Source organism: Neofelis nebulosa, chromosome 3 (genome assembly GCF_028018385.1).
Source record: "Neofelis nebulosa isolate mNeoNeb1 chromosome 3, mNeoNeb1.pri, whole genome shotgun sequence".
NCBI classification, from domain to species: domain Eukaryota; kingdom Metazoa; phylum Chordata; class Mammalia; order Carnivora; family Felidae; genus Neofelis; species Neofelis nebulosa.
In genome coordinates this window covers 50,444,197-50,661,084 of record NC_080784.1, presented here as the reverse complement: position 1 = coordinate 50,661,084, position 216,888 = coordinate 50,444,197, and the positions used below count along the sequence as shown (strand labels likewise).

Genomic DNA, 216,888 nt, shown 5'->3' with positions numbered 1-216,888 from the left:
GGGGATTGGGCTCACCATCTTTGCTGCCTACGACCCTGGACCAGTGTCAGAAAACCTGGGCTGTCTCATGTAATTCATCATCCCCACACCTTCTGGGAAATGAATGAAAATGAGACGAGCACATGGAAATGAAGCAGATGGTTGGGTGGGTTCCATGATGTACGAGGAGCAGGGAACTCCGCAAGGCGGAGGCTCTTGCTCCCACTGTCTTAGACTCAGCGCCAGCTGTCAGCAGCTGGACACTAGAGAAAGAACCACATTACGATTAATACTCCATTTTTCAGGGGCTGTCAACTCCGAAAAACATTAACAGTGGCTAACATTCGCGAAGTGCTATGAGTTTCAACATCCCTCTTCCTTGCAATAACCCTTGAGATGGGAAGGCCAGGAAGTAGTAACCCAGTTTTACAAATGCGGAAATGAAGATTTAAAGAGGTTTAGTGATTTGCTTAATACCTGTAGCGCTTGTGGGGTGAAGCTGGGAGTCAAGGCTGGCTGCCCTGCCTTGGAATCCAGTCTTTCCTCCACACGGCATCTCTGAAGCCTCCTGTCCCCATCACCAATTAGTGAGTGTACATCTGCTTTGGGCCTATGCCTGGGCTCAAAGCTGGGGGCAGGGGACATGCAAGAGTATAACACATGAACCTGGACCTCAGTGAGCTCAGAGCTACCTGCAGCACTCTGTTCGGGCACCTGGGCGTGTGGAGCAGCCTCTGAGAACAGTGGTCATCGAAAGAAGAAAAGGGCCAGTCAGTGGAGAAGGTGTGGGTGAGGGACGGGGCTTGGGTTGACCATGAGGCATGAGTGATGTTGGAAAATCTGGGGAGATGGAGGTGGAGGGTGGGCAGTGGGTGAAATCTCAGTAGGTAGGTGTGGATGGGGAGCGGGGAGAAGGGGCTGGGCCTCAGTGCCAAGAGAGAAACGGGAGTGGGGGTCAAGGCAGAAGAAGACAGGATCAAGAGGGTGAGCTAACGGCAGTGGGCAGTCATTGGCCTTGAGCAAAGAAGTGACACCCATGCTTCGGGCAACCAACTCAACGACATTACAGGCTATACTGCAGGATAGGAAGATGACGACACATGGGATGTGGTCCCTCCCTCAGGAACGTGACCGGCAGGATTGTATTATTATCCTTTCAGAATAAATGGCTCCTCTCCATGCTCCAGTAGCATGAGACATCTTCCACTGACTGGTACTCAGAGGAAGGACCTTCCAGTTTTCTAAAATGTTTTTGTTTGAATTGTAAACAAGTCTTTTTACTACCTTAGCTCAGAATTTCCTTCAGTGTGTCCTGTGGAACATTAGCCCTGTTCTCTGGGTTCAGTTAAAATAGAAAAGCCTTAATACCACATCCCTCTTGTGGAGAGTCACCATGCCCAATAACATCATAAAGGCTCTGATAAGTCCTGCAATTAAGGAACACCTTTTGCTTTGGCCAGAGATTCCCTTTTCAAGGCACTTCTAGGAACATCTTGTGATACTAGTGGGCTCACAGTCTCTGTCTTATCCCACCTGATCCTCACAACTACCCTGTGATAAGGGATTGTTATCTTTATGTCCAATGAGAATACTGAAACCAAGAAGTTCAATGATTTGCCCAAGGACATGTGACCAGGAATGGTCAGATTAAAGTCCAGGCTCCACACTATAAATCTAGGGCATTGTTCCTAATTCAGCCTTACAATGTCTGAGTCATCTTTTAAAGAGGTTATTGTATTTTTCTTAATTAATAGTATGCATAATTCTTTTGGCAGGGGGAGATACAGAAAGTTATAGAGGAGGAACTAACAATCACCAGGAATGACTTAAAGCTGATCAGGTTTTGACTCTCTCAGGCTTGGGCTGCTTTTTGACTTGGAAGCCTCATTCCTTAGGTCCATATTCCCTCCCTCACATTTAGCTCCTATTGGCAGGGGGCCGGGGGGCCAGTGGCTAGGGTGGCTGGTGGGTTTCAGTTGAGATCAGATGAGTGCATTGAAAGAAACACTAAGATGGCAAATCAGAAAGTATTTATATTATTGATCGAACAAAATTTTATAAAACCAAAAAAGCCAAATTCCAATATCACTTTGTGTGTACAATAACCACTTTTTACCAAAGTATCTCTTGAAATAAGATCTAAGCTGATAAAATCTGTTGTATCATTAAACAGTAGTTACGTTTTAAAAATGGCCAATTCAGATTCTGGGCTTTGAGAGATGATATGCTTTTCACCAGGACATGTCTACAAAGCTGAACAACAGAAAAAGATGAACACTGGTTTGTGAACAACGGGCAGAAATTATTTTAGACATATTTAGACTTCACATAAACTGAGTTAAAAACTAGAGAAAAAGAAAAACGCTAAAGGCAAAAATGAAAGACTGTATCTTCTGTGGAGCAGGCCACAAATGAAGAAATAGCAACGTCACTAGGTGTCAAAGCTGTAGAGACAGAAAGCAGAGTGGGAGGTGCCAGGGGCCAGGAAGAAGGGGAAACCAGGAGCTATGGAGTTGTGGCTTTGCAAGATGAAAAGAGTTCCGGAAATGGAGGGGGGCGATGGGTTGTACAACAATGGAAATGTGCTTCTGAGCTGTATGTTTAAAAATGGTTAAGATGGTCGGGGCGCCTGGGTGGCGCAGTCGGTTAAGCGTCCGACTTCAGCCAGGTCACGATCTCGCGGTCCGTGAGTTCGAGCCCCGCGTCAGGCTCTGGGCTGATGGCTCGGAGCCTGGAGCCTGTTTCCGATTCTGTGTCTCCCTCTCTCTCTGCCCCTCCCCCGTTCATGCTCTGTCTCTCTCTGTCCCAAAAATAAATAAAAAACGTTGAAAAAAAAATTAAAAAAAAAAAAGGTTAAGATGGTCTATTTTATGTGTACTTTAGCACGAATTTTAGAATTTTAATTAAATAAATAGCAAATCATAGTGAAGATATAATGCAAAAAAAAAAAAAGTAGAAATATGCAATACGGATCTTTGTGCTCCCTGGGAGAAGATGGAGACCTAGAAAGAGCAGTCGCCTGGGTGTCCAGCTGCACTCAGAATAAGATCCAGGCCCCCTCCTCTACCTGCACTTCCTGGTGCACCGTGTTCTCTGTGCTACAGCCACATGGGCCTCCTTTCTGCCCCTCCAGCGCGTCCACTTTGTTTCTATACTGGGACCTTAGAACCTCCTTGTTCCCAGTACCTAGAATGCACTTTCCCCAAATCTTCATCCAACATGCTTATTGAGCATTTATTTACTGTGGGCCAGGACCTGTTCTAGGCATTTGGGATGCAGAAGTGAGCTGCCTTCATGGAGCTGATACTCTACAGACTCTAAACAATACAAACGTGTCATCACTGACAAGCACAGTGAATTATGTAGTAAGTTTAAGTCAAGGAGGACAATGGGAAAAGAAAAAGGCAGTGGAGCAGGATAAGGAGAATCATGGGTGCTGGGGGGTAGCTAGCAATCTTAAACAGGATCCTTAGGGTTAGCCTCCCTGAGAAGGTGACATTTGAGAAAAGGTTGGGAGGACACAAAGGAATTAGCCTTGCAAACACCTGGGGGAGCTGTTCCAGGCACAGGGAACAGTCAACACAAATCCACCAGGCAGGGACCTGCTGGTGTCAATGGAGAGACACAGACAGCGGGACTTCAGATTAAAAATATTAGAGTAACTAAGCATAGTTGAAGGAGCCTGGCTTCATTTGTCATCGGGAAAATGCAAATTGCAACCATAGTATCATGACGCTCCCTACCCACCTGAATGGGTGAAATGGACAAGATGAAATTGCTAACACAGGGGAGGATGTGGAGCACTTGAACTCCCACACACTGCTGGAGGGAGGGTGAACCGGCACAACTGGCACAACCATCTGGAAAATTCTTGGGCACTACCTGCTGAAGCTGAACACCACGTTGCTGGATGACCCAGCAATTCCCTTCCAAGGGATATACCCAAGAGAAATGCACCCATATGCTCACCGGAAGACATGTGCAAGAGTGTTCATAGCAGGCCTCTTTGTAATAGTCAAAAACTAGAAACTACCCAAACGGCCATCACCAGTGGAAAGGACAGATAAATTGTGGTAGATTCACATGATGGGATACTTAGAGCAACAAGGAGGAATGAATTGTTAAACTGAACAAAGGGGAACAATCTCACACACGAGATGCTGAAGCCAGACACAGAGTGTCTGATTCTGTCTACGTGAAATTCAAGAACAGGCAAAATCATCTATGGCGATGGCGTGTGACCCAGTGGTTACCTGGTGGCTGGAAGGATTGAGGACCAGAAGGGACACAAGGGGAGCTTCTGGGCTGCTTGGAATGTTCTGTTTTTGGCCAAGATGCTGTTTTCACCAGCTGTATGCAGTTTGTGAACAATATACACATGGGATAATAATGATTTGTGCATTTTCCTTAGGTATGTTAGACTTTTTTTTTTTAAATTTTTTTCAAGATTATTCATTCTTGAGAGACAGAGAGACAGAGAATGAGCGGGGGAGGGGCAGAGAGAGAGAGAAAGACACAGAATCTGAAGCAGGCTCCAGGCTCTGAGCTGTCAGCACAGAGCCGGACGCAGGGATCGAATTCATAGACCACAAGATCATGACCTGAGCCGAAGTTGGACGCTTAACTGACTGAGCCACCCAGGTGCCTCTGTATGTTAGACTTTTTAAGATAGATTCTTGTTGAGGTGGGGGGCAAGAAACAAAGTCAAGCCTGAGGATGAAGGTTTGCAACTCATCCAACAAAAGCAGTATGTGAAGCCACAAGGAGCCCCTTGAGGGAGCTGGGCGGTGACTCTTCACTGTAGTGCCTCTTCTCCTCTTGGGCCAGATCCTAAAGGGTGGGGGCTGGGTTTAATTCATGTTTGAAAGAATATTTGGGGGAGGGGCCAAGATGGCAGAAGAGCACGGAAGTTTTTTGTGTGTCTCACATCCATGAAATACAACCAGACCAACGCTAAACCATCCTACACACCTAGAAAACTGGAGGATTAACACAACAATCTGCACAGCCTGAACCACAGAATTCAGCAGGTACGCGGTGGAGACAGGTGAATTTGGGGAGCAAGAAGGCGCAGGAAGGGGGGTGCTTTTGTGAGTGGAGAGAGGACAGAGATGGGGGGAGAATATGGGAAAAGCACCCTTCCCCAAAAGCAGCTGGAGAGAAAGTGGAAAATTGGAAACAGCTGCAGGGACTAAACTAAAAAGGGAGAAAGGAGAAAGGAGAGGGTTTAAATTCCATTAAGACTATAAACAAGACTATAAACTAAAGTGCAAAGGCTGCAACTCCACAGCTCAATACCTAGAGGTGCTCTGGTGGGAAGGGCGAATCCCCAGGAACACAGTGGGGTCCAGGAGAATCTCAGGCACACAGGGAAAAGCGGTTCCACTGCTGGAAGGATATTTGGTAGAGACTGTTAAGCCACTTGGTCCCAGCAGACCCCAGAAAGTGGCCACATTCACTGGTGCTGGGTCAAGGTCATTAAGGGTGAAGCCTAGTGCCAGATGTGTGTTGTGATTTTCCATAATCCCTGAAACGCTGCTGCTACACTGTCTCTCAAACTTTTTCTGGGACAGGCTGGCACCTGGCCACAGTCTTGGGGCACCGGCAGCAGCAGGGTCCAGCAAGTGTTCCTGGGTGCAGCTGACATTTGGCCATTGCTTGGGGAGACCCTCCCCCAGAGGGGCGGAACAGGTCAAAGCTGCAGTGCTTCAGAATTAAGGGGCCTGGGAAAAGAGCTGCATCTGAGAAAAAACTCGGTAGAGAGGAAAAACTCGGTAGAGAGGTACTGCCTGGGGCCTGGTCATGGAGAATGAAAAAGCAGGGAGTGGACAGAGGATGGGTGCACGATTGTTGATTCGGGAGAACAGACTGGGTAGTTGGGTGGAGCCATTTTCTCCGCTCCCACGCATGTGCATACACACCAATGAGCCCCGCAAGAATCCACCCCAGTAGGCTAGCAGCGCCATCTAGTGGAGAGCGGAGCTGTTACACTGAGCCCCGCCCAACTGGGCCAACTTGTGGGCCAACACAAGCCTCACAGCCAGCTTAATTTATGGACTATAAAACCCTACATAGACTGACTTCTAGGGGAAAACGAAGTAATTTCAGTCCTACTTCAATCTGTTAGCAGGTTCATCTATTCAATTTTCTTTTTTTTTCTTTTTCTTTTACACTTTTTCTTGAATACAGAAAGAGAAAAAATTCATTTTTATTTTCAATTTTTATTAAAATATTTTTCTTTAATTTTTATTACTATATTTTTTACTTTTGTGTAAATTTTTTCAAATGCTATTTTACTTCTATCATTTTATTTTAGTCTACTTCAGTGTATTCACCTTTTCAAATTTTCACAATTTCCTTTTTTCTTTCTTTAGTTTTCTTTTTTCTCTTTTTTGTTTCTTTTCTTTTTCTTGAATGCAGAAAGAGAAAAACTTCATTTTTACTTTCAGTTTCAATTAAAAAAATATTTTTATTTAATTTTTTAGTATATTTTTTTGATTTTATGTAATTTTTTCAAATTCTGTTTTACTCCCTTCATTTTATTTTAGTCTACTACAGTGTATTCACTTTTTCAAATTTTCAAACGATTTCCTTTTTTTATTTTTTTAAATCTTTCTCTTTTTCATTTCTTTTATTTTTTCTTGAATACAGAAAAAGAAAAAAATCATATTTAATTTTTATTAAAAATATGTTTCTTTAATTTTTTTCTACTATATTCTTTACTTTTGTGTATATTTTTTCAAATTCTATTTTACCCCCATCATCTCATTTTCAGTGTATTCATTTTTTTCAAATTCTCAAATGATTTCCTTTCCCCCTCCCTTTTTTTCCCTCAAATCTGTCAAACCACTTTCAACACCCAGACCAAAACACACCTAGGATCTAGCATCATCTATTCGACTTTTGTGTGTGTGTGTTTTTAATTTTTAATTTTAATATTTTTTTAATTTTAATTTTTTGAATTTCAATTTTTCTAGTTCATTAATTCCTTTTCTCCCTTCAAAATGACAAAACAAAGGAATTCACCCCCAAAGAAAGAGCACTAAGAAACGACAGCCAGGGATTTAACCAACACAGATACAAACAAGATGTCTGAACCAGAATTTAGAATCACGATAATAAGAATAATAGCTGGAGTTGAAAATAGATTAGAATCCCTTTCTGAAGAGATAAAAGAGGCAAAAAATAGCCAGAATGAAATGAAAAATGCTATAACTGAGCTGCAATCACGGATGGATGCAGTGGCAGCAAGGATGGATGATGCAGAAGAGAGAATCAGTGATATAGAGAACAAACTTATAGAGAATAATGAAGCAGAAAAAAAGAGGGAGATGAAGGCAAAAGAGCACGATTTAAGAATTAGAGAAATCAGTGACTCATTAAAAAGGAACAACATCAGAATCATAGGGGTCCCAGAAGAGGAAGAGAGAGAAATAAGGATAGAAGGGTTATGTGAGCAAATCAGAGTGGAAAACTTTCCTAACCTGGGGAAAGACACAGACATCAAAATCCAGGAATCACAGAGGACCCCCATTAGATTCAACAAAAACCAACTATCAACAAGGCATATCATAGTCAAATTCACAAAATACTCAAGCAAGGAGAGAATCATGAAAGCAGAAAGGAAAAAAAAGTCCCTAACCTACAAGGGAAGACAGATCAGGTTTGCAGCAGACCTATCCACAGAAACTTGGCAGGCCAGAAAGGAGTGGCAGGATATATTCGGTGTGCTGAATCAGAAAAATATGCAGCCAAGAATTCTTTATCCAGCAAGGTTGTCATTCGAAATACAAGGAGAGAGGGGCGCCTGGGTGGCTTGGTCGGTTAAGCATCCGACTTCGGCTCAGGTCATGATCTCACGGTCCGTGGGTTCGAGCCCCGCGTCGGGCTCTGTGCTGACAGCTCGGAGCCTGGAGCCTGTTTCAGATTCTGTGTCTCCCTCTCTCTCTGCTCCTCCCCTGTTCATGCTCTGTCTCTCTCTGTCTCAAAAATAAATAAACGTTAAAAAAAAAATTCAAAATACAAGGAGAGATCAAAAGTTTCCCAGAAAAAGGAAAATTAAAGGAGTTTGTGACCACTAAACCAGCCCTGCAAGAAATTTTAAGGGGGACTCTCTGAGGGGAGAAAAGACAAATATGTATATACAAATATATCTGTATATCTGTATATATGTATATATACATGTATATATACATGTATATATATGTATCAAAAGCAACAAAGACCAGAGAATACCACCAGAAACTCCAACTCTACAAGCATCATAATGGCAATAAATTCATATCTTTCAGTACTCACTCTAAATGTCAATGGACTCAATGTTCCAATCAAAAGACATAGGGTAACAGAATGGATAAGAAAACAAGATCCATCTATATGCTGCTTACAAGAGACCCACTTTAGACCTAAAGACACCTTCAGATTGAAAATAAGGGGATGGAGAACCATATATGATGCTAATGGTCAACAAAAGAAAGCCGGAGTAGCCATACTTCTGTCAGACAATCTAGACTTTAAAATAAAGACTGTATCAAGAGATGCAGAAGGGCATTATATCATAATCAAGGGGTCTATCCACCAAGAAGACCTAACAATTGTAAACATTTATGCGCCAAATGTGAAAGCACCCAAATATACAAATCTATTAATCACAAACATAAAGAAACTCATCGATAGTAATACCATCATAGTAGGAGACTTCAACACCCCGCTCACAGCAATGGGCAGATCATCTAATAAAAAAATCAACAAGGAAACAATGGCTTTGAATGACACACTGGACCAGATGGACTTACAGATATATTCAGAACATTTCATCCTAAAGCAGCAGAATATACATTCTTCTCCAGTGCACATGGAATGTTCTCCAGAATAGACGATATACTGAGACGCAAATCAGCCCTAAGTAAGTACAAAAAGATCAAGATCATACCATGCATATTTTCAGACCAGAACGCTATGAAACTTGAAATCAACCACAAGAAAAAATTTGGAAAGGTAACAAATACTTGGAGACTGAAGAACATCCTACTAAAGAATGAACGGGCTAACCAAGCAGTTAAAGAGGAAATTAAAAAGTATATGGAAGTCAATGAAAATGATAACACCACAACCCAAAACCACTGGGACGCAGCAAAGGTGGTCCTAAGAGGAAAGTATATAGCAATCCAGGCCTTCCTAAAGAAGGAAGAAAGATCTCAGATACACAACCTAACTTTATGCCTTAAGGTGATGGAAAAAGAACAGCAAATAAAACCCCAAACCAGCAGAAGACAGGAAATAATAAAGGTTAGAGCAGAAATTAATGCTATCGAAACCAAAAAAACAGTAGAACAGATCAATGAAACTAGAAGCTGGTTCTTTGAAAGAATTAACAAAATTGATAAACCACTAGCCAGTTTGATCAAAAAGAAAAAGGAAAGGACCCAAATAAAATCAAGAATGAAAGAGGAGAGATGGCCACCAACACAACAGAAATAAAAACAATAAGAGAATATTATGAGCAATTATATGCCAATAAAAAATGGGCAATGTGGAAGAAATGGACAAATTCCTAGAAACATATACACTACCAAAACTGAAACAGGAAGAAATAGAAAATTTGAACAGACCCATAACCAGTAAGGAAATTGAATTCGTAATAAAAAAATCTGCCAAAAAACAAAAGTCCAGGGCCAGATGGCTTTCCAGGGGAATTCTACCAAACATTTAAGGAAGAGTTAACACCTATTCTCTTGAAACTGTTCCAAAAAATAGAAATGGAAGGAAAAGTTCCAAACTCTTTCTATGAAGCCAGCATTACCTTGATTCCAAAACCAGACAGAGACCCCACTAAAAAGGAGAACTATAGACCAATTTCCCTGATGAACATGGATGCAAAAATCCTCAACAAGATAATAGCCAACCAGATCCAACAATACATTAAAAAAATTATTTACCACAACAAAGCGGGATTTATATCTGGGATGCAGGGCTGGTTCACTATCTGCAAAACAATTAACATGATTCGTCACATCAATAAAATAAAGGACAAGATCCATATGATCCTCTCAATAGACACAGAGAAAGCATTTGACAAAATACAGCATCCTTTTTTGATAAAAACCCTCAAGAAAGTAGGGATAGAAGGAGCATACCTCGAGATGATAAAAGCCATATATGAATGACCCAATGCTAATATCATCCTCAATGGGGAAAAACTGAGAGCTTTCCCCCCTAAGGTCAGGAACAAGACAGGGATGTCCACTCTCACCACTGTTATTCAACATAGTATCAGAAGTCTTAGCCTCTGCAATCAGACAACACAAAGAAATAAAAGGCATCCAAATCGGCCAGGAGGAGGTCAAACGTTCACTCTTCGCAGATGACATGATACTCTACATGGAAAACCCAAAAGATTCCACCAAAAAAACTGCTAGAATTGATTCATGAATTCAGCAAAGTTGCAGGATATAAAATCAATGCACAGAAGTCGGTTGCATTCCTATACACCAACAATGAAGTGACAGAGAAATCAAGGAATCGATCCCATTTACAGTTGCACAAAAAAACATAAAATACCTAGGAATAAATCTAACCAAAGAGGTGAAAAATCTATACCTGAAAACTATAGAAAGCTTATGAAAAAAATTGAAGAAGACACAAAAAAATGGAAAAAGATTCCATGCTCCTGGATAGGAAGAACAAATATTGTTAAAATGCCAATACTACCCAAAGCAGTCTACATACTCAATGCAATCCCTATCAAAGTAACACCAGCATTCCTCACAGAGCTAGAAAAAATAATCCTAAAATTTGTATGGAACCAGAAAAGACCCCGAATAGCCAAAGCGATCTTGAAAAAGAAAACCAAAGCAGGAGGCATCACAATCCCAGACTTCAAGCTATAATACAAAGCTGTAGTCATCAAGACAGTATGGTACTGGCACAAGAACAGACACTCAGATCAATGGAACAGAATAGAGAACCCAGAAATGGACCCACAAACATTTGGCCAACTCATCTTTGACAGAGCAGTAAAGAATATCCAATGGAATAAAGACAGTCTCTTCAACAAGTGGTGCTGGGACAACTGGAAAGCGACACGCAGAAGAATGAACGTGGACCACTTTCTTACACCATACACAAAAGTAAACTCAAAGTGGATAAAAGACCTAAATGTAAGACAGGAAGCCATCAAAATCCTCAAGGAGAAAGCAGGCAAAAACCTCTTTGATCTTGCCCACAGCAACTTCTTATTCAACACATCTCTGGAGGCAAGGGAAACAAAAGCAAAAATGAACTACTGGGACCTCATCAAAATAAAAAGCTTCTGCACAGTGAAGGAAACAATCAGCAAAACTAAAAGGCAACCGGAAGAATGGGAGAAGATATTTGCAAATGGCATATCAGATAAAGGGTTAGTATCCAAAATCTATAAAGAACTTATCAAACTCAACACCCAAAAAACAAATAATCCAGTGAAGAAATGGGCAAAAGACATGAACAGACACTTCTCCAAAGACATCCAGATGGCCAACCAACACATGAAAAAATGCTCAACATCACTCATCATCAGGGAAATACAAATCAAAACCACAATGAGATACCACCTCACACCTGTCAGAATGGCTAACATGAACAACTCAGGCAACAACAGATGTTGGCAAGGATGCAGAGAAACAGGATCTCTTTTGCATTGTTGCTGGCAATACAAACTGGTGCAGCCACTCTGGAAAACAGTATGGAGGTTCCTCAAAAAACTAAAAATAGAACTGCCCTATGACCTAGCAAATGCACTACCAGGCATTTATCCATGGGAGACAGGTGTGCTGTTTCGAAGGGACACATGCACCCCAATGTTTATAGCAGCACTATCAACAATAGACAAATATGGAAAGAGCCCAAATGTCCATCGATGGATGAATAGATAAAGAAGATGTGGTACACACATACACACACACACACACACACACACACACACACACACACACAATGGAGTATTACTCGGCAATCAAAAAGAATGAAATCTTACCATTTGCAACTATGTAGATGGAACTGGAAGGTATTATGCTAAGTGACATTAGTCAGTCAGAGAAAGACAAAAATTCTATGACTTCACTCATTTGAGGACTTTAAGAGACAAAACAGATGAACATAAGGGAAGGGAAACAAAAATAATTTAAAAACAGGGAGGGTGACAAAACAGAAGAGACTCATAAATATGGAGAACAAACTGAGGGTTGCTGAAGGGGTTGTGGGAGGAAGGATGGGCTAAATGGGTAAGGGGAACTAAGGAATCTACTCCTAAAATCATCGTTGCACCAGATGCTAACTAATTTGGATGTAAATTAAGAAAAAATAAAAAATAAAAAAAGAAAGAATAGTTGGAATACATTGAATAAAGTTACACAACAGATGTTTGTTGAATGAATAACTGAATGTATGGATGGAATCCCTGCACATGTAGATGCTCTGGAGGTATGACCCTCAATTTCAGCATTGCTTGGTTTCTCCATATAGAGACTGGGGATGATAACTCCATCCACACCTCTGCCCCAGGGAATCACTGGGACAATCAAATGGAATCATTTAAAGAAAGTAGGAGGCATGTGAGCACATGGACTGTGTTCAGATGTCCGATTGACTTCCATACCCATATATGCAGCCACATTGAAGTCTGTTCAACTCTCCTTCAACACAATCATATTTTCATAATACTGTCTGGGGGAAAATGCCTATTGTAAATGTCTTCTGTAATTGAATGGGAACAAACCATTTTTTTGGACCCTTCTGATATTAGGTGACAAGGAGGTGTCATTTGAGCTACCAGCTGCCTGCAAGACTTCACCCACTAGAATACTCAGCCTCTGGATCATCCCTACACATCCCTATCAAATGTCCCCTTGCCTGTTTTGGCAGTTCTATTCATATTAGGCAAATATTGGAAACAACCCAAGTGCCCATCAACAGGTGAAGAAACAAATTGTAGTAAATGCATATGATGGAATATTACTCAGCACAAAACAAAAGCCAAAGAAGTAACTTGTGCTACATGCAACAGTAAGGACAAATCTCACCATTATAAAAAGTGGAGTAAACCAGAAACAAAAGAGAGGAATGGCCCCTTGCCTGAAGCCACAGGTTTTAAAAGGATGAGCTTTGTTCCTCCTGAAATGTCATAGTTGAACGGTTCTGGGCCTACGTGTGAGTCTCTTGTGAAGAAACTAGACCCCACAAATTGTTTATCATCAATTACCAATACTAAGGAGAGGCTCAGCCAACAGCCTGGACTGCACTTGGGTCCCCGTGCCTCCCTTCCCCTATAGGCAAGGGCACACCAGTGTGGGAATATTAACAACTGCTCTTTGTTTTAGGTAAAGGAAGACATCGCCAGGGTCTTACTAACGTGCTGGTATTTCTTGCTAATAAACACATCTCGCAGCAAAGATCCCTGGAAAGAACATGTTGAGAACATTTCTGGCTCTTTTTACGATTGTATTCCTGGACATGTTGGTGAATCGATGGGTGATTAAAGACCACTTTTTCACGAGAGGTAGTATAGGGCATGGCAGGGCACAAATTGTAGAGTCATATTGCCTAGGGTGGAATGTAGCTCTGCCACTTACAGGCTGCTTGACCTTGGACAAGTCACTGAGTTCCTCTGTCTCTAGAAGTGGGAATAATAACAGGACCTATCTCATTTAATGTTAAATGAGTTAATATATGAAAAGCACTCAGAAGTGCCTAGCACATGGTATATACTCTACAGTGTTTTTCCTCTGCCTCCTGCCTCTCCCCCTGCCTCCCCCCTCCCTCTTTCCTCTCCCCCCTCCTCCATCTCACCTCCCCTTTGCTCTTATTATATTATTTTTTATTACTACTACTGTTTTTTCCCTCTATAAAATGGAGCCTCATATTGGAGCTGCTTCCCAGAGATGGCCAGGAGGTTCAGTCACTGAAAATGACTAAGACCTTTCAGATTCAGTCATGGGTTGGCAACTGCACTATGGGGAATGCTGAGCCCTGGCACTTTGTTCTCATGTATGAGGTCTGACCCTCCAGTATTGAGACTGAATTTTTTTTTTAATATTTATTTTTGAGAGACAGAGCCTAAGTGGGGGAGGGGCAGAGAGAGAAGGAGACACAGAATCGGAAGCAGGCTCCAGGCTCTGAGTTGTCAGCACAGACCCCGACGTGGGGCTCAAACTCACAAACCGGGAGATCATGACCTGAGCTGAAGTTGGACATTTAATCGACTGAGCCACCCAGGCGTCCCGAGACTGAATTTTTAACCAATACATTGGGATGTATTCATGAACATTACCTTCAGAGCTCTATCCTCAGGGCAGGGGTGGGGGGGGGGTGTACTTGTAAATGGAGAGGTCAGCCATGGCTCAAACTATTTTTGGAATGTCCCTGATGCCTTTCCCCATCACCACCCCAATCTGAATATAATTACTCTCTTAACATTTTGGCAAGATCGCCTTTTTAAAAATGTTTTAGGTCACACTTAGGTTGACAGTTATTTGTGCCTGAGTGCACCTCTCATCCTGGATTGCAACCCCCTTGAGGACAGGGAGCCCGTCTTACTCATTCTTGCGTCCCCTGGACCTTATGCAATGTCAATGCTCCATAAATGCTGGCTTTGTTACAGGGCTGCATTGAGACTGTCTTTGGAAAGTTCCTTCAGTGGTCACAGAACACTCTTCTGAATATCTCCAGTGTGGCTAATCTGTGTCCTCTGGGAGTGGATGTGACTTCAGAAAAACACGTAAATTAATTCTTTTTTTTTTTTTTTTTTTTTAATTTTTGGGACAGAGAGAGACAGAGCATGAACGGGGGAGGGGCAGAGAGAGAGGGAGACACAGAATCGGAAACAGGCTCCAGGCTCCGAGCCATCAGCCCAGAGCCTGACGCGGGGCTCGAACTCACAGACCGCGAGATCGTGACCTGGCTGAAGTCGGACGCTTAACCGACTGCGCCACCCAGGCGCCCCAACACGTAAATTAATTCTAAGCCAAGTTTGGTGAATGAATTGAACAATGCCAATTCTGTCCTATAAATAAGTTCCTCAGACTGGTTTCTGGTGTGGCTCATGAGCCAGGTCTAGCTTCCATTCCTGTAGAAGCTTTCCAAAAATTATGTGAGCAGGGTTTTAGGTTAGGTGTGCGGTGTCCCAAGACAAGGCTGATGTCACTGCTCTGGACTAATGGGGAGAACCGGGAGGCTGTAATGCTGAGATTGGCCACCAGAGGGGGGACGAGTTCCAGACCCCAGGGGAGCTTCGGCAATTGCTCCAAGAACTTTATAAAGACTGGCCGCCAGAGCAGCTGCAGTTCACATCTCCTTCAGTATCTAGCAGAGCTGCGGGTGCCTTCACAGAACATCTCCCGAGCGCTGCCTGTGGCTGACTGAGGCGAGACACCAAGACAGGGACTCCCCAGCCACAGGCCCTGAATCAGGCACAAGGTTGAGTGCTGCCTCCTGAACCTGAGCCTCCCAGAGAAGGGACCCCTGAGACAAGTCACTGAGCACCGGGGCAGCCTCCTTCTATGACTCCGTCTGGCTTTGGCTGGCTGTGGGGACAAGCTCTGCGGGACTGCCTGGGTCTCCGTGCGGTGACAGCAGCCAGCCCATCGGCCACCATGGAGAATGCCGGAAACTGAGGGGACGGGCTCTTCTGTGGCCTCACTGGGTGCACTCAGGTGAGTCTTGGCACTAACTTTGTCCTGGCACCTGAGCACAGCGTCCCAACGGTGGCTGGGGGACACGGATGCGGCAGAGGGAGCAGGGCTCTGCGTTTGGGCATCTCGGATGCGGAGCACTGAGTTGCAGCACCAGCTGGGAAGGGCCTCCACGCTGTGGGCCCGCGGGGGTCCGCTGGCGTGAGCCCGCGTTTGGGGAAGCTTTTGCCTTCATGGCCACTCTACCTGGCTCATGCCGCAGCTCAAGAGCCTATTCTGGGAGCAGATGGCACAGGTGACTGTCCCTCTACACGTGTGAAGTGCATGTGCGTGGGCACATGCGTCCAGTGGTGGGATGAACGAAGGGAGAGCTTGTCTATAAAACATCTGCACCTTTCCAGCTTTTTAAAACATGTAGTAAAAAAATTTTTTTAAGTTTATTTTTGAGAGAGAGAGAGAGAGAGAGAGAGAGCACAAGCAGGGGAGGGGCAGAGAGAAAGAGGGAGGCACAGAATCTGAAGCAGGCTCCAAGCTGTCAGCCTGCCTGCGGGGCTTGAACTCACACAACAACTCACACACCACAAGATCACGACCTGAGCCAAAGTCCGATGTTTAACCCAATGAGCCAGCCAGGTGCCCCTGCACCTTTCCAGCTTCAGGTTATGATTTAGGTTAACTAAGTACAGTTAGAGGACAGGGTCGTATTCATGGGTTTTTTTTACTTGGTTTTGATGAGTTTAAAGCTGTATGATTCAAGGAGGAGATGCGAACCCTGCAGAGTTAGATGCCGGGACCCAGGGACACTGTATTTGCAGCCACAAGTGAAGCTTATGCCACTTGCAGCAGCAGCAAGAATTAATTGAGTCCTTCTGCTGCCCAGAGAGTGACTTGAGAGTAAGGGTCCGGATTTCATATTCACGATTGCTTACTGCAAAGGGGACCCAAAAGAGCATTATTCCCGAGCCCGGCCAGGCAGGAGGGAAGCCTCAGGAACCTGAAGATGCCCCCCACCCCCACCTAACTGCTTGGAGGGATCAGAAGATGCCGGGGGTGGGGGTGGTTTCTCACCAGACTCCACCTCTGACTCCCTGTGCGCCCTTGCTCGGAAAGCCCTCCGTGTGCACCATCCCCCCCTCCCCAGGACTGAAATAACTGAGTGGCTGGTGGATATGCTTCTCCCCTTCACAGAGGTGATGGCCTGAGGCTGAACAAGCTCAGCTGATTGGGCCAGGTTCCTGAGGAGTAGGAAGTGGCTCCAGGATAGAACCCTGTGTCCTCTGAGCTCCCCACCCCTCACAGGCCTGTATGGAGCTGCCTCGGTTGGAGCTAGGGGTGTCTGAGTGCTTCAGCTCTAACATGTAGCATCCTAACATGTAGCTCTAACATCCCTAAAAGGCTGGTGAGATTTCCTGTCCCTGGGAGAGGAAGGCCCCACTCTTGGACTTGAAACAGGCTCCTTGGGCTTTATCCAAATGCCACTTTGGTGTCCACACCCTGCCCATATTTCCATGGTCCCGGTCCCCTCCCTGCTAGCTCTTATAGCCTCTCCTTGGTCCCAGGGCCTCCACTGACCCTCTGCGCTCCCTGGTCTGGGACCCTAAAGGTGGCTGCCAAAAGGGACGGATACATGCTTCCTGGACGAAGCAGCCTTGTCGCTGGGTCAGTGCCCTGGGTGGGAAGACTTTGTCTGGTGCCTCACCCTCCTCTGACATCATTGGTTCTTGCTTCTTTGGCAAGATTGCCCAGATTGGCTTATCTTTAAAATGGGAACAACAGACTGATACTACCTTCCCCACTGTGGTCCTGGTGGGGCAGAGAGATCCCAGATGGCAAATGGTCTGTAACTCATGGGTGTGTGTGCACGCAAGGGATGTCTGTCATCTCTGTGGTCACCACAGTTGGCAGTGAGTTGCACCTTGCTCGAGAGCACAAACTTGGCCCCCAAGGCTCTGAGATCAAATGACCAAAGGGTGCAAATTCCTGCCCCCTTTTCCCAAGAAAGAAAAATAGCTCAAAATAAAACCTGGGGCAGACAGAACATTCTTAGGTTTCATTCCCAAGTAACAAACATTAGCAAAGCTGGCTGAGCGTTTCTAATCTCATCTCACTCACATCTGGCCTCTGCTCTGCCCCAGCCCCTCTTCTCAACAGGCTCCCCAGGGCTTCTGCTCCACCAGCCCAGGGCTGTGGAGGGGAGAGAGGAGGGGCCGCCCTATAGACACATTCCAGATAACAAGCCGTGCATTCCAGCTCTGGTCCAGGAGCTGATCGGCAGAGGGGAAGGTGGAAATGAAGACAGGGCTAACCTGGCCCAAGCTCATCTCCACACCCCCACTGCCAGCATGGCAGTGCCCCATCAAGCTCTGTGTGATCTCTGGGCAGCAGCGCCTGTTGCCTTTGGCAGAGAGAGGATTATCGCTTGCAGAAGAGACACTGGCCTCCTGCTTTGCAGCTCCCCAGGATCGAGGCCAGTAGGAGGGGTGCTGCACTTAGCACTTATGAAACAAGGGAGGGTCCCCTGCAGCTTAGCAGCAGTGGCGTTGCTCGGGGGCCCCACCTAGAGGTCCATGGTGGGTGGAGGACTTGGATGGAGCATGGGTGTTGGGAGCTAGCAAACCGGACATGACTGCAGCACAGAGAAGCTGGGTGGGAGCGGTTTAGGGGCTCCCCAGGGCAGGGAGAAGAGATCCTGGCAGAGCTGTGGGCTCCCCTCTCCCGCAGGCTGGAAGAACGGCCCACAGAGACCGTGAACACCCTGACTATGCGTGCTTGCATGCATGTGTGTGCAGGGCATGCCTGTGTGCAGGGCATGTGGTATCTCATTACTAGAAGAAATAAGAATGGAAGCCCCTGTCCATCCTTCCAGGCCATCAGAAGGACAGTTGTATGGAACCTGGTCAGTTCTGACCTCTTCTCAGCCCTGAAGTCAGAGGTCTCTGAGACATAGGTCAAGCCATGAAAATAAGGGGGTTATGTTTTGCTCTGCCTGCCAGAGCGGTTCAGCTAGGCTCCTCTTTCATTATCCCTATTTACTGAGACATGCTAATGCCTCTTTTCCCACTGTGCCTCGGGAGAGGAACTGATTGGCTGCTCCCTTCAGTCAGCAGTCACTGTTCCCAGCACCACCTGCCCCCCCATTCCCCCCCACCACCTGCCAGGCCCCCATCATCTCCTCCCAGGTGGTAAACCCCTGGCTATCTGGGCCTCAGGGTTGAGTTTGTTCCATGCCAGGCCTGGGACCTCTCCATCCTCCCCGGGTCTTTTATCTTCCAAAGAATTTGCTCTTTAAAAGTGGATTTTGTGGGGGGGGGTTCAATATCCAGATAGTCAAAAAGCATCAGGGCCAAAAGTCAAGCTACACTGATGGCTGGGAGGGAGTTGAAAGTAGAAAGTAATTTGTAAAATCACTGAGCATCTATATCAGAGAAAGAATACCAAGAAGTGGTCTGGCTCAAAAAGTAGATTCTTCCTATTACACAAAGAATGCAAACACATTGTAGAAAACCCAGAATATCCAGCAAACAAAAATAAGCACAACATCCCCACGATCCCCACCAGAGTCTTCTGATTATATGTCTTACCCGGAGCAACCCGGAACATCTCCAAATATAATCTTTCCGGTCACGTACTCGGGGATATGTGTATATATTACAAAATGGGATTGTCTTGTACACACTTATGTAAATGGCGCTGGTTTCCTTCAAATAGTATACCATTTTCCCAAGTACATGGGTACATTCCTGAAACACCATGGAGGAGACCCAAAGCCCCAGCAGGCCATGCAGACACCAGGCCCTCCCTGGTCTAAGGCTGCCCAGGTCTTAGTGTTTGGGGGACTCCACTGAGGCCTCCTACCCCTCCGGCTAGGGTGGGAGGTGAATCCTTGCCATGGCCTCACTGCTCTCAGCCCCTTTGGAACATGCCTGCCCAGTTAGCACATTTCCAACACAGAGCAGGAGCCTAAAGATCCAGAGTCTCGGAAACCACTCCATTTGCCTCAGGAGGGTCAGCGCCTCCAGGCCCCACAAAGCACAGCCCTCAGTGTCCCTCTGGCTCAGGCTCTGGCCCCAACCAGGAGCTACTGAAAGGGACAGATCCCGTGATCAGAAAGGTCCAAAGGGCCTTGGCCTTCCCAAGTGCTGAGGAAGTTGGGAGGGGACTCAGGATCCTGAGAACCTGGTAGATGGCATCCATCAAGGAGAGGCTCTCAGTGTTCAGGCTCGGGCCATGGGCATGGGCGCCTCGTTCTGTGCGTTTGTTTCTGGATCTACCTATAGTTTATTCTCTCTCTCCCCTGCCTCCTTTCTCCCTCTCCTCTCTCCTTGCTGTCTTTCCTGCTGCTGCTGCAGGTCAGGATGGAGAACAAAGCCATGTACCTGCACACTGTGAGCGACCGTGACACCGGCTCCATCTTTGAGGAGCCCTTTGACGGCAGGAGCCTGTCCAAGTTGAACCTGTGTGAGGACGGTGAGTGCCCCTGGCTCGGTCTTGCGGTGCAAGCCCTGCCCTGCCTCCCCACCCAACCTTGGTATTTCCCCAGGGCAGTGGTGACCTCCTGTCGAATACTTCCTATGTGAACTTCACATTTTGAAATGTCTTATTCATGCATCTCAACAAATCTGAGTGGCCTGCAAGATGCATATCCATCTCACAGATGAGCTAGTGGAGGCTGAGAAGGTATTAAGGATCCTACAGCTCATCAGGCATAGAGTTGTTCCAAAACCGAGTCTCCTGACTCCCAGGACAGGCCTTTCTGCCTCTCTGCCTTCCTCTCCTCTGAGTGAATGAGGCTGGGATCAGGCAAAGGCATCTGAACCAATGAGCCCAGACCCTCTCAGGTGAGGAGCCTCCAATCCATTTCCCGAAGCATTTGCGAGGAGAGAACATACCTCTTCAAGGTGCTTATCCTTCCCCTGGGTCTGAGACCCCAGCCCATGCCACAGGAAGGAGTTCTCTATCCCAGTGACCCAGAGGGCTCTGCACCTTTGGGAACTGGTTATTTGCTAAAACTGGGAATTCAACTGATGCTTCCTCCAAAGGAGCCCAGAGCACCTTGTCAACAGACTGAATCCTGCGTGTCCAGGCCAGAGCTTGACACTTAGTGGGTGCTTAATAAATGCTTGCTACATGAGTGAATATACTCTGGTTTGCAGTGAGCATAGGCGAGGAGAGCATTGTCCCCACATCAAAGATGAGTAGAATGAAGTTTACCGAAGAGTCTCATAACGACTGATGGCCAATTAAGCAGAGACAGGCAGAAACTGAGTTCTGCAGAGAAAAGGAACCAGTGGGATATATACATATGTAAAGAGATTTATTGTGAGGAATTGGCTTACATGATTCTGGAGGCTGAGGAGTCCCACCATCTACATCTTCAGGCTAGAGACCCAGGAAAGTGGGTGGTATAATTCAGTCTGAGTCAGAAGGCCCAAGAACCAGAGGAGCCAATGGTCTTTGAGGGCTGGAGAAGATGAGATGCTATGTCCTAACTGTGCAGGCAGGCAGGAAGCAAAAAGCAAATTCCCCTGCCTTTTGCTCTATTCAGGCCCTCAACTGACTAGATGAGGCCCCCTCCTCCTGGGGAGGGCAATCTGCTTTACTGAGTCCACCAATTCAAATGCTGATCTCATCTAGAAACACCCAGAAATGATGTTCCACCTGGCACCCATGACCAGTCAAGCTGACAGAAATTCACTACCATGCAGCCCTTTATTCAAGGCTTTTCTCAAGCACTGTGTTTTCTCTCTACTCTGCTTAGCTGCCTTTGTCTCAAAATTACTCAAAAAGGGAAATGCCTCCCCCTCATACTCTAACCGTGTCTTTCCTCCCACAAGGTGCTGAATGCCAGGAGGGAAATTGGGCAACTCAGAGAGGCAGGGATTGGGGACAGTCTCCCCAGGGAGAAGAGCCAAGATGTGGGCTCCTGACCACTAACCTCCCTCACCCTGCCATACTAACTTGCTCACCATTGTAGCTCTTCCTTTAAATTCCAGTCAACGAACATATTTCGAAGACCTGTGATGTGTCAACCTACGGGTTGGGTGCCAAGGATGCTCCAAAGAGAAATTAAACCATCCTTGCCCTCAGAGCGCTGTGATCTCAGTGGAAGGGATCGGCTTGGGACAATTACACGTAACATAAAGCAGGCAAGAATACATGTGAGTTCGGTAGTCCCCTCTTATCCGTGGTTTTGCATTCCATGGTTTGTTACCTGCAGCAGGCTGTGGTCTGGAAACAGATGATCCTCCTTCTGACCTATTATCAGAAAGTCAGTCGTAGCCTAACACCACATTGCACTGCCTGGGTCATTCTTCTTGCTTCATCTCATCACAGAGCCATTGTATCACCTCACATCACAAGAAGGAGCATGAGGACAGGACAGTAAGATGTTTTGAGAGAGAAAGAGACCACATTCACATAACTCATATTAGAATGCATTGTTATTTATCTAAATACAGTAAAACCTTGGATGGTGGGTAACTTATTCTGCACATATTATGCAAGATGAGCATGCGTGTCTAGTACATTTTAACTCGATAAACAAACTGTGTCTTGCGATATGAGTAGTACGTGATGCCGAATGTCACATGATCACACTGAGCCAATGGTTCTTGAAATTCGCTTTGATATACAAGTGCTTTGGATTACAAGCATGTTTCTGGAACAAATTATGCTCCCAAAGCAAGGTTTTTCTGTATGTCTATTATTACTTATTCTTGTTAATCTCTTACTGTGCCTAATGTATAATTAAATTTTAGCCTGGTATGTATGTATAGGAAAAAAAGGTAGGACATGTAGGGTTCATTACTACCCATGGTTTCAGGCATCCATGGAGGTCTGTGGACAAGCAGGCACGAATGTACTGAAGTCAGGAGAAGCCTTTCTGGAAAGGCTTTAAAGACTGAACACAATTTTGTCAGAGTAGGGTGGGAAAAGGCATCCCCAGCTGGGTCAGCTGACCAAGCCAGGCCAGCGTTTCTGTTAGGTTACTGCCACCTGGGAGAGCCAGATCACTGGCCAGTGCTCAGCACTTCCCCATCAGCAAAGGTCAGGCTGGTTTTCATGTTGTTGATCCTGTCCTCTCCCTACCAGCCCCTTGGGAAAGAGGACTGGCTTGGCAAGAAAGAACTGGAGTACAGCGCTGTGGGGGAGCCTGGAAGACCAGTAGAGCTGGCCTAGGGGGCCGATAAGGGAAGGAAAGGGCAGGGGCTACAGGGCAGGGAGAGGCCTGGAGTGAGAAGTATCACCAGGCCATCGCACCCTCTTCCCGCATCTTGCTCTCCCTTTTTCTGAACCCCAGACTTAAAAAGATCGTTTGGACCAGAAGGGCTGAAAATAACAGTAATCTCAACCACTGTGCTTTCCAGGCCCCCCAGCTGTGAGGAGATGTGACCAGAGGACAGCTTTTGAGCTCTGCTGCAAGAGTCCTCAGGGGTCACCTGAGGCCTGGCACCCCATGAGGTGTGGACAGAGGTTGAAAGATGTGGGGTTGAGGCCGCCTGACTGGGTCACATCCTTTTCTGGGCCTCAGTGTCTTCATCTGCCAAATGGGGGCAGACAGGAGAGGTTCTGTCCAGTTCTAAAATTCTGTGTGTAGAAACAGACCTGGTCATTGCATTCAGGGTGTGGTCCTTTGAAAATCTGAGTGCTACCTTGAGCAAAGTCTACAAAGCATCCCGCCTCAGTGCGAGTGATAACCCAGGTGCTGACCATGGCCAAGGAGGCTGCCGACCTTCACCTTGACCCTGGGAGCACAGGGTCACCTGGGGCCGCTGCTGCTGAGAAGCTTGTTCTCCCACCTCCTTCTAGCGTTTGCTCAAATATCACTTTCCCCATTAGGCTTCCTGCCCCCCTGCACCTTCAGCCCCTTTCCCTGCTTCGCTATTTCCTTTTTCCCGTAACACACTATATCATTCTTATGTACTATGCTTATCATTTACTGTCTGTTCCTTGTGGGAAGACTATAGGCTGGACAAGGGCGGGTACCTCTGTTTTGTTCACTGAAGTCTCTCAAGCCTGGCACACAGTAGGTTCTCACTATTTATTGCAGGAATGAATGAATGAACGAATGAATGATTGGACATTGGGGTCCTTGAAAGCTCAAAGAGGCAAAACAAATGCATTTGAAGCCTGATTTCCACGTTGTCTGGGTCTTCCCCACTCTTCAATGACCAGCCCTCCAGGCACAGGGTGGTGGGGGCATGAGGGACCCAGAGAGACTGGAGCGTTCAGATGAAATGAGCCACCTGAGCTCGTGGATTTCTGGTTTGACTTTTTCCCCCTTCCCTTTCATTTCTAAGACGAAACCAGTGAGCTCTGACTTGGGGAAATTCAAGCCAGATTTGATCTGTTTCTCCAGGATTTTGCTCTTTGATCCTCATCTCTGGAGAGTGTAACCAGAGAGGGAGAGGAAGGGCGGTGGGGGAGAGGGAGGTTGCTGGGAAGGCAGAGGGTGGACAGAGATGGGGAAAGGGAGTGAGGCCTGAGCCGTGCAGGGGCCTAGAGTAGATTTAAACAGTAATGTCTGGTAGGCCTTGCAGGCGCTCCAAATCCCTTCCAGGGTTTCCCCCTTGAAGGAAAGATGGGGAGGAGAGGCGGTGGCTCCTCTTGGCCCTGGGGTTACTGGGATCTGGGGAAGCAAAGTTGCAAAAATGCAGCCCAGATATTAAGGTGTGACTCAGACTTTAATGTGGGTGGGACTTTAAAGACATTAGGGCGTAAACTGGTTATTTCAGGGCTGATGCACTGAAACCGCCCCCCCTCCTCTCCTCTCCTCTCCTAACTTGTCTTCTCTTTCCCTCCACCCTGCCTTTATCCCTGCTCTTCTTTCCACGTAGCAAGTGAGGAGGGTGGGGAGGGGACTGTTACCTGCCCTAGGCTCCCCTGTCCCCTTCATAAGGGCCCATCTGGCCCAGCTCCTACGTGGTGCACCCATACATCCTTCAAGGCTCACGCCCTCACACCCTGCTCTGTGTCGGTCTTTGGGACCTCTCCCTTCTCTGCACCTCTCCTCAGGCCATGTCTCAGGACCCTGCCTCCTCCCTTGGGTCTGAGCTGTCAGCACCTCGTTGGGAGCCCCCCTGTTGTAGGGAAGGCCCCAAGGGTGGGCCGGCCTCCCCTCTGTGCCACCAGGGGGAATAGCATCGCTTCTAGCTGTGTTGCTAGAATTACATGAAAGGGCTAATCGCAGAATGCGACCTTCAGTGTCCTCCAGCCCAGCCTCCTGTGACCTCGATGACCACTTCCACCTCCCTCTGAACACCAAACGGGGGGGGGGGGCAGCTGGACCTGCTTCCCCCTCTCCCCCCTCCCCTCCCTCCTCTCCCCTCTCACCTTCCCCGGTGCTGCCTTGCTTCTCTCGCCCGTGTAGCTGTAGGCCTCTCCCGTCTGGCGCCAGGAGGCGGAGAAGGCAGAGGAGGCAGAGGAGGTGGAGGGCTGGGTGTGGGCCTGGCTCCTCCACGGCCCTTCCTGAGGGCCAGAGAGAGGTGTTAGTGTCAGAAAAATACTGTAGTCGTGCTCACCCCACGGCCTCAGACACTCCACCACGCTCCAGCGTCATCCCGCGGCCGCAAATGGGAGGCTCGCAGAGGTAATGAGTTACACATGCTCCGGGCTGCGCCTGGACGCCTGCAGCCAGGCCGCTTGCTGAGTTTAGGGCCCAAACCCCCCCCGCTCCCCGCCCCATCCCCGCATTCCTAACCCGTAAAATTAAATTATTCTCCTCGGGGAACCCCCTCATCTACCTTCTCATCAATCAGATCTCCCTGGTTCATCTTGGCACAGCTCAGGGCTGCCGGGCAGCAGCCCAAAGGCAGGGGCGGATTTCCTGGGAGGGTCTGGCTGGGACCTCACGGGAGGCTCACCCTCTACAGGTTGGAGAATCAGGCACCGGGGCAAGAGGAGAGCAGAGATATTAACCGGCACGGGGCTGCGGTGTTCTCAGCGTTCTGTGCCTGTTGAACAAGAACACAGAACCAAGTGCTCCGTAAATCTGTGGTCACCAGGCAGCCAGGCTGGATCCTGGGTCTCTATGGCTCAGTGGAATGTCCCTCTGCAAGATGGGGAACAGCCTGGGAAGGTGACAAGAGCCTGGACGATTGCAGTTTGGCTGGTCTGGGCTCCCTGCAAGGGCGTCTGGTGTTTGCCACCCCTATTCTCGGCGGCCGCTGCTCACCCTGCACTCTGGCTCCGGCGTTGGCCACTGGGGATGAGCCTGGCAGGAGGTGGGAGGACCGAAGACAGGGAGGTTGGAGTATTTATTCCCCCAGGTCCTGTCTTCAGGGTCCACCCTGGGCTGCCTGTGTCCTTCCACCAAATGTCATAGACCCTTATAAGCCACCCTCTCCACGCGGGTTTTCTCCCGCCAGATTCCAGCAACTGTTCCCCTCCTTGACCCTGGGGGCCCAGTGTGGTCACATCCAGGGGACACCACTCCAGCCTTTGGGGGCATTTCACACCCTGGCCACACTTGGCATGTATTCCTTTATGAAATGCTGTAAAGTGTCTTATTTTGAGTGGGCCATCTCTTTCTCTGGGGCCTCAACTTTCTAATCTTCAGTGTCCCCATCTGCAAAATGGGAATAATGTTACCTCACAAGATCTGTGGGAAAATCAGGTGCCACAGGCCACATAAAGCACCTTGTGCACAGTACACCCTTGATACACATTTCACCTCCCCGTCCTTTGGGGAGTCCCTTATAAATCCTCGGGAAGTGAGGAAGAAGGAGAGCAAAGGACGAGGGCGTCAGGAGCAGCTGCTGTCAGCCCCCCCAACCCCAGGTCTCCTAAGAAACACCCATGTCACTTCTCAGGAACGCTTGGCTGGGTGAGGATTTTAAGGCTGGTGCTTACCTTCTGCTAAAGGAAGCAGAGTTTTAGTTAGTGGGCTCCCTTATGAAGCCTAGATTTTCAAGGAAATCAAACAAAGTCTTTTAGTCGTATCCCCCAAATAGGGAAATCTGTAAAAAAATGTTCTGGACCCTGAGGCCTGGTTCTGGATCAGTGGAATCTGTAAGAAATGTTCTGGGTCCTCATTCCAGGCCATATGTGAATCTATCCATTCATTGTCCCTGGTGGAAGCTGGTGTCTTGTGGAGGGAAGAGCAAGAGAAGCCCAGATGCCCCAACAGGTCCTTCCTACGTGGGGTGGGGGGGGGGGCACAAAAGGAGCCTCTGCTCCCTTCCATCACTCAAGCCCCCAGCCCCTAAACCACACCATGTTTCATGTGGCATTGCCCTCACCATAAGGGCAGTGAGGATGGCTTTGAGGGAATAGCACTGACCTGACCACCGGCCCGGCACACTCTGGAGTGGGGGTGCAGGGGGGAGGTCTGCGGTAAAAGCTGGGTCATAAGTGGGAAGGGAGCTTCAGGAGAGGCCCTGAGTGGAGAGGTGATGAATCATGGCATGGCTATCCCTCATCACATCACCCGTTCCTCCCTACCCAAAGACCTTGCTCAGGTGGTTCCTGGCCTTCATTCCCTAGGTCATTCAGTCATTCATTTTTCTATCCTCATTTTTCAACAAGAAAGATGCTCTGCGGGCCCCCTGCAGGTGCTATGCACTGGCTATGTGCAGGGAGGGGTGCAAGGAGGCAGGAGACATGGCCCGGCCCTCTGTCATTTCATCATCACTGTGGTTAGTCTGTCCCCTTCTCTCTCCCTGCCCTCCCCACTGTAGACCAGCACAACGTCGGTCCACATGCAAAGCTTACTTACCTAGAGGTGATCGGGTAGGAAAGACATTCAGGGTTTGGACCATGCAGTTGGTACAGACCGTATCGAGCCTCATTGGCTCGAGGTGCCCTCTTCCAAACTTAACATCCTTACCAGTCTTGTCTTCTCCACTGTGGGGAGGGCATTGCATGGTGGCGGGACCACAGGCTCCAGAGCCAGGCATGCTAGGTTCAGACTCCAGCTCTGCTGTGTGCTGAGAAATCCTGAACCAATTCTTAGCCTCAGCTTTCCCTCCCCTGTGCACTGAGATAATAGCCCCTGACTTAGGGTTATTGCAAGGGCTACCTGAGTTATTCCACGTTAAGTCCTTCTAACAGTGCCTGTTACATACAGAGCATTCCATCAGTGTTTAATCTTAGGATGACTATGGTTGCATCCCTTCCGTTTGTCTGTTCCCAGCCTGGGGCCTGCCCATGGTACCCTAGTTCCTCCACATTCTCTATTTTCTTTTTAAAAAAATTGTTTTAATGTTTATTAATTTTTGAGAGGGGGGAGGGGCAGAGAGAGAGGGAGACACAGAATCCAAAGCAGGCTCCAGGCTCTGAGCTGTCACCACAGAGCCCAAAGCGGGGCTCAAACTCACAACCCTTGAGATCATGACTTGAGTCGAAGTCAGACACTTAACCCACGGAGCCCCCCAGGCGCCCCTCCACATTTTCTATTTTCAGTCTCCAGGACACAGAGTTTCATTCCTACCTTGTTCCCAAGTTTATCTGCTATTAATTCCTGGTGTCAAACAATAAGCAGCGTGACTGTGGCCCCCTGAGTCTAGAAGCCTGCCTTCTCTCTGTCTCTTTTCCAGCCCTTTGGCCTGGCTTCCTTGGTCCCTTTCAGCCCCTCCGTTCACACTATGCTACAGCTGTGTGCACCTAAGTCCCTCTGGACCGTAATCTCCCTGAGTGCGAATGCTGTCTGCCTTGGATTCATCTTAACATTCCCAATACCAGCACTGCGTCTTGCACATGGAAGGCACCTTTGCTTGTTGCACGAATGAACACATTCTTGTTCACCAAATCCTTAAGTACTAGGTGAAGGCTTGCCTAAAGACGTGAGTTTAAGACAAAAGAAACTATGATCTCATTCATCCAAAGGTGACAGGTTTCATGGTGCTGCTGGCGCATACAGAAATAAAAGGTCATGACTCCTGCCCTCAAGGGGCTTCAATTTCCCTGAAGACACAGACAGGTAAGCCAATCCTACCATATCATTTGATTTACGCTCTAACGGAATTGGATGCAAAGTGTCTTTAGAGGGGAGAAGAAGGAGCCCTAAGTCTGCCTTGGGGAGGAAGGAAGGCCTCCTGCAGGGGCAGACACTGGAGTGAAATACTGAAGGACAGACAGTAGTGTGCCTGTTAGAAAGGGCAGAGAAAGGTTTTCCAAGTCAAGGGACATAGCACAGAGCTCAGGTTGAGGAAAGAAAGTGGTGGGAGGTAATGAATGTTTGTTTTTTGAGCTCTGATAGGTCAGGCACTGTTATAAGAATTGGACAAGGATAAGCTCATCTGATCCTTACATCAACCAGTAAGATGAGTCCCATTATTACAGCCAAGTGATATATGAGGAAACCAAGGCTCAGAGACCTGGTAACCTGCCCAGGATCACAGTCAGGAGAGATTGATGTCTTTGTTCACTGGGGCTGCTGTAACAATACAGCCTGGGTGGCTTACAAACACATTTATTTCTCACAGTTCCAGAGACTAGAAGTCCAAGATCAAGGCACTGGCAGATTCCATGTCTGGTGAGGACCCTCTTCCTGGTTCATAGATGGCGGTCTTCTTACTGTCCTCACATGATGGAAGAGGAGAGGGAGCTCTCTGGGGTCTCTTCCATAAAAACACTGATCCCATTCACGAGGACCTCACGCTCATGACCTGATCACCTCCCAAAGGCTTTACTTCCAGTTCTCATCATGTTGGAGACTAGGCTCCAATGAGAGGTAGGGGGGTACACATATTCAATCTATGGCAATTGGAGTCAGGATTAACTGACTCCACAGCCCACACTCTTAATTATATTGAAGCTAAAGTCAAACCATGAAAATTCTACTGTAGCATCCATAGGAATTTGGGTCTCTGGAGGCAATAGGAAGTCAGCAAAGTGTTTCAAAGCAGTGAAAGGATAAGGTCTGATTTCCATTGTAAAATGCTCACTCTGGCTGCAGTAGGACATTAGATTTTCCAGCAATTACCTCTTCTGAGCCATTTCAGTTGAGTGGGAGAGAAGCCAAAGTGCAGTGGATTAAGTCTGGCTTGAAAGAAAAGGTGAATACCCAACACAGCCTCTGCTTCTGAGGTGCCTTGGCTGTGAGGTTGGGGAAAGACTCAATGGGGTGGTAGAGAAGAATACTGGGTGGAGTCCAGTTAGGATAATCCAGGCATGCTGTGCCTCCAAAGAGGCAAAGGCAGTGGAGGAGGTGAGAGGCAATCCAGTTCTGAGGTGTGCCTTTAGGTTAGTGCTGACAGACTGATGGTGTGTGAGAAATGAGATGAGGTCTAGAGAAGGGGCTCTGGTGAGCGCCATGCTGAAAGGTCTAAGAGGTTGGGAGATAAGGAGGGACAGCAAAGGAGACCGAGAAGGAACACCTAGTGAAAGAATAACCACGAGTTATTGAGCCCTGGAAATGCAATGAAGAGAAGTATGGCCAACTGCACCCAGTGCCGCTCAAAGGTCAAGTTGGGAGAGCACTGAGCATTGGCCATTGGACTGAGCCATTGGAGGTGTGTGGTGATCTGATGTATTAGTCAGCTCAGGCTGCATAACAAAATACCACAGGCTGCATGGCTTCAACAACAGACATTTTTTTTTCTTACAGTTTGGGGGCTGGAAGTCTAAGATCAAGGTATGGGCAGGGTTGATTCCTCCTGGAGCCTCTCTCCTTGGCTTGCAGTTGTCTGCCTTATTCTTGTGTCCTATCATGGTCCTATCATCTTTTCTCTGTGCCCATGCACCCCTAGTGTCTCTCTGTATGTCTACATTTCCTCCTCATAAAGGACACCAGTCAATGAGGCCTCTGGGTGTCTCAGTCAGCTAAGCATCCAACTTCGGCCCAGCTCATGATCTCATGGTCCATGAGTTCAAGCCCCATGTCGGGGTCTGTGATGCCAGCTCAGAGCCTTGAGCCTGCTTCAGATTCTATGTCTCCCTGTCTCTCTATTTCTCCCCCACTCATGTTCTATCTCTCTCCATCTCCCCAAAATAAATAAAAGTTAAAAAAATTAAAAATAAAAAAGGACACCAGTCAAATTGGATTGGGGCCCAAGCAAACAGCCTCATTTTTAATGTAATCACCTCTTTAAAGACCCTACCTCCAAATACAGTCACTTTATGAGACAGTGGGGGTTAGGGTTTCAACACAGGAATTCAGGAAGGATACCATTCAGCCCATAACACCTAGCAAGAGCAATTTCAGTGACATTGGATGGGGAGGATGAACTGGGTGGATTCAGGAGAGAACAGGAGGAGAAGTAATTGGATTCAGTGGGTCTTCAAGAAGTCCTGCTGTATAAGAGGACAGAGAAATGGAAGGGAATGGAAGTCAAGAAAGATTTTTTTATTTTAAGATGGAAAAAATAGTATCATTTATGCTGATGGAGTGATTCTGTGCAGAGGGAAACATTGGCTAAGTAGAAGTGCTGGAATTCTGTCCTTGGATAAGTAAGAGAAGGAATCTGATATGAGTCAGGGGTGTTGGCTTGGGCAAGAGCACAAGACAGTTCGACTACAGCGACAAAAGGGAAGGTAGAGTGCTATGGCCTGGATGCAGGTCCGTGGTTACGTTGTGGGGGGAGTTTAAGGAAGCTCCCTCCTCATTGCTTCTGTTTTCTCAACTAGGAAACCAAAAGTGAAGGTGGAGGAGAAGGTATGAGACAGGCCTTTGGGGATGAGTGTGCGGATGGCCCAGGAATAGGTGGCAAGCCCACTGGATGGCACCAGGGCCCACTGGTCTGGCAGTCATGAGCTTACTGACAGGGTGGCATGGTTTTCCGTTTCGGGCTCTGCTCAGCTATGTGGATGGAAGCATAGAGTTGCAGAGTTAGCTCTAACCAGGTTGAGTCTCACCAATGTGAAGGTGCCAGAGAGGGGCAAGGCAATTGAGGGTATGTCTAGAAAGTGGATAATGCAAATCATGGAATATAAGTGGGTAAAGGGGGGAAGGAAGGACTGAGGGGGGAGATGAGGGAAAGGCAGTAGAGGCCACAGTTTGTAGGTCTTGGTGAAGTCAGGGAGTGGCCGGGGTCAGAATTCTTGAGGGAGTGCCTCTGGAGGACAGGAGAGGTGGTGATAATGTGGGACGTTTGAAGTGGGGATTGAGAAAGAGTTTCGATTATTGGTAAAGCCAATAGAAATGTAATGTGAGCCACATATGCAATTTTAAACTTTCTAGTAGCCACACAGAAAGGTGGAGACACAGATGAAACTAATTTAAATATAGTAATATGTTTTATTTGCTCTAATATATCCAAAATATTATCATTTTGATATGTAATCCCTATAAAAAAAAAACTAGTTAGAGGATTTATATATTTTTTTCTCATGCTGAAGGCTTCAAAATCCAGTGTGTGTTTTGCATTTCAAGCCCAGCTCAGTGTGGCCCAGCCACATTTCAAGTCAGGGCGGAGGTTGAAATCAAGAGAGGAAAGGAGGTCAGGAGGAGTTTGAAATGGGGATTGAGAGAATGAGAGTGAGCTCAGAGAGGGGAAGGGTGAGCAGATGTCCCTTAGCAACAAGAAGTGTGCAGTCGTGATGTGAGCATCCAAGATGGGGAAGGGAGAAGAGAGAGAGAATGTTCTGGAAATAGCAACAAGGAGCAAAGAAAAACATGTACTGTGCTGTTAGGCCACTTGTATGAGAATGGAGGACTGAAAGCCACACTTGGGAAGATAACAAACCTGGAAACAGGTTTCAATTAAAACAAGAAAGTAAAAGAAATGTTCAGAGCAGAGGCTGAGAAAATAAGGGACTTTTCTACATGACTGGCTGGGAAGTCCAGGGGCTATACAGTGGAAAGGTTTCAGTAATTTGAGGAATGAAATGGCCAAAGGGGCATAAACAAGGCTGTTTGGGGATTTTCATGGGTGGTGGGGAGTCCTGAGGGTTCTGTGGCTTCTGTGGGGCTGACAGAAGCCAGGACCCAGGATGCAGTGAGATTGGTCATGTTGGTTTCAGGGCAGAAACTGATGGTGAGGCTGTGTTTGCAGAAGAGGTCTCACCAGGAGCACACAAAGTCCTGGGGCAACCTCTCTGCCCACCACAGTGGTGTGTGGATAAGGAAGGGGGACCTTGTCCTGCAGCACTAGGAGCTAGGGAGTTCATTTTGGCTCCTGTGGAGACAAGGTAATCAGGGGAGGCCAGGGGAGGTGGTGGGCCAGTATCAGCCTTGTGAGAAGTGATTATAACAAGGAGGTAATATGATAGCTCCCCTTGGGTGAGCATGTGACACAGGCAGGCATGTGCTCAGGGCCCAATATATTGTCTCCATTCGACCTCAGTATGTATTATTATCCCCAGTTTATGGATGAGAAGGTGAAGTCTTAGGTGAAGCAAATTGCCCAAGGTCACCAAGCCAGTCAGAGGCGGAGCCTAGCCCTTCTAATATGCCTGCCCTTCTAGTCCCTAAACCCACCCCTCCTGCTGCTCACCCCATTTCCCCCTGGGGGGCCAGGCTTTGGGCTCTGCACACCACCCCCTCCCAATACAATCAAGAGCCGTGCTGGTGGCAGTGAGAGCTGTGAGCGTGGATTCTTGGAGTTTAAGGTTTCAGAGGTGGAGACTTTCTGGGTGATGACAAAGCCAGGGTGGGGCCGTGGGAATAAATGGCTGCAGTGAAGGAGACACATGGAATGAATTACTCTAAGAGGTGATGCTGGCAGGAAATAGATATAAATGCAAATAGGCTTGGACAAGAGCACAGTGACAGGGTCTTAAATGGCTTCAGAGGAAGCCTGGGACACTAACCTCAGGCCGCACTTCGGGTCAGAGAAGTGCCCCGCCCTCCCCAGCAGCCCCTGCTCCCACTATCCCCTGGGACTTCTGGCCTGAAGTCTAACCTCTATATGCAGAGTTCAGCCACGGGGTTTGGAAGATACAAACACAGCTGTGAGGACAGGGCCCAGCCAAGCAGGGCCAGCCTGGCCCCCACCCTGCAGGCGTGGTTGCTGGTTAACGTAATGCTCACAGAGCTGATGGGGGCGAGTGATGGTCCCAGGCTTATGCACAGTGCCTTAGGCCTGTCTGCTGTGGTGCCTTCCCACTTCCTGCTGTCTGGCTTGAGAGCGGATTCAAGTCAAGAAACCCAAGATGTTCAGAGTGCCCACGCAGAAACCTTGTCTTTAGAAAAGTCCTGTTAAGGGAGGAGGCTGTGGGGGGCAGGGAGGCTGACTGCTGGCCTCTCCTGACACCTCTCTGTGGGTGAGTTTCTATCATCCACCTGTCACCTTGGAGGAGAGCACAGGGAATCTAACTGATGGAGGAAAGACTAGGAAAATAGAACATACTAGAGACCCCAGGGGACAGATGGCAGCAATCAGATCGGGAGGGGCAGATTGAAGAGAATTGCTGAGGGCAAGGGGAAACTGAGGACAAGCTTTCCCAATGAAGGCCATAACCGCCCCACCCACTTCAGTTTGCAGGAATGATCTTGGTTTATGCCCACTCTTTCTGCATAGTGATTAATAGAGCACAATTCATTCTTAAAAGTGTCTCTGTTTGAAGGTGATCTTATGGTTTGTCAATAAATAAAAGTGAGCCTGACCTTGTCCCCCGTACCTGGTGACTTATATCTTGGCATTTTGGCTCTCCAGTCCTGTTTGACTTTACTATACTCTGCCAAATGTGGGGATTCACTTCTTCCTTCCAGAGTTATGATGATGCCCCCACCCCGACCTTAGGGCATCTATTAAGATGTAAGTGTGGGGCACCTGGGTGACTCAGTCAGTTAAGCACCTGACTCTTGGTTTTGGCTCAGGTCATGATCTCACGGTTCGTGACTTCGAACCCCGTGTCAGGCTCTGTGCTGGTAGTGTGGAGCCTGCTTGAGATTCTGTCTCTCTCTCCCTCTCTCTCTCTGCCCCTCCCCCACTCCCACTGTCTCCATCTCTCTCAAAACAAATAAATAAACTTTAGAAAAAAAGTAAGTGTAACATTTTAAGTATGTTAGGCATTTACAGGGTGCCCAGGGGGAGTTGCTTTTAACATGTGGGCTTATACTGGGGACCCCCGAAGGGTATTAACAGATTAAAGATAAGAAGGGTGCTGTCTTGCCAGTGAGTGGATGTGGATGTAAGAAGAACCTGTCTGCCTGCCTTGCAGATGCCCGGGGCAGCCTCTGGGACCTTTGACTTACTGAGTGTGCCCTTTCCCTGACCTCTGCCCATAGGTCTCCTGGTAAAGGAGTTCTGTTTTGTGGTCAGCAATAATTTAAAAAAAAAAAAAAAAAAGGTTGTTCTCACTACTCTATTTGTAGATAAGTTTTCAAAGCTCCAAAGTGTTGCTTGTTGCTAGCTTAGATCTGAGATTCTAGGAGGTGATAAACCTTTTTTTGAGGGGCAAAATTCCACCACCAAAAGAAAGTCAGAAACGGAATGGCAGCTGGATACCACGGTAAATTAAGTGGTTAGGGGAAGATTCCTACCCCAAGCTCCCGGGCTGCACTTCCTGCCTTGGGGTAAAGCTGACATAAGACAAACAGCCATGCGGTTGTCCTCTGGGTGTCCCCAAAGCGGTACCCTCCAGCATGCTCTTGTCATTGGTCTTGGCCCTGGCTGGCTGAGGGAGAGAGAACTGCCCTTTTCACGGGTGGGCTCAATGGTCCATGGACACGGGGCCTGGCAATCAGCGGTCTTAGCCGCTTGTTCAAGGAGTGGTTGCTGAATGAATGGATAAAACTGTCCTTAGGTTCCCTCCCCTGACATCCCCGTTCTGCACACCCAGACCCCAACTCTGGACCCTTTCTGCAAGGCTAAAACATCCCAGCCCTGCCACTTTGGGTAAATCACCTAACTTATCCTCTCTGAGACTCAGCTTTATCATCTATAAAATAGAAGTAATATTACCTATCTTCGTGATTGTTGTTGTGCTTAGTATTATCGAAGTGTTCAGCCCAGAATAGGTGCTTGGGAAGTGGCAGCTGCTATTCTGTTGTATCCCACTGTTGGCTCCAGAGCAATTTTATCTTATTTTTTTTTCAGTATATGAAGTTTATTGTCAAATTGGTTTCCATACAACACCCAGGGCTCATCCCAAAAGGTGCCCTCCTCAATACCCATCACCCTCCCTCCCCTCCCTCCCACCCCCCCATCAACCCTCAGTTTGTTCTCAGTTTTTAAGAGTCTCTTATGCTTTGGCTCTCTCCCACTCTAACCTCTTTTTTTTTTTTTTTTCCTTCCCCTCCCCCATGGGTTTCTGTTACGTTTCTCAGGATCCACATAAGAGTGAAACCATATGGTATCTGTCTTTCTCTGTATGGCTTATTTCACTTAGCATCACACTCTCCCGTTCCATCCACGTTGCTACAAAGGGCCATATTTCATTCTTTCTCATTGCCACGTAGTACTCCATTGTGTATATAAACCACAATTTCTTTATCCATTCATCAGTTGATGGACATTTAGGCTCTTTCCACAATTTGGCTATTGTTGAGAGTGCTGCTATAAACATTGACGTACAAGTGCCCCTATGCATCAGTACTCCTGTATCCCTTGGATAAATTCCTAGCAGTGCTATTGCTGGGTCATAGGGTAGGTCTACTTTTAATTTTTTGAGGAAACTCCATACTGTTTTCCAGAGTGGCTGCACCAGTTTGCATTCCCACCAACATCCAGAGCAATTTTAAAATGTAGGCTTTATTCTTATTCATGTGTGGTGAGGCCAACAGGTGAGGGAAGGAGTGTCATTGAAAAGATTGTTACACCACCGCCTGCCAAGGAATGGGATTTGTGGGTGAGGCAGTTTGTGAAAGCTTGGAGTGCAATAGTTCGAATGATTTCAATGGATTCTGGGACCTAGGGCTGTCCCTAGTTGTCCGGTACCTGGTGACAGGGCAGGTGGATAGTGGCTTAGAGGGAGAAAGTGACAGAGGAGGTGGTTGTAGGATGGGCTGTTGATGGGGTGGTCTGCACACGAAAGACTCGCTTACGGGCAAGTTTCTTTATTTGGGCTATCCCTGGGAGGGGACTCTCTAGAGTCAGTGCCCCCAGACGGGCACTTCCCTGAGATGTGAAGCATCAAATCAGAAGCTAGAAAACATGGTTATTACAAAAGCCTAAATAATGGTTTGGCATACCGAGTAAATTTGCATTTAGTTTATTAGGCTCATTTAACCACAAACAGCCAATAGGTGTTAATTGAGCACCTACTACATGCCAGGACCCGTGGGATATAGACCCTGCCCAGTGGGAGCTGACCCTCACAATTTCCCAACAAAGCTCTATGCACGATAACTGTTGTTGCTTCCGGGCCTTACCAGGTGGCAAAGCTTCAGTGGATCTGAGGTCCATTGTCTTCACTCAGATCCACTGAACTCTCTTCTGTGGCTCAGCCAGCTCTGCTTTCTGCCAGAGACCACAGAACTGGAGGCCTCTGAGCCCGCAGGCTTTGGGGACCAGCTCAGTCCCGCACGGGTGGCATGGGTTGGGATCTTAGCCTTCCTCTTTGAAACCAGACACCCAGATGGCCCTCCCAACTCAACGAGGGGAGCTGAGGCAAGGAGACAGGGGATGTTAAGTTTATCCATTCCTGCCCTGAGGCTAGACCAATGCCCCAGACAGAGGCAACCAGAAAATGGGAGGAAGGTTCCACTAGTGGCCTGGGAAGAGTAGTGATTCAAAACTGAACACAGCCGAGCCCTGGCTTCTGCATTGCAAACACATCATCAGATGATGTATTTCCTTTGACAAGGGGCCAGGGAAAGAATTGGGAATCTTTTCGAGAGGGACCCAGGGCCACTCTGCAGGAGTGTCTTTTGGCCTGAATTTAGGCAGAACCCCAAGCCTGCTGTCGTTTGAGTGTCTGCACTGACAGCATTTCTTCTAAACCATGCACTGCCTGTGTTGGGCCAGAGTGTAGGCATCTTCTACAAGCCCAGGATTCACTTCTTCTTCCTGGGGGCTCCATGGACCCTCCCTTCCTCCTGGGTCCCCATGACCCACCAGCTCACCTTCACTGCCCTTGTCTCCCCTCCCACCTGGCTTTCTCTCTCCATTCCTCAGCCCAGCTGCAAAATAATATGCACACCAGCCAGAGTCCTTTCCTCCTCCCACTTTCCTCCGGCTGAAAATAAGCACACAAGCCCTTGATTGTTTTCAAGAATTTTTATGCACAGTTACTTGGGAAATAGATAGGAACTGAGAAGAATAACAAATACTGCAGGCATGTTACAAAATGACAAGATATCTCTAGAAGTTTCAGAAGAAACTGTCCTAGATCGTCACAACATCTAAACCAAATTAGCTCTGGCCACCATGCCTTCCACCCTGCTCCCTTTCCTAGAAATGGACATGAAAGCGTCAGAGTCATCTGATCATGCAAAAGACCATAGTCTCCTTGGCCTGCGACCCTCACTGGGTCATCTGCCTCGGGGACTCATGTCTGTGGCTCAGCCGGACACAGGTAACTAGTGTTCCATGTACCGCATCTGGTGCCTCCTAGACTTAGGTCAGATGAAACCGAAGGTTCAGTGTCTCTGCCCCACAGCCTCCTCTTCCCTTTGATGAGGGAAAGTAAACAGTGGTGCTCATTAAAGCCAGAAAGGGGGCACCTGGGTGGCTCAGTTGGCTGAGCGTCCAACTTTGGCTCAGGTCATGATCTCGCGGTTTGTGAGTTCGAGCCCTGCATCGGGCTCTGTGCTGACAGCTCAGAGCCTGGAGCCTGCTTCGGATTCTGTGTCTCCCTCTGTCTCTGCCTCTCCCCTGCTCATGCTCTGTCTCTCCCTCTCTCTCAAAAATAAATAAACATAAACAAAAAAATAATAAAGCCAGAAAGGGAGAGCAGCTTCAAAGACAGAGGTTATTTGGGGCTGCCTATTACAATGAACAATATGAGTGGTGAGTAAGCAGAGTGGGGATGATGAAGTCAGTCTTGGGTGGTTTTAACAAGATCCTTGGACAAGATGAGCTCTGTGGTCCCTCGCAGCAATAGAACCTTATTTCCACCTGCTATTTATAAGCCGCGGGATCAAAGCTAACACATGGAAAAGGACCATTTGTCGCTGGTAAAACTGAAGTAGGTAAACATGCCATGACCACATCCTGTTTTCTATGTTGTGTAGACCCCCGTTCTTCAGAAATAAGTACATACTCATTTTTATCAATTTGTATTTTTTTAAGTGGGAGGAAAATAAGTTTAAGCAGCTAACTCCCAAATGCTCCAAAATTGTGATTAAGAATCTGAAAAATTGTTTTTTCAGAGAAAGGCTGAACTAATAAAGGGAGTAGCTGAGACTTTCTTCCCGTGGTTTCACAGTTAACAGGAGACAAGGGCAGACTTTGGACCTCCCTCGACAGAGCCCCAAACTCATGCTTTCCTCCAGTGAGAGCATGTGGAAACAGGGAATCAGAATTGCCAAGGCTCCCACTGTAGTGTGGCCCTGACACCAGGAACTGGCTTGTGGTGCGTCCTCAGCTCAGCTGTCTGGGGTTGAGTGACTGGCAGACAACCTTTCCTTTTCTGTTCTTTAACCCTGTTCCCACGCACCTCTCCACCCTCTGCAGACAGCACTTTAGCAAAAACTCTTTAGGGGGTACTCTTGTCCTCATGATTAAAAGGAACCCTTCACAGTTTAACCTGCAAATAAAGTTGTTTGAGACAACCCCGTGTGAACGTGTCTTATTAAAAAGAAATCAAAATAAAAAAATAATAAAGCTCTTATAATAGTAAGGCTTTTCACTGATTTTCCAAGAATGTGTCTTCACATTCTCTTTTGATATGACAAATGCCTTTCTCCAGAACTGTGTATTTCTGTGCCATGGATGTATCATTTCGTCTTGAATCAGAATCAGAACGTCCAGGGGTGGGGATCAAGCCTCAGGATGGGTAAAAAGTTCCACTCATGATTATGCGACTCAGCCGGGATTAGTGTCAGTTCAGTTCCAAGGAATTGCTCCCACATTTTACCTATATGGGCACTAAGTGGCAATCCGAAGCCACGGATGAGCAAGGAAAGCCAAGATTTTGTGGAACTTTTCAGACCAAAATTTGGCTCAAAAATATGTTTTCACAGCCGACAGAAACGGATCAACTATTTGCATAAGACAAACGTAACAGAGGATCTTCGCAGCAAAAATAAGTACCTTACACACGTCTTCGTTCCTGCAAGGAACCTTATAGTGGTTCTGCCGTGTGCTGGTTGATGGGTAGACAGCAGTCAGTGAGATACACCTTGCCCTCAGGGGTCTTCTTAGACAAAGTGGCAGACAGAGGGGTAGGTAGACCATTGTGAATAATAAGGTTAGTGCTAGAGATGGGTGCAAGGTTCTGACACGCTTCTTTCAGTGGCACCTAATCCCTAACGTGCTACCTTCTAGAATATTTTTAATGGTGAACATCTAAAAAGTTTGGTTTTGCTTCCCTGCAGATGAAATCAAGTTTTTCTTGCAATTTGCTGTTGTGTTGTGACTTCGCTGAAGTCACTGTTGCTCAGAATGTGTCTCTATATCATGTAGTCATACTCAAGAGGACTCTAAGTGATACACAAGTATAAATTTGTTATTGTAATGGCCAGGTATTTATTTTAATGTGTAAGAGGAAGATAACTGATTTTCCACTTACACTGATATAAAATTTCCTTCTCAAAGAAGTTAAAGTTTTAAGAAAATGGAGCGACAAATTCTCGGCCATGGCAAACTTCTGCAGGCTACACGCAGGTGGAATATCTTGAGGCAGGGTAACCATCCACTTACTTCCAGCCGATCAGGAAACCATAGGCCCATGCTGAGATGAACAACGTCTTCCAGCCTGGCATTCAGGGGCCTTCTCTGCAAGTCACGTTGCATTTTTCTTTTTCTTTTTTTTTAGTTTCCATTTGTACCCTTGGAGCCCCTATCCTTGCCCTCCCCAAGCTTCCTTCTCTTGACTTTCTGATCTCCTGAGAAGCCACCCTCAGTTTGTGGAGGCCACTACAAGATGGAGAAAACTTTCCCTTGATTCTCCTAGATCTTGGAAGCATTTTCTGTTTGTTTGTTTTGCGTGTGTGCCATTCTCTCCGTTGATCTGGTCTTGTGTGTGACCATGTCTGCAAACAACAACTATGTTTAATAACTAACAGCTTTGCCTGGTGCTTTCTTCATAACTGTTCTCACATGGAGGAAGAAGTTTTTCTTCTTAAAGTAATAGTTTTCAAATTTAGAATAGCTGTAAATCAGAAGATGATGCTGAAGGGAAAGATAACAGATTGTGGCTCATCTAGAAAGGCCTGCCCTTGTAAGCCTTGCTGAGTGGCTGCCTTCTTCATGCAGACTCTGGGACCTCTTCCCGGACACAGAATGAATCACCAGCTTTGCAATGCAACATTTTACTTGTGCTATCTCTCTCGTACATACCTGTTTCATTCACACCTGTGTAAGTTGTCTCTTTATGTGTCTTCTTCCCCTCATATGTGAGCATCTGAAGGGCTATGGCCATATTTTAACTTCTCATTCAACAATTATTTTGAATGCCTACTACATGCCAGCCACTGGTCAGAGAACTGGGAAGTTGGAGGTGAACAAGGCTGACACTGTCTCTCCCTCATGCAGCTTGTTGCCTTTGCCTTTGACAATGTCTGTCATAAGTGTATTAGTTACCTTTTGCTGCATAACAAATCAGCCCAAAACTTAGCAACTTAAAACAACAAAAAGTTATTATCTTACCAGTTTCTGAGGAAACCATGAGTGTGCAAGGAAAGCCAAGATTTCGTCTCCTTTTTCAGATGAAAATTTCACTCAGAAACATGTTTATATATAATATAATCTGGCAGAAATCTGGGAGCAGCTTAGTTTGGTAGTTCTGGCCCATGGTCTCTCATGAGACTTCTGTCAAGATCTTGACCAGAATGTAGTCATCTGAAGGTTTGATTTGGCTGGTAGATCTGCTTCCAGGCTCACTCACGTGACTATGGGCTGAAGGCCTCAGTTCCTCACCAAATAACCTCTTCATAGGGTGTTCATAGCGGCTGGCTTCCCCCCAAATAGATGTTCCAAGAGAGACAAAGTGAGTAAGGAGAAGTTGCCGTGTCTTTTATCTAATCTTAGAAGTGACACACGATCACTTCTATTGGTCGCACAAACCAAACCCTGGTGCACTGCAGAAGGAGACTACATGAGGGGGCATGGATCCTGGGGGGGCCATCTTGAAGGCTGGCTACCACAGTGGGGCAATCGATACTGGGTGTTCAATAAGTGCATGGTAAAGTTTGCACCTTAGTAATCCATAAGTCAAAAGCTCTAGTTTTTTAAAAATAGACTTTACTTTTTAGAGTGGTTTTAGGTTTACAGCAAAATTAAGCGATAAGTACAGAGCATTCCCATATGCTCCCTGCCTCCATACGAGCACATCTTCCACCACAGTGGTACACATATTATAATTGATGAACTTACATTGACATATCACTATCACCCAAAGTCCACAGTCTACATTAGGATTCTCTCTTGGTGTTGTGCATTCAATGGGTTTAGACAAATGTACAATGATATATATCCATCATTATAGTATCATATGGAATAGTTTCACCACCCTAAAAATTATCTGTGCTTTTCCAATTCATCCCTCCTTCCCTCTAACCCTTGCCTTTTCCAGAATGTCATATAGAATCATACATTATATAGCCTTTTCAGGTTGTAACTTAGTAATATGCATATAAGCTTCCTGCATGTTTTTTTCATGGCTTGATAGCTCATTTCTTACACTTTTTTTTTTTTTTAACAAATAAGTGAACATCCTTTTTGCCCTGGTTTTACTGACTGTATCATTTTGGAGTGTTTTTAATCTTCCACTAGGCCTAAATAATTTGAATGGTTTACCCAGCTAACAGACTGCTGCCACATTAAACTAAAAAGCCAGGAAATGTGTTTTGGACAGACTTAGTAATTCATCTTTCCCCTAACTCGTCTTTTTTCCCTTATAATCACATTCTCTAGGTATCTTTCCAGAATCATTCATGTTTTACTTATCTAATGCAGTTGTGGAAAACCTCTGTTTGAAATTCTTTTATGTTCTATTTAAGATATTGAGTCTTGCTAGAATAACTGCTCTCTAAGAAGAAGGACTATGTTGTGTGTTAGTTGATAAAGGGACCTATTGCCAGTGTGTGCTGGCATTAAATAGAAGCCTCAGATACAGAGGAAGGAACTATTCTTTTTTGATGGGAAAAATAGGGCTATAGCATTGCAGTTTGCCCCATTCTTACAGTGAGCTAGCAATGCACATGTACACAAGGAAGGCAATATCAAGTTGGCAGTATTGTTGTCTATGTGGCTTTCCTCCTATTCTGCCAAGATTGAAGGTCAGTACAGACTTGACAATAAAAGGATGGTGTTCTAATGGGTGGAATTGAAGCAAAAGCAGCCCTTGCCCTTGTGGTTGATTAGTTTTGGAAAATGTTTTCATTCCTAGAGAAGGAAGGAGATCTTACTTTTTTGTTTTCCTTCCCCACGTGAAAAATTTCAAGCTGCAGGGCAATCAGCACTCATCTGGCACTTTATAAATTGTGATATAGCCTTGTTAGTCAGGCTGAAAATGTATGTTGTTGCGTGCAGTCCTTAACTATGTTAAGATTCATCTTACTAAACTGCCTCAAGTTCAGGCAAGTTGTAATGACTTGTTGGGCCTCAATAAAAAAGTTACGTGCAAAAAAAAATTATATCAATTTTTTTTGGAGCAAGAATGATTTCTTGTTATAATGAACCAGAAATACAAGATTCCATTGAAACTGGAACAGTTAACAGAATATGGTTGATATATATATATCAAGGGAAATAAGAAGAGGGTCAAACAAAGCCAATGAAGGAAGAACCCAAGATTGGCTTGGGATAAACATAAGGATAATAGCATTTCAGCACAGGCATCTTCTGACCACTTTCAGCAGTTAGTTGGCCATTGTCAGCAGCAGCACTGTCATCATCTAAAGAGGAAGCAGGGTGTAGAGCAGGAGAGATGGAACAACTGTCATGTTAGCAAGAACTCATATTTGTGTAGTGTCCAACACTGTGCCCGCCACTCTGACTCTGCAAGGAAACAGTTTGTCTCTAGTACGTTACGACCAGAAAGCCAGCAGCGCTCATGAGAACAACAACAACAAAAGGTTGAGGTGCTACAAGAAGCCTTCATATTCAGGAGCAAAACAGCTTATAGATTCTATTGTGTAAAAAGCAATAGAAAGTCCTGGAAAGGGACTGAGAGGGAGTTGAAAGGATGTACTCTGCTCAAGTCTTAGTGGAAAAGCAGGTTAACTTTTCAAAATTTGCCAGTAGTTAAGGGTTGATGAGAATGGTAATTGAATTTGTCTTTCTTTACCAACTGCTCCAAATTGTATCCAATGTTTTATGGAAATATTATGTAATAGTTCTACCTAACTGTTTTAACAGCAGTATTTTCACTAAAATGGAGTAGATGAGTGGGAAAATGTTCTTTGCTCAACAGTACCTCTGGGGAGTCAGGAAACCAATGTGGTCACCCATGCTTTCCCTCCTGATAACCAAACCTCCTGAAGGCCCCCAGAGGTGGTTATGGTACCTGAGAGATAATAAGTAGCCCCAGAAGCATCTTGCTTGCAAACCCAAAGTTACCAAGGAATTACAAATGATCACATCATCTTTAAAAACATTTCCGAATATCAATTATTTCAGCCTTTTTCTGCTCCCACACCTTCCTCCACGTGCATCACACTCCAATTGGCAACACTGTCCCTCACCAGAGAGGGAGAATAAGTATAAGAGGGGCATGTGGTTTTGAAAAAAAAAAAGGCCCTTATCAATTCTTACCTGCCCTTCTGGGAGTCAGGGCAGGAGAGCATCCCTTCCTTCCCACTGTCAGTTGACATAGCAGATGGAGGTTAGTGGCTTCCTGGCCTCTGTGAAGGCCAAGAAGCCTGCCTCAAAGGAGGAGTCCAGCTGAAAGATGACCAAGAGTCAGGGCACCTGGGTTCTCACCTAGGATTTGCCACTAACATTTGGCAACCTTTATCTGTAACCTCAAGTGGTTGGACTACAAGATCCATGAGGTCCAGTAGAGCACTGATAATTTGCTGTTCCATATTGGCCAGAAGAAGCTGGTGAGCCTTATGTAGTTTCACAGGAGGAAGTTACTATGTTTTCCCGTAAATCTAAATCTGTGGTTGCAAACTGGTGGTCAGATCTGGCATGTAAGTGCGTTTTGTTTATACTCCCTAGTGTTTTGTAAGTTTTTTGTCTTTTATTTTTATTACTAGTTGTCAACACTTGAAACATAGTGCAATTCTCAGTATCACTTCTGGCTTGTCTTGAAAATTCTGTGTCTGGCAACACCTGGCCCTTACTCTTACATCGCAACCTCTTCCACACTGGGCCTGTGCTGTTAGGTTCCTCAGGTCCACATGGCCCACTCTGCTTATTTCCGTCCATTCCTGGCCACTGTAGAAGTTAAAGTTTGCAACCCCTGTTTTAAATTTTCTCCATATTCTCTGGGTCACATGGGACAATGTAGAGTATGTGTAAAAGACACATACTCTAGCCTATTTGAGCTTTCTCTGATGCTTGGACTGGTTCCAGGAGGATGAGTTCCTGGGCATGTGAGCTGTGGGCATGCCTATTTGGCTTGGTCATGAATGAGGACGGTGGGGTAAAAGCTAGAAGCTCATAAGCTTGTCATGTTCTGGAAAGTTCCCCATTGTTACAGCTGCGTTACAAGTGTGCAGAAGGTGTATGAGAGGTTCCATGTGAGCATCTGAGTGCATCAGGAGAGATAAGACCAGAAGAAAAAAATGCTTGTGGGGTTTTCAAGTGCCTTTTCCCCTCCTCTTCTTACCTTTATTGTCTAGGTCCATGCCACAAGCGACGGACAGGTGGCTGCTGCACTCAGCTGGGCTCCCTGTCAGCCCTGAAGCATGCTGTCCTTGGGCTGTACCTGCTGGTCTTCCTGATTCTCGTGGGCATCTTCATCTTAGCAGGTAAGGGCACCCTTTCCTGTTGTGGCCTTTAAGAATGTGAATGGAGGTGTATAGGGAGCAACAGTAGATGGGAACTGGAGAGCTTAAACCTCTGCTCTCCATTTTCACAGTCATAAGCCCAAACACTGCCCCTGTCACCATGGAAACCATGAAGGAGGAAGCTGGCTGGTCTTTCAGACCAGCATGACTCTTGACAGCATTGCCCATTTCATGTGGGATGAGGAGTTGGCAGGCGATATATGAGTTTGGAGAACCTCTGAGTCCAGGAGCAGAGATTTAGCTACTCTGAGTGGCTTCTGACTTTTCGGGCATCATTGTGTGACTTGTGCATCCAGGGCCTCCCTGGAGCTCTATTCTGTGGTTTGCACAAAGCAGGCTAAGCCCCTTGTCCTGGGCATGATGAAAATAGTCATGAGACATTTTGCTGCTGTGGTAATCAGAGTCATCATCAACCTGCTGTCCTTTTGTGATTACTCGGGGGTGGGACGGGTTTGCCCCAGTTCAGCTGGGCTTTTCTCCCCAGTGTCCATCTGCAAGACAGGCTGGTCATAGGCTGCAGTTAGGAGCACATTTTCTAGATAGGAAGAAGGAGAGCTCATGGACTTAGAAAGGGATCAAGCAGAAGACCACATGTGAGCAACCTAGTTCACTGCTCACAGGTCACTCCACAGGTCACAGGTCACAGATGATGGAGATGGTGAAGCACAGAGGGGCAGAGGTTGTAGTGGTCTCTCCTGACTCCCACACAGAGGGAGAGGTGCCCAATTCCCACCGTTCTCAATGAAAGTATGTAAGAATTGACAAAGTAAGACCAAGGGTTCAGTTTATTTCAACCTCACCCATCCTACATGATAGCCTACTTTGTGTCAGGTTCCATGCTAGAAGTGGATATGCAGCTAAATAAGACCCATGGGCTTCCTTCAAGGAGCTCCCAGTTGTTGGACAAGGCAGAGGCACACAGCTAGAGCTCTGTCTCAAGGCGGAATGTGATAGGGCTGATGACAGAGACTGTGTGTTGACAACAAGTGCTATGGTAATATAGAGGAGACACACACAGTGGAAGTATGGGTAATGCATGGAGGGGGGTTGGTCAGAGCAAGGCGGCTGGCCAGACCGAGATGACTTAGAGTGCCGAGGGTGGGGCCCATGAGTTAACTCTAGGACAGGGATCGGGAGGCTAAGCACTTGCAGATGACCTTTGCTGGAAATCATGAGGCAGATGCCTAGGACCTCATTGGTATTGTCTCACTTTCTGTCAAGTGAGAATAGTCACCTGGGGCCTATGATGGAATGTTCAATGCTGCCTTCACCTTCAGGGTTCCACACTTGGGGCAAAGGGCATGATTAGGGGTGGTGTCTGTCCTACCACCCCTTGACCTGGGTGGGGGGACAGCCAACAACAACGAGAGAAAGTCATGATTCATCTCAAGGACCCATGGATGATGTCCAGCCAGAGGATGATTTGAACATGTTCTTGGGCTGCTCAGTGGGAGATTGGGATCTGGGTTTTGTGGGCTTGGCAGCCACAACCATAACAAATTTCCAGAATTTTTGGAAACTGTTTCAGCCCAGCAGGAAAGCTAGGCTATGGTATTACAATCTCTCTGCTGAATAGGAACTTTTAGATGACAGAAGAGGGTCTAGAAGAGAGTACCAGACAAATGGGGACCATAGGGCAGGTCTCTAGAGCCTGGAAGCCTGGAAGCGTGGAAGGGCATAATTTTGGGAGAAGATAAAGTTCTCTTCTGTGTCTAGCGGGTTACCATAAAGCAGGCATATTCTGTGTGGCCTCAGAGGGTAGAATTAGACAAATGGGTGAATTTTGTAAGGAAATAGATTCTCATTCAAAATAGAGGAGAGGCTCTAGCAAGTAGTGCTGCTTGGGATGCTGCAGAAAGACTTTTCTCCTGACTTTGTCAACTTGGAGGTCAAATGGGATTTATGATGACATCCTGGAAGTTTCAGAAGGGAGGGTGGATCATGGTTTTCCAATCTAACCAAAATATTGCCATGCTTCCTTAGTTTTCTAGACAGAAACCTGGGGAGGATATTGATCATTATGATCACCTTTGAATTTGAAGTTTCTGGATGCCAAATTGCCTGTGTGGAATGACAGTTTGGGGCGTATCAGAACTAATCTGATGAAACAGAGCATCATACTTTATATCTTGGCTCTGGGACATGACCACTGTCCCCTCCCCAGGTTCTTCTCTGGAAAATCATGCTGGCCTCTGGGAGGGTTTTGGTGAGGGTGGCCAACGAAAAAATGTAGTCACCAACTGCTTCTCCCCTAAGGAGGGGACTTAGGAATGTAGTGAACAAGTCTGGGATTCTTCAAGGAGACCCTGCCTGACCTAGGTAGGAAGTTTCTTCAGAGCACCCTGATTAGAGACCTCCAGTTATGTCTCCTTTATGAAATACCAAGACTATGGAGAGATACATGGTTCAGTGTAAATTAGAGCTTACCTAGCCTTCTGTTAGGAGTTCTGCTGTGGCTGCTTCCCCATGTTGGGCAGAATATGCTCTTCATTGTCCTGCTGAGGTCGCCTTCCACAAGAGGTGCTAAAGACTGAGTTGTGCCCCACCACCAAATTTATATGTTGAAACCCTAACCTTTAATATGATGGTATTTGGGGGTGGGGCCTTTGGGAGTTTATTAGGTTATGAAGGTGGGACCCTCATGATGAGATTAGTGCCCTTATAAGAGGAGAGAGGAGAGGCGCCTGGGTGGCGCAGTCGGTTGGGCGTCCGACTTCAGCCAGGTCACGATCTCGCGGTCCGTGGGTTCGAGCCCCGCGTCAGGCTCTGGGCTGAAGGCTCAGAGCCTGGAGCCTGTTTCCGATTCTGTGTCTCCCTCTCTCTGCCCCTCCCCCGTTCATGCTCTGTCTCTCTCTGTCCCAAAAATAAATAAATGTTGAAAAAAAAAAATTAAAAAAAAAAAAAGAGGAGAGAGGAGAGGAGAGAAGAGAGAGGAGAGAGAGGAAGAGAGAGAAATCTGCCACGTGAGGACACAGAGAGAGTCGCCTGCAAGCCCAGAAAACAGCCCTTACCAACAACCGAATCTACCCACACCTTGATCTTAGACTTCCCAGTCTCCACAACTGTGACAAACAAATGTCTGTTGTTTAAGCCACCCAGGCTATGGTGTTTTGTTATAGAGGCGTGGACTGACTAAGACAGGAGGAGTTCTGTTTGAACCACTCTCAGATTTCAAAATCTCCTTGTCGACCCAAAGCTCATACATCCTACAGTTGGATACCAAAATTATCCACTCTGACCAAGCACCATGTCTGAATGACTGGTAAAAAATGGTTGTGGTACACGTGCTTGCTCCTGCTGTTTTTCAATATTATAAAATTATAATCTAACTACATAAAATATTACTCTTATAAAACTTCTCATGAGTCTTGTCTCAATTCATCTCTTTATCCAAGTATTCAAAATAAAAGGCAAATACTGTACCTTGTATTCACGCATTATCCCAACATCCCCTGTCCAATCCAGACATCTGGATTTAAATGATTTTAAACCACACTATTTTCTCAGTTGGGCTTTCTACCCAACTATCCATTCCTAACTGGCATCATCTTGGGAACTTTATTGATCCTCCCACAACATTGCCAAGTTCTATGCACACAGTCTTCCAACATCACTCAATGAGGCTGCATCAGTCCATTCTTCCCAGCCCCCAATTCCTTTAAGACTTTCTATCTCTTCAACCCATTTGATTTATTACCTGGGCTGATGGTTCCATATTATGTTTTTGTTCTGTTCCATGTTCAGTTTGGGACAGAATTGACCATCAGGCTTAATTCAATTCATGAATAAGAGGGTTGAGATTGGATGGTTGTGGGTCCTGAGGTCTTCAGTTCAGCACTTCAGGGAAGATGTGATGGAGTGAAAGGGTTAGAGGAGGTTCATTATTACTCATGACTATTCTGGGACATCACTGTAGTGACAAAGAGTGGTCATGGGGAACAACCTCTTCTTCCTCCTTTCTCCTACCATGACACTACTAAGGAATTTGAATTCCTGCTGTGAAAATGTAATAGCAGAAAGGGGAAGTGCAAACATCTGGGGGCTGATTAACCTGGAGTTTTACAGCAACATAGACTGGAACGGGGAGAGTTCCTGGTGAAAAGGGCTCCTCTCACAGCTTAATTTAATTCTTCCTTAACAGCAACAGTCAGATATTGCCATCATCATCCTCAATCACTGCTTCACCTGTACATGAGTGCTTAGTGGGTGCAGAGTAACGGAACAAACCCTGGTATTTCAGTCCATTGGGGCTGTTATAACAAACTGCCACAGTCTGAGCGGCTTAAACAACAAACAGCTGTTTCTCACAGTTCTGAAGACTCGGAAGTCCAAGATTAAGCTACTGGCAGATTTGGTGTCTGGTGAGGACCCACCTCCTGGTTAATAGACAGCTGTCTTCTCACAGTGTCCTCACATGCAGAAGGGGTGAGGGAGCTCTTTGGGGTCTCTTTTATAATGGCACTAATCCCATTCAGGAGGGTCCTACCCTCACATCCTGATCACCTCCCAAATGCCCCACCTCAAGATACCATCACACTGGGGGTTAGGATTTCAACATATGAATTTGGGAGGACACAAACATTTAGTTCATAGCATGGGAATAAAAAAGAATCATGAGATGTGTTTCCTGCTCTGGGAGAGTTTAAAATAAGAAGCATACAGGGGTGCCTGGGTGGCTCAGTCAGTTAAGCATCTCACTCTTGGTTTCAGCTCAGGTCGTGGTCTCATGGCTTGTGGGTTTGAGCCCTAGCACAGAGCCTGCTTGGGATTTTCTCTCTCTCCCTCTCTCTCTGCCCTTCCCCTGCTTTCTCTGTCTTTGTCTCTGTCTCTCTCTCTCTCTCTCTCAAATAAATAAACTTAAAAAAAATGAAATCAGAAGCACACAAATACATTAGAACAGTACGATGTAGCTGATGCTATGTGCCAAAGGAGAGTCTGCTAATGCAAAGGAGAGTCTGACTCCTGACAGCTGGAGTGGCTGGGAAGGCCTCAGCCTGGGGAAAGCTGAACACTAAGTGTCCCAAATGTCATTTGAACTGAGCACCCCTTTTGTTTATCGCCTCGTTTCAAGCAGGTTTTGGACTCTGCAATCAGAGAACAGTGCGCTCAGAGCCCATAGCCATTTATGTGGCAGATTATTGATCTCATCATGCATCTCAGAATGAAGAATGTGTTGCCTGTAGACTTTATTGGGACACCCTGTTGAAGCAGCGCCATGAAATTCCACCCTGTGCTTATTGTAGGGGTGCTGCTGAAGACGTTGTTCATCCCATTACACAATGTTGACACACGCAGAAATTATTTTCTGTTTTAGCCTCAGAAGGAGGTGTGCTTGTCTTGAGGAAATAGTTCGTTTTCACCTTCAGGAGACTGTGAATCTGAAAGTAATTAAAATTGCTTTCAAGAGGTAATTAATGCAAACCGAGAGTTAGCTGTCATCCCCTTGCAAGATGTGTGAATTTGAAAGTAATTAAAATGAAAACCTGCAGACAGATCTGTGGTCCACCCACAGCCACTGTATAGACTTTCCAGAAAGCATTTTTCCATTCATCCTGTTCTTACCCCCATTTAGTGTCTCTCACCACTTCTTCCTTTATCTTGTTCTCATCTACTGTTATGTTAGTGTATTTTATGTGTCCTTGTAAACTGCCTTAATCCTTTTTGGAACAAGGAAGGGTGTTATGCACAGTTTTGTCTTGTAAAAAAAAATTCTGCCTACTCTCTTCAATTCTGCAAGTGCACGATGTTTTTAAATATGCACATGACGAGTGAGTGAGTGAACGAATGAATGAATGACAGAGACTAGGAACCTTGGAGGGAATCTTATTTGTGGGGGAAAATGATTATTTCATTTCAGTCAAGTATCTACATGGCACGGTAAATATGGAATCACCACTCAAGGACATGTGACTGGTGGAAGAAGTGTGTAATTAATTACATTATGACACATACATCATAGTCTGTACTGGGTAGGCATTATAGCGTTTAGGGAGAATATTAAGACAGGCAGAGTCATGCAGTACCTTATACTGGTGAACACCATGGGCTCTGAAGCCAGCCTGTGTGGGTTTGAATCCCCTCTTCTCCGTTACCAGCTATGAGATGTTGACCAAGTTACTGGATCTTTCTGTACCTGAGTTTTTTCATCAGAAAATGAGGAAAATAAGTATGCTTGCTTCATTGGGTTGTTATGAGATTTAAATATGTTAATATATTTAAGGCACTCAGAAAAGTGGCTCCTGGCACACAGTGAGCATGCTGGTAGTACTCTTGTTATGATAGCAGCATTACTACCCCTACTATATTATTATGCCTGTTTTTTCTTGCTTTTCTTTGCAGTCAGTTAAGCTTGATAGTGGGAACTGAGAGTCAGGAATGCTTGAGTTCGGTCCCAGCTCATCCATTAACCCTCTGTAATCTTGGGAAAAATCACTGTCTGAACCTTAGTATACTCATTTGTAAAGTGAGCAGGTTGGAGTAGATCAGTGTTTCCCATGAAACCTAGTTCACACATATACCCATAACTGAAATAATCTTAAGCGTGTGGTAGATGCTGATGATTTTCTATTCTACTCATTGTAAAAGAAATGTTCACCATCTATATATTTATGTCATGATTCACAAATAGAATGCAAGCTTTAGTGTAAAATCAAAGGGCTAAATGATAATTCTATTACTCTATGTGTCTTTCAAACATTATTTTTTTTTTGAGAGAGAGAGAGAGAGAGAGTGGGGAGGGGCAGAGAAAGAAAGAGATAAAGGATCCAAAGTAGGCTTCATGCTGACAGCAGACAGCCCTATGCGGGGCTTGAACCCTCGAACCATGAGATAGTGACCTGAGCCAAAGTTGGATATTCAACTGACTGAGCCACCCAGGTGCCCCTCAAACATTCTAAGTGAACAGCTATATTCTCTTCAGGATATGGACTTTGAGGGGAAACTTCTGGGTTCACATCTGAGCTGTGCCACTGAATGGTTCTATAATCTTAGGGCAAAAAATTTAACCTCTCAAATCCTCAGTTTTTCATCAGTCACATGGGATGACAATGGTACCTACCCCATAGAGTTGCTGTAAGGATTAAATTAGTTTATACATGAAAACTCTTCATGCCTGGCACAAAAATAGTATTCAATAAATATCATCATTAGTCATTAGTATTGTTGCTATTTAACAATATTGCTATTATCATTGGTCTTGGAACAATCAGAGGGACTTTGCTGTCAGAATAAGAAAGAGTGAGAATCCTGCTTGTTTAGCCTGAGCACCTAGTGGTTTTGTCTATAAACAGAGAATGTTGTATGCTTGGTGTAGTGGGAGGGTCTGTGCCCATACCCCACACGTTTCTAATAAATCCACAGGGGAGGCCTGGAGACTTTGTCTGAGGGATCCTGGCCTTGCCGTGACAGTGTAGGGCTCAGTAAGCCAAGAAACAGGATAGTGTTTCCAGCACTGTGTCTCCTTAGGGAAGAGAGTGAGCAAGCCAGCACCATGGTGCCGTTCCCACCCGTGGCACTTGGGAGCTTAGCCTTGGAAGGAGTCTCAGAGGACATCTTGTACAACCTCCCTCCCTCCCAGGGCAAGAACCTCCCTCCTGACTTCCCAGACAGATGAGGTATTGCGCTTCTACTGAAGAACAGCCACAAGTGACAGAAACTCTTGCCTAATCTTCCTCAACTATCCCACGCATGCTGTTTCTAGCTCCCTTTGTAGGAACAGCTCGCAACAAGCCTTTCTCCTCATCCTCGTGATTGTTCTTCAGCGAGGTGAAAATAGGCTAAGCAAGATTCATTCTTCCAATAGTGACTTGGTCAGGAGACCTACGTGTGTGTGTGTTCACACCTGCTACGTTATATTGAGGTCATCGTTTTACATACCTGCTCCTCTTCTCGTCCAGAACAAAGCTCCTTCATGATAAGGTACTGTGTCTTGTTCATGCCGGTGCCTGGCATGATGCCCTGCACAGAGTAGATGTTCAGCTAAGGTTTGGCATCAACGTAATGGCCATCCTCCCCCTCCCATCCCCACCCAATAAGCTCCAGGTTTTCGTGGAAAACAAAATTAGACACAGCACTGTCGGTGTAGTCTGGCCAGGGCAGGGTGTGCTGAGCTGTGACGAACTTTGATCTGGACACTGCCTGTCTGCTGATGTAGCCTAAATTTGCACGAGCCTTCCTCGCGGTGACTCATAGTAATACACGATACCACATCCAAGGGATGGGATACTAAGCAGCCATTAATAATCATGTCTGTTTGCCAACCCCACCCCCAACTCCAGATATCTTTCAAAGTGAGGGCTTCTCTATCCCATGTCAGCATACTGGCTTTGGTTGGTTTTCTTGTTGCCTTAACTTAAATGCAGATCTTATTAGTAATCCCAATTAAATGTCATCACGCCAGCTTCTGCCAAGTATTGCAGCCTGTTGGATCAGTTTGAATCTGCATTCGGACATCTGTCATTTAGCTTTCCCTTTCGGGCTTGTGTCATCGGTCACATCTGAGCCAGTATCCCAACACAGTCTCCATTCCACAGCCTGCCGCCACGTGTACGGTTACCGGGAGGACATGACCAATGACACCCCAGCCCATGCACAGGCTTTACCATCCTGGGAGGTGGGATCGCCTCAAAGACCTCCTCCCTCCCCCGCCACCAGCCTTTTTCCTTAAACCTAGACCCCGCTCACCTGAGACACTACCTTTCCCCCTATGTTCCACCTTGGCTGTGTGAACCTTCCCAAGCTATCAGAGTTTCCCCAGCAGAAGAGACCCCAGCCTTTCGTTAGTTCCAGGGGAGTGGGCAGGAAAAAGAGGAAGAGAATTTTGACATCCTGGCTTTTCCACAAAAAATTCCACGGCCTAAGATGAAGGACCTTCCATATCTCCCTTACTTAGATGGATGCCTCTGACCACCCCTGAGGTGAGGAAAGTGAGCATGGGAGAAAGCCACCTGCAAATTTGGTATTATGTTCTCTTGGTCTTCAGTCAAACTGTACCATAATTAGGACAGTGCAGAGGACTGATCTCAACTACCTCTTTCTGCAATCCTCCCTCTAGACAAAGGGCCAAATCTGGCCAGTGCCTGCGTTTGCCAATAAAGTTTTATCGGCACACAGCTGTGCTCATTCATTTATGTATTGTCTATGCCTGCTTTCGTGCCACAGTGGCAGTGCTGAGTAGTTTTAACAGAGACAGTATGGCCTAGTGAGCAAAACATAGTTACTCCCTGGCATTTTGCAGAAAACGTTTGCCAACCCCCCTTTAGGCTTATACTGACCACTATCAGCCCTTTAATCTTTCACCTCTGGAGTGTGCTTTATAGTGTTCAAAGAATTTACACATATGTTATGTCATCTATTTCTCCTAACAATCGAAGGAATCCAGAAAAGAGTTCATAGTCCATTGTTGAAGGAACTGAGGCGCAGAGGAGTTGCGCATGCTGGCTCACGGTCCCACAGCTGGAGCGTGGAACCTGGACCATGGATGATAGGTTGGTGTGAAGTCAGTCAGCCCTTCTCTTACCCCAGTCTCCTGCTGGAGACATTAACCATGGCCCAGTGACAAAGCGCCTGGGCACTGGAATCAACCTGCCAGGGTACAAATCTTGGCTTTGCCACTTCCTGTGTGCCCTTGGGCAAGTTATTCAAGAATCATCATCTATAAAGCAGAAGTGACACCACTGCCCACTTTGAAGTGTCATGATGAGGTTGAGATAAATTCATCCATAGAAACTATCTACAATAGTCCATGGTATGTAGTAACAATCATCAGTGTTGTTAGGTGATTATAATCGAGTATAACTCCCTCCAACTGTGCCTTACTCCAGCCTTCATTTCACCATGCTATCCAGGAAATAGTAAGAGAAACTTGTCAACTGCTTCGATTTCTGTCCAAGGAACCAGGATTGGGGGAAATTTTAGAAGCACTGTTAACGCAGCACCCAGATTTTGCTAAGAAAATGACATTTCTTAACTAAGCACAAATAGATGGGAATGGGATTGAGTTAGTCTTTTGCTTCCTCCTGCAGCTCACATATCCCTCTTCATGGCTCAACCGTTGTACCTTCAAAACCTACCTTTCCTTCTGCCTTCTGGTTCTGTCTTCTGCTTGCTTGTGCCAGAGCTATGAAGTAGATGGTGTCACTAACTGATGGCTTTGAGTTTGGGCTGGGATCGAAGCCTAGAAACTGGCAAGCTTTTGTTCCCTGCCCTGTTGAAGAGAAGTTATAAACTCTCAGCATTTCTGTTAGGATCTTGTGAGCATTGTGCATTTTCTGCCCCCGCCCAAGGGCTTAGAGCCCTCTTGCATCAGATCCAAAACAACAAGCGTGTATGGAGTGCCAACAATGTGCCTAGCAATGAGACTCAGGGAGATATGAAGAGAAATAAAGAGAGGCCCCTGACATAAATAAAGATCGTACCAACTGAAAGAACAGATATGAAAAAAAACAAAAACAAACAGCCCTAGAAAACAGAGCGTGGTTCAAAGAACAGATGTTTTGGAACCAGACAAACCCAAACTCTGATATCAGCTTGATCGCTTATGAGTTGTGATCTGGAGAAATTCTTTAACCTTCATTAAAACAAAACAAAACAAAACAAAACATTAAAACAGGAATAATAATGATCACTTAGCCGTGTTGTGATGATTCACTGAGGTAACACATAAAATGCCTTGCACAATGCCTGGCTTATGCCAGGGGCTCACCAAATGTTTCCCTATAAATCTCAAAAAAGAGGTACTCACGTATTCTGAGAAGTTCTGATTTAATTCAAGGAAGTAATCTGTTGGTCTCCTATGCTGCTCTGCTCCTACCTGCTTTACCTTTAAATCTTAGAGTAACTAGGAGCTCAGTCCTTGGCCTTCTTCCCTTCGTTAACTGAGCTCTCTTGCCGGTGAGCCTCATCAAATTCCATCATATTTCATATCTGAATTCACCTCTAACTTTTGCCATGAAATCCAGACCAATCTGTTCAACTACCTGTGTCATTCCCGCTTGTTTCTTTAATGAGTGTCTCCAACTAAATATGACACTAAAAGTGAACAGAACTCTTGATTTTCCCTACCCAAATTGTTTCTCCCCTATTTTTCTCCATCTCTGTAAACAACACCATGATCTAGCCAGTTGTATTAGCCCCAAACCAAGGAATCCTTCTAGATTTCTCTCACCTGCTTCCCATGTTCACCCCCTCAGCCAGCCCTGATGGGCCCCATCATCTCTCACCTGGACCCCTCCAACTGCCTCCCAACTGGGGAGAGTTACCAAATAAAAATACAGGGTGCCCTGATAAATTTGAAATGATGAACTATTTTACAGACCCGGGAAGAAGGATAACAAAGCAGGGAGTTTCTCAAGTCTGTGGGGACATTGTGGGGGGGGGGGGGGGTGATGTCTCTGTCTCCCTGTCTCCCTCTGGTTCCCTGTCTCTCTCTGTCCCAGTCTCCCTCTGGTTCCAGGAGAGGCAGATGGCCCACTGCTATGGCCTCCAGGTAGATGATGTGTTTGGCCTCATTAGAATAACGGCCAGCTTCACCCCATGCCCTCCATCTCTGAGAAGTCCTTCAGAGATGGGAAGCCTGACTTCTTGGCCCCAAATGCCCTCCCAGCTGGCAGCCCAGTATAGCCTTATGGCCACCAGGCATCCCAGGACTCCTGCCCCTCTCTGTGCAACTTTGTGAGAGCCCCACATTCTCCGAGATCCTTTTTAGAGCAATCTAAGGGATAAAGAGAACTGGGTGGGGGAATCTGCCCCTTCCTGTAGTCCCTCCCACATTCTCCCCTCCTCAGGAAATCCCAGAAGAAAGGCAGGCCCAGGCTCTACTCCAGCTAAGAGGGCACGGCCGATGTCTCTCAGTGGTCTCTTGCCATGCGTCTCTGTAACACTAGCATCAATCAGAGCTCAGCTGTCATTTAGTAGCGCAACGTGGAGCCAGCCTACCTTGTCCCACAGATCCCTATGTCTAAGAGGGGTCATTGGAGCCCCTCCCCCACTTGGCACCTGCATGAGCATGGGGGAGGGCAGTGAAGAAGATGTCCCAAGTGACTCCCAGGAGGCAACGGTGCCCATTCCCAGGATGGGAAGTAGGGGACTCATACAGAGCTGTAGCCACCCTGAGTCACCCTGGGAGGGGTTTCTTCTGCCGAGCGCTTTGTTTCTCTTTCTTGCTGTTGTCAACAACGACGGGGTCTGGCTAGTTTTCCTCTGTGAACCATTTCGACATATTATCTGCCAGGGTTTTGAAAAGACTGCATCTTTCCGGGAGGAGTCTGAGGGAAGGCGTCTCTTATTTCCCCATTAACACTTGTCCCCTGACCATTAGCTGGGGCCCCAGAGCATGAATAAACAAGCAGATTGCCTCAAGAAAGTCAGTGTCCTTTCAGGGTCTATAAAAGCAGTTTACACCCTTTGGCTCGGAAATCCTACTCTGTTGGCCTAAAGGAAATGATGACAATGAAGGAAAAATGGCACGTGTGTAAAACTCTGAGCAACGGTATTCACCATCACCCCAAACTGGAGAAATCCTAAATGTCTGACCTTAGGGGGTTGGGTAACTCAATTACGACAAAGCACCACAAAGGAATATTACACAGCCATTCTGAATGTGGAGTAGGAAGCCACCTGGGAGAGCCGTCCCTGAACTCAGCTCGGGGAAGAAAGGCTGGGTGATGGGGTGGCTCGGGTGCTCCTGAGTTTAATGTGCGAGCAGATATGCATACAAGAGGGGGAAGGATGAAGGCCATTGTGGCAGAGCGAGCCGCTTATTGGTACACATTCTTCTCTTTCAATTTCCTCTAATGTTGGGGTTTTAATAAAGCCACCCTTTTAAAAAGCCACAGGAATCCCTCTGTAACCCTAGGAACGGGGCACCTCACATAGTTTCTGCTGTCCCGGAGACACCCTCAGGTGGGGCCCACGGGTCCCTCCTCCCTTACTCCCCACATGTGTGCGTGTGCCGCCCCCACTTGGGTTTGGAGGGCTGCTGACAGAGGGTCCCTCTGAGTCATGGACCAGAGGACACTCCTGCCACAGCTGGTGAAGAGGGTCAAGTGTCCCAAGGGCACACAGGAAGGGAGAGGCCGGAGGACGACTAATGAAACCAGAGCTGGGAAGGATTAGATCTGGCCTCAGCTTTGTAAATGAGACCCAGGCGGGGGTGGGGAAGTGTCCTACTCAGCGTTCCCTGTGCTTCTGTGGCTTCTGTGCATCAGAGGCTCCAGATGCCCCCAGACTCCTGATCCTCCCGGAGGCCCTGTCTTCCCAGGCACCTTCCTAAGGGGTCCCAGTCGTCACCTGCAACCAGCCACATGCTTCCCGGAGCCTCCCTTGGTTCTTGAAGCTCATTGCTTAGCTAAGTGATTATTTCTTCAAAAATTTTTTTTGTTTATTTATTTTTGAGAGAGAGAGAGAGACAAAGAGAGAGTGAGCAGGGGAGGGGCATAACCAATGGAGCCACCCAGGCTCCCCTGAGGTGATTATTTCTTTTAATAACCTCTACCGTCTTTGAGGGGCAAAGTCATTATTTGGAGGCAACGGGAGTAAAGTCTAATACTCCAAGTTTCTCTTTAAACTGGTTTCCTTCCTTCTCTCTCTTTCTTTCTTTCTTTCTTTCTTTCTTTCTTTCTTTCTTTCTTTCTTTCTTTCTTTCTTTCCTTTCTTCTTTCCCTCCCTTCTTCCTTCCCTCCTTCCTTCCTTCCCTTGCTCCTTCCTTTCTTTTTTTCTTCTTTCTTTCTTTCTTTCTTTCTTTCTTTCTTTCTTTCTTTCTTTCTTTCTTTCTTTATCTTTTTCTCTCTTTCTGACTTTAGCTCCCTGCCCCAGCTTTATTGAGGTATAACTGACAAATAAAAATTACATATATTTCAGATGCACAATGTGGTGTTTTGTTTACATGTACATTATGAAATGATCACCACAATCAAGCTAATCAGCATCACCATCACCTTGTGTAGTTATGATTTTTATGCGCGTGGTGAAAAAACTTGAAATCTATCCTCTCAGAAAATGTCAATTATCCCACATATTTGTTAACACTAGTCATCATGCAGTGTATTAGGTCTGCGAAACTTATTTATCTTGTATGACTGCACCTGTGCACCCTTTCTCCAATCTCTCCCCGTGAACCCCACTCCCAGCCCCTGGTAACCATCACTCTGCTCTCTATTTCTAGGAGTTTGAAGTTTCTAGATTCCACATATAAGTGAGATCACACAGTATGTCTTCCTGCGTCTGACTTGTTTCACTCAGCATCATGTCCTCCAGGTTCATCCATGGTGTTACAAATGGCAGGATCTCCTGTTTTATGACTGAACAACATTCCATTGTATGTATGTACCACATTTTCTTTATCCATTCATCCATCCACAGACATAGGTTTGGTTGTATCCATGTCTCGGCTACTGTAAGTAATGCCGCAGTGAACACGGGGCTGCAGATAGCTATCTCTTCACGTTCCTGATTTCATTTCCTCTGGGTATTTGCCCAGAAGTGGGATTGATGGCTCACAAGGTAGTTCTATTCTTTTTTTATTTTTTATTTTTTGAGGAAACCCCCTAATGGTTCTCCATAACGGCTGCCCCAGTTCTTGCATGCCTATCTTCTGTGCACGAGGGCAACCTGTTTCTCTCTACCTGCTCCCACACATGCGCACCTCCTTCCATGTTAGGAGCACACCTCAGTGCTGTGACCCACGTCTCCTAATGTGTGTCTGCTTTCCCAGCCTCTGCTACCTTGTGTGGATTCTGAGGACTTCAAGTCCCTAAGTCTTTCCACATAGGCAACTGCCTTGTAAAAACTCCCTGTGAAGTCCCCCTGGGCACCTCAGATTCAGCGTGCCCAAACCCAGACTGACGTCCATTTCATGGCTATATTATCTTCTCTTTAACAAAATCTGTGTCATTGGATGCTAAAGTTTCCAATTCTGCATGGGGGCCGGGACACAACAGTTGGTTAACAGAGATGTTCTGTGGCTGGCCGAGTCCAGGAGGGCACAGGATTGCCCTTTTTAGCCCAGGTCTAAAGGCCCGTTGGACCCACACTGTGTGCAAAGAGGAAAGGGCTCCTGTAGCATGTCACCCACATCCCTTCACTCTGGACTTTGGGGCCCTCTTCTGACCCTTGTGGGAGCCTCCCTGTTGCTTTGACTCCATGGGCCCCTCCCCCTAGGTCTCTTACATCTCTCCTCTTGGCACCCCACTCCACCATCCCTCCCCATCCCATCCTACTGCTCCCTCATAGCCGTTGGTCCTGCTTCCCACCTTCAGGCCATCTAGTTTCCCTCTGGATTAGCCTGCAGAAAGAGGGAACAAGATAGTATTAGTTTCCTCGAGCTATTATGACAAAACATCACAAACCAGGCAGCTTAAACAGCAGAAACTTATCTTCTCACAGTCAGGAGGCTGGAAGTCCAAGATCAAGATGGCAGCATGTTTCTTTTCCCTGGAGCCCTCTCTCCTTGGCTTACAGACAGCTACCTTCTTACTGTGTCCTCACACGATCTTTTCTCTGTGCATGCATCCCTAATGTCTCTCTCTCTCTCCTTATAAGGCCAGAGTCCTATTGGATTAGGACCCCACCTTTATGACCTCATTTAACCTTAATTTCTTCCCCAAAGGCCCTAACCACAAATACAGTCACAGTGGGAATTAGGGCTTCAACATATAAATTGAAGGGTGGGGTGTGAATACACAATTCAGTCCATAACAAGGGTGAAGAAAAACATCCCTCACTAGTTCTACTTCAGGGTCAGATATCCATGTGCATCAGAGCTTATTCTGCAAAAGTGGGCACCAGCCTGAGGGCTCAGGGGCCAAGGTAAGCAGGGCTTTGCTGGGTCTGCAACCCATGCCCTTAGGTGGTGGCAGCAAAGGCAGAAAGAGAGTCACTGTTCACCACCTTTCCAAGGACTTGGTCCATACAGATGAGTATCTCTAGCTAGACCCTCATATTCAAACTTGGGTTGATCAGAAAATGACTCTCCACACGTATCAGTTTCCTGGAGCTATCATAATGAAGCACTGCAAACTGGGTGCCTTAGAACAAAGGATATGTATTTTCTCACAGTTCTGGACAGAAGTCCACCATCAAGGTGTGGGCAGCTGTATTTCCTCTGGACACTCATTGGAAGGAGAATACTTCCTTATGTCTTCTAGCTTCTGGTAGTTGCCAGCAATCCTTATTTTTTTAGCCTATAGATGCAACTATATTATCTGTGCCTCTGACCTCACATGGCTTTCTCCCTGTGTGTCTGTGTCTCTACATCCAAATTCCCCTCTTCTTCTTATACGGACACCAATCATACTGGATTGAGGGCCTACCCTCATCCAGTATGACCTTAACTGCGTTCCATCTGCAGAGACCCTCTTTCCAAAGGCCACACCCACAGGTTATGGGTGGACATGAATTTGGGGGCAGGGGAAAGCAGCAGGGGCATCAGGAGATGGAAGACAGCAGGGAGGGGTGAACTTAGGCCATGGCCTTCACTGGGGTTTCTTCAGGTAAGGAAAGATGAAAAGTTTAGGCCTGGCTAGTTTGAAGAGCTTTGGTGGGCTTTGGGCTACCTGGGTGGTCTCCAGTTGCCTGGTCCTGCACGCAGATGCATAGGACAGAGGAAAATTGCCTCCTGGGGTGTACCAGCCAGAGAGAAGTGTGGCTTTGCACTGGTTGGTTTGCTTCTCAAAAGCATGCTCCCTGTGGGGTCCTTTGCTCTCTCCAAGAATTGGCTAGCCCAGGGACAGGCAGTCTCTTCCCTGGCCAGGAAGGGTTTTTAAGATGTCAAAACATCAAAATATACAAGAAAATTAAAAATGTGTCCAATACACTCTCTCCCATGGGAAAGAGGAAGGATCTGGTCCCCTTGGTCCCCAGCTCCTATATACTAACACAGTCTTCTGGGTGTCCTGTCAGGGTTTGCTCACATTCTAGATTGGACTCCATCTTCTACTTTACCTTGTGACCATGGGAAAGTCAGTGCTGCACAGGGAAGACAGGTCCCCACCCTGATGGTCCAGCCTTGGGCTCTTGGTCTCGGCACTGCCACTGGCTATGTGACCTCAGGCAAGAGGCCTTGCTTCTGGGAGTCTCAGGGCCTGATCATTTGGTACATCACTGGGCACCAGTTGTTGGCCTCTGACAAAACCCATTTCTACTTTGGGGCTCTCTGGAGGTTGTACAGGGACCCTAGGTTGGCAGTCTCTGAACTAGAGCTTTGAATTCCCATCAGCTGTGAGAATTCTAGGTCCTAGGAAATACCCCTGGCACCTGTTCCCACACTGTTTCCCTGTTGCATGCATTCAGCACATGTTTCATCTTGGTCTCGTACAAGGCTGGTGGTTTCAGTGTCTGACTCCCCACGACACTATAACCTCCATGAACACAGGGGCCATATATGAATAGCTTTGGGTCAACCACACTAGCCTAGACTTTGGGTTCCAATCCCATACCATTCCATTTACACTCTGTGACTTTGGGCAAGTTACTTCCCTCTTTGAGCTGCAGTTTACTTATCTGTAAAGCGGGGATCTCACTGCCGTCCTCTGAGTAATATGGTGGCCCCTGAGCGAGACCGTGTATTCAGGCACCACCACCTCTTGAAAGGAATCCCAGTACAAGGCAACCTTATGGTACTCTTGCTGGGATGTACATAATAAGCAGCTTAATCTATGCTAACCTATTTTTTTTCTCATAGAGCTGAGCGCTAGGATAGGCTTTTTATAACAGATCTCAATGGGATTGATTGAATGAGTGCATAGAGGGTATCTGTTCACATAATCGAACGAAGAAAAATCAGCATTCAGATTCTCGATGATGGATAAGGTTAGTGCTGCCTTGAGACCCAAGCAAATGGCCTGGAGCAAATGGCCTCCCCCCATGCTTTAGAGGCCCCCACTCAGTCTCTCATCTGGCCACGCTCCATCCCACAAGTCGGGAAGTCCTCGGCACTAAGAGAACATGCCCTCCTGGAGCCTGTGACCCCTTTCTTCCAGGCCATGCTCCAGTGAGCTGGCACTGGGGAATATGCTGCTCTGCAGGCCCAGCTTTCTTCCAGGGCATTGGATCATCCTGCTGAGGGCAAATCACAGTATTGGCCAGAAGGCAGCAAAGCAGGAGCTATTTGCAGGTGTCGGGGCAGGGGGCAGGGGTGGGGGAAATGGAAGGAACTTGGATGTGCAGCCATGCTTGGTGTCCCCAAGCGCAGGTGTAAGGCCCACTGTGGTACAGGACTGCGCAGGGGGCACGAGGGGGCCTGGACCAGGTTCTGGGTAGGCAGATGTGTTTCTGGCACCTCTGAAGTTTAATGGCAATGAATGTGCTGGTGTCACTGCCTCAGACTCGGGGGGCTGGCGTCCAGTTGGCAGTGGCAGTGTGCTAAGCTCTTGCCTCCTCGGTGGCTCTGGACCTCTCCCTGCTGCAAAGACTCAGCTCACAGGCAGCCAGTGGGTGGCGCTGCTCTTGGCCCACGTCTCAGCACAGGGAGCAGGAGCGATGATGTGCAGAACCTATTTACCGTGCCTTCCCTGCTCTCTGCTTGGGAGCCGGTCGGTGCCCCCAGACCTGTCCAGAAGCAGCTCATTCCTGCGTGACATCCCCATCGGCCACCAGCTCACGCCAGCCCAGTCCTTTCTGCAGTTTCCTGCCTGTGGCTGGGGCAGTGGCTCCTCGGGCATCCCACCCCTCTGCAGCCTCCAGCTCTTCCCCAGGAGCCACGCCCGTGTCCACCACCCTGTCCTGGCCTAGGCTGCCTGCAGGGGAGCACGCAGACCCCCAACGCTGTCAGGCAGGGGCTTCTCTCATCTGGCTCTAGTCATAGTGAAAACTGCGGTTTCCAGAGGGAAAAGCTCTTTTAGTAGGATGTGGTCAAGGTGGAAGGAGGGTGAATCATGCATTACAGTTAATCTGTGCTCTTCTTCTCATTCCCACCCTGAGTTATTGTGTGGCACCAGAGCCTAATTCCCCAGCTGCCCAGCATCGTGGTGCCCAAGGCCCCTGCCTTCCCCCAGGTGGCCGCTGCCACTACCCCACCGCTGCCACCATGATACCACAGCAGTATTCTAGTGCGCGTCCATTGTGTCACGTGATTCTCACATTCTACTGGGAGCTAGATACAGTCAGCCCCACTTATAGGTGAGAAGATAGAAGCTCCCAGAGACTGATAGTTCTCACAGGTGAACAGGTGTTGCTTAAATTCACACGGCACCGACGGTCAGGATCTCAGCTGGTGCTCAGACTCCAGTTTCCTAGTTAGGAGCTCATGCCATGAACCCCCCTTGTCCCCTGCATGGTTTCCACCTGGCCCCCCACCGAGGGAATGCAGATCAGCTTGAAACCAGAGCTCCGGGCCAGGCAGGAAGGGCTCTGCTCCCTCAGGATCCAAACCGGCTTGGGACTAAGTCTTCTGAAGTTCCCGGTTCTGTCCACCACACCACATGGCCTGGGGGCAAGAAGTAGATGGAGAAACTGAGGCACGTGGCCCTGAGGGACAAGGAGGGCGATTTTCCACAAAGCAGGCTAGTTCCAAGCCAGTTCTCTGTTCCACCCATGTGTACGGATTCACACAGCCTGCCATGTGGGTTTTTCCGATGTCTGCCTCCATAGTACACATCATACAAACAGATCTACGGAAGGAGATTATGAAGGAAATTATGAAGTCGAGGATGGATTTTTAAATTTCCTTGATAAAACTGGAGGTAATGGAGAACTTACCATTCTTTCTGCAGCCCATTGCTTTCGATTTAACTAGGCATTTAGGGCTGGAGTTTTGTTTTGTTTTGTTTTGTTTTCCCCCTCTCCTTCTTGGAAAGTGTCCCACAGCTGGAACCGCGTGCTCTCAGCTGTTTGTTTTTCTTCCTTGGAGAGGGACTTGGGAACGTTACCCACCAAACCCCATAGGAACGGGCAGTTTGAAGAGCGTTCAAGCCCCAGACGCACAAACCCCAAACGCACACGCTCCAGGCTGCACTCATCCTGCTGGTGGCCAAAAGGCTGGCTGACAGTCTTGACCTCCTCCCCAAAAAGCAGGGCCAGTTCCAGGCCCCTCCACCTTACATTTGATGGCAGAGGAGGTGGGGGAAGGGAAAGAAGATTCCAGTCCCTGGGCCCCAGGCCAGGCCCTGAAACTCCAGTTGTGAAAGCCGAGCAGGGCTGCTGCCGGAGTGGCTCTCCGTGGGCCCGTTTATCATGCGGCCTTGGGTGGGACTGGGCAGAGCCTGAGTCATGCTTGCCCAGAGTGCTTGTCTGGACCCAGCCAGGCTCTTCCCCAAGTCCCACCCTCACCCTAGGGGGGTCCCCAGCCCCAGGCTGAGTCCATCTTCCTGCCCCTCCCCACCCCAACTCCCCTCATTAGTTCCCCTATAGAATTATTTTGTGTGTGTGGTAAAAGAGACATAAAGCGTCCCATCTTAACCATTTTTAAATGTACAGTTAAGTGATGTTAAGTGCATTCACACTGTTATGGAACTGTCGCCACCATCTGTCTCCAGAGCACACTTCTGGTATTTTCTTAACACTCATTTCCCATCCCTCCGTGCCCCCCTTCCCACCCCTGGTAACCAGCATCCCATTTTCTGTCTCTATGGAATTGACTGCTCTAGGTGCCTCCTATAAGTGGAGTCATACAGGATTTTTCCTTTCGTGGCTGTCTTACTCCACTTGGCATAGTTAATGTCTTCAAGGCTCATCCACGTTGCGACATGGGACCAGATTTCCTTCCTTTTTAGGGCGGAATAATATTCCTTTAGATGCATAGGCCACATGTTGTTTACTCATTCATCCATCGATGGGTTGCTTCCACCATCTGGTTATTGTGAATAATGGTGCTGGGAACACGGGTGTGCAGAAACCTGTTTGAATCCCTGCTTTAATTCCTTTGGGTGTATACTCACAAGTGGCATTGCTTACCCTTTGGATTTTTAAATCAGCTTGCACAATGGGTACCCGTTGTGCCACAAAGGCTCAGTGGGAAGAGCGTGTGACTCTTGATCTCGGGGTTGTGAGTTTCAGCCCCACACTGGATGTAGAGATTCCTTAAATAAATTAATTTTTTTTCAACGTTTTTAATTTATTTTTGGGACAGAGAGAGACAGAGCATGAACGGGGGAGGGGCAGAGAGAGAGGGAGACACAGAATCGGAAACAGGCTCCAGGCTCCGAGCCATCAGCCCAGAGCCTGACGCGGGGCTCGAACTCACGGACCGCGAGATCGTGACCTGGCTGAAGTCGGACGCTTAACCGACTGTGCCACCCAGGCTCCCCAAGATTCCTTAAATAAATTTAAAAAAAATTAAAAACAATAAATCAGCTTGCACTTAAACTTCCAACAGGACATTCTGACCACCTGAGACCTCTGTTGCCTGGGAGAGACAGAAGAGGTTGAGAGAAAATCGAGAAGAAAACAAAACATTCAGGGGATAATGAAGTCCCATCACCCACAGCCCTCAACTCACCACATCACTAAAATAGGACTGAGGCAGGGCTGTTATTGGAAATCCGGCTTCCAGGGCCCACCCATTGCTGAATCAGAATCTACAGGCTATGATCTTCAAGTTACTTGGGTACTTCTGATTTGTAGCAAGTTTTAATTCTATTCAGTTATTTTGAGAGAGAGAAAGTGAGAGAGGGCATGAGTGGAAGCAGCAGAGAGAGAGGGAGAGAGAATCCCAAGCAGGCTCTACACTCAACATGGAGCCCAACACGGGGCTCCAGCTCACAACCATGAGATCATAACCTGAGCCAAAATCAAGAGTCAGATGCTCAACCAACTGAGCCACCCAAGTGCCCCTGTAACAAGTTTTAGAGCCACTGCCTGGAAACTGGACGCTCCACTCACGGGGATGAGGATGGCAGAAGGGACCTCATTAGATTCTCTGGTCCTAGGTACATTTGGAGTGTCAATAATGACCATTCTACCACATCCAGTCTTCTGGTTATCAGATCCTTGTATAGAGCTGGATCGGCCCTGCCTGGCTAGGTTGACTGTTACCGTCTGTATTAGTTTGCTGGAACCACCATAACAAAATATCACAGGCTGGGTGACTTCAGCAATAGAAATTGATTTTTTTTTCTCACAGTTTTAGAGACTAGAAGTCCACAATCAAGGTAGTGGCACGATTGATTTTCTCTGAGGCCTCCTCTCTTCTCCATGTACGGACAGCCAATCTCTTGCTGCCTCTTCACAAGGTCACCTCTCTTTGCTGCCTGTGCCTGGTGTCTTTTCCTCTTCTTATGAGAGCACCAGTCATATGGGATTTCATTTTAATTTGATCACCTCCTTTAAAGACCTTATCTTCAAATATTGCCAACATGTTAAGGTGTTGGTACTTCGATATACAAAAAAAAAGGGGGGGGATGGGGAGCACAATTCAGCCCATAACACAATCATTTCCTCATTCCTCCCTTACCTGATTATTTTAAATTCTTTATATTCCTCCAACAAAGCAATACCATAAGGAACTAGAGTCAAACTTACCTATAATTCCGTTGATTAAAAAATCAATTATTTTCAGCAATCCCAGTTTTCTTTTAATCCTGTGTGTGTGTGCACATGTGTGCGTTTGCTTAATATTATAGCATATGCACTTCCCACACTGTTGCATAATAGACCTCATAGCTGTTGTTTTTAGGGTTTCATCAAAATCCATCTAACTGATGGGCCCACGATTTAATTAGCCTTGAATTGTCATGACTTCTCCATTTTCCATTTCTACAAACGAAAGGGCAATGAGTTTCTTTGTGCTATAGTGTTTCCCTCTTTTTGGATTATTTCCAGAGGGTAGATTCCCAGGGGTGACATTATTGAACAGAGGACGTGAACATTTTTATGGCTCTTGATAGATCTTGCCAAATGGCGTTCCAAAAGCGTTTTACACTGTCATCAGTGATGTATAAACATACTAGTTTTCACCACACTCTTGCCAGCATGATGTAGCACTGTCCCATTATTTTCAGAGAGATTTCATTTTGTTTTATTTTATATCTCTTTGTTAGCTAATGATCTCATAAAGTTTTTCATATATTTGATTATTCATTATATCATCTCTTAAGGGAACTTAAGCCCTTAAACCCTCTGTAAGCCCTCTGGTCTGCTTACTTATTAAGTATAGACCACCTGTTCACTAGCATGGGGTGCTATGGGTCACCAAGGAAGTAGAAGGCCTAGTTCTTTCCTTCCAGAGTCCTACAATCGACGATCACATCTTATTTAGTTATTGCTGACTTCTTTGTACCTGACCTACTGCTTTGCACATTGTGCTCAGTAAATTTTGTCGAATGTAATTCAATTCCAGATAACATGTTTATGTTCTTTGCGGTTCAGAGATCTGTATTCAATTCAAAGGAATGCAGAGCTCAAATCCAAAATGAGTCTGAATCCCAGGGAGTTAGTCCAGACCTTAGAATCGAATATGGATGAGCATGAAATTCTATGCTACAGCAGAGGGAAGATGCGCCTGAGAGCAATTTTAAAGCAAGGTTTAGGGGTTGAGCTTGGCAATATGAGCCAATGTATGATGTGGGTGCTCACCAAAAGTGATTGCAGTAAGACTCATATTAATAGAGGTATAGTATGGAGAATAAGAGAGGTGAGAGTCCCATTGGACCCTCTGCAGATTAGACAACTCTGCAATTCCTCAGTGTTTGTCTCTTTTTTTCAGTTTTTTCTTTTGAAAACATTTTTGAACCTACAGAGAAGTTGGAAACATTGTATAATAAGCACTCATGTACGCTCCTTCATCTGGATTCATCAGTTGTTAACATTTTGCTACATTTTTCTCTCTCTTTCTCCCTCCCCCCCTAGTCCTCCCCCCCCCACACACACACTATTATTATTCCTATTTTTATTGTTGTGGAACCATTTGAAAGTAAATTGCAAACTTTACCCTTAAATACTTTAGTAAGTACTTCCAAAAACAAGGAAGTTCTCTTATATCACCACTTACAGTTGTTAAGTTCAGGAAATTTAACTTTGGTACATATAGTCCATAGTTAACTTTCTTCAGTTGCTCCAGTAATGTCCCTCATAGCATTTTTGTTTTTCACCCTGATCCAGGATCCGATCCAATATCAGGCATTTAGTTATATCACATCTCTGTAGTCTTCTTTTATCTAGAATGGCTCCTAGCCATTCATAGTTTTTCATGACATCAACGATATTTTCGAAGAATGTAGGTCACTTGCTTGCTGTAATGTTCCTTAATTTCAATGGGTCTGTTGTTTCCCCATGATTAGATACAGGTTAAACATTCTTGGCAGAAATACTTTATTAAATTCAGCTCAGTGCATCACATCAGGGGGCATATGGTATCATTTTTTTCCCTTTATTGGTAATGTCAAATATGATCACTTGGTTAAGGTCTTTATCTACAGTAAAGATATCTTTATTCCCTTTCTAATTAAGAAGGGATCTGTGGGAGATACTCTGCTACTGTGCAGATATCAACAATCTGGCACACGATGATTTTAGCATCCATTGACAATGCTTGCCTAACTCCGTTATTACAAAGCTGGTGATAAGGTGAAGATTTTTCTAACACTTCTGACCATCCTTAATGTTATTTTCCTGTCTGGGCGCTACAGTTATAGACAGAGGCAGACCATGGCGTGCTAGAGTCGGTTCCAATCCAGTGCATCTTTTCCCAACCCCATATTTAGTGACGTCATGTTGGTAGCTTGAGATTGGCCATAGTGAGAGTATTTACACCTCAGAAACTGGCAAGCACTACAAAGTGGGAGTTTTGTTGTTCTCCTAGAGGACCGGTTGTTAAACGTTTACCACTGGATGCAGACAAGCTGAAACACGTTCAAAAAATGACTGCTCCTGGAGGGACTTGAAACCTTAAGGAAAGGAGATCTGTCTTCAAATATTTAAATGACTGCTTGTGGGAAATCCTCATTAGTTGGGAGGTAACCGCTTAACTGTCCCGCTCTCCCTCCCACTGGGTGCTCCAGCTGTGCATGGGTCCTTGAAGGAGTCACAGGCATCTTCCCCCACAGGCTTCCTGTGGGGCAGCAGCAGGGGTGGCATGGAATCAGGGGCTGCAGGTCTCCTCGAGAAGGGACCCCAGGGCTTCACCCTCTGATCCTGGAAACAATGTGGAGGCAGAGAGGTGCAAGGTGCAGAGGACATAGGGTTCATGCTAAGTGGCTTTCATATTCTTGGTAAATTAAGTTCAGGTTTACTTGAAAGAGTGAGGGATAAAGCAGACTTGGGCATTTAGAGGCTCCAAGAAGCTTTTGAATGACAGCTAAGGGATTTTTTTCCCCACCAATCCACTCAGAGCAGTTCAACTCCAGGTATATGCAAACAGCACGAGAATGAGCCAAGTCCGCACACTTCGTCAGCAGGACTGTGCTGTCTAAGAGGTAAAGCAAGGAAAGGTGCAGAAAGAGGCTGCCTTGGGTTTATCATTGATGCCTACAGAGGTAGGTACACTTCCCCGGAGGCCTGGGGCACATGAAAGCAGCTGTGGATCCAGGTACAACAGTGATTCAAGTATAGCCGGTGGGGGTGAGGGGAGCTAATGGAGGATGTCAAGTTCCTGGGATCAATCTGCCCACTGAAGACAGTGAGAAAGCCAACAAGCTTAGTGGTGGTTTGAAAAGAGGGGGATCACTTTCCAAAATACCAAATGTTTACAGGTCCTCGGGTGAACCGTACTGGGGGACGCTGGGAGTGAAGAAGGTGAAGAGTTATGTGTTCAGCCTGTCAGAAAGTCACAAACGTGAAGAAAATAATGTGCCTCACAGTGCTTTGTAAAATGTAAACCTCTATCCAACGGTTCAGTGTTCCATGATGAGTATGAATGCCCACAAATCTGATAATCAATGAGCCCACGAATCTGATAATCAATGAAGAAAGGGAGAGCCTCTGGAGCAGAGGGTGTAGGTAAATGCCAATAGCATGAATTTGAACAGAGCTTTGCAATATATGTGAGGTTTTCTTCCCATATACTTTTATCAAATGAGATCATATCTGCATAAAACACAAAACTCAATGCCTGGTCCATAGTAAATGCTCAGTTAAGTTTATTCTTTTCTTTAGTCCTCACAACACCCTCCTGTGGTAGATGTTGTTAATTCTATTTTTAGATGAAAAGGAAGGGACTCAGAATGATGAATTCCCTTGTCTGAGAGTAATGTGTTAAGTGATGCGCAAGACTTTGGATTCTAAGTTTAATATTCCTTCCCTTCTAATGTTTCTAATGTGTCTAAGGGCCCGTCTGATTCTCAGAGTCTATAAAATTGTCAACTCCACTTCTTTCATATAACCTTTTGTACTTCACACAAAGCTCTCAGTGTTTGAAATGGACATTGTGAACATGACATATAGGTGATGTTTCTTACTACATACAGTATGTTTAAAGTTGTCGTTAAAATTTTTCCTTTTGTAGGAAAGGCTCTGAATTCATATCACATCATATTGTGACTGATGATTGTCACTGGCACGATTTCATATGTCTCTTTGCAATACTAAATATTTTTACAATATTAAAGATACCCAACCTAATAATTCAAGATGCTCTGGGGACCAATGATTACTTCAAAGTAACTCTTAGTGTCAATGTTTTCCACCGGAAAAAGCTCTCTCTGTTTAGGTGGAAATGCTTTTTGCATCATCATCAAAGATGGTTTGCATGGATGGATAGATGGATGGACTAGATGGATGAGTGGGTGGGTGGCTGGGGGGGTTGATACCTAATTCTGGCTTCCTGGATAGCAGGGTGATCTGGTAGAAAGAGAAGTGACCTGGGTTTCAAGAAATACAAGTACTAGCTCTGGATGACGTGGGGCATTTCATATCACCTTTCTCAGCCTTCATTTCCTCATCTGAAAATGAGAAGTGAATGATTATTAAGGTCGCTTTCGGCTCAAAGCATCTTAGCGCCTGGTGAGTCCAATTTTTGAAAAACAGTAATGTGAGAGATTTGACATAAGGTCTGCCAACCTCGTGTTTGGACAAGAGGAAACCCAGTAAGTATCTAGATTTCCTGGCAAATCTGGCCCAGATTCCTTACATGCCTATTAGTGAGAATAATCTCCAACCTCCTAAAAATACTTTATGACAAGCTCAACGAGCGAAGAAAGATGGATTTGAGAAAAACGTCCAACAGGGAGAGCTCACACCCCTCCAACCAAGAGCTGGGTGGAAACCCTGGGGGACTTGATACGGAGCTGTTTGAAAACAAGCACTCACGGAACAAATTGTCCGGAGAGATAGAAACACTGAAACACGCTTGCTGCCCTCACTGATTTCAGATTAGGGCCTCATGTGACTGCAGCCGGGGGCAGACTGGGGAGATGGAGGAGGACGCCTGTAACCCGGCGTAAGCAGGCTCCTGCTAGCCGGGGAGGGATGGACTGTGCACTGGGGTAGGGCGGAAAGTCAGGCAGCCCCGGGGGGGGGGGGGGTGTTAAAGCTGGATCTGCCATCGCCCAGTGGTGTTGTCTTGAACCATCTTGAACCAGCCACTCCATCTCTGCAAGCTTCACCTGTACGACTGACACGTGAACATATTTTGTACTTTTTTTATGACATGGCCAGTCAGGTGATGCCACAAGAGGAGACAGGGGAGCAGCTCAGGCAAACAAGGTGTCGTGTACTCACAGGTGCTGGAGACGGGAGGCCCGCACCCACACAAGGCCACGTGGGGAAGCACCAGGGTGCTTAGGAGGCAGACACAAGAGTGACGGGAGCAGTTAGGGCCTCTATTGTGGTTTCTGGGAGAAAGGCAGGACGGTGTAAGTAATTCAGGATTGGCTAGTTTGAATAATTTTGGTGGACTTTAGGCTACTGAGGTGGTCTCCACTTGCCTCGTACCCGGCCCTGGGATGACAGAGGCAGAGGAATAGTGCTTCTGGGGGCCAGATAGAGGAGGTGTGATTCCAGAGGGGCCGTCAAAGGCATGCCCCCAGCTGGGCCGCTTGCTATCTCTAAGAATTAGCTAGTTCCAAGAGAAGCAGTTTCTCCCCAGCTAGAAAGTTTTCTGAAGATGTCAAAGCATAATATACAGAAAATAATTTTACATGGATATATACACATGTATATATAATTATTATATAAAATCCAGAACACATCTCATCTAAAACTGGACATAGGAACAGTGATATCAGAGGATCACATGAGATACAATGCATGACAACATCCAGCCTACAGCCTGGTACTGAGAACCCAGTACTGAGTACTACACCCATTGATAGTAGTTTTCTCTCTTCTTCCATCCAGTTTAGTGGATGGCCTATCTATACCTCTGTCTAGCTCTAGGGCAGGAGGGTTCTTCTGTCTAGGACTCCATTTTTTTTTTAAGATATTTATTTAACTTGGAATACTACCCAAAGCTATCTACACATTCAATGCAATCCCAATCAAAATTGCACCAGCATTCTTCTTGAAACTAGAACAAGCAATCCTAAAATTCATATGGAACCACAAAAGGCCCCGAATAGCCAAAGTAATTTTGAAGAAGAAGACCAAAGCAGGAGGCATCACAATCCCAGACTTTAGCCTCTACTACAAAGCTGTCATCATCAAGACAGCATGGTATTGGCATAAAAACAGACACATAGACCAATGGAATCGAATAGAAACCCCAGAACTAGACCCACAAACGTATGGCCAACTCATTTTTGACAAAGCAGGAAAGAACATCCAATGGAAAAAAGACAGTCTCTTTAACAAATGGTGCTGGGAGAACTGGACAGCAACATGCAGAAGGTTGAAACTAGACCACTTTCTCACACCATTCACAAAAATAAACTCAAAATGGATAAAGGACCTGCATGTGAGACAGGAAACCATCAAAACCTTAGAGGAGAAAGCAGGAAAAGACCTCTCTGACCTCAGCCGTAGCAATCTCTTACTCGGCACATCCCCAAAGGCAAGGGAATTAAAAGCAAAAGTGAATTACTGGGACCTTATGAAGATAAAAAGCTTCTGCACAGCAAAGGAAACAACCAACAAAACTAAAAGGCAACCAACGGAATGGGAAAAGATATTTGCAAATGACACATCGGACAAAGGGCTAGTATCCAAAATCTATAAAGAGCTCATCAAACTCCACACCCGAAAAACAAATAACCCAGTGAAGAAATGGGCAGAAAACATGAATAGACACTTCTCTAAAGAAGACATCCGGATGGCCAACAGGCACATGAAAAGATGTTCAACGTCGCTCCTCATCAGGGAAATACAAATCAAAACCACACTCAGATACCACCTCACGCCAGTCAGAGTGGCCAAAATGAAGAAATCAGGAGACTATAGATGCTGGAGAGGATGTGGAGAGACGGGAACCCTCTTGCACTGTTGGTGGGAATGCAAATTGGTGCAGCCGCTCTGGAAAGCAGTGTGGAGGTTCCTCAGAAAATTAAAAATAGACCTACCCTATGACCCAGCAATAGCACTGCTAGGAATTTATCCAAGGGATACAGGAGTACTGATGCATAGGGGCACTTGTACCCCAATGTTTATAGCAGCACTCTCAACAATCGCCAAATTATGGAAAGAGCCTAAATGTCCATCAACTGATGAATGGATAAAGAAATTGTGGTTTATATACACAATGGAATACTACGTGGCAATGAGAAAAAATGAAATATGGCGTTTTGTAGCAACGTGGATGGAACCGGAGAGTGTGATGCTAAGTGAAATAAGCCATACAGAGAAAGACAGATACCATATGGTTTCACTCTTATGTGGATCCTGAGAAACGTAACAGAAACCCATGGGGGAGGGGAAGGGAAAAAAAAAAAAAAAAAGAGGTTAGAGTGGGAGAGAGCCAAAGCATAAGAGACTGTTAAAAACTGAGAACAAACTGAGGGTTGATGGGGGGTGGGAGGGAGGGCAGGGTGGGTGATGGGTATTGAGGAGGGCACCTTTTGGGATGAGCACTGGGTGTTGTATGGAAACCAATTTGACAGTAAATTTCATATATTAAAAAATAAATAAATAAATAAATAAATAAATAAATAAATAAATAAAAAAGACATTTATTTAACTTGGGGCGCCTGGGTGGCTCAGTCAGTTAAGTGTCCGACTTTGGCCCACGTCATGATCTCGTGGTTTGTGAGTTCGAACCCCGTGTCGGGCTCTGTGCTGACAGCTCAGAGCCTGGAGCCTGCTTTGGATTCTGTGTCTCCCTCTGTCTCTGCCCCTCTCCTGCTCATGCTCTGTCTCTCTCTGTCTCAAAAATAAATAAAACACTAAAAAAAACTTTAAAAAGATGTTTATTTAACTTAAGTTTTTAAGTTATTTATTTTTTTAAGTTTATCTAAGAGAGAGAGAAGGAGAGGGTGAGCAATGGAGGAGCAGAGAAAGAGAGAGAGAGAGAATCCCAAGCAGGCTCTGCATTGTCAGCACACAGCCCAATGTGGGGCTTGAACTCAAGAGCCATGAGATCATGACCTGAGCTGAAAGCAAGAGTCAGTCGCTTAGCCAACTGAGCCACCCAGGTCCCCTTAGGACTCTCATCTTTTAACCTGTGAAATAGGTTAAATAGGTTAATAGGTGAAATAGGTTAATAGGGCATCCAGGTGGTCACCAAGGTAACTTCCAGGCCTGCCTTTGCCCCTTTCTTGTCTGATTTCTGCTGAGAGCTGCAGTGCACATTTGTGGGTTAGAAGGGCAGGGGCAAGAGATCCCATTGGGGGGCCTGGAGAAGGGAGCTTGGAGGTTGAAACAATGTCACCAGATTGAGAAAGAGATAGCCCACACCTTGAAAGCACAGACCTCAGCTCCAGCACGGTGGCCTGCCCAGGACAGTCTTTGTAGAGCCCACACAAGTAATCTCTCCAGTGTCCAACTAGGGCCCGGCCTTTGGTGAAGCAGGCAGAAGAAGCATGCTGTTTAAGTTAGTGGAACACAAAAGATGCCTGTTCCACTACATACGTGTAATTTTCACATTGATGTGACTATCTGGCCTGTAGATCAAAAACCCTATTTCCCCCACAACATCTATCTCTGAGGACTGCTATAAAAATGAAAAGAGCTGAGTGGGCATCAGGTGTTCCATAAGTGGTAAAGTGTCCAGCACAATGCCTGATGATCAGGAAGTACTGAATCAATGAAAGGTTCTCCTTTTACTAATTATTCAGGACCTGATTATTACGTCAGCGGACGATATTTCTGCAATAAGTGCTGGAATGCTCTCACGTCTGTTCTTAATAAAGTTCAAGCCACTTGTCTGCTTTTAAAACTACGTAAATGATCAACTTGCTAGCTCAGTGATGAGATGAGATTCTTGAAAGGATTTCCTGCTTTGTGGTGGGTAGGCACCACATATATAGAAGAGTCACTCATGGGGACGCCTGGATGGCTCAGTCGGTTGAGCACCTGACTCTTGGTTTCGGCTCAAGTCATGATCTCATGTTTCGTGAGTTCGAGCCCTGCATTGGGATCTGTGCTGACAGTGTGAAGCCTGCTTGGGATTCTCTCTCTCTCTCTCTCTCTCTCTCTCTCTCTCTCTCTTGCTCTCTCTGTCTCTCCCCTCTCTCTATGCCCCTCCCCTGCTCCCTCTCTCTGTGTCTCTAGAAATAAATAAATAAGCTTCAAAATATTTTTCTTAAAAAAGAAGGATCATGCATGAAGTGAAATCCAGCAAGTTAGGGATTCCTCTCCCCTTACTTTTCTTTTTTTTTTTTTATTTTTAAAAATATTTTATTTACTTTTAAGACAGAGAGAGACAGAGCATGAGTGGGGATGGGGCAAAGAGAGAGGGAGACACAGAATCTGAAGCAGGCTCCAGGCTCTGAGCTATAAGCACAGAGCCCGATGCGGGGTTCAAACTCAGTAACTGTGAGATCATAACCTGAGCCACAGTTGGACGCTTAACCGACTGAGCCACCCAGGCACCCCTCCCCTTACTTTTCAAATATGATGAAAACTGCTAGAGATAAGAACCACTTTGGGCTCTCGAAGACTGGTATTTACACCCCTCATGAAGTACTGTGTCATTACAGATTGGGGACTTAATTATATTGTGTATCAACAGGGACTTTAGCTTAAATGCCAACATAGCTGAAATGATACCCTAGGAAAAATCAGTGTATCGTGGGCAAGTCGCCCCTATCTAAATAGCACTCCATTTTCCACATGTGCTTTGAGAACAGGCTTTGGGTTTGTCAGGAGAGGTTTTTATTTTTTCTATAACTATATTCAGTTAGTAAGTCTTTCAAGTCTTTGAAGGCCATTTCCTAGCACTAGCTGCAAGAATGGACCAACAAGCACATTAAAGTATTGAGAAGATTCCCTGCAAGAGGACTTCTAAGTTTCTAAGCAGAATTGGCAGGCCCCAAGTGTGCATTACCCACAGGCAGCAGTGATTTCAAGAAGTGTTTGGTAGGTGGGGCTCCGAGCAGCCTGGCCCCATGAGACTCGCACTGGCCACATTTTAGGTCCTTCTGAGTCTTCGGGACCAGTTCCATCTAAGGGCATGACCAAGGCTTGAAAATCAGCGCCCACCTTTACGGTCCATCCCAACTTCCTCCCAGATCATCTCTAGTAAAGACCCTCATTGGTTAATGAGATGGCCATAGGTTAAATTGTGCTTCCCTCAAAATTCCTATGTTGAAGCCCTAACCCTCCAGACCTCAGAATGTATCTCCAAGTAACTAGATTTGGAGATATGGTCTTTAAAGAAGTAATCACTGGGACAGGCCCTACTCCGATATGACTGGTGTGCCTATAAGAAGAGGAGATTAGGACACAGACACACACGTAGAGGGAAGACCATGTGAGGACCCAGGGTGAACCCAGCCATCTCCAAGCCAAAACGAGAGGCCTCAGGAAAAATCAACCCTGTCGACACTTTGCTCCCAGACATCCAGCCTCCAGATCTGTGAGAAACAAATGTCTGTTGTTTAAACCCTGCAGCCTGTGGTATTTATTTATGGCAGTCCAAGCAGACTAAAACACCGCTCACTTGTGTTTTCAAAAACATCCTCCCCGCCAAAAAATAAATAAAATAAACAAAGATGAGAAAGAGAGAGAGAGAGACAATAACAAAAATCATCCATGGGTAGAATGCTTAATAGACCTGCCTGTCTCTGGATGATCCATTGAAGCTTGCAGGGGGACTCCAGGTGCACCTTAGGATAACCACGGGCAGTAATTGTATTTACAACACTGGACGATAACATCGTACCTTTTTTTTTTCATGGTGCATGTTTATTTCCTTCCACCACCACCCCCACAGCATGACGTGAAGCCAAGAGGAGAGTCTGGTGCAGAGGGGGACCCTGGAGTTAGTGTCAGAAGACCCTGGCTCCACGTTTTGGGTCTGTCCCTCCCTGGCTAGGAGACCTTGCAAGACTTACTTGATTTCTATAAGCTTCAGCTACCCCATCTTTAAAGTGGGGATAACGGTGCCCATTTTCCAGGTTGTTTTGAGGATTAAGAGAGGTATATGGAGTATCTGAGGTATAGGTAGGAATATTGACAATTACCAGCTTACTCATGCAGGATCCAGACTGCCTTTCTGATGTAAAGGCAAAATACCACATTTGTCTCTGTTTATGTAATCCTCTTGCCTTCAGCTGAGATTTCACACCCATTAAGGTAATTTTGAATGTTGATATTGTCATCTGCAACATTACTCTTGCCAGCTTTGGTCATCATGATGATTCATGATTGATTCAACAGGGCTGAGGATTGCCTGTCACCAGATGCTGTGTCATTCAATGGTATTGAAGCCTTCCTCCTTGTCAGCCTCCAATTCTGAGAGGCCGCCGAGTTCTCACAATGCTATTTCTTTATCATGCCTTGTGTGTGTCCCTCCTCTGCATCCCGGCAGGCACAGTTCTGCTTCGAGACCTTCTTCTGTCACCAGGACCACAGCCTCCTACTCCGTGTTCCTCCCTGAGTTCGTGACCTCCCCAGTTCATTATCCACATCGCTGAGGGAGACATCTGACAAAAATACACACAGAACCCTGAGACCCCCACTACTGAAGAGTGTTCACTGATTACACTCGTCATGTCCAACTTGTTCAGATAATCTTAATGATGGGTTTGGTGCTTTTACTTCCCAGTGAACATTTTGAAACACATTAGAACTGAAGAGTTTAAACAGGCTCCTTTTTGTGTGTGTAGCTTTCTCCCTAAGCAAATGATAAATTTTTTGATAGGAAAGCTTGTATTCTAGACTTCTCTGTATTTATTATCACCCAGACCCATATGGTGAATTGATACTTCACATACACTATTGGATGACCTAATACATGAATGAACAAATGAATATCCTAATTTCAAACTTATCTGTAGCTCTTGGACAATGGGGAATTGAGATGTAAAGAAGCAAAGAGCAGGGCTCGTGGGTGGCTCAGTCGGTTAAACGTCCAATTCTTGGTTTGGGCTCAGGTCATGATGTTGCAGTTTGTGGGTTCGAGCCCCGTGTTGGGGTCTGTAGCTGGCAGTGTGGAGCCTGCTTTGGATTCTCTGTCTCCCTCTCTCTCTGCCCCTCCCCCACTCACACTGTCTCTGTCTCTCTCTAAATAAGTAAACTTAAAAACAAAAAAAGAAGAAGCAAAGAGCAAAAAAGAAAGATGGGAAGAGAGCCAGCCCCTTTGTGATGCTTCATGTCTTAGCCTGGGATTTCTATGGACATCAGAGCCTGAGACACAGGCTTGGAAATTTATTGTGCAAAGTGAATCTGGCAAGCAGGAGTGGGAGATGGGGAAGACCAGAAAGAAGGATGCTTTCCTTGAGTTGGTCTCCACCAATGGCCACTGGGGGTCAGTCCTGCCAGGACTTCTAAAGAGCTATGTGGTAAGACCTGCAGAATTGCCTGTGTGTGAAGAGCATTTATTGACCAGCCCCTGCCCCCGTAGGCCAAGTTTCCTCCTGAGGATCAAGGCCATGCATGGATGAGGTCCAGATGGTTTCCACAATTCTGAGAAGCCATAGAAGCCCCGGGGGAAAAAGCAAGAGATGGGAGTGTAGATAAAGTGAGGTGCTGCCGGGTTTCAGCCACCTGGAAGGGGTCATTGTGGCCCTGGGTGGAATAAAATGTAGGCTGAGAGTGTGAGGTAGGGCCCACAGGCTGCTCTGTCCATCTCTGCTCATCCTTCTATTTCTCAGGAGAGATGCAGGCGCTTCTTGGCCCCGTAACACTCTCTATTTTGAATCATTCACTTAATCATTTGACAACTTATTCATTGACCACCTACAGGGTTCAAGTTCTGTATTAGGCACTGTGTTGGTCTAAACAGCAAGTCCCTGGGGCACCTGGGTAGCTCAGTCAGTTAAACTTCTGACTTTGGCTCAGGTCATGATCTCACAGTTTGTGAGTTCGAGCCCTACATCAGGCCCTGCACTGACAGCTCGGAGCCTGGGGCCTGGAGCCTGCTTCGCAGATCTGTGTCTCCCTCTCTTTCTGCCCCTCCCCCGCTCATGCTCTGTCTCTCTCTGTCTCAAAAATAAATAAACGTTAAAAAAATTTTTTTTAAAGGACATGAGAGGCCCTGAATTACAAGAAAAGGTGCCTGCCATGTCTATGTCTAAACAGCAAGTCCTAATTCCATCTGTGAATTCACAAAGAGTTAGTCTTTTTCTGAATAGATGTATGCATGCCATCAAAATGCTGGGTTTCCTGACATCTCTGGTAATGATTTCAGATACTCTAGTCTTGAAATTGGAATCCTGGGGAAGTCTCCTCCATAAGAGCCTTTTGATTTATAATGCATCTTGGATCTCATTTCCACAGTAATCCACAGTGAATTACCAGAGACTCCATCTGCTTGGACCACCAAAGGGAACCCTTGTGCCAGGAGCACAGAGTCTCCAGCCACACCTCTGCAGAAAGTAATAAATATGTTGGTGGGGGGTTTGCTTCCTTTGAGGTTGTGCCAGGCCATCCTAATATGAATATCTGTGGCCATCACCTGGCTACTAGCCAGCCTGTGCTCCGTGCATCCTCCAGTTCAGTCTGTGCTCACCGATGTGCCAGAGACGGGATCTATTTGTAAAGGCTGGGCATCTGGGTTGCGGCCAACTCACCATTCCAGTGGGCAGGTGGTCTTCATCATTTGCCTGTTTGTTGGACCTTGCATACAAGACCCAGAATTGGCTACCTTTGCTTGCTCAGTGAGAGACACCTGCCTATGAACTGATAAAGCCCAGTGCAGGTAGGCATTCGGGCCATTCTGAACCAGAAATAAGATAAAGATGATAGATAGATAGATAGATAGATAGATAGATAGATAATAGATAGATAGATAGATGATAGATAGGTGATAGATGATAGAGCTCACCAAAAATTTACCAACATGCTGCCCTCCTCTTTGGGTCCTTATGAATGAGCCCCAGTACTTCCCTTCCTCATCTGCTTCCTTCCCCTGCCTGTCCTTCCTGATGCCCACAAGCAGCTGAGAGCAGGCAGCATTTGAGCAACCTACCCTGCCAGTTCTAGAATCCAGATGTGTCCAGATGTGCCTAGAATCAACCCACCTTGGCCAGTGAATAGCCAGTTCTAGAATCCAGATGTGTCCTTGTGGGTCCGGCGCTCTTGAGGCTCGTCCTGATTCTGTACCGCCAGCTTTCCTGGGATCCTGAGCCCCTCACACTGTCCCAGCCTCAGCTGTCTCCGCTCCTTTGTGCCTGTAGCTCCAGGACTGGCTTCTGTTTTGGTGCTTGCATCCTGCCTGCCCTTCCCAGCTCTTCCCCTCGAGGCTGGGCCCTACAGTCCTGCTCGCTGACTGTCCCATGCCTGAGATGCCCTCACCCTGCAGGTGGTGCTTTTGGATGACACCTGTCTGGTGAGCTCAAGACTCACCCTGCCTGGTGGCCCTGTTGCAGCACCCAGACCCCCTACTGAGGGCCCTGTCTTACTGTGCTACAGCTGCTATAAAAAAATACCATGGACTGGGCAGCTTACACAACAGACACTTATTCCTTACAGTTCTGGAGTCTGGAAGTCTGAGATCAGGGCACCGGCACGGTAGGCTTCTGGTGAGAGCTCTCTTCCTGGCCTGCAGGTGGCGTTCTTGCTGTGTCCTTATATGGTCTCTTTCTCTCCTTCTGAGGACTTTAAGCACATCATGAAGTCCCCACCCTCACGGACCTCACCTAAACCTAATCACCTCCCAACGCCCCCAACGCCACGCCATATGCCATCGCGTTGAGGTTTAGGGCTTCCACGTGAATTCTGGGGGAGACACAAACATTCCATCCACAGTAGCCCGTATTGTCTTCTCTTGTTAAACCTCCTATTGACCATTCCTCAGTCACCACCAAGCAGCCTATTTGTGCTTTCCTCCACTTCAGTGACACCTCGCTCCTGCCTAGATCTCTTCCTTGACACCTAAGGAAGCCACCCAGCCTTGGATACCTGTATTCGTGTCCTGTGGCCACCTGACAAAGTGCCACACTTTCTCACAGTTCCGGTGGCTACAGGGGCCAAATTAAGGTGCCAGTACTAATTAAGCACAAATTAAGGTGCCAGTACGGCTAGTCTCTTCTGTAGACTCTGAGGGAGAATCCACTTCATGCACCTCTCCAAACTTCCGGTGGCTGCTGACAGCCCTCGGTGTTCTTACTCCTGGGGCTGCATTATTCCAATGTACACCTCCATCTTTACATGGCCTTTTCCTCCTTGTGTCTACGAATGTCCTCTTATCTTTATAAGGATGCCAGTCACTGGGTTAAGAGCCCACCCTAACCCAGTAAGATCTCATCTTAACCAATTACATCTTCCTATAATGTACAAATAAGGTCACATTCTGAGGCTCCAGGTAAACATAAATTTTGAGAGGACACTATTCAACCCACTATGATACTCCAATTTTTAAGTTATGCTAAAAAAACAAAAACTACCCAAAAGAGTTATTTTGTTCTTAATCCTGCCTGTGGCTTGCACACTCAATTCCTTGAACAAGTGCCTAGGGTATGTAAATAGGTAAGGTGCCTGCCCTCCTGAGGCTCTCAGGGTAATGGAAGAGGCTGATGAGTGTCACTGCATTTTATGGTGATGATTAGTATAGTAGAGATAAAAGCAGCAAACTTTATCCAACTGGGAGTAGAAAAGGCTCTAGGAGGGCTTCTTAGAAGAGGTGTGAATTGAATGATGATTAAGACAACAGTTATGGAAAGACAAGGCATTCTAAGAGGGACCAGTTTGACCACAATTCTTGAGGCAATCCTTTCAAGATCTCTTATAGGACCTTACAGTTTTCCCACAGAAGTAAACTTAGGTCGCCTGGTGTTCTGGGTTGGGGTTGCCAAGAAGTTCCTCCATCTATCTCTAAGTGATTGGCCCCTAGCAGATGGCCCCATTGAACGAGAGCCATGCAGAGCCCTTTGGAAGCCAAGCATTGTTTCCTGGACCATCCCTCTCTTTGCAACCTCACATCCACAGCCAGTCACCAATGCGAGGGCGTTTATTTGACCAACCTACATGGCTGTCTTCAGTGTTGGCACAAACCTTCACTGATTGATTTGATATGGAGAAGACTGGAAAACCACAGGGCCTCCCTTGCACAGAGGGAGCTCATCATCAGAGGTGACATTGCAGAATTTCTGTTAAGGCTGGCAGTAGCACCACACCTTCTCCTCTCCCCTCAGGCACCAAACCACACCCCAACACTTGTTTTCTCTTATGGTTGACTTCATTCATTGGCACAACATCTGCACTTATGTATGGCTGGTGACTCCCATATCTGCACTTCCAGCTCTCTCTTGGTGGGCCCCAATTCCAACAGCCTTCTGGGGATCTCTGCCTGGAGGTCCCTCAGAAACCTCAAACAGTATGAGCCGAAGCTGCTCCCCTCCACAGTCACGGTGTAAATCTGCCCTGTCGTGGTCACTTCTCACTGCGCAACTGCTTGGAAGAGTAGATTACATATGCTCGTCCTCAACATTATTCTCTGTACCCCCAAGAGGGTAACAGAAACTCATTCTCTATACCCATGCATCTCCTGGTCATTGGGGTGATAAGGACACTGTTATGGACCGAATTAGCCCCCTGTCGCGGATTCATATGTCAAAGTCCTAACCTCTGATGTGACTGTATTTGGAGATAGGTCTTTTAAGGAGGTAATTAAGGTTAAATGAGGTCATAAGGGTGGGGCCCAAATCCAATAGGACAGGTGTCCCTCTAAGAAGAGGAAGAGACACCAGGGATGTGCACACAGCGAACAGACCACACGTGGATGCAACTAGAAAGCAGACATTTGCAAGCCAAGGAAAGAGGTCTCGGTAGAAACCAACCTTTCTGGCACCTTGATCTTAGAGTTCCAGCCTCCAGAGCTGGAACATAAATGTCTTGTCTAAGCCACCAGGCCTCAGTATTCTGTTATGGCAGCCTGAGCTGACCAAGACAGACCTGCCTGGGATTTGTCTGTTCTGGGTTGCCATGGGGCCCCAGAAAATGGACAGTTGTTAGTTTTCTCCAGGACCAGCTATATAATTCACAGGGCCCAGTGCACAATGAAAATGTAGGGTTCCCTGTTCCAGAAGCAGGAAAAAAAAAAGCTGTTTTTTTTCTTTTCTTTTCTTTTCTTTTCTTTTCTTTTCTTTCTTTTCCTTTCTTTTCTTTTCTTTTTTTTGTGTGAGAGAGAGGGCAGCAGAGAGAGAGGAAGAAAGAGAATCCCACGAGGGGGAGAGAGAAAGAGAGAGAGAGACAGAAGCAGGGCTCATCCGAGGTGGGGCTTGAGTTCACCTGATGTGGGACTCAAACTCATGAACCGTGAGATTGTGACCTGAGCCAAAGTCTGATGCTTAACCAACTGAGCCACCCAGGCACCCAAAGCTGTTTCTTTTCTTCTATTACCTCTTGACCTGTCATGCTGGTTTTTATTTGCTGTTTACAATAACAATACCAGACACAAGGATGCTCCAGCATGAGTGCAGATCCTTCTGGAACTGACTGGATCCTGATGTCCCTGTTGGGGCAGGGGCCCCTGGGTGGGGGTAGGAGACTTCGTTCCAGGCTGGTGGGAGGTGGGCATGCACATAGACCGAGGTGCCACTGTCCTATCAGACTTCACTTACACAGACTCAAAGAAAAATCATCAAAAGTTCAAAATGGTGACTGCAGAGCATAAAGCCCCAGTACAGTCCCCTTCTGAGCCTGGAGCCCTGTGGGACTGCATGGGGAACATGCCCCGAGGCTGTCCCTGATTCCCTCCTGTGTCTTGGAGCCAGGAGAACCCTAATAAAGGTGTGCATCACTTTAAATCATAAAGCTCTGGTGATAACCTAATTGTTACACATTCTGGAGGAATATTAGGTTCCACTTTTTTTTAAGTTTATTTGTTTATTTTGAGAGATAGAATGAGCAAGAAAGTGCACATGTATGATCAGGGGAGGGGCAGAGAGAGAGGGAGAAAGAAAATCCCAAGCAGGCTCCACACTGTCAGAGCAGAGCCCAACACAGGGCTTGAGCCTGTGAACCATGAGATCATAATGTGAAACCAGACCAGGAGTCAGATGCTTAACCAAGTGAGCCACCCATGCACCCCTAGTCTCCGCTTTTAAATTTATTTTCTGTTAAAGTCCCATGTATCCAGAGCTCAACAAATTCAAGCCAGCTCTGCAGACCCCCTGAAAGAAGGCCCCCCTCTTTCTCGTGGTGCTTCTATCAACAAACTCACTTTGTAGTTTTATTTCAGCCCCCTCCATTCCCACACTGTGCCCTTAACATGATCTATGACTTCTGATACCTGCCTACCTCCCTTCCTCCCGTGTCCCTGGCCTACATGAAGACAAGGCAGTACCATGGCGTGGGGCAATGAAAGAAGTGTGGACTCCTGGAGCAGGGTGGCCGTGAGCTGGTTCCTTAATCTCTCTAGTGTTGCTATTTTCTCCTACAAAATGGTGATACTGTGTGCCTGCAGGCTTGGGGGGATCACCAGGGGAACTACATGGCATCTGGCAGTGTTCTAGTGCCTGCCCCTCCCCGGCCCCGTGGGTCGCCCTCCCCCCAATGGCTCAGATGCCATGTCACTTCCTGCTCTCCCAGCCCCTGACTAGTCCTCCTGCCCCGTGGGCTGGAGTAGAGCCGGTGCACTCCAACAGTGCTCCCCTGCCAAGACAGGGGACAGGTGCTCTATGCCGTTTTGTGCAAGGGAGGAAATGTGGTAGAGCCCGCGGGACCATCAAAGCCTGAGCAGCCACAGCCTGCTATTGTGCTCTGCCACTTTCGTGAGCTTCTTCATCTAAAATGGGCCTAATAATTCCTACTCCACAAGGTTGTTGGGAAGAGCGAATGCAGCAACTTCCGGTAAGAGAGGAGAATGGAGTTTGGCACACAGCAGGTGCTTAGTAAATGTCACCTCCCACCCTCCTTCCCCCTATAGAACTTGGAGTTCAGCTAGTGACTGACTATCCCAGCAGTAGGTTTTGAGGACGATGTGCTGGATTAGGGGACACAGGACCCCAATTCATCCTTACTTGATACTTCTGGCAATCTCTTGATGCTTGTTTTCATCCTTAGATTAGCTTATAAGTACTTGCCCCGCCTACCTCCCCGGGTTAGTTATGTTGAAAATTAAGAGGTAATGGGTGCAAACTTTTATACAAAGATAAAGGGTCATTGACACCACCACCCAAGGTTTCAGCCAGGTCACACCAAACAGAATGCTTAGCTTTCTTCCTCCCTGCCCACACGAGGCTCTTCTGGCTTGCAGGCATCGCAGGTATGCCAGATGCATTTGGGGGAAGACAGCCTCTGTGGTCACTCACATCTGGAGCACCTCCACTGAACTAGCACGTGATGGCTTTTTTTCAATTAATATAAAAGACAACTGTGGAACAGAGGGCTGACTCAGGGCCGGGGAGTGGGCGGGGAGGCAATATTCACTTGCTGTGCTGGCAAGAAGGCTGCAGGAGGTGTGTGTGTGCAAGCCTCGTAGCCCAGGACATGGCCTAAGGCAGACGTTAATGCACTCATCATGTATTATTAACAGTATTACATGCATTAACACGTTAATTAGGATTCAGCCCTCAGTACTGAATCAGAATCCAAGTTTGAATGTCTACATGATTCCTGACGAGCAGCCTGACTCCAGCCTGAGTTTATGATGGGGAACTCACTATCTTCAAAAGCTTATTCCATATTTGTACGTCTTTGTTTAAAAAAAAAAATTGTTCAGTGCTTTCCATCCTTTTAACAATACCACGAAACGGTCAAGAGCCGGGAGCTCTGGAACCAAACTGCCCAGGGCCCAAAGTCAGTCTCCTCCCTCTATTGGCTGTGTGACCTTGTGAGTTACCTAACCTCTCTATGCATCAGGTTCCTCGTTTGGAATCTGAGGATAATTGTAATATTTATCTCATAGGGTAGTTACATGATGGAGTGTATTAATGTGACGAGCACTTAGAATAGTGCAGACACATAGTAAGTTCTCGGGAAATGCCAGTTATTATTGTTACTCTATGATTTCTTGTCTCCTTTGTGAAAGTATAAAAGTTGAAGAATAATGAAAGCACATTAAAAGAAAGTACGCCAGGCAGAGAGATAAATGAACTGTTTGCATAAACATGAATTAAGAGAGTCACACTCAAGAAGAATTGTTCCCTGTTGAGGACAGCAAACATCTGGAAGGAATTAAATGGGGGAAGAGGGTGGGTGGTGGTGGTGGTGTGGGCTGAGAACACACTGTGACTGTTGGAAGGAGATAATTCATTTTTGGGGTGGGTAAGTGATCCCGAAAAAGGGAGGCTGCTCCAGGCTTCTACAGTATGATTTGGTGCCCGGAGAGGATGTACCCCTCCAAATAATTTCTGTTCTAAGTAGCCTGGGTACCTAAAATGTCTAAATCGTCCCTTTGAGCTAATGCATTCCCTTGAAAAGGCCGCCTCTAAAATGCACATATACTAACACAAAAAATAACAAGGTGCTATTTTACATCTGTGAAATTAACAATATGAAGATCCGTGAACACCCCGTTGCACTGAGTATCTGGCCTGTTTAAAGTGGTACATTTAAAAATGTATAATGTGCCTGTAAATACATATAACTTTTGGGGAAGTGATTTGGCCAGAGCGTTTTAGAATCACAAAAATGTTTATACCTTTCGACCTACTAATCCAACTTCTGGGAATTTGTTGTTAGGAAAACATTCAAAACAAGGAGAGACCTTTCGGCATTTATTTTGCTATGATTGAAAACAATTTTTAATGGTAAGAGAATGGGTAACTTACCACACATCCCCTTGCTGGGCTCTACGGGGCCACCAAAATTATAAAAGACAGACAGAAGGATGGGAAGATGTTTATGAAATAATCATATTAAGGGAAAAAAACCAACTCAGAAGTCAAATTGTAAAGATTAGGGATGCTTAGGAACGAAGCAAGAGAAAGAAACCCAGTGTGCTTTGTTGGAGGCTGTGGGAACATGGAAGAATTTTTTTCTCTCTTTTATTTGGGTGTCTGTTTATACTGGTTGTGCAATGAACAAGAAGAAAAGACCCAAATGAACTCTCAGGGATGGGGTAGCTGACTGTCAACCACACCACATGGGCAAGTTTCAGCCCAGTTTTCTGGACAGAGAGAAGGGCCCTAGGGCTGGCACGTTCTGAGAGGAGGGCTGATGGGCAAGGCCAGGGCCCTCCGAGGGCACAGGGCACCCATCAGGCACGTGCGTCACCTGCAGAGGGAAGGAGTCACCGGGGAGCCGGCAGAGGGTAGGAGTGTTCTGTTGCTGCTTCTGGCTGACCTGAAACTCAAAGCAAGTAGGTTGTGCTGTTCCCCTCAGTCACTCACAATTCAGGTTTCAAACCAGAATTTGCAAAGCTCAGAGTGTTCTTACTACATCTGATAAGCTGCAGTGTCTCTCTGAACTCCAGGGGCATCGTGGGCAGGGACTGACACTAAATTACCGGGCTTTCTGTTTTCCAGTCACCCTGTCTCTAATACTTGCCAACCAATCTGGGTCGAATATGGGACACACACTGGCTTTAAAATCAAAGCCTGGCCTATGATGATTTCTTAGGCAGACAATTCCTGTGGTTGTGACTGGGTCATGAATTCATTTCCCCAGAGCCTCAACTTGTATTGACAACTCTGTAGCTCAGCTTCCAGAGCACGGAGCAGTGACATGAACCATTGGACCAGGAGGCAGAATGCATGCCTTTGGGCAGTTCACTTATACTCTCCTGGCCTCAGTCTTTCCATCCGTAAATTGGGGAGGTTTTTCACCAAAGACTGCATAGATCCAAATCCAATGACTAAAATCCACAAAGCCCAGATGAGGCTAAACAGGGCCCAGTTTGGGCCACATGAGAAGTCTCATGCCCAGAATGAAAGAGACGATCCTTCTACCATAATTTGTCCAGTCTGTCCACACCTTGGAAAAGCACACTTAGATAAAGCACCACCCCTAAGGGGATGTTGACACCCTGGAGTGTGTGCAGAGGAGGGCAGCCAGGATATATGGAGGGAGGCTTAGAACCTAGTCATGAGAGAACAGATGAACGTAATACAGATTTCAAACCAGAAATTTTGAAATTCTGAAGAGCTGTCTTGTGGGAAAAAAAATGTTTCACTAACTCTACATGACCCCAAAGGGCAGGACCAGTGGATCGAAACTACGGGAAGGCAGATTTCCAGTCTGAAGCGAATGCAGAACATTCCAACAGTTAGAAGTAACGGAAGGCAGAAAAACGAGTATAAGCAGAGGCTGGATGCCAACTCGGCATGTGATCTTCTTGGAGATTAAAGTTCTGGGTGAGGGAGACGTTGAGATGGGGACTCCAAGGCCCCACCTAGTGCTGCGGGTCTCAGAATCTAATCTGAAGTGACTCAGCCCCTCCAGAGTGGCCACCACAGATGCTGTGCGCCTCCAGAAGCATCACCAAAGGATGGCTCAAACACGTGAACAACCAATCCGCCCCCTTCCCACCTGAGGTTCTGGGAGAGAGCTATCCTATCCCAAGTTATCTTTGTCTGAACAGGCTGCGGACAAAGTTCCTTGCTCTCCCCATTCCAAGATTTCCAAGGCAGAATTCCCTCTGTGCTTCATCTGCTCCCACCTCCTACCCTGTCCCACGCTAGTTTCCATTTCTCTAGTGTGCAGAGCAGAGGTGGGTACAGCCATGGACAACGCACAGCAGACAAGCAGCATCCCTCGACTTCTGGGGTGTGTGGTGAACCTGAGTCAGCAGAGTCCACAAGCTTCCAGGAGACACCAGATGCTAGACTGTAATTCTTAAGATGCACAGCCTTCCCCTTACTCTTGTGAAATAGCTGCTTATAACCAAGAAAAGGGAGCCTTTCCAAAAGGAAAGGGTGAAAAGTCACTGAGGTGGGTTGTTTGCTTGAGGAGGGAAATAGAGGATTTGGGGAAAGGGTTTGGAGGAGGCAGAGAAGGGAGGGTATGAATAGAAAAGCATCTGTACCTGGGGCTCTTGGCGCAGCAGGGGAGCAAGGGTGGGGGATGGGAGCCTGGACTCAGGAGGCTGGGAAAGACAGTGTTGCCTAGAGCCTGGCTGTGCTCCCTTCAAACAGTTCTGGGGGCACACTTGTAGGGAAGCACCCAGCTTCTGGAGCAAGCAAGCCCAGAATTTCCTGGGTTGGAATCCTGGCTCCAGGACTTACTTGCTATTCTACTTTGGGGGGATTTTAACAGCTCTGACCCGAAAGGGGGATAATAATAGTACCAGCTTCCTAAAGTTGAGAGGATAACACTCAATATATCGGGGCTAGGCACGTGAAGCTGCTGATATCTGGCCATTTTCGACATACGGAAATGACCATGTCACGTGGATCCACCTCACCCATATGGTGAGTTGAGTACCACTGCTCTGCACCTTAGAATTATCTTGGGCTCTTTTAAAAATGCCAAATCCCAGGTCACACCCCAGACCAAGTGGATCACAATTTTTTGTGGGCAGGACGCCTCACCAGGTGAATCTAATGGGCAGACCAGTTTGGGGACCAGTGGCTTAGCACCGTGCGCGGGATCTACTGAGGCACTCCACCATAGCCACCCTCTGCTTTCCCTTCACTGAGCGCCTACTGGATGCTAGGCTCCGGCTGGGCCTGCCTCCCGGGACCTGGGACCCTCCCAGCGGAGCTCATATCTCCCCTCCCCACCCCCCCTCCTCTGCAGTGTCCAGGCCACGGAGCTCCCCCGACGACCTGAAGGTGCTGACCCGGAACGTGAACCGGCTGAACGAGAGCTTCCGGGACTTGCAGCTGCGGCTGCTGCACGCTCCGCTGCAGGCGGACCTGACCGAGCAGGTGTGGAAGGTGCAGGACGCGCTGCAGAACCAGTCGGACTCGCTGCTGGCGCTGGCGGGCGCGGTGCAGCGGCTGGAGGGCGCGCTGTGGGGGCTGCAGGCGCAGGCGGCGCAGACCGAGCAGGCGGTGGCCCTGCTGCGGGACCGCACCGGGCAGCAGAGCGACGCGGCGCAGCTGGAGCTGTACCAGCTGCAGGTGGAGAGCAACCGCAGCCAGCTGCTGCTGCGGCGCCACGCGGGCCTGCTGGACGGGCTGGCGCACAGGGTGGGCGTCCTGGGCGAGGAGCTGGCCGACGTGGGCGGCGCGCTGCGCGGCCTCAACCGCAGCCTGTCCTACGACGTGGCCCTGCACAGCACGCGGCTGCAGGACCTGCAGGTGCTCGTCAGCAACGCCAGCGAGGACACGCGCCGCATGCGGCTGGTGCACATGGGCATGGCACTGCAGCTCAAGCAGGAGCTGGCCGTGCTCAACACCGTCACCGAGGACCTGCGTCTCAAAGACTGGGAGCACTCCATCGCGCTCAGGAACATCTCCCTCGCCAAAGGTACCTGCCTGGCCCACTGGAGCCCCAGCCCGTTAGCTGCCTGGGCCCCCTCCCCCCCGCCGCAGTGCAGGCTTTCCTCCTGCGCACCCCTCCTCCAGGGCTCGGGAGTCCCCCTCCCTCCCCGAATCCACTCGCCACGGAGAGGCTAGGCCCCTTTATTAAATCTTGCCCTCTAGGACCCTGGAGCTTTTACGCCCACAATTTCCTGGCCTAGGTCGGTCCCTCCCCTGGGTAACCCTAACCCCCCTCCCACCTCCCAGAGAGCACGCGCAGTGTCCACACCCTTGGGCAGCAGAATGGCCAAGGGTCGCTAATGGAGGACTGGGTCGCCAGAGCTTGGATGTGGGGGGGGGGGGGGACCTCCAAGGGTTTCCCGCAGGGGGTGAGGCAGCAGGCTCAGGGCAGGAACAGGCACCTCCAGGGTCGTGGTGTTCCAGCGGGACAAAGAATTGGCGAACCCCACATTTGAACTTTGCCTTCCAGGCTGTTACCTATATTCATCCAGGCAGAAGAACACGTTGAACAATGTGTTAGCTTCATTTAGAACTTTTCAATATAATGGCAAAAATGTGTGGGCCCCCATTGGTACTTTTGCCCCAGCCCACAAACTCTAGAACCTTTAGAGTCAGCTTTCCTCTCTTCGAAGCACCCCTAACTGCCCCCTACCCGCCTCACCCCTTCTCCTTCCTGCTGCTGTCTGCCCTGCACATACATCACTGTCAGAGGCGCCTTTCATGAAATGCACTTTTCCCACATCATCTGCCCCCCACCCCGACTCAGGACTCTCCTGTGGCTCCCCGGGTTCTGCCAGATTCAGTACATACTCTTAGCCTGACAGTAGGCAATAATAATACCACGCTGAAGACCAAGTATGTCAGGTACCATGGAAGCATGCCTCCTATGACATCTTTTATTTTTAAATTTTTATTGAAGTATCGTTGACACACAATGGTACATTAGTTTCAGGTGTACAACGTAGTGATGAGACAACTCTATACCCTAGGCTGTGTTTGCCGCAAGTGTAGCTACCACCATATAATGTCTTTGAAAAACAACGGTGAGTACGCTGAGATTCAGGAACCTGCTTACTACTGTCTCTCGCTAGGAGGTGATGGAGGCGGGATTTGGACCCACGCTTTTCTGATCCCAGAGCTGCTGTGCTTTCTATCACACACCTGACCCCAGCTGTCTTCCCGGCCTTCTCCTCTGCCTGTTCCCCTATACCAGAGGTTACAAACAGAACTGTCTGTAGGGGCAAGCTCAGCAGTGCCAACGAGTGGTGTGACCTTGGTGGTGAGTAGTTGGGGCTATGATAGGTCCACCGGATTTGGGCCAGGCTGGAATGTGGGCCTGGCTTTGACAAAGTCTTCCCATTTTACACAAGAAACCAGAAACGTGGAATGTTCTAGAAATGTTTAACTGTCTAACTCTGTGGGCCACATACGGTCCATAAGCAGCCAGTTTGTACCCCATGCCCTGTGGGAAGCATCCCATCCAGCGGGACGCGTCTTGTCACTGCCCCAGAGACACGGCCCACACTTCCCACCTCCTTAGCTATTCCTTCTACGGCAGTGCCTCCTTCCTCCTCTTCCTCCTCTTCCTCCTCGTCATCCAGATCCCACTGATCCTCCAGATCTCACTCAAGCCCGCCTCCTCCAAGAACGCCGCCGGCCCCTGTAGCTCACTGAAGTCTCCTCCCCTGAGCTTCTCCATTTAGCAGAGCAGAAAGTGGTGACGATGGAGCCTTCCATTTGCATGATACCTTCCAGTCCACAGAGGGCTTTGAGGTGCATTATTTTGCTTTAAAGTGGGTCCCAAGACCAACTGTGAGGTTGGTTGAAGGCAGCCTTTATTATTTAGTGCAGGGTAGGATTCCTGCAGGCAAACAACTGAGGCTCCCAGAGGAAATGCCTGATTTACACAAAGCCACACAGCTGGTAATGATCTGACCCAGGATGTTTTGTTTTCAAACCATTTTAATAAGGTACAATTTACATGCTGCAGCGTTCACCCACTTAAGTGTATAATTCAGTGATCCGGCCAGGATGTTTAACCCGCTGCCCAGTGCTCACCACGCTGCGCTACACCCCAGCCCCTGCCTCTGTGCCCCCCTGCACCTCCCCCAGCACCTCACAGTGCAATGCACATGAACTCTGTCAATGTTTGCAAAGTGACTGTTAGATCTTGAACCTGGACAGTCAGAGCGTTGGTTTTCTTGTCCTGGGTCACTCAGGTTTTCACTTCCCAGAAACCAAAGGAGGGCAGGAGGTAGAATTTATTCTTCCAAATCCACACCCCTGGGATTTTAGTTTTTCCCCTCTTCTCTTTTCCTTGGCCTTCTCTGCCCATAGCCACCTGTCAGGTACTTTCTAACAATAGCAGCTGTACTGAATTATGACCTACTATGAGCCAGACGTGGTGTCGACACTCATTCTCTAAATAGACATTAAAGACTGCTAATCCTCACATCCTGCAAAAGGGTATGATTGTCCCTATTTCATGGATGAGAAAGTTGAATAACTTTCCCACTGTTTCTTATGCAATTGGCAAGTAGCAAAGTCCAGGTCTGAATGGGGATCTTTCTGGTTCAGAAATCATGTTCTTGTCTCTGACCATCCTGCTCTCTAGGGAGGAAAGATCCCAGCTCTGAGCAAAAAGGGAGAAGAGAGTTGTCTCTTGGACTCCATCTGGGGGTGTTTGGGGGGAGTCCCTCCCCGCCCCTCCCCCCTTCCTCCCTCTTGCAGTCAGTAGACACCACCATGCTTCCTGCTGGCGCATCCTCCTGGGCCTCTTCCAGCATTTCACATCCTGGTTCTTCAATGTGCAAGCCTACTCTCCTTGGCTTGAACCGAAGCGGCTGTGGGGCATTCATTTGTGAAGGTTTTTCCAGTGGAATCCTGCAAATAGTCTTTCTTTGGTTCTTAAACTAAGATTCACACTCTGTTCCCTGGAACCGAAAGTTTCATCTCAGTCCTGCCCAGCCTGCCTTCTAGTCCTCAAGCTTTGCATTCTCGATGGGCTGCTGGCTCCTTGAAGACGAACACCACTCAGTCCCTCTGGCTCCCAGGATCACCACCGCATCCAGTATCTCCCTTTTCCACTTCCCTCTCTCGTGGTTGCCAGGGACCCAACTGGCATGATTAGAGAAGATTCTGTGTGGCATATCTGATGTAATTGCCATTGAACTTTAAAGGTTTTTTTTTTTTTTTTGAAGTTTATTCATTTTAGAGAGACAGAGAGTGAGTGTGGGAGGGGCAGAGAGAGGAGGGAGACACAGAATCCGTAGCAGGCTCCAGGGTCCAGCTCTGAGCTCAGCTCTCAGCTCTGAGCCTGATGTGGGGCTCGAACTCACCGACTGCAAGATCATGACCCGAGCTGAAGTCAGACGCTTAACCAACTGAGCCACCCAGATGCCCCATCACCATTTAACTTTAATGAGACAAAACTCTACCCTGGCTTTTGGATAAGAGGTGTTTTACTGGCTAAGCTTCTATGCATTTCCATACTGCTCTCTGGAATGGCCTTTCTGCCTTAAGTTTGTCCAGTTCCTCTCTTAGTCTTTAAACACACACACACACACACACACACACACACAGTCACATTCACACACACACTCACACTCTCCCCCTCTTTGCCCTTTCCTGGTGCAAAATCTACAAATACTCAACTATGTATGTTTTTCAACTATGAGCTTATTTATGTTATTCTTGAGCTTGACCCCAAATGGTTTTCATTCTCTCACTTCGTTATACAGTTTTCTCTGAACTTTGTCTCCAGTTTGTCTTTTGTGTACATTCACAGCAGTGCTTTTTGTTTTCTGCTTTGGATTTTCAGTATTAATCATGTCTGTTGAAATCTGTCTGTGGTTTGCGAAAAGCAGAGAACTTAAATGATCAGAGAGAAAAGGCATACAGGAGTGAGGAGATAACCGAGAGTGGGGGGCATCCCAGGAGGGGTAAATGTAACTAGTGAGGGGGGCATACAGGAGGGGGAAGATAACCAGAGAGGGCAAGTGTACCAGAAGGGGGGAGATAGCCAGAGAAGGGACAGACCAGGAGGAGGAAAGGTAACCAGAGAGAGGCCATACCAGGAGGGAAAAAAATAACCAGAGAGGGGAGGCATACCAAGAGGGGGAAAGGTAACCAGTGAAGGGACCATATAGGAGGGGGAAGATAACCAGAGAGGGGAGGTATACCAGGAGAAGGGAGAGAAACCAGCAAGGGGTGAGCGAGGCAGGAAGGCAGGACTCTCCATCATATTCAGATGGCCTGTTTGCTAGATGGAAAGTTATAGAATCACAGAATGTTACCCTGGTAATGGGCTCTGTAATCATCTAGTCCACTCCTCTTGTTTTACAGTTGAGGACCTTGAGGCTCAGAGAGGGGAAATGACTTGCCCAAGTCAAATCCCAAGTGGGTGGCCCCAGCCGGGACTCGAAAATGTATCTCTCAGTTCATGAACACGAGTTGGTGGAGCAGATTTATCTGTGAGCCGCTTTTTAAACATGCTGTGTAGTAGGGAGTCCAGTTCCAGCAGTGTTATAAATGGATGACGTGATGGAGCAAGGCCATGGGTTCCGGGCTCCAGCTCTGGCCTCTCATGCATAGGGACGTGTTGGAGGTGACAAGGTCTCTGTGAGCAGGGTGATATGTAAATAGTGTTCCTGCTCTACTGAAGACTGGGAAGCACGGACTGTGTGGAGGCTCCCCAGGAGGGCTAGATGGCATTGTGTCCTGTCACCTTCCACGCCAGCCTCTCTGCTGGAAAGGGAGTGGAGAGCACGCACTTGCATCCGGCCTGGCCCGCCACCCCTTAGCCCATGACACTCAGACGAAGGCTGGCCTTACAGCCTGGGCCGGAGCCAGGGGCAGCACCTGCGCCTCTGGGCCAAGCCCCCCCGAAGCCAGGAAACACGGCTAACAGTCCTTGCCCTGGGCACACAGTGAAGGAAGTGGGAGAGCGTGCAAAACTGTAAAGGTAATAGAGCTGAGAGCCCAGTGCCCACGTGACGTCAGGGGGTGGGAGTGGGGCAATTAATTGGGGGACTCCACCTTGGTCAGCCGCCCTGGGATTAGCGTGGTGCAGGGGGTGGTGTTTATGGATTTGGGTTGCTGTTCTGCTGGCTTCAGGCCCACTTCATCAGCTGGAATGATAATTTGTTCTTGGCAGGGATCTGTCCAGATTCCAGCACATGCGGGTCCCCCACCCCATCACTCAAACCAGGATCCGGGAAGGGAGGACGGATTGCTTTTCCCTCTCTGTTGGCTGGTTCCCAGAGGAACCCTGGTGTTTCTCCCAAATGCTCAGTCACACATCCTTCGTTTGTTCTCGAGATGTTTCCAGCTGGCACAGCTCATGGGCAGCCCCCTTGGGGGCAGAACTGCCCTGGGGGCAGTGTGGGAGCACAGGACTGGACTGGTGGGCAGGCCCCAGGAGGGGACTCCAGACACAGGGCACAGGGCTAGAGGGTTCTCTCCCTCCTCCTCCTCCTCCTCCTCCTCCTCCTCCTCCTCCTCCTCTTCCACCTCCCTGTCCCACCTGTAGGAGGTGGGCTGAAAGGGAAGCTGGTGCCCTGGACCAGAAGCAGAATGGAGGGGGCGCCGGAAGCATTTTCACAATTGTGGAGAGATAGACCCCACTCCTCCTTGTCCCAGACTGCCTCCATGCTCTGGCCTGCTCTAGTGAGAGAAAGGATGAGCAAGTCACAGTATAAAGAGTCAAGAAGTTAAAAAGCTCAGCTGGGTACCACTAGGACCGGTGATAACCATAATGGCTTTTACAACTGCCCAGAAGTCGTTCATAGAATCTCTACGGTATGCCAGGTGCCCTGTGAGGTATAGGGCTGCAGAGAGTGGGGCTCGGCCCTATAGACAGGCCTGTCCTCCTTGGGGACCACAGTGCGAGATGAGTGACAGGGCCCAGTGAGTGGGCACAAGGTGGCCTGCCCAGGTTCAGGGGTGCTTCCATGAGGAGTTTGTGCACAGTGATGTGTGAGGGGCCTTCCAGCTCTGAGATTTGGGGGCTCTTCCCTCGTGCCCTGAGAGATCAGAACGGTGTGCTTGGAGGTGAGCTCCAGGCCTGAGAGGGACAGGACTCCTAGAAAGGGAAAGACTTGGTGGATGTCTGGGGACACATGAGAATGGTTTTGTGGAGGTGAAAGAGAGCTCGCATCTGGAAGCATCAGGCTGTGAGTTTGCAGAAGGGGTCAGGTGGTGAATGATCTGTAGGGGTCTCTAGGAGAGGGGCTGTGGCCCCTTGTGCTTTGAGCACAGAGGCTGTGAGTTCACTGGATTCTGACAAGATCAATGGGACAGCACAATGGGTTTTAGCCCTCAGACAAGGAGGTCTTTACAAGGTTGGGTGTGAGACTCTGCTGAGGGTGGTGGCAATGAGGAAGGAGGTAGAGAATGACATGGGATTCACCTTGATGACGAGCCTTGATGAGCAAGGGGGTTATGGGGAGCAGGGAAAAGAGAGGAGTCAAAGCAGGCTCAATTTTTGGCCTGGATTCCAGAGAAAATGATAAAATGTCAGAGCCCAAGTGTGCATTATCCACGGGGCAGCAGTGATTTGAAGAAGCACTTGGTCGTTGGAGCTCCAGGAAGCCTGGCCCCATGAGACTCAACCACTGACCACAGTTTAGGTCCTTCTGAGTCTGTGGGACCAGTTCCACCTAAGGGCGTGACCAAGGCTTGAAAATCAGCGCCCATCTTTACGGTCCATTCCAACTTCCTCCCAGTTCATGTCTAGTAAAGGGCCTTACTAACCACTTATCTGTGTCTTAAAAAACTACACCTGTGTGTAGGATGTCTTCGGCCCTCTCCCTGAATGAGCCAGCCAAGCGTGGCAAGGTGATTTTGGGTGCAGCTCAGAATGACTATGCGAGGTGATCTTGGAATCGTTCTGATGAAGCATTATGAAAGTGGGGGTACAGACGATGAGGATGGCCTTGCCACTCAAAGGTTACCAAGCCCCTTTATAGCCCATGTGTCATGTCATCTGCTTACTCCTCACTACAAATGTCTGGGGAAGGAACTTTAACTTAGATTTTCCAGGACCAGGATCTGAACTTAAGACACTCCATGTCCGTACTCAACCCCTACCTTCCAAATGATCGCTGCCACCCTGATGCCCTACCGTCACGGATCATTCCCTGGGCAGCATCCTTCTTTGGTGAGAATTACTCCTGGGAGGATCCACATGTTGAGTCACACCCTCAGCGGAGCAAATAGAGCAAATTGTGGAGTGTTCAACCCATTGCATCCTTGACCTGATCAGTTCCAGGCGCGCTGTGTTCCGGGTGGGGAGGGTAGGAGGGCACAGAAGAGTGTACTGGGGGCAGGGGGGAGGGGGTCTCGCTCAGGGACAGCTCATAGAGTGCAGACATCCAGGTACCTCTCCGTGTCCCTGGCGGCAGCTCTGACCTGACAGAGAGATTGCTGGAATATGGGGTGGAAATCTCATCTGCTCCTTCCACCATGCCTCTCCTTTGCTGTATAATCTCAGGTGTGTTCTTAACAGATTATGTGTCCCAATGCTGTCACCTGAAACCTGGGATCAACATGGCCAGTCTTCCTTTGGTTTTCTTCATAGAAGAGAGGAAGATGGCCACAAAACGCGGTCCCTTTAAGTGATTTGTGTGTCATGCGTGCATTTTTAAGTTGTTGACTGCTTTTTTCCTGTGTATGTGCCATCGAATTATTAAACAGCTGTCAACTTGGGTTAGGGTCTGATGATGGTGCCAACTTTTGGAATGTATCAGTACATCTCGGTCTTGGCTGCCTGGTTGTTTTGTACGTATTAACACCCTCTGATCTCATTCATTCATCAAATATTTATTGTGCAATCCATTGCTGCTGTGTGGTGAGTGTGTATGTTTTGGTTTCCTGGGGCTACCATAACAAAGGACCACAAAGTGGGTGGCTTCAAACAACAGAAACCGATTCTCTTGTAACTTTGGAGGCTGTAAGTCTGAAAGTCAAGGTGTTCACAGGCTCATGTTTCCTCTGTAAGCACCAGGAGACAATTCTTCTTGGTCTCTTCCTGACTTCTGGTGGTTGCTGACAATCCTTGGCATTCCTTGGCTTGTAGACACTACAATCTCCCCCCAACCCTTCACTTAGCACTCTCCCCATGCGTCTGCTGTGCTTTATCTTCTTATAACAACACCAGCCATTGGGTTAGGACCCACCCTCCTCCAGGATCAGCCCCTCTTAACTAACTACATGTGCAAATGACCCTATTTCCAAATACGGTTCCATTCTGAGGTTCCAAGTGGACATGAATTTTGAAGGGACACTCTTCAATTCGCTACAATACGGATTTGGCATTTTCCTGGGTCTTCTTTTTCTTTCACAAGGCAGCAAGAGGAGGGAGCTCAGAGTCTGGCTCTTCACAGCTGGGACAGGGATGCCAAGAATGAAAGCTGGCAGTTTTGTTGGGAAGGAGAGGACATGTATATCTGTGAGTCCAGGACAAGGCAGTGTGAGATAAGTGTTGAGTGGCACCAAATATGCCCGTTCAGATGGGCCATGCCCACCCTCAGCAGGAACGCTGGCTCAGAGAGGCTCTGGCCAAAAGTAAAGTGATGCGCGAGCAGCCTGGGGTGGGGGGGGCGGTGGGGACAGGCGGGCATAGGAGATCGATGGGGAGCACAGCAGGCTGTGGGGGTGGTGGGAAAGTCTAACCGCATTCTGGGAATGGCAAGCCATCTACTGTGATAGGTGAGGCCGAGGGGCAGGGCCAGACAGACCTGGGTCGAAACCTGGGCCCCTCTTCTTGCCAGCTGGCCGTGTGGCCTCAGACGAGCAACTTCTGTAACTGTTGTTCTAAGAAGATATGCGCAGCATTGTTGTGGGTACTGAATCTGGTCACATGTGCTGGAATCCCCGCCACAGTGGAGCCCAGCCCTAGAAGAAAGTCCCGCTCAGGAGCAAATCGACACCCCTCCCTGCCCCCAGATGCCCAAGCCAGATGCTCCACTTCCCCCAACCTCACCTATGTTTAGTCAAGGTCTGTCTGTTCTACCTCCACACGGCCACTCTCATCCCTCTGGACCACCACCTCCCACCTGGGGTGCAGCTTCCTCATGGCCTCCCCGCCTCTGCTTTCCCTCCGGTCCTGATCCATTTTCCAACATGGCAGCCTGAGCCGTCTCCCTCGTGTGCAGATCTGATGACACTCTTGTTTTCCCTCAGACCCTGTTGCGGTTTCTGGTGCCCTCAGGGTCAAGTCCAACACTTAGGCCATAACTCCAAAAGCCCCCACTTTTGCACCCTCCTTGTCCAGCATATGCCCCCAGCTGCTAATCCCACCATGGCTCACATGTCTCTTTCTTATCTTTAAGCTCTTACAAGGATGGTTCCTCCTGCCTGGAGCTCTCCCTGTCATTCTGTCTCCGTCCGTCCAGGCTGCTAGGACAAAATACCACGCACTGGGGGGCTTAAACAACAGACATGTCTGTCTCACAGTTCTGGAGGCCAGAAGTCAGATCAGGGTGTGGCACGGTAGGGTTCTAAGGAGAGCCCTCTTCCTGGCTTACAGATGGCCACTTTCTTGCTGTGTCCTCACATGGCAGAGGGAGAGGGAGAGGGAGAGGGAGAGGGAGAGGGAGAAAGGACACCTCAAGCACGAAGAAGGGGATAGGGAGCAAGAGTGCTCTCTGGTGTCTCTTCTTGGGGGCCCTATTCCCATGACCTTATCTAAACCTAATCACATCCAAAGGCACCACCTCCAAATACCATCACATTGAAGATCAGGGCTCTGACATATGCATTTGGAGGCGGGGGGGAACAGAGACATTCAGTCCATAACATGCCTCCACTCCTTTTTTTACTTAGCCACCTTCTGTTCCTCCTCGAGATTTCACTTTGGATATTACTTCTTCCAGGAAGCTTTCCCTGATTTCCCCTGCACACACACAGACTGGGCTAGGTGGAACCCTCTGTGCTTCCTAGGCATAGTGCTGACCGTTTCTCTCTTTAAGAAGGAGTTTTTTTCTTCCTCTGTAGGTGGCCTATTCCAAAAGCTATGCTCTAACCTTGGTGCCATCTTGTAACCCTTTCAGGACCTCCTGGCCCCAAAGGCGATCAGGGGGATGAAGGGAAAGAAGGCGAGCCTGGGATCCCTGGATTACCTGGACTTCGAGGTAACTGGGAGGCCCTGGGAAGGACCTGGGCATATCAGGAAGGAGAAGTGCCCCCATTCCGTCCCTGACCCTCCACTCTCTCATTGGTATTGGTGAAGGGGCCCCCGGGAGAGCCCCCAATCCACCCAGCTTCAAATGCCCTGCTGTGTCCAGACACTGATGCATTGCTGTTATCACAAGGATGGGGCAAAAACTTCTTCACATAAAGTACCAGGATCTGAAGGCAAAGGGGGGCATGAGAGGCTCACAGCTTCCTGCAGCCACTTCTCAGCCCAGGAGGCAGGGTTCACATGACCAGGGCCTTTGGAAGGAATCGAGGGTGTTCCACAAGCATGCTGTGCGTCCTCAGTGTGTCCTGAGCCACCGGGCACCCGATACTCCCTCCTCCTTGCTGATTCTGCCCAAATCAATCAACACGCTAGTGACAGCCCTGAAGATCCGGTGGCTGATGGGGAGGATGTTTTTTGGCCTTCTGGAAAGAGTGTGTTCTTCTCCGACTCGTTGTCTCAGGACGCTTGTGTTCGGTTACTTTCTCAAACTTGGCCTCCCAGACTGTTCGCTTCTGAGCCTCTGCTGTGAGCGGCCTTTCCCCGGGAGAGTGCAAAGTCTTCTCAAGGATGTAAGAAAAGGGGAAGTTTATCTGGGGAAAGATGTCTGTTTGTTTATGTCAGGAATTCCATCTTCAAACCATCTTCTTCCTAAACCTTGAGGAGGTTGCACACAGGAGAGGGGCAGAAGGTAATAGGAGGAGAGCCCACGGCCTGGCCTCTACTCCTGGCTCACCTCCAGGGGAACCCCCCAAATTCAGAACTGAAGATGCCTAAACACTCACAGGCCTGTGGAAACTCTTTTTCTGCCTTATTAAATTATATGATGGGGGGCCCTGGGCATATCCCATACTAGATTCCGAACTCTGTGGCAACGGGGCCATTGGACTCCACACAGGTATCTCGTGTTAGGAAGGAAAAAAATAAATCACTCAGCCCTTCTCTGAGGTACACCATCCTCTGGGCCATTCATCCTCCTCCAGACATGTGATGTGAGCTCTGGAGAAATCATTACTGGAAGACAGGTTTCTCCGTGTCACGCAAAGAGACCAGAGAAAGCCAGCCCACATTCAAAGCGGGAAAGAACAAGTAATCAGTTAATTAAGAGTTCTCTGCTTTACAGAGATAACTGCGGGCTTAGGTCAGGCCTCTCGGGGAGCAGGGCTCCCACTGGGTGAAAGTATTTGTTGATTCTGGCTCTCCATAGTGACGTGCAGGCAATGGCCACAGGACCTCGTGGCTGGGAGCCCCGGGGCCTGATCTGGCAGCCAGTCATCTCTCCCATTTACTGGCCTTGCTGTCTTTCTTCCTCCTCCTCACCCTATGATCCCCTTTGCTCTGCCTCCCTGGGGTTTACAGCGGGGAAGGGATCTTTGTGGGGTTTTTTGTTAAAGAGGATAGGGAACTATTTCATCTGCCTCTTACCCTAAATATCAGTAAGCCCTTTTCATCCAGCATGAGATAAACCTGATTGACCACAAGCTTTCAGTTCAGGAAGACCAGAGCTCAGATCCTGCCCCCAACACTCTCTGCTGTGTGACCATGGGCAGGTTACTTAACCTCTCTGGGCCTCAGTTTCCTCATTCGTAACATAGGTGAAATAGTACCTCGGTTGATTGTGAGGATGAAATGAGGTACTCTATGAAAATCCAGAACGGTGTCTGACACATAGAGAGTACTCAAAAAACTGTTTGCTGAGTTGAAATCTCCAGCACAACTAGAGGCAAAGGGACATCTCCCAAATGCGGTGGGCACCACCACCATTACTCACAATAGAATTGGACCTTCCAGGGTCAGGGGCCCAGCCTAACTGGCTAAGAGGTGCCGGTGGGGAAGGTTTGTGCTGACCTTGCGAACACTGTTTTTGCAGCCTCTCTAATTTCACTGAGAAGAATCAGTAAGGAAAACCCACAGGAGGACGCGTGGTTGAGGGTGATGGCCAGGCCAGATGGTGACCTGTAAAGGCCCTCCAGCTCTGAGTCCGAGGCCCCACAACTTGTCCTGTGTCTCCCCAGGTCTGCCAGGAGAGAGAGGAACCCCAGGGCTGCCAGGCCCCAAGGGCGATGATGGGAAGATGGGAGCCACAGGACCAATGGGCATGCGCGGGTTCAAAGGTAAGAGCAAACCTCAGAGCACCTGTGTAGCCTTGCTCATCGCTAGCCCCTGGGCAGCAGCACGGGCACCAGAGCAGATGGACTGTCTCTGCATTTTGGCTCTGCCACTGACTAGCTCAGTGACCTTGGGCAAGTCACTTGGTCTTGTTAAACATTCATTTCTTTTTTTTTTTTTTTAATGTTTATTTTGAGAGAGAGAGAGAGAGAGAGCACATATGTGTGCACACAGGGAAGGGGCAGAGAGAGAATCCCAAGCAGGATCTGAGCTGTCAGCACGGAGCCTGATGCAGGGCTCGAACTCATGAACCACAAGATCGTGATCAGAGCTGAAACCAAGAGTCGGATGCTTAACCGACTGAGCCACCCACATGCCCCTCTACATTCTTTTCAAGAGTGAGCAGATTTCCATGGTAACTGCAGCACAAGACGAGGAAATCTGATGCTCTGTCCCCAGTCTTAACCCTCTCCCTTGTAAATATGAAAACTAAGAAAAAGTACTATTAATCATTCCTACCCCGTGTCTAGGATGGTCTCTTAGTCTTGGATCACTGAGAACTTTTATTCTACTTTCTGGTGATTAAACAGGCTGAGATTTTTCTTCCTTTTATGATCTACATTAAAAAAAATGATTTTGGGGTGCCTGGGTGGCTCAGTTGGTTAAGCATCCGACTTTGGCTCAGGTCATGATCTTGCAATTTGTGAGTTCAAGCCCCGCGTCAGGCTCTGTGCTGACAGCTCGGAGCCTGGAGCCTGCTTCAGATTCTGTGTCTCCCTCTCTCTCTGCCCTTCCCCTATTCACGCTCTGTCTCTTAACAATAAATAAATGTTAAAAAATTTAAAAAATAATATAAAATTAAATTTAAAAATTTTTAAAATGATTTTAAAACAGACTACAAAAGCAGCCTATGCTTGTTGAAAGTATTTAACAATACAGAAGCAGATAAAGTGTAATGTATAAAGTGAAAAGCGAGTCCCCTGCTCCATAGCCCCTTAAGCTATTATTCTTTGGAATAACTACTGTAAACATTTTGGAGCATATCCTGCCAGAACTTTTTCTAAGCATATTTATATTTACATATATGGTTGCCTTTGTTTTGGGGTGTTTTTTTTCCTTCAAAACTTGGATCACATTAGGCATCCATCCCTGGAACTTGCTGGCTTGCTTTTTTTTCACCAGACAATATGCCATAGGCTTCTCTGACTTGCAGATTTTTTTTTCAATATATGAAATTTATTGTCAAATTGGTTTCCATACAACACCCAGTGCTCATCCCAAAAGGTGCCCTCCTCAATACCCATCCCCTCCCCTCCCCTCCCTCCCACCCCCTATCAACCCTCAGTTTGCTCTCAGTTTTTAACAGTCTTTTATGCTTTGGCTCTCTCCCACTCTAACCTCCTTTTTTTTTTCCCCTTACCCTCCCCCATGGGTTTCTGTTAAGTTTCTCAGGATCCACATAAGAGTGAAAACATATGGTATCTGTCTTTCTCTGTATGGCTTATTTCACTTAGCATCACACTCTCCAGTTCCATCCACGTTGCTACAAAGGGCCATATTTCATTCTTTCTCATTGCCATGTAGTACTCCATTGTGTATATAAACCACAATTTCTTTATCCATTCATCAGTTGATGGACATTTAGGCTCTTTCCATAATTTGGCTATTGTTGAGAGTGCTTGACTTGCAGATATTTTTATGGAGAGACTTGGAATGGAATTCCCTGGTCACTTTAGTGCCCTCCCCCTTTTGAGTGGTGTCAGGACCTTCTACTTCTTTGTAGAGTGAGATGCTAGCTTAGAAAAGGGCTCTATGGTTTCAGAGCTCTTTCCTGAAAAGGAAATTCTACAATTCCCTAGAAGCTCTGCCTCATGTTTTATAGCCTCCCCCACTGGGAAATCTGCCTGACATATAACCTCTGTCCTCCCTGTGTAACTGAAGTCCTCCCCCAGCTTTTCCTCTAGTGCTTATTAAGACAAACTTGGATGCGTACTTCTAAAACCTTGACTACTGGGGAGCTTGGGTGGCTCAGTCAGTTAAGCGTCGGACTTTGGCTCAGGTTATGATCTCACGGTTCCTGGGTTTGGGCCCCACATTAGGCTCTGTGCTGACAGCTCAGAGCCTGGAGCCTCCTTCTGATTCTGCGTCTCCCTCTCCCTCTGCCCCTCCCCAGCTCACACTCTGTCTCTCTCTCCCTCTCAAAAATAAAAACATTAAGAGGTGCCTGGGGGATTCAGTTGGTTAAGTGTCTGACTCTGACTCAGGTCCTGATCTCACTGCTCGGGAGCTTGAGCCCCGCGTTGGGCTCTGTGCTGACAGCTCAGAGCCTGGAGCCTGCCTCCGATTCTGGGTCTCCCTCTCTCTGCCCCTCCCCCGCTCACGCTCTGTCTCTGTCTCTCCAAAATAAATTAAGACATTAAAAAAATAAAAAATAAAAAAATAAAAACATTAAAAAAAAATAAAACCTTGACTACTTAATAGGAATATCTTTGCCCTGTCTTCTTCCTGCTGAATACCACATACTCTAGTCTGTGCTGGTAGACTCTACCCTTCTACACTTGAGTTAGGGAACGAAACTTCTTAGCTGGGCCCCCTGATCTCCTTCTTGGGGTGCCCAGAACATGCAGCATAATTGACTCAAGCTCTTATCTTTCCTGCCATACCAGGCCCTCCGGTGCTGTAGGCTCCTGCTGAGAGTTTCTCGGGTCATGGGTTGATATGTCTCCTGCAGGTCACATTTTATTCACCGGTAGGGTTTATTTCCTTTTCTAATGCCAGTTTTCCTCCTCTGTTTCAGGTGACCGAGGCCCAAAAGGAGAGAAGGGAGACAAAGGAGACAGAGCAGGGGATGCCGGTAAGGACATTCTACTGGGGTCATTGGATTCTGTAGCTGTCATCCAAGCAGCCCCACGGGTCTGGGGGGACCGGAGGCTAGAGCCAAAGGAGCTCCCTACCTGTTTTAGGGCCCTGCTGGCCCAGCAAGAGACAGCTATACTGAAGAGGGCACAGACCATGCTTGCATAAGCCCAGTGGTTGTATGGGATGATCTGGAGGCAGACTGTCTGCCCTCCCTCCTGACTGCCTCACTAGCTAGCTGAGTAATCTCTGCACCTCAGGTTTCTCATCTTTAGAATGGGGATAAGAAGCATCCTTACCTCGCAGGATCATTGTGAGAAGTGAATGAGTTAGTCCACATAAAGTGCTTGTTACACTGCCTCCACTGTGGCTAAGATTCAGTAAGTGCTGAGTATTATCATGCCATGTAATACATTAGTTCAGACATACCAGCTCTCCAGGTACTTGCATGCGGAAAGGTGCAGAAGCAAAACAGAGCCCTTTCAGTTTTCCTCCTTTGCTATGAACTGAGTAGTGACACTACGGATCTCCTTATTGGGCAGAACACCAAGTCTAAGAATGGAAGTCTCTCTGACCAGCGTCCTCCCTAAAATGGTTGACAAGGGCTACATGTAGAGCCTTGGAGAGATTGTCAAAGAATGAGTCTCCTAGCCAAGTTTCAACAAAATGCTAGCATTTTGTTGGGCTAGCATTTGTTGGGCTCTGAAATGATGCCATTCTATGGGAAGCCATGAGCAGATTCTCCCCTTCTAGGACACCTGTGCTCCAGTCCTGGCTCCCTAGGAAGACTGCACCTGCACCCAGGTTCTGCTGGTGACACTCAGGGACAGATGCCACTGCAGATTCACACACTGGCCCGAGACCACAGGTTTCCCTACTGCTGATCTTTGGTTCCATCCCAGTCACGCAGGACCAGGAAGGACACCTCTCTCCTAAGTAGGGCCTTTCCAAGGTCCTCTGAAACTTGAACTTGCCTGCTACCTCCCCTGGCCTTCTCTTTCCCAGGGTCGTGATTAAGATCAAATAGGAAAAATGCACATGACAGTACTTTGTCACTCGGTGGTGGTGGACACGGACGAGGACCGGGTGTGCCTATGCTCGCTCTGGGCTCACCACGTCCACTTTACCCTAGATGCTATAACCCACAAAACAGTTTCTGTGGTTCAGTCTTCCTAGCATTGTCTACAGTCCCTTTCTGGGGCAGCCAAGGGTTTAACTGGGAGTGTCCTGGCTCAATGAGGAGACCTGGTGGACTTTGCTAGGAGCCAAGAGGAGAGTTTTGAAGACAAAATAAAGGAGTCTGGATATGATCTAGGACATCTGTGACAGATCTGAGTCACACTTATCTAATGGACTGGGCTCCGTACTTTGTCTTTGGGGTGCTCTCTGCTCTGTTTGTTGACTGCTTTCTGATGGAATGCTGCCAAAGTAGCTGAGAAGGACAGCGGCCTTTAGCTCTGTGAACTAAATAATTCCTGCTGTGGTGGCAGGAAGGGGGGGACTGCGGAGAGATGACCTGTGAGAGAGGGATCAGAAACGCTGCCCACATACCAGGGGTTCTTGTCAGGAACTCTTTGGCGACTATTCCTCAGCCAATTTGACAGGAGAGAGGAGGTCCGTGCTAGCCTGGGAAGAGGTGGTGGTGGCCAGTCCATTAATCCAAAGGATGCTTTCATCACTGTTTACCTTGGTTCTGTGGGCCCAGCTGGCTGGCCTCTGCAACTGGACCGGGCTGTGAGGTGCTGAGCCACAGTGGTGTGGGGCTCCCCCAGGCGTGGGTGGGGAGCATGGGGGAAGGGCATCTAATCCACTTGGCCCTGGAGTCTATGGACTGTACCACAAGAGGCTGATGTCAGCCCGGAAGAGCCCCTCCTCAGGGACAAACAGCGTTCTTTCTTTCCTGCCCTGAAGAGGCCACACCCTCACTGGAGCCCAGAGCTCAGACAATGGCCTTGACACAGAGCCCTAAGCTTTTCATTGCCGTCTCCCAACCCCAAAAAATATCTTCGTGGGTGATGGACATGGAAAGTGAGCTGGCTCAGCAGAGACAGCTCCACAGATAGGAGGCTTTACACAGCGTGCAGGGGAGCATAGGAGACACGAGGGAATTGTAGAGTGTAACTGGAAGGCCATCCATCCGTCACATGTTCCAGAGGCTTTCAGGGGCAGGACGACTCTCCCAAGGCAGGAGCAGAAGCAAAGTGGAAACCCAGGCCTCTGACTTCTCTTAACTCTGGAATGAGATCTTAGGCCCCTGGTCTTTAAGAGTCCGGTTGGGCTCCTTAAAACCTAGTGAGTCCCTCACCTGCAGATATGGATTTAAGGGAACCTTTAAAGCAAATCAGAGCTGCCCCATGCGGTGGCAGGGGAGTGCTTTCCCACAGCCGGCACCCCTGGCCTGTCTCTGACTACGCCAAACCCACGCTATATTCAGACTCCTGGTTTGGTTTCTAAGGAGCTCCAGTCCAACAGGCGTTAACTGGATCCCTGAGACCACAGCTTTGAGGAGGAAGCCAAGGATCATCTTTCAGGAGAGTGGAAATTCTGATGAGCACGGAGTGCCCGCTTCTGGGAGGTTCTCAGTCACTCCCCAAGCCCAGGGCAGCCCCTCCGTGAGATCTAACAGGTGGGGAAAAGGACTCAGCACTAGAGTTCTGCCCTCCTACACAAAGGAACACTGTGGAGAAGGAACCCTCTTGGGATACCCAGCTCAGGGCACCTTTACCAAACACCACCCATCCTTAGCAGAAAACCTGAAGTTCCAGCAGGTGGGGTATTACTACATAAAGGGATCGAGGAGAGCAACAAGTTACCTACCCCTCAGGTCAGAATCAGAAATTGGGGGCTTTCCTTTGAAGAGGACATTACAGAGAAGATTTCTTGGGACCCATGTTTTGAATCAATATTAAAATATTTTTCAGGGGAGGGGCACCTGGGTGGCTCAGTCGGTTGAGCGTCTACTTTGGCTCGGGGCATGATCTCTCAATTTGTGAGTTCGAGCCCCGCATCGGGCTCTGTGCTAACAGCTCAGACCCTGGAGCCTGCTTCAGATTCTGTGTCTCCCTTTCTCTCTGCTCCTCCCCAGCTCACACTCTGTCTGTCTCTCCTACAAAAATAAATACACATTCAAAAAAAAGTTTTTAAAAATATTTTTCAGGGGAAAAATAAAAAAATAAAAGTTACCAAAAAAAGGGTGACTGGGTGGCTCAGTCAGTTAGGCATCTGACTCTTGATTTCAACTCAGGTCATGATCTCAATGGTTCATGAGTTCAAGCCCCGCATCGGGCTCTGTGGTGACGGTATGGACCCTACTTGGGATTCTCTTTCTCCCCCTCTCACTATGCCTCTCCCCAGCTCACATGTAGGCTCTCTAAATAAATAAATAACTTAAAAAAATTTTTTTAATGTTAAAAAAATATTTTTCTGGGGGCTCCTGGGTGGCTCAGTCAGTTGAGTGCCCGCCTCTTGATTTCAGCTCAGGTCGTGATCTCACAGTTCATGAAATTAAGTCCTGTGTCAGGCTCTGCACTGACTGAGGGTGCAGATCCTGCTTGGGGTTCTCTGTTTCCCTCTCTCTTTCTCTCTGCCCCCCCACCGCTTACATTTTCTCTTTCAAAATAAATAGACATTTAAAAATAAATAAATAAATAAAAATATTTTTCAGGATAGGATCTTGCAATTGTTTACCCATGTTTTGATCTGGAGTCACATGATTCTAGAGTCAAACGGGGTTTCAGGCTGACTCCTCTCCCCCTCCTGAGCACCCCCCCCCCCCTCCACCTCCAGTTCACTGAACTGGGACCAAGAATAGAGGTCTGGAGAGAATCCCCACCATCCCACAGCTAGGCCATAGTTCAAACTGAGTCTGGAATCCAGATCTCCTGATTTCTGCTTGACAAGAGGTAAAGTTTTGTTTTCTTTTCTTTTGTTTTGAGGCAAGGGAGGTATCAGTCATTCTGTTAGATGTTTGGCTTTGGGGAGTTTGGCCAGGAAAAAAATAAGCTCTATATACATATCTCAAGACAGAAAAACGTTTGTTTTACCCTCATATATGGTCCATTTGCAGGAAAAATAAATAGTATTTTTGCAGCTCAGGGGTGGGTAAAGTTTCCAGCATGAATTTAAAGCAGGATAGAAGTTCAGATTGTTTAAAAACTTTTCCTCAATTTGGTTTCACGTGGGAAAAATATGCAGAATGACCCAGGGGTAGATTCTAAGCCAGGTTTTGTTGATAGTTTCTAGTGGCATCTCAGAAAATTAGGAAAAATGTTTAACACCTTGTGTGTGTTTGCAGTATTTAAGAAAGTTTGTGGGTGCGGGGGGAGCAGTGGGCACCCCATCGGTAGCGTAAGCTCAAAAGAAATTATCAGGGAGGTGGCTTCTAGACAGTTTTGTCCACAGCTGCTGAGATGTTTCTATCTCTGTTTTAGAATGCGGGGGCGCCTGAATGGCTCAGTTAAGTGTCTGACTTTGGCTCAGGTTGTGATCTCATGGTTCATGGGTTGGAGCCCTATGTCGGGCTCTGTGCTGACAGCTCAGAGCCTGGAACCTGCTTCGGGTTCTGTGTGTGTGTCTCTCTCTGCCCCTCCCCTGCTCACACTCTGTGTATGTCTCTCTCTCAAACATAAATAAACATTAAAAAAAAAAAAAAGAATCCGGAATGCAAAGAGAGGCCTTCAGTGTCCGTGAGTTCCCTTCCTCCCATCCCCGTAAGTACAGTTACCTGCACTGGGTGCCCCAGGGAATCCCATTTGGCACCAAAAGTTAGCATTCTTGCAAGCATGGAGAGACAGAGATGCTGGACCTTTTATATGCAAGTATATTTCTTTACTAACTGGATATATTTCTTTAATTCCTTATACAACTCTAATGCCCCAGCAACAACGTGATCTAAAAGTAAACCACACTTCTCAGAAAAATCAACTATCACATGCTACTGTTAACAAACTTGTAGCTGGTACTATGAGAAGCAAAGTTTCTATGCACATTATTTCACTTAATCCTGACAGCACAATTCAGGAGTCCTGGTTATGTCCATGTTAGGGGGAGGGGGAGGCTAAGGGTAGAGAAGAAGGGAGCTGCCCAAGGTCACCGGAGTTCGTAAGGGGCAGAGCCAGGTTACAGGTCACACCTGTCTGGCCTCGAGCCCACTCTCCATCCTTTGCTACATCCTTGGACTACCTCTTATTCTCTCTGGCCTTTGACAGCCTGGGGCCCTCATGGGCCACTGTCTCTTCTCAGTGGGTTTGATACGAAAGTGCTAATTCTCACTTTTAAGGATTTCTTCCCCTTTTTGCTGAGTTTCACCCAGCTTTGGCTGCCTTGTGCTTCTGTGGCCCCATGAGAGGCCGAGCACAGGTTTCATACTGGAAGTTCTGCATCTCCCAGCGAAGTCCTACCCTCACTTGCTTCTCCGTTCTCTTGTGGGTAAACCGAGCCCGCTGGCTGGACGCAGCAGCACCCACACGTATCTGGCTGTGTTCACTCACACGCTGGTTCGGTTCATGCAGTCCTTCATTCCTTCTCTTTATCCTCACACAGCGAGTGGGGGGCAGATACAAACCCCAGAGGGTATGTGGAGATGGCCAAGTGTCTTTCAGATGTCTCCTCCCCTGAGCGTATGTCCAGGGACTGAAAATGCACGGGGCCCCAGAATTCACTCAGAAAAGTTGTCCCGTGGCAAACGTGGCTTCCAGCCCTGGCTGACGCAGAGTGGGAGGCACCAGAGAGAAAGGAATGGGCACAAGGACATGGTAAATGAGGGATGTGGGAAGCAGATGGAAACCGAGCAGGCACAGGGACAGCAAAGGCCCAAAGCCCGTGGGTCAGAAACCGGGGCTGGCATGGAGTTGGCTGAGGAAAGGAGCAGAGGTGAGAGGGATTGGCCTCCCTCACTTCCATCATAAAGAAAAAATAGAAGACACACCTGGGTGCCTCAGTCGGTTGAGTTTCCAACTTTGGCTCAGGTCATGATCTCAGCGTTCATGAGTTCGAGCCCCTTGTCTGGCTCTCTGGTGTCTCCCTCTCTCTCTCTCTCTGCCCCTCCCCACCTCTCAAAACTAAACATAAGGAAAAAAAAAAAGAAGAAGAAAGAAGTGTGGCAGGAAGGAAAATATTTATGGAAGAGAGTATTGCTTTATTCACTTATTTGGCAAACTGGTATTGAGGCCCTGGCTAAAGGCTGGGGAACCAAAGCGGAGTAAGGAGTAAGGACCAGCCTCAACTTGAGGAGCACACTATCTAGCAGGTGAAGAAGACACATACACACGCGATCACAGTGGAATGTGATGAGGGCTATAGGAGACGTATGTACAGAGGCTAATTTTGCCTACTGTTGTGGGAGTCACTTGCTGAGGTGTCTTTGACAAATTGGTATCCAACAGGTGGATGTGGAAGGCAAAGGCATTCCAGGGAAAGAGAGCCCTGCATGAAACAGGAAAGCATTGCCCGATAAACCCAAATAGTTTGGTGTGATGAGGTTTAGGGATATAAGAAACAAAAAATAAGGCCAGGGAGGTATGCCGGGGTCAACAGTCTGGAGTTCAGGGTCGACCTTCAGGCACTGGGAAGCCAGGATGGGCTGTCAGCAGGAAGTGACATGACAGCAGTGAGAGGTGACTGGGGGAGAACCGGGCTGAGAGCTGGGACCAAGGAGTAGCCGGCCAAGGTCATGAGAATGGAGCTTCAGCTGTCCCTGGTGATCTCAGCTCTAAGACCAAGGCCGGGCACATGGTAGGCAGCCCCTTCCTCCCCACAGAAAGGTCCATATTCCAAGTCCACATTTCTCTGCTGCTCTCACTCCTTCTCTTGGCCGAGCTGCTCCTGTTTTAGAAAGTGCCTCCTAAGAAGATGAGACGTGAGCTCTGGACGAGCAGCATGGGCCGCGGGGTAGCAAGCTTGAGACCTGAGTCCCCTTCTGACCTACTGACAATATGGCGGGGAGACCCGGCCCTCAGCCTCCCGTGCTGCAATCTCCTCTTTTTTTTACCTCCTGTTCTGTGCGGAGGATGGGATCTGGACTTCCAGACGTGCTGGTTTGCCAAGAGTTTATCCTAAGCCTTCCAAAAACAAATCCACTGACTTTTCCTGAGAGCTTCCTAGTGACCCCTTCCAGGAGGGCTTTAAATTGCTATGTGCAGAAAACAGTTCAGTTCTGATTAATCCGTGCTGCCCTAGGTATGATGGCTTAAAATAGATTCAGGAGGGCTTGGAAAAACAAAAGACCTGGCTCCTTTAAGAAGCCAGGTGGTAGAGGGGCGCCTGGGTGGCGCAGTCGGTTAAGCGTCCGACTTCAGCCAGGTCACGATCTCGCGGTCCGTGAGTTCGAGCCCCGCGTCGGGCTCTGGGCTGATGGCTCGGAGACTGGAGCCTGTTTCCGATTCTGTGTCTCCCTCTCTCTCTGCCCCTCCCCCGTTCATGCTCTGTCTCTCTCTGTCCCAAAAATAAAAATTAAAAACGTTGAAAAAAAAAATTAAAAAAAAAAAGAAGCCAGGTGGTAGAATGGGGGGTGTGGTGGGGGTGGGGCAGCTGCCTGAGACTTAGGAACAGCTGTGCGAGCTAGTGGACATTCATGTCTGATGAAAGGGGAGAGAGAAGAGCTTCCATGTGAGCCCTGGTGAGGAAAACTGCTTAGGTGAAGAGAAACGAAGCCCCCTTGTGGCTGGGTGCTCTCAGACACAAGCAGAGGGGGGCTAAGAGGACCTTAGCAGGGCCGATAGCACAGTTGACCCTTGAACAATGTGGGAGTGGGGATTAGGGACGCCGACCCCCAGCCTGTGCCTTCAAAAATCCAGGTATAACTTTTAGGACACCTGGGTGGCTTAGTCCATTAAGTGTCCAACTCTTGATTTCAGCTCAGGTCATTATCTCAGGGTTCATGGGTTCCAGCCCCACGTCAGGCTCTGCACACACAGCATGGAGCCTCTTGGGACTCTCTCTCTCTCTCTCTCTCTCTCTCTCTCTGCCCCTCCCCTGCTCACACACACACACTCTCTCTCTTTCAAAAATACATAAGCGTTTAAAAAAAAATTTTTAACTCCACGTATAACTTTTGACTCCCCCAAACTTAACTACTAATAGCCTACTGTTAACTGAAAAAGCCTTACTGATAACCGTCGAGGAACACATATTTGATATGTTACGTGTATTATATGATGTATGCTTACAATAGAGTAAGCTAGAGAAAGGAAAATGTTATTAAGAAAATCCTAAGGAAGAGAAAACACACACACATACAGCATGGTACTGTAGTGAAAAAATTCTGCATGTAAATGAACCTATGCAATTCAAACCTGTGTTGTTCGAGGTCAGCCATACCTGTATTCTACGTACATACTGGGTTGGGGCGCCTGGGTGGCTCACTCAGTCTGACTTCGGCCTAGGTCATGGTCTCCTGGTTCGTGAGTTTAAGGCCCGAGTAACTCTGTGCTAACAGCTCAGAGCCGGGAGCCTGCTTCGGGTTCGGTGTCTCCCTCTCTCTCTCTGCCCCTCCCCTGCTTGCTCCCTGTCTCTGTCTCTCTCAAAAATAACATTAAAAAAAATAATAATAAAAATGAAATAAATACATACGTACATACTAGGTGAAAGCGGGAACCAACTGAGGGCCAAAGCCAAGGGCTAGCTGGAAAAGAAGCAAACCAGTGTTTGGAGTTCATGTTGAGACTCTGGGGTTAGGTATTGTAAGTGGAACTTGGGAAGGTTTGCTTCTTTTAACAGTTGGTCTGCGGGGCCTTTTACACGGTGACTGGGGGTAACCAGTTTGTTCCCTAAGCACCTATTCTTGTCACTGTGAGCAAGGGAGCATGTTCTGTGCTGTGCCTTCATTTCTCACATTACCCACATTTATCTGACACTGCTGTACCCATCCTTTGGAGGGGAGTCTAGAGGGGGTTGCCTCCCCCAAGGACTGGCATGTCCCAGTTTCCTGACAAACACGTGGCGATTTCTGGGATTTGCCCTGAAGAAAACTCTTTTGGTAAAGCAGACCTCAGACTGAAGGTGAACAGGGCATTTTCTACAAAAAACAACACCTTGGACCACTGCAGAACTGAAGTTTGGGTCTTTGATGTGGGTTTCGTATGAAGAAAAGTTTTTGGTTGAGACGTACATTAAAACCGGGAGTGGTTAAACTGTTTATTTAGAAAGCAACACAAACAAACTTTGGAATTCTTAATTCCCGTGACCCTGCACTCCCTCCTCTTCTGTTGGAGGTGAAGTTTGGCTGAAGGCACTGCAGATTGAGTCCCTGAGCTTTCGCTGCCTCTGCATTAAATGCATGGCTCCACTTCCTGTCGTGTCCTTTGACAATGGAAAACACCATTGAGGTGTCCTTGGAACCAGTTGAGATGGACCGACTTCCCCTAGGGCTGGATTTCAGGCTGTCTTCTAAAGGGCGCTGGTGTAGAATTCTCACGGGAGAAAGAAGATGAAAGCGGGAGGCAGAGCCTGTGGACATCCTGGGAGGTCTTGTGGATGCTGTGGGGGAGGGGTCATGGCTGGCTTTCTCCCTGACTCAAACGGGGGGCCATTCCCTTGCCTCAGTCCCTCAGGCCCCCATCGGGATCCTTGGGGCTTACATGGAATTCAACACTATTTCTTGAGAACCGACCACCCCAGTCACTCAGCCTACCCAGATTTCAGAATGACTCTCCAAGGCAGGTGTCGTTATCCCATTTAACCGATGGGGAAGCTATTCTGAGAGGTTATATTACTTGCCCAAGGTCACAGATCTAGAAAGTGGTGAATGTGGTGCTGGAGGTGGGTCCTGCCTTCAAGAATTTATAATACTGGGGTTGGGAAGCATCTCAGCCAAGGACTCTCGGACCCTGAACTTGAAGGAGAATAGAACTGAGAGAAGAACCAGGGCAGGGTGGGGACGGTGTGGGTGAGGGCAGAGGGTGAAAGTGCCTTCTTAACAAAGGCCACCTGTCCTGGACATGGGACCCGGAGCTAAAGGCGGCAGGGGCAGGTCCACGAAGACTTTAGAGGGATGCCATGCCGTATAAACTTCAGAACCCCCTACAGCTGCAGGCGTGATCAAATGAGGCCTCCCTATCATTGGTTTTTCTCCTGGCTCTACTGCATTTCTTTCTACTCCTAAAGGCCTGTTGACACTCACCGACCCTTCACTGCCCCTTGAGAGACCCAAGAGCCAAAGCATGGCAAAGGACTCACCTCGCTACTGGGCTGCCCAGTGAAGTCCTACAAGTGCCGCTCTGGGTGTTGGTGGCATCTTCCCACTGCGATGGGGTGAGCTCCTGGTTCAGGGCGGGGCAGGCAAAGCACTTCCTTTATTATTTGATCAGGCACATTTTTATTGCACCTCCACTAGTAGCTGGGCGTCCATGAGTAAGGCAACAGAAAAACAAAATCAGACAGGACAAACTCCCAGTTTCCAAAAGAATAGACAACAGAGTTGGGGAGACCAAAGTTAAAAACAGTTTTATAAAGAATCCGGCATGATCAGTACAGTGATAACTTGGGAGGTATTTCTGGCTGCTCCTTCTACCCAGCAAAGGCCCAAGCACCCCATGTGACCCCCAACTGAAGACACAGAACAGTAGTCCGGGGACTGGAGACCCAGATGTGGTTCGAGTGTGGCCACTTTATCAATGTAACCCTTCCTTCCCTGAGTCAGCTTCCCCATCTATAAAATGGGTATAACAAGAACCACCCACTTTAGAGAAGGGCTACAAAGATCAAAATGAAACCCGCTAACAAAAATGCTTTGAAGAGGCACAAAGCACCATATTAAGTTCAGAGCAGATTACCATTAGGAAGTAGCATTTTATAAAAGCGTACCCACAGGCCAGACCGCATTTTAAAAGCAATGCCCTCCAGCAGAGCCTGACCAGACATTCCTCACTTTGCTTGTGGGATGGCTCCTGTCCTTCCCATACGGACCACATTTCCCACAGATGTCAGGGGAAAGAGAAGTGTCGTGTCAAGAGAAGAACGGGGCCCAACGTCCCCCACCTCGGGGAGGTGGGAAGCAGAGCCCCCGGGCTGCAGGCCGGCTGGGGCCATGGGGAGTTCTTTCTTCACCAGAGAATGAAAAGTTCAACTTCCTTAATGGGCAGATGGTCCAAATTATCCCCGGGGCTCTACTCTGCAGCTGCAGAAAATCAGAGCCTATTTTCCCAGCTCCATGTGTTTATTTCGACTCTACACAACCTCCTTTCTTTTGCCGGGTTTTGCTTTGGCCTAGAAGGCAGGATAAACAAACCTAAAGGGTCTGTGATGTTTCAGGCTTAGGCTGGGTTTCCCTCCTCTCCTGTTCTTTAGAAGCAAAGTTCCCTGGGCTTTGGGGCCCTTCTGATGCACAGCCAAGCAGGTTCTGGGGTATTTAGGGATCAGTTCTGTTCCTCGAGCCCAGCAGAAGGCTGTGGGTCCCATTCATGCATCCACTCGCTCGGTACAATTTGTTAAGTGCTGCGATGTGCCAGACTGCCTGCGAGTGAGGACCGACCGCATTTCCCACAGATGGGAACCACCAGGGTGTTGAGTGGCTTTCGCTTTCACGGAGCTTACAAAAATGAGTGCACACAGACCTGAAGGAGGGAATGACGGTATAATATTTCTCATATGTGGGGAGCGCATGTTGGGACAACAGATGAGGGAAAAACCCTCCCAGAAGAGGTGTTACCTACATGCCTTACTCACAAGGTCCAACAGCTGGTAAGTTGCGTAGCGGTGGTGGGGCTTCATCCCCGATCAGTCCCTTCATGCACTTCTTCTCCACCTTGACGCGCATTGACATCACCAGCCAGCTGTTCCAAGCTATAACCCCCTCCCCCCCACCCCCGCACCCGTAGATTTTAAAGCACCCCAGGTGATTCCTACCTGCAGCCCAGGCCACTTGCCTCAGTCCACTGAGAGAGCCACTGCTTTAACACCAAGGCTCCTTCCCTTACTCCCTGACTTACACTAACTACCGTAGACCCCGCGGGACTGGTGGGTGGTAGGTGAAAGGCGCTTTTTGTATGAAGAGAGCTGTTAGTAAATATTTGTCTTAAGTATTCAGCCTGATAGTTGGCTCTGTGGATTGAAAAGCAAAGGCCTTTGCTCTCCTCCCTGGCTCTTCCTTATAGCCGCTGTGTGATCCTGGGCAAATCGCTTGACTTTTCTGGGCCGATTTTCTCCTCTGTTAGGTGAGATCCATAGTAACTAAACTCATGGAACTGTCATGAAGAATAAATGAGAGAATACATGCACGAGCTTCTTTGCAGGGTCTGGTATGTAGTAGGAAGTGAGTATACATCAGTTCCCTCGGTGCCCATCCTTGACTTGAAATCTCTTGGATAGTGCCCAGAGCATGGCTTTGCTGTAGCTGGGTTGGGGGCAGTTCTGAGCCAGATGTGGACAGGCTCCACAGGTAGTACACAGTTCTCAGTCTAGCCCAGCCCTGGAAACCGGTTATGAGATGGTAGCCACTGGCCATGAAACTGTCCTCTCAAACCCGCTGAGGGACCCAGTAATGAAGACACTCCCTTGGTTGTGTTCCCACCAGATGCTGGAGAAAGAGGAAGGTATGTTGTGTTTCGCTTCCCAATAACTGCAAAACCCAAAGCATAGACAGTAAAACAAGGTAGGAAATCATCAGATGAAAAACCCTGGAGGCATCCAGTGATGCCAGCAGATGCTGTAAATGAAATGAAACCCGACGCTGGCTTTAAAATCCTGGAATGGGTTCCCAAAGGAGGTAAGATGAGCATCTGTCAGGCATGGGACAGAGTGGAGAGGATCCCTATGTTTAAAGCATGAAAATGGGTTCAAGACTAACATCCAGGGCTTCTCTGGTTCTGGGGTTCAGAGATTCAGAACCGGGGGAATCTGGGGTTGACCCTGCCTACTTTGTCTGGGACTTTGCTTTTCCTACATATATATTTATAAGGCAAAGAGGGCAAAGAAACATTTGTTTCAAGAAGAGAAACCCCACATACTGGATTTGTAAGGTCTGTGCTAGGAGCCCCAGAGAGGCCTCAGCTGGAGTGCTACATTCCTGGATCATTCTGGAGCTGCTTTGCTTAAGGAATCACATTCAACTCGCATTAGTGAGCAGAAAGTTGCTGACAGCAGGAGCTAGTCTTCTGCTGATGCCCCTGTCCCTCTCCCTTAATATACTAAGGAGCCAGGAACTGTGCTCTGGGGAGAGCAGAGGAAGTCAAGAGACTAATCCAGTGGGAGGTGTAAGCGCCCCTTGTCCCTACTCCCCACCCAGCAGGATTACTTTGCAAAGAAAGCTTTCAAGGTTGTGATCCCTGGTCAGGCCACTGTATACCAGCCATCCTCCACAACACAGGGTGATCTCTCAGAGCTGATCCATAAGTTGCTGTACAAATTGCTGGGCAGCCAGGGTGGGAGTTCATAGTGATGGGTGCCCATGATGTACCAACAAAGACTTGTGCAGTTGCTCCCAACCACCACCATTATACCCATTTTAAGAAGAAGGTAGGTGTAGAGAGGTTGAATCTGTCCACTAGTGTAATCAAAATTTGAATTTGAACCCTGTTCCTGAGTCCAGAACCAGCCTCTTTCTACTCCCCCACGCCCATTGCCTCCCCATAGGAATTATCACCACTGTGTTTTCCTCCATCTTAATTCCCAAATCCACCCAAGAGGCAAGTAGCTAACCAGCCCTTAGATTGATGTGTGGCATACCCAGGTGCTCTCTCTGCGCATTTTTGGTAGCAAGGACCAGAGAATCATTGGGTCACTTCAAACAATGGGGGCTTGTCGTAAGGACACTGGGAAAGACTTTGGAACAAAAGGACTCACAATACGATGAGCGTTGCAGAGCCTAGGATGCGAAAGTCATCCAGAATCCAAGGCATTTCTGGGGACCCCAGCAGGAGGGGTTCATGGCTTCACCCTAGTGTCTCATCTCCAGCATGGCTTATTAATTCCATTGGCCCTGCCTCTTTTTGTATCGGCTTCTGCTCACTTATCTCCATATTCCCCCAACTCACATTCCTAAGGGAGTCTGGGCGATCCTGAGCCAGACCAATCATTCGTGGCATTACCCATGTGTAAGGAAGTGCCCACAGGCTGGGAGCATGGCAGACACCTTGACCTTGTTTAATGCCAGTCTTCTCACATCTGAGGTCAAAGATTAACAAAGCTGGATGCTAGTTAAAGCGGTCGGGACAGATCTTAAATTAGTAACATACTCTTGCAATAGGGGAAAAGAGGCCAGTGTGAACTAAATTCAACTTCTATTTGTACAGAGGTGACTGGGTGTCTTAAAAGGAGAATAAGGAGAGAGGGAGGGGGTAAGGAGAGAGGGGGAGTCAAGGAAGTGAAAAATTATAAAAAACAGGAAGGGGGTTTGTCCTTGTGAAACCCATCTGGGTTTGCTAACTGGCTCTTATCCAAGTTAGGCTCCTTTTCTTCCACAGAGGCTGGGAAGCAGGGCCCTATCTTCAGGTGTTGGCTGGAACACACAATAAATTCTTTTGACAACCTTGAGTTTTCTCCGGCAGGCACGTTAAGGGAGGTTAGGGTCATTGTAGGGATGTGGTGTTGAGCTGTTAGAAATTATGTGAGTATTCTGTTCAAGTCTTTATAGGTCAAAGTTGAGGCCTACTTGAGAGGGCTCAGGAGCCTGGCTAGGGTTTGGCCAAGCAGAAAATCTTTGTCACTGATCTGCTCAGCATCCCTGGGAAGTGAGTGTGACGGGTGAAAAAATGAAGAGAATGTCTTAGTGCCTCTAGACTTAAGAACATTGGCAGTATAGCTTGACCAGCCCCCACCAGTCCCCTCTACTGACTGGCTGCTCTCCTCACCATGCCACACCACCTGCCATAGACCCATTCTCGTAGCACTGGGCAGGGATGGCCTGGATTACCTTGTAGCATTTTTGTGTCCAGAGGAGAAGCCTGATTGTATACCTCTCTGTCCCCATGACTGGGTCAATACTTGTTTAAAGATCAACCAGTAGTAGGGAGTCTAGATGAACTACAGAGAGCTAGCCCCAGTAGATGTAACCCAGGGTCAGGGCCCCTAGCCATTGTGTGCACAGGGAGCACATGGTCTCTATCCTGGGGAGATACCATTCCTGCCTCAGCTGGTGGGATCAGTGGATGGATGGGCACAGTACCCTTTCTGAACAGTCAGACACTGAAGGTTAAGACTGGAACCAGGGATACAGGAAACATGAGGCATTCAGCTGGGGATTCCGATCATACCCACTAATAGAGTCATGCATCCATCCACCCATCTGCCCTCCATCCCATCAAACATTTAATTAGCATCTTCAGCCAACCAGGCATGATATTAAGTATCGAGGGATCATGGATAAACAAAACAGTGTTTCTCTGCCCAAGGGAAAATGAGCTATGTTTCCATAACTCTCAGAGATTGCAGGTTTTCCCTGAGCTCTTGCAAGCAGTTTGGGGAGTACCAGCCCGCCTCCATCCTAGCCCTTTTCAGGGCCCCAGACCAGCTTAACCCTGTGTTGTGGCTTAGGCAGTACTTAAAGTGGCCAGCATTGGAAGGAGAAGTGGTCTAGGAAGAAAGAGATCTGGTATCCCAGTGATAGCTGGTTACTTCCTCTCTCTGAACCTCAGTTTCCTCATCTCTAGGTGAGGGTTTGGACTGGGGAGGTCTCTGCCAGCTCTGGCATTCTGTGCTCTTATCCATCTTAGGCTGTCAGTTCATTAGACAGCCTTGAGGGCAAAGACGACACTTAGTTGTCCTTAAATCCTTAGCCCCTGGTCCCATTCTGGAATGTGGTAGGATTCCAGAAGTGCATCTGGGTGGATAAGGAAGTGAATAATTAGAAAGAGAAATACATACATTGATAAAGATATGTATAAAGAATTAATAAAATAATGCATCTTCAGCACCGCAAATCTGTGCACAAGAAGTAGAATCACCCTGGACATCAATAAATGTGATCACTACTCTCAAAAGCTAAGGCTGATTTATCTTTCCCCTGCCCGGAAACAGAGACACGTTCATTTTCAAATACAAACTCAGCAACAGCCGTGCTTCACAAGGGCATCCCTGCATTGTTGGTCCTCCTGTAAGACTTAGGAGAAGCCAAACTATTTCTATGAATTAGGGGTGGAAGCATGACAGTTCAAGGGTTAAAGTAATTCTTTTTAATGTAACTGCTTCATCAAAAGGCATCTTGCACTGAAGTCATGAGGTAGAATTAGTGGGCCCTGCCCAGAGCGCTCAGAAAGAATGAGGGATCTTATGAAAAATGAGGAAAGAGAGGGACAGGTGGAGAACTGCCTCAGGGAAAGTCTCAAGGTCAGGTCCCAGCTCTTCTACTTACTACAAACTGTGGGATGACCATGGGCAAGATATATCACCACTCTGAGCCTCTGTATCCTCAAGTATCACATGAACAGTTTGGGCCAAGTGATCTCCAGGTCTCGGTCAGCCTGCAAAGCCTAGGCTTCTCCATCATTTGTGATGATTAGAAAAGCCTAAAGACTATGTGACTAAGAGTAGCTCTATGCACCAAGTAATGGTGATATCTGAAGCCCCCTATTAAGCTTAAGGAAGTTGTTACTAGATATAACCCGAGAAAATGCAAAGGCTCCTAGTCCAGACACCACGCCTTATTCCTCTCCGTGATCTGACCCCCTCTGTGCCTCAGCCCCACCCTCTTTACTGAGGGGCCAGGCCAGGACTGGAACAGGTCTGGGGTCCTACCTCAGGAGGGATGAGGGCCTCGTGGTTGGTCCCAGCAGTAGCCTGGGTAAAGGGCAGGGTCAGTAGAACAGGTCGGAGAATGAGGAGGAGGGGTTCTATGGTCTGGCATGGCAGCTGGACAGGAAAGCTCCAAATGGAGATTAGAACCACTGATGCTGTGGAAAATTTGTTGATGAAATGCTTGATCCTTTTGATCCAGGAGAGGGCAAGGAGGCTGCCCGGCTGAAGAGGGCAAGTCTTCTGCTCTGGGTTCTGTTCATCAGCTTCCTCCCCTAGGATTACACCATGAGACAAAGAAGTGACCGCTTCTGATGTGAGCTTTGTTGTTGTTGTTGTTGTTGTTGTTTTTTAAGTTCATTTATTTTTTGAGAGAGAGAGAGAGAGCAAGAGCAGGGGAGGGGCAGAGAGAAAGGGAGAGAGAAAATCCCAAGTAGGCTTCATGCTGTCAGGCCAATGTGGGACTCGATCCCACAAACCATGAGATCATGACCTGAGCCTAAATCAAGAGTCGGATGCTTGACTGACTGAGGCTACCTAGGTGCCCCGATGTGAGCTTTTTGAAGGGAAGGGACTCTTCTCTGTCTGCTTCTCTGTATAAAAGGGGAGCACCTCTGACCCCAAATCATGGGTAGCAGAGCAAAAAGAAACAGGCCTGACCCTGTAAGCATCTGGATATCACTGCTCTGGGGAGTACTAGGAGAAGTTCTGCTCAAGATTTAGCGGGCCAGGGATTTTGATGTCCTCCAGGCTTTTGATGAGGAACAGTTCCTTGGTATTTCCCATAATCTTGGATCTTCCGGAAGATCTCTTTTTGCAAAGAGCTGGGTGGGGGCCAGTCTTGTGGTCACTATGGCTCTGTCCACTTGCAAACCATGGTACATGTCCGGGTAGATTCCAGTCTGCAGGGTAGGGACCCCAGGACAAGAAAACGAGTTTCATATTCTCTCTACCTGGAAGGTTCTCTTTGTGAATCAAAATCTGATATCCACGTAGAGAATGGTGGAAGGGTTTTATGCAGAGTTGCTGATTTTCTTTTTGCTCAGGAAGGATTTTCCAGGCCCCCCTGAGGTAGGATGCAAAGAAAGAGGTAAAGGGGCCTGTCAGACAGTGCAAATGTGGTTGTTAAGGGAAGTCACACACAGTTGCAAAAGCCTGAGGTCATCATGAGCACGCTTTTTTCTCTAATTAATTTTTTTTAATGTTTATTTATTTTTGAGAGAGAAAGAGACAGTGCATGAGCAGGGGAGGAGTAGAGAGGAAGACACAGAATCCACAGCAGGCTCCAGGCTCTGAGTTGTTAGCACAGAGCCCAATGTGGGGCTCGAACCCACGAACCACGAGATCATGCCCTGAGCCGAAGTCGGGTGCTTAACCGACTGAGCTACCCAGGCGCCCCTCATCATGAGCACTCTTACCTTCTGCCCTCCAACTGGGCCATTCCCTCTTTTTATCAGCCTAAGAGTGCCTGAGTTTTATGCAGTCCAAAATCTCTGCCTGCCATTTTCCTTTCCTGTCATGCAGAGAGGCATCTCCTTGACCTCAAGTGGCCCCACACACTCCTCGGAGACCACTCTGGGCGGGTGTCTGACGAAAAAGCTCCCTGGACTTACAAGAAGTGTCCTGAGGGTGTTACAAACCAGGCTGAAGCCTCCTGTCAGGGACTACATCTGCTTGTGTGGGGGCTGACACACCAGTGGTGGCTGGTTGATTGGTGGGAAAGCTTTGCCTGGGGCAGAAACTGCTGGGAAAAGCAGAGTTCAAACCCTCTGACCACAGAAACCCAAACCTTTTACCAAGTCATGACATCCTTCCCAGGCCAGGGAGGGAGTCACTGTTGCAGTCATTTAGTGATTCCCCAAGTGCATGCCAGGAGGTGGTATCATTGCCCAGGCCCGAGGGGATGCCTGCCTGTGGCTCCATCAGAAGGCCAGAGACACTGTTCATGGACCAACCCCTTGGACTGTCCAAGTCCTTGCATTGGGGCAGTTTGCATCATAATCAGATCAAACCTCAGTCTCTGGTTTTCCCAAAGGAATTATCCACAGAGTTGGGCTTTTATTATGGGAAAGAAAAGGATGCAAAAATCAGCCTTACTGCCAAGTTCTATAAGGACTTGAACAGTATGTGCCATGTCATTGGGATGAGTCCAGGGGAGGTCAGGTAGATTTCAGAATCATTTTCATTCTTTTGGGGCATGCAACATCCCATGGGCAGGTGACTGTGTTCTGCCTCCATTATGAGGAAAAACCCTAAATCTGGAGGATCTGGGAACAAGTTACAAGGAACAGGTTCCAATGCTCAATGAGCCAACCTAGGGTCTGGGAGGTGGGGTAGTCCTGGGGGCCACAACTTTGCTTGGTTTATGAGGACCATGGGGCACAGACTGGAGAGACATCCTTAAAATTGATGTTATGAGTCCCCTAATTATGGTTACCATATGTGTGCAATTTTTTGAGGTTGTCCTGTTTCCAGATATTCTTTTGTCACTTCCATATACATTGAAGTCTTCTGGGAATTCCAATATTTCAGCATCCAGATGACATTTTCCAGATTTCTTCTAGTACCCACCATAATTATATGACCACATCCCTATTTTCTCATTTGGAATGTTATAGTCATTCACCAATAGCCTAGTCCTGGGATCCAGAGCCCAGGACCATCCCACCAAAAGAAGCCATTAGAGAATGAGTTAGTAGACGGGGCTATGATGTAATAAAGAGGGGGTTAGAACTGTGGGATACCCTGAAGGCAGATTCTCCTGACTCATACCGAAGTCCTAGGCTCGAAGAGCTATGTCCCATACAGAGGACCTGCCCATCTGGATCTGTATCATCTGAGTTCATTCATTCATGCCTTCATTTTACACAGCTTGGGCATCTTGGTGTACAAACACTGTATAGGCCATGTGATCTGTCCCTGGAACGCTCATAGTGTCCTAAGAAGATAGATAGGCAATTATTAGATGAAGTGCTAAATACATCCATAGAAGAGGACCTGGCCAGGTGTGGGGCATGAAGGGAGGTTTTTTTGGGAGATGGGACATGTAAGCTGAGATTTACGGGACAAGAAAAGCATAGGCTGGAGTACAGAGAGGGTTTTTTGAGATGAGGGAGTCCATGTACTCCCCTGGCTCATTCAGGTCTCTCCTCAAGGCCTTCCTTGTTCCCTCCCATCCAAGGTGGTACCTCCCTTCACTCTCTATTCTTTTCCTTGTCTCTCTCTCCAAGATGGCACCTTCTGTCACTCTCCACTCCCTTGTCTCTCTCTCTTTAAGATAGCACCTTCCCTCATTCTTCATTCCCTTCCTGGTCTCTCTCCAAGATGGCACTTCCCCTCACTCTCCATTCCTTTCCTTGTTTCCCTGTCCAAGATGGCACCTTCCATTCCCTTCCTTGTTTTCCTGTCCAAGATGACACCTCTCCCACTCTCCATTCTCTTCCTTGTGCCCTGTCCAAGATGGCACCTTTCCCTCACTCTTCATTCACTTCTTGTCTCCTCGCCCAAAATGGCAACCCCCCTCAATGTCCATTTCCTTCCTTGTCTCCCTATTCATGATGGCACCTCCCTTCACTCTCCATTTTCTTCCTTGTCTTTCTGTCCAAGCTGATGTCTTCCCTCACTCTTCATTCCCTTCCTTGTTTCCTCATCCAAGATGGCACCTCCTCTCATTCTCTATTCTCTTTCTGTTCCTGTCTCTGCACTCATCACTACTTGGCCATAGTTATATTGCACTACTTTGGCCATAGTTACATTTTTGTTTCCTAGATTCATTGCTAGTCTCTCCACTAAAATACCAGTCCCTGAGGGCAGAGACTTTGTTCATGGATGTATCCATAGCTCCTAGAACAGGACCAGGCCTTTAGCAAATGGTCAGTCACTTATTTTGTTAAACAAAGACATGAATGCAGTGAGTTCAGGCTGGCCAGAGCAGAGAGGATATGGGGGAATCTGTGAACATCAGCCCTGGCTTCCTGTGTCTCACCCAGCCTCTTCCTATTATTTTGACCTGACACCCTGAACTCTGCCTGGCCTGCTCTGGGACCCACAACATTCTCCTGTCACTTCTCCCTCTACTTATGACCCCACACTGAGACTTCTGTTGGAAGCTAGCCTGGCGTGGCCCACTGCCACCATGACAGGGTGCTGACAGCGGTGAGACAGGTCTGTGAGAAATCAGGGCTGACATCTCAGCCTCAGCCAATCCACCCAGGGCAAGCCCTCAGCCAGGGGCCAGGGCTCATTTGCTGCTGCTGGCTCTAGGTTAGCTTGTCATTACCGCTCCCTGGGGAGTTTCTCTGTCTCAGACCCAGTCTCTGCCTTCCAGCTTCTATGGTTTCCTTCTCCAGGATTCCTGTGTTCTCTTGCTCGTCCTTATCTCTTTTTGACAGCCTGGTATGAGCTTGTGTTTTCAGCAAAGCCATATGGGGAGAATGGTCAGCGATGAAGGATGTGTAGAAAATGGCATTAAGCATTTCAGGAAGCCTTTCAGGGTCAACCATCTGTGATATTTCAGCGCCTTGGGAATGGTGTGGTTTCCTGGTGACTTCTTTATTTCCCCCATGCAGAATATCCTGGGGTTTCCCCAGCCCAGGCAGCACATAACAGACACATGGCCAATTCTAACTCCTCTCCTTTCTCATGTGGTACAAATGTGGGTTTTATCAACTTTGCCCTCTCCTCCAGGGGGCCCATGAAGGTCACAGTCATTGGAAGGGGGATCCCCCAGCCCAGCTGGCCAAAAAAAGAAAAAAATAGCCCAAGGATGCAGTACTTACTGGGCACAGAACTTGATTTGGTTTGGTCTTTTCTCTGGCAGTTCACATCAGGATCTTTCTGCATCATTTCACTCACTTGTCACTGTGTCACAGTACAGTGACTTTACCCTACATGCCCCAGGTGGTTTCCAGCTGCAAAAAAAGAGACACCTGTTACCTCTTCCCTGGCCTTGGTATCACTGAACACTGGAGCTGGAAAAAACCTTACAGCTCATCTACTCGTATCACTCCCAAATGTCAGTCGACATACATGTATTACCTTGGAATCATGTGGGACACTTGTAAAAAAAAAAAAAAATACAGACCTCTGACTCCCACTGCCAAGATTCTGATCCAGTGGGTCCGAGGGGGCCCAGGAATCTGCATTTCACAGGCATTCTGAATGATTTTGATGTGTGGCCAGATTTAAGACCCAGTGACCACTCCAATGTCTTATCAAATAAGGAAGTTCTGGTCTCCAAGGGGTGAAGATCATCACCCCGCCTCCCAGAGTGGAGAGCAGGCAGGATGGTGAAAAGGACCTTGGAAGACACATCAGAAGGAGTGCCCGGGTGGCTCAGTAAGTTAAGCGTCTGACTTCAGCTAAGGTCATGATCTCGCAGTTCGTGAGTTCAGGCCCTGAGCTGGGCTCCGCACTCACAGCATTAGAGCCTGCTTGGGATTCTGTCTTTCTCCCTCTCTCTCTACCCTCCCCCATTCCCACACTTTCTCTCTCTCACAGGATAAATGAGTGAACTTAAAAAAAAGAAAAAGGGAAGAAGAAGACACATCAGGAGACCCAAGCCCCCACTCCAGCTCTGACACTTAACAGCCTGTATGGCCTGACACTGTGATTTCCCAGCCAAACCCTGGTTTTGAGATGAGTCTAAGGCTTGTTTCAGCTGTTCCAGTGCTCTTTGAGTCCCCAAAATATCCCCTTGGAGAAATAAGGCAGTGCTTTTAATGCAAAGGGATGAATCTTCATTCATTCATCCGTGGAGCACATTTACTGTTCATTTCCTAGAGCCAGGCTCTGTGCTAAATAGCTTGTAGATGAATGTGATAGAGTTTCAGCCAGCAGAGAAGAAGGGGTGACCCAGGATTTCCTGAGTGTCTGCAGTGTACGAGGCATCATGCTCGGAGCCTTATACACATGACTTCCTTTAGGCTGCACAATAGCCCTCTGTGTTGTCCCCATGTCACAGTTTGAGGAAGTACCCTCAGAGAGGCTCTGAGTCTTTCTTAAGGTCATTCAGGTAGACCAAAGAGCCTTCTATGTGCCAGGCACTGTTCTAAGCTCTTCATGTCTTGCCATATCTCACTGATCCCCTGACGTACAATTTCACATCACTGAAGTCTGGAAGCATCTAGCCATTGACATCATTTGCCACTGTAACTGGCAGAACTCTTTCCTTCTTAGTAGCATATATAGTTGCGATGTGCCATATAAAAAGTGGCATCTTTCGATGAACTACTGTCTCCCGCTTACACATAGTGAGCGGCAGAGACAAAATCCACACCCAAGTCTGCTGGCTTCACACTCTCATGCTCACAGCCCAGTGGGGAAGTGGCCTTGAATGGTGGAACTCAGGGCTGAGACACTTCCCAGGCTGCTCAGAGAGTCTGGATGTCCCTTGGTTTTCTCTGTTCCCCCTTCCCCCTCCTCCATGGTAGGCATGACTGCTGGTCACCGGGTCCCAAGAGGTAGAGAGAAATCCAGCAATCATATTCCTTGGGGATCTACCCAAATGAGTTAAAAACTTATGTCCATACAAAACCCTGCCCAGGAGTGTTTATTGCACCTTGATTCATAATTGCCAAACTTTGGAAGCACGTGTCCTTCAGTTGGTGAATGGATAAATAAACTGTGGCACATCCAGACAATGGAATATTATTCACTGCTCTCAAGAAATGAGCTATCAGGCCACAAAAAGACATGGGAGAACCTTAAATGCATATCACTAGGTAAAAGAAGCCAGTGTGCAAAGGCTGTGTACTATGTGATACCAACTGTATGACATTCTGGGAAAGACAAAGCTATAGCGACAGTAAAAAGATCAGTGGTCACCAGTGATCAGAGGCTGGGAAGTGAGACGGCAGGGCGCAGAGGATGTCTAGGGCAATAAAACTACTCTGTATGATACTATAATGGTGGATACACGTCAGTATACATTTGCCCGAACCCGCAGAATGTACACCAAGAATGAACCCGAAGGTAAACCGTGGACTCTGTGTGATTGTGATGTGTCGGTGTGGGTTCATCTTTATAACAGGTGTGCCACTCTGGTGCAGGATGTCCACACTGGGGGAGGCTGGGCTTGTGTAGGGGCAGAGGGTGTATGGGAAATGTTTATACCTTCGTCTCCATTTTTCTGGAACTTAAAACTGCTCTGAGAAAATGAAGTCTGTTAAGAGAAAAAAAAAGAAAGGTGGAGAGAAGCAGGCTGATTAAGGGCAGGATGAAACACCAGGGTTTCTGCTGGTCATGGTCTTGTGTGGGGGGCGGGGAGGGCAGGGTAGAGGAAAGACAGGGCGGGGCAGGGGGGTGTCCAGAGTACAGTGGTGACTGCGGCTGCCCCCAGCAGGTAGCGTGGAGGCGGTGATGATCCGGCTGGTGAACGGCTCCGGCCCACACGAGGGCCGGGTGGAGGTGTACCACGAGCGGCGCTGGGGCACCGTGTGTGACGACGGCTGGGACAAGAAAGACGGGGACGTGGTGTGCCGCATGCTGGGCTTCCGTGGTGTGGAGGAGGTGTACCGGACGGCTCGATTTGGGCAAGGTAAGCGCTCTGGGGGGCAGGGACACGGGGACCAGCTGGGTCTCCTCCCCAGAGCACGAGTCCCCTGCACAGCAGTCCCACCGGGTGTCGCCTGGCCTCTGCCCCCGTGCTCCCTGCGGTGGGAGGTTCGCTGGCCCCCAGGCAAGGAGCTGTGCCCTCACACAGTTCTGATTATTAGAACACTCTTCCTTTCCTTGAATTGACTTCCTTTTATTTCCCGTGTCCTGTCAGATTCCCCTGCGGACCCTCGTTCTCAGCCCTGCGTCTCAGGCGCGGATCTAAACCCACTCCCACTTTACTACATGTTTTTGTAAGTTTATTTATTTATTTTGAAAGAGAGAGAGAGAGTGCACACACACGCGAGCGAGCAGGAGAAGAGAGAGAGAGAGAGAGACAGAGTCCCAACCAGGCCCCCATGCTGTCAGCGCAGAGCCCCAGGTGGGGCTCGAACTCAAAAACCTAGAGAACATGACCTGAGCTGAAATCAAGAGTCGGATGCTTAACCCACTGAGCTGCCCAGGCGTCCCTATTACATTTTTGTTATGGAGCCCAGCGAGTGCTGAACACTTAATGCACCCATTGTGTGCCTGGCTCGGCTCTAAACACGTTACAAATACTCCCTCAGTGAATCCTTACAACACCTAGGAAGTGGATACAGAGATCATCCCTGTGTTCCAAATGTGGAAACAGAGGCACAGAGAGGTTGACTAACGTGCACAAGGTCGCACAGCTAGCAAATGGAAGAGCCTGGTTTCCCTCAGACCCCAGCAGGAGGCTTAGGAGGCCAGGCTCCCACCCACTCTGCTGGCTGTCCCTGCCCCTCTCCGAGTCCTTTCTTCTTCAGATGAATATCTCCGGTTACTTCATCTCGTCTTTATGTGACAGGATTTCGCAAAGTCTTCACCATTTTGCTGCTTTCCTTTCGACATGCTCAAGCATACCTCCCTTCCTGTGGATGGTACAAGAGACTTGGAGGGAGGGGTGCAGACGTTTTCTGGGCAGATAGCGGATTTGAACCGTCCACCGCTCTCCTGCTTCGAGGAGGACAGCTCTGCCCCAGCTCCAGTCCCCGTCCATGGCACTGCGTCTGTCCCCCAGGCTACCTCTCTGTATTAGTCTGCTCAGCCGCTGTAACAAAGAGCACAGACCTGTGGGGCTTAAACAACAGACATTTATTTTCTCACAGTTCCGGAGGCTGGAAAGCCCACAATCAAGGTGTCCATGGATTTGGTTTCTCCTGAGGCCTCTCTCCTCAGCGTGTAGATGGTCGTCTTCTCCCTGTGTCTTTACATGGTCTTCCCTCTGGATGGTGCCTGTGTCTCCTCTTTTATAAGGATGCAGTCATATTGGATAGCACCCCAATGACCTCATTTCACCTTAGTCACCTCTTTAAGGGGCCTGTCTCCAAACACAGTCACATTCTCAAGTCCTGGGGTTAGGACTTCAACTTGGTAATTTGAGGAGACACAGTTCAGCACATAACACTCTCTAGACCTTGGCATGCTTGCTGTGACCACCACCTACTACACACAATCTGGGACCACTTATTTTTTTTTTTTTTTTTAATGTTTATCCATTTTTGAGCGAGAGAGACAGAGTGCGAGCAGGGGAGGGGCAGAGAGAGGGAGACATGGAATCCGAAGCGGGCTCCAGGCTCCGAGCTGTCAGCACAGACCCCGACGTGGGGCTTGAATTCACGACCTGCGAGATCAGGACCTGAGCCGAAGTCGGACGCTTAACTGACTGGGCCACCCAGGCGCCCCGAGCTGGGACCATGAATAACACACCTGCCGACATGTGCTATAAACATCCATAGCGCCGCACACACTTTCACACTCAAATATAAACATTCACATTCACACATGCTTTTTCCTCCATCAGACCTTGAACTTGAAGAAACCTGTGTTGAACCATAACTAAAACAATAGTCCCACGTGCACAAACCCAGTACTCCCTGCGCCCTCAGGAGAGAGTGCCGACCTGTGGCTGTGTGAACTTGTTGCTTCTCCAAGACGCTGGGTTTTGGCGTCCCCATGTGTAACTTAAAAGGGCTTGCGGGCTCTGATGTGCCTTCCAGCTTTGAGCCCCCTGGGATTGGAAATGCTCCTATTCACCTGTCAAGAGGACCCAAGTTCTGACAGGTGTGGGGAGGGGTTTGGACTGATCCTCTCATCCTCGGTTTCCAGGCCCCCCTTGTGGCCTGTGGAGGAACAGCTGGTCCCTGTGGGAGCTCCTTGTATCATGGAGCGGAGCCAGGCCTGTGTGCTGTCTTGCCTGACGCCATAGCTGCCCGACCCACCGGGCTCGATGGCTAAAGGGACTCATGGGATGGCATGAGAGGAAGGGCCAACACATCCTCTCCAGATAGGGAAACGGAGCCAGGTCACGTCCAGACTGGCCGGGACACCTCCACTCATCTGAATCACCGTTCATCTTATCCCCACCAGGGGCTGTTGTAACTTTTGTGCAGAATCTCAGCCCTTAGACCTCAGTCGCTGTTACAGACTGAAGGTTTGTGCCTCCCCCAATTTCCTGTATTAAAATCCTAACCCCCAATGTGATGGGATTAGGAAGTGGGGTCTCTGGGAGGTGATTAGGTCGTGATAGTGGAGCCCTCATTATAGGACTAATGCTCTTACAAAAGGGACCCCAAAGAGTTCCATCTTCCTCTTTCCCTGAGGAAGCACAGAGAAGTCAGTAGTCTCCAACCCAAAAGAGAGCCCTCATCAGAGGCCGACCATGCTGGCAGCCTGACCTTGGACTTCCAGCCTCCAGGGCTGAGAGAAATAAGTGTCTGTTGTTTACAAGCCACCCAGTCAATGACACTTTGTTAGAGCAGTCTGGGCCGCCTAAGATGATCCCATTGACGGAAAGTGACGGGGTGAAATCTGTTGTGACAGCTGGCAGAGAGCAGCTGACTGGCCCCACCCGTCCTGGCCTCTCTACCAAAAGGCCAGAGCGCGTGGGGAGTTCAGAGAGTCCAGCTCCTCGGAGGGCAGCCCACCAGAGAGAGCACTTTCCTCCCACTTAAAGCTTTGGGCCGGATTTCAGCTTGTTTTCTTCAAGGAAACCACCATCCCTGTTTACATGAGGAGCTGGAACTGTAGGAACGGTCCCTGCTATTTCATTCTCGACTCCAGTGAGGACTCCTGCCTAGTAAGTGGAGGTAAAACCTTGTGGGGAAAAGAAAACCCAGAAACTCTTGGGGCGCCTGAGTAGCTCGGTTGGTTAAGTGGCTACCTTCTGCATAGGTCATGATCTCATGGTTTGTGGGTTCAAGCCCCACATCAGGCTCTCTGCTGTCCACGTGGAGCCCGCTTCAGAGCCTCTGTCCCCCTTTCTCTCTGCCCCTCCCCCCCATTCTCTCTCTCTCTCTCTCTCTCTCTCTCTCTCTCTCTCCCCCCCCCTCTGTCTCTCTCTCTCTCTCAAAAATAAATAAACAAAAATTTATTTAAAAACAACAACAACAGTGTCTAGGGGGTGCCTGGGTTGCTCAGTCAGCTAAGGGTCTGACTTCAAGCTCAGGTCATGATCTCGTGGTTTCTGAGTTCAAGCCCCACATCGGGCTCTGTGCTGACAGCTCAGAGCCTGGAGCCTGCTTTGGATTCTGTGTCTCCCTCTCTGCCCCTTCCCCACTCCTGCTCTGTCTCTCTCTGTCTCTCAAAAACAAAATAAAAACGTTAAAAAAAATAAAATAAAATAAACGGAAACTCTTTTAGAAAAACCAAAAGAAATCATTTGAATGTCATGGGCGGAGTTAGTCCCAAACTGAGACTCCGTGGCCTCTTTGATTCCCCCTTGACTTTTGTATCATGTGACACATGGGGAAGCTCTGAAATCGCCACTGTAAACCAGTCAATGGAAAGCCAGACTCACTTTCCTGCACGTATCACACTTGCACTGTGGTTTCCCCATCGCGGTCCAGTAACTTACGTCATGTGATATTCGAGACCTCGACAGATCGGCGGGCCAGGTGTTATTAATGGGTTCACGGAGGGTAAGAGAAGGGCTGACCCAGCTGAGGCTCATCTGAGCCCTTGCTAAACCACGCTGCACCACCAGCTTTCCTCAGGCATCGGTGGGCACTGGGCTCAGTGGTGGGTGCAGGGTTGAGTGAACCTAGTCTCCAGCCTCAACAGGTTCAGTGTAGAGGAAAGACAGGCGTGTTTATCGACTCTGAACAGCATGGTGGGGGCTCTCAGGTTATGGTGGCCATGGGCGCAGCGGGCAAGGGATGCCGTCTCTCCTGGCAGCGGTGGGGCCGTACATCAGATCCACCCTCTGACCACAGCCTCCTTCCCCACCAGAGCCCCAATGCCTCGTCCCGATCTGCCCATCCCCAGCCTCAGTCTCCCAAGCCCCGGCCCCTCCCTCCATGGCTTGGCTTCTCTCTGCCCCCTCTGGACGTGCTTCCTGCCTGCCAGCCAGGACCACGCGCCTATCCCCGTCCCGCTCTCCCCCACTCCTCATCCCACATCTGGCTGGTCCCTGGGTCCCACAGTGTCTACTCTCTGCCATCCCTTGAATCTGTCCCTTCATTCCCCCTGCTCTTGCCTTAGATGCCCAGGCAGGGCAGGGCAGAGCAGTGGTCAGGAGCTCAGGCTGTGGGTCAAACCTGAGTTAGAGTCCAAGATCTGCCACTTGGAGCCAGTGACCTGGAGTAGCTTCTGTGGCCCCCCCTAGCTTCAGCCCTTCTGCTATCAAAGGCTAATGGCAAACGCTAAATGAGATCACGCGTCTGGCGGTAAGCATGGCGCGGGCCCTGTGGTGCACACTCCTCTGATACACGTTGGGCGGAGGTGGGGTGCCAGTCAAGGTGGGCGTATGGGGGCTGGGACCCTCCGTGAGCCACTTCCTCGCTGCTGCCTCACCTCCAGCTCCAGCCTGCCTCCTGCCGCCTTCCTCCTTGCAGCTGCCAGGGTTCTATCTGAAATGAGACCCTTCCTCCTCTGCCTCCCACCTCCCTCTCAGCCTTCAGCCACACGCAACCACTTGTGTTCTCCGAGCTCCCGTGGCTCTTTCGTGTCTCCGTATCTTCTCAGGCTCCGTCTGGGATGTCTTCCCTTCCTTCTTCATCTAGCTACCTCGTATTCAGCTTTTCAAGTCAGCTCACTTATCACCTCCTGAGGGGAGCTTTGCTGGCCACTTCCTTTCCCGCCCCACCCGTGCCCTGGGATGTCAATGCCCCTACTCGGAGCTCCCCGGGTGTCACGTCTCTATCATGACACCTCTCACACCCTCCTGAGCTCTGATACATGTGTGAACACCTTTGTGCACGAGGCTTTACCTTCACAGCTCCAAAACCCAGGACTCTGCCTGGGACATACTAGGGTAAATGGATAAAGGCTGGAGGGAAGGAAAGGAGGGAGGGAAGAAGGAAGGAAGGAACTTCTGTGCCTGCCTAATCTGACTCCTCCCCCCGTAGAACACAAGGCACTGCCAATCCCTCCCTGGCAGTTCTCTTGGGGGTCTGGCACCATAAAATTTTCCCTGGACAGGGCCCAAAAATCAAATTATCAGTTTCTCTGGCAAAAGGCGAGGAAAGAGCCAGATGGGAGAGGCTTAAAGGTGTTTTTTGATTTTAAATTGGTCCAAGAGCTGTTGGAGAAGGAGCAAATGCAGACAGAGCAGATGGAGGGTGATGGCTGGAAGGAGGTCTAGGAAGGGGTGGAAGGAGCAGAGGGTAGCCCCGCTGGGAGGGAGCCTCACATCTGCAGAGAAAATCTTTGTGTAAGACACATAGAGGGAGTAAGGATGGGTACAGATGCAGACAGATTTGTGGGTGGGGGTGCGAGGGATGGAACTGGGGGTGTTTGCTTCTAATCATATCATCATTACCAGTGTTTGCCCCTTTTCTCTAAGATAAAGTCCAAATACTGGGAGGTGGCTTTGTGCACAGATCCACAAACATGAAAGGGCTAGGTAGGAAATATTTTAGACTTTATGGGCCAAAGGTTTCTCTCCCTGCTCAACTCTGCACTTGTAGCATGAAAGCAACCACAGACAAAACATAATCAAACAGTGGGGCTGTGTTCCAACAAAATTTTGTTTACGAAAGCAGACGGTGGGTTGAACTGGTCCACGGTGTGCCACCCCCGACCTAGTGTTCGTGCTGGGTACTGTGTACCCATGAGGAGCAAATACTGGCCCACCGGCACGTCAGAGGCCTGGGTCGTGGCCTCCTGCCCTTGGTCATCATGGGACAAGTCACTTCATCTTTCTGGGGCCTCAGTTTTCCCATCTCTTAAATACCCGTTTGATACTTGTCCCTGGCTACCTCTGTGTGCAGCTCCGATGGGTGGATTCAGCGTAACTTATGTCTTCTATTAATGTTACTCCAAATAAACAGGTAGAAGCTCAAATGTTAGCTCCTTGAGGCAGAGATTTGTGTTGCTGTTTCCTCCTTTTTTGTTTGTTGATGTAGTCCAGACACCCAGAATAGTGCTGAGCATGGAAAAGGTCCTCAAATACATGTTGAATGAATGAATGAATGAATGAGGAGGATAGATTAAAATCTCCACTTACTCATCCCAACAACATCACCTTCAAACAGCGCCTAGTGTCTGGGTGTCAGAAGACCTGGCCTCTGGTCCCAATTTTGCCTCCTCAAGATAAACATGTCACCCTATTGCTTCCTTTTTCTGATCTGAACAGTGGGGCTTAGTTATCACGGGGCTTTGCTAGGGAGCTTGGAGAGCTAGCCCGAGACGGGCTTCTCAGACTTGAAGGCGCACATGAATCATGGGAGATTGTCTTGAAATGCACATTCTGATTCAAGCCCGGGTGGACCCCGGACTCTGCGTTTCCAGCAAGCTCCCAGGTCATGCTGACGCTCCTGGTCTTGTGGCTACACTTGGAGGAATCGGATGTCAGTTCTAAAGCTGAAGTGGTGATTGGTACAGAGAAATGGGAGTTCTAGGCTCTTTGACGTGGTGAGCGGCAGGGATGGTTCGCGGGTTAACTGGCCCTCCGGCGATGCCCCACGCTGCCGTAATACTGCAGAGACCCGGCACTGCCGATTTAATGAGCCTATTCTCATTTTATGAGCTCTTCCATGAGTGAACAATAGCCAGAACTCCCTGGCTAAACACCAACTAGAGTTTGGAGTTTCATGATCCTGTATACGCATTTGGGCTGGTTACCTTGGGTCTGTTCTGTATTTGTCAGTTTCCTTCATTTACTTCTTTATTTGTTTTGGGTGTGACTAATCCCACAGAGCTCTCGGGCCTGCAGGCTTTTCCTGGGTAATTTGTAAACTGATGTGTTTTCCAGGAGACATTTAATCTGCAAATTATTGCTAGGCCTCAAAGGGCTTATTGTGTAAGAGGCACAGGGTATCCGGCCAGGGAAGAGGCTCTTGTGAAGAAACAACGGCCAAGGCAGCGGAAGGAGGCCTCTCCTCCCAGCTCTGTCCCTGAATTCACTGCTCGGCAATCCCAGGACAACAGATGCTGAAAATCTCTACATAACGAAAATATGTCTAAACCACATAGCTCATGCGGTAGATTTTGTGGGCAGTAAAATGGTTTAGATAACATCCTTTGTAAAGAGATTTCTCCTATGCAGTTCAAGAGCGAGTGACGGCTTTAAGGTTTTTACAGTCGTCCCAACCATTCCTCCACAAGGAGAGGTTATCTGGATGCTGAGAGATGGGGCCGGGAGGAGACAGGGCTACTAGGATCAGACACGGTACCAATCCCTGAGCTACCTTTTTTATAGGGTTTTGGTAGATTTCAAAGTCCTTTAAAAATCAGGAACAGGGGCACCTGGGTGGCTCAGTCAGTTGAGTGTCCGACTTCAGCTCAGGTCATAATCTCACAGTTCATGGGTTCAAGCCCTACCTCAGGCTCGCTGCTGTCAGTGTGGAGCCTACTTGGGATTCTCTCTCTCTCCCTCTCTCCCTGCTCTCTCTCTCTCTCTCTCAAAAATAAAATAAACATTTAAAAAAGAAAAAAGAAAAATCAGGAACAATTTTTTACTTCATCTGGCTTGATCAGGTTGACACAGCTAATTTATGACCTTTAACCCCATGCTTTTTGGTGCCAGCTCATAGACCTAACAAGCTAGAGCACTGGAGTGACTAACAATCCTGGTTCAGCCAGCATGTACCTGGTTTTAGCACCAAAATTCTCACATCCTGGTAATTCCTTCCCAGTTTTAAAACTGAAATTGTTCCCCCGATGGGGCTGAGATTTGAATCAAGATCTGGCCTACTTATTGTAAAGCCCTGCTTCTTCTGCTACATCAGTGCTTCTCAAATTTCAGTGTTTAACCTCTTGGTTAAAATGTAGATTCTGGTTCAGTAGTCCTAGGTGGGACCTGAAAGTTCTGCATTTCTTTTTTTTTTTTTTTTTAATATTTATGTATTTTTGAGAAAGAGAGACAGAGCATGAGCAGGGGAGAGGCAGAGAGGGAGACAGAATCTGAAGCAGGCTCCAGGCTCTGAGCTGTCCACACAGAGCCCAATGCAGGGCTCAAACTCACGAACTGCAAGATCACGACCTGAGGTGAAGTCGGCTGGCCAACCAACTGAGCCACCCAGGTGCCCCTGAAGTTCTACATTTCTAATCAGCTCTGGGTAATGCCAATGCTGCTGGTCCAGGACCACACTTTAAGTAACCAGGCTCTAAGCCACTGTTTCTGTGGGTGTCCTGAAGCTCAGTTGTGCTTCCAGAGGGCTCCCAAATGGGCTCCCACCATCTGGGGCGTGGCATGGCCATCCGCACAAGAGAGCGCACCAGAACCATGGGTGATGGTCCTGCCAGTTGATCAGTGGGGGCTCCAGGTGACTTCTCTTGCAGCCAACTCCCCTCTCCATTGACCCCTGACTCCAGACAACCCCCCTCCATTCCTTCCTGGAGCCTCACCCAGCTGCCCTATTCCTCTGACATTCATTGGGGACCTTCATTGCCAAGTTTATGTCTCTCAAGGCTCTGGTACAATCCTAGGAAAGCCAACTAAAGGCTCCCCTGCATGGGCAACTTCAGACCAGTGGGTTGGTCTCCTTAAGATCTGGGTAAACGGGACTGGCTGCAGGTGGAGCTCACGTAGATTGTCTTAGGGACCTTGTATTTGGGGAACTGACCTAATTATGGTAGGGGATGCTTCTTCCTGTCATTAAATATATATATATATATATATATATATATATATATATATATATGGCTATAATGTTAAATTCTGGGGTCCTCTGTCATTCTAGCACCACTGTTTGGAGTTCATAGAGTGGAACCATCTGCTTTAAATTTCAAAAGATTGGGGGTCATGTTGCACAGACATACTTGGTTATAGGGCACTGGATCTGTCCAGTCCAGAATCTGTCTGACATTGTCCCTCAGATTAGGCCGTGCTTGAGTACTCATCAACAAAGACTGCAAGACATTGTATCTCAAAAGCTATGAGGTGTCTCATATAAAGTGTGCGCCGAGACCAACTTGGTCTTGAGTTTCAGACTCTGCAACTTACAAGTTGAGTAGCTCTGCACCAACTGTATCCTGAGCCTCTATAAAACGGGTGTATGAAAGTCTACCTCACGGCGCCGTGCTCAGAATGGAGGAAGATCACACATGTGAAATGTCTGCTGTGTAGGAGATACCAATAAATGCTGCCATCACCGCGATTGTTGTTACTCTGCCCTCAGGAAACTGAGCCTAGAAAATGAGTATTTGGTCTTGGTGGGGAGGAGAGGGCAAGGGGAAATGGCTCAATTTGAGAATTGCCAGCAGAGCCCAGGACAGCCCGGTTAAGAACAGACATAGCGGTGCTGTTTTTCTTCTGTCCTGCTCTCCTGCATATCTGCTAAGAAACCATGTTGACTTGTCCCTACAGGCACGGGGAGGATTTGGATGGATGACGTGGCCTGCAAGGGCACAGAAGATACCATCTTCCGTTGCAGCTTCTCCAAATGGGGGGTGACAAACTGCGGACACGCTGAAGATGCTGGGGTGACGTGCAACAGACACTGAAACTGGGCACAGTCCACAGTCCGGGCCCTGCTGCCGAGCCTCCTTCCTGCATTCCTGGGGCGGGGGCATCACTTGGGACCATGCCTCGGCCCTGCCCAGCCCAGCATCCCCCTCCCCCATATCCCTGTGCCAGGACCACAGTGGCCTGTCGTCATGCTCCTCTTGGACATCAGCTCCAAAGTGCAACTCTGGGATCCACTGCCTGTCTCTCCCTTCTACCAGGGTTCCTGCATGTGAAGCCCTGGGCAACTGGATCGTCATTTTGCCCACCCTTCTAAGCACCATGCATCAGGACTCAACATCCATGCTCCCTTTGGTCTGTCAGTTAAATGCTGAGAGTATGTTGGCGAGAAACACAGCAGTGGACACGGGAGGGAAGCATGACAGGTCATTTACTCTTCAGATAATTCCCTTAGTTAGGCCAAGAGTTTTGACATCTTCCTTCCCACCAAGAGACCATACCAAATGATTCATTCTTCCCTCTCTTTACTCTGCCTCTGCACACCATTTGTTAGTCTGGGGAAGTGATATAGAGGAAGGGCCAGCTGTAGGAGTGAGAGGGAAACGCACGTCACATGCAGGAGGCAAGCTGGCTTTGCAGAAGAGGAGTGAAACTAACATCCAATGAGTGACTCCCATGTGTACTACACATCTTGGATGCTAAATTCATTTATCCACTTTGTAGCGTTTCTACAAGGCTTGTTAGCTTGGGTAAGACCTTACCTCTAGGTAGCACTCAACTGACCCATTCACGTGGCCAGTAAGATTGAAGATTGAGAATGACTAAATCATTCTTTCTACCTGCATCCTACTGTGTCTTTCCTAGGCTTGGGCAGGACACTCAGGTGCAAGACATGTGGGATTACAAGGTTACATACTCCAGACTACAGAGTATAAGATTGGACGTGACTGGCTTCCAGGCCAACCAGGAGGAAGGCGATTTGGAGGGTGACACGGGGACTTATCTGGGTTTAACTGAGACCAGCGTTCATCATCTGACGGTCAGCCTTAAGGCCAACTTACCTGTGTCTCAGAGCTGTTTGGAGGTGAAGCTATCCAGGCTTCTTTGGGTGTGCTCCTATGATCAGAACGCATGTCCTTACGGATCCTGTAAGCGTGGAAGGAAATGACGATTTCCTATAACCTCTGGCAGAAGAAGGAGCCATGGACCTCTGCCAGTCCTCAATCTGCACCCCTCTCCTAGTGACAGGAAGATTATATTCTTCCTCTGACATGAGGAGGATGTCAAACCAGGCCATATACATATTCTAAGACTAGGGAAGCTACATGGTAGTAAGTGAGCACAGACTCACCTCCCTTGGGGGAGTCACAAACTGAGGCCTCGGACACACAAATCCCTGTCACATGGGGTGAGTATCAGCTTAGCTGGGGAAAGTGACACCTGGGACCTCCCCCCGCCCCCCAGGTGTAGGACCGGCAAAATTCCTGGCTGACAACAAAACCAATATGTGCTATTGGTTGTTCTTTGCTTACAGTATGCTTGTTATCCATTAATGTCCTAATGATCAGAGACTCTCTTGATCAATTGCTATGTTTACATAACACGCATGTACTCAAGCATCTTTCTCCAGGGCCAATATATGCATGCATATATGAACATAGCACTCTTTACTACATAGCTCAGCACATTGCAAAGTTTGCATTAAAAAGAGAAAATACTAAAGGTGGAAAGATGTCACACCGAATGAAATAAACCCCAGGTCATTTCTGGCAAAAAATCTAGCTATCCCATCGATGAAGACCCACATAACTTTCTTACGTGGTCTTTTCATTTAGGAAAACACAAGTCTTGTTTTACATCAAATAAAAATCACAATGATAAGTGTTTGAACCTTAACTGAAAAGTCTACTAGTTTACATATTTACTTACGAGGACATGGAAATAACCATGGATCTGTATTTCAGGGACTAAAGGAAATTAGGCCTGGCCTAAAATACATCAGACCTTTTGTAAGAAAGAATTTCAATAAAGCTAAGAACATGTCACTAACAAACTTTGTGTCACATTCTTTCTCATGAAATTCTGGTGAGCATGGGGAGGACTGGTAAAAACTGGATGGTCTGATCATATCTCACTGGGGATTGGTAGAATGGACAGCTTATGAGAAGCTATCTTAATACTTCTGGAGCACAATAAACACAGTGTAGACCAAGAACATGGTGGAACACAATGTCTTAAGCCTTAGTAGGTAACCTAAGGAAGGGGTCCCAAGCAACAGAAAAATCAAGGCCCAGCTTATAGGAGAATTGTACTTTTATTCAATCAAGGAAAGAATACCTATTTCCTGATGTCTCCAGAGTTGGTACTTGGGAATGAAAGGGTACTTCCTATAATCATCTTCCCTCTGTCATAACCAGAACAGTGTGCTTAACGCATAATTTCAAACATTGGGCAACACATGTAACACAAGACCGTGATCCTTGAAGAAGGGCAGCAAGTAGGGTAAGCCTACCCTGGCCTGGGCTCTCTGTCCAACTGTGGCACAGTTGAGGGGAGCCCTGAGTCCAGGAATCTCACTAAGGTGAAGACACAAGGATTGGAGGCAGGAGAGACAAAGGTGGCTGGAATTTTCAGGGCACAGTGCTCAAGAGTAGAGAACTATACAAAGAAAGTTCCAGAAAGGTGCATAAGGGTTCCCTTGAGTTGTCAGCTGAACAATAATCTGTGTGAATCCCATGAGGCCAGCTAGAACAACTTCTGAGGAAAGCACCATTACAAGAGCTCACACAGAGCTGAGAATCTTTCAAGTTCTCTTGCCAGAGTGGGAGAATTACCTAGGGGACTGAAAGTCCTTATTGAAAACTCTTTAGCCTGTTCTAATTGGGGGGTGGGAGGTGGGGTGGGGAGTGGTGAGCTGGTGGAGAGGGATAAATAAAGCTGCAGCCAGAACCCCATCTCAGCTCCAAAAAACTAAAGTTGGAGGGTAAGGAGAGGAAAAGGAGGGAAGGGAGAGGGGTATTCTATGGAGGGTTGAAGGGAGAGCCATTCCAAGAAGAGAAACACAAGTGATTCACACATTTGACATTTTATAGAAATGTTAGCATGACTATCATAAAACAGTGTAGCTGGAGAAACTAAGGGGTGCTTATGGTGGAGAGAGTTTTGGCTCCTTTCCACATATCGAGTCAACTACAGTGGCTGGCTTAACTACAGCACACATAGGCCCCAAAGGTTACTTCTGACCGGCATTTGAGATGAGGGCATTAGTGGTGCCTTGTAGACATTAGACAGGGCAGAAAAAGAGGGGTCCATGCCCTTCTCCATGAGGGCGGCTCCTACTACTGGCTGAGTTAAGCTAAGGATGAGCTACAAAGAAATAATTCCAGAAAAATACAACTTTAAAACAGACAAGTCTCCAAAACAGAAGTCTTAGACTCTTCAAGAACTACTTGAGTTGTAGTCCCAAAGAGCTGATAAAAATTTCCTGGCTCCTTGCCTGGACCACTTTCCTCTCAGCCCCACCTATGTCCACACCGTGGGTGCTTTCTAATGTCCTGTCTTGTGTTCTCTACAAGTAGAAGGATGTGCTGACTGTGGTCTACCAGGGCTCCAATCAGTGCGACCTTGTTCTGGGTCTGACGAAAAGACCTCTCCCTCCTGTGATGAATGGATTCAGGTCATTTTAACAGGCACAAGGAATCACCTTTCTTTTTCAGAAGAAACTCATGCTCTACCCACAGAAGAAGGGTTTTGACAAAGTTCTTGCCCTTCTTTCATTGGCGTGTTCATTTGGGAAGTCTTTACTGAGTGTCTACCATGTGCAAGGCTCTGTACTACATACAGGAGACACAGTGGTAGAGCAGACCAATTTGGTTCCTGTCCTCACAGAGCTTACATTCTAGCTTTTACCCTTTTCACTGGCTTTCAGCATAACATTAACCACACGAGAATAATAATGTCCAACAATAAGGAACGTATGGATGAAGGGGACAGTGGTTGCTTGCCAAGGTACTTATGCAAAACACAAATAGCTCAATTGTTTAAAAAATTACCTTTATTGCTAGTAAGATAGCAATAACACAGGTGGCTCTGTTTACAACAATAGCCAACAATAGAAAATGGGAATGATAAACCATAAGTTTATACTTACTGTTAAACAGTAAGTTTATACATGCTCATTCATTCAAAATAGTAGTAGATAAGCAGAAATCTTACGACAGAAACCATTGCTAACATCCCTTGAGCATTTACTGTGTGGCAGGCTCTTGGGGCTTTACAAGAATGAACTCCCAGAATTTTTATAACTACTGGTTTTGTTCTTATCATCCCAATTCTATGGGGGTACCAGGGAGACTGAGGTCCTGGGAGGATCACACAGTAAACAGAAAAATTGGGACTTGAATCCAAGAAATCTTAAACACTACACTGTACAGATCATAAGCAATCATGACACTAGAATTTTAAGAGGTTAATCCGAGGAAGGTGGAAATGGAGATGATAGATCAGTTATGTTAGAATACACAGTATTTCAGCCCTTGGGTCTTGTAATGTGGCTTCCTGAAATAAACAGTTCTACATTAAGTTACCTACATTGAAATGATTCTGATGCACCACCTGTAGAGTAAACCCACAGCAAGCCCTTTAACAAGGACCAACGCACACAGAACAATCATAGACTCCCTCTGCCTCCCAATGGACTCTCTAAAGAGGCTGGAGATTCCTCCTGCCTGGCCAATTCTGGAAGACCTCAGCTTTGCAGAGCATGTAAAGGAGTCAGGCAAGGGTGAAGTTATGGAGCTCTGAGGATCTGTGTTCCTGCCACATCATAAAAAGAGTCCAGCTGTGATCCAAAATACTTTGGGTTTCTTTCTTTCTTCCTCTTCCCATTTTACTCTGCACCTTTGGTCTTTCTGAAATGATTCCTAAAATCTTCTCTCGTTGCAAAGGATTTCAGCCCAAATCATTTTTTGAGTATAATTTCTTCCCTCTCTAAAATCATTTGACATATTTATTTATTCTTGTATCACAAATCAGAACGAGGGGTAAATTGTTTGACATTTGGAGCTGTGTAACTTTATACAAAGAAGAATGTCGGGCGAGTCCCACCACAGCACATGCTACTCATAGCAAATGGGGTAACATTTCCCATATCAAGATTAAGAGCCATTTACTATTTACAATGAACCAATTTCCTGGGCTATTCAGCTGTAATCAGACAAATATCTTATTCCTTCCATGTGTTTCTGAGACATAGTTACACAAGAGCATAGAAAACCAGAAAGTTAAGAAGTCTTTCTTAGAGGACAGTTTTTTGAGATCCTTCGTGGGTAGCAGGTGGGATGCCTCCTCATTTACAGAGAGGGGTGTGTCAGAAGGGAGTGGGTTCAGACTAGGACAGGAGGTTGAATGGTGGTTGAGAGAGATGGTTTACAGTAGGAAAATCAGGACTAACAAAACCAACTCTTTTGGAACTTCCTACGTGGAATTACAGTTTCAAGTTGGGGACCGGAAACTTCAGATTCTGTGATACAAACAAACCCAGAGAAAAGTGATTAGAATCAGGGCTCTTATTATAAATAGTGGGAGTCCCTCTCCTGCAGTCAACTTCTTACCTACAATAGAGACAATTATATCTTCTTTTTCTTTTTTTCTTTTTTTTTTTTAAGTTTACTTATTTGAGAGAGAGAGTGTGTGTATGAGCAGGAGTAGGGCAGGGAGAGAAGGAGAGAGAGAATCCCAAGCAGGTTCTTCGCTTTCAGTGTGGAGCCCGATGCAGGTCTTGAACTCACAAACCGTAAGATTACACCTGAGCCAAAATCAAGAGTCAGACACTTAACCGAGTCACCCAGGAGCCCTGGCAGTAGTATCTTCTGATGGCAAGAGTCCTCGTCTAAGAAGCAGGATGTTTGAGTGTGTCATTCAGTGGTTGTATACTTAGTTGACCAATCTCCTTAGACATCATGCCTTCATTTAGGGTCATCTCCCATCAGGTGGTGAGTGATATTGCCTTAGTGTGGGTTTTGGTTGGAATGACACTGCCACTGTAAAATCCAGAGCCATTAACTTTCTACTCATTCCAGTAAATGTCAAGCCAGAAGTTTTCATTAAAACAGTTACACAGGGGCACCTGGATGGCTCAGTCAGTTAAGCGTCTAACTCTTGATTTCAGCTCAGATCATGATCTCACAGTTCGTGAAATAGAGCCCCGCATTGGGCTCTGCGCTGACAGCGTGGAGCCTGCTTGGGATTCTCTCTCTCCCTCTCTCTGCCTTCCCCCTCTGCTCGCACACACACGTGCTCTCTCTCTCTCTCTCAAAAATAAACTTTAAACAATAAAAAAATAAAACAGTTACATATAATATTTGCTCATTTTGCTAAAATGATGACCATAACAAGCAATATTTGATGAAATGTTAAGTACCAACTTCTCTGTGTATGGCATAATGCCCATTCAAACCTTTTACAAAAATTCCATGGTAAATTCCTTGCTTCTTTCAGGGTCCAAAGCCCTGTACCTGTGGTCCTGGGACATCACACCAGATGGCATCCAAAGTCCTATGTAGTTTAATGGCCACTCTCAACCTGTGAGTCAATTAATTGTCTCTCAGCCTCAAACCCACCTAACACTCAGCCCTGTGATACTTTGCAATACTCTGCAAACTGACTTCTGTTTTGCTAGCTCCCTGTGACATTCTTCATGCAGGCAGCCCCAGAGGGCTTGACCCTGCCTGCTCCTCTCTGCTGCTACAGGAATAAAGCTGTTCCCTCTGAGCTTTTCTTGTTCGCTTGAGGTTTCTGTAAGCATCACCCCAGCAAGACATCTTCCTGTAGCATCTGAAGTGCCTTCTATAGCATCAGCTGGATCCAGACTGCAGCTTTCCCAACACTGATAGAAGCAGCCTCATCATGTCCTCTCAGAGACCCCAGCACCAGCTGCCAGGGTCCTGCCCAGGGCTCCATGTGGCAGCTCCTCAGGACCCTTCTTTAAAGTTCCCCCTTCATTTTCCTGGTTCTCGCAGCTGTAGGGAGGCTGGTTGCTTCCTACGGTTGCTTACCACCATGGTCTCCTAGAATTCCCCTTTTGCGCATTCAGTTTTCTCACTAGCATTTTTTTATAGTGAATTTTCTCTCAAATAACTGGTCTGGTTTTGCCTTCTGGTTGGATCCTGACTGATAGAGCAAAGCTTCAAAAATCTTTGCCAGGAACTCCCTCCTTCAAAGATAGCCACCAAAGGCCACCATTTCTTCTAGACCAAGTCACATTTTTTAAACGTTTATTTATTTATCTTGAGAGAGAGTTGGGGGCAAGGGCAGAGAGAGAGGAAGAGAGAGAATCCCAAGCAGTCTCCATGCTGTCAGCACAGAGCCCAACATGGGGCTCAATCCCATCAACCATGAAATCATGACCTGAGCTGAAATCAAGAGTTGGACATTCAACCGACTGAACCACCCAGGCACCCCTAGACGAAGTCACATTTTTAAACTCTTAAAAAAACAGGCAAAAACCCCCCAAGATTTTGAAAAACATCCATAAGTAAAGTTGGCTCACCTCTCATTTAGACTCAAAGAAGTAGAATCGAAATGGAGGAAGTATTTGCAACTTGCAAGACAAACTACCTGCATCAATAGCCTTCAAACAACGCTGTAGGTTAGTTTCCCCATTTTATAGGTAAGGAGAGTGACCTTGAGAGAAGATAGCGACTAACCCAGAGTGACAACCTGTAAGCGGCAGTTGGGACTTCGCTCAGATCTAAACCCAAAGGCATACCACAGGCTAGATGGCGTGCATCCTTGGCTTCTCAAAGTAAAGGAAATCAGTTAACTCAAACTGAATACCTATGGTACAGTTCTAGGACACAGTCAAGCAGGCATTAAAAATGAAGAAAGCAGCAATCTTTGCCTCCAGAAAGCTCTCAATCTAGTGGGAAAGACAAGATAATGCCAATGTGGTATTAATGAGTGCAACCCAGGGAGTGGAAAAAATTGCAATGGGGTAAGATCTGACCTTTCCTATGGTTGGTGTTAAGAACAGTGATCCTTGGACAAACGTGTCATTACCAGCCCTTCTTTAGCAGACAGTAACTGACTCTGCTATGGAATATCAAGAACGTGGAATGTGAGGAGGGAATAAAAGAAAAAGAAAAAAACTGAGAAAGGAAAAGAAACTATATTTATTGAATATCTAATACTTGCCAGACACTGTGTTGCATGTTTCACTTACACTGACTTATTTAATCCTTACAGTCACCCTATGAGGAATAAATTATCATCATTCCCATTTTACAGATGTAAAAACTGCAGCCCAGAGGAGTTAAGTAACTTGCCTAGTGTCATGTAGCTATTAAGGGGTAGAGTTGGGGTTTAAGCTCCTGTCTAGACAAGGCCATGGCCATGAGCCTGGAGCCAAGATGTTGCACTTGAGAAATTTATGAAATGATGCTTACCTTTGATGCTTTCTGGCACTCGGTAAAGTGAAATGAAAGACAGAAAGTTTATAAACCAAACAGCTTGTGCCTCATCTATGCGTTGGACACACTGCTGATGCTTGAACATTATGTTTCTCACAAAGAAAGGGGATGGGAATTCCTTAGCATAAGAAAATTAGATTCACTCTCACCCTGACATTTGTGTTACCATGTTAGGAGGGGGAAGCCTAGTCTGCTTGGAATGTAGATTAAGAAAGAATTTGCCATGGGCTGCCTGGGTGGCTCAGTCTGTTAAGCATCAGACTCTTGATTTTGGCTCAGGTCATGATCTTGAGGCTCTGAGTTTAAGCCCCATATCAGGCTCGATGCCGACAGTGTGGGGCCTGCTTGGGATTCTCTCTCTCTCTTTCCCTGTCTCTCTGCCCCTCATCTCTCTCTCTCCCTCTCTCTCTCTCTCTCAAAATAAATTAATAAACTTAAAAAAAACCAATTTGCTGAAAATTTAAGCAAACAGGTGTTTATTTGGGCAATTAGAACTGCAAATTCAGGAGACATAGATTGAGGTAGAAACCTGAATTGTGTTCTGGAGAAGACAGAGAGACACGGAGTAATAAAGGTGAAAAGTTACAAGAGTAATTTTCATTTAGGTCCACTGTGCAAAACAGTGATTGAAATTAGATCAAGTAGGGTTGGTTGGGCTAATATGCGCATGAAAGATTGAAGTTTGTTAACCTGAACTGACCCTTTTCCAAGGGAAGAATGGGGATGATCCAATTGCCATGATGAGGAGGAAGTCAAGTCCAGGCTGAAGGCTTGTGGCTGGCTTAAAGTTCTAAAAGTTCATAGCTCTTCCCCTGAGGATGTGCGTAAATTTCTCCTCCCATATGGCCTCCCAACCCTGTTTTATTTTTATTTATTTTTAGGTTTATTTATTATTTTGGGAGAGAAAGAGAGCACAAGTGCAGGAGGAGCGGAGAGAGGGACAGAGAGAGAGACTATCCCAAGCAGGCTCTGCACTGTCAGTGTGGAGCCCAATGTGGGCCTTGAACTCAGGAACTGTGAGATCAGGACTTGAGCTGATGTCAGACACTTAACTGAGCTGCCCAGGTGCCCCCCAACCTGTTTTAAAAGAGACTGTCTTTGCTGGGCTTGCTTGCTCCTTTTTGAGATCTCCTTTTACACTAGTGAATTGTGTAATATCTATCAACCTATGGTTCTGCCCCACTCTTATTTATAACCTATCATGAATACACCCCAAATCCAAATATTGCTGCAAAACCTGTCTTCACTTCATCGTGCTGCTGCTGCTGCATGGACCAAGGCTATCTTGGATGGCAATGGTCACTCTTTATGTTCGCAGGGAATGCAAATGCCAATAAATCTCTGTTGTTTATCTTGATTGCCTCCCAGAGCATAAGGTCGGTGTGATGCTAAATGATCCCCTCCCCGCCAGAAGGGAAAGTAGGGCAGAATGAAGTGGATGGAGGTACCGAAAACCCCATCCTGCATTAAAAGCACTTCTGGGCTAGATAGGTAAGGCAGGGCTGTTAGTAAATGAGCAGTCTTCTGAACAAGTACATTCAAGGTCATATAGGTATGTATTCAAGGTGTATAACAAGGGCTCCTTGGGCCTCTTCCACCTCATTAATGGACCCTTGCCCTTCTTTTCTTTTCCTCCCTCCCCCAAAACAGTATATGTTGTGCCTAATTTATATTAAGACTAATGTATATTTAAAAACTGAATGATGACTGCTTTTAAGTTTCTCAATTTGTGCAATAGTTGGAAGTAACACATCCAAAAGTTTATTGAACCTTTCCCTTAAGACAGTCACTCTGCTAGGTTCTGGAGACATCAGTTATAAAGACAGTCTAGTCTGTTCCAGTAAAGTCTCAAATGATTGCAAAAAAAAGAGACCCACTGTAACAGGCTCACCTAAAGAGTTATGTGCAAGCCACTCACTACTTGGTCTAATCAGCTGTGGCCAAGCCAGAGGAGGCAATGAGAGACCACGGTCACATGGTAAGACTCCTCTGCCTTGTGTAGGGTTTTTGGAAAACTCAGATGAAATTTAGATTAAAATTGAAAGGAAATTACAGATAATTTTTCAATGCCAAAAAGGCATCAAGAACTTTAATAGTGCAATGACCTCTAAGGAAATAGAATCTGCAGATGGTTTAATAGGTAAACTCTAACAAACACTCAAACAACAGCGCATGGAAATCTTAGTACTTCCAGAGAATAGAAAGAGAGAGAACACTCCCTCAACTCATTTGCTGAAACTTGAACAAACTTCATGACAAAAACAAGATAAAAATGTATGAAAAAGGAACAAGTATTGGCCAATATCACCTGTCAACATAGATGCAAATAATCCTTTACAATATATTAGCAAATAGAATCCAGCAAAATAAAAAAAAAATTATATGTCATGCCAAGTTGGAATTATCCTAGGAATGCAAACTTGGTTTAACTTTAGAAAATCTACTGATGTAACCCTCACAACAGATTAAAGGAGAAAACATGTATGGTTATCTCAATAGATAATAGAAAATTCAATATTTGTTAATAACAAGAACTCTTTGCAAACAAGGATAAATGGGAACTTCTCATAAAGGTACTCATCAAAAGCCTGTAACACATTCTTAGATGTAAATATCAGCAACTTTCCTTCTAAACATCAAAAACAAAGTAAAAATGTCAACTATCTTTGTGACTTTTCAGCAATGTGACAGACATCTTAGCCTACACAGTAAAGAAAGAAGAAATGAAAAGTGTGAGGATTGAAAAGAAAGAAACAAAGCTAAGGATTTGCAGATGATACAGTCTTATACACAGAAAACCCAGAATATGGCTGAATTATTAGAATTTATATAGGAGTTAAATGGAGAGAAAAAAAGAGATGCAAACACGCAGTCCTTTATTCTGATGTCTGCTCACTTTTGGGTGTATTCTTAATTCTGAAATTAAAAAAAAAACTGGGGGAGCCTCGTTGGCTCAGTCGGTTAAGCATCTGACTCTTGATTTCAGCTCAGGTCATGATCTCATGGTTTGTGGGATTGAGCCCTGCATTGGGCTCTGTGCTGACAGTGTGGACCCTGCTTGGGATTCTCTCTCTCTCTCTCTCTCTCTCTCTCTCTCTCTCCTCTCTCCGTTCCTCCCCTACTTGTGTTCCCTCTCTCTCTCTCTCTCTCTCAACATAAATAAATAAACTGAAAAAAAATTAAAAATAAAAGATGAAAAAGTATAACCCAGTGTTAATATTTAAGCTCCTCAAAACATATGAATAGCAGCAGAATACCCCCCATGAAATGTTTAAACAGATGGACTCATCACCAGTAACTTTAGAGCACGGAGTACTGTGTTGGGGCCCATGAAGCCCTTGACCGTCTGGCCCCAGGCCATCTCTCTAGCTGCATCATGTTCCACCACCCACTCTCCTGCCCCCCCCCAATGTCTACCTGAAAGACCCAACAATATGCGATTGCCTCTGTAGAGAGAGTTCTGCCCTACTTCCACTCCTTACCTGTCTCCCAGCTACTGCTTATATACTACTTCTGGGGGAGCCTTCTCTGATCCTCACACTAGAGTGTGCCCCTCTATAATCAGCTACTATGGTCCCCTCCTTGCTCTTCCCCTTCCACATTAATGTTCCCATTTGTCCAGTGTCCAATTCCCTCAATAGCTGTCAACCCCCCAAGGGCAGGAACTGGTTCTCCACTGTGTTATGAACACCTGCTAGAGGGCCTGACAAATACTGGGTGCTTAATACCTAAGAAAAAAAAAGAAGATAGGGAGAAAGAAAAATCTTTTCTGCTCTTGAGAGAGAAGAAAGAGAACTTGTGTATTGGGGGCTGTGTAGAGGGATGGTTGGGGGGAGAAGGAGGTATGGACTTTGCTTTCCAGGGAAATGTCCCCATCCCATGGTATTTTAGAATATTATTATTTCTAAAACTTTTTAATGTTTATTTATTTTCAAGGGAGAGACAGAATGCGAGCAGGAGAGGGACAGAGAGAGAGGGAGACACAGAATCCGAAGTGGGCTCCAGGCTCTGAGCTGTCAGCACAGAGTCCAATGCAGGGCTCAAACTCACGAACTGCGAGATCATGACCTGAGCTGAAATCAGACATTTAGCCAACTGAGCTACCCAGGCGCTCCTAGAATATTATTTCTAAAGTCCATGTTGCCCAGTAACAGCTTCCCAAGCACAGACATCAAGGGATCTTCTCTGGAAATTCCATTATCTAATCAGTTATTACTGGTGAATTGCATTGTTGGGAAAAAATATTAGTAGGTAAAATGTTAAAATTCCCAAATAAAACACCTCAGTGGTGAGTAACTATAGTTTGATATCATTTGTTGGGCAGAAATTTGATTGTAATTAGGGGAAGCCATTTGGTAAAAAAGAAAGATTATGGAATATGGAATTAGAAGACCTGGATCCAAGCCTTAGTTCCTCAACTTACTGAATGAACTTCCAGCCTCAGGATCATCATCTATAAGCGAGAGTATTCCATATATCTTATGCTACCAGCATTAAAAAATATACGTTAAACTGAAAGTCTTTTACGAAATCTAAAGAGCTATACAAATAATAACACTTATATAATAACTTGGAAGACTTTGGCCTCTGGTTTACTGGAAAGATAGTCATTATAATTTAAAATTATAGGGAATTGATTAATAACTCAATACAGTACAAATGCCATACAAAATAAATAAATTCTGGGACCAACATAAACCATATTTCATTATATTACATTGTTAGAGTGGTGATATCAATCACATATTTACCTGAATTGTTAAGCAAACACAAGATTTTGAGGTTTTTGAATCACTGCATGGGAGTCTTCTCACGAGACAAGAGGGTTCCTAGAGGTCCAGTTCTTTTCTGGAAAGGCAGAGTAAGGACAGTTTCAGAATACACTTTGTAGTCCATTTCTTTATAGCTTACTGGGTAACAGGCCAAAGAGCCTAAGGGAATTTGATGGGCAGGAAGGTAGAGTAGATAGCAAGTAAATGGAGGGAAAAACGCTTTATGGATTTCCCTCCTCTTCAGTAAGACCACTGTTGGCTCTCTGGTGACACCTGCAGGGTAATGAGAGAATGTGAACTGAAAGCCTTAGAGGAAGAACAAAGTGTCTAGGGCCAAAATCAGATTTCTAAAGTGGACCGTAATGTGTACGTGAATCACCTGTGTATTTTGCTCAAACCTGGATGCTCATTCAGTAGGTCTGGGGTGGGACCCACGATTCTGCAGCTCTGTCTGCCTGGTAATGCTACAAGGCTGATTGGCCACAACCACGTGTTGAGTAGCAAGGTTCCAAAGGACTTGCAAAGAGCACTGAATGTCAGAGGAGGAAAGGAGATTAGAAGTCATCTTGTTCAATCTCCTTATTTTACAGGTGAGGAAGCTGAGCACACAGAGAGAGGACAGGCACCACCCACAAATGTGAACATTTCTTTCTTTCTTTCTTTCTTTCTTTCTTCTTTCTTTCTTTCTTTCTTCTTTTTTTCATTTTAAATAGGCTCCATGCCCAACGTGGGGCTTGAACTCATGACCCCAAGATCAAGATTTGCATGCTCTACTGATGTAGCCAGCCAGGTGCCCCAGCATGAATGTGAATACTGTAAGCTGTTTCAGGTCTCATCCTGGCTCTCTTGTCTGTAATCGCAAATTATGTGAGCTGAGAAAGGCTTTCCAGCTCTACTACTTAATGACAATATCACTTGCCCAAAGCCATTCTACTTAGACATGAAAATGGCTGTTTTGTACAATGGATGATTTTTTTTTCCATTTCTCCTTGACGCCCTGCTGGCTGGGCAGTAACCAGTTCTAGATGAGGTAGAAGGCGCTCCTAGTTCCAAATGAAATTGATATTTCCCAGATGGTAGAAGCCCAGTCCAGATTACCAAAGGGAGTCAAGGTCAGAAATCACCATAGGTTCTTCCTGCTATCATCTCTCACTGCAACAACAAAGAAATGCCAACTCCCAAAATAGTCACTCCAGCACATCATCCACCAGGTTATAGTGGGGTTGCCTCAAGCTTGACCTTACATTCCCCAGAGTATTTGCTTCTCTGGGTTTTGTGGACTCCCCAACCCATGCCGCAATTGCTCCAAGAGTATTTGCTATTAGGGAAATAAACAGGACTATTGATTTTTAATTCAAGGACATTTAGAAACAAATTCAGCTAACTCCCAACTACATTAGATGTAATTGGTCCGAGTTTTGGAATGAATTACCTTGAAAAAGCAGCTGACACTGCACTCTATAATCCAGGACCTTGGAATGGATTACCCCCAAACCACAGTTAATTGGGAGAATATGGAAACTAAGCACTGACTCATGGAATTCATTAACATTATCATTTAACGGTTAAGCTATATGAATTCAGAAATGCAGAAATTGACACTTATGTGTATGAGCTGGCGTGGGGTAGTGGAAAATTCCCTGATCTGGGAAGCAGAAGATAAGAGCTTATTCCCTGAATCTGCCAGTTACTAGATGTGTGTCCTTGGGCAAGCTATGTAGCCTCTCTGGGACTCAAATGTCTACCTTTGTGGGTGACGGGGTTGTATTAGATGATCTCTCAGTTCCCTTCCAGCACCATTATTTTATGACCTCAAAACCTGTAAGAGACAACTCACAATTTCTACACAAGAAAAACATTGCTAGGAAGAACACTCTCATACCTGAATGCTGAGCACAGAACTGTCTGTTCTGCTCGGGAACTATATACACAGCTAGTTGCCCGTCATCTGGGACCTTGATCATATTTAGCTGTTTCCTCAGCAAGTAGTGAGACAGGGAAACCGAAGGGACCCCATGAAAAAAAAAACCTGCATTTTTGCTCCTTTTCCTGGTTCTATTCTTACGAGGACCTACATCCCCACCCTACACATGGATCATAGTACAGATAAGATTGTACTCCTTGTAGAGGTCAAGGATATAATGATTTCTTTGGAGTCTTCCAACAAATAGATAACACCTAAGGAGTGACCGGGTGAGGTCATCATTTACACATTCCACCTTGACCCAAGACCCCTGGCTCCAGGGCATAAGTGACTTATGGGGGACACTTGAGCACTCTATCCTTATTCTGACCAGTTTTTGGATGCCTGGGAGGACACGTGCACCACAGCACAATCATCAATAAAACCCCAGACCCCAAACAAAGATGAAACTCATTCTCCTTTTTATTTCTGAGTCTCTCAGATGCTCTGTATATATCTGTTCTCTCTATATCTTCAATAAACTCTGCTTTCACTTCTTGCTGGCTCACATTTGATTTCTATCCTGCATGTAGCCAAGGACCCTCTTGGCTGGCCCTGTGGGACCCCCTCTGGGTCCTGGGTCCCAGCCTGCCTGTATCAGCGGCACTGTGTTTGGCATGTAGCAGGACCTCATCAATGTTGAGTAAGTGAATGAAAAGAGCCAAGTCTTAAATTAGAAATTCTAAAATTCTGGGGGTGCCTGGGTGGCTCAGTCAGTTAAACGTTCGACTTCGGCTCAGGTCATAATCTCACAGTGTGAGTTCGAGCCCTGCATCAGGCTCAGTGCTGTCAGCTCAGAGCCTGGAGCTGCTTCAGATTCTGTGTCTCGCTCTCTCTCTCTGCCCCTCCCCCACTAGCACCCTGTCTCTCTCTCTCCAAAATAAAATAAAAATGTAAAATAAAATTTATAGAAAAAGAAATTCTAAAATTCTGGTAAAGCATAAGAACACAATTCCCTTGATCCTACTTCCAGTTACTATCCTGTCTCCTCTTCAGAACCAAATCTCAAAAGATGATCTGCTTCAGTGATATTATAATAGTGATGTATGGTGACAGGTGGTGATGAGCACACACTCATGGTGAGCATAGCATAACGCAGAGGGAAATTGAATCACTATGCCGTACACCTGAAACTAATGGAACATTGTGTGTCAATTACACGCAAATCTAAAAAATTATTTTAAAAAATGATCTGTTGACTCCATTTCCTCACTTCCCACTCCATTTCTCATCATGCTCCAATCTGACATCTACCCCTTTAGGGACACTGAAATAGTCCTGAGCTTACCAGTGACTTACCAGTGAGTTGCAATGATATTGAGAAATATGTATACTTGGTCTTGCTTGGTCTCTGGTTCCTGGAACAGGTCTCCTAAAACCCTTGTAAGTTCCTGAGCTAGAAGGAGGAGCCTTTTGGTACTCATAAGTTCCTTTCAACCATACCTGACTTTATGCTAATGAGGTGACTCTTGGAGAATGAGGGCTGGTTACCTGAGGAATGAAACATTTGATTTGAGGGTTGGAACATTTAGCCCCACTCTGATCTCTGGGAAAGGGAGAGGACATGAGCCTGAGTCAATTATTAATGGTCAATGAGTTAATCAATCATGCCTAATAATGGAACTTGCACACAAATCCTAAACAATGAGATTGGAAGAGCTTCTTTCTAGGGTGGAGATGCTGGCTCACTGGCTTGCCTGGAGAGGACATGGAAGTTCCATGCCCCTTCACTCTACCTTGCCCCTGCATCTCTCCCATTTGGCTGCTCCTGAGTTCTATGCTTTAGAATAAACTGATAATAACAAGTAAAGTGTTCCCTTGAGTTCTGTGAGCCATTCTAAAAAATGATCCATCCAGAGGAGAGAGTCATGGGAAGCCCTGATTTATAGCCAGTTAGTCAGAAACATGGGAAGCCCAGACCTGCAGTTGGTATCTTGTGGGGCAATCTTGGGGGACTTAGCCCCTAACCTGTGGGGTCTGTTAACTCCAAGTAGTTAGTGTTAGAATTAAATTAAATTGCAGGACATCCAGTTGGTGTCTGCAGAGAATTAGAAAAATGCTTGTTGTGGAAAACCCACATGTTTGGTGTCAGAAGTGTTGTGAGTAGAGAAATTTTTCTTTAGTTGTTAAACCAAATGGGCCTTTTGTAGTGTTTACTGTACATGATCACTTACCAGCTTCACCTCTGTTGCTTCACCACAACCTTTTTTTTTTTTGGTAATTTTTTTAATGTTTATTTATTTTTGAGAGAGAGAGAGAGAGAGACAGAGTGTGAGCAGGGAAGGGGCAAAGAGAGAGGGAGACACAGAATCCAAAGCAGGCTCCAGGCTCTGAGCTGTCAGCACAGACATGGGGCTCGAACCCACGAACCTTGAGATCGTGACCTGAGCACAAGTTGGATGCTTAACGGACTGAGCCATCCCTCACCATCTCCTTTTTAGAGCATGCTCACTGGTTTCCTTTACACCACACTTTTCTGGTGTCCCTCAACTTCTGTGGCTGTTTATCTTAGGTCTCCTTTGCAGGCTCACCTTTCCCTCCCCCCACTCTGCCACTAAATGCTAGAATTCCCCACGACTCAGTTCTATGAGCACTCACTGGACTTTCATGCATCTATATGCCACTAACTCTCAAATGAATATCTTCAGACCAGACATTGCCCCTGAACCCAAAGCTTATATTTCCAATGGCCTACATTATTACCCAGATATCACAAAGTCAGTCCATCAATATAGCCAATTCACCAATAAAAAAAACAGACAACCTGATTAAAAATTAGGCAAAAGAGGGGCTCAGGAGCCTGGGTGGCTCAGTCGGTTGAGCATCTGACTTCGGCTCAGGTCATGATCTCACGGTTTGCGGGTTCGAGCCCCACGTGGGGCTCTGTGCTGACAGCTCAAAGTCTGGAGCCTGCTTCAGATTCTCTGTCTCCCTCTCTCTCTTTCTCTCTCTCTGCCCCTCCCCTGCTTCCATTCTGTCTCTCTCTCTCAAGAAAATAAAATAAACATTAAAAAAAATTAGGCAAAAATTTGAGCAGACACTTCAGCAGAGAAGATATACGTATGTAAATAAATACATGAGAAGATATTCAACACCATGAAAACCACCCCACTATTAACCCATTAGCATGGCCACATTTAAAACAAAAAACAAAAAACAAAAAAATGACGATACCAAGCAGTGATGAAGATGTGGTGTACTCAGAATTCTCATGATTTACTAGTGGGAATGCAAACTGGTACAATGATTTTAGAAAATAGTTTAGCAGTTTTCTATAGTTAAACATATACTTATTCAGGCCAGCAACCCCAATTCTGGCCATTTACTTTAGAGAAATGGAAAACTGATGTTCACATAAGGCATAACTACACATGAATCTTTCTTGCAGCATTTTTCATAATGGAAACCCAAATGTCCTTCAATCGGTGAGTGGATAAACAAATTGTGGTATACTTGTACAGTGCAAACAATTCCTACAACTTAGGAATTTTTTAAAAATGAAATATTGATACACACAACATCACAGATGCATCTCAAATACATTATGCAAAGTGAAAGAAGCCAGACCCAAAAGATGATATATTGTATGATTCCATTTATCTAACATTCTTGGAAAGGTAAAATTATAATGCCCAAGAGTATATCTGTGGTTCCCAGGTTTTAGAAGTACAAAGAACAAGATGCAGGAATTTTGGGAGATGAAATTATTAGGTATCTTGATAGTAGTGGTTGTTATGTGAATCTATGCATTTGCCAAAATTCAACGAAATGTATATTCTCCTACCTCCTCTCCCCCCCAAAAAAATTCCTGAACTTTACTGTATGTCAAAATTTTTAAATTTTTTAAAACTTTATTTATTTTTATTTTTTTACTTTATTTTTGATAGAGACAGAGTGTGAGTGGGGGTGGGGCAGGGAGAGAGAGAGGGAGACGCAGAATCTGAAGCAGGTTCCAGGCTCTGAACTGTCCGCACAGAGCCCGACGCAGGGCCTCAAACTCATGAACTGTGAGATCATGACCTGAGCTGAAGTCAGATGCTTAACCTACCGAGCCACCCGGGCACCCCAACTGTATGTCAATTTTTAAAAATTATAATACAATATTTCCAACCCGAATCCAGGATCCATAACAATTCATGACCATCATCACATGATGGCCCTCTGCCATCCAGTACACTCTAGTGCGATGGACTTCACACCATTGACCAGTTGGCATGCTAATAGCCCTCTCTCCTGCCACTCCATCCAGCTCATCACCCACCCCTGCCTGCAGCTCTCCACTGCACTTACACCTCCTCAGCCCATGCCACCAACTCCCTTGGGCAACTTCATTACTTTCCCAGCTGGTCATACCATTTCTACTCTTGCCTGCCTGCAATCGTTTTTCCATACAGTGGGCAGAGAGAACTTTAAAAAATACAAACTTGGGTGCCTGTGTGGCTCAGTCAGTTAAGCGTCAGACTTCAGCTCAGGTCATGATCTCATGGTTCGTGAGTTTGAGCCCCACATCGGGCTGTCTGCTGTCAGCACAGAGCTTCCTTGGGACCCTCTGTCCCCCTCTCTCTCTCTGCCCATCCCCTGCTTGTTTGAAAAAAATATACACAAACTTGGTCTTTTCATTCCCTTGAGAAAACTCTTTCAACAAATTCCCTTTGCTCTTAGGATGAAATTCAGAATCTGCTTGGTCTGGCCTGTGCCCCTTTCCCCAGCCTCACCTGCTGCCTCCACTCCCCACTCCCCCTGCACTCCAGTGCACGGGCCCTTTCCTTCATCAAAAGCATCAAGCTCCAGGGCACTTGGGTGGCTCAGTCGGTTGAGCATCCGACTTTAGCTCAGGTCATGGTCTCGCAGTTCGTGAGTTCGAGTTTGTGAGTTCGAGCCCTGCGTTGGGCTCTGTGCCAACCGCTCAAAGCCTGGAACCTGCCTTGGATTCTGTGTCTCCCTCTCTTTCGGCCCCTCCCTTCAACCCCTCCCTCAAAATAAACAATTTTTTTTATTGTTCAAATTTTATTCAATTTCAGCTCAAATGCCCTCTCCTTCTCAAAGAGCAGTGGGATCCCTCCAAAATAGGTCAGCTTTTTTTTAATTTTTATTTTTTTAAGAAAGAGAAAGAGTGATCAGGGGAAGGGCAGAGAGGGAGACAGAGAATCTTAAACAGGCTCTATGCCCAGCATGGAGCCCAACTTGTTTCTCAATCTCACTACTGTGAGATCATGACCTGAGCGGAGATCAAGGGTTAGACGCTCAACTGACAGAGCCACCCAGATGCCCTGCTTTTTTTATTTTTTAGTATTTATTTATTTATTTAGAGAGAGGAGGGGCAGAGAGAGAGGGAGACAGAATCCCAAGCAAGCTCCACGCCATCAGCACGGAGCCCAATGCAGGGCCTGATCTCACCAACCATGAGATCACGACCTGAGCTGAAATCAAGAGTCAGAACCTTAACCGACTGAGCCACACGGGCACCCCCAACCCTTTTCTTTTCTTTTTTTTTTTTTTTATGCCTTCATATTACCCTGTCATTTTTCCTTCAGGGCATTTGTAACAATTTGTAACAAGAATGAAAAATTCCCATCCTCCTAAGACAAGACAGTGGTTCTCAAATTGTGGTCTCTAGACCAACAAAATCAGTCTCTCCTGGGAATTTGTTGGCAATGCAGATTTTCAGACACAATCTAGACTTTCTAAGTCAGAAACTCTGGAGAAGGGGTCTAGAGCCCTGGGTTTCAACAAGCTCTCCAGGTGACTCCAAAACACACTAAAGCTTGAGAACCACCATTCTAGTAAATGACTGATTATTCTATGGCCATGGTAGTGAGTAACCACAGAACTGGGTTCAAATGTGTTTAATCAAGGATAACTCATTCCGGGGCACCTGGGTACCTTAGTCAGTTACGCATCTGACTTTGGCTCAGGTCAGGATCTTGCAGTTCGTGAGTCTGAGCTCACATCTGGCTCTATGCTGACAGCTCAGAGCCTGGAGCCTGCTTCAGATACTGTGTCTTCCTCTCTCTCTGCCCCTCTCCCACTCTAGCTCTGTCTGCCACTCTCTCTCTCTCTCTCAAAATTGAATAAGTATTTAAAAAATTTTTTTGAAAGGGGAACATATTTGAACAACAATTCTTTCTTAAGCTAACCAATCATTCATAGTCAATCAGTGATTAATCATCATCAATAAAAAAATAAAGCCTTATATTTGCATAGTGTAACCTAGTTTACAGCACCTTGTGTGTTATTTGATTTTGCTTTCATAATTGCCCTGTGAGGTTCTTGAGGCAGTTATGATCTCCATTATGTCAAGAAGCTGAGGCACAGTGAGGTTAGGTAAATCGCTTAAAGTCACATAGTACAACGGTCTGAATTTTTGTGTGTCCTCCACTCCCTTGCCCCAATTCACATGTTGAAATCATAATACCCTGTGTATGGTGTTAGAAGGTGGCCCTTTGGGGAATGATTAGGTTATGAGTGTGGAGCCCTCATGAATGGGATTAGTATTCCTATAAAGGAAATCCCTCAGAGTTCCCCAGCCCCTTCCAGTATGTGAAGACACAATAAATCTGCACCCCAGGAGAGGGCTGGCACCTTGAACTTGGCATCCAGCCTCCAGAACTATGAGAAATATGTTTTTGTTATTTATAAGGTACCCAGTATGTGGGGTTTTGTGATAGCAGCCCAAATAAACTGAGACAGCTGATAAATGACAAAATTAAAATAAAAGATTTGTAGCTTCTAGTCTAATACCCTATTTCAGTGAGCTCTAGAGAAATGTTTTCATGTACATGTAACACCTTGATATTGACATTGACAATATGTTTTTATAATAGAGATAGGAAAAGGTAAGAATTGTCTCCAGGTTATTCTCATCATCAGAAGTATTATACTGTTAAGTGACTCTTTGCCTTCCTATTTATGCCACTTGAAAGAAACTCAGGAGAACTAGGAAGAGATATGGTGTTCCACTCGGGGAGATATTTTTCTAGTAGCTAAAATGGGGGAGCTGCAAGGGAAAAAGTCAGAAACCCAACAACCATGCTAGAGAAACTAAGAAAGTTTTGCCAACAAAATCTGCAATGTTGTGTACAAACCACTTCTGACACAAAATTGACCAGAAGTGCATAGAACTTTGACTCCAAGATAGGATTTATTACTCATTAGAATTATGTAGACCAGCATATCCCGAAGCATATTCAAGGTTCTGGAAAGCAAAGAAATCTGTTTACTTTTACTTTGACCATTATTTCCCAAACTTCAAAAAAAAAAGTCCAATTTGCCAATCTCTGCCTTTGGTTGGACTGTTTAATCCTTTTACATGTAATGTAATTACTAACAAAATAGGATTTATTCTGCCATTTTGCTATATTTGCTCTCCATATCTTATATGTCTTTTTTATTTCTCTATTCCTCTATTACTGCCTTTTTGTTGAGTATTTCTAGTATACTATATTGACTTTTTTGTTATTTTACTATGTTTTAAAATCTATTTTCTTAGTGGTTGCCCTGAAAATTATAAGTAACAGTTTAATTTATAATAATCTAGTTTGGTTAGTACAAAAAATTTCAACATTATATAAAAACTTTTCTCCTATATACATCCATTTCCTCCGCTTCTCTTAGTATTGTTATTGTCTTTATACACATTACATTTTTATACATTGTGTGCACATCAGTATAAGTTGACCCTTGAACAACATAGGTTTGAACTGCATGTGTCCACTTATATGTGGATTTTTCCCCATAAATACAGTACAGTACTGTAAATATATTTTCTCTTCCTTATGATTTTCTTAAAACACTTCTTTCCTCTAGCTTACTTTATTGCAAGAACACAGTATATGGTACATATAACATACAAAATATGTGTTAATAAACATTTATGTTATCAGCAAGGCTTCCAATCAATAGTAGGCTATTAGTGGTGAAGTTTTGGGAGAGTCAAAAGTTACACTTAAATTTTCTACTGCACCTCTAACCCCTGCATTGTTTAAGAGTCAACTGTATTGCTTTATACAACTGCTTTTTAAATCATATAGAAGAGGGCACCTGGGTGGCTCGGTTGGTTAAGCATCCAACTCTTGGTTTCACCTCAGGTTATGATCTCACAGTTCATGAGTTCAAGCTCCACACTGGGCTCTGTGCTGACAGTGCAGAGCCTGTTTGGGATTCTCGATCTCTCCCTCTCTCTCTCTGCCCCTTCAAGCCTCTTTCTCTCAAAATAAATAAATAAGCTTAAAAAATAAATAAAATTAAATCAGATAGAAGAAAGAGAGGCTTATGAGTGAAAGGTATATTTGTACTCTCTTTTATGTTTACCTATGCAGTTACCTTTACTAGGGTTCTTTATTTCTTCATATGTATTCAAGTTACTGTCTAGTGTCTTTTCATTTCAGCCTGAAGGACTTACTTCCTTTAGTATTTCTTACAGAACACATTTGCTGTCTTCCTTTGTTTTCATTCTTTTTTATATTTTGTATCTCTTTATTAAGAGATAGAAATCTCTCACATGGCTCAATCGGTTAAGCATCCAATTCTTGATTTCGGCTCAGGTAATGATCTCATGGTTTGTGAGACAGAGCCTCGCATCAGGCTCTGAGCTGACAGTGTGGTGCCTGCTTAGGATTCTCTCACGCCCTCTCTCTCTGCCCCTCCCCTGCTCACATGCTCTCTCTCTCTCTCTCTCTCTCTCTCTCAAAATAAATACACTTAAAAAAAAAGTTGTCTTTAGTTCTTTAAAAATATTTAGATTCTGATTTCAATTCTTAGTCCAGTAATTCCAACATCTGGTATTCCTCAGGGATAGTTACCATTGACTGCTATTTTTTCACTGTGTATGGACCACACTTTCCTGTTTCTTTGCATGCTTCACAATTTTTTGTTGTTGAAAATTGGACATATAAATAATATACTGTGGTAACTCTGGAAATTGGTGTTGACCTAAATAGGGAGATAAACTGAGGTAAGCTCAAAAAGATGGGTTCATTTGGGAATGGCCAAGGAATTGCAATTCAGAACAGATGAACTGAAGCAAGCTATAGGTGAGTCCAATGAGGGTTTGGGATAGGTTGTATTTATAGGCAGGGAATGTAAAGAAGGAACAGTTCACTTAGAGTTAGTTAAAAATCAAAACAAATGGAGACCATCCTTGAAAATTTTCCAGGGAGCCAAAATCAGTCCAGTCAAACACACACAAAGCTCAATTCAGCCCAATTTCTGAGACTAATCTGACTTGGGTCATTTCCCCTTCACACCTTTGGAAAACCTCTGATCTGCCTCTCATCATCCAAGAAACTTCCAACATTGTCTGTTTTTTGTAAATCAGGCATTTACAGGAAATCAGTATCTTAGTCCTTAACTTTTGTCTTCCTGAGGGCACGAGTGAGATTCTCCATTTCATAACCTCTATTTTTACTTTAAATTGAAATTCTTTTATGCAATCCCCCTCTTTCCACTCCACAGATTTTTTTCTTGTTGCTGTTTCTTGTTGTTGTTGTTGTTGTTGTCTTTGTTATTGTTACTGTTTGTTTAGTGACTTTCCTAAGTGAATTCTGTAAAGTCTACACTCAGTGTGTAGCCATTGAAGTCTCTAGTAGGTTACCTTAGTAGTCAGCTAATATTTGGATAGGGATTTCCTTAAATACCTTGAACAAACAAGTCTTTCAGTGTTTGCCCAGAGGCTCTGTGTGGCATCTGGTAAATGCCTTCAGTGCTCTAGCAAGCAGTTTGCAACACTGCCTTGGTCTTCACTCCCTGCTTGCATGGAGCTTCAAGGTCAAGCAGAGGTGAGAGATGACAGCCTTCACAGGACTTCCCTGAGCATGTTCACAGCCCTGCCCAAGCATGTGGCTTTCTAGATTTCCAGGAATGTGTCAGAGCTTTTCAAAGCCTCCTGTGAAAATTCCATTTCCCAGCTTTTCTTTTTACAATTTTTGGTCAGCTATTTGTTTGCCCCAACTGTTAGTGTTGCCAAAGCCAGCTATGATGTTAAGCAGTTGCCACTAATTGTTCTCAACAAATGCCCTAGGGAAAAAGCTGTTTGGACTGAGCAAATTCTGAGTCAGATCAAATAAAGAAAGAAAAGCCCTGCAAGTGGGTGTTTCAAGGGAACTTTCGGTCAGATCAAAGAGTGACAATACTCTGAGAATGAGGCTTTTAGGGGTGCTCAAACACATTTTTCCCTTCAGTGGTTGCTAGCTTGCTGATTCATGGATACCATTATTGTGAGGCTGGTGGTTTTCAAGGCTACCATGGAGTTGAGGATGAGGGAATGGGATAGGACAAGTTAAAATGCTATAGAGTTCACTCTTTTTACTGAGATTCAGCGGTGTTTTTTTTTTTTTAATAAAAGCTCTTCAGACTGTTGCAAATGTTTAATATCCAGAGTTATTAAAAAGTTGATTTTGGCAATTTTTTGCCAATGTTCTCATTGCTTTATAGAGGAGCAGGTTTTTGTAGATCTTTAATGCATCATTCTAGAAGTTGGATTCTTCAAACTTTTTTAATAGAACTCTTTATGCAGCATCTATTAATATCCTATGTCTATTAATAATAGCATTAGCTAAGATTTATTGACTGGCTATGAGAAGCTAGGCACACATGCACTAACATATTTAATCTTTACAACAACCATAATAAGCAGCTATTATTATTATAATTATTATTTTCAAATGAGGAATGTGGGATATAGGTTAGATCAATTATTCAAAATCACAAAAGCTAGTAAATGGCTTTGAAGAGGCAAACTGTTATGTTACAGAGAAGGCCACGTGCAGGGAATGGCAGGCAGCCTGTAGAAGCTGAGGACCTCAGTCCTACAATTGCAAGGAACTCAATGCTGCCAACAACCAGTAAACTTAGATGAGGAACCCAACCTCAGTATAAGATCACAGCCCTGCCCAACACCTTCATTGCAGCTTTGTGAGATCCTAAACAGAGTGCCCAGTTAAGCCATGCCTAGACTCTTGATCCACAGAAAATATGAGATAGTGAAGTGTTGATTTTTGTAGGTTTTTTGATAACAACTTTATTGCTATGCAAGTCACATATCCTACAATTCACCCATTTAGAGTGTATAGTTCGATGGTTTTTATTCTATTCACAGCATTGTGAAAACATAACCACAGTCAATTTTATAATATTTTGACCACCTCCAAGAGAAAACCCCTATCTTGTAGGAGTCGACCATCATTCTCCCATTCCCCCAGCCTTGGGCAGCCACCAATCTACTTTCTGTCTCTACAAGTTTGCCCATTCTAGACAGTAAATGGAATCTAGACCATAAATCTAGACAATAAATCTAGACAATAAGTGGAATCACACAATATGTGGTGTCTTGTGACAGGCTTCTTTTACCCTTTACCTTAGCATAACACTTTCGAGGTTTATTCATGTTATGGCATGGATGAGCATTTAACTTTTTTAAGTTGCTGAATAATATTCCATTATATAGACATATGAGATTTGGTTATCCATTCATCACTTGATGGTGTTTGGGTTGTTTCTAGCTTTCAGCTATGATAAATGATGCTGCTATGAACATTCATACACAAGTTTTGTGTGGACGTACATTTTTATTTCTCTTGGGAATGTATACCTGAGTAGAGCTCCTGGGTCCTATGGTAACCATATGACTAAACCGTTGAGGAACTGCCAAGCTGTTTTCCAAGGCAGTGGTGCCATTTTATATTTCTACCAATGCACAAGAGTTCTGATGCTCCGCATCCTTGCCAACATGTGGCTGTGACTGACGAAAAATTCTAGTTGTCTGTCCCTCCCAGGAAGATCCAGATCCCTTAAGTAAAAGCTGGGAGAAGAAGGAGTCCTGCTATCCTTGGCTCTACCTGCCTGGTGTGGAGTTTCTGTCACATTGAGCCGGGAGTAGGCAAGGAGGCAATGAGTCATGGTTCAAATGCTACGGACTCTCACTGTTCTTACCAAGTTTTACTAGATTTTCTTGAATAAATATTTCTTTACCTGTTATGCCCTAAGGACAATTTCCAGAGGCTTGTAAACGTTAAGATTTTAAGAATAATTTTCACTAGTTATGCTTGTTTCGCTGGAGACTGTGGCGCTCTCCGCTCTGTCATTCCAGAAGTAGAAATCTAAATGTTGTTTAAAGCTGCTAGGAAGTGTGGAAAACGATTCCATGAGGACCGAGTGCTGTACAAAATGTATTTTGAAAAACGCTGGAGTAGGCTAATTAAACATTAGAATAAATTGAGAATTCGAACAAGATGAAAGTGATGATGTCTAACGATTAATGGAAAAGATATTGACTGTGCCTATTTCAACAGTAAAACGTGATTTCTAGGATTTTAAAAGGAAGAGCATATTTATCTCATTTGGTAAAACATGCATGGCCAAAGCATCACCACCATCTCATGCCAGTACATATTAATTACAGGAAGATACATTTTAGAAGGTTAAGTAAGCCAGAGGGTTCCACACTTTTGAATTTCACTGACCAGTTAATTTCCAAAAAAAAATTGGGAGACTGTTATATCCACGGTTGCTTACTTTTATTTTTTTTTTTAAATTTTTTTTTTTTCAACGTTTTTTATTTATTTTTGGGACAGAGAGAGACAGAGCATGAACGGGGGAGGGGCAGAGAGAGAGGGAGACACAGAATCGGAAACAGGCTCCAGGCTCTGAGCCATCAGCTCAGAGCCTGACGCGGGGCTCGAACTCACGGACCGCGAGATCGTGACCTGGCTGAAGTCGGACGCTTAACCGACTGCGCCACCCAGGCGCCCCATGGTTGCTTACTTTTAATATTTGTCATACATGGACATCTTTGAAAGACCATCTATACGAACCATCACAATTTCAGAGAGAAGAGGGAATTTAAACATCAATAAAGAAAGAGCTATAATCTCAGGACTATGAAACATAGGCTTTCATTTTTAAAAAATTTTTAATGTTTATTTTTTCTTGAGAGGGACAGTGCGAAAGGGAGAGGGGCAGAGAGGGAGGGAGACACAGAATCCGAAGCAGGCTCCAGGCTCTGAGCTGTCAGCACAGAACCTGAGGTGGGGCTCAAACTCAACTGCAAGATCAGATCCAAAGACCTGCTCTGAAGTCAACCGACAGAGTCACCCAGGCCCCCCTGAGACATAATCTTTTAAATTGAATGCATTTAGGGGCGCCTGAGTGGCTCAGTCAATTAAGCATCCAACTCTTGGTTTCAGCTCAGGTCATGATCTTACAGTTGGTGAGTTTGAGCCCCACATCAGGCCCTGCACTGTCATTGAGGAGACTGCTTGGGATTCTCTCTCTCTTTCCCTCTTCCCCTCTCCCTTGCTTGCACACACAAGCTCTCTCTCTAAAATATAAATAAATAAATAAATACACACACACACACACACACACACACACACACATACAACTATCATAGTATATTTATATTTTTTTACATGCAAGTATTTGTCAAAGAAACTTGGAGAATTGAGAGATTGAAAGATAACAGTATAACATTGACATTCAACTACAAATGGAGATGAAGCAATTTTGAAATTATAAGGTATTGAATAGGGAAGTAGGATTGGGTATGCAACATTAGATTTAACACAACAATTTCCAGGAATAGAGTTGTTCTGTAAAATTTAGGAATTCTCATGTTCATTATTCACATAATTTAGGGTTAAATCCCAGGATACTTTTCTCTTAGCATAATATATCTCTGAGAAATTTTCTTGCACTTAAAGAGCAGTACAGCTGCTCTGGGCTTCATCCAACTTAGGCTAATATCTCTATAATTCTTTATACAACTAATAAAGTCTCTGGAGCCTTCTTACTGAGATCAAATGCTGGGAAAGGCCTTGCCAAAGCCACTTAGCAAAGAACTGGCATCGTGGGTTTCCAGTAACTGAGTGGCCATAGGCAGTCACAGCAAAGATCAGAATCAAATTCTGTGGAAAAAATGTCACATTTGCAAAAAAGGAGTTGACATTCATTTCTGGCATTTGTGTATTCTGTGGTCAAGGCGTCCCCTACACAGTGTTTGCTGGAGGTAAATGGAATGTATAACTGGTGCCTCTTTTTCCATTTTTAATTCCATGTTGCTTCTCCAGAGAATTATGAGTTATTTTTCTCTTCCTTTTTTCCTTTCACAAGAGAAAGCAGGTAATCCACTCATCCCACAAATTATTTGGGAGATGAGACATAACCTGAGGCAAAGCAAAATATCTTCCAAAACAAATAATGTGTCTTTTTACCCCCTTCTTCAGAATATAAAGTGTTTTGAAATAAATAACAATTCTGGCAAAAAGTCTCCTCCCTGGACTTCAGGGTGGGGAGTAAAGCTCAGATTCCATCAAGCCAAAAGGAGATCTGGGTTGATGACATTTCATGCTTCCTAGACAGATCAGACGGGCCTTTTCCTAAAAGGTTTCCTGCTTGAGTAGGCCTCACTCCTTAAAAGCCAGGAAATCAGGGTTTGCTCTGCCATAGGCTTTCTGTTGCATCTTACAGCTGAACAGTGACATCATGGGGGAATCAGAGCTGTGGTGACCAGACAGTCCCTAGCACGGTTAATAAGGAAGAAAGGACTCTAGCCCTGAGAGAATCAGAAAGTCCAGGTCAACCAGACATGTGTTGAAACTAGGAGAACTCAGGGGAACACAAGTTCAGGACCTAAAACCTAAATGATGAGGTGAGTGCCAGGAATACACAAGGCAAAGTCAGGGACTGAAGTGAAAAATGTCTGTTCCTGGACTTGTCCCAGTGTATCCTGGACTGACCCATCTTGTCACAAGCAAGGCTTATGAGAGGAGAGTTGTCATTTATAAAAGTCTACTTAAGAAACAATTGGACCTAGGGGCGCCTGGGTGGCTCGGGCAGTTAAGCGTCCCACTTCGGCCCAGGTGTGATCTTGTGGTTTGTGAGTTCGAGCCCTGCATTGGGCTCTGTGCTGACAGGTCAGAGCCAGGAGCCTGTTTTGGATTCTGTGTCTCCCTCTCTCTCTGCCCCTCCCCTGCTCATGCTCTGTCTCTCTCTCCTTCAAAAATAAACATTAAAAAAAAATTTTTTTTAAAGAAACAGTTGGATCTAGAAACAGTGACCAAATGAAAAGATCATCCCTAGCCCCCAGATTGTGGTACTGAAATATCGTTTCCCACTTTAAAAAGAAAAACATGGAGGCTTTTGGAAATGGCCAATACCAGGTCTGGGGTGAGAAATGTACAAGATGGGTCTGAAACATGTAGTCATATCAATTAAAGATGAAGCTACCAAAAACTATCAAGATCATGTAAACAAGATCCGGGAACCAACTTGAAGAGGCTTTCACAAGCCAAAGACGTTATAGTATGAGTGTCAGTAAGGACAAGAGTTACAGTGGATTACAAATCCGTCAAATCTGTTCAAATCCATGGTTTATAATGATATTTTTAGAGAAAGCTTAAGTGATCATCTTGAAGGATAATTGCAACTAATTCATTATTTTGAAAATTGATAAATGGAAAGAATGAAGCATTTATTCAGATTCTTTACACAAAAAATAGTAGCTGAGAAGATGGGGTGCCTGGGTGGCTTTGTCAGTTGAGCATCTGACTTTGGCTCAGGTCATGATCTCATGGTTTGTGGGTTCACAACCCACAAGAGCACAGAGCCTGCTTCGGATTCTCTGTCTCCCTCCCTCGCTGCCCTTCCCCTGTTCATTCTCTCTCTCTCTCTCAAAAACAAATAAGCATTAAAAAAAATTTTTTTAATAGTAGCTGAGAAGAAACCACTAAATGAAAAGGAACTGGTAGAACTAAAATATCAACTTTATGTAATCTCCAATAAGTTAATGGACCTAGGGACTGAGCATCAGTAACTACTGTCCTTAAAAGGGACACAACCGGATATTCTGTGCCTCGCAATGAAAAAACGTGTGACCACTTAGGGTTTAATACACTTGAAGCAAAAACTAACAAAACCAAAACAAAGAAGAGACAAATCTACAATCATAATTCAAGATTTTAGCATCCTTCTCCAAATAATTGATAGAAAAAGTAGACAGAAAATCAGTAAGGATGTAGAAGTCACTTATATAAATAGAATATATGTTGTTCTACATTTAGAACAACTCCATCAATCAATTTGATTTAATTGACCTTCATAGAGTAATCCACTCCAAACTGCAGAATATACTGTTTCTAAACATGAACATGGAAATATCTCTAATATAGACCATGTGTTGGGTCATAAAAATAAGTCTCAATAAATTAAAAAAAAATCTTATGAAGTATGTTCTCTGACTAAATGGAATTAAATTAGAAATCAATAATACTAAGCTATCAAAAAAAACTCTTTTAATGTTTGGAAATTAATAGTCATACTTCTAAATAAGCCTGAATTAAAGAATAAGTCACTAGAGAAATTAGAAAATATTTTGAATGAAAATATAATGAAAATGCAATATGTCAAAGTCTAACTAAAAAACAAAAAAACAAAAAAGGGGGGGTCGCCTGGGTGGCTCAGTTGGTTGAGCATCTGACACGGGCTCAGGTCTTGGTCTTACTGTTCATGAGTTTGAGCCCCACATCGGGCTCTGTGCAGACAGCTCAGAGCCTGGAGCCTATTTCACATTCTGTGTCTCCTTCTTTCTCTGCCCCTCCCCCCCCCCCTCTCTCTCAAAAATAAAGGTCAAAAAAAATCTATCTGATGCAGCTAAAGCAATGCTTAGAGGGAATGCATGGCTTTAAATACTCATATAAAAAAATATATTTAAAATTAATTATCGTAATCTCCACCTTAAGCTAGGGGAAATATTAAAATCATTTTATTTTATTTTATTTTAATTTACATCCAAGTTAGTCAGCATATAGTGCAACAATGATTTCAGGAATAGCTTCCTTAATGCCCCCTACCCATTTAGCCCATCCCCCCTCCCACAACCCCTTCAGTAACCCTCTGTTTGTTCTCCATACTTAAGAGTCTCTTATGTTGTTGTCCCCCTCCCTGGTTTTATATTATTTTTGCTTCCCTTCCCTTATGTTGATCTGTTCTGTGTCTTAAAGTCCTCATATGAGTAAAATCACTGTATGCGAATTTTGATTCAACACGAATGAAAATAAACGCATTTTTCAAAGTAGACCTCTCCCCGTTTTTTTTTTTAAAGAAACTTAACAGAAGATGCAAAAAGGCATGCTTTCAGTCTTGATCTGGCCTGGAATTTCTAACTATGTACAAATGAATTTTTTACATCTAAACCACAAGGGAAACTCAATGTGATGTCAATTCAGCTTGGTGTAAGCCTTTCCTAGCTTCCTTTCCTTCCAGCTTTCAGTCTCTCCCCACCACAGGGGAACAATATGTGGGAAAGCCCTTTGGCCTTTTTCCTCTTTCCACCGCATTCCAATACTCTTCCTGAGAGACTAACCTCCTTTTGTTTTGGCAATAGGCCTCTAAAAGCCTCACAATTCTTACAAGTTGATTCTGCCCAGCAAACACTGTCCAGATTAATTTTGTCCATCCAGCCCACCGTCACTGGCCAGTTTAACCCTCCTCATTTCTCACCTGGACAATCTCCAGTTGTCTGCCCCAACAACACACACCAAGAAGATCTTTCCATCTAACATCTGAATCTGATTGTACAACAATCCTGCTTTAAACCCTTCTATGACTCCCTACCACCTGACAAACAAAATCCAAATTCCTACCATTAGAAAAGTCTATGATCTGACTTCTACCTATTTTCCCAGTCACATTCCCTGCTCTGTACTGCTCTAAGACTATACATCCTTTCTCATGGCTCCGTGCCCTCTGTCCTCTGCTAGGAGTGCCCTGCCACTCCTGTTCCACCCACCAATCGGGATGGTCAGGCAAACTTTTCATCCTGCAAGACCCACATCAGAGAAAGCTTCCCCACCCTTCAAGTGGAGGCTCTCAATTTTCTACTTGACACACTGTAGGGTATGTATTTGTTAAGGAGCCTATGGGCTTCCTGAAGGCAGGGTGTTTTTGTTTTTTGTTTTCAGCTTCCTAACCTTTAGCACCTGGGTCAGGATCATTCGTGCAAGGAAGAAATGAATGAGTAAGAGAAGGAGGAAGGGGATGAATGAGTTCACCCACTTCTGGAATTTTCAGGAGCCAGTTCTTAAAGTGTAGTTTCTCTTTCCATGCACAGGAAAGAGCCTCATCAAAGTCTACCTAGTTCTGGTTTCCACTTCAAAGAAATAAATAATTCACTCCTGTTCACTGTAACACCCACTTCTTCATAGCTATATAGCTAGCTTAAGACTGATCCAGGATTGCTGAATTTGTGCTGAGAATATTAACAGGTACATGAAGGGTCATAACTTTGGGGATTTTGGAGGGTCCTTCCCTTCGGACATCCACTTAGCTCTTCACAGTCCCAAAGGAGTAATTATTTTAAAAACTGGGTGTGTCATGTTACTGGAAAAATGATCTCTGGTTGGCGTTTTGGTGGTGACAAGCTTTGGGCTTGTTTTTATGGTTCTGCTTCATTGGTTTTAATATATGGTGCACGTGATCAGCTTCTCCATTGAACTATCTTCCCGGGGAAACGGCCCTGCACCTATGATTTTCAGATGCCTTGAGATCATCTGGTCTATTTCTCATCACACAATCTGTTGAGTAGATGCTGTTGCCTTGTGGTGGGATAATTTCCAGGAGGACGAGGCAAGCAGGCCTTCCAATACCTTCATGCTCCCTATACATTCCAGGCAGGTATTGAGTAGTTAAAATATAAACCACCAAAAACTCCCTCCTATTACTCACTGTGTTGATTCATCCCAGGAAGCTGAGCATCAGGAAAATGTTTTCTGGCTGAATTAGAAAGCAAAGAACACTGTGGAGCAAAAACAATGTCAGGATGCCCAAACTGTGGCCACATGTCAGGGCCAGCCCAGAAGTGTCCCACAATCGCAGAGGCTGGAATACTCATCTTTGTTAGGCATTAAGTAGGCTTCTCCCCAGAGGGAGGTTAGAATTCTCTGCCACATCTTCTCAGGTCTCTGGACCACAGTGGAGGAAGGAACTCATCAATTACAGGCCACTCCGATCCCAGCACATTTTCCAAAGCACTTCTTGTTTTTCAAGCCCCGTATTCCCAGAACCAGCAAAATTTCCCTTCTCATTGGGCGGTAGGGAAAATCAGAGAGCGGCGAGTGGAAATCTTTAGCCACTGAGGATGAGTAAAGACTGGTGGAGTTCAGCCTTCCTAGAGGCAGCTGTGTGGACGGCTTCCCAGCCCCTGCTTTGCTCCAAGGCCGCAGCTGAACCCTCTCCCAGATCCTCAGCATGAAGACGCCGCTCCAGCCAAGCAGAGTCCCTCTCAGAGTTCACCGACATTCCCATTCCTGTTTTCGCTTTTCTATCCTCGAACGTTTCCATCTCTTGATCACAATCCATCTGAACTGACGGCCCTTTTTTCTGTCCTCAGGGGGAGGGGGCAGAGTATGAAGCCAAAAGTAGTTAAACTATGCCCAGCGTTTTACCACTTCCCGTCTTCACATAGGTGCCTCCATGAAGCAGACGACAAAAATTAGGCCAAGGTGGTTTCTTTGTGAGAGTAAGTGCAAAGGGCAAAGGTGATAGAAACATTGTCCCGAGGCTGCAGCAGGCTTTGGCCGGCACGTGGATCCTTGTGGAATATGGTGTGAGTGAGGAGGGTCAATCCACACTTCACCTCCCCCAGCTTCTGATGGCTGCTGGTGTTCCTTGGCTTGTGGCCACAGGACCACATCTTCAAATTTCTCTCTGCCCATCTTCGCATTACCTTCCCCTTTGCATGTGTACGTGTGTATGTGTCAAATCGCTTTTGCCTCCTCGTAGAAGGGCACATGGGATTGCATTTAGGGCTCTCTGGATAATCCAGGATAAATTCCCCATCTCTACATCCTTTAACTTGATCCCATCTGCAAAGACTTGATTTTCAAATGAGCTAATGCTTACAGATTCCAGAGATTAGAACCCGGGGTCTTTGGGGGCCATTAGTTTAGCCTTTTACAATGTCTTTTGCCCATTTTCTGTCTGGACTGTTGGTTTCCTCCACTGTTGAATTTTCAGAGGGTTATATTTCAAAGTCTAGATACAAATCCTTAGCAGATATGTGGTTCACAAATATTTTTTTTCCCACTCTCTAGCTTGTCTCATCACTCTCTTACAGGGTCTCTTGCAGAACAAAAGCTTTTTGTTGTGATGAGGATCAATTTATCACGTTTCCTCCTTCTAAAGCATGCTTTTAGCACCAGGGCCACAAACTCTTCACCTCGCCCTTGGTTCTGAATTTTTCCCCCAAGTCGCGCCAGTTTATTTCTAGAAGTTTTATGGTTGTACGTTTCATATATATTTTTAAAAGTTTTATAGCCTTATGTTTTACATATGTTTTTCCTGTTGTTTGCCATAATGAACTTTATTACAGTTACGAAAATCTCTAGTATATCATGGTGGACTGTATTGCTACTTGCATTATTCACTCTCCCTCTTTCTTTCTTTCTTTTTTTTATTTTAACGTTAATCCATTTTTGAGAGACAGAGCGTTAGCAGGGGAGGGGCAGAGAGAGAGGGAGACACAGAATCCGAAGCAGGCTCTGAGCTGCCAACACAGAGCCCGAGGCAGGGCTTGAACCCACCAGCCGTGAGATCATGACCTGAGCCAAAGTCGGACACCCAACCAACTGAGCCACCCATGTGCCTCTACTCTCCCTCTTTCTTTTAGGAGGATTTTATATCGGTGCCCATTGACAGGCAGGAAATTGAGACTGGGAATGTCAGGTTCAAGGATATCTACCATAGGTGTAATCCAGGGGTCAGGAGACCACCATTGCCATGCAGATGTCTTTTAATGCCCACAGGAGTGAGTGACTACACACTAGAACACAGCTGCAGAAACTCCCCAAACCCCACAATCTGCTTACCAGGGGACAGAGGTGAAGGGGTAGGAAGGGCGATTCAACTCACTTCTGCCTTCCAAACTGCACCAAGTACATCTCAGTGGAGGTCAAAGTCAGAATCAGAGCCCATGCACTGTGTCCACTGAGCAGGTTACCCAACTTCTCAGCCTACCTTCCATCACACACTTTCTTCTCCTTCCTTTACTTTGTTTTAAAGCTCCTTTGTTGTAAAATATAACAAAGAAAGTCAGGGCGCTTTGTGTGTTCGAGCCCTGTGTGGGACTCTGTGCTGACAGCTCAGAGCCTGGAGCCTACTTCGGATTCTGTGTCTCTCTCTCTCTCTCTCTCTCTCTCTCTCTCTCTCTCTGCCCCTCCCCCACTCTGTCTGTCTCCCCCCAAAAAATAAACATTAAAAAAATTTTTCTTAACAAAGCAAGTACTCAAAACAAAAAGTTCAGCTCAATGATTGATCAAAGCCAGCCCTCAGGTAGCATCGCCCAGGTGAGGGTTAGAACGCCAGCACTACAGAGCCCTTCCTGTTCTCCCAATCGACACCAAACCTGATTGTTATGGTCACCACCTTGGTGTTTTTCAGAAACATGTATACAGTAAAACCTTGGATTGTGTGTAACTTGTTCCGCAAGAGTTCCGCAGGACGAGCAAACATTTCTAATAAATTTTAACTTGATAAACGAGCGATGTCTTACAGTATGAGTAGTACATGACACCAAACACGACATGATCACAACTGAGCCAATGGCTTCTCTCTCTCTCTCTCTCTCCCTCTCTCTCTCTCTCTCTCTCTGTGGCATTGTGGGTCATCTTCTCCCATGTTCGGATACTCGGTCTTGGGCCATGGTGTTTGGCAGAAATCAGTGATTTTTCCGAATGTTGGAAGGTGCCCACAACAGGCACTAGTGTATTTTTTGTCACTTCCAAGAACCTATGGACAGTCCTTTGCTTTTCCATCCAAGAGTAAGCTCAGGAATGCTTTGCTTCATTCTGGATCATTGCACAGGTTCCTTGTTAAAGTTGCACAACAAGAAAAAGATTGCATTGAACCAACAGATAGCAGGGATTCCGTTAGTGATAGTGAAAGTCGTCCTACACAATAACTCTCCTGTCTCTTGTCTCCCTCACACCAGCCATGAAGGTTTTCAAAGGAAAGTGCAGGTTAATTTATTTTCCTTTCTATTTTGTAGTTTATTTATTATTTTGTATTACATTACAGTATTGTAATCATTTTTATATGGATATTTTTGAGTTGTGGAATGAATCATCTGAGTTTCCATTATTTCTTTTTTTTTTTTAAGTTTATTTATTTTGAGAGAGAGAGTGTGTATGTGGGAGGAGTCAGAGAGAGAGGTAGAGAGAGAGAATCTCAAGCAGGCTTTACACCGTCAGTGCAGAGCCTGATGCAGGGCTCGAACCCACTAACTGTGAGATCATGACCTGAGCTGAAACCAACAGTCGGACACTTAACCAACTGACCCACCTAGGCACCCCAGAGTTTCCATTACTTCTTATGGGCAAATTCACTTGGATATACAAGTGCTTTGGATTACAAGCATTATGTTTCCAGAACGAATTATGCTCGTAACCCAAGGTTTTACTGTATATATTGTTTGCCAGTTAAACACATACCTCCAAATACTATGGTTTCATTTTGTCTGTTTTTGAGCTTTATGTAAATGGAATTATGCCATATTATATTTTTGTGTTTGGCTTCTTTGCTCAGCATTGTGAGGTTAATCCCAGTTGGTGCAGATAGTGACGTTGTATAGTATTCCGCAGTAGAAATATATTACCATTTATTTAGCCTTTCTACTGTCAATGGATGTTTGGGTGGTTCCCAGTGTGACTATTACAGATAACACTGCTATAAACAGTTATGTCTTCTGGTGCACATACGTGCATTTCATCTGAAAATATATCTGGGTGTGGACCATGTTACATTCTGAGTTAACTTTTTTATAGGTGAGCTTTAGGTAAAGATTCTTCTTTCTTTTCTGTTCTTCTTGCCTGTGGATATCCAATTGCCCCAGCATCATTTGTGCAAAAGAAATGACAGGGTTGTTGGTTTTTCTTAATGTTTATTTATTTATTTTGAGAGAGAGAGAGAGAGAGAGAGAGAGAGAGAGAGACGGCGCATTAGCGGGGAAAGGACAGAGAGAGAGGGAGAGAGAAAATCTCAAGCAGGCACCTCGCTGCCAGCACAGAACCCGACATGGGGCTCAAACCCGTGAAGTGGGAGACCATGACCTAAGCCAAAATCACGAGTCAGATGATTAACCGACTGAGCCACCCAGGTGCCCCATAACAGGTGGGTTTTTTTTTGTTTTTTTTTGTTTTTTTTTATGTTCCCTCCAAAGTAATCTTCCTTAACCAAAAACCAGACCATGTTATTCTGCTGTTAAAATTCTTCAATAGCTTCTTACTGCACCAAGAGGCCGCTTAGCTCTCCAGCCTCATCCCGGGCCAACTTTCACGTACCTTCCACTATATCCCAGCCACCTTTTCCTCTCTCTTCTCAGCCCCATAAACAATCCAACCGCTTTCGCGCTCACCTTTCCTTCCACTTGAAAGCCTCTTTCCCTGGTTCTACCCAAGGCTGGCTCCTTCTGTTCCCCGAAGCCTGCGTTTAAAACCGTTTCCTTAGATAAAGCTTCTCTGACTACCCTGTGATAGTAGAACCTTCTACATAAATGCCCATTATTCTGTGTCACAGCAGCCTGCCTATGCTCTCCACAGCCTTGATCAGAATTTGCAAGTGCTTTAATTACTTATTTATTGTCTACCTTCCCCAGTAGACGGTTATACTCTAAGAAAAAAAGGGGCCAAGTTGTTGGTCAGTTAAGGGCACACCTGGTTGGCTCAGCCAGTACAGCCTGTGACTCCCAATCTTGGGGTTATGAATTCGAGCCCTGAGTTGGGTATAGAAATTACTTTAAAAGATATATTAGTTAAATGTTGTCATTAGACTAGAGTTTGATATACGTCCAATTTAAAAAAGAAATTTCCTGAAAACTAGAGCTGTGTGAGAAGAAACAGGCTGCTTGGCATATTCAAAGTCCTCTCCCTGGAAAGGGATGACACAGAGGCATTTCCACATCTTGGGAAGCCTGACAAACCGTTCCGGATGCCTAAACAGCACCCTAGGGACATGTCAAATTGACTGGTTGGATATACGGATGTGAGAAGATGAAAATGTTGAAATGTATTTTTCTTCCTCTTTCCAAAAAGTTCCCACCATTCTTCTAGCCAATCATTAGATCCATATGGCCTCAAAGAAAATGCAAATGTGGGGCGCCTGGGTGCCTCAGTCGGTTAGGCATCCAACTTCGGCTCAGGTCATGATCTCTCAGTTTGTGGGTTTGAGCCCCGTGTCAGGCTCTGTGCTGACAGCTCAGAGCCTGGAGCCTACTTCAGGTTCTGTGTCTCCCCATCTCTCAGCCCCTCCCCTGCTCATGCTCTGTCCCTCTCTGTCAATAATAAATAAATGTTAAAAAAAAAAAAAGAGAATGCAAATGTAACAGCAGCAGGAAAAAAGTTAAGATTCTTTTTTTTTTTTTTTGCTTCCAACTAGGCTCTTGAAAGTCAGAAGAGGAGGCCTTGAACAGAGAAGCTGGAGTTTATGCCATAAAAAAGGTGACAATGCAGATATTCCTTTGGGTACAACTAGCCCAGAGCCAAATAGAGTTTGGGGTTCTTTTGCTTAAACCAAGGATTCCAGGCCATTTACACCCTGAAAGAAATAACCAGTCCAAGTGGGAAGCTGTTTCCATGACAACTGACTGGCATGCAGGATTTTGAGATTTAACAATTCCATTTCACAGGCAATAACATTAAGCTTATGAAATTCAGATGTTTCTCTCAATAATCTCTGGAGATACTTTTTTGGTTGCAAGATGGGAAACAGGATGGTTATAAGTCTTTACCCAAGGGCTTTCATTCTTGTGAATATTTTCTGCCTCATGTTACACCTGTGTCAATACCCTCATCTCCCTGGAGTTTTTTCCCACAAGTAGTGGTTAATGAAGCTCTAAGTCTCTAGCTTTAGGCAGGATTTTATTAGCCAGTAAGAATAGAAAATAGAGAATTGTAAAAAAATAGGATTTAATTAAAAATGTAGAAAATTATAGATTTTTTTAAAAAAAGATGATGAAATTAGAGGTGCCTGGGTGGCTCAGCCAGTTGAGTGTCTGACTCTTGATTTTGTCTCAGGTCAGGATACCAGGGGCATAGAATGGAGCCCCAAATTGGGCTCTGTGCTGAGCATGGAGCCTGCTTAATGCTCGCGCTCTCTCGCTCTCTCTCTCTCTCTCTCTTTCTTTCTCTCTCTCTCTCCCCCTCCGGGTGCCTTAACTTCAATCAGTTAAGCCTTCAACTTTGGCTCAGGTCATGATTTCGGGTTCGTAGGTTCAAGCCCTGCATTGGGCTCTGAGCTCCCAACTCAGAGCCTGGATCTTGTTTCAGATTCTGTGTCTCCCTCTCTCTCCGCCCCTCCCCCACTCACACTCTGTCTCTGTCTCTCTCAAAAATAAATAAAAATTTTAAAAAAGATGATGAGGTTTATATTATGCCTCTATAAAAAAAAAAAAAAAGTTAGCGTGCAAATAGGAAGGTGCAATGAGATTATCTATGCTTAGCAGAGGGTGACCAAATGGGAAGGCCCTGGAGGTGGAGGGGTGTGTGTGTGTGTGTGTGTGTGTGTTTGTGTGTGTTGGAAGAAAGTTTGAGCACATTTGTTAAAGAAGGAATCCAAGTTCAACGTGGGTTCAAATTCTGATTCTACCATTTATTAGCTCTGTGACTTTAGGCAAATGACTTAACATCTCTGTGCCATAGTGTCCTTAATTGAAAAATGAGTTTACGATCATAATGACCTACAAAATAGTCTTTTTTGTATAATGGTGTGTGTGTGTGGGTGTGTGTGTTTTCTTAGGGCATTTCCTCATCCCTCCCCTCCTCCTCCTACCCCACAGAGTCTAAGCTCTTCCTGCTCAGGAGGTCATTCTATGACTTCATCTGTGTGCCTCTTGTAGTTAACTACTATAGTGCATCCTGTGCAGTGGCGTTCCATACACACCTGGCAAATGGTAGGTGCTCTATGAATGAAATGAACAAATGTTGAACTGAAAGTGGTCATTACAAGAGTTAGCAAGATTTCTAAATAACTATTTTTCTTCATAGCCAAAAATAATTGTTACTCGAGGCTAATGCATTTCTAGTTAGAGTGTTTCATGACCAAATAAATCTGTAATAAAAATTTATATAATGATCATCACACATTTTGAGACCACTGTTTGTAACTGGGGAAGAATTTCAGCCTTAGCTACATGTATAAATATTCTTTTTAACCGGAGTTGTCCCTGTGGAAGGCTGACCGTGGCTATAAAAAACAGTTTGTCCTTTCTTGAGCTTCTTCCTTTTATTTGTCTTCAAGGCGTCCCCGTTTGATAGCAAGGTACGCTCGCGGAGGCTAGAAAAGGCCGGGAAACGACTTGCAAGAACAAGCGAGAACGGCTTGTTATGTCCTTCGCGCCACCCCGTAGTTTGCGGCCTCGCAGGGGCGGCGCGCGCGGTTTTGAAAGCGGGAGTGTCCCATCGCAACGGCTGTTAACAAGTTCGCGTGTTGGCAGGTGGCGGGGCGCTGAGGCAGCCGCCGAGGGTCTTGTTGGCGGCCACGCGGGATCAGTGTTCAAGATAGCCTTGGCCTGGACCTCTCCACCCCAGCGCGGCTGCGGTAAGGGGAGCTTTTTGCGGACCCCAGACCACGCGTGGGCCCGGGTTAGAGCCGAACGCGCCCCCCCCCCCCCCCCCCCCCCCCCGCGCCCCGGCTGACTCCTCTGCGTTTGCTTCGTGACCGTTCAGGGGCCTAGAGGGAAAGGTGAAGACGTTGGGAATGTGGCGTTACACTGGGAATGACTTTTCGAAAAATGTTTGCGACCCAAACCCGAGTCTGAATCACGGATAGGGTGGGGATTTCAAGAAAGAAATTGCCTTTTCTCAAGAGCAGCCTAGCCATGTGTACTTTTAAGGAATATCCGCAGGAGAAGGTGATGGTGAGCACCCATCTAGCAAGGTGTCTGTATTTTACAATTGGTTTTATAGACCGTGTAGGCCCAGGACTCTGGTGTCTGTCTGCTTGAGGCTGGACCCCAGTGTGTAGGTACAGCTTAGATGCACCAGATTCGAACACGGGGACGCGTGCCTGGTGGAAACGGCGGTTCATTACCCCGCAGCCGAGTGAGCCTCAATTCCAGCTCTTAGGGGCGGCTGGAACTGGTGAAGGATTTCTGGTGTAATGGAGAGGGTGGGGATTGAGAAAGAGGAGTCGGAAGCACACTTCCCCTCTTTGAACGTCTCACCTGATGTTGCTTTCATTTTTCAAGTGAGGTGACTGAGCAGGTGGAAGAGGGATTTTTAACAACCAGCCCGCTATAGGCTCCTGGATCAGGGGACTCTACGTGCAGGAATCCATAGCGTGTAAAGTGTACAGGACCCTAGAAATAATCTGGTCAGAACTTTGCCTTTCTTTTTCAGTCTACCTTTCCTGCCCATTTTCCTTTTTTCAATTAACGCTACCAATTCTCTCATTTTGTTGTTTTTTTCTTTTTTTCCTGTCTATACACTTTAGCTCTACCCAGTAGGATCCATGTATTTGTTTAGTCCTAGGGTGGCTTAGGGTCCAAACGTTATTGACATCTGATCCAATAGATCTTTTGATTAGCTTGCTGAGCTCTGTTAATTTTTAATTTTTTTTTTTTTTCAACGTTTTTTTTTTATTTATTTTTGGGACAGAGAGAGACAGAGCATGAACGGGGGAGGGGCAGAGAGAGAGGGAGACACAGAATCGGAAACAGGCTCCAGGCTCCGAGCCATCACCCCAGAGCCTGACGCGGGGCTCGAACTCACAGACGCGAGATCGTGACCTGGCTGAAGTCGGCCGCTTAACCGACTGCGCCACCCAGGCGCCCCAATTTTTAAATACTGCTTCTTAAACAGTACTTGATTTTTTTTAAATATCCTAAATACTCCATAGACTATGAAATTTTGCCTAGCCCTACTACTCTCATTTTTAATGTATCTTCATGTAAGATAATCACAATTTTATGCTGTTACCTTCGTAAGGATATTGTGATTTAGATTACAATGGTTATTTAGCAATTAATATATAGATAGATCTATATACAGAGAGAGATTATATATAATATGAGAGTTTGGGCTTGTGGCCAGAAGCCATCTGTCAGACTGAGACCTAAACTGTGTATAGATGCCTCAGGCATCTTTTTCCACGACAAAACACAGTTTAGGCATAGATAGGGTGTGGCCTCTTTAGATGTAAGTAGCTTGGAGTGGAAAGTGGAACTGAGTCCTAGAGTGTTCTAGAAAGTAATGTTAAAAGACTTGTTTAGGGGCCCTTGGGTGACTGTCAGTTAAGTGACCGACTCTTGGTTTCTGCTCAGGTCATGATCTCACGGTTCATGAGTTCCAGCCTGGCATCTGGCTCAGCATCCATGGTTACTCTTGGTTACATGAGTAACATGGTTACATCTCAGGTTACTCTTTTCCTCATTTCTTACATTCATTCCTCAGAGCTCTGTGTTTTCTATCTATATATACTCTTTAGGTGATCTTATCCAGCCTCTTGACTTTAATACCATATACATGCGAATGTGCCACAAATTTGTATCTTCAACTTGGATTTCAGACCTATATCCAGCTGCCTACTTCACGTTTTTACTCAAATGTTTAATCAAGCGTTCAGAATTGAGTTCCTGATTTCAGTAATGGCACCTCTATTCTTTCAGTTGCTCAGTCTGAAAACTTAGAGCTATCCTTGACTTTTCTCTCATTCCTAACAAAAATCCAAACATTAGGGAATCTTATTGGTTCCAGATTCATAATAACATCCAGAACCCAGCAAGAGCTGAAATCCTTATGGTGACCGAAGCTCTGTGAAAGAAGCTGAAGTCTTTATGGCTTCAGTGCTCTGCTTGATTTGCCATCCTTCATCCCCAAACTCTTGTTTCTTCATTTCCTTCTCCCTTTTCCTAGTCCTGCCCTCTCAGCTTTTCCTTGAACATTTATTTCTGCCTCAGGGCCTTTATATTCACTACTTTTGTCCTGCATACTTCCCCTAGATGCAGCTCCCCTGGGCTAGCTCCCTCACTTCCTTCAAAGGAATCTCTTCGGATAAACCTCCTTTGACCACCCTAACTCAGATTTCAAGCCCTTTCCCAATACTCTGCCTCCCTTCACTGGTGTATATCTCCCCTGACTATATATTGTTATCTTATGTATTTCTTCTACTGTTTGTTTGGGTCTTGTTCACTGCTGGGTCTCCAGTGCCTAGAACAGTGCCCAGTACATGGTACATGCTCAATAAGTGTTTGCTGACTGAGTGAATGAAGAGTAGCTTCCTTTAGGTAGACAGAAGTCTTAGAAGGTCATTGCAGTGTCCCCTTTACAACTTCTCGTGAGGGTAGATGAATGAAGATGGAAGAAGGGGAATCAGAACCACGTGGGGAAATTACTTCCAAAGTAGAAGTAGCTGCTTCAGCCCACTCTGTTAAAATAGTTTATCCTTCCTGAAAAGTATGAAACTTGTTCTGAAAACACGTGTTCCTCCCTTCCAGTTAAATGTTTCACTTGGTAAAATTAGTGTATATTTGCATGGAAAGGGGATCTTTGGTGTTCTAAATTCAGGTAAATCCAAAGATAGTGGTGACTGTAGCTACTTTAAAAAAAAGACTACAAAGGTCTCATTAATAGACAAAGCTGGGCCTTTAAGGTGATTTTTCTTGGCAGAGTTTTTTATTTTTTTTTTATTTTTTATTTTTTATTTTTTATTTTTTCAACGTTTTTTATTTATTTTTGGGACAGAGAGAGACAGAGCATGAACGGGGGAGGGGCAGAGAGAGAGGGAGACACAGAATCGGAAACAGGCTCCAGGCTCCGAGCCATCAGCCCAGAGCCTGACGCGGGGCTCGAACTCACGGACCGCGAGATCGTGACCTGGCTGAAGTCGGACGCTTAACCGACTGCGCCACCCAGGCGCCCCATGGCAGAGTTTTTTAAAATGCTATTTCTTTGGGCTCTATACAAAATTTAAACATATGGTCTCTGTCTCCCAATATTTAATTAATTAATTTATTTTTTAATTATTTTTTTAACGTTTATTTATTTTTGAGAGACAGAGAATGAGCAGGGGAGGAACAGAGAGAGAGAGAGACACAGAATCTGAAGCAGGCTCCAGGCTCTGAGCTGTCAGCACAGAGCCCGACACAGGGCTTGAACCCACCAACCGTGAGATCATGACCTGAGCCAAAGTCAGTTGCTTAACTGACTGAGCCCCCCAGGCACCCCATATTTAATTTATTTTTTAATTTAAATTCCAGTGTAGTTAGCATACAGTGAATACAGTTAGAATATAGTTATATTCATTTCAGGTGTACAATATAGTGATTCAGCAGTTCTATATATTACTCAGTACTCAAGATAAGTGTACTTTAAAAATTTTTTTTTTTTTTTTACATTTATTTGTTTTTGAGAGACAGAGTGAGACAAAGTGAGAGTGGGGGAGGGGCAGAGAGAGAGGGAGACACAGAATCCAAAGCAGCCTCCAGGCTCTGAGCTGTCAGCACAAAGCCTGATGCAGGGCTTGAACCCACAGACCATGAGATCATGACCTGAGCTGAAGTCGGAAGCTCAACCGACTGAGCCACCCAGGCATCCCAAGATAAGTGTACTCTTAATCCTCTTCACCTATTTCACCCATCCTCCCCATCCTTCCCCCTGGGAACCACCAACTTGTTCTCTATAGTTAAGAGTCAGTTTTTTCGTTTGTTTTTGTTTCCCCCTTCCACCTTTGTTCATTTGTTTTGTTTTTTTGTAATTCCACATATGAGTGAAATCATATGGTATTTGTCTTTCTCTGACTGGCTTATTTCACTTAGCATTATACTCTCTCGATCCATCCATGTTGTTTTGTGTGGCAAGCTTTCATTCTTTTTTAATGGCTAATATTCCATTGCATGTATAAACCACATCATCTTTATCCATTCATTTATTGATGGACAGTTGGGTTGCTTCCATTATTTGGCTATTGCAAATAATGCTGCAATAGACTTCAGGGTGCATGTATCCCTTTGAATTAGTGTTTTGATATTCTTTGGGTAAATACCCAGTAGTGAGATTACTGGATCATAGGGTAGTTCTATTTGCAATTTTTTCAGGAACCTCCATACTGTCCTCCATAGTGGCTGCACCAGTTTGCATTCCCACCAACAATGCATGCAGGTTCTTTTTTCTCCACATCCTCATCAACACTTGTTTCTTGTGATTTTGAGTTTAGCCATTCTGACAGGTGTGAGGTGATACCTCATTGTGGTTTTGATTTGCATTACCCTGATGGGGTGATGATGAACATCTTTTCATCATGTGCCTATTGGCCATCTATGTCTTCTTTGGAAAAATTGTTCATGTCTTCTGCCCATTTTTAATTGAATTATTATTTAGTGTTGTATAAGTTCTTTATATACTTTGGATACAAACCAAGCAAGCTTATAGACATGTAGTGACAGTTTGCTTTACAATAGATCTGATATGAAACCTAACTTTTTTTTAAAAAGAAAAAGTAATATTTAAAGTTTTTATTTAAAAGATTCCTTAAGAAATATGTTACAGAAGAAATAAAAAGCTTAGATTAATTGCTTGTATATGAAGTATGTACATTTTCTGTTAATAGATAATTTTTACAGAATTTATTGAGATATAATTCACATAAAATAAAATTCAGTTTCTGAAAGGATATAATTTGGTGATTTTATTAGGAATAGTCAGAGTTGAATATGTTAAGTCAATACCTAATTTTAGTACATTTTTATCATCACAAAAGGATACCCCGTACCCACTAGCAGTCACTCTATGTTCTCCATTCTCCTCAGCTCCTGGCAATTACTAATCTATTTTCTGTCTGTGGATTTGCTTATTTTGGACGTTTTGTGTAAACAGAATCATGCATGTGGCGTCTTGTGTCTGGCTTCTTTCCCTTTAGCATAATGTTCTTAAGGTTCATTCACTTTGCAGTATCCATCAGGACTCTTTCTTCTGACTGAATAATATTGTCTTGTGTGTGTTGTATACCGTATTTTGTTTTTTCATCATCTGATGAATACTTCTATTTCCTTTTTTTCGCTATTATAAATGAATGCCTCTTGCATAGACAAGTTTCTTTAAAGCTTATAAAAGACCTATGAACAATGGCCCCTAGGAAGTGTGAGAGGGAAACTTAACTTCACCTTTTTGTACTAGGTGATTTTTTTTAACCAAATGTATATATTACCTTTTTTTTTACCAAGTGCATGTATTGCTTTTTAATTCAAGCAAACAAACAAATAAACAGTGACCTTGGGTAAGTAGTTGTACCTCTCTAGATTTTAATTTTCTCATTGTAGATAAAATTAAAGTAAATATTTATGGTCTTTTTCAGTTCTCAAATTTTATGTTTATATGATAAAATGAGTCATAGTGTTATAGGATTTTTTTTTTTCATGAATGAGAGTTGTATTGTGCAGAACTGGAGTGTAATTTTCAATTTGTTTTCATCATAGGACCTGGAGTGATTATTACAATGGAAGAAATCAATAATTTCAAGACACCAAGCAAATTATCTGAAAAAAAGAAATCTGGTAAGATATAAAATCTTTCTTCATTGTTACTGCTATTAGAAATGTCTTAGTATTATTAGAGTTTGATCCTCTAGTTATTATTTATCATACACAAGTAATTTTAGCATAAGTCTTCTTTATAATGTTGATTTTAACAAGACTTATTTTGTAGGCCAGGGTTTGGCCATCTTTTGGCTAATTTTGTTGACCTCCTAATAGATTTGGAGGTTCTCCCTGGTAAAGAATCAATTTGAACCATTAAGGAACTACTTTATCTTTCCTCTTCTCATACATGCAGTGCTCCTGGGAGGGAAAGATATTTTCTAAGGCAATTCAGTGGATAAAGGGTAATCTTTTCAACAAATAGTATCCTGAAACCATGCTAAAGTCACTTATTCTATTAGCTTTTTTAGAGATTGCTGAGGCTATTATATACATAGTAGGTACTGTCTTAGATAAATAAATACAGTGTTACTTTTTTTCTTTACCAGTCTGTATTTTATTTCCTTTTTCTTTCTTTATGTCACTGGCTCTAGTATATTTTTTAATAGAAGATGTGCAAGTGGATACTTGCTTGTTCCTAGTGAAGTTAGATTTTGGTTTTTCATAGTTATCCTTTATCAGGTTGAGGGATTTACTTTTATTTTCTTCTGTTCTCCTTCATCAGGTTGAGGGTTATTATGAATGGATGTTGACTTTGTCAAGAACTGTTTCAGAATCTATTGGGATATTTTGCTTTTTTAGTTTTCAAGGTGGTAAATTATGTTAATTTTCAAATGTTAAACCAACCTTTCATTCCTGGGGTAAAGCCAGTTTGGTCATGATGTATTTTTTACATTGCTTCAGTCAGTTTGCTAATATTTTCTATGTTCATAAGGGATATTGGGCTGTCGGCGTCTGTTTTTGGAATATCTTTCTGATTTTGGTATCAGCATATTCTATATTCATAAAGTAAGGTGGAAAGTGTTTCTTTCTTCTTTAAGAGTGTATGTAGAATGATAGTTTTTCCTTAACTGGTTTTCTTCCTTTACTGATAGTAAAGCCATGTGACCTGAAGTTTTCTTAGGAGGAAAATTTTAACTGTGCCTTCACGGTTAGTAGGTATAGGGCTCTTCAAATCATTTATTTCTTCTTGTGTAAGCTTTGTTAGTGTTTTTCATAAAATTTTTTCACTTTCAAGTTGTCAAACTGTTATCCATGATATACTCTTAATACCTTATTACCCTCCTAATGTCAGTAGGATCTGTGGTGATACCTCCTTTTTCATGTCTGATACTTGTATTTTACATTTTCTTTCTTGACTTGACGTTTATCTATTTTGGTGAATGTTTCAGGCACTTGAAAAGATCATACTTTCTGCTGTTAGGTGCAGTGTTCCATGAATATCATTTAGGTCAAGCTGGTTGATTTACTTAGGTTGTTTCGTTCATCTTCTGTATCTTTACTGATTTTATTTATTCTCTTACTGAGAGAGGTGTCTCCACCTACAATTGTGGATTTATTTACTTTTGAGTTCTGTCAGTGGTTACTTTATGTATTTTGAAGCTTGTTGCTAGACACCTATACATTTAGGATGGTTATTTCTTTTGATGATTTACCCCTTTTTTTAATTAAAAAAATTTTTTTTAATGTTTATTCATTTTTGAGAGAGAGACAGAGAGCATGAGTGGGTGAGGGGCAGAGAGAGAGAGAGAGGGAGACACAGAACTTGAAGCAGGCTCCCGGGTCGGAGCTGGCAGCAGAGCCCAATGCGGGGCTCGAACCCATGAACCGTGAGATCATGACCTGAGCCAAAGTTGGACGCTCAACCGACTGAGCCACCCAGGCACCCCTGATGATTTACCCCTTTACTATTATGAAATGTCTTTCTTTATCCAGTGTTGTACTGTTTCAAGTTCACTTTATGTGATAGTAATAGAACCAATCCGGTTTAATTTTGATTAGTGTTTGAAGCATATGTTTTCCAACTTTTTACTTTTTTTTTTATTTTTTTTTTTTATTTTATTTTTTTTTCAACATTTTTTATTTTATTTTTGGGACAGAGAGAGACAGAGCATGAACGGGGGAGGGGCAGAGAGAGAGGGAGACACAGAATCGGAAACAGGCTCCAGGCTCCGAGCCATCAGCCCAGAGCCTGACGCGGGGCTCGAACTCACGGACCGCGAGATCGTGACCTGGCTGAAGTCGGTCGCTTAACCGACTGCGCCACCCAGGCGCCCCTCCAACTTTTTACTTTTAACCCATCTGTGTTTTTCTATTTAAAGTAAGTTTATTATAGACAGCATGTAATTATGTCTTGTTTTGCTTATATCCATTCTGAAAACTTCTACCCTTAATAGGACTGTTTAGTCATTAGCCATATGTGCTGATTTAAATTTAGGTTCAAATGGGGTGCCTGGGTGACTCGATTGGTTAAGCATCCAACTTCAGCTTAGGTCATGGTCTCCCCATTTGTGGCTTCAGGCCCCGCGTAGGGCTCTGTACTGACAGCTCAGAGCCTGGAGCCTGCCTCAGATTCTGTGTCTCCCTCTCTCTCTGCCCCTCTCCCGCTCACACTCTCTCTGTCTCTCAAAAATGAATAAACATTAAAAAAAAAATTTTTTTTTGTTTAATTTAGGTTCAAATGAATTGAAATTAAATACAATTACAAATTTAGTTCCTCAGTTGTACTACTTTTCAAGTGCTCAGTAACCACATATGCTAGTGACTACCATTGTGGACAACACAGATACAGAATATTTCCATCATGACAGAGAGTTCTATTGGACAACACTGTTTAGACTATTTACCTTTAATGTAATTCCCTGTGATTGGATTAAATCTATTTTGCTATTGTCTAATAGCTCACTGGCGATTTCTTTATATTTTTCCTTTATTTTTATTATTTTTACACAGAAAGAGTATGAACACACACGAGAGCATGTGCGAGCAGGGGAGGGGCAGAGGGAGAGAGAGAAGCTCAAGCAGGCTCCGCACACAGCAAGGAGCCTGACAGGGGACTCCATCTCACAACTGTGAGATCGAGACCTGAGCTGAAATCACGAGTCAGAAATTTAACTGACTGAGCTACCCAGACACCCCTGTATATTTTTCCTAATCTTTTTTTTTTTTCTGTGCTTCATCTTGGTAGTTTTTGTTGCTTTGTCTTAAAATTCAGTTACTTTCTCCTCTAAGATGATGTTATTCTTATCCATTGTATTTTTTATTCCTTGAAGTCCCATGAGGTTTTTTTGTTTTTTTTTTTTTACATCTTCTTTGCTTGTTCTCACATTTTCCTTTACATTACTGAGTATATTTTTTTAAGATTTACATTTTAAGGTTCTTAACCTCCGAAGTCTCCGTTACTGTCATTTTATGGTATATTTCTATTGGTTTATTTTTCTCCTGGTATGGATTATCTTTCTCCTTTTGTGCCTGGTAATTTTTTTCGGCTGCTGGACATTTTACATTGTTGAGGGCTATATTTTCTTGTTCCTTGCAAGGGTGTGTGATTTTGTTATGGTCCAGTTACCTGCACATTATTAGCTTATTTCTTTTGAGGCTTTGAAGCTTTATTCTAAACCTTTTCCTTGGGCTAAAATATAGCTATACTATTAAATTGTGACCATTTAGAGGACTTTAATCAATACCCTGTGTGTTACAGAGTTACCACACTCTGGCTGATGGTGAGAGAACTATTCCTAGACCTGTGTGATCTCTGACTGTCGTTGAGTCTACTGCTTGCACTTGGTGCTTTTCTTGACTTTGGGATGTTCTATTCATCGTATGTCAGATAACCAAACACACAAAGGGGGACCTCTTTTCAGCTCTCTGGAGCTTTCTCTCTCATTTTGTGGCTCCCTGTAGTTCCCTGCTCCACAAATTCTAGCTTCTTAGGCCTCCTTGACCCCTGATCTCCATCTTCTAAATTTGATTAAGATTTCTGGGCTCTATTTCTTTGTGCTGCAGCCCAGAAAGTGCCTTCAAGCAATAAGTTAGGGCAGTGCTAGGCCTTACCTCATTTGTTTTTCTTCTCTCAGACATTTGTTGTCAAATGTCTGAAAACTTGTATCAAGTTTTTTAATTGTTCATGATGAGAAGATTTTTCAATTGTTCACGAACAAAAGTAGGACTCCTCTATCTCATCTTTTTTAATGACTGTATCATGCTCTGTAATACAAATATAGTATAATTATGACTCTAGTGATGACTACTTAGATGTTTTGTTTGTTTTTTGCAGTCACAAAATCAGATCCCCAGTATTCAAATATATATGTGTGCATGCATGTGTGTCTATGATGTCTTTCAATCATTGGCAAACAGCATACAGTAAATAGTTCAGGCTTTGTGGGCCACATAGGGACTCTATGGACTCTTTTATTTCTAAGTAATCTCTACACCAAACATGAGGCTCGAACTCACAACCCCGAGATCAAGAGTTGCATGCTCTACTGACTGAGCCAGCCAGGCACCCCTCATATTCTTCTTTATTTCTTCACAACACTTTTATAATCTAAGAATAAATGTTATCTTGTGGGCCAAACAAAAATAGGCTATTTGCTGACCCCTGCTTCGGTGTTGCCATAAGATAGGGCTCCAAAAGTAGACATAGTCAAAGGATATCCATTTAAAATTAGGGTAGATAATAGTATCAGATTGCTCTCCAAAAGACTATGCCAATTAATACTCATATGTTGAAAATATTAGGATGCTTGTGTAGAGGTCTTTTCAAACATTTACTTTCTATTTTAATTTTTCTTTCTGACATCAGCACTATGTTCAACTCCATGTATAAATATTCCTGCCTCTCCATTTATGCAGAAGCTTGGCTTTGGTACTGGGGTAAATGTCTACCTTATGAAAAGGTGAGTATAACATTCCAGATTAACCTTTTCACATGAAATATAGTTGCACTGTACTTGGAGACAAAGAAGAATATGAAAATTTAAATATTTTGATTTGAGGTATGTTCCTGATCTTATCTGACTGCTATATTCCAGTCCTAGAACATTTTATAATTTGTCAAGAGTTTTTCCTGGTATACTTTTCTCCTAACTTCCTGGTGATGGGTTACTAAAGAAGTAATTTACAATTTTTCGTTGGCTTGTGTGGGAAGGGAAGGGGATAGAGGAAAGGGGTTCCTGTATGGTAACAATGCAGGATTCTCAATAAGAAAATCTCAGAAAGGATGCTAATATTGGGGGATGTCAGTGACTGCTAATCTCTGTTTGGAGAGTGGCCTTCTCAAGATGCTCTCATTTAAAGAAGTAAAGTTTTTTATTTCTTATGTCGTTGTTAAGTGAGAAGGGTATATACAGGATTTTAAAGCAGGACATTTGTGTTAAAAGAAAAATGAAATTATAAGTGTCAACAAACACATTCTTAAAAAAATTGTTTCTGTAGGGGCGCCTGGGAGGCTCAGTCGATTAAGCGTCTATTGATTTCTGCTCAGGTTATGATCTCACAGTTTGTGGGATCGAGCCCCTTGTCAAGGCTCCGGAGCCTGCTTGGGATTCTGTCTCTCCCTCTGTCTCTGCTCTTCCCCACTCTCTCTCAATAAAAAAATAAACTTAAAACAAAATTTTTTTTTTCTTTGACTCATTACTCTGTACCTAGTTTCATGTTTCTTAAGTGGCAAACAACTTAGGTCAATATATATTCCTTAATGCATTCTTAGAATTAGCCTGACTTCCACCGTATCCTTAGCTTCATCCAGGTTTATGTTGTTTCCAAATAGAAATGCTTTCTTCAGTAAAAAGCTAATGAATTGAGGGCCGCCTGGGTGGCTCAGTCAGTTAAGCATCCAACTTCGGCTCAGGTCATGATCTCATGGTTCATGAGTTTGAGCCCCACTTGGGGCTCTGTGCTGCCAGCTCAGAGAGCCTGGAGCCTGCTTCAGATTCTATCTCCCTCTCTCTCTGCTTCTACCCTGCTCGTGCTCTGTCTCTGTCTCTCAAAAATAGGTACATGTTAAAAAAAATTTTTTTTAAAGCTAATGAATTGAGAATAACATAGCAATTATATATAAGTGGCTATTCTTGAAGAATTTTTGCAGTTTAAACACCTTCTTTGTGTGTTTCTGTGCTGTTTGTTTTCTGGACATTCTTTAGTGTCTAAAAACTCTTGTCCAAACTATTTTGAAAGGAAAACATTTCTCACAGGTTCATGGTTAGTCTCGTTTTACACCCTTTTAAAAAAATGTCCTTAAATGTAAACTGTGTTGCCAACAAAGTTCTATGTATGAGAGACTTAATTAGAAAGCTTCACATTGTTGATACTGAAAAATAGCCCTCACTGCCTGACCATACCACTCCTAATGTGGCCCTGTCAAACCTGGGATTTTCTTTTACTGGGAACCTGGACATTTCCTTTACTTCTCTAGTGAATCGGATCCTGTTTTTCTGTATCTTACATCTTACTGTTTCTTGGTTTACATTTCATTTTGATTGAGGGCATTAGTAGCTCCCCATGAAAAGATGCACAGGAAATAGATTTTTGAGAATTTGCATTTTTGAAAATGTTTTCATTTTACTCATGTACTTGAATGGCCCTTTTTGTTTTTCTGGATCACAATTCTCCTCTGGAAATAATTTTCCTCTAGAATTTCGGGGGCATTGCTCCATTGTTTATTAGCTTATAGTGGTGCTCTTGACATTTCCGAAGCTTTTTATATGATCTGTTTTATGTAATCTGTCCCTCCCACTGTCCTGGAACCTTGTATGATGTGTTTGTCACCAGTGTTCCTGAAATTTCACAATGACATACATGGGTATGGACCTCTTGGAATCTGAAAATTCCTACTCTTAAATTTTAAGATCCTATTTTTTAAATTACTTTGTTGATAGTTTTTACCACCTTTCCCCCCTACCCCCCATTCTCTTCTCTATCAGGAATTCCTATTATCTACCTTTTTTTTGGGGGGGGGGGTTCTTTTTTCTCTCTGTCTTTTTGCCCTGTTTTCTGGGAGATTTCTCCAACCTCATCTTCTGGTGTGTCTATTTTTTCATTTTTGTCTCTTTTTTTTTTAATTTTTTTAATGTTTATTTTTGAGAGAAACAGAGAGACAGAGCATGAGTGGGAGAGGGGTAGAGAGAGGGAGACACAGAATCCAAAGCAGGCCCCAGGCTCTGAGCCATCAGCAGAACCTGAAACGGGGCTCAAACCCGCAGACCATGAGATCATGACCTGAGCCAAAGTCAGATGCTTAGTTGACTGAGCCACCCAGATGCCCCTGTCTGTCTTGTTTTTAATGAACTATCTGAAAGTTTTCCATTCTAAAATGGCATCCTAAGTCTTTTGAGGGTGCTATAAACGCTCTGTATCCGGATCTGGATATTAATATACACATGTGAAAACACATTGAGCATTTAGTGTGCATCTGGCCATGAATTACCCTTTCCTCGTGTGGTTCACAGGTTCTCAACTGTGCCAGTACTAAACTCAGTTAAAGACCCTCTGCCTTTATCCCTTCCAAAGCCAGTCTCCAGTCTTCAGAAGCCGGGGGATTAGGAGGTGGACAACTGCTAGTGATACAGAATTGGGGAGGGCATCTAGGAATTCATCTGCTTTTTTTTTTTTTTTTTTTTTTAACGTTTATTTATTTTTGAGACAGAGAGATACAGACCATGAACAGGGGAGGGGCAGAGAGAGAGGGAGACACAGAATCTGAAACAGGCTCCAGGCTCTGAGCGGTCAGCACAGAGCCCGACGCGGGCCTCGAACTCACGGACCGTGAGATCATGACCTGAGCTGAAGTCGGACGCTTAACTGACCGAGCCACCCAGGCGCCCCTGCTTTTTAAGTAACTTTCAGGAAGTTCACTGGGCCTGTTAAGTCAGTTATTTAATCTTTTTTCCAAGCTTCCAGAAATGTGTTGTCTCCTCTGCATTATTTGGATATAGGTCTTAATATACCCATTTGCTTTTATTTTAGTGGGGCTTGGGAGGTATCAAAAATCATATGTGTAGTTTCAAGCTATCATTTTAACCTAGAAGTCTATATTTTTTTATGTTAAATCAAATTTGCATTCCTAAATTAACTTAGTTGTGATATATTACTATTTTTTAATAAAACTGCTGGCTTCATTTTGCTCTTTAGGAGTTTTACAGATATGATTTAAGTGGAATTGGCTTGTGATTTTCCATTTTTGCTGTCCCTGTTTGATTTGTTTATTAAGGTTATACTAAATTCATAGTCCCCTTTCTTTCTATTCCCTGGAACAGTTTATGTAAGATGGAACGATAGCTTCCTTGAAAGTTTAATAAACTCACTTGTAAAATTATTTAGGCTTACTATTTGTTACAAGGATACTATAAACTCTTGATTATGTTTTCGTAGAAATTTGTCCATTTTGTCTTTTAATTTTATTGAGGTAAAAGTTGTATTTATTCACATATTTTTGTATCTCTGACAAATCTGTGGCTGTTTTTGTTAACAGTATTATCGTTCGGGTCTTCTTTTATCTTTTTTCCTACTGCGATCTCATTAAAGATCTGCCTGTTTTATCTTTTCAACAAGCCAACATATAGTTTGGCAAAATATTTTATTCAGATTTCATATATATGTCTGTAGATTGAGATATGTTATGGAAAAGGCAAAGATGGAATTGTTCACTGAATTCTAAAATTTTTTTAATATTTGTGTATTTTTGAGAGAGAGAGAGACACAGAGTGATCAGGAGAGGGGCAGAGAGAGAGAGAGACACAGAATCTGAAACAGGCTCCAGGCTCTGAGCTGTCAGCACAGAGCCCAACATGGGGCTTGAACCCATGAACCAGGAGATCATGACCTGAGCCAAAGTTGGATGCTTAACTGACTGAGCCACCCAGGTGCCCCTGTTCACTGAATTCTAAACACTCAGGAGTTGAGGGGTACCCTTTGAAACTTGAAATACATATTTTTCTTTTTTTTTTTTTAATGTTTATTTATTTTGAGAGAGAGTGAGTGTGCATGTGCCTCATTGTGAAGATTCCAAATTTATTTCTAAAAATGACTAGCCTCAAGTAAAATCGTGGTGTATTATTTTTCATATTTTTAAGTTTATTTTGAGAGAGTGTGAGCACACACCAGCAGGGGAAGGGCGGAGAGAGAGGGAAAGAGAGAATCCCAAGAAGGCTCTGCACTGTCATTGCAGTGGAGCTCGATCTCAGGACCAAGAGATCACAACAACCTGAGCCGATATCAGGAGACGGGCGTTTAACAGACTGAGCCACCCAGGCACCCTGAAAAATATATTTTTCATAATAAAATGATATGGAAGAGGTCATCTTCAAATACTGTTGTTATCTAAAACTGGAGGTTTAAGGATAGTTCGGATAAACTTGTGTATGATAGATGTATGTAAGTTAAATCTAGCAATCCTTTAAGTGCATGTTTTTTTGATTTAAAAAAAGAGAGAAAAAAGGTCCTGTGATCATAGAGCTGTGTTCATGAAGTAGTAAAAAGCTAAGTAGGTTCTTGGCTCTGTCTATTGTTTTATCTTCCTATTGTTAAACTTTTTATCTCTAACTTCTGAGGCTCTTTCATTAGCTTTTGTGCCCATATGTCGCATATACTTTGTCCTTGTTAATTTGCTGTACCCATAAATAACTACCTACTTTATCAGGTAAACTTTTCCCTGACTTTGTTTTACCTATTTATTTAGACTTCAAAATGTTTACACCTTAAATATTCTAAAATGGCTGTATCTTCCTAGAAAATAGACACTTTATATTTTTTTCTCATTTGTATGTTTATTATCTCCTTAAACATACGTCTTTTGAGTAGATGGTGAACAGTATAGGATGGACTGGCTAGTGTAGGGACACAATATTTGTTGGTTAAGAACAATCTGTTATTCTTTGCATGATCATATATGAGTCACATGTTTTTTGTACATCTCTTCTTTAAACTTCTTGGACATTAATGTTTATTATTTACCATTCTGTAACTTGCCTGTGGTACATATAGTTAAATGTTTGATAAGTAGTTGGTAGTCTGACATGCTGGAACGGAAAAATTAGAAAATAGTATAATAATTTTGAAGTTTAAAATTTATAACATTCCATCTTTTTCCTTCTAATTGCCTCTTTTTAACCCATCCCTTTCAGCAATAGATGTCAGACTCCTCTTATAATTAACAGATATATCAGCTAGATATCTTCCATTAAAAAGGATATGGAGCAAAGGTGTTGATAGTTGAAATATTTTTTGAAAATGTTTAAAACAAATTATTATTGAGCTCTTTTCAAAATGTGTAAGTTCTTCCTAGTCATTTGAAATACATTGTGGTTCTTATTCTTTCTACATAATTTTTGATTATTTTTTTAAGATCTCCAAGAGGTTTGTCTCATTCTCCTTGGGCTGTGAAAAAGATTAACCCTAGATGTAATGATCATTATCAAAGTATGTATCAAAAGAGGCTAATAGATGAAGCTAAGATTTTGAAAAACCTCCATCATCCAAACATTGTAGGTAAGTTTAAATTTATTTCGTAGCAGTATGTGTGTTTATTCAGAAACTGTGTATATAATCTCTTAACCAGTTTCACTAATAAAAATGAAGATGATGGTGGAATTTGTCAAGAATCAAATTATTGTGACTGTTTTAGAATATAAATTATTATGTAATATTTGTAATGTTTATATGTATTTAAAATTTTATGGGAATAAATATAGTCATTATGATGGTGGCACTGTAAAGAATTCAGGAATATACAATGATCTTATTGAGAGAATTTCCTTATTTTCTAATATAATTAAGACTGGTGAAACCATTATATTTAGGAAGGCATAGAGCATTTCATTTAAAAATATTTTAATTTGCAATACTGTTGGCAAGCACTGAAGTCATTTTAAATTATATCTACTGAATTGGTTTCATAAATAGTGGTTTCATTGTATTTTGTCAGTGTTCCTCCAGACATGTTTTCGATCACTGTAAAAAAACATAAATACAGTTGTTCTTCCCTATTCTAGTAAGAAAATATCCTGTTTTCTTTAAGGTTATCGTGCTTTCACTGAAGCCAGTGATGGTAGTCTGTGTCTTGCTATGGAATATGGAGGGGAAAAGTCTTTAAATGACTTAATAGAAGAACGAAATAAAGACAGCCAAGATCCTTTTCCAGCAGCCATAATTTTAAAAGTTGCTTTGAACATGGCGAAAGGGTTAAAGGTAACCATGCCATTATATTTTAAATGACTTCTATGGGACTTTATATACCTAATTACAAGGTGGGATTTTTTTTTTTTTCCCCAAAAGAGGTAGTTGCCTTAAGTTAAAGTCTTTACAAACTCTCATATTGCATAGTGCACTATTTCCTTGTTTTGATCAGCAAAGTATTGTTTGAAGCCTTTACGTAGCCTGAAATAACCCAACCCAGGTAGTTTTGTTTATAGAGATCTTGTGTTAGGTGTAGTTAAAAGGATTAATCAGTTTAACACAAATTTAGTAATTATTCCTGGGGGTGCAGCCTAACCCTTCTTTCATATAAATAAACCTCTTAAGATTGTCTTGTGGGATGTTAAGTTTTGAACATCAGTTTATATGTGTGGGTTAAATGAAAAAAGCTCTCTCAATGTTATGCAAATAAATTGTTGTGACTTTTGATAGATACTGTGTAAAGAAGGAAAACTTTTGTTTTAAAGTTTATTTATATATTTTTAGAGAGAGAGTGCAAGAGAGAGCAGGGGAGGAGCAGAGAGAAGGGAAGACAGAATCCAGAGCAGGCCCCATGTTGTCAGTGAGGAGCCTGACTTGGGGCTTGAACTCACAAGTGTTGAGATCATGACCTGAGCGAGATCAAGAGTTGGACACTTAACTGACTGAACCACCCAGGCACCCCGGGAAAAGAATTATTTATCCTAATAACCAAACAGAAGTAATGCTGGTTCTAAAACACCATTGAATGACTCAAAAGTGGATCATGATTGATACTGATATCAAAGTCGCATGTTAGGAGTTAGTATGTAAGCCAATTTGACAATAAATTATATTCTTTAAAAAATAAATAAAAGAAAAAAATAATTGTATTAGTTTTGGGGCACCTGGGTGGCTCAGTCAGTTAAGCATCTGACTCTTGATTTCAGCTCAGGTCATGAACTCCCAGATCGTGAGATCAAGCCCCATGTCGGGCTCCGTACTGACAGTGTGGAGCCTGCTTGGGATTCTTTCTGTCCCTCTCTCTCTCTGGTCCTCCCCAGCTCACTTGCACTCTCTCTCCCTCTCTCTCTCTCTTTCAAAATAAATAAATAAACTTTTAAAAAAATAATAAATTAAGCACAGTAAGTGTTCCAAGATACATACCAAAAATTGTCTCTGCAGTATTTTCAAACCCAGCTCACAGAGTAGATGCTCAGATGCTGATGAACAAATAACAGTGTAGCAAGATTATTTTTGATTATGGGTGAGTAGCATTACTAAGAAAGAGTTGATGTGTAAAACAAAATTTAGTCTTAGATTACATTTCTGCTTCCTCTTCTGCTTGTGACCTCTGTGTAGCCCTTAGTCATCTGTTCTTCATCACCTCAGTCATTTGAGAAAAGTGTGCCTCATTGTGAAGATCCCAAATTTACTTCTAAAAATGACTAGCCTCAAGGAAAATTTGGTGTATTTTTTAAAATATATTTGTACTGGGGCGCCTGGGTGGCTCAGTCGGTTAAGTGTCCAACTTCAGCTCAGGTCACGATCTCACAGTCCGTGAGTTCGAGCCCTGCATCGGGCTCTGGGCCGACGGCTCAGAGCCTGGAGCCTGCTTCCGATTCTGTGTCTCCCTCTCTCTCTGCCCCTCCCCCGTTCATGCTCTGTCTCTCTCTGTCTCAAAAATAAACGTTAAAAAAAAAAATTAAAAAAAGATAAATAAAATATATTTGTATTATTTAGAGAGAGAGAGCCATGAGCAGGGGAGGGGCAGAGAGAGGGAGAGAGAGAATCCCAAGCAGACTCCCCACCCCGCCTTAGAGCCTGTTGGGGAGCTCAATCTCACGAACCATGAGATCATGACTGAGCCACCCAGGTGCTCCAATTGTGGTATATTTTTAAAGCTGCAGTGTCTTCTTTTAATAGACAAGTATGAGATGAGTTTGAAAATAAAAAAGTTAGCTTACCTATAAATGAACATTGATTTTCAAAGACTCCTTTAGGTCTGGTCAGTATGGCGGACTATGGTAACAAAGGATGTTCCCTGGTCTGACTTTAGATAGTTGGAAATGATGAACAGATACAATCCTGCAGTTCAGGAAGGGAGTTCAAGTTGTTATTTTTGTTTGAAGGTTATCCTATATTTTTATCAGTTTATATATTTGCTCATATGTATTAAATTTCAACTGTTTTAGTATCTACACCAAGAAAAGAAACTGCTTCATGGAGACCTAAAGTCCTCAAATGTTGTAATTAAAGGTGATTTTGAAACAATTAAAATCTGTGATGTAGGAGTCTCTCTACCACTGGATGAAAATATGACTGGTAAGTAGTATTTTTTTTTTTAACTTTATTTTTATGCAATTTTTAGGTTTCTAATTTTTACATATTTAAATAGGTAATAAGTTTATATACTTAAAATTAAAAACTATGTATAAAAAGTGTACAATAAATAATACCACTCCTTTCCTGTCTCTCTTCCACCCAGCCTCCAGCCCCCTGCTTTGTCACACCAATATAAATTATTGCATTTTTATTAATATACTTTAACTGAAGATAACTTTAGGAACTATTTCTAACCTGGCTTGGGATTTTTATGTGGTAAAAGATCTGGGAGTAGAAAACAGTTTTAATAAGGTTTTATAAAGGAACTCATTTAGTTTCGCATAATGTTAAGACTGGGGAAACTGGTAGAAGAAGAATGGGTGGAAGTAGGAGAGAGGGGTGCTAATAAAGCTAGATCTTCTGCTGCTTGCCCTTTGGCCTGCCCCGACTCCTTCTCTGATGTAAATACTGACCATTCTCGACTCCTTCTTCTCTGATATAAATACTGACCATTCTCAGCGAATTTAAGATCTTGGTAAGAACCAAGAGCCAGCATCATAAAGAAGGTCCCTGCTTTAAACATGTTATTTAATAAATAACATTTAAATGTGCTTCTTCATATGAATATGTGGTAAAATGAAGGTTAATGAATGCTGTTTAGAACTTTTGTACGCTTTTTTTTTTATGTTTATTTATTTTCGAGAGAGAGAGCACGAGCAGGGTAGAGGCAGAGAAAGAGGGAGACACAGAATCTGAAGCAGGCTCCAGATTCCGAGCCATCAGCACAGAGCCCGATGCGGGCTCGAACTCAAAAACCGTGAGATATGACCTGAGCCGAAGTCAGACGCTCAACCAACTGAGCCACCCAGGCGCCCCAGAACTTTTGTACACTTTAATTTCTAGTAAAAATCAGCGAGTTAAGTGAAGAAAAAAGCCAAGATGAATAGAGTGACTTTATAAAGATGTCTGTATTCATTCATCAAGATAGGACTATTATGAGCCTTTAGGCTATATAACTGCTACCAAGTTGAAACTTTCGAAAATAAAGGAGAAATTATGAAACAGGATGCAAGTAAGATATTTTTGGCATAATTTTCTCAATCCTTAGTAGGTCAAATAGACAAAACTAAGATGTAGAATATCTGAGTAGATAATGAGGTGAATCTCTACGCATCCAAGTATTTATTAAACCTGAACGCACATAAAGTTACGAGAACCTGAGATTACCTTGTCCTCAGTGCTGCAAATCTAGAAATTAGTGACACAATTGGAAACAAAACACCCACATTTTTTAAGAATTTAAAATATTTGTAAATAATTCTTAGCTGAAATCAAATTCCAGCTATACTGTATTTAGAAAATCAAAACCTATTTGATATGGTCAATACTACTCAAAGCAAAACATTTTCATTATTTAACCTTTATGAAACTAAGTTTGAGTTCTGAATTCACATCAGGTAAAAAAATAATTGAAGTCTTAGAGACAGAAAGCAGAAGTGAATGAATAAATCCATAAATTCTGCATTATCCCAACATCTGTTTTATTTTTGAACATGTCAAAGTTCATGGTTTGTAAACATGTGAAGTTCAACCTTGATACATGTTCAAACATAACCAGGAAAATTTTGTGAAAGAATGATGAATGGGAATTTTCCTGAGGTGATGTTAAGTATTATAAAGCCACAGTAGTGAAAGCAGTGATATTCCTGCCAAAATAGGCAGAAAAATGTAAGGAGTCAAGTAGTCCCAAATATATCAAATTTATTATATAACACTGACATTTAGTAGTATTGAGAAAGAAGTAGTTGAGTCAGTAAATGATGATGTGTGGACATTTTAGAAAAAATAAAGCTATTTTCCATTCTCAGTCTAATCCTTGTAGGATTAAGATGTGAGGATTAGGATTTTAAGATGTTAAAAGAGTAGTGAAAAAAATTACAGGTAAATAATTCATTAAAATTGGGCTTAAGAAGGACACTAAAACTAGAAACCATTTTATGTTATGTTATGTTATTTTTTCAGGAGTAGGATTTAGTGATTCATTATTACATCTAACACCCAGTACTCTTCCTAACAAGTGCCCTCCTTAATGCCTATCACCCATCTAGCCCATCCCTGCCCAACACCCCACCAGCAACCCTCAGTTTGTTCTCTGTATTTAAGAGTCTCTAATGGTTTGTCTCCTCTCTGTCTTTATCTTATTTTTCCTTCCCTTCCCCCATGTTCATCTGTTTTGTTTCTCAAATTCCACACATGAGTGAAATCATGTATTTGTCTTTGGCTGACTTACTTCCAAATTAGCTTAACATGTACTCTCATACGCTAAGTAGAAGTTGCAATTCAGGTTATCATTCAGTATCATATCAGGTATCATTCAGGTTAGGATAAGTTTTGCTGTGGTAGCATACACCCTCAAAAACTTCAGTGGCTTAAAGCAACCACAGCTTATTCAAGCTACAGATCCATTATGGCTATGTTTCTCATTTTTAGGACCTAAGCGGCTAGAACATCCGCTATACGGAACACTGCCGTCACTGTACATATGGAGGGTAAAAAGGCTCCAGAGCTGTGCAGTACAGTAGCCACTAGCTGCATACAGTTATTGAAATTAATAAATATTTGAAAAGTTTAAAAATTGATTTCCTCAGCTACCCTAGCCACTTTTCAAGTGCTCAGTAGCTGCCTGTGGTTAGTGCCTACCACAGTGGGACAATGCAGATATGGAACATTTTTATTACCACAGAAAGTTCTGTTGGAAAGTGCTGCTCCACAAGTCTTGCACTAACAACTAAATGCCCCAGATTAGAAATGACACAAGCCACTTCTTTCACAACTCACCGACCAGAACAAGTCAGATGGCTCCATCCAACCTTGACAGGCCAAAAAGTGCATCCATCTTTGTGTCCAGATGGGGGAGAGTATGACCTACTTGATGAACAGCACTGGTAACTGCTACAATGGTACAGTCTTTTCAGAGGGCAATTTGGAAATCTATATTTAAAAAACAAAAACAAAACAAAACAAAAAAAAACCCTTTCAAAATGCCCTTTGATCCTATAATTCATTCCCAAGAACATATTCCAAAAAATAATTGGGCACTGCAGACATTTTTTATAGTAATCCGATATATTAATTTCTGCAAAACCAAGAGACTTAGGCTTGTAGAAGAAATAGAGTTAAGACAGAAGAATCAAAACTCATGCAGTGTTGAAAACACAGCAGTAACGAAAACGATAACTATCCTGATAAAAATACTAACACGTGAAATCTTCACTGGTGCCCAGCATCAGCCCGTCCTTTGAAGCCATAAACCCTGGGTTTGTGCTTCCTTGAAGGTGTATATTTGAGGGCATTTATTTTCAATACATACTTTTAATTAAAAACTTGATCTGGCTTTCTCAAAACCACATTTGTAAGCCTGGGGGAAATGTCTCTGCAGCTCCTTTACCGGCACTCTCTGCTTCATCAATATATGCTTATAGTCAGCATAGCTGACTAAACCAGCCATGCATTAAGAGAAGGCAGTTCTCTTCTTTTTTCTCTTGGGCTAAGGCTTTCTCTTTATGAGGAAGTTTACTCCTAAGCACTTTAAAAATAACAGGTGCTGGGAGAGAAATTAATCTTTTTTTACTGAATTGTGTATGTACTAACTTATAAAAATATACATTGTAGCAGAATAGACTATGCAAAACTTTAGGCGAATGTCCACCAGTAAGGGGTGGTTTAATTTATTGTACCACCAAACAATAGAATGTTATTAAAATGATACAGGTTTATATTTGTAGGAATGGTATATCCAGATATATTGAGTGAGATGAACAGATCGTAAAATAGCACTTAAATATGTACACATTAAGAAAAGTTTGGAAAAAAATACACCTAAATCTTTAAAAGTTTTCTTTTCTTTTTTTTTCTTTTTAACATTTACTCATTTTTGAGAGACAGATTGTGAGTGGAGGAGAGGTAGAGAGGGAGACACAGGATATGAGGCAGGCTCCAGGCTCTGAGCTGTCAGCACAGAGCCCAACGCAGGGTTTGATCTCACAGACTGCGAGATCATGACCTGAGCTGAAGTTGGATGCTTAACCAACTGAGCCACCCTGGCACCTCTTTACAAGTTATTTTTAAGTTTTGTGTTTCAATAGGTGGTATATTCCCATGTTTCACAACTATAATATAAGGTGTGCTGTGACAAGCCCAGTTTTAACAGTGGTTATCTCTAGATTATTTATTTAACAAATATTGTTAATACTTAGTATGGCCAAGCACTGTGTGAGGTATTATGAATATAGAGGAAAATAGGATAGACACAGTCCTTACCCTTTCTTAAGAATTTTTGTATGTTATTTTTTTTATTGACTTTAATTAATTGATTATAGTTTAATTATAGTTAGCACACAATATTATGTTAGTTTCAGGTGTATGATAAACCTATACATTACGCTATGCTTTCCCAAGTGTAGCTACCATCTGTCACCATACAATGCTATGCTGTAACTTTCATCCCTATGACTTATTCTTTCCATAACTGGAAACTGTATCTCCCTTTCACTCATTTTGCCCATGCCCCACATCCCTCTCCCCTCTGGCAACCATCAGTTCTCTGAATTTGTAGGTCTGGTTTCTGCTTTTTGTTTGTCTTTAATGATGATTTTTAAAATGATTTAAAATGATTTTCTTTAAAAAAATTTTTTTTAATGTTTATTTTTGAGAGAGAGAGTGAGCTGGGGAGGGGCAGGGAGATAGGCAAACAGAGGATCTGAAGCAGGCTCTGCGCTGACAGCAGAGAACCTAATGCAGGGCTCAAACTTAGAAACTGTGAGATCATGACCTGAACTGAAGTTGGACACTTAACTGACTGAACCACCCAGGCGCCCCTGGAATTGTTTTCTTAATTTCTTTTTCTACTTTGTTATTAGTATATAGAGAGCAACAGATTTCTGTATATTAATTTTATATCCTGAAACTTTACTGTATTCATTTATTACTTCTAATAGGTTTTTGGTGGAGTCTTTAGGGTTTTCTGTGCAAAGCATCATCTCATCTGCAGCTTACTTCTTTACTAAGTTGGATGTCTTTTATTTATTTTTTTTTCTTGTCTGATTACAATGGCTTGGACTTCTAGTACTATGTTGAATAAAAGTGGCACAAGTGGACATCCTTACATTGTTCCTGATCTTAGAGGAAAAGTTCTCAGTTTTTCATCATTGAGACTGATGTTAGCTGTGGTTTCCCATTTATGGCCTTTATTATGTTGAGGTATATTTCCTCTAAACCCACTTTGTTTTATGAATTTTCATCATGAACAGATGTCAAATTTTGTCAAAAGCCTTTTCTGCGTCTTTTGAGATGATCATATGATTTTTTTTTTAAGTTTATTTATTTTGAGAGAGAGAGAGAGCACACATATGCAAATAGGGGAGGGACAGAGAAAAAAGGAGAGAAAGAATCCCAAACAGGCTTTGTGCTGTCAGCTCAGAACCCAACACAAGGCTTGATCTGATCTCACGGACTGTGAGATCACGACCTGAGCCAAAATGGAGAGTCAGACACTTTTAACCGACTGAGCAACCCAGGTGCCTCAAGATGATCATATGATTTTTATCCTTTGTTTTGTTGGTATGGTTAATCACATTGATTGATTTATCAATCTTAAACCGTCTTTGCATCCCTGGAATAAAATCCATTGATTATGGTGAAGGATCCTTTTAATTATACCATCGTATGCAGTTTGCCAATATTTTATTGAGGATTTTTACATATATGTTCATCAGGGATATTGGCTGGTAGTTTTATTGGGTTTTTTTTGTTTTTGTAGTGTCTTTATCTAGTTTTGGTATCAGGACAATGCTGACCTTGTAGAATACATTTGAATTTTTTTTTTAATGTTTATTTTTGAGAGGGAGAGAGACAGAACATGAGCGAGGGAGGGGCAGAGGGAGGAAGAATCAGAACTTGAAGCAGACTTCAGGCTCTAAGCTGTTAGCACAGAGCCCGACATGGGGCTTGAACTCACGAACTGCGAGATCATGACTTGAGCCAAAGTTGGACGCTCAACTGACTGAGCCACCCAGGCACCCTGTAGAATATACTTGGACGTTCTCCTTCCTCTTCTGTTTTTTTCAGTTCTTAACCCTTTTACTGTTCATAATCTAGGACAGCAAGCTGCTCTTGAATAATGTACAGCATAATGACTGTTATGATAGAAGGGATTATATAAACACGACAGTGCCACTTAGCCTAGATGTTGAGAAAGGCCTTCCTAAATAAATAATGTTTCGGCTAAGAATTGAAGAATGAGGAGAAGCTCCAGTTTAATTATTTTTCAGTTTGGCATAATGACCATGAGAACTAAATCAGGTAATGTCTGCTTATCCTTTTTGAATGTAGCAAAGGGCAATAAAATATCCGTTGTTTCTGTATTGACAAAAAAGAATGAGTCAACCATCAGTTGATGATCACACCAGACTTTTGTCAGAACAATCCATCTTCACAGAGAAGCAGTCTTGATCAGTAACATATGTGGGGGAACCACGTCCATTATGTTTAAATTCTAATCTCACGCTTGGGCAAATATCCACGGACATATAGGAAATGCACTTGGCTGGCATCTCCAATTGGAGGTGATGTATTAGATCCTGAGCTCTAGAAAGCTATTTGGTGTGGTACATCCCTGTAGGAATTTGACCAACATAGAATGAGGTATGACTGACTCCTTAACCTTATCACCAGACTCACTGCCCTTGTTGACCATGTCTAGACTCTTACCTAGTCAGGCATTCTATTAGGTGCCTCTTAGGTACAAGGTGGGATGGGGGAAAACCTTCAGGGAGCTTATACTGGACATGACTGCCTTCCAATGTGTACTGTCCGAAAGCTGGTGTAAGTGAAAAGGCTCTCATAGAGACATCTTTCGTCCTTGCCACCCGATGCTGGGTGCTGCCCCAGTCTGGCTTCTTCGTTCTCACTCTGTCTTCAGAGTGTACTTATTAGATGTACCTCCCCCCCCCCCCCCCCCGAAAGTTGAATGAATGAATTAATGAGTGCTTGTCTACTGGCTCTTTGGTTTCCTGAGTGCGAGATTCTCATTTTTCCCTCTCCCTCCTCCCATTTGTTCTGTCTTTATTAATGTGAGAGGGAGAAAGGAAGGAAGGAAGGGAGGGAGGGAAGGAAGAAGGAAATGGAAATATGAGTAGGCCTATGTCATTCCTGGGCAGAAGCTTTCAGAGCCAATGTGTGATTTGACCCTTATCCTTTCCCCTGACATAGCAATTACAGAAGCAGAGAAATGGTACTACTTCTCTCTGCCTGATGACAGTATGGTTTGAAAATGGAGAAGCTGGAGCACAGAGATGCATTGATCTGTTCACAGTCACACAACTCGCAAATGCGTTTAAACCCAGGCAAGGCAGTCTGGCTCCGGAGTCTGTGCTCTTGACATCCACAGTCTCTCTGTATTCCTGCCCCCTCCTAAGAGAATTGCTATTTCTCTACACCCTTGCCAACTGACTAGCTTTTTAATATTTAACAATCTGATAAGGAAAAAGTAATTCTTACTAATGAGATTGAGTGTATTTTCGTGTTTACTGTCTACATTTCTTAACCTTTAAAACTACCTGCTAAATCATTTGCCCATTTTTCTTTGGGTTGCTTGCCTTTCTTAGTGATTTCTAGTGCTTGCCCTTATGACCGACTTACTTGTACTCATTTCAGTGACTGACCCCGAGGCCTGTTACATTGGCACCGAGCCTTGGAAACCCAAGGAAGCTTTGGAAGAGAATGGTATTATTACTGACAAGGCAGACATATTTGCCTTTGGCCTGACTCTGTGGGAAATGATGACTTTATCTATTCCACACATTAATCTTCCAGATGATGATGATGATGATGAAGGTATAGCCACATATTTTTTTTAACATAAATCCCAGTCTCTTCAGTTTGAACTAAAGATTAGCTTATAAAATTATATTTTATCTATTACATTGAAATTTAAAACAGATGTTGTTTGATTTAGTGGTAGTGGCATGAGATGTGGATTATATTACTACTGACTAACTTGGTGCTATCTCAGTTTACTCTCATATAAATGAGTTGTAGCTTAATTGATAATAGGGAGATAAATTGAGAAAATCCTACAGAGCAAAACGTTTCCTTAAAAGTTCCTCTTGTCTTGTGGCAGGGTCCCCTCCCTAAGGAAAAAAAAAAAAAAAAAAAAAGCCAAAAAACCTCAAGGCAACCTGGCTGCATGCATATGTAACAACATCCCTCATGACCTTGTAACATGAGACTACTTAATCAGACTGCATGTTTGTGTGTTACTGTATATGGGAGACAAAGAAATAGAAAACATATAAAAAACTATGCCACGTGGCGTTCGGGGCTCAGTTCTTCGGGTACGAGCCCCACTGAGCCGTGCCAGCACGAATAAAGTTGCTTCCTGGAAAGAAAAGCCTCCATGTCACGATTCTGTGTGAGAATCCTGCCACTACAACTAAGGAAAAGATTGGAAAGCTATCACAGTAAGAGGGTGGGGGGTTGTAACCTATAAACCGTGACAGTATCTAATCTTCACCACAGCAGGATAATTGAAGAGATGGCCTGTGCATACCGAAAACATAGTGGACGAGGAGATCTTGTTTTGGGAGGGTGAGTTTGTGAGCAGTTGCTAAGCTTTTCCATGACTTAAAAGTTATTTTGTTTGTTTCAATCTCCAACGCCTTCACGAGCAGATAAAACTTTTGATGAAAGTGACTTTGATGATGAAGCCTACTATGCAGCTTTGGGGACGAGGCCACCCGTTAATATGGAAGAGCTGGATGAAACGTACCAGAAAGTAATTGAACTCTTCTCCGTATGCACTAATGAAGACCCTAAGGATCGCCCTTCTGCCGCACACATCGTGGAAGCTTTGGAAATGGATGTCCAGTGATCACCTCATATTCATGACTGCTGAGCTTTCCAGATGGCTCATGTGTATAACTGTTCTGTTTACTGTAATATATTATATAGTTACTGTGATAATCCATAGTTATTAGACTTTTTGGAAGTGGCCTGTCTTAGGACCATAGCACCTAGTTAACACTTGAACAGTTACAATATTTCTTAACATGCTTATGATGATAAGCATTTGAGATTGTAGTAGGTTTTCTAGAAAGTTTAAGAAACTAGCTACTCAAATATTTGGATTTGTACATACATACAGATTTAAAACACTAGCAGTAATAAAATGCTGTAAACTGTATGTCTAACATTGATTTGGATTGAGTGACCATCACTTTTATTAATGTTTCTCACATATTCTTTATTTTTAATGGATCTGTTGAAAGCACTTTGCGCAGTACAACTTAAGTCTACTTTTGCTTATCTTTTAAACCATTAACCTTTTTGCTGGCCTTTTTGGGCTGATGTGCTCCTTATTAAATATGGTCACTGGAAGCCACGAGAAATGGCTCAAAAGACTAGCTCCTTGGGTATTTCCAGACATTTTTGGTTAAGGCTTGTTTTGCGCTCTTGGGTCTCCCCCGATCTTTGGCTTTTGCTTTATTTATTAAATGTATTTTCTGTATTGAGATCCCTTTTTTATTTTTTGTTTAATCTATACCTTAAGCATATCACAGTTCTGGTGTAAAAATAATAAAACTCTAATAGAATGATATAGAATAAAGGAGACTGTAGTTACCAGGTGTCTTGTTTTAGATTTCATTAATTTGAGTGTCATTAGGTGTGTTGAGTGAATGTGGTAGGTTTGTTTCTCTCTTGTGGCCTCATTTGTTAATCTGAAATGAAGGTGATGATTTGGATCAGCATCTTCCATCTGTGTGCCACAGAAGCCACCTGGGAATTTTTAATGAATTGTCCCTGTGACTCCAGGTGATACACCCAGACTTGACTGTGGGAAGCGATGTGGAGAAACGGGAACCTTTTGCATTGTTGGTGGGAATGCAAACTGGTGCAGCCGCTCTGGAAAACAGTGTGGAGTTTCCTCAAAAAATTACAAATAGATCTACCCTATGACCCAGCAATAGCACGGTTAGGAATTTACCCAAGGGATACAGGAGTGCTGATGCATAGGGGCACTTGTACCCCAGTGTTTATAGCAGCACTTTCAACAATAGCCAAATTATGGAAAGAGCCTAAATGTCCATCAACTGATGAATGGATAAAGAAGATGTGGCATATATATACAATGGAATATTACTTGGTGATCAAAAAGAATGAAATCTTGCCATTTGCAACAACATGGACGGAGCTGAAAGGTATGCTAAGTGAAATAAGTCAGAGAAAGATCATGTTTTCACTCATGTGGATCTTAAGGAACTTAACAGAAGACCATGGGGGAAGGGAAGAAAAAAAAAAGTTACAAGCAGGGAGGGAGGCAAACCGTAAGAGACTCTTAAATACAGAGGACAAACTGAGGGTGGTGGGGGAGAGGGGGAAATGGGTGATGGGCATTGAGGAGGGCAATTGTTGGGATGAGCACTGGGTGTTGTATGTAAGTGATGAACCGTGGGAATCTACCCCCAAAAACCAAGAGCACGCTTTACACACTGTATGTTAGCCAATTTGACAATAAATCTTATTTTTTTAAAAAAATCACCTTGGGGGGTTCCTGGATGGCTCAGTTGGTTAAGCGTTCAACTCTTGGTTTCAATTCAGGTCATGATCTTGTGGCTTCATGGATTTGAGCCCTGCATCAGGCTCTGTGCTGGCAGTGCAGAGCCTGCTTGGGGTTTTCTCTCCCTTTCTCTGCCCCTCCCCAACTTGTACTGTCTCTGTCTCTCTCAAAATAAATAAACTTAAAAAATAATTACTGTTGGGGCGCCTGGGTGGCTCAGTCAGTTAAGCATCCAACTCTTGGTTTTGGCTCAAGTCATGATCTCTCGGTTCATGAGCTCGAGTCCCAAGTCAGGCTCTGCACTGACAGCATGGAGCCTGTTTGGGATTCTCTCTCCCAATCTCTCTGACCTTCCCCAACTCACACCTCTCTCAAAGAAACAAACTTAAAAAAAAAAACCTGAAAGCTGACTTCTAGAAAAATCTGAACAGTTTTGCACCCTGATATTTAGTTACCCTCACTTTGACTTATATGTGATTTCATTCTTAATAGGTCTGCTAAGCTCACAAGGTAGTGTCTCTCTTGGTCCATTCTCCTGAATTACAGCTCAGGGATACTTTTTATCCCTGAGAAATTTGTGTCCACTTCCTACAGTTGAAATATCTAAATGGGAACAAACTAATGCCCAAGGACCGCACATTGACCAGGCTTGTCGATGGCAGGCACTGCAAAATGATCTCGCATGCTTTCCATCTTGTGTCTGAACAGAGCCTTGAAGTCCTCAACACAGAGTTGCAGAAAATTTGCTACCAACTGTAAGAACATTTTTTATTCTTATTCTGGAACTTGTTCTTTAAGTCTCAGATGTTGCCTTACTTTTGGCCATTTGCCTCATTTTCAGAAAAGTAATGTGAGTGGTTGGAGGATACAGTGGGACTAATCTTTTTGCTGTATTAATTATAATTAATTATAGTTAGCAAATAAACAGGCTCCTCCCAAGTAGCTTTCTCACTTCCCAGAAAATCTCCCTTTGCTATCAGTGTAAGGCCTCCAAGAGCCTTTTGCATCTCTAGAAAATGGAGACAGGGGCGCCTGGGTGGCTCAGTTGGTTAAGCGTCCGACTTCAGCTCAGGTCATGATCTCACAGTTCATGGGTTCAAGCCCCGTGTTGGGTTCTGCACTGCCAGCTTGAAGCCTGGAGCCTGCTTCGGATTCTGTGTCTCCCTGTCTGTTCCTCCCCTGCTTGTGCTTGTGCTTGCGCTCTCTCTCTCAAAAAGAAAATGGGGATAAGTAGCTGCTCAAGAAATGTTGAGGATTATTTATTGCCTCCTGGTTCCTACTTTAATCGACAATTTGTTGATTGAAATTAGAGATTTATAAATAAAATACTATATATAGGGGTGTCTATGTGGCTCAGCCCATTTAGTGTCTGACACTTGATTTTGTCTCAGGTTATCTCACAGTTGTGAGATTGAGCCCTGAGTTTGGATCCGCTCTGGGTGTGAAGCCTGCTTGGGATTCTCTCTCTCCCTTTCCCTCTGCCCTGTGTGCATGTGCTCTCAAAAAAAGTAAATAAAAAAAAAAATATATATATAAACTTGTGGGATACAGCTGAAATTGTGATTATAGAGATTTATGGTCTTTTTTGTTTTTAAAGTTTATTGAGAGAGACAGCATGAGCAGGGAGAGGCAGAGAGAGAATTCCAAGCAGGCTCCACACCCAGCAAGGAACCTGACGCGGAGCTCGATCCCATGGATCATATCATGACCTGAGCTGAAATCAAGAGATGCTTAACTGACTGAGCCACCCAGGTGCCCCGAGATATATGGTCTTAAATGCTATTGAAACCTGAAAAATTGGTGAGCTAAGAATATAAGAAAAAGTAAAACTCCCTTCCAAAAGAAAGAAAGAAGTATAAATTTAAAGACAAAACCTACCATAGAAAATGGAGAAATCTATAATGGATAGGATCAACAATGCCAAAAGTTGTTTCTGAAAATACGAATAAAATTTTTAAGCCTAATAAGCCTTAGCAAGAGTCATCTAGAGAGTAAAAGAAAAAAAAAGCATCATAAATGAAAAAAGGAAACATCAGTGCATCTCCTATAGATACCCAATTGCTCTCATGAACAGATGAAGAAAATCCCAAACAAAATAGTAGTAAACCAAAGCCAGTAACATAAAAACCTCAGGGCCAAGTTGAGATTATTTCAGCAAGACTAGGTTGACTTAAGAACAATGTAATCACCATATTCATCCAATGAAGAAAAATCAGTTACCTCCAAAGAAGAAAAATTTTGATAAAATCCAGCGTTAAATGTTTAAAAGCCTCTTAGAAAAACAAATGCCTCTTAGAAACCTAGGAATAGAGAGGAGTTTCCTTAACATAAGAGTGTATATCTAACAAGCTATGGTAAATATTTTATAGTTGCTATGGATTAGAAAGTTTGTCCCTCTGAAATTCATGTTGAAGCCTAATCCCTAATGTGATGGGAGGGGGCGCCTTTGGGGGGTGATTATGAAGGCGGAGCCCTCATGAGAGGGATTAGTATCCCTGACAGAGAGAGGAGCTCTGCCATGTGAGGATACAGCAAGGAGACCGCAAGCAAGGCAGGAAGCGGGCCCTCACCAGGTCCTGGATCTACCAGTGCCTTGAAATTGGACTTAACTGGACTCGGGAACCAACCAGAGAGCTAAATTGTTAAGCCACCTAGTCTATGGTATTTCATGAAAATGGTATTTTCATGAAAAATGAACTGAGACATTACTTCAAAACTGAAAACCCAGGGGCACCTGACTGGCTCACGTCAGTTAAGCATCTGATTCTCGATTTCAGCTCAGGTCATGATCTCACGGTTCTTGGGATCAAGCCCTGTGTCTGGCTCTGCATTGGGTGTGGTGCCTGCTTGGGATTCTCCGCCCCACCCACCCCTCGCTCGCACATGCATGCAAGCTCTCAAAATAAACTTAAAAAAAAAAAAAAAAAAACCAACAACCTGAAAATCCAAAAATAATCTGCAAATGAATCTTTAGAATTAAATAAATTTAGAAAGGCCGCTGAACCGAAGATCAATATGGAAAAATCTGTTGTGGTTTATCAGCAAATGAAACTTTAACAAACTTATTTCCAGTGGTTTCAAAGAAAGTATCAAATGCTTTAAGAGTAAATCCTAAAAAGTTACATAACTACACTGAAAACCCCAAATTGCTGAGAAACTAAATGGGGAAATACACCAGAAAAATATATCTTTTACATTCAATCCTCCCAAACGGATCTGTAGATGTGATGCAATTCCAGTAAAATCCCAACAGATTTTTTTTTTGAATTGGTGATGGCTTTTTAAAGATCTTAAACCGATTGTAAACTGTACATGCAAATGCAAAGGATCAAGAATAGACAAAATACTCCCGGAGAGAAAAAAGGTGGAAGAATTTGCAATACCAACTTCAGGAATCCGATAACACAATGTGGTACTGGTGTAAGGATGACCAGCGAGGCTAGAGGGAATAAACAGGCAGAAAGAGACCCATACGTTGGACGCAGTTTATCACAAAGGTAGCATATAATGGCAAAGGTAGCAATGCTTATCAACAGTAGTATAAATTATGGTATTTTTTTAAACATTTATTCATTTTTGAGAGAGAGCATGAGTGGAGGAGGAGCAGAGGGAGAGGGAGACACAGAACCTG

The 216,888-nt window shown here is 45.2% G+C and overlaps 2 protein-coding genes across 7 annotated transcripts; both read left to right on the top strand.

The window, feature by feature from the left end:
• The first annotated feature begins 15,275 nt into the window (after window positions 1-15,275).
• Window positions 15,276-143,564, top strand: SCARA5 (scavenger receptor class A member 5). 2 transcript variants are annotated; one of them, XM_058720769.1, is made up of 9 exons: window positions 15,276-15,665; window positions 19,994-20,111; window positions 45,364-45,492; window positions 91,552-92,226; window positions 102,293-102,373; window positions 104,436-104,534; window positions 107,327-107,383; window positions 131,387-131,584; window positions 141,413-143,564. In XM_058720769.1, the coding sequence occupies exons 2-9, from the start codon at window positions 20,000-20,002 to the stop codon at window positions 141,547-141,549; spliced, it is 1,488 nt and encodes a 495-aa protein (XP_058576752.1). In that variant the 5' UTR covers window positions 15,276-15,665; window positions 19,994-19,999; the 3' UTR covers window positions 141,550-143,564. The 2 variants fall into 2 exon arrangements, with proteins under 2 accessions (XP_058576752.1, XP_058576753.1); XM_058720770.1 differs by having other exon boundaries at window positions 15,277-15,665; window positions 131,390-131,584.
• A 39,567-nt stretch (window positions 143,565-183,131) lies between these two features.
• On the top strand, window positions 183,132-212,324 carry PBK (PDZ binding kinase). 5 transcript variants are annotated; one of them, XM_058720756.1, is made up of 8 exons: window positions 183,135-183,294; window positions 189,167-189,244; window positions 193,974-194,067; window positions 199,512-199,654; window positions 200,184-200,353; window positions 202,513-202,642; window positions 210,356-210,535; window positions 211,372-212,324. In XM_058720756.1, exons 2-8 carry the CDS (start codon window positions 189,187-189,189, stop codon window positions 211,569-211,571), a joined length of 975 nt encoding a protein of 324 aa, XP_058576739.1. In that variant the 5' UTR covers window positions 183,135-183,294; window positions 189,167-189,186; the 3' UTR covers window positions 211,572-212,324. The 5 variants fall into 5 exon arrangements, with proteins under 5 accessions (XP_058576743.1, XP_058576739.1, XP_058576742.1 ...); XM_058720759.1 differs by lacking the exon at window positions 183,135-183,294 and adding an exon at window positions 183,420-183,438; XM_058720757.1 differs by lacking the exon at window positions 183,135-183,294 and adding an exon at window positions 183,445-183,613.
• The last annotated feature ends 4,564 nt before the right edge of the window (window positions 212,325-216,888 follow it).

What these genes read in the sequence shown, in the direction of transcription:
- SCARA5 (XM_058720769.1), top strand. Translation starts at nt 20,000, where the DNA reads ATGGAGAACAAAGCCATGTACCTGCACACTGTGAGCGACCGTGACACC. An exon ending in GAACATCTCCCTCGCCAAAG is followed by an intron (nt 92,227 to 102,292) that starts GTACCTGCCTGG and finishes TAACCCTTTCAG; the next exon opens with GACCTCCTGGCCCCAAAGGC. An exon ending in GGGCATGCGCGGGTTCAAAG is followed by an intron (nt 104,535 to 107,326) that starts GTAAGAGCAAAC and finishes CCTCTGTTTCAG; the next exon opens with GTGACCGAGGCCCAAAAGGA.
- PBK (XM_058720756.1), top strand. Translation starts at nt 189,187, where the DNA reads ATGGAAGAAATCAATAATTTCAAGACACCAAGCAAATTATCTGAAAAA. An exon ending in AATGTCTACCTTATGAAAAG is followed by an intron (nt 194,068 to 199,511) that starts GTGAGTATAACA and finishes TATTTTTTTAAG; the next exon opens with ATCTCCAAGAGGTTTGTCTC. An exon ending in TGATGATGATGATGATGAAG is followed by an intron (nt 210,536 to 211,371) that starts GTATAGCCACAT and finishes CTTCACGAGCAG; the next exon opens with ATAAAACTTTTGATGAAAGT.